The 280,982-nt window shown below is 42.7% G+C and overlaps 22 protein-coding genes and 2 long non-coding RNA genes across 44 annotated transcripts; 15 read left to right on the top strand and 9 right to left on the bottom strand.

The window, feature by feature from the left end:
* The first annotated feature begins 17,710 nt into the window (after positions 1-17,710).
* LOC118310512 lies at positions 17,711-22,070 on the top strand. The gene is made up of 3 exons (XR_004793788.2): positions 17,711-17,982; positions 18,125-18,223; positions 21,357-22,070. It is a non-coding gene; the product is annotated as an uncharacterized LOC118310512 (long non-coding RNA).
* Positions 22,071-42,113: 20,043 nt separating this feature from the next.
* Positions 42,114-70,834, top strand: eif2b3 (eukaryotic translation initiation factor 2B, subunit 3 gamma). Its single transcript, XM_035633496.2, has 12 exons — positions 42,114-42,446; positions 43,130-43,295; positions 44,746-44,900; positions 49,977-50,136; positions 51,188-51,299; positions 58,166-58,255; positions 61,152-61,288; positions 61,582-61,772; positions 62,209-62,271; positions 62,978-63,126; positions 66,316-66,419; positions 70,595-70,834. Exons 2-12 carry the CDS (start codon positions 43,148-43,150, stop codon positions 70,645-70,647), a joined length of 1,362 nt encoding a protein of 453 aa, XP_035489389.1. The 5' UTR covers positions 42,114-42,446; positions 43,130-43,147; the 3' UTR covers positions 70,648-70,834.
* A 9,276-nt stretch (positions 70,835-80,110) lies between these two features.
* On the top strand, positions 80,111-108,096 carry ptch2 (patched 2). Its single transcript, XM_035635126.2, has 23 exons — positions 80,111-80,779; positions 82,340-82,532; positions 91,634-91,823; positions 91,911-91,980; positions 92,078-92,169; positions 94,452-94,560; positions 94,682-94,768; positions 94,890-95,011; positions 95,976-96,123; positions 97,087-97,218; positions 97,313-97,468; positions 97,601-97,693; positions 97,782-97,907; positions 98,816-99,203; positions 99,316-99,840; positions 100,531-100,673; positions 100,825-101,005; positions 101,089-101,369; positions 102,895-103,032; positions 103,495-103,637; positions 106,544-106,949; positions 107,056-107,629; positions 107,809-108,096. Exons 1-23 carry the CDS (start codon positions 80,630-80,632, stop codon positions 107,841-107,843), a joined length of 4,482 nt encoding a protein of 1,493 aa, XP_035491019.2. The 5' UTR covers positions 80,111-80,629; the 3' UTR covers positions 107,844-108,096.
* A 7,828-nt stretch (positions 108,097-115,924) lies between these two features.
* Positions 115,925-121,617, bottom strand: LOC118311384. The gene is made up of 3 exons (XR_004793976.1): positions 121,520-121,617; positions 117,338-117,403; positions 115,925-116,054 (listed from the first exon to the last, which is right to left on the bottom strand). It is a non-coding gene; the product is annotated as an uncharacterized LOC118311384 (long non-coding RNA).
* LOC118311383 (kinesin-like protein KIF2C) lies at positions 121,156-128,812 on the top strand. 2 transcript variants are annotated; one of them, XM_035635213.2, is made up of 21 exons: positions 121,156-121,449; positions 121,546-121,640; positions 121,782-121,883; positions 122,514-122,562; positions 122,647-122,682; positions 123,205-123,327; positions 123,560-123,657; positions 123,785-123,880; positions 124,078-124,132; positions 124,388-124,550; positions 124,826-124,916; positions 125,158-125,221; positions 125,438-125,529; positions 125,640-125,782; positions 126,055-126,268; positions 126,466-126,576; positions 126,707-126,774; positions 126,905-126,983; positions 127,073-127,153; positions 127,263-127,356; positions 127,743-128,812. In XM_035635213.2, exons 1-21 carry the CDS (start codon positions 121,389-121,391, stop codon positions 127,778-127,780), a joined length of 1,953 nt encoding a protein of 650 aa, XP_035491106.2. In that variant the 5' UTR covers positions 121,156-121,388; the 3' UTR covers positions 127,781-128,812. The 2 variants fall into 2 exon arrangements, with proteins under 2 accessions (XP_035491106.2, XP_035491109.2); XM_035635216.2 differs by lacking the exon at positions 122,647-122,682.
* A 581-nt stretch (positions 128,813-129,393) lies between these two features.
* Positions 129,394-137,556, top strand: LOC118311370 (kinesin-like protein KIF2C). 3 transcript variants are annotated; one of them, XM_035635178.2, is made up of 22 exons: positions 129,394-129,701; positions 129,800-129,894; positions 130,032-130,133; positions 131,230-131,278; positions 131,363-131,398; positions 131,831-131,968; positions 132,149-132,271; positions 132,457-132,554; positions 132,687-132,782; positions 132,969-133,023; positions 133,289-133,451; positions 133,804-133,894; positions 134,136-134,199; positions 134,310-134,401; positions 134,512-134,654; positions 134,921-135,134; positions 135,384-135,494; positions 135,624-135,691; positions 135,819-135,897; positions 135,993-136,073; positions 136,184-136,277; positions 136,688-137,556. In XM_035635178.2, exons 1-22 carry the CDS (start codon positions 129,641-129,643, stop codon positions 136,747-136,749), a joined length of 2,115 nt encoding a protein of 704 aa, XP_035491071.1. In that variant the 5' UTR covers positions 129,394-129,640; the 3' UTR covers positions 136,750-137,556. The 3 variants fall into 3 exon arrangements, with proteins under 3 accessions (XP_035491071.1, XP_035491070.1, XP_035491072.1); XM_035635177.2 differs by having other exon boundaries at positions 131,363-131,407; XM_035635179.2 differs by lacking the exon at positions 131,363-131,398 and having other exon boundaries at positions 129,395-129,701.
* Positions 137,557-138,246: 690 nt separating this feature from the next.
* On the top strand, positions 138,247-143,042 carry selenot1a (selenoprotein T, 1a). Its single transcript, XM_035634909.1, has 6 exons — positions 138,247-138,434; positions 139,189-139,299; positions 140,617-140,743; positions 141,911-141,998; positions 142,230-142,397; positions 142,513-143,042. The coding sequence occupies exons 1-5, from the start codon at positions 138,292-138,294 to the stop codon at positions 142,352-142,354; spliced, it is 594 nt and encodes a 197-aa protein (XP_035490802.1). The 5' UTR covers positions 138,247-138,291; the 3' UTR covers positions 142,355-142,397; positions 142,513-143,042.
* Positions 142,132-147,532, bottom strand: LOC118311234 (glutamate-rich protein 6). Of its 3 annotated transcripts, XM_035634907.2 has the most exons (12): positions 147,365-147,532; positions 146,832-146,954; positions 146,617-146,666; positions 146,360-146,491; positions 146,158-146,250; positions 145,863-146,059; positions 145,698-145,756; positions 145,357-145,532; positions 145,013-145,095; positions 144,678-144,836; positions 144,286-144,511; positions 142,132-144,066 (listed from the first exon to the last, which is right to left on the bottom strand). In XM_035634907.2, exons 2-12 carry the CDS (start codon positions 146,944-146,946, stop codon positions 143,776-143,778), a joined length of 1,581 nt encoding a protein of 526 aa, XP_035490800.2. In that variant the 5' UTR covers positions 146,947-146,954; positions 147,365-147,532; the 3' UTR covers positions 142,132-143,775. The 3 variants fall into 3 exon arrangements, with proteins under 3 accessions (XP_035490800.2, XP_035490801.2, XP_035490799.2); XM_035634908.2 differs by lacking the exon at positions 147,365-147,532 and having other exon boundaries at positions 144,307-144,511; positions 146,832-147,106; XM_035634906.2 differs by lacking the exon at positions 147,365-147,532 and having other exon boundaries at positions 146,832-147,100.
* Positions 147,533-148,352: 820 nt separating this feature from the next.
* LOC118311233 (extensin-like) lies at positions 148,353-151,709 on the top strand. The gene is made up of 6 exons (XM_047331931.1): positions 148,353-149,384; positions 149,502-149,642; positions 149,752-149,870; positions 150,483-151,397; positions 151,507-151,601; positions 151,703-151,709. Exons 1-6 carry the CDS (start codon positions 148,976-148,978, stop codon positions 151,707-151,709), a joined length of 1,686 nt encoding a protein of 561 aa, XP_047187887.1. The 5' UTR covers positions 148,353-148,975.
* Positions 151,710-153,540: 1,831 nt separating this feature from the next.
* On the top strand, positions 153,541-156,130 carry LOC118311615 (extensin-2). Its single transcript, XM_035635635.2, has 5 exons — positions 153,541-153,843; positions 153,968-154,114; positions 154,188-154,306; positions 154,580-155,555; positions 155,642-156,130. The coding sequence occupies exons 1-4, from the start codon at positions 153,576-153,578 to the stop codon at positions 155,543-155,545; spliced, it is 1,500 nt and encodes a 499-aa protein (XP_035491528.2). The 5' UTR covers positions 153,541-153,575; the 3' UTR covers positions 155,546-155,555; positions 155,642-156,130.
* Positions 156,131-156,375: 245 nt separating this feature from the next.
* Positions 156,376-165,241, top strand: zgc:153615 (uncharacterized protein LOC777747 homolog). Of its 2 annotated transcripts, XM_035635636.2 has the most exons (8): positions 156,376-156,559; positions 156,779-157,185; positions 160,023-160,132; positions 162,686-162,803; positions 162,917-163,123; positions 163,242-163,365; positions 163,800-163,893; positions 164,025-165,241. In XM_035635636.2, the coding sequence occupies exons 2-8, from the start codon at positions 156,955-156,957 to the stop codon at positions 164,074-164,076; spliced, it is 936 nt and encodes a 311-aa protein (XP_035491529.2). In that variant the 5' UTR covers positions 156,376-156,559; positions 156,779-156,954; the 3' UTR covers positions 164,077-165,241. The 2 variants fall into 2 exon arrangements, with proteins under 2 accessions (XP_035491529.2, XP_035491530.1); XM_035635637.2 differs by lacking the exons at positions 156,376-156,559; positions 156,779-157,185 and adding an exon at positions 158,222-158,371.
* A 949-nt stretch (positions 165,242-166,190) lies between these two features.
* On the top strand, positions 166,191-168,050 carry zmp:0000001127 (interleukin-12 subunit alpha; the record flags this gene model as incomplete). The annotated part of the gene is made up of 6 exons (XM_035635239.2): positions 166,191-166,391; positions 166,491-166,577; positions 166,791-166,832; positions 166,999-167,121; positions 167,353-167,397; positions 167,577-168,050. Coding segments are annotated over 6 exons (630 nt in total), but the record flags the coding sequence as incomplete, so codon positions are not given.
* Positions 168,051-169,453: 1,403 nt separating this feature from the next.
* LOC118311394 (zona pellucida sperm-binding protein 3-like) lies at positions 169,454-173,432 on the top strand. The gene is made up of 8 exons (XM_035635237.2): positions 169,454-170,179; positions 170,310-170,425; positions 170,526-170,629; positions 170,798-170,975; positions 171,092-171,209; positions 171,351-171,433; positions 172,438-172,703; positions 173,043-173,432. The coding sequence occupies exons 1-8, from the start codon at positions 169,787-169,789 to the stop codon at positions 173,147-173,149; spliced, it is 1,365 nt and encodes a 454-aa protein (XP_035491130.2). The 5' UTR covers positions 169,454-169,786; the 3' UTR covers positions 173,150-173,432.
* Positions 173,433-175,608: 2,176 nt separating this feature from the next.
* On the bottom strand, positions 175,609-177,154 carry arl14 (ADP-ribosylation factor-like 14). The gene has a single exon (XM_035635238.2). It carries the CDS (start codon positions 177,038-177,040, stop codon positions 176,435-176,437), a length of 606 nt encoding a protein of 201 aa, XP_035491131.2. The 5' UTR covers positions 177,041-177,154; the 3' UTR covers positions 175,609-176,434.
* Positions 177,155-179,530: 2,376 nt separating this feature from the next.
* On the bottom strand, positions 179,531-188,599 carry ppm1la (protein phosphatase, Mg2+/Mn2+ dependent, 1La). Of its 4 annotated transcripts, none has more exons than XM_035634506.2 (5): positions 188,325-188,599; positions 187,629-187,962; positions 183,874-184,048; positions 182,228-182,389; positions 179,531-181,770 (listed from the first exon to the last, which is right to left on the bottom strand). In XM_035634506.2, the coding sequence occupies exons 1-5, from the start codon at positions 188,384-188,386 to the stop codon at positions 181,415-181,417; spliced, it is 1,089 nt and encodes a 362-aa protein (XP_035490399.1). In that variant the 5' UTR covers positions 188,387-188,599; the 3' UTR covers positions 179,531-181,414. The 4 variants fall into 4 exon arrangements, with proteins under 4 accessions (XP_035490399.1, XP_035490400.1, XP_035490401.1 ...); XM_035634507.2 differs by having other exon boundaries at positions 188,104-188,597; XM_035634508.2 differs by having other exon boundaries at positions 188,421-188,595.
* A 2,711-nt stretch (positions 188,600-191,310) lies between these two features.
* otol1a (otolin 1a) lies at positions 191,311-193,763 on the top strand. The gene is made up of 5 exons (XM_035634501.2): positions 191,311-191,514; positions 191,632-192,110; positions 192,193-192,282; positions 192,405-192,476; positions 192,627-193,763. Exons 2-5 carry the CDS (start codon positions 191,654-191,656, stop codon positions 193,520-193,522), a joined length of 1,515 nt encoding a protein of 504 aa, XP_035490394.2. The 5' UTR covers positions 191,311-191,514; positions 191,632-191,653; the 3' UTR covers positions 193,523-193,763.
* Positions 193,764-196,661: 2,898 nt separating this feature from the next.
* tal1 (T-cell acute lymphocytic leukemia 1) lies at positions 196,662-202,043 on the bottom strand. Of its 2 annotated transcripts, none has more exons than XM_035634502.2 (4): positions 201,888-202,043; positions 200,111-200,647; positions 199,659-199,777; positions 196,662-198,752 (listed from the first exon to the last, which is right to left on the bottom strand). In XM_035634502.2, exons 1-4 carry the CDS (start codon positions 201,944-201,946, stop codon positions 198,229-198,231), a joined length of 1,239 nt encoding a protein of 412 aa, XP_035490395.1. In that variant the 5' UTR covers positions 201,947-202,043; the 3' UTR covers positions 196,662-198,228. The 2 variants fall into 2 exon arrangements, with proteins under 2 accessions (XP_035490395.1, XP_035490396.1); XM_035634503.2 differs by having other exon boundaries at positions 199,689-199,777.
* A 1,291-nt stretch (positions 202,044-203,334) lies between these two features.
* On the bottom strand, positions 203,335-214,433 carry si:ch211-13f8.1. 2 transcript variants are annotated; one of them, XM_047332077.1, is made up of 10 exons: positions 213,423-214,433; positions 211,664-212,892; positions 209,662-209,734; positions 208,397-208,549; positions 206,681-207,858; positions 206,346-206,496; positions 205,754-205,973; positions 205,118-205,230; positions 204,805-204,995; positions 203,335-204,339 (listed from the first exon to the last, which is right to left on the bottom strand). In XM_047332077.1, the coding sequence occupies exons 2-10, from the start codon at positions 212,856-212,858 to the stop codon at positions 204,146-204,148; spliced, it is 3,468 nt and encodes a 1,155-aa protein (XP_047188033.1). In that variant the 5' UTR covers positions 212,859-212,892; positions 213,423-214,433; the 3' UTR covers positions 203,335-204,145. The 2 variants fall into 2 exon arrangements, with proteins under 2 accessions (XP_047188033.1, XP_047188034.1); XM_047332078.1 differs by having other exon boundaries at positions 204,202-204,339; positions 204,742-204,995.
* Positions 214,434-214,487: 54 nt separating this feature from the next.
* On the top strand, positions 214,488-232,290 carry rc3h1b (ring finger and CCCH-type domains 1b). Of its 2 annotated transcripts, none has more exons than XM_035634494.2 (20): positions 214,488-214,625; positions 215,900-216,346; positions 217,554-217,674; positions 218,940-219,179; positions 219,306-219,481; positions 220,549-220,749; positions 220,867-220,999; positions 221,438-221,556; positions 221,908-222,020; positions 222,155-222,400; positions 223,038-223,243; positions 223,384-223,793; positions 223,930-224,088; positions 224,253-224,408; positions 224,783-225,005; positions 225,484-225,574; positions 225,786-225,882; positions 226,465-226,677; positions 226,960-227,063; positions 227,149-232,290. In XM_035634494.2, the coding sequence occupies exons 2-20, from the start codon at positions 216,116-216,118 to the stop codon at positions 227,303-227,305; spliced, it is 3,396 nt and encodes a 1,131-aa protein (XP_035490387.2). In that variant the 5' UTR covers positions 214,488-214,625; positions 215,900-216,115; the 3' UTR covers positions 227,306-232,290. The 2 variants fall into 2 exon arrangements, with proteins under 2 accessions (XP_035490387.2, XP_035490385.2); XM_035634492.2 differs by having other exon boundaries at positions 225,481-225,574.
* Position 232,291: 1 nt separating this feature from the next.
* On the bottom strand, positions 232,292-235,033 carry LOC118311033 (glyoxal reductase-like). The gene is made up of 8 exons (XM_047332079.1): positions 234,805-235,033; positions 234,212-234,460; positions 233,957-234,058; positions 233,532-233,623; positions 233,242-233,424; positions 232,971-233,030; positions 232,732-232,831; positions 232,292-232,694 (listed from the first exon to the last, which is right to left on the bottom strand). The coding sequence occupies exons 1-7, from the start codon at positions 234,878-234,880 to the stop codon at positions 232,736-232,738; spliced, it is 858 nt and encodes a 285-aa protein (XP_047188035.1). The 5' UTR covers positions 234,881-235,033; the 3' UTR covers positions 232,292-232,694; positions 232,732-232,735.
* A 56-nt stretch (positions 235,034-235,089) lies between these two features.
* zgc:110366 (uncharacterized protein LOC550476 homolog) lies at positions 235,090-239,085 on the bottom strand. Of its 3 annotated transcripts, none has more exons than XM_035634514.2 (8): positions 238,935-239,085; positions 237,962-238,066; positions 237,498-237,746; positions 237,211-237,312; positions 237,004-237,095; positions 236,027-236,257; positions 235,882-235,941; positions 235,090-235,288 (listed from the first exon to the last, which is right to left on the bottom strand). In XM_035634514.2, the coding sequence occupies exons 2-8, from the start codon at positions 238,035-238,037 to the stop codon at positions 235,193-235,195; spliced, it is 906 nt and encodes a 301-aa protein (XP_035490407.2). In that variant the 5' UTR covers positions 238,038-238,066; positions 238,935-239,085; the 3' UTR covers positions 235,090-235,192. The 3 variants fall into 3 exon arrangements, with proteins under 3 accessions (XP_035490407.2, XP_035490409.2, XP_035490408.2); XM_035634516.2 differs by having other exon boundaries at positions 236,027-236,209; positions 238,935-239,080; XM_035634515.2 differs by lacking the exon at positions 238,935-239,085 and adding an exon at positions 238,737-238,874.
* A 106-nt stretch (positions 239,086-239,191) lies between these two features.
* Positions 239,192-242,070, top strand: extl2 (exostosin-like glycosyltransferase 2). Of its 4 annotated transcripts, XM_035634513.2 has the most exons (7): positions 239,192-239,343; positions 239,918-240,366; positions 240,468-240,538; positions 240,626-240,741; positions 240,865-241,118; positions 241,229-241,330; positions 241,547-242,070. In XM_035634513.2, the coding sequence occupies exons 1-6, from the start codon at positions 239,339-239,341 to the stop codon at positions 241,249-241,251; spliced, it is 918 nt and encodes a 305-aa protein (XP_035490406.1). In that variant the 5' UTR covers positions 239,192-239,338; the 3' UTR covers positions 241,252-241,330; positions 241,547-242,070. The 4 variants fall into 4 exon arrangements, with proteins under 4 accessions (XP_035490406.1, XP_035490402.1, XP_035490403.1 ...); XM_035634509.2 differs by having other exon boundaries at positions 239,193-239,343; positions 240,865-241,330; XM_035634510.2 differs by lacking the exon at positions 239,192-239,343 and adding an exon at positions 239,344-239,466 and having other exon boundaries at positions 240,865-241,330.
* Positions 242,071-242,917: 847 nt separating this feature from the next.
* Positions 242,918-246,648, bottom strand: parla (presenilin associated, rhomboid-like a). Its single transcript, XM_035634504.2, has 10 exons — positions 246,506-246,648; positions 245,602-245,785; positions 245,353-245,457; positions 245,143-245,275; positions 244,942-245,037; positions 244,686-244,835; positions 244,519-244,589; positions 244,325-244,426; positions 243,906-244,003; positions 242,918-243,145 (listed from the first exon to the last, which is right to left on the bottom strand). Exons 1-10 carry the CDS (start codon positions 246,583-246,585, stop codon positions 242,995-242,997), a joined length of 1,170 nt encoding a protein of 389 aa, XP_035490397.1. The 5' UTR covers positions 246,586-246,648; the 3' UTR covers positions 242,918-242,994.
* Positions 246,649-250,501: 3,853 nt separating this feature from the next.
* fgf12a (fibroblast growth factor 12a) lies at positions 250,502-279,562 on the top strand. 4 transcript variants are annotated; one of them, XM_035634521.2, is made up of 6 exons: positions 260,637-262,274; positions 263,642-263,689; positions 266,809-266,919; positions 271,257-271,360; positions 278,596-278,794; positions 279,408-279,562. In XM_035634521.2, the coding sequence occupies exons 1-6, from the start codon at positions 262,079-262,081 to the stop codon at positions 279,521-279,523; spliced, it is 774 nt and encodes a 257-aa protein (XP_035490414.1). In that variant the 5' UTR covers positions 260,637-262,078; the 3' UTR covers positions 279,524-279,562. The 4 variants fall into 4 exon arrangements, with proteins under 4 accessions (XP_035490418.1, XP_035490417.1, XP_035490414.1 ...); XM_035634525.2 differs by lacking the exons at positions 260,637-262,274; positions 263,642-263,689 and adding an exon at positions 250,502-250,641; XM_035634524.2 differs by lacking the exons at positions 260,637-262,274; positions 263,642-263,689 and adding an exon at positions 256,446-256,864.
* The last annotated feature ends 1,420 nt before the right edge of the window (positions 279,563-280,982 follow it).

Here is a 280,982-nt window from a genome sequence, read left to right as displayed (position 1 = left end):
CCATGTTTGTGCCCCCCCTCCCCCTACTAAGTTGTAATGAGATCTGCGCCCTTGGTAGCGTCAACTTTTAATGTGTAATTGATATCAGAAATACAAAAACCTTATCTCCAAAAGCTGATTCAGACCACCATGAAAGTTGGGCTTTATTTGAAAAACCAACTTTTGTGTTGGTTGCACGCATATCACACAATCTTCTTCATCTGATACCACCCAGTTGTCTAAGAGAGGGAACTGTTGAGTAGCTTTTACGGTTTGTATCGATACTGTAGCACCATGTGAATCCTGGGGGTAGAACTCCTATGTGATGATCATGTGGTACAGTCGTGTGGGGAAAAATGTATGAAACTTTTTCACTTAGTAAAAAAAAGAAAGGTTGTGTTACAGGTGTAATTCACATGAAATCACATGAGACTTTTCTGCAAGGAATTAGCAATTCCAGGTTTTTTTGAAATAAATCTCAAAAATAATCTCTATGGGCGTAATTACTCCTGTGATCCAGCAGCGCACATGATCACAAAGTCAGATTTAGGCCTGGCCTCTTTCACCCAAATGTTTTTCTGTTCACTTCTTTTTCGCCATATAATCTCTGAAGGCTACTTTCTCTGCTTGACAATCAAGACACTGAAGAACCTCCTACTACAAGTATGTTTGAGCTCCAGTTCTACTGCTGTAGAATAAGAGCTTGTTGTTGGACAAGGCGTCCTGGGCCCTCTCACACATCTCAATGGGACACTTTGTGCTGTGTCCATTCCTATGTGGGGGAAGACGGGGGGGAAACAGCTTGATTAGCTCCTAATTCATAGTTGGACAACTAGGAAGGGAATCAAAGATCTCAAAGTTATGAAGTAATCCTATTAATTTAAATGATCTGAATGCAGAGACTGAGAAAAAGATCACAGATAAGATAAGTTTTTCTTTTTTTGTCTCTGTTTCTCTTCCTCTCTTCTCTTTCCCTATTCCCCTTTCTGATCTCCACAAACCCAAACAAACATTAGCGCTGAAGAGAGATTCCAGACCAGACCGCCTGATGCCAGGGGAATTCCCACACTAGTGGATCAGCTCAGTCAAGATTTATTTCCGAGTGAGCTTTCATTTTTTGGAAAGATGAGGGGGGGAAGTGTTTGATTTATAACACGGGAAGCACCTGCAATGTGATTCCCCTACATACACCGGGTATTAAGGGAGGAGACAGGAGCCAGAACCCCTGCTAATAAAATACCTGTTTTTCTGTGAATTTACATAGAAGCATAAATAATCTCTTTTCTGGTTAACGGTAACCAAAATCATTTACCACAATGACTTCCCTTTGTCACGGCATCTTAAAAAGCACATTTTAAAACCCTGTGGCAGATTTATATGAAGCCACAAGGAGAACATATCACGCTATCCTATACTATCTTCGAATAAAAAAAGAAACCAAAGGCAAGATAACAATTCATCTAAAAAAAATAAGAATGATTAAATCTAATCCAGGAGGAATAATATAAGATAAGATAAAACAAAGTTGAGATATTCCTTTATTCGACCCACAATGGGGAAATTTGGTCGTTGCAGCAGCACAGAGGACAGAATATAGGATTTCAAGCTGTCATGTGCCGACAGCTTGGATAGTTGTGTGACTCTGTTTCCTACGGTTGACTTCCTGGACCCTGTGAGCCCCTAGAGCTGAGAGCACGATGAGTGAGTTTTCTGTCCACCGCCCATTTTGGATCCCATCCTGAGCTCAGTCTGACAAACTGGATAATGTTGGTCAAAGTTAATAACAAGGCACTTGTTCACCTTGAAGTCTTGAAAGTCTATCGAGCTCGGTCAGACTGATCCAATTTAATCTACAGGTGAGGAACGACCAAGGAAGCTGACGTGGAGGCTGCGTTGATGTCTTTGGGCTGATGTGGGGCCTTTAGAAAAGATTCAACTGTTCAACATCCTTGAGCACAATGGCTGCTGTTGTCAATTCTTTTATGGCTCTGGCTGCTTTTAATGGGAGAGGTACAAATAACTTCTCCGAATGGGATCTTTGAATTCCATGATTTGCCAATCAACGAGCAGTGTTGGGCAGTCATGCATTACACTAAGTATGGTTCATTTTTATAAGTATAGCGTGACAAAGTGAATACAAATGAAAGTCACAATAAAATGAATCCCTGTTCCATAACCCTCTTCATTTTTCTTATATTTTGGGATGTTGGTTGGCTGTTTTACCAGGTACCAGGGGTTTGTCAGAACACGCACCATGAATTTTGCAGATATTTAGTTTAACGGCCTTGTGAGCACAGTCATGAACAAATGCAGATTATCTTAAAAGTCCATAGTCGGTGTATCACTACTCAACAATCACTTGAAAAATCAATATCTCATGACCATCACACCAGCGGTTCGGTAACATTGTTACAGCGAAAACAGAAGTGTGACTTTATTCCTAAGAGGACCTGCAGTATCGACACAGGGAAATTCTACGAGGAGGAACTAGAGAAGCCACGTAATACTGCATACAGTTGTCACACAAAAAAGAGGTAGAGTGTGGAGGAGGAACAACAATAGTTCTTTTAGTCAGCAAAACGCAAAACACCCTGCTGCCCACCTCTGGATCTCCCCGCCGCAGCCTCCACTGCTTTTCATAATGTCCCTTCATGTAATTTCTATAAACTGCGGGGCTGTCCCACGGACGCCACCTTCATCAGAACAACTCACTGTGTTTATTCATTATCAATCTTTCAATTACTGCATGCGTGTGTGTTTGTGGAGCTGTGTGTTGGCGTGTAGGCGAAACCAAAGCGAGAAGCGACTTAATCTTGAAAGACCCAAACGTTTCTCTGCTTAACTGTGTGGGGTTTACCTTTTTTCCTGTAATCTTCTCAGGGTTTACCAGAGTGCATTTCCCTGTTACACCAAACAATGCAGCACAAGAATAAATGCTCTTAAGAAAGTGGTAAATAACATGTAGATGATAATTACAGCCAAAACATGTGCAAAGGCAGGTAAACAACTCATGTCGAATGACTTATCTGAATGTCAGACTAAAATATAGCCGGCTGTAAATAGCTTGGCAGAGCTGTATTTTATGATAGGAGACAGATAAGTCTGTTATTTATTGCTATAAATGTCTTTTGATGTTGTTTGCTCATTGGATTTTATTAGTCTGTTTTCATCTACTCTACAAATGTTCTCACATGGCTTCATATGACATCTTCAAATTGTCACCTTTATTTTCCTGTGACAGAATGACCAATGTTAATTAGTGTTTTTTAAATGTTAGGCACAGCTTTAATCAGTTTCCCTGTTCTTCACCCTTTAGTTTACGTTTGCTTTAGCTTTATCAAGTTACCTGTCACTGACTACAGAGATGAAATGAAAAGAAGGAAGTGGAAAAGATAGTCAGTGGGTAGGACAACACAAATGTGGTAATGCAATAAAAGTTTTTTTAAAGTTAAGGGAAGTCTGACTGTCATCTGACCAAACACACAGACACACATATTCACACACACACGCACGCACGCACACGCACACACACAGACACACACACACGCACGCACACAAACGCACACACGCGCACACATACACACACACACACAATGGATTGCATAATTACATCACATTGCTGTCCACACTCCACTGATAGACGGTGTCATGGTAACTGCTTTGTGAAAAACACAAAGGATTACCAGAGAGATTTCCACCTACACCTGTTTTATACTCTCTCTACAAAGCCTGGTATTTACAACCGTACCCGGTACTGTACACATCTCTATAAAAGTGTTATAAATTACACCTGACTCTGACTTTAGATTTGGACAGAGTTTCGGTTGGGGAGTTTGTGTCAGTCTGTGTCAAGCTCTATAATGATCTTTTGCACTTTCCCCTGAGCAGTCAGCCCTCCCACTCAGAGAGGCGGCAGAAATTCAAGGGAAATCTTTGCTGTGATGAGACCCAGTCCTTCCCAAAAGGCTGTGCTCAGATCTGTTGTAAATATTTTGTCATGTCGTAAATGTTTTTTTTTCTGTCTGTCCTTTATATTCATCTATGCCGGTTGAGTGTGTTTGTATCTGTGTGTTGTCTGCGCTCAGTAGAAGTTGTCTTTCATTTATCTGTTCCCATCATGTGTGGCAGTAAAAAGTGACTCCTGTGGAATTGATTGCCTCATATAGTGTCAACTCAGCCTGATGTTAATCACATGCCACACGTGTATTAATCACTTTGTCACTCATACCGTATGACTGCATATACACACACACACACACACACACACACACACAAACTTTATATTGTCATATAATAAATGATTAATGTCTGATTGATGTTTATCTGATCAATCTGAAAAACAAAATAAACTGATCCTAGTAGTACTACAACAACTGCAGCTTCTGTCGCTCAACACTACAGAGACAAAGTTGTTGCTCACTAATAACTGATATGGGCAAAAGTGTGACATTACTCTCACCTTCCACCCGCTGACACACAAACAAACCCACAAACGCTCAGACACAGAAATAAGGTACGAGTACGCACAGGATGTGTTGCCATGGTGATGCGACGACGACCCATAATTACACTGTGAGTGTGTGTCTTGGTGAGTCACCCAGCGTTAATCTGTCTTTGTTTTTCTGGGTTGATGCAAAATGTCATTATTGCATTTCAGTGAACAGTATTTGGACACCAGATGACTGTCTTCTGTTTCTGCAATGGATTAGTGTGTGTGTGTGTGTGTGTGTGTGTGTGTGTGTGAGCATGTGTGCGTGCGTGTGTGTTTGTGTGTTTGTGTGTGTGTGTGTGTGTGTGTATGTGTGTGTGTGTACTTGCGTGTGTGAGTGTATGTGTGTGTGTGTGTGTGTGTGTGTGTGTGTGTGTGTGTGTGTTTGTGTGTGTGTGTGTGTGTGTGTGTTTGTGTGTGTGTGTGTGTATGTGTGTGTGTGTGTGTGTGTGTGTGTTTGTGTGTGTGTGTGTGTGTGTGCCTGTGTGTGTGTGTGTGTGGGTGGGTGGGGGGATAGTTCATTTGTTGAGAAGTGTCCCTAATGCTTTCTCCAGTGACCACCTGCTTTCCTCTCACTCAGCCTCTCCCTGTCTCTGATGGATTTTCCAGAAAGTAGGCTCCTGCTCATTCATCCTGAGGATCATGCCCCACTTCGCTGAGTCTTGTATTGTTCCAGGTGCAAAGCTAAAAAAAACAACAACAACCCAGTCTAAGGGGGAAAACTCATGGTACTTTTATGCAATCAAAAAGACCATGACGTGAATATATGCAGGAAACTATCTGTCGCATGTATAAATAAGTAAGGCTAAATTCTGAATTGAATGCCATCCAAAAAATTACAGCAACACAAGATTAATTAAATAGAGATATTAACCACGCAGATTCCATGTCTGAAGAAAACTTTCCTTTACATTCTTCATCTCTTTCCTACCACATTTCTACACATGTGTACTAATAGAAATATGTAATTCATGATCTGATCCTTAACTTTTGTGTGTGCTTTATCAAATCCCGTAATTTCTTTTACGGTTTCTTGATTTAAAGGAATGTTTATTTTAATATGCAAATGTTTTTCCTCAAGACAAGGCCGCCTGCAGTCTCCACAGTGCTCTGCACCCCATACTGTTTTATTACCGCAGGAGTGGGTGTGTGTGCGAGTGTGTGTGTTGCTGGGGCCTGGGTTTGTATTTAAAACTTCCTGGGTGAATCACGGCCCTGGCCTCATGCAGGGCTGATGATCTATAGTCGGCTGGTGTGAGCTCTTCACAGCTACTCTGGCAGCTCTGAGCATGTGATGCCGAGGGTATTGGTTGGAAATCACACATCAAGGGTTTCAAGGGCATATCGTCCGCATCCAGGTCTGGGAGTGGGGATTTTAGGCTCCGGCTGTGATAGTTGTATTGTGAATGAATGAAGGCAAACCCTTGTAAACACTTTTCCAACAGTTCCACGTCTGTTTTTTACTTTGCATCATTGTTGTTTCTTTTTTTATAGTATTTTCTGTAACTAAGTAACCAACTGCAGAGTGGCCAATCTTGGTATATGTTTCCAGGTATATTAGTATGGGGGGGGAATAATACAGCTTAAACACTTTGTCTAGACAGAGATCGGTTTAAAATGCCATTTTTAAACAAAATCGTTGTAGTATGGATGTAGCTTGTGTGTTGGCCCTGTGGTGGGCTGGCAGCATGTGCAGACCCCTGGAGAATAAGGCTAAACAAGGTTGAATTTAAATCCTTGTATGAAAAGAGGAAAACAGGGCAAAAAAAAATATGACGCTTTAGAAACTTAAAGAATGTGAGGTAAATCGAAGCCTCACAGGAAGGCGTGAATGAAGATCAAGTTTGTCCACATCCACAGCTCGCTCACAGAAAGAGACAAATGCAAAGGCCGATGATGATCTTGTTGCCATAGCAGCAGCAACTTGGTCAGTAGGATGAAAGTATGTGTGCAGCATGACTCTACATAATCTGCAGTAATGACTACAATTCTCAACAAGACAACTATCCTTGTGTTACCAAATGAAAGCTGACAATACAATATTACAACAGAGTCAGTGTATAGTTCAGATTTAGAGAAACAAAGATTATAGCTGCAATGGCATGTGGCTACTTTTGTTACATTTGAGGAATCTTTAATTAATCTGGCACAGCATTAGCAAAGGTTGATTCGTTATTAAATCACCAACTGTTTTATACAATTTAACTCTATTAGCTATGCTTGACTGAACAAACTATTCCTCACCTTATGACACCAATGAAGTGCAAAGCCAAACTTTGAATCCTTAATCTTACTTCACACTTCATGACCACAAGGAATTCATTAAAGCTTTAAATCAGAAATGATGGCAAGATTCCAGTCTTTCAACTTCATAGGCTGAAATTAGGGTCAATACGATTGAAGTTAGGCTCACAAATAATTCCAAAGTTTGAAGTTGCAGAGCAGCCTCTGAAAGAATGTAAAACTAAATCTACACGAGGTTCAAGTTTGTGCGTGTGTACGATGGAATGGAAGGATGAGCACTGAGCACATGCATCTCTAGTCATACAAAAAAATCTTTTTCGATATTGAATTTCTCATGCAGATTTAATTTTTTCAACTCTACAAAGGTTGATTTATGACAACTAACTTTAAAGTTGTTTATGAAGATAACTTTACAAGGCCAGAATCTTATCAACCCCAATTTGAGCACAAATTTTATGTCATCTATAATGTTTCACAGTATGCAGCAAGGGTAACAAGTTGTTGTACTGATTTATTATCACCTTATGGTGTTGTCAGAAAACAGAGGGACTCGCGCAGCAATATTAGCATGTTTACTGAGTCATGACACTGTGCACCTGATAAGTATAAGTCAAATATAAATTATGATTTTAGCTTTGTTTTTGGTCTCCACCAACTCCTAATTTTGACTTTGTCTGTCTTTTTCTGCCCTTTGGAACTGGGGAGGGAGCGTTTGGTGGGTATTTGGAAAACCAAAACAAAGCCCTATCAGAAACCAAACACCTCTAGTTACATAATAGGTTAGCTATTTAAGAACTTGATCCCTTGTTATTATGATAATTATGATCACACATCTGCTTTAAATGACTCAACTTCAATATGTTAAATGATAAATACCCAAACATACATTAACTTAGCAAAACCGTGCGGTCCAACGGTCTGGGAGAGACATCAGACGTAATCAATACAAGCTCCAGATGAAGTACGTCATGCATCTGTTGACAGGGTGGACCTATGCAGGATAAAAATCAGGTAAGGATGAATCATGGGAATAATTAGTCCTTTACTGGAGACAGTGCACTAGTGTGACTCTCCAGTCCTGAACGAATAGGTATATTAGTGTCCTTGGATTTAGAAACACAGCCTCTCATTACAGAGTAAATAGATATTGCCGCAGAGCGTCCTTGCTTTTGTGAATGTGTGCACATTTTCCTGCTCTGGGGGGTGATATCAAACAAAGAAGCTATGCATTTTTGTGCCTCGAACTGAAGTGAGATCAGCATTCCTTCCCACTGAAGTCAGTAAAATATAATTGATTATTAATGGAGGCCTTTTCGTGAGCTCATATTTGGTGGACAGTGATGAAAACGGGTTGCACACTCGTTTAGAAGGGGAGGCAGCCAAAAAGGAAGGCATGAATGATGGAGTAGGACAGTGTGACAGTGTGCATCACGCCTCCCTCAGCACAGAGGCTCTGCTCTGCCAACGAGTGAGAGGGAGAGAGGGGAAGAACTCCAGAGAGGACAGAGACATATAGGCTAATAGCTTCCCTTACAATCATCCAGACGACCATCCATGCATTCAGACACAGACAGGCAGTTCCCAGAGGTACTTCTTTGGTGAATAAAAATTGGAGGCCAGGGTGCAGAGTTCTATCTCTCATCCATGCCCCGCCCTTTGTCTCTCTCTGCTTTGCCTGCTGCCTTTCTGTCTCTTCGCCCCTTCATCCATCACTGTCTGTCTGTTTGTCTGCTCCCTTCATCTTTATTGCTTATCTACTTCATTTCTCCCTTTTTTCCTATCTTGCTTCCCCAAACTCTCCTTCCCTGTCTCACTCGCTTCTTCCCTCCCTCCATCCCTTGTTCCTACGTCTTTTGGAGTAGAAGCCGCAGTAGAATACCAAATAGAGGCCAAACACAGTAACAGAAAAAGAGAGGGGAGAGAGGGAGAGAAAGAGAGAGGGAGAGAGCAGCGCCATGATGTCACACCTCGGACGTGATCTGCCTACATAACAGCGTTACCACCACCACACCTGTCATCGTCGCTACCATCATCCTCTGGTTAATGGATGTGTGCACTCTTACTGCGTTTGTTTCATTCATGAATAGGAATTCGATCATTATGATGTTGTAGCAAGAAGCTCAAGGGAATCGGCCTGTATGCCACACTGCAGTAAGTTGATTTACAGTCAACTCTAATGCATTGCAAAGCCTCAAGATCTGAATATAGCTCCTGTTACAATACAGTTTTTAATGTCATGTAATGATTGATACAGACATTAGTGAACCATTAACAGACTTTACTTCCTTCACCTTCTCGCTCATTCTCAGAAGCTTCTGGGCTGTCTGCCTCTATACAGTATTTTGTGCATTCTTTTGAGCACACACACACACACACACACAAACACACACACACACACACACACACACACACACACACACACACACACAAACACATTTCGAGAATGACTGACTCCAAGTAGCTCTTCCACATCAACCACAATACATTGCTTTTCCTCAGTAAACATCTGTGACAAAATCACACTTACACAGAGAGTCTCAACATTTCATATCTTTAATCATTTAAAAAAGCACACTGCTACATGGCGTGTCTCTCTCTAGCTGGTGTGTTTCACCGGCTTAGTCACTCCCTTCAGGAACAGTGACTCAGCCAAGTCTGTGAGAGATACTGTGAATTCTCATGCTCACAGTTATATTCAAGAAACGTTGTTTTAGAGAGTTGGCCTTGTGTATGTGTGACCGAGGCTGTGTGATCTAACATTCCCTCACTCTCACATTAGGTCTGTCTCTCATGATTCAACTCTCTGTTATTGCAATCAGGATGATGATGATATTTCATCATAAACCTATACACATGGGGCATTTTAATATGAAGAATTGTTCCTGGTAGACGCAGGTCCAGTCCAGTCTCAGCCACTGTCCAACTACATTCTTAAACATTTTGTGTAGCATTTCCTGTTTTATCTTGATAATGACCGGTTTATTTTCCTTTTCAGTCACAGCCCTTAGCTGTGTCCCAATTCAGGGGCCACCTCCTTGGGAGGCTACATTTGAAGACCAATTGCGTCACAGCAGAGCGACTCGGCTGTCCAATTTCGAGGGCTCCTCCCAACGCGGCCGATAAATGTGTCCTTCCATTCCCGAGCAATGAAGGGTCCAATGAATGGATCCCTTATCGGCCCAGCCCATCCAAGGGTTCAATGGAATGGCGGTGACGAACTTTCGGACTGTGGGCAACTGCAGCTCCGTTGTTAGGCAACAGCAGTTTGGGCGGAACGCGCTGGTGATGGCAATAAGGAAATCCTCCGTAGACCAGACTGTCTTAGTTTTTTCTTTTCTCTGAAGTGTTTGTTTCTGGTGTTTGCCCTTTTGACTTTCATTTTGCTCTACTCCCATGTTCATCTTTTTTACTCCTTGCCTGCTTTGTTTGCGGACGGGCGACCTGTGTAAATGCTTTGTCCGTCAGTAAAGACTTGCTTGTGTCTCAAATTGCGTATTTCCATACACAGGCTAGGTTGAGTGCATTCCCACTGACAGTTATGCAACATGCTGTGCACTACAAGTACCTGGATGGTGCACTCAAAATGGTAAAAAAAAAAGTTGAATTGAAAATGATGGGACACTTCAGCCTTAATCATTGCCATCTTGGTTACGAAGCAGAAGGGGAGGGGGGGGCGCCCATCGAATTTTCAGATTTGCGGTGAAGGAAGGAAGACACATTTGGTGTGGGGTTTTTTGGTGTGACTTTTTGTGACTTAGTGCGATGCATCCTGGATTTAACACAATGCATCTTGGTTAGAAATTCTTCCCCTAGCGCTGCACAACATTACCATGTCACATGACATTAAAACATCGCGGGAGCAAGACAGCTGCAGTGAGAGATGCAGGAACTGTGAACCGTGTCGAATTGGTTAAAGACTTCACTGACACGCACGATGTGTCTTAGGTTTTTATTCTGGAAAGTTCAGATGCGTATCTGCTCAGTTTATTTCTCTCCAAAGAGGATGCAATGTATTCGATCTCCTTCTGGCAGCTAGTTATTTATTAACACATGACCACTATACATTATCTAAGCAAGTACTGTTTAGCTCAGAAGTTTGTTGTTGTAAAATAACTAATCTCTTGTATGTTGTGTTTTAGCCTTTAGAATTCTTTTTACGCTGCATATTGTATTTGTTCATTTTCCTCCTATATCTTAACCCATCACCCTGTATGTTTTCATAAAACATAAACAACTCAAAAGACTTGAGATAGTAGTCGTAGGACTTTGATAGTAGTCGGCTCACTGACGTACTTGACGGCTGTCTTTTTAAACTCTATCCCTGCAGCCACCAGCAGTTCACGTTCATATATCAAGTCGGCCACAGTCAGACCAAGTCCATCCTGAACGCACCTATTGTCTGCACCTACTATTATTTACAGATATTTTGTCGGCCAACAACCTCAGTCACAAGTTTCATCTCTGTTGAGTGCACGACGGCCATGTTTGATTTGGGACAACACTACTCTGCTCTGTGCCAGTGAGAAAACTGTGTACACAGTGTTCTGTGAGTGTACTGACTGCAGTATCCGATGTGGGACACACCTTTCGCCTCTTTGAACTCTACCGTTTCCTGTGTTTTATTCATAAAGCATTAAATCACTTATTACGCGCAGCATACAACACCTAGATCCTGGGATTGGGATAAAGAAAATGTCCCCAAAAAAAAGCAGAGGAAGGATTCTTCTTCCAGGTCAGGCAGACATACAATAGAAGGTGTATCCACAGAAGTGACAGACATGAAAACTGTAAAATTACAATATTTAGAAACAGAGACTCTTTGGAACTGGAAAGGGTCCAAAACCATTTTTTGTCATTGATAGGGGTTGCAAGCTGTCTGCCAGGGATACGGCTAGCAGGCCTTTTGCCATGCCCTGGCCTAAAGCTAGTTACATCTTCTTTAAAACAGCTTAAATAGGAAATTTAAGTTTCCTGTGAAACTTGACAAAGAGCCTGAAGTCTTGGGGAAAAAAATGCTATGTCTACAGAAAGGATGGGCTGTGTGTTGCTTATGTTCAGCATGACTATTTTTAGGTGGACAGGTTGTAAGGGGCTGAGATGTCAGACAATTTCATCAGCTTAAAATGAAAGTTGGCCTGGAGGATTCTGATTTTCTAAAATAATTACAGCTGACATCTCTTTTGAAAAAATATTACATCCAAGGGAATCAAGTGTCCTCGATGGCAAACTAAAGAAGTGCGGCTACTGCACAAGGAACTGTCACTGTGATATATACGACACTAAATCCCTCCCTGACAGCACTATCCCCACCAATTTACAATAGGAACAAATCACTGGTTGATGCGTCTCTGCAGATCAATGAGGCTTAATAGTGAAACATTCAACATGTATGTCTATATCTGTCTTGGCATGTCTGTGGTGGACGTGGTACGTTCATGCACTTACTGTTGTAATGTCCATTGGCAGAAAAGGACTCAGGACTAAGGAAATTGATGATGTGAAGATGTTGTTGAATGCTAAAACTCACTGTCTTGCTTTGTGTATAATAGGAACATAAAGGGAAATTTAAGAACCAGACAATGTTGTTTCCCTTTTCTTCTGAAAAGAGAACAACATTTTTGAACTGGAAAATCCACAAACCAAACTCATTCAAAGACATTTTGGATTTCCTTTTGATAGAGAGTGCAACTTAGGCCCTAATAGACTAATACCTCATGTGCTCTACATGAACAATAGGATAATAACCTGCATTGGGAGTAAGCGTGACATGACACAGTGGCAGGAAAACTGCCCTGGCACCATCATCCCCAATGTTAACCTCCCCCCTGCCTCCCCGGGGGCTGCAGTGATTACAGTATAGACTGACCTTTTAACTAGATAGATGGCTATTCTTCAAGCTGTCAAGGATTTACAAAACCAGACTAAGCTTTGTAAATGGGGATGCATTGGAGCAACTCAAGCAGCAGCCATGCATTAATATGCGCACGACCCCCAGCAGACTGCCCAGAGATCCTTTTAAAGAAGTGTTTATTATGGTCGCAGATGAAAAAAAAAAGATCCTTGAAAGGAGCAGGCTGCAAGGCAGCAGCAGGGGCAGCAGCTTTGGGGCATTGTGGTAAGTTGACACTGCAAAGCTTTGTGCGCTCCTCAGCAGGTGGGATCAACTACAGCCCCCCAACACACAGAAATATATAATTGCATGTATGCCAGCAAAAAAGCTTACTTTTAACTGACTCACAAAATGTACGTAGCATTAGAATAAAGAGGTACAGTACAGATGGCAGAAATAGACAATAAGTTGAGCAGACAAAAACTCCATCTGCTTTGATGAAAGCGTTGACTTGACACATGGCTTTAAGCCTTGACGGCAGCCACTATGTCAGCCCCAGAAATTGCAACCGCCACCGCTCCTCCTCTTTCCCCTTCTCCTCCTCCTGTCTTCACTAAGTGAATACAAGCTCGGGGGGACTAGCGCTGCTAAAACCCCCATAAACCCACCCACCCTACTCCTCTGCGCCGAGTGATCCGGGGCCCCTCGGCTCAGCACAAAGACACGGCTGCTCGTCTGTCAAGCAGAGGCGCAGGACAGAGCGGGGCCCCCACTGACTCCTATTCAGCTCCATTGAATGACATTATTGAAATCCCAATCTCAACTGTGTGCATGTGTGGAGGCAATAGGCTCACACCTGTCCGCTTAGCATGCCTGCCCGAGAAGACAAGACAGAGGGGGAGAGGCAGAGGAATGTGTCGACGTACCACCAAACTGTGCAGTTTGCAGAGTGGGTCACTTTTGTTCCAACAGCGTTTGTTTTGCTTCAACTGCAATGCTATTTTTAATATTTCCATAAAAACACACAAACCGAATTAAAAATTGTTCTAAAATAGGATTCAATCCTCACATTATTCTAAAGGTATATCCTGAACTTGAACAGCATGCACAGACATTGGCAACATACCAAAAAAGTAGCTTGAAAGTTTAACTAAAATTTAACATTTTGGGGTGGAGTTGAAAAAGTCTATATTGCCATAGTCAGAAAAAGTTAAAAACGCACCAGCTATGTTTTTTCTGCCTTTAAGGTTAAAAAATGTAGAGATGAGTCAACATTTTAACTGCAGACAAGCTAAAGCCACCTGTTTGTCAGCTGGAACGCTGCTGGTGAGATGAAGAATGTGGGAAACTGCGATGTGCTATTGGGCCAATAAATAGTTTAGATCTGTATCGCATGTACCTCTGAAGAGGAATAAAGTATTCTGTAGAGCTTCAGGATGCAGGACCAGAGTTGTGCGTGTATTTAAATATATATATATAATATATTTTCATTTTCTTTTGTGCCATTATAGAGAAGTCTGCAGTTACTCATCTGTTGCTCAGCTCCTCCATGCCGCATGTGTGATTACTGTCTCTCTCTGCAGTGTGTTAATGAGAATCCCCTTCCCACCAGCCACAAGAAGTCATTCGGCTCAACACTTCAGATAAGAAACCAACTGTTTAAATAAAAAGCATTCCTTTACCTCTGTGTTTCTACAATATTAACAGATTCTTCAAAGGCCAAACTAATCATGAAACTGGTATCATTTATCTCTGTGTGCTCAACTGTTGGCACACAGGGACTGATATGGATTTTCAGGTTGGGACAAGCCGCAAGGGGTTCACACAGGATCAAGGCCAATCAATAAGTGGTGCTTATTTGGAAGACATTAGTAAAACTAATCACATCAGACAAAGTTTATTGGAAAAACAAGTTGACTTCCCATGCTCAAAGGATTGCGCAATAATAAAATAAGAACTCGTGACAGTAATACCACACAATTAATGGCTTGTCTTTAATTGCCTTGAATGAATAAACAGCGGCGACAGTGTGCGATTACATTCACAGACAAAGTTTGTAATGACAATTATTATTTAAGAATTAGTAATTGTATCTCAAATAAAATTCAAAGGCTTTGTTACCCTGAATCTGAGATACTTGCACACACAAAGCAAAATGTTGCATTAGTTTATGATTCAACAAAGTAAGATGTCATCTCTGGGTCAGAGCAGGGCATAAAAGTGGCTATGGCTTGTTTTTAACATACAGTAAACTAAAATCCAAAACACTTTTTAAAAGACTTGTTTAAAATAATGCTTCATAAACACAGAATACAAATGCACAAACTGGAATCACTAAACAGAAATGTTTTTCTTGCGTTCCTGTTACCCATCATCAAGATTTATCTGAAGTAATTTCAGTTTTGGAGGCTGTCGCTTTTCACTGCAAGACTGTTGATATATTGCTGCTTTCATCATCCCCCTTCTTCTCTTGGAGCTCTCAAAGTTTCAATCTTGTCTGTGTTCCAGTATCAACCTTGTGTGAAAAGAATTTCCTCTCCAAACTAGTTTGACCTTCTGTCTCTGATCTTTTAAAAAAAATGTATTTATTAATATTATGGTTTCACCTTGCTGTTCATTATGTACCCTTGAATTAAAATCCAGTTCTGTGGGCAAACAGACACACACACACCCACAAAACACACACATACACACACACACCTAGAAAACACAAGGACGTAGACACAAGCACGATACACAAACGCTCCATTACATAAACTCCTTAACTAACATTGAAAAAAAACACTGAAACCCCTTCAGGTGTTCTTAAACAAAAATCCAGTTAGTTTCAAACAGCGCTGCATATTCAAAGTGTGCATGTGTGTGTGTGTGTGTGTGTGTATGTGTGCTCATGTATGTTGTATGTTCTTAAATCAATCTTCAGTTACTTGGAGCAGGAATGGAAATAGTGTCATAGAACATAGAAAAGTACAGTACATTGTGTTAAAAAGCAATGACTTTGTTGGTGTGGGCATGTTGCCACGGTTACCAGTGACAAGATCAAATACAACACAGGAAGTCCGGTTTGAATAATAGATCTAAACGTTCTGAGGTTTGTCGGACTCCGGGTTAATTTGACCACAGTACTAATTCGGATTTTACAACTCTGGAAAGTTATTAGACTTTTGTTTTGACCATCTTTCTATTTGGATCATGTGCGTTTGATCTGTTCACTGATTTCAGATTTCACTGCTGCTTTAAAAAAAACGAGAAAAAAAAAACTGTGATGCCTGTTTTTAGGATTTATTTTACAAGGAATTGTATTATAAACTGCATTTTGTCTTTGTCTAAAGCTTTCACACCATTTTTAAACATTTAATTTGCGACAGCTGCTGTTGATGTCCGACATCCCAAGCTATCTGCTAACGTTGTCTTCCCGCTGTTTGTACTGTAACCGTGTGTACTGTTGGTTAATCACAGCTTTTTGGTGAAAAAACGCTGCCTACACTGCTACTGAAAACAAGTGTTCGTGTTTTCACACGAACACTTGTTGGAGGAGCTTTACAGTAAACTCATTGTTTATCAAAATATCACAAAGGAAATAAAAGTAAGACGAAAGTTGGGTCACATACTCGTGATACTTCCTGTTTGAGATTAGCTCACAGCAACACCAGACGGAAACTTCAAAACTGACCCACTTTGCTGCATTTGAATTAGGCGCAATGCATGAACAGAAACAGGAAGTGTTTTTTTCTGATCTAAAGCGAAAACTAAAAGAATGGCACAGAATAAACAAAATTTTACATGTTTGGTTTAATCATGTTTAAGTTTAATTTCTGCAAAAAGGTGGTTCACAAAAAGCATGCAGTTGGTAGTATGGTTAGCTTGTGGTAGGCGTAGGTGCATTTCAAGGGACTTTGGGGACCCCAGGACAAATGGACCTACATCGGACCAGGGGCCTTGTTAGGGGGCTGCTGACCAAAGTATCTTTGCAGTCTCCTGCTCATAGCCAATCATATTATATTCGAGGGGGTACTGACAAAATAGTCAGTGCTGTGGACTAATGTAATCAGCTGTTCTTGTGATGAAGGCGTGAATCAAAGTTTCGGCAGCAGAGAAGGTGAGTGATGGGCGGAGACGGGCAATGTTTTTGAGGTTAAAGAAGGCAGTTCTGGTTATTTAGTTGATGGGGTTTTCAAAAGTGAGGTTGCTGTCGAAGATGACTCCCAGGTTCCGGATGTGTGGGGATGGAGACAGGGTGGAGTTGTTGACAGTGAGACCGAAGTTATGGGTGTGTTCTCTGTGAGGGATTTCGGGCCAATGAGCATCAAGTCGGATTTATTGTAGTTGAGTTGGAGAAAGTTGGTTTGCATCCAGGTTTGAATATCGGTTTGGCAGTTGGTCAGGGCTGGAGGATATAGCTGTGGTGATGGATTTGGTAGAGATGTAGATCTGGACATCATCGGCGTAGAAGTGGAAGTGAAGTCCATGTTTGCGTATGATATTTCCGAGTGGCAGGATGTAAAGGATGAAAAGGAGAGGACCAAGCAGCGAACGTTGGGGGACGCCTTGTGACAGAGGAGCAATGGAGGAGGTGCAGTTGTTGATGTTTATAGACTGTTGTCTGTTGGTGAGATAGAAACGGAGCCAGGAGAGTGCGGTGACACTGATGTTGCAGTAGGTTTCCAGTCGGGACAGGAGGATGGAGTGGTTGATGGTGTCGAAGGCTGCAGTGAGCTCAAGCATGATAAGAATGGTGAGGTGGCCAGAGTCAGAGGAGAGGAGGAGGTCTTTGGTGACTTTGAGGAGGGCTGTTTCAGTGCTGTGTTGTGAGCGGAATCCAGATTGAAATGGTTCAAACAGGTTATTGGAGGAAAGGTGGGTTTTAATCTGGGCAGCGACAACGCGTTCCAGGATTTTTGATAGGAAAAATCTAAGTCGAAAAACTTATAAAACTTACAAATCCACTGATGAAACTTTTCTGTGTTAAAACTTGTATCGACAGCACGGTCTGAAAAACAGTTCATTATAATAACTGCAGTTTGGTCGGGTCTGATGCCAAAGAGGGTTACATTCCTCCATCTTTGATCTCTCTCTCTCTCTCTCCCTCTCCCTCACTTTCTCTCTCCCCCACTCGCACATGCACAGACATGTCCAAGTTAAGGGAAACCCCTGCACATGGTGGGGGAGCAGTGTGTATCCTGAATTACAGAGCTGCCCTGTAAGTACAAGTAACATAACAAATATGGTTGAAGGTGCAGAGCTTAAAAATGATAATCAACAGTGCTTCATTGTCTAGGATATATCCTGCTCTCTCTAAGCTTTTCTCTTTTTTGCAGGGGGGACAATAGCCTGATTAGGGAGAAAGAGAGAGGCAGATGATGATAGGTCATGGAGGCAGGCAGATGGACAGATAAACAGAGGACTGCAGACAGACGCAGACAGAAACTTTTATGAATATGTATGTGTCTACATGAATGTAAAATTAGGCGCGAGCCCCCCGCCTGCCTGCACGTGTCCATATAAATTTGCGTGCGCTTCAATTCTTTCTTCCAGAGAATGTTTGACCTTTGACCGTCTCCGCGCACCCCCGTCTCTAACAGATACACACACTCCACCCCACCCCACCTCGCTATATCCTGGACAGCTGTCAGCAGGGACCTGGCCAAAGAAAAGGACCCATCTGTCGCCTTCCCTCAAAGGTCAGTGTGTGTGTGTGTGTGTGTGTGTGTGTGTGTGTGTATAGAGGGAGGAGGGAAGCTTCTTTTCACTCAGTTAATCTCTGCTGTTGTTCTCTCTCGCGCTCTCTGGCACACTTCTGAGGGTTACGGATGTTTTAAATGCAGACACTTCATGTCCATGTCTGGTGTGTTGAGTGTGTGTGTGTGTGTGTGTGTGTATATGTGGCCTCACTTGTTTGAAGTTGAAAGTCCCCCTTATGCTCATGCGTGTGCATCACATATCTGGTATAGTGCTCCTTCATATATTACGAAAAAACAATGCATAGTTAGCGTTTTGCCTATTTTTCATTCTAGTGGCCTTTTGTATCTCTCACACAAGGATGATCAAAACATACCCGGGCACTTGTTTCTGTCTCTTATGAGCCGTGCATGTTTATTGTGCATCCTTGTCCTTGATCACACTAATTAGATGCATCACCTTTGAAAGCAATACCGTTTTTGTTTCGTTGGAGTGAATCAATTATTCATTTTGGCAAGAAATCTAAATATATAATGTTAAAATGGATCTTCTTAGAAAGTGGTTTCACGTGCCTCAGGGTCACCTTTCCGGTTCCCTAGTCATCAATTATACTTTTATCGACACAATGTAAAATAGTAATTGTAAAGTAGGAAATGAATGACTATAAAACATGTTTAGCTGGTAATATACTTTATAAAAGCTCCATCATACAGTTTGATGGAGTAAGAAATGTCCTCAGTGTGCTCAAACCCTGTGCCTGCACTTAAGTCCTTGATTTGACTCCCTCTGTTGGTCCACATTTAAATGAACAATTAAATTTGGAATTTTGTAAGAACAAAATCAGGTAACTTCAACATTAGGTTGGGTGAAAATGGGATATAGTTTGATTTTCAACAATGTCAACAAGTTTTTGGCTAGGATGTCCTCTATAGATAATAAAAGGCAAAAAAAGTGTTTAATTGAATGAGTGTTTCTTCGTAACTCTTTCATCTCATGTGGGATTCAAAAAGTATTATAAGTATATATTTAAACCTTATTCTACAGCAAAGCTGAACAAAATGTCAGTTTTATACAACATATCCTAATCTCTGTTTCTTTTAAGAGGGGATATTAAGTTGGAAATTCCCTCCTTGTTCACACAATTTTACAACATAAGTGTCCCAACATTCCTCTGGAATTACAAAACGTGTAACACTATAATGTTACAGCACCGCGGCTGATTTGTAGGGTTCAGGTCTTACCAAGGCAGCAGAGTACCCTTGGAATTCATTCCAAGAAGTGTAATACAGAGTTGTCAGGAAGCCAATAAAAACCTTTAGACAGGTAAAAACTAGTTTACTGTGCGATAACACACACAGAGAGAGACTTAGGCCAATACATTCATGTTATATAAAGGGATTTATGGAGAAAACAAAGGCGTCCAGTGTGCGATTGCAGAGGATCATTCGCAAATACATAATCTTCTGTGTCTAGCTCTGTTGCACTGTTGGGAATAAAGACAACAGATCTAAGCCACAAGGTCACAGGTGAGCAGTAGTAAGGCAGCACAGAGCGATGGTTATTATTGAACAATAAGTGTGACAGGTCATGAACCACGGCGCACATTTAGCATTTTTTAATTTCAGTTCAATGCAGACAGATTGAAGGCTACTTGCTTGATTTACTCTAACTTTTCTCTAAAGCAAATAAAGATGGCTACTCTGTCTAGTTGCAAAAGTAAGGAGGATGCAGACAGTGATTATGCAGGATTATGCAAAAAGTACTCAACTGATTTGCACCAAACTTGATGGAGTCATGGGGGGAAGAACTCACTCAAGGGCCAGATCCAAGTTTACAACTGACTCGTTGGAAATGATAACTCTGTAAAAGGCATTCTTAAACACTTGATGGCTACATAAATGCTATTGCATGAAAAATAAGCAGAACAAATGGTCAAATTTGGACTAAAATGTTCCATTGTTTCATTGAATGTCAACTTTAGCCACTTGTCTCTCATTAACCTTGGGAAGGCTGTGAAAAGGCTTGACATCTTTCCTGAATTGTAGCCTGCTAGCTGGTGTTGTTAATTACAACAAAAAAGCATGGCTGAGAGTGACGACTCTACAGTTGACCATGTTCTTTCAAATATTTCACACACTGGCTCATGGGTATTGAGACCACTCTTACTAGAGCTCAATGCACATCGCTTCAACATGTGGCCAATTCCAAAGCTTCAGAGCCCCACCATGAAGTCACAGTTGCTCAACCAGATTGTATAATCCCGGCTCTGGGGAGGGGTTTAGCCAATATGTTATTGTCAGCAAATTAAGAGGAGGATCACTATTTTACTAATGCCCAAGAATGTTTGGGTGTATACATGTTTGTTCATCTGCAAAAATATAGATTTAATCTTCCGCCCTTTCAGTTCAGATAAAAAGGAACCAGGATAACACACACACACACACACACACACACACACACTCTCTCCATCTACCGGAAGTGGTTTTATAGAGGGGTTCGATGATAAAAAATAAATGAATGCAGCGATGTAGGGACAGAGAAGAAGGGGAATAAAAGGAGCAGTGGATTGAGACAGGGTGAGAGAAGGAAAGAGGAAAAAAACTGAAAAAGAAAGAACGAGACGGAGAGAGAGAGAGAGCGATGTGAGGGAACTTAGCAAACCAGGGGGAAGGTGACAGCAGAGGAGAGAGTGATGCAGTTGAACAGCCGTGGGCGGTTTGCAAAATGGGGTGATGGTTTGGGGGCAACTGCATTGCACTGTGTTTTTAAGTGTGCGCGTGTGTGTGTGTGTGTGTGAGAGTGAGTGGTTGTGTATACATGTGGTATCATCCCCTGAGCCTGCGTCATTACCTTGATTACACTGCAGAAAGGAGAGGCAAGGAAACCCCAGCCCTTTCTCTCCCCTCCCTCATTTCCTCTCCCTCCTCTGCCTTATCTTTCTTTCTCTCTCTCTCTCTCTCTCTCTGACTCGCTCTCTTTCTTTTTCCCTGTACCTCATACATCTCTCATATTTCACATCACACTAACTGATTCCTGTAACTAAGGTTGTTTTTGCCCCGAGCGCCCATTTTTGTTCAGCTCACTCGGTTTTTCTGTCACATTCTTTTATCATTCTCACTTTCTCTTTTCACACAGTGTGCTCGCGTCATCCTGCAAGCAGACAAAAAAAACACCCGCCGACAAAATACAACATTAACACCTGGGCGCAGCATGGAGGAAGACGAACCGTACCCTGTGTGACGCTTCTGTGGTCGGAACTAGCGACTGTTTGAACTGCTGGATACATGTGTGCGTTTGTGTTAGTCAGTGTGTCCGTTGTCTCGACCATGTCACTATAAAACGTGTGTCATTCTGATGTAGCTGTAAAAACTCCCCTGAGGACTGACCTTTGAAAGCCTTTCTATCAAGTAGCGATCAGATTAAATAGTCAGACTACTTGTCACACAGGTGTCTAAGATAAGCTGGTCTTTATTACTGTCTGGAAATGAATTCAATTTCAAATCAATCCCATTTTTTATGGAAGGCACTTTACACTTGTGTACCAAGGCTTTCATTTTAAAACACATCACTGTAATGCAACGGTTACGCCTGCTGCCCACTCTACTCCGGAGTTTTTGAGCGCCTGACCGGAGAAGTTTGGAAATGCTGCTCGTATGAAAACTCCGGGGCTGCGTAGTAGTATGGACGTACATGAATGGTCACCTGATATTGGTGCTCAGGTGTTAGTATGGATGAGGTGCTCTTGATACAGCGCTAAAATGCTTATTCAGACGGAAATTGTTCTAGTTTTAAAACACCTTTTTGAAACAAAAATGTATTAGAGATGATTAAAAAAGTACTTGGCTAAATTCTTGGCTACTGTGGAGCAGTTCAACAGTGTAAAAACAAAGTACAAAACTTGATGGGTGCAGCTTTAAAGTGTGGCCTTGTTCCAGACCCCTGAATCTCTTCACCATTTCTAAATATATACACTAATATTTACTGATTATCATGGTACATCTTTTCTTAGTCATATTGAATCAGCTATTATCAAACAGCTACGTAAGTGTTGTAACCTTTTTAACCTGGAAAACAATACGGAAAAAACACTGAGGTAAAGGCTTGTGATAGAAAGTGACAGAAAGCAGACGTGGGGAGAGAGTTCAGAAATTATAGAACTTTTGACCTTCTTACATCCTGTCTCTCCAACCACATCATTGACGTTCACTTTTAACCAACCAGACAGGAAAGAAACATCACCTTTCTCTATGGAAAATGTCTGACACTACACCAGCAGTTCATTGCTCATCACTTCTTTTTCGCAGCATTAATTAGTGTGGTGGTGACCCATTAAAAGTGACACTCGTCTACTTGTCGTCCCCTCCGCCTTCAAAACGCCGCTCACTGACTCTCACTTTCAGATTAATATGGTGTTGGGGGGAAGTTTTCTCTTTGTGGCGGTGACAGTGTGATATGTCACTGGGCTCGCCGCATGACTGTTCATCACTCTCTGTGGTGATCCCATAGCACGCAATGGAATGTACTGATTCAAGAGCCTTTTCGGAAAATCTCCTGCGCTGGCATCGAGGGGAGGTTTGAACAAGAATTCTTCTTCTTCCCTTCTGACTGAGGGGACAGACAGAGGAATACAAGTCTGTTTGGTTTAGCGCTGCTGGGCTGCTGCCAGCTAAATGAGAGACCAGCAGATGGCTGGAATGTGGAAAATGCCAAAGATCAGAGGCCAGCGGAGACACAATGAGATTAGAAGGGAAACACAGAGCAGCCGCCCAAAACGGAGCTATATAAACATCCCTGCGAGCTTTGAGGTGATTTGGTTCGAGAAGGGAGATTTTAAGAGAAGCTGCACGCAGACACACCTTGTGGTGTTGATGTTGCTTTGATTGACGCCACATGGTCATTCCCTTGAGGCATAAAACTTTTTTGTGTGGAGCAAAAGTTCAGCGTTAGGTTTTTTTGAATGAGGCTGGTGTTGAATTAGAGGATGCAAATCTGTGCAATGCACGTCTGGTGGGTGTCATCAATGTGATCAACTGTCGGGAGGGAGAATTTTTTCTTCTTTTTTTCTTTTGCTCCTATGTGATGTGGCTTCAAGACAACACAAAACAATATGCCCAGTGCTCATGTTGACTTGTGAGTATTTGCTGTTTAACCTTTTTAAAGGTTAAAGAAAAGACAAAAGAGGTACTGGTGTCTGGAACCGCCCACAGTGTCTACCACCGTCATCTGTGGGTCTACGTTTTACCATTTTTGTTTTGGGTTTTTTTTGTTTCTTCGCAAAACCCAAAGGTAACTGGTGATCAAAATGAGAGAGACAATCTTTTCAGTCATCATTCAAAGTAAAAGTCCTGCACAACCTATAAATCGACACAGGGTTTTTATAGTGTTGACAGGGAATAACTATAATTTCTATCATAGATGCAGAATTGCAGTAACCTAGGGGCTGAATCTGTCATCAAGGAATAACAGCATGTTTAGTAAAAAGTTGCAAAGAGTTAGTTTCTTTTTTAGAAAACTCTTTTTCAAAAGCCATGTGAAACGTACATTATACTTTACACAAACAAACAAAGCGTTTTCATTGTTTTCATAGCAATAGAAAAATTATACCCTGCCATTGTGTGTGTGTGTGTGTGTGTGTGTGTGTGTGTGTGTTGTGCAAATGCAGTAATGTGTACATGACTGGTGGAGAATTCATGTTTGAAGGGTCATGTCTTGTCACTGTCTTTGCTCACAGTATGGCCCTCTTTCTTCTCTTTGTCAAGATGAAGGCCGCAGCACACCGCAGAGAAAGTGAAAAATAAAAAGAGAAAAAGAATGGAGTTGTATAGTGTGAGAGCTGTGTGGATACAGAACAGAATAGAACCAATGGAGAGGCTTTTGCAGTTCTGTCTGTACAACAGAGACATGCAGAAGAAAGATTGTGTCATCATCCGTCTTTTAACTTAACTGTCTTTGTGTAATGCAGTGTTTTTTAATCATATTTATTCATGGTAGAAGTCTGGGATTTTTTTTTAAAAAGACGCACCCTGAAGACTGGAGCTTACGCAACAACAGAGAGCAAATAATTGGATGTGCAATATTTTTAACATCTTTCAAATAAAAGCATCAGTCTACAAATAAGTTTCCTTTATAATAAAGTAAACAATGCATCTAATCAATGTGAGCTTCACACTTCCCAGTCATCTTTTTGTAATGGAGCTGTTATTCTCACCTCCGGGCCCCAAGGAAAACTCCTCCTTGTACATATGGCCAAGTTTTCCACAGATGGAGTTCAGAAAGAGTTGAAAGATTTCAGGGAGCGGAAAAAAAAGAACCTGTTCAGCTCATAATTTTAAGCAATGCGCTATTGCTGTGAGTATGTCAGTGTTCAGTAACACGGCCAAGACGAGTTCAGAGGCTATTTGAGGTATAGCCAAATGTGAAGCGGAGAGACATTTGCGAGCTGGAGAGAAAAGCAAACATTATCGTCATCGTCATTTGTATTGTAGAGGCCCTGAGTCAATCTCAACAGGTGGATTCGGTGGGTGGCACCCGGAGGAACTGTGAGCTGGCGATAGTCACTTCTGACCACACCCGGACTACACGACATGTGGTACAAAAAGTTCAACTGTCAGCCGACCTCTGAATGTCATGCAAAATGTGAAAACAATGGACGTAGCCAAAAACAGAGAATGACAACAGATGGTGCATTTTGAATGCAGGACTTGATGGCAAAAAAAAAATCTGTCACATTGGCAGACTCAACTATCCGCAGTGTCATCAGAAGGCCTTTAACACAGTTCTATAAAGGCATCTGACAAATCATTGCTCTCTGCATTATATAATCAAAGTATAGGGGGTGTCACCGTGAAGTGGGTGTATAGCTGAGATAGACATGAGAGCACACGTTATTCTTCCTCTGCTATTGTCTCAGCTTTGCTGAAGTCTGCAAACATTATCCAACACAGGGTTTAACGGGATTGTCTTCAAGCAACAGATCTGAGTTGTTGGAAACTCATAATAAGATTATTCTGTGCTGGAGCGGAGCAAAGCCTGCTGATGGCCGGAAAGAAACATAACAGGAAAGAAACATCACCTTCCTCTATGGAAAATGTCTGACATTACACGAGCAGTTCACTGCCCATCACTTCTTTTTCGCAGCATTAATTTGCGCGGGGGTGACCAATTAAAAGTGACACTCATCTATTTGTCGTCCCCTCCGCCTTCAAAACGCCGCTCACTGACTCTCACTTTCAGATTAATATTGTGTTGGGGGGAAGTTTTCTCTTTGTGGCTGTGAAATGTCACTGTGCTCACCGCATGACTGTTCCTAACTTTCAATCTAAGACAGGATCAATCTAAAACAACGGCAGCTCGATTGCAGCGGGTGTGTGTGTGTGTGTGTGTGTGTGTGTGTGTCTGTGTTCCAGAGAGAGAAAGCGAGAGAGTATGTATCGGTCTAAAGACATTCAATGTGGCAGGGCCTCACTAGTACAGTACACAACACTGTTGGAAGATATTGCACAGCATGGAGGAAATGTATATGAATAGATGAAATAAGGCCAAGCAGCAATAGGTCACAGGGTCAAAGTAAAAAAAATAAAAAAATAATAATCTGTGAGATTAGATCCCTGCGTGGGGAAGATTTAATTTAACGAGCAACATAACATGTCTAAATGAAAATGCGGACCCATCTGTCTGGCAGAAGACTATGTGGTAAAAATCATGAAGCAGTGACATTCTCTGAAATTTCCAGACTACACAGCGCTGACTTCCTGTTTCCTTTTGCACTCTCCACTGCAGAATCCCCTGCATCCTGTCGAGGCAGACTAAACAGACACTGATAATGGTTCAGTGGTATAGCATTTGTCAGTTTGTGTTTTATTTATCATATCTATACCGGTTATTCATTTGTGCTTATTTTTTTATTTAGGTTTTTGCTAGTAATGGGGGTTAGGCCCTCTTTGTTTTTTGCCACTGAAAACAGGTTTGGGATCTCATCTGAAGATTTGACATACGACTGACGATATATTTTTTCAACTGGAGATATAAAGGAAAAAAGTTAGATTCATTAGATCCATTGTTTCTCATGACTCATTGCATTTCACCCTTTTTTAACCTCTTGTATCTTCTTGTTCAATTACTGTGCTACTGCAAACCCACATCTGGCCTTTAGGATAAGTCCTCTTTTTTTATTTGTGTTACTTATTCTCTCCATCTCCGCTTGAGAGTCTCTGCGAGTGTGTTATACAGCTTGCCTGTTTGTGGATGCCTCTGCCTGCTGTGTATGTTACCAGAATAGAACAATGCATGACTAAAAGTAGGACATTGACGCAGAATATGAATAGATTAAAAAAGCAACAAGGAAAAGACAAATTTGACAGACAAAAGTCCACATTAAGAGGGTCAGAAACAGAATATTACATCACAGTAAGTCTGCAGATTAATCTGCAGGCACAAACACATCTGGACTTTACCAAACTGCCAATTTACCATATATACAACTGCTGCTATTTCCAAAATCCAGTAATGGGTTGATGCTTTGTTGATGATAGTACATCAGGAGACAGAAAACATATATTTTTTTTAAAATGAGACAGATTATTCACACATTTTGCATACACACAGAGAGAGAGAAAGAGCAAAAGAGAGGGAGTGTGTGTGTGTGTGTGCGTGTGTGTGTGTGTGTGTGTGTGTGTGTGTGTGTGGGTGTGTCCATTTGCACTCTACTTCTGCCTTGGCCAGGGCCGGATAATCTCCGGAGTGGGTGACTGACTGAATGCTGCTATTTTTGCTTTGCACTGTCTGCATCTATGAATCACTCTGCGGGGTCGGAGCAAATCAAAGACCATGTTATTACAGTAATGACAAAAAGGGTACGAGTAGATCAGCACTGTGTTTGCCCCCTCTGAGCTCAAACATCCATCAGTGTGTGTGCCTCCTCACAGGCAGCTGACCTAAGTGGACCTCATGTCATGATGAAAGCACAAGAAGTGACCGTCATCACTGTTATAATCTTCCCCTCTCACAACCATGAACATTATGGTATATATGCAGAAAATCTGCACTTAGTGTTTGCACTGTACTGTTTCCCTCTCACCTACTTTACATTATTCTGAGTCATTATGATTGGTGTATTAGATACTCCATAATAATCTCCATACTGTATAATACTGGAAGACATTCCAAGTGAATCTAGATTTTTTTTAAACAGAAATATCATGTGAAATCATCTAATTTTGTTTTTATATTTAACAGTCAATGTCTGTATAAGGTAGAAGCTGTGCATTTGTGTGTGTATTGTCAGTGAACTATTGAATATTAATTTGCCTGCGAGTGATTAGGAATGCAAGGCGAACTGTGTATGTAGGCCAGTTGCAACCGCAACATTCATCAGACTTTCACTGAAACGAAAGAAGGGAAAAGAAAGTGAGCGTTATCAGACCGTAACACTTGATGTTATGACGTGATGTTTCAGGGGTGGTTGTTCCACAGCTGACTCTGGATTACCAACAACAAGCAGAAGATGGTTTGGCCCTTCTGGACCTCTGGAGGGCTGAAAAACATATCTTTGGAGCAGGAGCTGCAGAGGAGCTCGTGAACACGATTCAGGGTTTTCACACAACTGTAAACCAGTGAAACTCAGGTCAGACCACCTCACTGTCATCTGCCACCTCACCTTGCTCAGTTGGAAGACTAATAAATAGTTAGAGGAAAGGATGATGCCGAAAGAAGGACATGGATGGGGGGGGGGGGGGGGGGGGGGGGTCAAGCAGCACAGCTGCACTCACAAAGGATACTTGGACAGACGGGGGAATAGCCTGCACAATGCCTCCCCCTAATGGATATTGTTGTAAAGAACATCTTTTCAGTCACCATTGAATTCATGTTTGGAAGGCAAAAGCAGTTCAGGATGTGGATAAGACTTCTTAATTTGGATGGAATATATATAGTGATTTCAGCCCTATGAAATTCAAAAGACAATGGAACTTATCTTTTTTCTCTTCATCCTTGAGTTTATACCCCAGAAGGTTAGAAACCAAATGTCTTCATCAAGCTTGATGCTTACATGATGTTCATGATTCCCAATGCATGACAATACCTTAATTTTACAATACAACAAGCCGTTATGTTGTAACTCAAAATGTGGCATATTAACATCCACGTAACATGAATGTTAAATAAATGTTAAACGTTAAATAAACCTTGGCTGAAATCAGCTGCTAGCTCATTCAACTTACTGACCTCTAGTGGACAGAATTGACATATTATTTTGAAAAATGTGAGACTTTAATATTCCTATAATCATCCCATATCAAAATGAGTAGTAGCCTCGGTATCATTGACCATTCCCGGTTGTGTTTGGTTGTTCTGGAGTGACGGTAACTATGAGGTGCAGAGAGGAAGACGTATGTCAGGTCTAAGTAAAGCATATGCTGTCGTGGTATCAATGACAACCCTCCCCACACATGAGCTTATTAAGGGAAGTGAGAGCTCAACAGATTTGTGACACATGCCCTGCCAACAAGCCAAACCACCCTGGCAACAGGAAGCGATGCTGCAAACATTAGTAAAGGTCATCGGAACTTTTCAGTCCATGACTGTCGGATTAATCAGCATCATCTCTTAAATACACTTCTTAAAACTTCCTTCTAATTGATTCATTTTTTTTTTACCTATTCAATCATAATTTCTTTAGTGTTTTTCATATTACTTCTTCTTTCTCTTCATCCTGTTGATTTCACTGTTTCATATACGAATCTCTTACTCTAGTTCCACAACTTTACCTTATAAATGTCATACAAATAAAGTTATCATTAAAACAGAAAACCTTTGGGTCAAACGACAAACCTGTGTTGTCTCGTTTGTAGAGACAACACAGTTTTTGGCACAATGCACATTAGGGTTAGGGTAAGGTTTAAACGTTCCACAGACCACAGACAATGAAACAGAGAGCGGTGTGGAAATGTTTTCATTGGCAAGATCTGAAAATATCTGACTTTGGTGACCCCCAGTGGTAGATAAAGGAAATACACTGTGGCAGACAGACAGCGGAGCACAGGGAGCACTGAAAATGAGGTGAATACCTATTTTTAACTGGGATAGTCAAATTTTTAAGCCCTGAAAATGAAAAAATAAAAATTTATTTAAAAAATAAAATAAAGGATAATAAGGAAATAAACTTTGACCACCTACATTTTTTTTCATTTACTCTATAAAATATCTGATTTCAAATCAACGTTAAGACTTTTATGCCATTCACATCTGCCAGGATTCAATTAATTCTTCCAATTTTACGTTTCATACAACCATTCATCTTCTCTGCATTTGATCACTATAATAGAAGAACATATCCCAGCATGCACTGGGAGAGAAACACCAGATACACCATGGACAAACCACCATTGGATTGCAGGCCCTTAGACCTGGATGTGCACATGCTCTACCACACACACACACACACACACACACACACACAATCCAATACAACAGCCGTTAGGGTCTTTTGCAGCTGAATGGCATGTCCTTTACAGAAGGTAAGTGCTTTACAAGTTACCTCAAAAAGTTTTTTTGCCACCAACAAAACCATTTGTATGGTCTTTTCAATTAAGAGCTCCCACACACACACACACACAAACACACGCGCACACCCGCACCCACACACACAAACACAAACACACACACACACACACACACACACACACACACACACACACAAACACACGCGCACACCCGCACCCACACCCACAAACACAAACACACACACACACACACACACACACACCGAAACTCACACAACTTTATAAGCAGACACAAATGTACAGACACACACACATACACCACCCTCAAATTGAAAGACCATGGCTTCTCTCCTTAGCGGGGTAATAAATACTTTGTAGCTGTGCCAACAGACAACCCCTCTTTCAGATGTCAGCCGAGTTCTGAAAGAGACCAGTAAACAATGACTTACAGAAAACATCAGCTTATCAAGTAGTAATGTAAAAGCCTTCAGCAAAACAAAATCTACATATCTTATTTAGTGATCATTGACTTTGATGTTGGTCGAAACTGAGGCCACTGTATCATTTCAAAGCAGCGACTACAATTGTTTAATATCGTAAAAGATGTTGAGTTGCTGTTGCAGTAACACTCTCAAATCGAGACTAAAGGTTGTAAGATCTCTTGTACAATAACACTCTTCCCTCATACTGTAAAAGTTTACACATAGTAAAGATATCAGTTGGAATAATGTAACGACACCAATGGACATTAACAAACAAAAGTGAACTACGACAAAGGAAATAGAACAAAAACACAATTAAAAAACACATACAATAACCGGTAGAAAACTTTTTAAAAACGTTTTTTTCCCCCCACAAAGCATCACAATTCAGATACAGGCACACGCATGCACACAAAGACAAGGTGTCGCACAAAGGAGGAATTGAACGCTTGCTGAAAGCTAAATTGAAACATCTTGCAGTCATGATGCCATGACTCGCTCTTGTTTCTGGCCCCAAAGAGTTGTAGCAGGAGAATAGTGGAAGCGAGAGGAGATGAGGGAATGAGGGGAGAAAGGAGGACCCCGCCACCCATTGGCAGGAGAAAGTGAGAGGAGACTGATATGAGGCGGTCTGTTTTGAAAACTGCTAGACACCCATCTGCATCTACTCTCTCTATCTCTTTTTGCCTCTTTCTCTCTAACTTGCTCGCCCTGCCTAAACACTCCACCACCACCACCCCCACCTTCCTCCTGCATCCCCCCTCCCTGGGAAAACAGGGACAACAAATTAGCCTTCTTTTCTCGGCAGGGCCCGGGGAGGAGGACACTTGGACAGCCCTCAGAGTGTCCGCCTGGAGTTCCCATGGACCCCTCTTGCCCCTTCCCCTTTCAGCCGGCAAGGAAGCAGTCATTGTGCCAGCACCTGTCTCTGAGGAAATTGGTAAAAGTGATGGCTTTGTTAGCCGTACCCATGGCAACCAGGAGAAAAGAGCGGGGCCAGCCTGAAGGGACTGGGGCAGAGATAGGGGGGAGTGAGGAGAATGAGTTGGAGAAGGACGGAGGGAGTTAAGGGGCTTGACAATGGAGTAGCAGTTGCATTGCTTTGGCTTTGCCAGGGGTCTATGTGAGGATGCTGTGACTTGCTGTGCATGTGTATATGTGTTTGGGGGGAGGCATTGTGTGCGTGTAAAGGCAGAACTTGTAAGTAGCATCCAGTGTAAGAATGCCTACCGGCTATCTCTCGCTTCCCCTCTCTCCCTCATCCCCGTGGGTGACACTGTGACATCCACCAGTGAAGCAAAGGCGCGAGTGTGAATGGGTTGAAAGCAACAAGGTCAGTCACATCATGTCCAGAGAATATCCCCCTCAGCGCAGACAGCACGCACTTTCAATAATTAAGCAGCACGTTTCAATGCCGTTGCCTGTGGCCCAAACATTCATGCGACAAGTAACGGAGGGATTTTGAATATTTAAGTCAGATTCATGAGATTTTTGGACAGCTCACATGACACTAGTGGTTAAATCTGGTGCAGTGCTCTACATTTTTGTCAACTCTTCACATTGTGCACAATGAAAGCTGGGGATGCAAAGGAGAGATAGACGCAGACAGCATCATTTTGAGATCATAATCATATTTTTGTGGAGCTGCACCATTGCTACCACTAGGCATAGGGCTGAAGATCTTTTTTTGATAGATCCATATGTATTGTAGTGTACTGTAGTGCTTGTAAGCAGCAGACTTGTCCTGATACAAATGTATATGATATGAAAGAGCAGGGTGTTGCAGTCAGTCATTACACTCAAAAAAAATATGGAAACATTTCCTTTGTATCCACATTATGAAAGTCATAAATCACCAAAAGTAATGTTGGCCCTTTGCCTTTGGTAGGAAAGGAGTTTCAGCGTCAGTTTTTGCAAAATCTTGCAATACTTCCCTGGAACCAGCAGATGGTGCTCCTTCACTGGATCTAGTGGCAGCAGAAAGCTTTCAAGGGCCAACAGCAGTATGTCTACAGTTTCAACATTAGGACTGTAGGACTTGCCAATTATCTATTTTGTTCAATGTTCCCTGAAGAATAGCTAAATGATAAAAGGCCTCCAAAACAAATGTGGCCTTTAATCCTGTCAATCAGATCAAGTCCATTGTGGGCACAATTTTTAATCATTACATTTTATTTGATAATTGTTAATCAGTTGTAGGGTCTAAATATAAATATTCCATTTTAATTAGACATACTTCTGAGAGCATCAGCCACAGACACCACATTAAAAACTTGCATATACTGCGTAATACAGTGATATTTAACTGATTGCTATTGGATTAACCATCACTTTGTGATTTTGGCAAAAGCTTGAATGTAACAGAAATTCATGAACCGGTTATCTTTATGTAAGAGCCCTGCACTTCCGCTTCAAAATCAGGATTAATCACTTTTTGGATGAACTGCTTACAACTCATGTCCCCACTCAATGACATAACCTGTGATGAAATTACTTCATTTCAAGAGATTTATACTATGAATTGTTTGCTGAATCTTAAAAACAATACCTCAGTCGTGGGTACTCTTACATAAGTGAAAAACGATGTTGACCTTGCATGTAGAGGAGAGCAAGTGTGCCAATACATTTCACAGTCTCAATGATAATTGATGTTTAAAAGTATATGTAATGTCAGTTCAACATCCTCCTCAGACCTTGTTGAAATCACTTCACCATTAAGCAGTCTATGTCTGAGAATGCCATGACCTTTCAAAACAATCTGAGCATCTTTTATTTCATGGAGGGCAACATTTCCATTTCATACTCTCCCCCAGAGCAGAATATAAAATTTGATGAGCAGCATTGAAAATAATTGGCCCTGCTACTCTTGTCCTACTATTCTCTGTACGCGAGTGTCATTCCAAACAGCATCTGTGAATATTGCCATAGGGGAACAAAGTGAACGCCATGGGTTTACGAAGGCCTCTAAAAGTGTCTTCACTGCCGTCCAGGGGTTGTGATTTATCTTTTCTCCGATGTGAGGCTGCACTTCCTTCACTGAAACAAAATATTCTAAACATCTGGAGCAGAAATGTTTATCCGTGTGTGTGTGTGTGTGTGTGTGTGCAAGCATAAGCACCCATCTTCTTTTGGAAACAGAAACCTTTGAAATGATACTTAGCCTCCCCCGCAAAATGACAGTATTTTGTCCCAAGACACAAGACGTCATTGTGCTGTTGTTCTTTCCTCCGTCTGTCTTTCGCTCTTTTATTTTAAGGCACACACCTTAACAAAAGTGAAACCTGTATTCTCTCGAATTAACAGCAGAGGGCGACTCCACTGGTTGAAAAAAGAAGAAGTCTGTTTCTTTGGAAGTCTGAGAATACAGGACTCCACATCTCACTTGATTTATAACGTCAGTAAACATTTTCCTGAGGATGTTTAGATCTCAATCTCTGGTCCCATTTAGAGCCAAATAGACGAAGAAGTATTGCGTGGGGCGTGGTTACCGCGTGATTGACAGACAGTACCCTCCATCGGCTGCAGGTCGCAGGTGTAAGTGGATGTGTATTGTCCTTGAGCTCTCAGTCAGGCCCCCTCCCCCCGCCCCTCCAAATATGGCTACTTCTGGATTCAAAAAACCAAGATGGCGCTGGCCAAAATGCTAAACTCAAGGCCTCAAAAATGACCCTTCACAAACCAGTGGGTGGCGTCACGGTGGGTTGCCACTTGATTTACAATTATTGCACTTAAACTGCTGTGCGTCCTTGTGTTATGGATATGGTTATATGGGCAGTGCTTTAAAAGCTAACCCCTCATTTCTTCACAAAATGGTACAGCATTATTTGAAAAGTGTTTTGAATGTGTAATATTCCAAAATACATGATTATTTTCTTCACTGGCACGGACCTTCAGAGTAGCCCACACACTCTTTGCCTTCTAAATGATTTCAATGAGAACAGGTATGTGGCCATAAAACATATCGGACACATTGTAATTCCAACATGATGATGACGACTCTGAGGATCATGAATGGCAACAGTTGTTGAGATATTTCAGTCTGTAACAAAGTGGTGGACCACCCAACCTTCAGACTGACCGACATTACCATTCATAGTGCTGTGCACTTGGCATGGTTGAAACAGAAAAGGATTTAGAGACACCCATCTTTTGGCCACAGATGAATATGGGTTTAGAGAGTGGAAACTTACGAATACAGTTTTCATTCTGGCATTGACACTGAGCAATGCTGGAATGCCGAAGATGAACTGGCAAAAAATACTCGTATGTTAGCCAAAGTGAATCAAGTAAAATCACAAATTATATTTATCACATTTTAACATAAAACAGACACTGACTTAATTCAACCAGCAATACAAAATCGTTCATGCATCATTTGTGTCCAGTGTATGTAGGAAAATGCCCACATGTATGTGTGTGCTGTAATATTTACTTGAATAATGGTCTCTAAATCAAAACAACAGTTTCCATGATTGTTTTTTAATAGTGCCTGTACAGTCCTCTGGGGAAATAAAAGAGATCTGAAAACCACGAAAGAGGCATGGTGTGCTCAATTTGTTACTGAATGGATTTACTGTTATTGAGGCTGGGTTCGTATTGTTTTACAGAACAAGTCTGTGTTACATGCAAAAAAAAAGAAAAAGTCAGTCAGTATATTATTATTCTGTTTCATACCTGCTGAAAATGCATATTTAACATATTTATTGGTATTAGTTGGTCAAACTAGAAGATTCCCTGATGCACGCAAACACCAAAAGCAACAATAACTGAAACAGTCCATGGCATTAGAACGCATAGAGCCTTTTTTGTAGCTCCGCATTTCTCTCTGTTTCTTGCCATATGCAACAGTAATGATTTTCCTTTGTACCTTTTTTATTTCATTAAATGTATCATACCCTCTTTGACCAAACCTCAACAGCCTCCATGATCTGGAGGTCTCCAGCATTCGTATCTGTACTCAGCACTGTGTCACAGTGATCATAACCAGTGTGAATCACCACAGACGTGATCTTATTTCATAATCCTTGATCTCGTTCTCTCTTTTTCAAGACACAAGCATTTTATAAGCAAGCATGGGTGTTCCTCCGTTCTTCCATCTCTCTCTCTTATGCACTCACACACATACTTTACACATAGACACCACTGATATGCACATGCACACTGCAGCTCACACACCAGCAGACAAACACCTTAACCTCAAACCTCATGCTAGGTGCAGACAGGACCACACATACTGTCTCACACACAAAATGTTTGGAATGCTATAAACATTTATTTCGGTTGAAAAGAGGATTCTTTTTTGTGTGTGTGTGTGTGCACGCACGTGCATGCGTGAATTTGTGTGTGACTGTATGTGTACGTGAGTGTGTGAACAAGAGTGTTTTTGCTGAAGGTGAAGGAAAGTTAAATTACACATATTGGCCACCAGATAGGAGGAGATCAAACATGACCAAATATTTTGGGTGTGTTGTCCATAAAATGGGACAGATTTATATATAAAAAAAAAGAGCTAAACACAGTGCTGAGTCATTAGCCATGGACATTTCAAAAGAGGAGAAAATTACACAAGAATCTTACATTTGTGGCATTTTGCCCTTTTTTAGGCCTACATGTTTGTCGTTGAATTATTCAAATATGACCAAATTAGGGAAATTTCTGAGACAATTATCGTATATATCCTTTTGTAGAAATCCCACAGATGATTTTGTAACACTATTAACCGAATATTAATAAAATTGTAATTAAACAGACAAAACTCTGCAATCAAGTATAATATTTTTATTTTAAGGATTTTCCTCATTGAAAAAAAAACACGAAGAGCAAAAGCTCTTGGTAACACTTTAAAAAAAGCGAATACCATACTCTGTGAGGGTCGAAGAGTGTGTTTGCCCCGTATGGTCGAGGGACCTCCCAGACAGTGGACAGTCCGTCAGACATAGTGTGGCCACAGAAAGACACACACTAAGACAACCCTCCTCCTTTGCAGCACCTATCCTTTGAACAACAAAACGAGAATTCCAAATACAGCATTTTGAACACATCAACTACTTTGTTCCATCCACAAACTATGAACGCCAGGTCCTCAAATATAGGCTGACCCCGTCTATTTCATGAATAGCCCAACGCAAATTGGTCATGGCATAAATAAATGGCAGGACCTGCCACCGAGGCAACGAAACAGAGATGTAGTCAAGTAAACAGACAGGTGAATGGACAACACGCACAGTTAGAAGTGTTCGACCGACCCTCAGTTAGACGGTCACGCAGCTTCCAGAGCAAAGTGGCCCCGCTTTGCGGCAGGGAGTTGCCCAGCTTCTCCCATTCTGGCTATTCAAGACCCAACCCAGATATTTCCTGGTTCTGACACCAGCTTGGCTCTCAGATCTCTCCAGCATGTGGAGAGAACCAAGACGAGACTTTCTCCAACTGTGTTCAAGTGAGAACGAATGAATTTTAAGGTCTGGTGACGCAGACGGTTGAACTTTAGCGCGTAGAAAAATGCATTTGATCATGACAGTCCCTGGAAAACATGCTTCATATCAGTCGTTTGGGTCAATGATGCTTATGTTTTGCAGCTGGAAAAGTTTTTGGGGGTTTTTTGCATCAGTAAGATGATGAACCAAATCTTGTGAGAAAGGTATAGTCCGGATCTAAGTACTAAAGAAAATCTGACTATGTTCACAGGAATTAAGAACATATATAGATTAACCAATCAGCTGATAACTTAATGAATTAAAAGAAAAATGAATTAGCATCAGTAAATTTACAGTAAATGAAAACCAGCAGCATTGTTGAGTAGCAGTTCAGTGAGTCATCTTTATCAGTGGCGTGCGTGTGTTTGTGTGTGTGTGTGTGTGTGTGTGCGTGTGCGTGTCTGTGTGTGTGTGCACGCGTGTGTGTCTTAATCTCAGACGAGTCTGTTTTGGTTTCCACGGCAGTGGTGAGGGCCCCACAGTACACTGGCCCTGGAAGTGGTACAAACTCAAAACCACAGAATAGGTGTATGTGTAGACGTGCGTGTGCATGTGTGTGTGTGTGCAAAGAGAGGGAGAGAAACCACATGTGAGTGCTGCAGTGCCCACCTCTACACTCAAAGGGAGGCTTCACACACAGACACACACACACACACACACACAATCTCGCCTTGGCTCTGCTCGCTCCCTGGGTGGTCTGTGCTACAAATGTTTATGATCTGAACCAAGCTGATCCAACTGGCTTGTTTCAGTGAATTGAGAATGATTTACAAGATGCAGCAACAGGGCCGAGCAGGGAGAAAGGAAATCAGAGGAAATCTCAGGGCTCCGCTTCAAGTCATTCTGTGACTCGACCTGCACACTTGTCTCTACATCTGTTCACGTGTCTATCTCCATCTGGTTCCCTCTTAGACCTGTTAGTATTCTGTGTTTGTGTGTTTTTTTCATTTAGCCCGCACTTATCCTTAAGACCGATGTCTTGATTCGACAAATTAGCCGGGCTTTGGCGATATGCAAAATACAAGGGATCAGTGGACTTCCTATTGCCTGTGAAGTCTCTTACCCTCATTCTCAGCTCTTTATTTCTGCTTTTCTAATTTCACTAAGAAAACTGAGATGGGTAATCTTGAAAACATGCTATACACGTCTGTCATATACACACTTCACTCACTCTCTCCTTGAATGTGCCCCCCATGATGTAATATTGTTGTAACAATTGTCAATTGTATGCCCTTTGTTAACTATCTATCTGTCTATATATCTATCTATCCATATGTCTCTCTGTCTGTCTGTCTGTCTGTCTCTATGTCTGCCTGCCTGTCTGTGTGTGAGCTTTAAGTGACACCAGTAAACTGCGGCCCAGTTCTCCCAGTTTCGTTATGTGTAATGTCTCACACACATCAGTGCACTGTGGTAAACCAGCCAAGCAGTAATCTCTGTGAGTGTCAGTGGTTCGGTTTGACTTTTATTGCAGCCTTTTTTTTGCTTTTTGTTTTTTTGCCAGATCCCCTTTTTTTTATGAAGCGAGGGGGATTCCACCTGCACACTGACAACACCTTATAAACCTGGGAGGTCGGGGAGGAGAAACAGAAAAGGGTAAAGAGCCTTTTGTAGTTTGACCACATTGGAAACTATAATCTTTAATGGACTTTTCTGTGAATTCAAACTGACTTATTTTTGTAACCAGTCGCCCTCTGTTGGTCATTCAAGAGAATACAGGCTTCAGGCGCCTCCGCGCTGGCCTCATTTTCATCGGACTACGTCCATTTTCATATACAGTCTATGGTTGACACAATTAATACTTCTCAATGAATGTGCGTTCCTCCTCTTCTGGTCCCCAGGGGGATTCCTCTTATATTCCTCTATACATTTGGATGTTTTTGGTCACATTATTCTAATAAATGAAGCTGCAGGGCCCTTGGCAAAAAAAAGAGGAGCTTCAAGAGATGCAAAAAGAAGCATGAGAAGGATGCTGAACACCAAGCCTTGGAGAGAAAGAAGAGGGCCAGGTTGAAGAGATAGCAAAACTGAATCTGTTCTACCGGAAAAAAAAAGACACTTAAAAGATATTTTAGAGAAGTTGACAGAATAAAATTCTCTGAAGAAGGCCTTTAAAGAAGAACAGTTAAAAAACAATCAGCTCCTTAACGCGAAGGTTAAACAGCTACAGGATTCCAGCACCCAGCAGAACCTGACGGCCTCTGAATGGGAGAAGTTCCTTACCCTCAATCTGCAGGAGCTGGAACAAAAGATGTCAGACTATGAGAAATGGGCTCGCCCAAAGCTCACTGCCAAGTCCAACTCAGAGGAGGAAAACCTTACTGGTGATGGCCTCCAGCCTGAATGTCAAGCCTGGGGAGAAGAAAAAGACCCAAAAATGTATAGAGGGTGGAAAAATAGTCCATAAGGCCAAACCATAGAATTTGAGAAAAAGGTAATAATACCTTAGTCATGATGATTTTTCACCTTTCCTCAAAAAGCCTCTCGTCCAAGTGCTCTCACCTCATGTACCTATCACGTAAGTCATTGAAAGCTCTTCAATTACCTATATCCAAGTCCAGTTTACCTTGATTCAACCCTCCTTGGATAACCATGACATATTATTTCAACAGTTTATAAAGAGCAGCACGTGGCTCACTGGTTAGCACTGTGGCCTCGCAGCATAGGACTGGTTTTTCAATCTACTGACCAGACTCCTTCTTTCTGTGTGCAGGCTGCATGTTCTCCTCATGCTTGCGTGGGTTTTTGCTGGATGCTCAATGCAATTTCCTCCTAAAAATGTTAAATTTTTTTTAAAAAGCCTTTAAAAAAGCAAGATTTATTAAGTGATCTATCCTATAATGTGGAAAATTGTGGGGAATACAGTTTGAAAATGTTATGTTTCACTCTACTGATTATAGCAAAAAAAATACAGGCACGTTTCCATACAGTGTTTACAATAATTGAAGATGTAAACAAAATTTCCATAGCATTTGAAAAGATCAAGTTTGATGTGTTTGTTCTCATTGTAGAGTGATAGCAGCTTCTTATCCTGTGGATTACATGGAAACCTTTTGATTCAATTTATCAAAATTTGACTCAATGGGGCAACAAGTCTGAACGGAAGATGCAGGGATGGAAGAGGTAGTCAGTTCTTATACTTAAAATAATAGTTCAACAAATCATTATCCTTTTTCTTTCCAAAAATGAGATTACAGAAAAGAGCACAAGCTGAAAGTATAGAGTTGAGTGGCCGGGGTGGCTCAGTGGATAGAGCAGGCACACATCTACTACGAGGTTTATGCCTCGACGCAGAGGTCCAGGGTTGGAATCCGACCTGTGACGATTTCCTGCATGTCTTCCCCCCTCTCTCTCCCCTTTCTCACCTAGCTGTCCTGTCAAATTAAAGACGGAAAAAGACCCAAAAAATAATCAAGTATAGAGTTGTAATTGGGACACTGTCAGCTTAACATGAAAATTGGCTACAAAGAAAGTTTTGCATGGGTGCATTTAGTCCGACACAAGAACTTGTCTTTGTTGAGCAACTTGTTCACTTCGGTATTGTGTAAATCTCCTCTTAGTAAACATTAATGCTATAGCTCCTGCTGAGTTACCGCACAGCACAATGGTATTTACCTTGTGGATATTTGAAATTCTTGGGTCAAGGCCAAAGACCTGTTTGTTAGGTCCCAATGACCTTGACCTTTGACCCTTGCCCACCTAATTTTAATCAGTTCATCATTGAGTCCAAGTGTTTGTGCCAAATATGACGAAATTTCCTCAACGTGTTCCTGAGATCGTGTGCTCACGGACACATATGAAGGGATGGACAGACAAAAGTTGAAAACATAATGCCTCTGGCCATGACTGTCGCTGGTGCAAAAGCATAAACATTATTATTTTTGATAAATTTTAATTCACCATCTAAAATAAGAGACCATGCAATGGGTGCCACAAACTGTGCAAAAAGTTGTTAAAGTGAAATCTGGACCCGATCTTTGAGTTAAAGCGGAACCGATTTTAAAAACAAATATTTTACCATGGTTCAAACTCCTCACCATGTGGGAAAAGGGTTGAATCATCAAGTCTGAGTAAATAACTTTATGAAGTCATCTGGTTTAACTTGGCTTGGGCTTACAGATGACAAGGTTTTGAGTTTAGATGATGTGGATCCACTGAAACAATGCTATTGATTGCAATATATAGGATCCAAAGTTTTATGAGCCTGACCTACACTACCGCTGTCACTTCTGTCTCATGTATGTAAGAATCTGTCTCTTTGCATTTGTCTTTCATGCACACATACTTATTTCCCCCTCTTTCTTTTGCTCTACTCTTTGATCACTCCTCCTGCAGCTGTTTGCCTCCTCTCTCTTCATCCTCACCTCTGTTATTGTCTCCCAAATTACTTGAAGATCCCTTTTCCAGGAACCTCCAGTCTCTCAAACATAATTTCAATTCCTCCCAACTTCAACATTTCATTAGTCCAGGCTTTCCCCTTCCATTTTTATTAATTACTGGCATTCAGACAACAACAGACAGAGCTGCTCATTTGTCTCTGTCTCTCTTCTTTCTTTCTCCTCCTTCACTCCTTTCTCTCGCTCTTCTGGTTTCGAGCGAGCAGCAACGAGCAGTCAAGCTCATCTCCTGGCCAGAGCAAACAAAACCAGAGCCACATTCCCCGAGCTCAATTTGCTGTTACGTCTCAGCTCTGTGAATTGGGAGTTTTCAAGCTTGAAGTCTGGAGGAGTAGGTGGGTGGCTTCTGGCTGCTAATCTGTTCACACCACTTTTTGTGTGCGTGGACCCAAGGAATTGCGTATGGTCAAAAGGGGAAACAATGAATGTGTATTTAAAGTTTTTATTATGTTTATTGGTTGTCCTTTGATTGCAGAGAGAAACTGACAACACTATTCAACACTGGCATCAACAACAATCCCAAAACTCTTAAAAGTCATTCGCATTTCACTCCCAGTCTGCAGCACAGAATACAATATCGTTTACATTTTTAATGCCATTATGGTCATGTTTCAACTGATGATAGATCTTCCGTATAATAACTGGTTGGTGGTGATTTTAACAACTGACAACTGGGTTGGTGATGACTTGTGTGACTGTAAGATAATTCATGTTTGAAATGAAACTGTTATTTCATAATATTTCATGTGAGGTTATGTGGTTCATTGTTGTTTTCTTTTCATGTAATTTTACTTCATTCCTTCGTTGATCAACTTGTAGGCACTTCACAGTCAATAACAATTGTGCCTCTGTTTTATTTGTTTTGAGCTCCTTCTTTTCTAAATTGTGTACATTTTTACTATGGTGAATGAATTATTACTTTACGTTGAAATATATGTAATCTTTATTTCATTCATTCATTCATTCATTCACTTACCTGACTTCTCTTCTCTTCTCTTCTCTTCTCTCCTCGTCTCTTCCGTAGGAACCTTTGTACGAAAGGAAGTGGTTTTCCACACGGACGTATTTCACTGAAAGCACACAGGTGTCATCATCCAGATGCTAGCCGTTAGCTTCTTGTACTCAAACTCTAGCCCACAGCTCGGCAGGTGACTAAACTTCTGTCACTGCCGCTGTTCCCGGTGGGTGTTTGCTCTTCAGAGGACGCGGTGTCCGGCGGTTCTTCGAACTGTCCTTAAAGCAGCCGTATCGTTTTGTTGTCCTGTGCTAATCGTTAGCCAACTGCTAACAAGTGTGTCACAGCATCGGAGTTACATGCGTCTGTGACCATCTTCCAGCGGCAGCCGATCCACGGGGACCAAGGAGCCTCTGACAGGTACATTCGGACTCATTTTTCAACCTCTGAGCGAGATTAGTTGGCCTTAGTGTGTCTGTCATGTCGTGGGCTAGCAGTGTCAGTGTCAGCCGTGGTCACTGAGTTCGTCACGTGCCAGACTTTGACACAACTCCTGACAGAACTGCTAAGACAAACAATATTGCTTATTGCCATACGTGTCATATATGCGAAATGGAGCTTGCTTGCTTGCACAGTCTGGTCTGATTCTGCTCAATGTGCTGCTACTTTGTTAGTAACTGCACTGTGTTGCGATGTGTGTGTTATCATAAACACGTGCTGTGTTGACAGAATACATATTGTCTGGTTATACATAAGGAATGCACACTTTTACTTACTGTATTCACTATGAAGGACTTCCAACACTACAAAGAACAGTTTGTTCTCGGAAATCAGTCACAATACCAAAAGTGTTTTATACTAACTCATAAAATACTCAAAGAGCGGGTTTACTTTTTTTTTCAAATCAATCGTAAAACAATCATCAGTTTGTTTGCTGTTCTGTAAACCCACTGTTCACACTGACCGTTAAAAAAAAAATCCCGTCCTTGTGAAATGGAAGTGCAAGTTATAGGAGACAATATCTGCATTGACCTTTCACAGCTCATGTCCACACACTCCAGACTAAAGATCTCTTAATCTATTTGTTTGTGCCAATCTCTTAGCCACCCCCGGCAGATATCATGGAGCTCCAAGCGGTGCTGATGGCGGCCGGAGGGGGCTCCCGCATGACTGATCTGACATTCAACAACCCCAAGCCTATGTTGCCCGTTGGCAACAAGCCCCTCGTGTGGTATCCCCTCAACCTGCTGGAAAGGGTGGGGTTTGAAGGTAAGGGCAGGAATTTTCATTACACTACTACGGAACGACTACATCTATAATCCCTGTTGTTGCAAGCCCTGTCACATTTGCTGAATGTTGTATTATTGAATGTTATCTGCTCCACTAAGGTAAACACTGTAAAACAAAACTACAGTACGCTATCCTTGCACATCTATAATGATGTTTTGGTTTCAAATGTTTGGGCATGTGCACCGTGACCTTGATGAACATACTTTGAATCACTAACAACAGTAAACATGTGATTTGTATTATGAATTATTTAATATTTTTATAGTTTTGAGCTGATGAACTTAAGTTGGTATTTTGTCCAGACACAGGACAAGATAAATAAAGTGTACAACAAACAACACAAGCTGCAACGGAAGTCAGCACAATACAAATATCTACTTACTATCTACCTTCATTTAATAACCCCAAAAATTAAATGAAAGTGTTTAACAATTTATGTTTATATATATATATATCTGCAAAGAATGTTAACAATCCCTAGTTAATTATTTTTTATTGTTTCGATAAGTGTAAAACATTCAGCAACAACTACTTACATGCTTACATCATGCAAATTGCTCTAGATTTTAATAACAAGACTAACTATAAGTCTTTATTCCACTCATAGTGAGTGCATAGCGAGAACGCGAGGAAATTGCCTCAAGCAACATGGAGTTGCTCCTTTCGCTGCCTAAATCTATTAAATTTACAACAGTGCTGCTTTTTTCGAGTTGTACTTTTACCAGCATGTCAGCACATCATCAGCCATTGTCAGGTGTGCATTCCCTGTCTAGATTTCCTGTCCAGACTTTCGCCTCTTGCTCTGCAGCTTGCAGTGGCTCCAGAAACTCTGGGCTTATAAAGGGATTTGTTGTAGTGTACCGTTTTTGCCAGTAAACAGGGCTGTTCCTTATAAAAGCCTGTAGGTCCTCGCTAGCCTAAATAAAACTGGCTTTCTATACATAATCATCCTGTGTGGCCAGTAGTTTACTGTGTGCTGCCAGCTAGCCAAAGCTCTGCAATTAGGTTTTACTAGGCTGACACAGCTAGAGTGAACAAATGCCCGCTAGAAAACACACAACGCTATTTATACTAGATGGATGTCTATGTTTTAAATTCATAAAGTGGTCTAATAATGTTATTGCCAACTTGACCATGATTTAAGGTCAATCAAATACAGTAGATATTTAATGAGGACTAGTCTCCTTGTTGCTGGTCATCTTTGCACTGATTCAGTCTTTTGTTTTGCCTATAATGTTCTCAGCTTTATAAAGACATGAGTATAGACTAATAGGTCCTGGTGAACTTTTTCAGTCTTTGAACGATGAGTAAGAAAAGTTGTTCCAGTGTTACCATTTTTCTTTTGAAATGTCAAAACCATCATAACAGCTTGTGTTTGTTATCTACTGTATAATAATGTCTAAATATTAGTGTTTAACTGTGTTTTCAGAGGTGATAGTGATCACCACCAAAGAGGTCAACAAGATGATGAGCACAGACCCTAAAATAAAGGATGTGAAGATAAAACTGGATGTGGTTTGTATCCAGGAAGACGGAGACATGGGCACCGCAGACGCTCTCAGACACATCCATCAGAAGATCAAGGTGTGTCCCTTTTTTTTTTTAAATTATCCTTTGTTGTCAGAGTCATGTCTGTCAAACTAATTTCCCACAAACTGAAAATATTTCAAGGTTTAAACATTAATTTTTTTCAATTTACATAGTCTGTAGTTTCAGATGTAGTAAACTTACTATTACATACATTTAAAAAGACAAGTAACCAAACAAGGAGTTGTTATTGTTGTTGTTGTTTTAAGGGGGGCAAATGGAGAACGTGCAGTTTCCATTGCCCCACTGCATATACAAAAATAATTTACAATGTATGGTATCATTTTGTTTTTATAGATAATGACATTTTACACAGGTATCGGTAATCATTAGGAAAATAGAATAACCTAATCTGTATATTGTCTGGTCTGTTTATTGTTTCCAATCAAATGCAGCCAGGCTATGTATTGCCATATATAAAACAATTTTAAAATTTGCATCAACTGATAAACCAAACTGATAAACCAAACACAGATATTCTTTTTGGAGTATTGCTTTACCGTGTCGTGCAGGGGAGAGACAAACAATACATGAAATGCCCTACAATTAACACTGTAATGTAAGCCAGTGTTTTGAAATGAAAGGGGCTGCTTTCTTGTGTATGATGTCAACTCTGTACAAAGAAAGGTTTTGAAGGATTGGAGGTAAGGGAGGAAAATGATAAAGATTGTGGGGGAGGTTGAGATGGGTGTTATGTGTGCTGCTGGGCGACCGCTCATCCGTGGCTTTCCCTCCCCCGGATGGCCAAGGCTGCTGAAGTGCCTCATTTCACCTTTTTTAAATACACACAAACATGCGCAGGCACACACATTTACACATGCTGACATGGTATCCATGACCCCTAACCCCAATTTCCAGACCCCCGCTGTATCCTGCCTGCTGATCCCTCCATCCCTTCCCTCATCCGATTCTTTCTAAACAGATGAGGTCATGGTTAAGACTCAAACTCCCTGTGCTGCCAGTTTACCCAGTGCACCATTTACTCTCATCCTGTAGTCATGCACATCTGGGCAACATTTGTATTTGGGTATAAGTCGTCCCTCTGTGTATGCCATGGTTCTGACTGGCCTCCTGTGACCATTAAAACATGTCTTTATGAGGCTCTGTTTGAATGTTGATGTGTTACCAAAGCAATGGCTCTCGTTTATTGTTTGGCTATCAGGGAGTTTCATATAGTTGGCTTGGTGTTGTTCAGAACTGTACATTATACCATGTCATTTCTTTCTCCTAAATTGTTAGGTGTAGGGGGGGTCTTTATTTACTTGCCAAATCTCAGTTTTTGGCATTTTTCCACTTTCACACCTACATTGTTTGGTCAGACCTTCTGACTTTTCTGTTTATTTCAAACCAAAATAGTAGGTGTGAAAGGTGCCTGAACAGTCTGAACCAAAAAAGCTTGTTCAGGATCAAACTGAACCTTGGCTTGCTTAGTTTGCAGCGTGAAAACATTTGTTTGGATAGTTTGGACTTTTGGAGCAATTGCAGCGAGTTGAGTCAGCATAAAACAATAGCAGAAAAAAATAAGCGGAAGAGAAGCAAGAATGAGTCGTGGTACCAAATGGGGGGGAAGAGGAGACAAAATAGTCAATTGCAATTTTTCGTAGGATTGAAGCACGCCCGTCTACAAACCAATCGATGTCTGGTATAGGTAGACGCAGCCCACATAGGTGATGATGACAGGATGTACGTTTGTCTTACAAAATTCTTTATTGCACTCACTGAATTGTAATGTGAAAAAAAAAAACTTACCGGATTAAATGTATGCTTGTAGCTTGATATTATTTATTCATTGTCAGGTTCTTATTAGTGCATTGCAATGTTGTCTTTTTTCCTAATAATTTGAGGTTACTGCAAACGTTAAAAAAACATTTTGCAAAATCAGCCAGCTTTGCTTTTGAAACAGAGTAACCAAAGACTCAAAATGCCAAATTTGTTGTGACACGTGAGTTTAATGTTTTCTCTCTTTTTCCCTTTGGCATTTGAATTGGTCTGTACAGATTCGCATTATACTCTTCACCCAAGAGTTCTTTCACAGATGCATAGTGTAACTACACACACACACACACACACACACACACACACACACACACACACACACACACTTAAATAGGACTAGCTCCAGCATGCTCCCATTGAGAATAGTCAGGTTCCTAATCCTTTGAGCAGCCTGCTAGATTAGGGGCATTGAGTTACACACACGCACACACACACACACACACACACACACACACACACACACACACACACACACCGGAGGGTGATGATTGAAGAGCCGTAACCATGGCCTGCCAAATCCCAGCACGGAGATCACTCAAACTGTCAAACCGATGCATGAGTACAGTATAGACACACTCACACAATCACTCATCTCTTTACACAAACAGCCTCCAATGAGGGGATTTGGTGTATCCTATCAAACAAAATGCTTACAGGAATTGGTGTACACAGTAGGTCACTCCTCTTGATTGCTGAAAAGAGAGATTACAAGCAGCATATTTTATTTTGTTCACTCTTCAAACAGTGATGTTCCACAAAAGTGGACGGATATGCCTGATTATTGCTTAGCTCTTTCACAATAATCCAAACTAGTGAAAGGAATACTTTATGTGCTCTTTTTTTGCTTTGTATGCTTGGAGCCCCTTTTGACCTATGTATTATCACTCACACTTGGATCACTTGGCAGAATGTGTCTGTGCAGGCCAAAAGAGCTATATATACATTGGCGTTGCTGATTCAAAGGTTCACCTTCAGACTAAATGTGTTAGTCAGTTTGTAAAGCACAGGATAAAAGGTGAAGAGAGACAGAGGAGTGAGAGATTGAGCTGAGGGTTTTCACGAGAGGGACACAGTAAACATACTTATATGAGAGATCCTTTGTATTTCTTTCCCTCTTTTAAAAATCTTTTCTTCCCTCCATCCCGCAACATACAACAGTTCAGACTTCATATTCGAAGGAATTCCAACTTAATCCAGGACACGGTTCGGGCAGTCCATTTTGAAACTAGCCCTTAAGGCTTTTAGCCCACAGTGATATGACCTGTGTTTAATAGTAAGTATTTTTCTGCATGGACAGACTAGTCAAGGCTTCTGTATTCATCAAACCTACAGTTAATTGCCAGTATGTTTAGACTGTTCCAAGCTTTCAGACAAAGTTGGAAAAAACAAATCTTAATGAAATCCTTTTTTTAAATCTTAATTTAAGAATAAAGTTTTTGCTATTTTCTGATGGGGTTTTTTTCAAGACCAAACATTATTTGATTAATGAAAAAAAGAATGTGTAAATTAATTGGTAATGGCATTAATCTTCTTTAGAGGAGATGAGGACACTCATACTCAACACCTACCAGCTCTTTAGAGTTTTCTTATTCATGATCGAACGGTATGATATTATCTTGACGTCACTATAAAGTTCGAAGATGACGTCATATAGTGTAGTAATGCATTGACTTTGGAATTGTCATGAGGACATCATTATGGAATGCCATTGTAAAGTGTAGTATTTTGCGTGCAGGGCATACATCGCTCCTTCGATGCGAAATGAAGTCAGTTACCAGTGGGACGTTAATGTGCGTGTGTGTGTGTCTCGGTGTCTATGTTTGCGTTCATGCCCCTGTATCGGTGTGTGGTCCTGACCTGTCCAGAGATTCTGGCTGTTGAAAGGCCAAAGTGTCTCTGTCTCTCCAGCTGACTCCACTCTGCTGCCGCCTGAGTTGAGTGCCTGTGTGTGGGGATTGTGCAGGCCCTGAGCATGTGTGTGTGTGTGTGTGTGTGTGTGCGCGCATGTGCATGTGCATGCGCATACTTGTGTGTTCTGTTTCTGAACATGTGTGCGAGCTTGTCTGTGTGATAGAAGGAGAGGAGTGTTGAAAGGTCTCGGTGTCAGCAGATCTCCCACAGACACCTCCAGCTTTGCTGTGGCAGCTTCCTGTCGCCATGTCCAGACCAGGTTGTACTCAGAGTTACCTCTGGGTCAACTGCATGACCCTTGACCCCAATGATACCACCCCCCTTTGACAAAACAACCAGACATACAAAACTCAACTCGACTGCTTAACATTTAAAAACAGTTCACATCATTAACAAATTGAAGTGAGTTCTTTCAGGCCTGTTAGCATTGCCAAACATCAGTATGTTTTTGATGACCTGCATGTAGATTTATGTGATTTAGTGATCACGTTTTCGCTTCTTTTTTTTTTTTTAATCACAAGCACAGATTGACTATCCATCTTTTCTTTTTATATACTTCCAATTAATTTTCCCTTTTCCTTCTGTTCCTGTTTCCTTCTTCGCTCATGTGCTCTTCTTCCTCCTTAAATACTGCCACTCCCCTCTCACACTCGTTCTTTTTTTCCTCTCTCTCTCCATCACAGACAGAGTAAAGATGTCTCTGTCATTAAGGTTGCTAGTGCTAATGGTGGGATTAGTCCTTATGCTGACAGCCTTCATCACAGGGCAGACAGATGGATGCCACACACACACACACACACACACACACACACACACACACACACAAATGTTGGGGCACCCATATACAAATGCAGATAGACACATGCAGACATGTAACATAGCTAGCATGATATAAGTTCCGTACTCCGATTGTTGATGGTCGAGTAAGAACAGTCGAGTGTCGAAAATAACACAGTCCGATATCTCGTGTCATGAGGTGTTTATGTGAAGCATTGTTGCCACATGTATAGTCTGCATGCTGAGATGACTGTCATGAGTGAGCAGAGCTTACTTTATAAATATGACTCGCCCTTCAAACTACAAACTTCTGTGTCTTTTTGGGTTTAGGGTTGACAATAGAAATGTCTTAAAAATCACAACCGGTGGTGAGATTCTGTTCCAAAATAGAGCACACTACCCAGAAAGCTCTCTTTAAAAGCCTGACATTGCTGCATTTGGTGAGACAATCATAACCATATCAAACAACAGCACACCCAGTTTGTTATTCTACGGTCATAGAGTCATATCTGACTATTACACGGTGAAGTAAATAGGCTGGTTTGGAAATTGCCCTCATTTTGCCTTTTTCTTGTCAACCTCCCTTTTCTTGTCAACCTCCCTCCTCAGTCAGACATCCTGGTGGTGAGCTGTGACCTGATAACAGATGTGGCGCTTCACGAGGTGGTTGATCTGTTCAGAGCCCACAATGCAACAGTGGCCATGCTAATGAGCAAAGCACACGAATTCACAGAGATAGTCCCCGGCCAGAAGGGGAAGAAAAAGACAGGTAATGGGGTGTTTCATGAAAAAAGGATAAAACTCTGTATACTAAAGATTTGACACTTATGGTGTGATTCTGAGTAGGGCTGAACAATCAATCGCATTTGCGATTATATCGCGATATGATAAAACGGAATTTTCTAATTGCAAGGGGCGCGATTACACAGGTCACGTGATACGCGAGCGGGTGGAGCGCTCGGTGCAAAGAAAAAAACAGCAGTCACGCTGCACTTTAACCTGCTGCGCAATGTCCTAAAGCTCGACAAAACAGTCAGAAAATGATTCAGCGGAGACTTTAGTGTCGAAGAGGAGCAGCACGTCGGCTGTGTGGAAGTTCCTTGGTTTTAAAAACCAGGATGGTGCGCAGCGTCAGGTGTTGTGCAGAACATGCCGTGCTACCGTAGCTACTTCACGGGGGAACACCACCAACCTGTATCAGCGCTTGACACAGCACCACAGCCACCGCCGTGGTTGTTGGACGTACACCGCGGCACATCAGTGACAGTAGTGACGAACACAGAACCATACGAGAGTTGTTTGAGACTGTTACTCCGTATGAAAATGTCTCACGTGGCACCGTGAGGTGACGAACACCACGACTATTCCCTCGTTAAAGAGACAGACTGCTAACAGAGAGAGAGCTCTCTCCCCTTCTCCTCTTCAACACATCTTGCTCTCTGTCAGTTTGTGTGTGTGTGTGTGTGTGTGTGTGTGCGCGTGCCTGCTAATTATAATCGCAAATCGAATCGCAATCCCAATATCTGTTAAAAAAAATCGCGATTCGGTATTTTCCCCAAATTGTTCAGCCGTAATTCTGAGACATTATATGATGTATGGTTGTTGCTGATGCAGTGTTGCTCATTCAATGGATATTTTAAACATATTTCTATGCAATTGTTAAATCTTTTTTGGATCTCACACAATTCCCTAGTCCCAAATGTTGCAATTACTGTTCTGTTATCTATAAGAAACGCAAATTCACTACAGGAAATTGTTACACTTCTTGGTAATGTCTCTTATGATTTGGTAAACACTATGTTTTGTGCATTATTTTCCAGCTGAGCAGAGAGACTTTGTTGGTGTGGATCAGTCCAGTAAAAGGCTGCTGTTCATGGCCAACGAGGCAGATCTGGAGGACGGGCTGTCGATTAGGAAGTCCATCATGAGGAAGTAAGTAATTTCGACAAAGGGAAAGTAATGAATGAGCAGCTCTTCGATCTTATTAAACTTTTTTTCACTTTCATCAAACTGTTCTCTACACTGTTTATTGATCTAGTTATTTAACAGAACTTTTCAATGTTCTTTTTTTGTCTTTTAAAAAATATATTAATAACAGAATTAGCCTCACTTATTTTATCATATGTGCTGAAAATAAATGAACATGCTGCAGCTCCTAAATCCCTAAATCCGACTGCTCTCAGTGATCTGAAACTCAAACCTGTTAATTGCTTGGGTTCCGATGATTTCCTGACCGTTTCAGATTGAATTTATGAACGCACCCATAACAGTCAGTACAATTTGGTTAACTGAGTGTGTGTGGGCTCCAGGCTGCTAGCACACATAACATACCTGGGGCAACAAACAGATGAGCTAAGCACTAGGCAGTCGAACACTGTGCATTTCTCCTCCTGTGTGCGATGGACTTCTGCCAGATGTCTCGACAGATTGCTTGTGTGTCCGCCCTCACCTGCAAAGATGGGTAGCAGATGTGGCAATGAGAATTGTCAGCATTGACTCTAGTGAAGTTAGATCTCTCCACCATTGTCACTAAGAGGTGTGTGTGTGTGTGTTTGCGTGCATGGACTTCCTTTGCTTTGAACACAGGCTCCATGACAGTACCTTCTGGATTGGGAATACCAAAAATACATCATAGTCTTAATCTTAGTCACACTCTTAATGTGCAAAATAACTTTTATATAGCAATAATAAATGGGAAATCTATTTTCTACAGTACTGAGAGCAGAACCGGTCATGTCTGCACTTCCTAACGCTACGGTCATTAATAATTTAGCCCCAGGGCTCGTTTAATACCCAGTTTAGATTCCAATCCCTAGTAAATTTGATGTGATTGTTTGGGGTTTGATGATAAATCTGTTCCGTACATCTGTGGATTCTTAGCCTCAGCAGTGCAGATGTTTAGGTTTCTAATCAGAGGCGGTGCGTTTCAAGGCTGTGGGTTCTGCGGCGGGTGTGAGGGATTTTTGTAACAGGAAGAGTCCTCTAGGTAGGTTTTCGTTTCTGAGTCCCAAAATGCATGTCCGTGTGAGAACTGGTGTTTTGGGAGCTCGTAAATACTTCATGGAGCCAAAGCCACTGTAAATTCTGGCCAATAAGAGGGGGGCCTGAGCAGCTGCTTGCATGCTCCCCTCGTTTGCGTGTGTCTGTATCTATATACATAGACTGTGTACGATATATACTGTCATTTTGACACACAGAAATGCTTATATGAACACATACAGAAACACATTACACAGCCATGTTGATGGAGAGAGAACACTCACACGTTGTCACAGTGTTATGGAAACACATGGGGCCCACAGCTAAACATTTATAACTGACATTGAAAGACGTATAACCTCTAAATCACAGATGATCATTTATGCACACACAAGTCACACGACCACACAAAACAGTCATTCTTTTTTTAAGTCCATCAACGTACAGTATCACCTCAGGTAAAAAACACAATAAATCCCAGAGTTCTGGATATTTATGACCCACCAGTTGGTAATTTTACAAGATTTGACTGTTTTTCACATCAGTACCACCAAAGTTCACAACACAGATATACACAGGTTCCTTCATTTTTAATGGGTTTTTTTAGGATACTGAGGCGAATGTTACGTGTGCAAACGTATTTATTTGATCACGACTTTCTTTGACACTTACACAACTTTTGAACCTTCTCAAAAAACTTTTTTTTCAAATTAAACTTGAACTTTTGTAACATCAGCACTTTTAGTGCTAGTGATAGTTTTGTGTAGACTCTTCTCAGGTCAATCCAATGTTTAGACATAAAATATTTTATGTATTATTCTAATTATACCTCAATCAAAAGTATCTGTTTAATCAAGTAAATCCTTGACCCTCTGAGCATGTTTAAGCCATTTCCCCTCTTCTTTTCATTATATTAGCCACCGATCACTTATTATGAGCATTCTTCCATGCATCCATCCATCCTCAATTCTTCTTTAAACGTAGTCGTGGGTAATTTCTTCCCCACACCTTCGCTACGGTTTTCACATGGTTTAGGTGCATCTGGGCAAAATATCCTGCACATGTGAAATCGTCTGACCTGGAAATCTTTTTCAACGGTGTGAAGTGACTCCAGCCGAGCTTCCCCTCGTACATTACAGTTTCTCTGCCTGTCAGAATCTTGTCGACTCAGGCCTAGATAAGTGGTTAACTTTTGGATCATGAGAAAGAAAGAACAAAGTTTGTGTTAAGGTAGTGTCATTAATTATAGTCAGAATTATAACCCCAGCATTAAGTGCCTTTACTAACCTAACACTAAAACTTTTTCAAAGTTGATAAATACAGCCAACTAGGTCAACTGTGGATATTTGGATCACATGTGTGAGAAGCATATCTTTACTGCGGTGACCTTTAAGATATTGGACCTGGAGTCTGTTTGCATCTGTTACCAATGATGGAAGAAGACACTGGAGCTAAAACCCAATCAACACAAAGGCCACGTCCGGTACCTTCCAAAAATGTAATAATTTCCACTGCAAAGTACAACAGAACAGATGGAAAACGTTTTACTTTACTGCACAAATTATGATTATGTTCTACTCGTTTTTTACTAGACCTTGTACTAAATATAATAAGTGAAAGCTCCTGGTGTAAACTGGAACCGGACATTCAGAAGTTGGTGATCATTATTTATTCACTCATATACCTTGTTTGGAGCATTTGTTTTGTTTGTTTTATGTGGTGTGTATCTGGTTTTGAATACATTTTTATTTCAACATTTGAAATGATTAGTCAATTAATTGATCAGTAGGTTGGCAGAAAATTCATCTCAATATTTTGATGATTGATTGTTGTCAATCATGCTGATCCAGCTTCTCAGATGTGAGTAATGCTGCTTTAATCTGTTTTATTATCATCATTATATATTTATATATAAGGATTATGTATATTGTTGTATTTAGAATTGCTGCTCCTGACATGCAGTCTCTGATTGTTTGTTGACAAAAAAATGGTATGGGAAACTGGGATTCTTTTTTTTATTGTTACTATTTTTTGACAGTTTATAAAAAAAACACAATAAAATATTATAATATTGTAGTATTTGAGTATCTATGATCTCACTGAATGTGGAGGTTGTGTCAGTTTTCGAGCGTAGCCCAACCACACCAGCAGTGCCATGTGCTTTCAAGCCTTAAAATGCAGGTTCAGATATGTGAGTCAACTCAATTAAGGAAGTATCTGTTAGACTAGCATGGTATTAAGGGAATCACACACATTTTATTTTGGAGGCAATAGTTGAATGTCCTAAATAAGTCCTAAGCCCTTCAACCCTGTTGGATCTGTAGTGGAAACCTGACTAATGAGGGTATAAACAGTCGTTCTGCTGCGTCTGAGTCATCGTCCGCTGTGGGATTTTGGTTGTAACTAAATAAGACATTATACTGCGTGTGTTTGTGTGCGTTTGAGAGTAAAAGAGATGTGACTCCTCTCTCCCACTGAGGACTTTAGTGGTACTTAAGTAGTCAATCATTAATCCAAGGGTTGAGTCATCCTTGCCTGCAGAGGCAGTAAATTCCTGCTCCGCTTGAAACCGAGCTCTGCAGCACTCGCAGCAACCAGAAATCACATGATGCTGCTGTTAGGAAAGGCAAGATGTTTACCCTTGTTTGGGAAATGCAAGATGTTTGTTGGGGCGGGATTCTGCCAAAAAAGTGTATCTAATGAATTAGCATGTGGCCAGCGCTCAGTGTTTTGAATCAGAAAGGCTACAACCCTCACACACGGAGTGAAATGTTCAAGGTCCCAAACAGTCAGTATGAGAAACATATAAACTGAGTTTAGGATTAAACGAGTGTCTGGATTTGGGGTTTTAAAGAAGAATACATTTATGATTGTATCCCGGGTTATGCCATTATGAAAAGAAATACATAAGACAAAGTAAAACATTGTGTTTTATGTTGTGGTCTATTTTGGTTTGTTTAGGCCGATGATAGAGGTAGATATGTTGAATTAAAACCTGTGGATGAAAGTAATCACTTGGTCACCTTGGTCATCTCAGCCAGTCACATTACACGTCCTATTCCTACCAATGTGCAAGTAACATTATTAATGTTATTAATATGAATCTTTAAATCATTTCCTTAATTGATTAATTCATTTAATGCTCTGTTCTTAAAATGGGTTGTATTATCAGACAAACAGTCTAAAATCCAAACACATTTAGTTCACGTTCAAATAATGTATAAATAACTTTTTTAAGTCAAACAAATCTGACATTGGAACAAATACATGCTTTTGCAATGAAAACACACATTTCACCATCAGGGAAATACACTGGTCCTGCTTGCGCCAGTTTTTGTGCTACTATGTAATCGGAGCCCAACAGGTTACCCTCATGTTTCTGAAGAAGAAAATCAAGAAGTCCTTTACATCCTCTCTGCCTTTTTTTGACTGTTTACAGAGGCACCTGTTTCTACACTTGCTGTCACTCTTATTCACTCACTCACTAATTCAAAGACACATCCATTCATCCCCGTCTCTCTCTCCTGTCCACTTGCAGATGCCAAGCGTTGATGTCACACGCTGGGTGTTCCCATAAATTCCACTTTAAGCCGACAATACGCAGACACCTGCGAAAATGTTGTGTGAATAAATACATTTGACAAACACCCGCAGAGTGCGTCCGTGTGTGCACGCACATGTGTTTTTATGATTTGAATAAAATAACTGAACGCAGATGAACACACATGCAGTTTGATTTATGGCTTTCAGCATCTGGTTGTAAAATATTTGTGACCAAGCAAACCTCCTCAGTCCCTCCGTTTACACCGCATCCTGAGTGAAGAGGGCGAGTTTAGAGCAGGGGAAAGGAGAAATCTGGAAAATGGTAGAAAGAGTTTTTGATGAAAAGAGAGGAAGGAAATGTTTTATTCAAACTTAGATACTGAAATTCAGACTTTTACTGTGGTAGTTTTCCAAATCTTTAATAACTCTCATATCAACCAAGTTCCCAAGAAATGAGTCTGTCATGTTTGATCACTAGCTTTCCTTCGGTCGTGCCTCTGTGCATTACACGACATAAGAAATATCAGGCCTTACCTGGCTCAGTCTGCCCCTCCCCCTCCCCCAAACTGTTGGTACAGGCCATGGCTATCTCTCCCCTCGACAACTGCAATGCCCTTTTGGCAGGCCTCCCTTCATGCACTGTAAACGTAAAAGATGGTCCAGAATGTGGCAGCACACCTGGTGTTCCATCAGCCTAAAAGGGCACATGAACCACCAGAAGAAAACTCTGGTCACCAATGCTTGCCCTAAAGAGAGACTTTTTGCTCTGCACCCATCTACTTGTACTCAATCACACAAACTTGTGCTGCTTCTCAGCCACTCCGTTCGTTTTTTTGAGGAATGTCGTCTGGCATTGCCATCCCTTCACACAAGGCAATCACAGTCCAGACTGTTCTCATTTGTGATTCCCTGATGGTGTAATGTAATAAGAGGAACAACAGAGGAACCCGTTTGCTTGGCAAGTGCTTCTGTAACCCTCGACAACATGTATGCACCAATGGGTGAAAAATGGATAGAAATCTTTTTTTAAAAGTGGAGAATTGCCAATTTCACATGCTTCTATTCGGGGCATAAACGGTCCGACTTTACAGTCACCAGATTTTACACTCCAGCACCTTAACACATGTTGGCTCCCACTCTCAGTATTGGTCCTCGTGGATTTTATTTGTTTTAGTTGCATTTGTTTTAGTTTTTGTCATAACCCATATTGTCTGTATGTAAAATGTTAGTCCAAATTGTGTTTTCTTTTAGTTTCTATTCATTTTAATGTGGAATAATAAATCAACTCGCTCAGATCTGAGCATCACTGTGAACAGTGAGCTTCATGTCTGCCTTTAATTTACAATAAGTTACGTTATTGTTATGTGGTAATGAGACACAGACTTTTCAAATCATTGTGCTTTTACAGCTTTAAAAATCCAAATCACTGCAGCATGCTTTGAAAAAAAAAAGTGAGGGTATAAGTGATTTGTCGTAAATGGGCTAAACCATGTAAAAGCACTAGTATGGTCCTTTTAAAAACAATGCCCCCCTTGCAGTTTTTTATTATGTAATGACTGGAGGGGTAGAGGGAGAGGAGGATGGGTTGTCAGCAAGGATGAAGGGGTGACTGTGGATTTGTTTATAGAACCCAGGAGGATGAAATGGTTTTCTTTGGGTCTCGCTTCGTAAATGTCACATGTTCAAGCTCAACTGCGTGTCCATGTGTGAACACATGAGCGAATGAGTGAATGCATGCTATATGAGTGTGTGTCTGTGCGCATGTGGCCCCTCCACTCAACATAAACCTGTCTCAGACTGGCACCAGCTCTGTGGGGTGACATCTTTGGTAGCTGACGGACGACAATAGGCAGATGTCACTGTTCTCTGACTTTTATGTGAGCCTATGGCTGTGTCTGGTTTTCATCAAATTCCTGCCTATGTGCAAAGGGTTGGTACATTAAAAGAGGGTTCCGCAATTGAGAAGCAAACATAAAACAAAAAAAAACCAGCAAATGATTAAAAGAATTAAAGCAAATTGTCCTTCAAGTAGCAGCCACGGTTACTCAAGTAGCAGCCACGGTTACAATGTTAGTCAGGAAATTGGTTAATGTATGTACATTCTGATTTATCCTTTCAGTGCATCAAATATTTCTATTCTGTGTGTAACAATGTCACATAGAATCTAGTGACACAGGTCTTAATTCATCCTGTGAGTTTTTTGTGAATTAAGTTAGCTTGGTGAATCTGATTTGATATAACTTCACTCTCTCTGTGTCTTTCTCTTTTATCTGCAGACATCCCAGGATGCACCTCAAAACAGGCCTCGTCGACGCTCACCTCTACTGTCTGAAAAAAGCCGTGGTGGACTTTCTCACAGAGAACAAGTGAGTTCTTTGCTATTTTTTTGAATTCATTAACATGTAATAAGACAATGACCCCTCTCAATTTTAATTTTAGCGTCAATTCTTTTTGAAACATCAGAAAAAATTACCAGTTTATCTCTAATATGTGATCGCGGGTATTAACCAACAAACTTTCAAGTGCACACGGTCTCGTCGACGTGAACTCATTTTCACCGATAAATCTGTACTGAGGGCTAAACATGGTTACTTGGTGTGTAAGGCTTTGAAAGGTCCTGTTAGCAGGGTATTCTAGTGAGGTGTTAATTTGTTTTACTATGTGCCACTGAGGCAGGCTGTTAGGCCTTTAGCCCCTGAAGTGAGGCAGCGTCGAGTGGAGCCTCCTGTAGCTCCGCAGACTCAATATTCCCGGGTAGAATCTGAAAATCATCTGTGATGTCAGCATGCATTTAATCCTCTGCACTAAGGTGTACATTATGGTATCAGGGATAAGTGTAATGATACAGTCAGCCCGTTATTTGGTTTGATTCACAGTACAGAGCTCACAGTTTGTCAGCTTTACTAATTTTAGAGTAAAGAATGTCAGGAAACAAAATGTTCCCCTGTAAATATAAAGAACTAACTTCTCAACTTGGGTGGGCTATCATTGTTGAAACAGCTTAATAATTCCAATGGTCAATGCTGCTGTTCAGTTGCATCATTCAACCCATGATAAACTTTTTGAGGCGTCATAATTGCCAGAAGGAAGTGGAGGCGCTTCTCGTCATCACAGCAGACATCTGTCGGGGAACTCGTCCGTTCCATGCTGAGCCAAAGACACGCTGCAAAATCAGTCCGGCAATGCACTTGTGATTTTGTTGCCACTGATTTCGCAGCACCAATGCTTTGACAGAAGCTTCTAGCTTGGAACCGCCGAAAACATTTCACTCTGTATTTAAAACTCGAGACATTGTTGCATATTTGTGTCACGAAATTTAACTTGACAGTTGCCTGAAAATATTTTTAAATGTCACCTATCCATGACCATAATTGCTGCATTAACATTGGTGAACAGCGCACAGTTTGCCAAGGTGTCATATTAAAAGACTGCTGATAAAAAAACAAAAAAACAAGCATGTTCGATAACAGCTGGACTAGATCCAGATGCACTCCAGACGAAGTTGCAAGCTCAAAAACAGCATGGTGCCAAAATTCCCCCAAACAGGGTTGTGATCTGTCCTGGATGACATCTATTCTAACAATTTCTGTAAAGGGTGTCATTGAAAAGTGCGTCCTTGGCTAAAAGTGAAGATTGTTTTTTGTCTTTCATTACCCATGGTTGTTTTACAGTGTGCCCTCACCATGCTAGTTTTTAGTTCACACATGAATAAATCTAAGGCCAAGGTAGTGAACACAGATCCCACAACTATATCTGCCCACTTCTTTTTGTGGTCAAGGCGTGGGGTAACACTTGAATTGCCATAGAGATGTAGATATAAATCTCACATCATTACATCACTAACGCACCCCTCTGCCGCCGCCATATATCATCTCCCTTGTTAGATGACTCATTTCTTTCTTCATCTCTTTTCTTGCACTTCCTTTCACAGCTCCTCTGTGTCGCTTCCTTTCTCCTCCGTGCTCATTCTCTGTCTCTTGCTCAAGGAGAGAAATGGACAGAGTAACTGTTGTTTTTCTCCTGTCATTCAGATGGAAATTCTAATCTCCCTTTCAAAGAAAGCAAGAGAGGGCAAGTGGGGGGGGGGGGGGGAGAGTGGCAAACTGACTACAGCATAGAGCAAAGAAGGGGGGAAAAGATTGGGGAAATTACCTCCAGGTTTACATGGACTTGAAAGCATGGTTTAACTTTTGCATTTGTTTTAACTTAGGTGCTATTTGTCAGTATGTAGTTTTTTGAAAGCAGAACCTCCACCAAGGCTGAGCAATCCCCCACCCATATGCTGTTTCACCCAAAACTTGTATTCCCATCTCCATCTGACTTACATATTTCTAAAATGTTATGTATTTGTGAAAATATGACTCAAAATGTCAAGTTTTAAGATAAAACTCAAAATGTCAAGGTTCGCCCTATCGCGCAATGGTCAAGAATCTTTTTAAAAGATTCCTGGATCCAGACCCAAAATGTAATCAGCTGTTATCCTGGCAGAGACCCATCTTTGATAAAGATTTCGTGCAAATCCGTACTTATTTTTTTAAGTACTCCAGCTGAGGTTATAACTTATAACCCTCTGTTATTTACCATTTTTATTAGCCTTCTTCTACTGTATCTCTAAATAATAATGGTTGCTCTTACTACTTCTTTAGATCATAGTATTGATAGTACAAATACACAGCTAATTAAATGGGACCTAATTTCTAATAATGTTAAATCTATCACTTTATAAATGATTACATTACCAACACAGTAGTGCACTGTGGTGTATGTAGCTTGTATCAGTGAGTGACCTTGAACAACAGAGCTAAAATGATATATTAATTCAATCAGCATTTTTTGGCACAATTTTGTCCTTTTCCTCTCTCACAAAATAAAAATCTGAAATGGTATCCAGGCATTTGCCAAGGACAATACCAGTTTACGAGGAAGCGATTACAGCAAAAGCTTTGATTCAAGTCAGTGCAAGGTCACAGTAAATGCATGAATCACCTGAGTGTTCTTTTTTATTTTATTTTAGATGCACAACTCCCAGTGAATACAGGAAGTAGCTCACTTGCAGAGTTATTCACTTACTCAATCCTTTACCATTCCATTTATACTAACCCTTTCTCCATCTAGTGATCATTATGAAGTGCACAATTATCTAAAGACAGCACATTAAACCAGGAACCTTGTCTCCACCCTCACTGTGATATTGATGACTTTGTAGGATGCTTCAAATCTGTGGCATGTTAAGTTTACATCTTTCCTCTTCTTTATTCGCAGGTCCATCTCATCAATTCGAGGTGAGTTGGTACCATATTTGGTGCGGAAGCAGTTTTCCAAAACAACCGACAGTCACAAAGTCAAAGAGGACGCAGAGGATCAGAACCAGAAAAAGAGTGACTGCTCTACAAACCATGGTCGGTGTTTGCACCCACACTTCACTACCTCACATGCTAACATTGGAGGAAAGGCGGGAAATTTCCCAGTTGTTGGATGAATAAAGGATTATCTAATCTTATCTTAATCTTAAAGTGACAGCACTGTGACCTTATTTAAAATATCTATAAAATATTCATATGCAGGTTTAGGTCTAGGTTTGGCTTTTGCTTGTAACAACAACTACTCATCCCGTGGTCCACAAAAAGTCTTCCAAAACAGCTTCTAAGTATCCTCATTCATTTCCTCTTTTTGTCCTTTTTCTGTTGTCCAGAGATCCTCATCTCATCACGGGACGAGCCTCTCCTCCAGCTTTCCCAGGAGCGCTCCTGTTGGAACGACCATCACGGTGACATGAGCGAGGCTTACCATGGAGGGAAGCTGCGCTGCTATGTTCACATTATGGACCAGGGCCTATGCTTTCGCGCCAACACTATACCTGCTTACATGGAAGCAAACCGACTGGTGAGTTACATCTGTACATACTGCGTACATGTCTAAAGGGCTAAGCTTTTTATATATACATGGTTCTCTATTCATTTGGTTTTCAAGCACATTTTTTTGTACTAGAATTTTTTTGACCTAGCTTTTTTGCTGCTGATTGTACCACTCAATTAAGGCTTTTCTTAATCTTGGAAACTAGTTTATCAAAAAAATAATCCTTAACTCTTGGTCCACTTTTTCTGACTTTCCACTCCATATTCTGTCAAGATGAAGAAGTATTTCCCATGTTTTTCAACTTTTATTTGAATGTCGTGTACTTGGTACAATGGCCCGATTACGTCAGAGGGACTGTTGAAATTGTTCAGTCCTTGTCCAGTCCAGTCCAAACAGTCCTTGAGTCTTTTCAATCTTTCTGTCATTCTGTGGGATTTTTAATCTCTTGTCTTCCTCCTAATAGACCCCAAAGCTGTTTGAGGAGCCAGCAGTCCATCCGTCTGCCGTAATTTCTGACAGATGTCAGGTAAGAATTGGCAGTATCATCACTAGTCAGTCATAATTAGATTTGGTCAAGTTTCGGTTATCTCGCATGTTCTTCTGAATTAGTAATTTTGCTTATTGTTCTTGGTTGTTCTCTGTCCAAACAAGTGTTTTGGCTCCGTATCAGAAGTAATCTCCATCCATACTAATACACTTTAAAATGCATAACCAATTACCAGCAGTGCCGCTGTAAACCCCTGCAAGTCCACCGTGCAGTTGGTTACGTAGTTGCAGGAAAATACTATGAACAAGGAAACTGCAATGGGGAAAAGTAAAAACATGGATTTCTTTTTCTTGGACTGTTTCCAAACGTCTGTTTCTGCACATCCAGACTAAAACGTATCCTCTGATTTTTCAATCTAAAACGGGGCGAGCAGTGTTTCCAAACTTCTCCCGTTTAGGGTGTTGAAAACTCAGGAGTAGTGTCGGCACCAGGCGTAAACGTAGCAAAAATGATGCGCTGTGAACTAAAACCAATCAATGTGGATGTAGCCTAAGTAGTGTGTGTGTGTGTGTGTGTGTGTGTGTGTGTGTGTGTGTGTGTGTGTGTGTGTGTGTGTGTGTGTGTGTGTGTGTGTGTGTGTGTGTGTGTGTGTGTGTGTGTGTGTGTGTGTGTGTGTGTGTGTGTGTGTGTGTGTGTGTGTGTGTGTGTGTGTGTGTGTGTGTGTGTGTGTTTGCTGTGCCCTCAGATGGGATCAGACAGTATCATCGGAGCTCTGAGCCAAGTAGCAGATAAGACTTCCATTAAGAGGTCCACCATCGGCAACTCCACCACTATAAAAGAGAAGGTCAAAGTCACCAACTCCATCATCATGCATGGGGTAACCATCGAGGAGGGGTGAGAACACACACACACACACACACACACACACACACACACACAGATATACACACACACCTCTAAAAACACATACACTCATGCACACACTCGTTAAATGACATGTACTTTGAAGTGCCCTTGCAAACTCATTAATTTAGCCTGAAAAAGAATTTCCCCCTTCAAGGCATGATTATGAATCCTCCCGCTTGGCTTTTTGTAGGTGCTCAGTTTGTACATGCACACTCTGTGTGACAAAGGGGTGATAAGTGAGCAAAGCTTAAATAAATCGTCTTTCATTGCCAGGAAAAACTTGTAATGATCATCTTTAATCTCCATTCAAATTATCATGGTTTTACACACCAACACAAAAGCTACTTAACTTTTTTCCCTGCTGCTCTTTACGCAGTTTTGTTTTTACTAATAAAAAAAGTAGTATGCCTAGAACTTAATTCACTGCACCTTTCCGTTTAATGTTCAGGGTGCAAGACAGATGCTTGTGCATGTGTGTGTCTGTTGAACGGGAGGTGTAAGGGTTTTGTTTTCTGAGCTGTATGGGGTCAAACAGGGATCGCTGAGTTAACAATGCATCTATTGGTGTGCAATCAGCCAGAGACCAGTTCCAAACAAACACACACTGGTTATGGAATTGTGATTTACCATGTGGGTCTGAAAGATGTTATCACGACAGGAAAAGTCTGTGAAAGTGGCTCTGATATTATCATTATTTATCTGTTCCATCAGTGCCAGAAATTAGGTATGTTTCAATTTTTATGATCTATTACGTAATTTATTAACTTTAAAATAGTAGAGGTCTAAACAATGTGCTCGCCCTTTACCATGTAATATTTTCACATGACACCATTTACAACAGAAACTACCAAAGGAATACAGTTGTACACATTTGCTTCTTAGAATCTTAAGACCTCAGCAGTAGATTTGCATCAATACAACTTTTAAATACAATTATATAGGTGTAATCGTTTATTAGTCTCGCCATTGGGAAATACCAGAAAAAAGGGGATAATATAGTGAGAAATTAGGGGGGAAAAAGTAATAAAAAAGATAACATACAGGCTATTAAAAGTGCTCAGACAGAAAAAATTATAATTTCACAGTTCCATGAAGATGAACCTGACTGAGTTTGTTGGTGCGTGTGGTCGACTGGGAGCAGAGCTGGTTGTTGTGCTGTGTGACAGCAGCAGGAGAGAGTGACCTGCGATGCTCGTCCTTCAGACACTTGGGGTGAATATCACCTCAGTGATTCCGGTCAGAAAAACAATTCCAACTGTGAGGAAGAAAATCAGAGGGTCGGTGCAGGACGTCGCAGATATTGCAATTGCCACATCAAGATTTACCCTTGGGGAGAGGGGGAATCGGGGGGGCTGAGCCAGTCTGAATAGTGATGCGTCATGATTAGTGTCATTACTGCATATCAGGATTGGTCTCAACTGTAGCCAGTAGTTTCAGTGAGCAAAATTGCTGCTTTGTGGCAACAAAAGAGGACTCAGCAGCTACTGTAGAATTAGCATGTAGATTGATCTGCTCAGTCTCTCGGCCAGAAACTCTGGTGGAAAGAGACTTTAATGCACTCTTTCACTGGCCCCTTGTCTTTTATCTCAATTTCTTACTCCTCCCTCTCTTTTCTTTCCACCAAGGCCTCAACGCCGTTTCTCTCCTCTCTCTTTCTGTCTCTCTCCATCTCTTTTTAAGCCTTTCAGGGACCCCAGCCAGCCAGCGTGGGGACCCTTATCGTGGCCCATGTAGGTGCACATGCACAAAGGCATGAAAGAACAAGGGAGATAGGAGAAGGGATAGAAAGAAGCGAGGGCAAAGCGAGCTAGCACGCAATAAAGAAATTGCAATTCTTTCTTTTCTTTCTCCGGGGACATAAGAAGGAAGGAGAAAAAAGGGAAGGAGAAGCCAGTGTGAGGGGATTAGCAGACCCCAGTCATGTCGCAGAAAACCCGAGCATTTCTAGTTTCTTTGTTTGGAGCTGACCAGAGCTTGTTGACAAAGCGCTGCGTGTTTGGAAAGGGGGATAGTAGGGGTCAACTTTGCAGGGGGGGTTGGCACAGGAGGTGGGGGTTGACGTGTGTGTGTCTGTGTGTGTGTGTGTGTGTGTGTGTGTGTGTGTGTGTGTGTGTGTGTGTGTGTGTGTGTATGTGTGTGTGTTTGTGTGTGTATGTGTGTGTGTTTGTGTGTGTGTAAGAGAGGGATGGGGGGGTCATGGCAAGGAGGAGCCCTGGTGTTAGTAATTAGCGGTGTTTCTGCTCTGAAGCTTCTTTGGTGGTCTCTCTCTCTCCCTCTCTCTCTAATGTTACAAAATCTCAATCTTGTAATCTCCATCACCATCTACCACCACCACCTCCTGGGTAGTCACACACACACACACACACACACACACACACACTCGCACTCCTTTCTCCCTCTCCCTCTACGCCTAACCACCTGAATAGATTGGGCCAATACAAACCTGTCTGTGTGTGAGGTGCCATGAGCCAAGTGTGTGTGCGTCACAACCTGGGCAAAATCAACATGTGTTCTCAACTGGGCTCCCCGAGCTACTGAAACACACACATTCTCTGACCCACACACACGGGACACAGGACACACAAGACTGTCTGTGTCTCCTCTCCAAGAAGTTTATGGTGATGGTTTGGCTGAATGTGAGTGTGCATGGTGGGTTGGCACTGCCAGTTCAGGTGGGACTTTAGCATAGGGCCAACAATGTCTTCACACACACACACACACACACACACACACACACGCAGCATGGCCTGCTGTTGTTCTTTAATACATCGTACATATAGGATAACGGTATGTCATTAAGTTGAGTTGATTGGATACGTTTGAGACTTTGAAGCAGGTGGGAGGGAGCTGGATGACGAAACGGGCTGAATGTCTCCACTGTCAGTTTGACCTCATTCCACAACAGTGGAGGGGAGAAGGTTAGCAGCCAACAGTGACAGGCTGTGGTTGTACTGGGCAGTTCCCAGTATGAATATGCTAAGCTGTGTGTGTGTCTGTACTTAAGCTCCAAAGAAGAACACGGAATGTGAACCATGTTCGAATCTCCAGTGTCACCTGAAGAGCAAACAGAAAATGTTTCAACACTATGAAACCTATGCCATAAAAAATGTTAATCTTTTTCAAATTTTTCAAGCTATCTCTGCTTAAACATGTTTTTATTTGTGTATTATTTTTCAGGTGTAACATCCAGAGCAGTGTGATCTGCAGTAATGTCGTTATCGGCCGCGGAGCAGACCTCAAACACTGTCTGGTTGGAAGCGGACAGCAGATCGATTCAGATGGTAAGGCTGACGCGTAAACACACACACACACACACTGGTACACACACTGGGACACAGACTGTGAAAAAAAGGCTAACAAACGCTTTACAATATAACACCACCCAGTACACAACAGCAAACTTTGCACCTTAATGTTGTCTATTAAAGTTCCTGAGGTGTGTTGTCGCTGTCATTTCCTCAAATCATCTCTTTGGCTTACTCGGATAGGGTGTTAATGTATGTGTGTGGTAATCCGCAACTGGCAACGATGAAAGATTCTTAATTCCGAATTCTGTGTGATAGATTTGTCAGAGATTTTTTTATTTCCTTAATCCTCTTGTCCCCAAAGCTAGCTATGTATAGCTGTGTGTGTGTGTGTGTGTGTGTGTGTGTGTGTGTGTGTGTGTGTGTGTGTGTGTGTGTGTGTGTGTGTGTGTGTGTGTGTGTGTGTGTGTGTGTGTGTGTGTGTGTGTGTGTGTGTGTGTGTGTGTGTGTGTGTGTGTGTGTGTGTGTGTGTGCGTGTGTGCGTGTGTGCGTGTGTGTGTGTGTGTTCGTTCGTGTGTGTGTGTTCGTGTGTGTTTGTGTGTGTTCGTGTGTTCGTGCGTGCGTCACATTGATGGAGAGGTTAGAGAGCAGGGCCAGAACAGGACCACCCGGAATTCAACAGCAGCAGCAGCAGCTTCCAGCCACATACACTCTCTCACACACTCACTCACACACACACACACCCAAATAGAGAAAGACAGAGCAAGCTCGGCTACCAGACTGAGCAACTTAATTGAGTGAACAACAGGGTGCTCTAATACCTCTATGCCAAAAGGACGATGCCCATGCCGATGACATTTTAGAACCGACCTGCGTTTCGAACAGGTCTGAGAACCAAAATTTTTGTCATCCAGACTTTGTACCAGTATGGACGAATCGAACGCACCTGTTTGCCAACTGCCAATGGAAAAATGTTTTCATAGTGAGCTGCAAAAAGAAACCAATCTGGCTTCAGCTCTTTTTGGCAGGACCTTTCCTTCTAGACAGCAAATTATGTTATTGGACTCGTAGTTGCGCAATTGTTTTGCATATAGTGTAAATCCAAATTTCAGTCACAACAAGTGTGTTTCTTGTTAGTTGTCTTACATAAATATGCAACACACAGATGCACTGTTATTTTTGTTGTAATTTTTCTCTTTGATTATCATTTTATAAAAATCCTTACATTTTTATTTCAAAGGGGTTCTACAATGTATAGTCAAGTTTCCTCACAATAGCCTGAAATCACAAGGTTTTTGGAGGCTTCAGAATACAGAAGGTTATTGTTTATATTCCCAAAATGGAAACAAAAATTCCATAAAAAAACTATCAGGAGATTAAAACTGGAGCACCTCTGGAATAACAATAGAGGAATGACTCTTCCATGACACACGAGGGGATGTAACAAACCCACAGGTCCTCATTTCTCTCCTTAAGAGGGGCTGTGGCTCAGGGGTTTGAGAAGGTCGTCCACTAACGAGAAGGTCGATGGTTCGGTCCCTGCTTTCCTTGGGCAAGACACCTAACCCTAAACTCATATCAAAAACACAAAGTTCTTGGGAAAAAAACTCAAAGTTCTCACAGCGGGTGATAAACTCCCACTCACTAATTGAGTCAGTGTTGACTCCACCAACACACGTGGTGGATATAAAAATCCATTGTTCAAGATATCTGCTGTAATTTACTTAAAAATGTATGCCACAATAATCAGTGTCTACTAGTCTGGCCCTCCATTTTTGTACATTAAATCAGATCAGTTTATTCTGCATGAAACTGTAGTAATTATAAACCCACTCTCCCTTTGATTTAATATTGTGCTGTAAGAAGAAGCATAGCATTGTCTGTTACCACCAGTCTCGCTGGCTGATCATAGGCTGCTAAAGACATTACACACCCACTCCACTGCCGAAGCTGTGGAGTGAAGCTGGGGAGAGGACCACCCTGACAGTTAGCCTCACACTCTCACACACACACAGGCAGGTCTATCAGGTGTTGATATTTCAAAGATGCATACATTTTGCTTTGGCTGCTTTGACAAATGAACGTGTGCATGCATTTATACAGTAGTGCACACATTTCTCCATCAACCTCCCTTAAAGGTGAAACTCATTCTCTGATCTGATGGTGCATCCTGGTTACATGTAAGCGTTTACCTGACACGTTAATCTTCAAAATCTTCTCCAAATCACCAAATTCTGTCCTTAATACGATCTGTAGATACATGCGGTCTTAATTTATGTAAAGTGGCAAAGGCACAAAGACTGGGACAAAAAGCAGTTATGCAGTCCAGGTGTATTTATTTTACCGTGGCAACAGACATTCCCAGGCAGCAAAAATGTACAGTGCAGGCCTGGCCAAAAAAAAACTTTTAAGGAAAAATATTACTTGCAAAGCAAAAAGGGGAGAAAAATAACTTCAATGCCAAAAATGGGCTCTGCACTAGGGAATGCGCCTTTAATTCTTGGGCACTTGGGTCTGTTTAAGATAAACTCAAAACTGATTTCACAATCACTTATTTAAAAGTCAATTAAAATACCATTGCTTACTGTAAAACAAATCACCTCTACCCCAATTGGTGACCCCCTCCTGTACGGTTTTGGTGTTTCCACACAGAGGAGCACTGGTACAGCAGAGATATACAAAAACAAAAAAACAACTGTTACAAACAACTGTTGTTTGTTACCGACAAATCAAAAAATTTAGTAACTCTTTCTCCTGCTGATCCATGCTCCATTTGTCCTCCCCTCCACACCACACTGCCGAGGATAAAGCCGGTCTGAGCAACAGATTCCTTCACACTAAAACCTGCCTGTGTGGATGGAATATTACTTTCTTCCACCGTTTGCTTTGGATCGGCACTGGGGCTCGGGGATGGAGGGTTTTAGAGGGAGGAGCGGCGGCCGCTCTCCTCACGCTGAACTGGGTCGGGGTTGAGATAGACGGGGAGAGAACGCTGGCAGACTTTGCTTTAAGCATCATCTATTTCTCCTGGTGAGGTTCGAGTAGGGGTCAGTGTGACCTCAGTTTTACCACACTGAGGATTCTGGGAGTGATCTCAAATAATGAAAGGACCATACGGGGGATATATAATGCATGTTGTAGCCCATTAACTACAAATTGCACATACACTTATTTCCTGGCTCCTCGACAACATTTATTTTCCATTCATCTCATTGTGGTATCAACATTTATATGCAGAAATAACTTAATGGGTTTACCATTATAATAAATATTTCATTGCGATAGAATTTGTGTGCAGTAATAAAGTTGTGAGCAAAGTACTGTTTTGTAAAATGTTGAAACTCCAACAATCAGGAGTTGTCTGTCCCTGCCAAACAGGCAAAGGCGAGCTAGAGTGAAGACATCCACATTTTATATACAACAAACGGCCACATTTCACAAGATAATTTTAACCAGATCTATGCATAATAATTGTTTATCCTGTAAGTTTTATTTTCTGATTGCTAGGCCTGTGAATGCAGTGATATCAGATCTTGCACACCTTGATACACTTTATAAGCAGTGATAGTACAAGTGGAATTTCCTTGTGAACACTCGGTGTCAAAACAAAATGCATTGTGTCGTTGAAGGATACATTTTTAGGAGTATTATAAATCAAAACTCTGCATGCCATGGTATCTGGTGGGATCGTAAGTGCTCCATCTACCAATATCATGTACATTGTTTTATTCAAATATGAGGACATCACAGCTGGAAATGCCATTTCTTATTTGAGTGAGGTCAGACTTCCTTTAGTCAGCTTTGCAGCCAATGATCAACAGATTTGTTATATTAATTGAATAGCACAGTAGCAATAGCACAGTGTCGCCTCATGATGTGTTTAATTAATTTACTGTGATATGTTATAACCACAAACAGGGTCTTTCACCCTTTACAATTTTGAAATTGGCTCATGTGTAGTCACACAGGAAATTATGCAATATCTTGTTGGGCCAAGACAGACAGAGTAGAGTCCACAATATCCTTATGGAGCATGTTACAGCTTTTCATCTCTCCAGAGAACTATAAAAATAAATCTTTGAGTTAAATTCAGAACACAAAAAGGCCCAAGCTGAATTTTCACATAACATTATTATACCTCCCTTTAAAAAATGAGTTATTATAGAACACATTTTCTGTCCGTGTATCCATTTTTTCTTTCTCTTGTTCAGCTGAAAGGAATAACGAAGTCATCGTTGGAACGGACCAGCTGATGGAGATCTAGCTTAGCGAGGGAGCGACGTCGTTAACCAATCGGAGACCAGCAAAGCGTGGAGGGCCAACTAATGAATGGGCTGACTGACCAATCAGAAGCATGGATTGAGCTGCTTTGACTGTTCCACACTCTCCTCCACCACTAGGCCTTTTTTGTACATTGTGTCCAAATAAAACAGGTCTGCTTAAACCCATGACTCAGGTTGTTTGTGGGGTTTTTTTTCTTCCTTTCGTCTCATTCTGATCTTTGTCATTGTTTCACCACACTGGTTACGATCCGATCGTCACCGTCTCCTAATTGCAGGACTCTATTTTTTCCCCCTGATTTAAAGGAGGAGCGCAAGCTCGTCCATGTTTGAATGTGCATGGGTGTTTACATGTGCGCGCCGTGCAGCTGTGTAGACCAGAGATGTAGAGATGAAGCGGTGGGAGGGGGTGACCACAATGGCGCGGGGGTTAAGTTTATTTGTACACAGAAATGGTGTATGTGTAGGCCCCGGACCACCCAGCTTGATCCTGTATCAGTTAACACAGACACCCCACCCTCACACACGAACACAGAGGAGGAAGAGGCTGACTCGCGCCTGACTCCCTTCTCTCTTTTTTCCCCCTCTTCTTTCCCTTTTGCTGTCACAAGATTTATTGCATTCTTTCGGCATAGCATTTCTTAAATTACAGGGTTGAAGTTCCTTAGTGAAGAAGGAAGGAGATGAGGCCAGAGATGTGTGTTCGGGGTGCTCCTTGTGCACGTGTGTCTGTGATCTATACTGTCCTCTGGTTCCCATTGTGTCTGTGGCCGTGCACGACTCATTCAGACTCGTCTCTTGTGGCCTGATTCTGTGATATTGCTCCGTAGGGAAGAAAAAGGAGAGATTATGTTGTCTTCCATCTCCAGCGTACTTTAAATATCGTCTGCTTGTTTGTCTTGTCAAACTGACATTTTTATGAAAGATTACAATCACGTGGCTTTCATCTACGATTTATATTTTTTTGATTACCGTATCGCTGGTCCGTTATTACTGTCAATGTTAAAGACAAAATACAGCTCTGTTGATGACTTTGACAAAGTGTTCACACTACAGAAAGCTTGTGGTATCAAGGTGCATTGTGGGAAATGAGGGAATATCTCAGCCTCTGCCAAATTTAATTCTTTTTCAATTCTTTTTTTAAAAATTATTATTTGGTATTTTGGTCTTTCTAAATCAAATCAGACATGGTTGCGTGTTACACATGTTGATGTGGATGTGGTTGTAGACTTTTCCTCCACATTGCAATGCGCTAATTAGAGGTTCTGTTCACAGTGTGCATAATTAGAATAAAGCTTTCTGGAGATGGCTCCAGAAAGCTCTTGATAAAATCCTTGACAGCGTCATTTCAAAGTCCCAGGTTGATTGACGGGTGACTATGCGCATATGAAATATATATTTTTTGTTAGTTATATTTGTTCTGTGTATGAGTATGTTTGGGTACAGATTTCATCTCATAGCTACAGGATTCAAGATACAGGAAATAATGTCTTTTTAGGTTCCGCCTCAGAATTTACTTCCCACTGTGTTGACTGTAGACGTGACTTTAGCCCACCGACTGAAATACTTTCTTTTCTATACCTTGTATCATCTGTGTTTACTGTGAGCAACTCCTGTCACATACTTAAGATTTCAGTCACAAACTGAATTCAGATTTTTTTGTGGAAAAAAAAAACTGTGAATATTACTACCCTTTGTCTTCCGTTTGAATACTACATCTGAAATTAACTCTTTTTTTTGTCTTTTCACTATCATGAATCATAAAGTAGACAAAGATCGGAGTCACTATTTGCCATGTCTATGTAATTTGACACTTATTCATCTCTGGATTGGAACCTGTTGCAGCCGTTTCCTCTCCCCTCGAGGTTGACTACATGTGAAGGCGAAAGACTAAGTTTCTCACTTGAGTTTTGAGCTAAAATACATTTTTAAAAACCCCACAGTTAAGGTTCCCTGTGTCCGCGCTCTTTGTCTTGGCTATGTTAACCTTTTTTTCGCGGTCTCACTCTCTGACCTCTCTTCCAACCACATGATGAGATCTGGCAGCAGGGTGTGTTTGGGTAGAGGTTTGTATATTTATACAAAGACCCCAGAGTCCCCTCAATACAACGCCACCATGGCTGAGCCCGCCCTCCAGAACATATGTCTGTTTGCTGCTGTGTGTGCGTGCGTGCGTGCGTGCATGTGTGCATGCGGATCTACCTGTGTGTGTGTGTGTGTGTGTGCGTGAGTGAGTGTGTGCGTGTGTATGTGACTGCTGTTAATCCTCTGTCACACAAACTAATCAGTGCTGTGAGGTAATGCATTCATGCATGTGTGTGTGTGTGTCTGTGTGTGTGTGTGTGTGTGTCTGTGCGCATGTGTGTGCACACATGGGCACAGAAATGTGCATGTTTGCTCTGCAGATCTGGAGATCGCATGTCAAGCCACAGATCATATATCAGACTGTTGGTCTTTGGTTTTGTCGCCTTGTGGAATTTTCTGACCTCACTACAGAAGATTTTCATCTAATTACACTTCCTAAACAAATGTACCTCACACCGGAGAAGTTGCTCGGTCGATGACAGGACGTCCCTGTGCTCAAATGATCACGGGTTACCGTTTTGGCTGATGCCACGTTTGCCCCCGGAAGATTTGTTTTAAAGGGTCTAAAATCCAACTTATTAATAAATGGAGAAGTTTTTTCCATATGAACTGAAGATTTTGATTCAACTTACTCAGTGTCTGAAGTGCATTTCTGTGCCTCCGGGTTAGTGTCACTGCTTTGTCCGTGTGTGAAATGTGTGCAGAGGGAATCATGAAAACATTATTTAGGACATCAATGTCAAATGAGTTGACGGGTCTGCAGAGTGAGAGGCTTGTTCCCATCACTTTGTTTTTTCTAGTTTTTTTTTCTTTGTCAACATGCTGATGCTTTTAGTCAAGATAAATGCAGCATGTTCTGGACATGTTACCATGACGTTGTCTCATGTCCAGCTTGTGCCTTCAAAACACAGTTATGTAAATAAAATCAGATAGTTGTTCACCCACATCACAAATAGCATATTGTCCAACGTATTTCCGACGAAGAATCTGGATTTGTTGACCACTGTTTTGAGATATCCACCTCTTCCAATGCCTGAAAGTTATAGAGGTGAATGGAATTTTGCTTTTTGTTGCATGAAGGATTGAAAAATTACTTTTTTGATGAAACAAATGTTCCAGTTATTCTGGACAATCCTGAGATCCAAGTGTCCGACTGGCTACAGTTTTTATTTTTTTAATTATTTTTTTTAATAACCCCTACTGTAGAAGACATTGCAGTGAAGATTGTCCAAAGTAAAGTCTGTGGATTACAGGGAGAAGGTTTGATAAAATTGGGGAGGAAGTGTTTGACCTTCCTTAACGTCTGATTTATGACGTGAGACGTGGACTGAGAACCTAACGACACGCTTTATGAGCAGAAAATTTGCAACCACAGAGGTTGGCTGGTGTCCCCCTTGCTTCTTTTTTTTTTTTTTTTTTTTTCAATAATGAAACAAGCAACCTTAAATGTGGACACCTCATGTTTCTGAGATATTCTGTGCGGGAAAAAAACAGTTGATGATGAAAAGTAAAGAACCATATAGTCCCGGATAGATGCCCGGGGGTGGATGGTGGAGACACATGTACGAGACAGACTCACGCACAGATGCACAGAGAGGTGAGGGGGAGTCTCGGCTCTGGGTTGGGGGGTTGGCTGAGTAGCTGGGTGGCTTCATGGCTTCAGGGCTGATCGTGGGTGAGCGAGAGAGGGAGCGAGACCGAGCAGGCCACCCAAGTGGCAGTCAGAAACCTGTGTGTGTTTGCTGCTGACCCCTACACATTAGCACAACACTTCCTCAATTTGTCTTCTGTGTTCTACGGCCACAAATGAATTTCCTTCACCACCACCCCCAAACACACACACACACACACACACACACACACACACACACACACACACACACCACCCCATCACTAACTTAAACGTCTGAATACATACACACCCAAACACCCTTTTTACAAGCTTCAGAGATACAGCAGTTGCTTGTGTTGCTTGGCCAACAAAGAATGGAGACACAGATCCCATGTATGGGATAACAACCTCTGTGACATGCCACACACACACACACACACACACACACACAGCTAGATATTCCTGTCTGTCACTGTGGAGGCCCCCCAGCTAATTACCTAAACATTGACTGGGTGGTTGATTGGGGATCGCATCTTAAAATCGCTTTTGCAATAAAATCACAGGAAGAAGCAAAAGCCTGACCTGCTTTTACGCCCTCAGGTGACCCCTGTCTTTCTAATCGAATTCATTACAATGTTTACGACGTCCAGAGCTGTAACTACGAAACGCCTCGGCTAATGCAAATCATTAAAAATAAACAATCACCTCCAGCTCAGGTCACTTTGTTCTCTCCAATTTCACACCGACTTTCTGACCGTTTCTCTGTTTTCCTACCGCAGCTCTAACCTGCGTCTCCAAATGTGATATCTGGATGTAAGGGGACAGCTGCATCTCTAGATGGGAGCTTTACTGTTAAGCTTCTTCGTCATTTGTAACCAATCACAATTGTGTAGAGGTTCATACAATTTCAGCCATATTTGCTCACAAATATATGCACATGCACGCACACACACACACACACACACACACACACAGCGTCTTCTTTAAAGCTACAGGTCTGAGTTTGCATTACCACCTGCAAGCTGCGTCCGACAATACCTCTGTAACAACCACACAAACAAAGACTTAAAGAAAAGTGTGTTTCTCTGTCTCTCTCTGTGTTTTGTGTGTGTTTTCCCCAGAAAGGCAACCATTCATTACGGTGACAAAGGGCTAAAGAAATGCATTATCATAATTAATCTTGTGTGAGACTGTGGGTGGCAGCTCCGACTCTCCTCTGAGACTGACAGAGGTGCTCAATGTCTCACTCCGCTACCGGGCAACTCGCAGCCTTTTCACCGATATCTTGGAAACGTGTGCAATTACAGACTTGTAAATGGCTTTTCCCAACATTTTTTTTATGCCTGAAAAAGTACAAAGGCTTTGTTTGAATTCACACTTTGGTTTATGTTTTCTTTTCTTTTTTCATCACCAAAAGTTGCTCTTTATTTATTTTTTCAACAGCTTTATTTTTCTAGCCCGTCAGCCCATGGCCAAAAAACTCAGTTTGCTTATCATGAAGATGATTTGTTCATTTGGATTAGAGTCCACCCGGAATGTGTTTGTGATTTGTTCTCTCTCTTATTTTTTTTTTTTGTTATTGTCTCTCTCAAGAGCTAGATGTGATGCTCTGCATGTTGTTTTGCATTATGGGATTATTAGAAATGTTCCTTATTATTTTAGATCTTCAAGCTTCAGTGTTTTTTGTCATATTTGAGATGCTTAAATGCATCCTGACATATTCACGGGATCTCAAGATTCTTTTCTTGATCTAAAACAAACTAAAAGTTGTTTCTATAATCATATGCTCCATCCAGGCCTGGTGTTGTCTATCAAGAAATGGATAATGAGAGCAGAGAACACTTCAAAAGATAAGTACATCTGATATTATGATGTTCTTGTTATGTTTGGTTTTTACATCACTTCTTATGCTAAGCAACAAGTGACGACTGCCACATCACACGGACACAGTAAATTCTTTAAGAGTACTCTGATTTGTCTACAGAACAAATCAGAGTACTCTTAAATGTCCAGTTACAAGTTTAGCATCTTGTTACATTTACGTTTATGCTGCACTTTTCACAATTTCTGTCAAAAATAATGCTTTTTCTTCTCAAAAGATGGCTCCTGCACAAGAACAAAACTCATTTAGTCTATGATCTTTTCTTCTTTTCTATTCTATTTACTTCCCCCCCACGCCCTCTAGCATCTTCAATGTCCCCAGTTGCACAGCAAAGTTAAATGGCACATTATGTCTTTCATGGTTTAATTCGATTTTTTGACGTCACCTCTACTCCATGTGTCCTAAATGATCACGACCATCAAAGTTGCTCCAGTAAAAAAAACAACAACCACATTTAACCATTTTTCACAGTTTGATCTCTTTTCCTCGTCTCACTCTTTACTTGTTCCTTATGGGAGAAAGAGAAGAAAACGCAGTAGTGAGCAGTCTCACAATCTCTCGCTTTGATAAATAAACAGTTTCTGTGCCTGAACCCCGGGAGTCTCGGCTGTTGTGAGACGGCTGAGTGCCAGAGCGGTTCCGTGGCTCTGCCTATAGCACATACAGAACCTGGGACGGACAGGCAGCCATGCATGCATGGATGAACGGTTGGATGGATGGAGTCACTGGGGAGAGATGAAATGGAGGAATGGAGAGGGGGGGGGGGGGGGAGTCAAGAGGAAGAGCAAAAGTTTAGTAGCAGCTGAAACGGGGGCAAAGATGAAGGTGTTAAGGAGAAAATCAGAAATAAAAATAAGTGCAGAGGAGCTCAACGTGGAGAAGACGGAACAAGGGTGAAGATGGAGGGAGGACGGGATGGCTGGAGAGAGAGAGAGACCACATGGGACACAGGAGATGGAGAGGGGAAGGAGGGAGCGAGGGCTCGGGCAATTTGTGTTTGAAAGCCAGGGCGGTGTGATGGCAGATATCTGCACAGCGCATGGTCATCTCAGACGGTTTATTTATCCAAGGCCTCCAGACCAGGCCTCGGACCTCCCTGAGTTTGTTAGGCTTGAGGGGGCCCCCTACCACACAGCCCAATTCCTCACATTCCACGTTAGCTCCCATTTCCAGCTGCCTGTTTCCCTCCACCGCTCAACCCGACCCAACCCAGTCCAGGCAAACCATACCCAGTTCCAGCCGAGTGGAAATGCGGCCCGGCCAGTGCCACCCTGGAAACACGAGCCCATGGTGGCCCTCACTTGGACAGATGGATGAGTAAGTATATACTGTATGAAGGTGTATCACTGAGCGTCTGTAGAGAGCGACTGACAGGTGGTCCGCTCAACAACAGTGTCCTGTGATCCTACGTGTCCCTTAAATCAGAAGATAGACTGAAGCAGGCTGTGGATACGCCCTGTTATATCAAAAAAGATGATCATAGTGTACCTGCAGAAACCTTGCTCAACCACAGATTTATCAAATTAAAAATTAAAAACAAATCTCTTTAAGTGAATTTTAACACAAAAGGTTTCTCGGCTCAGTTCCACAAAGGATCAGTCAAAAGGATCAAAATGTCTTGATAGATGATAGATCAAATTTATTCATGGACCCAACCTTTGAGAAAGATTGAGAATTTAGCCACCCTAACCCATTAATGAGACTGATTTTGTTATTGGTATTGATATAATTTTGATTTGCTTTGATATTGATAGTAATGCTGTGGCCATCTTAGGTTCAGTATTGTTGTATCTGGAAAGAAAAGGCTTCACGTGTCAGCCTGACACTGACTGCTGTCAATTCAAACGTAATAATATTAATCTTTTATACTAAATTCACTCTTGTGATTGGTACTGTACCTAATAGTCTGACAAATAATAGATGAATTCCTGCACAAGACAAAGATGCAAAGCAAAATGTACACGCCGTCATCAGGAAACATTTGGTCCAAGTTATTATTATCTAAGGTATTAATTATATTGCTGGTGAAAAAGTTGAAAATGTGAATCTTTGCTCTAAAATCCCTACGGGAGACCTCACCTTGGTCTGTCTATAAACACATTATTGATTAGAGTTGAAATCCTTCATTGATTAGTCAGTTAAGAGAAAGTCAACGACTACTTGGATAATCTGTTGATGGTTTATTAAGTCATTTTTGAAGCAAAAACACCAAAATCCTTATGTTGATGGACAAAACATTTGAAGAACACACCTTAACCCTCTTCCACTTTGTTACCCTCTTCCACTTTGTTCTGACATTTTAAACCAAATGGTTACTTGATTCTAAAAAGTTAGTTTCTTCTTTAAATTGTCCCCAAATTATTTTTATGTGTTTTAAAAAAAAAAATTTATGTCAGAAACACAGCTTCGGAAAATCTGATTTAATTTCACTGTACAGGACCATCATTAAAGTATTTTAAAATGTCTACTTCCTTTCTTGTAACTATAATTGTTACACATGAAATAAGACACAAAAATCATCTTATACGTCGTATGCGACAATATGAAAAGGCCATCTGTTGTTCTTCGTCTACGTGTCGTGTAAACAGTGATGATGGACGCGACTGCTCAGCAGGAAGCTGTGACATTGTTTGAACGTGCACCTTCACTGTAACTGCCTGAAGCACCAACACCTAAAGAGCCGAACCCTCAGCTTCAGATTGTTTTACAGTCTCACACAGAGACCTGAATTGGGCCTGGACACCTGACAAATGTCCCACGCAGCAGCAGCAGCAGCACAGGTTGCAGTTTAGGCGACAAATGACTGTGTAATCTCATAAAATGTTTGTCCCTCATCCCCATTATGTCATGAGTTGGGCCAATGGGGTCTTATACATTAGCAAACCACCAAGACACTCCTTACCTCCTTTTTTTTTTTTAGTGATTAGGAAAGAATCTGGTCTTAACACCCTCTTTCTTTCTTTCTTTCTTTCTTTCTTTCTTTCTCAGGCGTAAGTTCTTGGGTGAACTGTTCTCTGAACTCATGAAATCATGCATGGCAAGACATGGAAGGGTTCCAAATAGTCCCCACACAGAGATAAGGGTGTCACACTGCACCGATGGGGGGGGGGGGGGGGGTAGCTTTGAGGTGTTGACAACAAAAAAAGATGCACATGCAGGGGAATTAATGCCTATGATATTTGAATGGTTTAATTTATGGGGAACAGGGGTGATATTTTCTAAGGTGTGAGAAAACCTGTCAGCCTACTTTAAGAAAGCTTTTGGCCACTAGAGGTGACGTTACAGCTGTTGGTGCTAAAACCCATAGGCACACACAACACACACACACACACACACACACACTTGCCACCGCTGCTTGTAACAAACTGCACTCACTGCAAAGATTTTTTATTTTTTTTAATCTTGATCTTTCTGAAACAAATGTGTGGCACCAAAACGTCACGGGGAGGCCCGAAGGGATGTGAAGCGTGTTGAGCGATCTGTAATGCTCCCATACATCGGAAAAACACAGAGGACAAAACAGTGAACCGTGGTTCCATTCTTCACCAAAGAGCCGAACGAAGTGCGCGTCACGTCTTCCTCCCGCCGACTGGACGCAGCAGGGCGGAACACCGTGTGCGTGCCGGTCGCCGCCGCGATGTCAACAGAGGAGCATGTGCGACCGCCTCCTCGCAAACTGGAGGCTCCGGGGCGAGCGATGTTCGGCGAGGCGCGTGCGCGCGTGCGTCCGCGTGCGCGCGCGGCTGTGCAGAGTTTATTGAAAGAGTCCCCCCCCCTCCCTCCTCCTCCTCCCTCCTCCTCCTCCCCTCCCCTCCAGCCCAGGCAGCAGCAGCCTGGGTGGTCCCCCCTCTCTCTCCACTTTGGTGAGCTGTTGCTTAGCAGCTAATAATAGGCGATGTTTGCAAAGTAATTTGCCTCTTCCTTGGCCAATGGGAGCCGGAGCACTTTTCCATCAAACCTCCCTTTTCAGGATTTGCCGAGAGGCGAACTTCTCCAAATGTTGCCGCTACAGGATCGGAGTTAGACTTGACACGGACGGCTCGGACACAGGCGGCTACTACTACTACTACTACTACTACTACTACTACTACTACTACTACTACTACTACTACTACTACCAGCACCACAACTCCGCGCTGAGACGTCGTTTCACAAACTGTCGGGACGAATGAAGACTGAGGGATCTATACGGATTTCGGCGCATAATGTTGGGATGGAGTTTCGAGACTTGTTTGGCTCCCGGGAAGAGTAGAAGACGTTCTCCCAACGTGCCGCCGGCGCCGCTGGACGCGCTCCTCGCCTATGTTGGATTATTGTCGCCTTTTCTGAACTCGCACCGACTCTCCGCCGCCGCTCCGCTTCGCGCCCCGCTCAGCCTCTTCGGACCATGGCCTCGGACCACGGGGCCCCGGGGGCCGGCGTCTTTGGAGATTTACCCCCGAGTTATACGCGCTCCCGGCCGCCCGCGGACCGCCCCGACCTGCTCCGGAGACCCAGCTACTGCCACGCCGCTTTCGCACTTAAACAGATCTCAAAGGTGATCCGGCTGCGAACGGCAGCTTCCGTGCCCCTCGGCACTTGTGAATGAAACGTGTGTTGTTGTTGTTGTTGTTGTTGTTTTCCCCTTTTCAAAACTCAGCCTCTGATTTCAGCCGTTATCTAATCGCGAGCCGAGGGCGCATGTGGGGATGTGGGGTACAGGCTGGAGAGGCAGCTCCCGAACTGGGGTCCCGGAGGGGGGCGACGACAGCAGCGAGATCGGGAGTTGGTTTTAGTTTCACGTTTGTCATTTTAGGGAAAATGTGGATAAATTGTTGTATATAGCAAGAAAAACCACGAAACGTTTATGAGGCTCGAGCTCGCGCGTGACAGTTTGGGAACCTCCTGGAGTTGAGTGATAACAAGTAAACTATAACTGTCATATTCGTCTGAAAAAGTTCACTTTGCTCCTCGTTCCAATGCGCACCGGGCTCCATGTGCACTTCTCCGTGTGCGTAATGTCAGAGCCACCGCGGGGCAGCCGGGGTCTGTTCCCACGTCCCCACGGTCGCGCTTGTGCGTCTTTTTGGCTTTGCGCACGCAGCGGAGGGCGCACTGGCCCGGGGTCTGTTTGGAAATGTGGTGGGTCCTGTAGAGGAATTCACTGATTGAGTTTGATCTGACAAAGCATCTCTGGACCGCCCGGATGCTTGGACGTGTTTCAGCAGTGCTGAGAGAGAAACCACAACACCGGTGTCTGCGCGTCCCGCGGCAGCGGCACAAGGCACCGAGCAGATATTCTGACAGTTATTTGGGAAACTATCGGGGGGGAAAGGTCTTTACTGAAGATTATTGCAGGGACGCAAATGTTGTTTTTGTTGTTGTTGGTATAATCTAGTTTCAAGTCGCGAATGAACAAGGCTTTTACTTACAGAACAGCAGTGCACACACTGTAATAACTTTGTCCTACAAACTCACAAAAGATCATATTTTTTACAAGGCGTGAAGTATAAAGTGCCACCTTGTACAGTGCTGTTCCTGAAAGCTTCAAACTAAAATCTGATATTTAATAACGGGCTTTATCTCTCCTTTCCCTTTTTCCTATTATCACAGTTTGCTCATGTTTTTTTCATAGCTTGTTCCTCTGGACTCTCTGAAGACACGAGGAACTCTAGTTTCCCAAATTGAATGAATACTAGTTCAAATTACTGTCACAATCATAAGTGTGTAGTTTTGGATCCTGTTGTCATGGTAGATCCGGTCCTGGAGTCTGTACTGAGATCGGCTGCATTTAGCTGGAGTCTGGTCGCACACACAGGACAGGAGAACATTGGCAGTCAAATCTGTGCTTAGCTAGTTTGCAACTTCATTTGACAACGTTAAAAATATTTTAAAATATATATATATATATATCCGTGAAAACATAGGCATGTTTCATCCAATGTTTCGGATATAAGTGTTCGCTTTCCTAAAAGCGTCACACCACAGACAATGACAGGGATGTGAGCTATGAATTCGTCGCATTGTGCACAACAGTGTGATGATACATTATTTTTGGAAGGATAACATAACAATAACACTGTCTTTTTGTATCGCCCTCCCTCCTTCTCCTCATCAGGGTAAGGCGGTAGGTCAGAAAGCTCCTCTGTGGATCCGGGCGAGGTTCCAGGCCCTCCTGTTCTCTCTGGGCTGCCACATCCAGAGGCACTGTGGGAAGGTCCTCTTTATTGGACTCTTAGTGTTCGGGGCTCTGTCCGTGGGGCTCCGAGTCGCAGCCATCGAGACAGACATCGAGCAGCTATGGGTGGAAGGTGAGTGAAAGAGATCTCTCCTCTCATACAGCCTGTGTTGCCCCTGTGCGATGTGTGTTGGTGTGAACGAGTGCTTGCTGTGTGTGCGTTTTGCGCCGGGAGTCTGGTGCCGTGAGTTGGGCCAATGGGGTGCTCACTCAAGTGCAAAGTGCATCCTTCGGGTTGACCGTCATTCTGTGAGGTCAGTCTCTGGCCCGTAGCTGGATTTGCTGACCTTTTCACCCAGCTCAGGTTATTTTGTGCATTTTGACGAGCGTGACATTTTTGTACCCTTGAAACTAGTTTGAATGAAAATAGAGGCTGGTGGGAAGTTGGCGATGATTGTGTCACCTCGGCACTAGGTGTTCAGTGTCTGACCGACCGACTGCTTGTCTGCCTGAGATCCTGACTGAAGCAGCGACCTCGTGGAGAACCTTGAGCAAATCCAGTTGCGCTTAGAAATACCGTGACCAGGATGAATCTTCACAGACGAGGTCGAGTCTGACCAGAGTTGTTGTCAGTGTATTTCTGGTTGAGAGGGACCATTACAAACATCACATCTCATAACTCAATAAAATCAATATGCCTCGTAAACACACTATCAGCAGATCAAATTGTCAGGAGTATAGATCGTGTCTTCTGTGTGTCCCCCTAAAGGATTGTTATATATTCTTGAAGCCCGGCGTTGTTTGTTCTTGTCTGTTCGTCTTTTTTAATAAGCCACACAGTTAACCTGAGAAACCCAAACACATCTCTGACACGGCTGCATTCCAGTGTCACGTACAGACACAATATCTTGTGCTTCCCTCATGGCGAAGCCTGTGATTCTTTGCTCTTCCCCTCTTCGTGGGACGCTGCTGTCTTCTACCCTCTCGCGGGTGAAATTTTAAGGTTTAAATTATCTGCGCGTTTTCGGGGGCAGAAGCAGCTTTATTTGGTTTTTCACACTGGCCAAATTCCTTTTAAACCCCCAGGCTTTCAGTGCCGGGGCTGATCCCCGCAGCAGATGGACTGTGTGAATGGTTAGCCATCTTTGAGGGCTCTGACCCCTCCCCCCCTCAGCTCCCTGTGTGGTCCCTAACTATTCTTGGATTCCATTCAACAAGAGGCAAGCAGGCAGGCAAGCAGGCAGGCACCACCTCCCTCAACCCCCTCCCTCCCTCCCTCCCTCCCTCCTTCCCTCCTTCCCTCCTCCTCACAAGAAGAAAAAATATAAGTGAATGCAGCTGAAGTTTACCCACCTGTTTTGCACGCTCTAAAAGCGCCACAGCAGTTGGTGAATACAAACAGACGCTATAGGGATTTTAAGCCCACCATGTCACTGGAGGACAGGGACAGGCGGCTCCCGCAGGAGCCGAGCGGAGGCGTGGGAGGAATCACACCCTGCCGGTGTCAGGAGAAGCGCTTCGCTTGCACGAGACTTTAAATAATTGATTACCGGCACAATCTATTAATGTTGTTGCTGAAATTTTCAGCTTTAGGTTTGGAAAGAAGACCATGAATTTACTGCAAAAAACAAAACAAAAACAAAAACGAGGAACAAGAGTAAAACATTTCCACAGGCTCCTCTTTCTTTGGTTTCATTCTGGTTAGTGTAAAGGTTTGGGATTACGGCTTGAGCTAATTGGCGTAGTCGTCTCTTAAAAGGAGATGTTTAGGTGTTTGTGTGCCAGTTGTTTTGCTGCGGGACTGAACGAGTTGAACCGGGGGCCTGAAAGGGAATGCTGTGCCTTTAAGAGGCTGTGGCCATGTTTCTAAAGTTTCTGCCTGCCTTGTTTCCACCAATAGCCCATTGACAAAGCTGCTAGGGCCTCAATGGAGAGTAAAGTGGTTCAGTAACAAGGAGAGGTTAGTTCTCCCTCTGTCTCTCTCTCTCACACACACACACACACACACACACACACACACACACACACACACATACACCATTGCACAGAAGCCAGAACACAAGCGGGAGGAATGATGTGCCAGCTGATAAGACGTCTGATTTCAGATGAAGAGGCGTTCTACCATACTTGAGTTTTATTGGATAATTTGTGGGTGTATATATATATTTCAACCTATAAAGAAATGTCTCGTGTAATGGAATGTAAACCCGTAAGTCACCCTGATCGTATCTCAAAATTTGAAGCTCACCAAACAGCTCTTCCAAACTGCAGTATAAACAAAGCATATGTCCCGAATTGTTCATGATAAATTAGCTGTGAATTGACACCTTGTGTGTTAACACTCTAACAGCTTGGTGAAAGCTGTGCGTGTGCGTGTGTGTGTGTGTTTGTGAGGGCCATATGCTTCCCATCATACATCCATACTTGATGCCGCTGGCCCCTCAGTATTCCCACATACACAAACACACACACACTTGTCATCGTCGCCACCCTCAATGTGTACAGCGTGCCGGTCTGCCCGCCGGAATTTCCTGACTTGCGTGCCCCGTGTGAGTCCGCCTGTGCTTTGTGTGTGTGTGTCTGTTTATATTTCTACCTGTCTGTCTGCCTGCCTGCCTGCTCTGTGAAGTCAGGCCACCAGGGCTTTTTTAATTGCTTCCTCCTTCCTACAGGACCAAAACACTGTGAAGTCGGGCACGGCAGCACAGTCTGTCTAGAAAGAGTAGACTCACAGAGAGAGAGAGAGAGAGAGAGATGGAACGGGAGGTGGAGTTTTTTTGCGAAATGCCTACCTGCATTCCCAAGCTTATTTCTACCCTACCTATACATTCCTCCGGCCTCTATTCAATATCATCTTTGTCTGCACTGAGGAAACTCGTCTGGAAACGTGTGCGTCACAAAGGAGGACACGCGATTGAAAAGTAAAAGGGTTAATCGTGCCGTCAGTCCTCACACCTGCGTAGGTAAGAATAAAAGCCACAGCATCAGGGTGTTTAGTCTGTCGGGGGGATTATGGGACGTTTTTTTGGGGGGCTTACTGCTCAGTCACCTCGGAGAATCTGAGACGCACATCACCCATCAAGATGCCTCAAACTACTCGCGCACATCTTGTGTTGCAAGCTGTTGTATCACAGAGTACAGCTCTTTTCTTATTTTGGAAAGTGAAGCAAATGCTGGCAGCCAGTGAAGGGAAAACAAGAGAGAATCTCTTACTACAATCTTTAATGTGGAGTAGATCATTTAAATGTGTCTGAAACATATACATAGAGTGTTTCTAACTGTACCCGCCGGCCACCTGGGAGAGTGTGAATGTTAGTTTGAGCCGCGTGCGACGTGCGAGCCCGTCTGCATTGTCCACGAGCAGAGGAGAGACAGCTCGTAAAAAGGAGCACAGGAAGAGGAGAAGGATGACAGGAGGCAGTGGGGGTTGGAGCAGGAACAGGGTGGAAGGTTTATGGCTCGCTGACACTTTTTTCCCCCTTTTTTTTTTGCTCGAGTCACTTGAACAAACTTCAAATGTGAGACTGTCTCATGCGTGTCTTTCTCTCACCACAACCGCCTGCGGGGGGCTGTTGTTTCATGAGAGAGGAGCTGATTGCTTAAGCGTGATTAAAATATGTGAAACTAGAGGGGGGGGGGTTTGTTGCAATAATTGTGTTCCAATAATTGTTCTTAGTCACGTATTAAATGGTAAACAAGCTTTTCTACTTGAAAGGCTTGTTTGACAAAGAAAGGAAAGAAATGGCCTCCATGTGAGAGTGGTGGTGTTTACTCCTACATTAACTAAACTCATCCTTTGTGGCAGAGTTTGGGTGAAGCATGACAGACTCAAGCTGTCCAAAGATAAGAGCAGTGAGACAGGTCCTATCCAGTTAGCAGGCGGACCACATGTCCCATAAAGAGGGCCAGGTAGAAAGTGGATAGGAAAGTAAAGATCTACACGTGCACAGTCCACATGGCGTGAATACATAGACACTGATGTTCTATCTTCGCCAGCTGGGGATGAAACTAGACAAGATCATTTTGCAGATACCAGGAGACCCAGAATCAGTTTGATCAAAAGGCGCCGAAAGAGTCGGGGCTGAGAGAAAACAGCCCCCCGAGTTTGCGCAAATGAGGGAATGCACACGTGGGCATTTGGATGTTTGGAGCAGTTTCTCTAAACAACCCTCAGAGCGCCCACAGCAGGTAAATGCTATAATTCATCGGAGCGCACACAGCGCCCCAGTTCAGACACAGAAAGGGAGCTCTATGAGGCATTATTGGAGGTGAATAGTGCGCGGTGGTGCCCCAGCTAGATAAATAAACTCCCAGCGCTCAGGGCCCGGGACCTCACTGGTAGAGAGAACAAACAAGAGCAGAGTCAACCTGGGTCACTTCTAAATGTTTATTCCCCCCCGCCCCCGCCCCCTTTACCTCCATCCTTCAGTCCAAGTCCCCCTCATTCCGTCTCCTTTCTCAGCGACCCCCTTCACCCAACACACACACTCTTCAACAGACCACCCTCCAATAAATAAACACACATTGAGCAGCTATAGCTACATGTGCATGTTACAGACACATGGCTTTTGCTTCCAATATACAGGAAACACACAGGCTGTTCTCTGCCTGTCTTATTTTACAGTTTTAAAAAATAAGAAAAATATTCATCACACGTACAGTGATGACATACCTTTATGCAGTTATTTTGGTGCCAAGGCTTTTATAAAAAGGGCACTGTACTGTCGGACTCTTTGCAACATTGAATGCAATATCCTGAAAAGGCTGCAATGCGGCCGAAAAGCGGGATAGTGAAAAACTCAATCAATATAGTGTGGCACCCTTTCTTTACCGTGCTGAAGAGCAACCTTTGTCTTTGGTCGGAGTGAAATAAAGCGACACCAGTCACCTTAGGGTTTGCACCATTTGCTTCTGTCTTCACGCCATGAAAGTATAAAAAAGTAAAGGGAGACAGAGACTGAACATTTTCTTGGTACTTGGGAGGGAGAAAAAGAAAATGGTTCCTGGGCTCAATAAATTCATTTCTCGTCTGAATGAGACCAGCAACGTGGAAAAATTTTGCCTTTCAGGCAGGGATGAATGTATGTTTCAACCACACATTAAGCAGTATTAGCGGTCAGTGGAGTGTCTAATGTGACTATTTTTCACAGTGGCCAACACTGCCCATGATTAGCATAATTAGCAGAGGCAAGCCTATACATATGGAAATAGAAAGTGCCTAAATGCCAACCCTGGTGGAAATTTATGTGTGGTGGCTAACACCGCTGGCACATCTGAATAGAATGTAAGTGAAACTGATTTTTCATGTTGTTTTCACTTTGTTTTTCATACAGTTTTTAAGGTGTGATCGCAGGGTGTTTGTTTTTTGTGTGTGTTCGGAACGGCTGGATTTAAATTTATTAAACACGATCATTTTAGTTTTCTTGTGTTCGCACTTTTTTTCTCATATTGGAGGGTGTATGAACAGATACAGTGTGACAAACACACACACACACACACACACACACACACACATTGTATTTATATAGGTAAGATAGCAAAGTGCCAGCTTCTTTTTCTTGCCCCCAGCCTCACCCTCCCACAGCCGACTCTGGCATTGTTTTACAGGCTGGGAAAGTTTTGGTCTATTTGCTTTTGTTGTGGGAAAAAAAAAAAGTTCCCTCTTTATTTTATTCTGCTGTTTGTTAGGAAACATCTGAAAGAAAATGAAGGGTTGAATGACAAAAGGGTCTGCATTCAGCCTGAAGCTGCTGTACTGAAGGATTGTATGGGGGAACGGCCCATCTGCTGGGGGTGCCCTGGCTAGGGAATGCCACAGGGCAGGTCCGGGGCTGAGGACCCAAAAGTGGGGCACAGTCCTGATTCTGGTGGGTCCGCATGGGACAAAGGGAGCAAGAGAGGGTTTTTGTGATGCTGGGTGCCAGGCCAAGAGAATGAATTTCTCAAGGGCCTCTATTGGATAGCACTGTGGAAAATAAAAAGATAGAGACAAAGAGTAAATGATGTATGGAAGATGGCAACGGAGGGATGGCTTTCTGTCTTTTTCTTTGTATAGTTGCTACTTCATGGTGGCCGCGACTCCTTTCCCCCTTAAATATGTCTTCTAGCATGGGGGGGGTTCTGTGTAGGAACCAGCTGTACATTTTTTTTTCTCATGTTTTCATGCTGTGCAAACCAGGAGCAGGTCACTGCCAATGCACTGTGTAGCAGGTAACAGCATACATGTCACTTATAGCCCTCTTCGTCTCGGGTCTTCCTCCATAGCAGCGTGGGGCCTTTCAGAGGCCCCCTAATCCAGCTAATCTACCACACTGAACTTTGAAGGTGGCTCGGTCTGACCTGGAACTGGGACCAGGCCTGTAAACCATGAAGAGAGAATAGAATAGAAACATTGTGCTTTAAAGATGGCCTTGGCTTCGCCCTAGAAGCTGCACATATTTCACCGAGGTAGGGGATTCTGGGTGTTAGGCGTTTGGGTAGGAAAAGGGTCAGGTGGGGAGGAAATGACAGAAGTTGATGGAGACAGGGTCCAGTGTTTACACTGGTGCACCCACTCGCACACTACCACAGGCAGACATTATATTTGTACACCCACAGCCATGAAACCATGTCGGGGCTTGTTTTATGAGAATTTTTTGCTTGCTTTTCAATTTCCCAATGCCGTAACTGTTGTGAAAGTGCTTTTAGCGGTGAAGCTAGTAAACAAATTCATATGTGTCACCCAACAGAGTCAAGTTGTTTGCTAAAAAATCTGTAAGAGCATGTTGAGTTTCTGAAAAACATCCAATGAAGGAACTGTAGACGTGATTTAGACGTTTGTGATCTTTTTTTGATCATGTTGCCAGTCATGGACTAACATTTCATGTTTCAAAATTGTTCGTGTAATAAAATTACCAGCCGCTGGGTGTTAAAACTCCCCGCTCAAAGGCACTTTCCTCACAGGGTGGGAAAATTTCCGGGAACTGTCTCTTTAAGGCTGTGTGGAGCCCAGGCTGAGGGAGAGGGTAGGGGAGAGGGTAGGGGGGTTTGGAAAAGAGCGACAAAGAGAAAGAAGTTGAAAAAAATAGGAAAGAAGGAGAAAAGAAATCAGGAGATAGAAAGAAAAACAGATATGAGAAAAAAAAAAAGATCAAGGTCCCTTCTGGAGTGAGCGCTGAACTGACGAGAGCTAAACTGAGCAGGGTAGTTGTGAAGCTCTAAAGTTGGGTGGTTGGGGCCGGACTGGGGGTTGAGGAGAGAAGGCGAGAAAGAGTGAGGGAGAGGAGAGAGGACTGGCTGCCTGGGTGGTCCAGATGGGAGGAACGAGACACAAATAGCTATAATTTACTTCAGGAGGCCTGTAATTACAGAGCCAGAGTCTCTCCGAGCCACCCAGTTCCTGTTGAGATCAAAACCCCACGCTGCAGAGGTTAACATACAAAATGTCAAAAAAGGTTTAACAGATGTCAAAGAGGTCCAGGAACGGAAAGAGTTCCATTTTGTAGTAGCCCTTTTAAGATTAGAAATTTGTGCGGCAAGGAAACTTTCTGTTGTGGGGAACTTAAATGTCCAATCACCACTCTTACATCACGCCTCATCATGTACCTGCAGGGAGTGTGAAAATATAACTTCAAAAATGTTTACTTCATTTCTACAAGGGTCGTCAGGAAATTACTTATACTTTGTCTTTCTGTTTTGGCTCCCTTGAAATAAAAGCTTTATAATGACTTTAAAAAAATAATAATTTGTAGGACCAGATGTGCAAAGGATACCCAGCAAGAACATGTCCCATTTTGAGGTATTTTCTTTTGGGATGCACTGAGCCAGACACTTAAAAAATAGACGCCCATGACTGCAAATAAACGAGGTGACCTGATATTCTCAAGCTCCTGCGTAGGGTAATTAAAGCCTTGAAAGCGAAGCTCAGAAATATTGGAGCGTCTCTCCGAGGCCCAGAGTTCTAACCTGATCTCACACTTTCACGGCGTAGGCTGAATAGTTTGTTTTTTCTTTTCTCCCCATCAATTATAGGAGCCTGCTCCAGGCTGGGGGGAGGTGCAGAGAGCGTGACGGAAAGAGGGAACGAAAGAGAGAGAGAGAGACAGGGGGAAAGAGAGAGACAGAGAGAAAGACAGAGGCAGGAGCGCTATAGACAGTGGTAAGAGGAAGAGGAGGAATAGATGCTAGAAGGGGTAAAGCCAGGATTGAGTGCAGCACAGTGAAAGTGAGTAAAAGAGTGACGAGAGTGACAATTAAGAAGGAGGTAGCCCTTGTTTCTACCCCCCCCCCCCCCCCCCCCCCCCCCCCCCCCCCGCCCTCCTTTCCCCCCTCTCTTTCTCTCTCTGGGGTTGTCATGTAGTGGGACAGCAAGAGGGGAAGACGGGCCCTCTGTGATCCAGCGCGGCATGTTTCATGTCCACTTGGCACAGGCACAGATCCCCCCGGCTGGCAAACTCTTTTCAGGGCAACCTTCTGTAATTAGGGGGCTGGAGTCTACCACACAGCACAATATAGCTCCCTCTCTCCCTCTCTTTCTTTTTTTTTTCTCCTGTTCATCACCATTTCTGACATTCATATTTGTGTCTCTGTCGATCCGTTCACCTCACTGCATTTCCTTATTTCTCTGATGCCTGTCATTCACAGCTTCTCTTCTCTTCTCTTCATCCTTTGTTCGTCGCGATCCTTTTTCATCTGTTCAAAAAAAAGAGTCTCTGTCAATATCTGCCGCCCTGGGCAGAGTGTTGGTTTTTCTCGGGGCATCAGCAGAAGGCGGGTTTTCCTAACAGGGCACATCTGTTTCACAGAATGAGCCAATGAGAGGCTGTATTACTCATTTCTCTTGGCCAGATGCTGGCTCTTGTGAAGTGCCTTCAAAACCAACACTGGCGAGGGCCAAGGGCGTTGGTCGATGTACTGTATGTGTGTGTTCTTGTAAAAGTGTGTGTGTATGTACGACACAATCCCAATGTGTGTATTTGTGCGGCTTTGTATGTTCCATCTATCTATCTATCTATCTATCTATCCATCTATCTATCTATCTATCTATCTATCTATCTATCTATCCATCTATCTATCTATCTGTCTATCTATCTATCTATCTGTCTGTCTTTCCATCTATCTATCTATCTGTCTATCTATCTATCTATCTGTCTGTCTTTCCATCTATCTATCTATCTATCTATCTGTCTGTCTTTCCATCTATCTATCTGTTTTTCTACATTGGTATCAATTTATTCTTCATTCTTTGTTTTCTAGCTGGCAGTCGGGTGAGTACGGAGCTTCGCTACACCAGGGAGAAGCAGGGAGAGGAGTCGGTATTTACCTCACAGATGCTTATCCAGACCCCCAAAGAAGAGGGCACCAGTATTCTTACCCAGGAGGCTTTGCTGGTCCACATGGAAGCCGCTCTGTCTGCCAGCAAGGTCCAGGTGTCACTGTTTGGAAAGTAAGTGAACCTCGGATGTGTCATGTGAGATGGTTTTCTTGTGTCATCAAGAAAAGTTGTAACGAATGTGTCTCTTCTTTCCTTTAGATCATGGGATCTTAACAAAATATGCTATAAATCAGGAGTTCCCATTATAGAAAATGTCATGATTGAAAGGGTGAGTTGACAAAAGGATTTATTTTATTCTATGTATGAATCATTTCTCACAGATTTGTGATGTTTAATCATGCTTCCTTTCCATTTCCTGGTACCAGATGATTGACAAGCTATTTCCCTGTATGATAATCACCCCATTGGACTGTTTTTGGGAAGGGGCCAAACTACAGGGAGGCTCCGCCTATTTACCGTAAGTCTTTGAATATTTCACCCTTTCTTCTTTTTTTTTTGTTGCACATTAAACATTTCATAGAAAGCCTTAGCTCTCCCTTTTCTGTCATTGCTTCCATCTGACTTGCACTGCAGACTAGAGCTTTTGGAGGGTCCATAATTTGAACACATGCTAGATGGAGACATACAGTTGGGCTTTCAGTAGTCTGTCAGTGGGTGTTGAGACTGACAGCGGCGGTCAGTAATAGAGTTCTGTTAAGGCCCAGAGAGGGACCGGAGGAGGTGGGTGTCCTGACAGAAATTCAAAGAGAGAACGTGAGGGAGAGATGCAGCAAGCAAGCGAGGGAGGGATGGAGAGAGAGGCGATGACTACAGCGGCAACTGGACGGTGGGTTGGTAGAACGGAGGGCGGAGAGGTGGCGGAGAGGTGGCGGCGGCGGTGGTGGTGGTGGTGGTAGCAGGGGAGCCCTTTGGGTCAGACAATGGTAAGCATTCTTTCAGTTTACGAGTGAGTGTCCATCAGTGCAGGGGCCCCGGAGGAGGGAGGGGGGCCGGCTTTGTCAGCTCACGGCTAACACTCAGCATTCTCATGGTAATGCCCCCGGCTCCCCGCTCCCAAGTTGTCCAACAAATAAAATGGGCAGTATTCAAGTCTCAAGTCCCCCGAGAAAGACAGAGGCTACAAGACAGTTAACAGTGGAGTCTGGGCGTATTTGGGCATTGGTGGAGGGTTTTTTTCTTCTTCTCTTTTTATTTTGGGTTACGAAGGTTCTCTTGAGAAATTGAGTCACTGAAGGAGAGGTTTTTCTTTTCTTTTCTATTTTTTTTTGTTGTCCTGAGCAGTGATATTTCAATTCAGTCCTTTCGTTTATAGAAAATAGTTTAGATCATAGCAGATGTTTCTTCTGCAAACAGAATATTTTTGTTTATATTTCCGTCCAGGGCTGACAGCAGTATGTTGCATGACAAGCCAGCAAGTTCAGAAACAAACAAAAAAGTTTCCCATTCTTTGCATCTTGTGAAAGCGCAGCGACGGAGTGGGACAAGGGTTCTTTGATGATTCACGTCCTCCGAGTTTTCCTGTAAATCGCAAAAAGTGCTCAACATCTGTTGTTATTTCTTATTTGTTTTTTACTCAATGTTTTTGACGTGGAGCTGAGGGGAACTTGTGGTCACTGAGGCCAGTGGCTTCCGCTTCACTTCAGCCTTGGTTTTAAATGCCCCCAAAAAAATAGAGAGAGAGAGGGAGAAAGGAAGAGGGAGATGGGAAAGAGAGTGAGCGAGAAAACTTGGGACAACAAAGAGCAGCAATCTATGAAAAAACAAAAGGGCGCAGGCCCGGTTCACTCAAGCAAAAAGTAGCTGATAAAGGAGTGTGTCTTTGCGAGCAGCAGCAAAAAGGGACCCTGGTATGTGGGAATCGAAGAGGAACGCTCTTCATGAGATTGAGCAGAGAGTTGAGATAATCTGAGATTCTTTGTCTGGGATTGAGTTGGAGGGTTGGTGGGTCGATCCCTGGCTCTTCCAGTCAATTTCAAGTTGCCAAGTGTCCTTGGGCAAATTGCCCCTTATGGCTGTGCAATTAGTGTGTCCATGTATGACTGTAGGAATGTATCAGTTATAGAGAAGTGCTGTATGTAGAAGCATACTGAATGGCAAAACGTTTTAGAGACGCAGTCTATTTTCATCATGATAGATATGGACATTTAGCAAATAGACGTTAAGCACAAATAATAGAATATAATTTATAGTTGGTAATATGGAAAAAGTTATGAATTTATCCTATGGAGAGGGAGGAGGGAGGAACGGGTGTGGCTCAGAAATAGGCTCTATTGTCAGTGAAAATCACAGCACATGGTGGTAAAGTTCCCTCTCTCCCTCCTTTTCTCTCATCCCTCACCTGTTTCTCTACCTCCCCTCCATCCGCTCAGCCTCTCGCCTTCCCCTCCCTCCCTCCTTATCAAGATGTTCGCAAGGCAGAGGTAATTGTTATGACTCGGTGCAGGACATAGAGGAATGGAAGCGAGCAGGCAGCCACCCTGCCTTTTCCCTGGGCATTGTGGCAGCGTGAAACAGGATAATAAACGCTATTTTATCCTGTATCTGCAGCCCGCCTCTTGTGCAGCCGGAATGAGCAAGATGTAAACTGAAACTGAAAGATTTTTTTTTCTGCTGAAATTAAACATAAGCAGGGACGCAAAGCCATGTGGCAACTCAGGCTACAAGTGGTAAAAAAAATATTTTTTTATTACATTTTCTTCGACTAAGTTATCAAGCCTAAGTGTGTCTTTTGCTCTCCAGGGGAATGCCAGACATCCAGTGGATGAATCTAGATCCAGTCAAGCTAATGGAGGAACTGAGTCAGTTCACCTCGCTGGAAGGATTTAAGGAGATGCTGGACAAAGCCCAGGTAGATAACTGAACCACACGATGACAGATTAACTGAATGAAAGACTCTGAATTGCTTACTCACCTACTTGCAAACCTTTTTCCACATACTGAGACGTTTGTAATGTTCTTTAATCCGGTAGGTGGGCCATGCCTACATGAACAGGTCTTGTCTAGACCCCATGGACCCCGACTGCCCTCTTAGTGCACCCAACAAAGACAAAGGAGAGGTAAAGTCACACACTCAGCATGTAACTTTAGTCATTATGTACACAAAATAGCTGAATGCAGAAACACTAACGAATGCCTGTTTTTTTTTTCCGTCTGTCCCTCTGCCCTCCTTCCATTCAGAGTCCTGACATTGCCAGGCGTCTCCAGGGTGGTTGCCATGGTTTCAGCCGGAAGTTCATGCACTGGCAGGAGGAGCTGATCCTTGGAGGGCTGGTCAAAACCAGCCAGGATACTCTGCTGAGGTGTGTGTTTATCAAGGCAATTAAAGGAAGATCAGAGCCCGCTGTTTCCGGCGATTTTACACAGCAGTAATAAATTTGCTCTTGTCTTATTGGAAGATGTAATAGTGAGGGTGGGGGGGTGTGATCACTACCAGCTGAGCAGGCAGCCTGTCCACCCATCAGCTCGTGAGCCGCTGGGACTGTGGAATCCGTGTAACCCCTAATAACCCAACAGACACATGCTAGGAATGCCTCGTACCGAGAGGGATCGGTTTCCTGCATGACCCCAGTCCAGGATAGGCCCATTAAAGATGATTGACAGCCACGTAAAGCCCCCCACCATGCTACACATTTGTTGTGTAAGTGACCAAAGAAGAAGAAGAAGTAAAAGTAGAAAAAAAAACAACTCAGATTCACATTTTTCTAAAGCTGACACAAGTCCCGTAATAAGACTCCAGGGTTTTTTTTTTCATTTTGACATCAACTTGATTTAAAAGCATGGCTGATACAAATGGAGTGGCGGGATTGGGTCTGAGCCCAGATCATGACCCACGCAGGCCCAACGGAGTCTTGAGTGAAAAAGGATTCCAGTCCCATCTGCAAGAGCCACATTTACTCTTGGATGTGATTTATGATCATTTCGTTCACATTTTGAGCAGCAGTGCTGCTTGCTGTGCCAGTGCCAAGAAGGCCCGAGGACATCTGGGATCGCAGCCTGGAGATCGGTAGACAGACAGTCTAGATAACACCTGCTTTTGGCTGTTTACATTGGCAGACGGGCAGGCAGACAAATCCTAGAAGAAACGGCACCTGCTTTTAGCCGTTCACAGAGGGGTGTGCTCCAGTACGAGTTAGGTTTAGGGATACCGCGAGATGGATGATGCAGTTGAGGTTTCAGCTCCGCTCAACACACAATAAACCATGTTTAAAGGACAAGTCTGACATCTCTGGGGTGCCCTAAGCTTATGCTTCTTGTGTTTTGCAGTGCGGAGGCTCTCCAAACCATGTTCCTGTTGATGAGTCCGAAGCAGCTATACGAGCACTTTAAAGACGACTATGAGATCCATGACATCAACTGGAATGAAGAAAAGGCCACCGCTATCCTTGAGTCCTGGCAGAGGAAGTTTGTGGAGGTACAGACACATACACATATTTCACAACATACTTTCAAATGCACCCACACGCACTAGTAGAGATGTTTGTTGAACCAGCCCCGGAGTAATAGAAAGAGGATGAGAAAAATGAGGAGGTATTTCCTTGTCCCTACGCTCGCTTGTTTTGCTGTGGCACACACACACACACACACACACACACACACACAAACACACACGAACACACACACACACGAACACAGACACACACACACGCACACACACACACACACAGTGTCTGAATTCCATCAGTCTTCAGCTCCCTTGTAAAGCGAATCACAGGGCAGTAGGTATGCATATACTACGTGTGTGTGTGTGTGTGTGTGTGTGTGTGTGTGTGTGGTAGGTCAGTCATCTCTCTCTGTCAGAGCCCTAGTTATAGGAACAAGCTGTTGCTGTGATAGCTGACACCCACAATGGTGAGGGTAAGGAGGGAGGGAGGTAAGTGAGGGACGTGGAATGGAGGAAGGGAAACAAACCAAATAGTAAACTCAGAGAGAGACACACCGTGCGTCTCCCTGACACATTAAAGAACAAGAACAGATCTAGTGGAGATGGCGAGTGGTGATGAAATGATAACGGGTAAATTGCTCTTGCTCTAGCTTTGGTCCACACGTGGCACCGTGTGCAGAGTGCAGCCTGCCGAGCCATGCGATCCCATCCCTTTCACCTTTGACCTCACAACCTCTGGCATCTGTGCTCATTATTCCTCAGTTGTCATACGCGCGCACATACACACACACACACATGCTCGCACATGAAAAACACACATACACATTCATACTCATTTTCACACACATGCACATTTCAAAGGGACGGGGCCTTTTGTTTATCTCTCCTAGTCCTATAATATTGCTAGCTTGGGGGACCACTGGTCGTCGTAGGACGTTGTCTATCTTCATTTGAAAGCATCTCACTTAAGATCCGACTCATTTCATTCCCCAGGTGGTCCATCAGAGTATCCCAGCAAACTCCAGCCAATCCCTCCATGCTTTCTCCACAACCACCCTCAACGACATCATGAAATCCTTCTCTGATGTCAGCGTCATCAGGGTGGCCGGAGGATACTTGCTCATGGTGAGCATACTATCTGCTTCAAGTCGAACAAATAAGCGTAGAAAAAAGTTAAAGGTGAAATAACTAATGGTTAATGTGGATGTCTTCACTCTAGCTCGCCTATGCCTGTGTGACCATGCTACGGTGGGACTGTGCTAAGTCCCAGGGGGCTGTGGGGCTGGCCGGGGTTCTGTTGGTGGCCCTGTCGGTGGCTGCAGGACTGGGTCTCTGCTCCCTGCTCGGGCTCTCTTTCAACGCTGCCACCACACAGGTACACCACTGAGGAAACTTCAGACATTATATTGTTCAGTAGCATTGTTTTTATTTAATCCTGAACTGGTGCCTCACACTTCAAATGTTCATTCTGACCCTTTGTTCTCCATTGATGTGTTTCCATTCCTAGGTGCTTCCCTTCCTGGCACTAGGGATTGGTGTGGATGACATGTTTCTGTTGGCTCACTCCTTCACAGAAGCTGGATGTAACATCCCTTTCAAGGTACCTTTAACAGTCTCCTCTCCTCTCCTCTCCTCCCCTTCCTCTCCTCTCCTCTCCTCTCACACTTGTGCCTGTGTTTGTTTTAAAGGACCGGACAGGAGACTGCTTGCGTCGCTCCGGCACCAGCGTGGCTCTGACTTCCATCAACAACATGATTGCGTTCTTTATGGCTGCCCTTGTACCCATCCCCGCCTTGCGAGCTTTCTCTTTGCAGGTACGTCGCGCACACACGCCCTCACACGCATGCGCACAGACATAAACACATGTGCACAATCGCACACCGAGAGGCCTGAGGCTCCTTTGAAAATGAAGGAGATAACTTAAGAGAGGTGACATTTATTCAGAGTAAGGAAAGCCTTTGTTCCCCTTTTTATTGCCACTGCACCTACAGGGCCAACTTTTTGTGTGTTTGCGTGTCTCTGTGTGTCTGTGTACGTGCATTTGTGTGTGTGTGTGTGTGTGTGTGTGTGTGTGTGTGTGTGTGTGTGTGTGCGCGTGTGTGTGTACATGTGTGTAATGTGGAATAATCAGATCAAAAAGAGTGATGAACAGACAGACAGAGGCAGACAGAGAGAGAACAAGAGGGAGGGAGGGGGAGGACTGGATCCGTATATCACTGGCCCCTTCAAGGCGGTTTGCTCTGATCTGTGACTAACTGTGGGTGGTCCGAAACACACAAGCACACACACACAAATACGCACACGTAGACGCATACACACTGGAAACCACAGCCAGTTAGAATTCCAGCTTCAGGGGCTGGAGTGAATGGGGCGGTGGTGGTGGTGGTGGTGAGGGCTGATGGTTTTGCTCAGACTCGCAACATATATGTTCCCCCCTTCTGCTTCCTTCTCTCATTCTTCCTAGTAGTTCTTTATTTCTGGCACTCCATTCTTTCTTTTCTCCTTGTCTCCCTCTCCCTCTCCCCTCCTGCCTTGCTTAGTATTCCTGGCTGGTGATTTAGAGTAAGGCCTTTCTTTACTTTCTGGGCTGTGGTCTGAGAGACTTAAAAAATGAAGAAGCCATGACTCTCTCCAGCTGGGGTAGGGTGCCTGTAATTTGACATACTGTTCTCTGTCTCTTCTCACTGGGTTTTTTTTTTTCTCTCTGTATTTGTCTCCCTAGGCGGCCATTGTGGTTGTGTTTAACTTCGCCATGGTGCTGCTCATCTTCCCCGCCATCCTCAGTTTGGACCTCCACCGGCGAGAGGACAAGCGTTTGGACGTCTTCTGCTGCCTGTACAGCCCGTGCTCTGACCGCGTCATCCACCTCTCTCCACACGAGCTGTCGGACGCCGCAGAGCAGCCGCACACGCCCACAGCAGCAACGACGCACACGCATCAGTATGCTGCAGGATCCACGATCACGACCAGCACCCAGATCACCACCACGGTGCAGGCGTTCACCCAGTGCGACGCAGCAGGACAGCACATTGTTACAATCCTCCCGCCTACATCACAGATCTCCACCAGCCCACCTTCCATCATCCTCTGCCCCACTTCACAGGCTCAACGTAAATAATCTTATATCAAATCTCTCGATTATGTTTATTATGTTTTTATGCTCTTTTTTTTTGTAAAAATCTTACAAAATACTAATTTGCTGCTTTTACTTCCATCTTCTAGCCGCCACCCCTTCCCCCACCACCACCTCAGTGCCTGACCCCTACGGCTCCCAGCTCTTCACCCCTACCTCCAGCTCCACACGGGACCTCCTAGCCCAGGTGGAGGACTCCAAATCGGGAAAGGAGTGCGTCCCACTGCCTTTCCTGCACTGGAACCTGTCCAATTTTGCCAGGGACAAATACGCCCCTCTGCTCCTCAAGCCGAAAAGCAAAGCCATAGTGGTGGTTCTCTTCCTGGGCCTCCTGGGCCTCAGCCTGTATGGGACAACCATGGTACACGACGGCCTCTACCTGACCGACATAGTGCCGCGCGACACCAAGGAGTATGATTTCATCGAGGCCCAGTTTAAATACTTCTCCTTCTACAACATGTACCTGGTCACCAGGGATGGATTTGACTACGCTCGGTCACAGAGGCTGCTGATCCAATTGCACAACGCTTTTAACTCTGTCAAATACGTGGTCAGAGACAGCGACAGCAAACTGCCCCGCATGTGGCTGCACTACTTCCAGGACTGGCTCAAAGGTAAGAATTCGAGCTGAGTAATGTTTTTTTTTTGTTGTTTTTTTTGTGAATGAGTCATGCAATAAATCTTTCCCCTGAGGGTTTTTGATAATGATATCAGAATCCGGTAGAGGTTTTTTCAGGTGCTCTTTCTACTAAGGGCAGGAGTGAATAGGTGTGTGTGTGTGTGTGTGTGTGTGTGTGTGTGTGTGTGTGTGTGTGTGTGTGTGTGTGTGTGTGTGTGTGTGTGTGTGTGTGTGTGTGTGCGCGTGTGTGTGTGCGCGTGTGTGTGTGTGCGCGTGTGTGTGTGTGCGAGAGTGAGAATGTGCAAAGGGTGAGTGAAAGTTCAGAGTTCAGTCATGCTGTTTACCCCCATACACCTGGGCTCAGGGGTGGTGCAGTAGACGGGATGGGGTCATAGGTTATCTTTGTGTGTGTGTGTGTGTGTGTGTGTGTGTGTGTGTAGGTGTGTGTAGGTTTGTCCTCAGGCTCAGACTTGTCAGAGGCCCAGTGAGGAGGAAGTAATAACTAACAGGTTAATTTGAGACAGATGAGGAAAAAGAGAGACGGAAAAAGAAACATGATATTTCATACTGTCAACATCATTTCCCACATGGACACTCTCATAGTTTTATGTTAATAGACATCGTAATATGTCGAAATGACCACCCATAATTCACGTTTTCTTTGTGAATTTTCCCTCACACGCAGGTCTTCAGGCTGCTTTTGATGCTGACTGGCAGGCAGGCAGGATTACGGCTGACAGCTATCGTAATGGCACGGAGGACGGAGCTCTGGCGTACAAGCTCCTCATCCAGACTGGCTCCAAGAAAGAGCCTTTCAACTACAGCCAGGTATGCCCAAGAGATTCAAGGAAAAAAAAATAATCTTCAAAACAAAATCCACATGTCCTTCCCAGGACACACGGTGTGTGGTATTGTTGACACCTATATTATAAGCTGCCTTCCTTCAATTCATTTTGACAAAATCTTTATTTTTCTCTAGTTGACGTCTCGGCGGCTGGTAGACACGGAGGGTCTGGTCCCCGCAGAGGTGTTCTACATTTACCTGACAGTTTGGGTCAGTAACGATCCTCTGGGCTACGCTGCGTCCCAGGCCAACTTCTACCCCCATCCCAGAGAGTGGATTCACGACAAGTATGACACTACGGGAGAGAATCTGCGCAGTGAGTATCTCATACATGTGGTTTTGACAAGAGTGCAAACACAACAGGACAACAGGATCTAAAAATCGTATTCTCTCGTTCAGTCCCAGCTGCAGAGCCCCTCGAGTTTGCCCAGTTCCCCTTCTACCTGAATGGCCTTCGCCAGGCTAGTGACTTTGTGGAGGCCATCGAGAGTGTGCGGGCCATCTGCGATGAGTTCAGCCGCAAGGGTGTGTTCAACTACCCGAATGGATACCCCTTCCTGTTCTGGGAGCAGTACATTGGCCTCAGACATTGGTTCCTGCTGGCGATCAGTGTGGTTCTGGCCTGCACCTTCCTGGTCTGTGCGATCCTCCTGCTCAACCCCTGGACTGCCGGCATCATTGTAAGCCAGCAATCAGTTTCCTCAAAAACACTTCATCGTGTCCCACTCTTCCACATCCTACCCATTGCCACCATTTTTGCCTGTTTCTGTCTCGCCTTTTCCTTCTCATCCTACGTCAACAACATCATTACCCCCTTCCTCCCTCTCTTCTTCCTCTCACTTTCTTCTCACCCTTCTCAGCACAGCTCAATAACGCTGTCTAGGGGGCCCCTTTTTCTCTGTGGAGGGCTACTGCGCACACACTCACACACACACGGGGACCTTTGTCATTCTAATGTAGGCTGGGCCGCCCTTAGAAAAGGAAATGCAAAGGAGCAAGAAAGGCTTTGCCCTCCTGAAGCCTCTACTTCCAACTCCCTCACAGCTTTTGTCAGAGGGAGAGGGAGAGTCTTGGGGACAGGACAGATCTGCCCAGTTGCGACCTTGGCCTGCTCAACCCATCCATCAGGGATATGTGAATTTGTGTGTGTGTGTGTGTGTGTGTGTGTGTGTGTGTGTGTGTGTGTGTGTGTGTGTGTGTGTGTGTGTGTGTGTGTGTGTGTGTGTGCGTGCGTGCGTGCGTGTGTGTGTGTGCTTGCGTGTGTGTGTGTGTGTATGTGTGTGCGTGCGTGTGTGCGTGTGTGCGTGTGTGTGTGTGTGTTAGAGAGAGAGAGAGGGAGAGTGAGACCGTCTGAGTGTGCAGTGTTTGGAAAGCACACAAGCTGGTGGAACCGGTGGTCCTTAAGGGCCCCCCAGACTCACACACATACACATATCCCTGAGCAGTGGGGGGGCCGAAGTGTAGCACAACAACAGTGCCAGTTTCAGTTGGAATGTGTTTAATTTAAGTAGCAGCTCTGATTGAGACAGCAACACAACCCAATCTCCTCAAGACGCAGAGAGAGAGAGAGAGAGGCACAGCTACATGCATGTATGGTTTCCAAGCATCAGCCTGCCAGGGAAGGTGTCACCCGGCCTGCATGTGGTCGAGCAGTAAAATGGCTTTTATCATTTCCAATTTAACCGTGCCCCAGCTCGTCGCCCCTGCTGGGATCAAAAGCTCCCGTTGGCCCGGAACTGTTTTCTCCTCCTAGTTTCCTGAGACCTGTTGCTGTTTGCATTGTGGACATCAGTAAACTGAAACACTGATGTTGCATTAAAATGTAGGGATACAATAGAATAAGATTTGCCGGCCGCTATCTTGTGAAAAACAAGAGAGTTGTTTTCCACGAAGACACTGATGTACATACAGTATATTTGATCTGATAGGAGTGACACCGTTGTCTCGGGCACTTAGTCATTTCAACCACAAGCCAGGGATGAGGGGGTGGGGTGGGGGTGATTTCATGGCATGTGGTTGAGATCCTGAGCACACGGTCAAAGATTTTGTGGGACTAAGCTGCAAAAAGGCTCAATTCAGTCACAAAAAAAGAGAAGACATTCACATGTATTATTCCTACTCTTGCTTGTTTCCTCCTCCGCCCACTGTTTCTCAAACACTTGCAGCTGAACTTCGGCTCACTTTCTTCCTATGTCTTCCTTTCAGGTGTTTATCTTGGCCATGATGACGGTGGAGTTGTTTGGCATCATGGGTCTGATTGGCATCAAGCTGAGCGCGATCCCCGTGGTCATCCTGATTGCCTCTGTGGGCATCGGAGTGGAGTTCACTGTTCACATTGCACTGGTGAGTCAATGCACTCACGATAAGAGCGCACACATGAATTAACGAAGGTTTCTGGTTTGACTTTGGAATACCTACTCTTCACTAACGTGTGACCACACATAAGAATTAATATGAATGAAAATCACAACTGCACCGATACTAATTGTTTTTGTAAAGGCCATTTCATAAAAGCAATATGCATCGTTTATGTTAATGCAAAGCTCAGTCTCCATACCTGAAAATGGAAATTGATTGAGTTGAATAAGTGTGATTAAAGATTTACTAGGAAACATTTGGCTTCCTGGTTCACGCTGGCAGCGCTCGAGCAAAGCGTAGTCTTGTAGTGTGGCGTACGATCCCCAACCAAACCAAAGGCAGGAATCCCCACGCGTGCCAAGCTTCGCCGCAAGCACAACTTTTGTGTGATCGGCAAGATTTCCAACTCATTTCTCTTCCCCACCTCCCCCCCCCTCTCCGCCGCAGGGCTTCCTGACAGCGATTGGCAACAGAAACAAGCGTTCGGCGGTGGCCCTGGAGCACATGTTTGCCCCGGTGGTTGACGGCGCTATCTCCACGCTGCTCGGCGTTCTCATGCTGGCGGGGTCGGAGTTCGACTTCATCATGAGGTGAGATGCCGTGTGTTTGTCTGCCTGTACGTCCGCGTGTGTAGCTCTGTGTATGTGTGCATTTGACGAGTGGTGCCCACTCTGCGCTCGTGTGTGAGAGAGTGACGTCGCTCACTTTGGCTCCTCGGCCCATTTGCTTGTAGCGCGTGTGTGTGTGTGCGGAGCCAGTTGTCCGGCCTCACTTGGAGACGGGTAGGAAGCCTTGTGGGGGGTCAGGGGAGCTTGCAGGTGGAAATTTTATACCCCTATTCATGCGTGCATGCTAACACACACACACACACACACACACACACACACACACACACACACACACAAGAGTGACAAGAGTGACAAATATGCACCTGGTTCTGTCACTCTGGGCACACACACATCCATCTCACCAGCCTCGGAGCACAACAAATGGGGAAAACATCAAGGGGTGTGTAGCAGCTGCTCGTAAACATGGAAGTGTTCTGCTACCCACTGGGTGGTGTCTCTCTCTCTCTCTTTCTCTCTCTCTCTCCCTCTCTCTCACTGCTTCTCACTGATTCTTTCACACAAAAGCACACAAGGGAATCTGTTAAAATTCCGATCATCCGTTTGGCATTCTCCCCCCCTCCATGTTAGGTGCCGTAATAAAAAGTGGAGCTAAATTTGAACTGCTCCGCCAGTCAGATGGTGTGTAGCCCACCAACAGACATCCCTCTCCTGTGTGTGTGCACATGTGTGCGTGTGTTTTCTACCACTGTTTCATGGTCAGAGTGGAAAAAGGGCGAATAGCTCGATGTTTTTCAGCCGAATGTGGTCTCGGCCCCAAACCGAAACCACAACCTTGAGCTCACAGACGGCAACAGGCCTCCGTGACATAAAAAGCACAGTTTTTCTGCAGAGAGAGAGACGGAGGCAGAGAGAGGAGGCTGAGTACTCTGTATGAGGTCCTGGTGGGTGGGTGGACGGATTGTTAGATGAATAGCTCCTCCACGATTGGAGGGATAAAGAGTTAAATATGTAGGAGTAGAGAAAAAACATCTGAATTGATAAGGACAATGGATTAGGATTAAGGGAGTCATATAGAGCAATTTCAGCGTCTTGTTTTTTTTTTTCTTTTCTCCCATAGCAGTGAGAGAGGTCGTTTTCCGAGGACGGGCTGGGGAAGAGACCGAGGGGTCTAGTATCTCTGTCGGAGGTCTTGTTTAGCTGTAGCTGTAGCTGTGGTCGGGTGAATGGGGCAAGCCAGAGCTGGCTGGATGGGGAGTAGCATAAATATACTGTTGTAAACATCTCCTGGCCTTGTAATGCACTGAATAAACAGCAGGCCTAATTCAGCTCTGCTCAGAGTCCGCTCTCGCACACACACACACACACACACACACACATACGCTCACGTACCATGCATGCACACACATGCGGGCGACACATGCAAGAACACACACACACACACACACACGGGAAAAATGCAAATATGTGCAGGCATGTAAACACTTACGCACTTTCTCACACACACACACACACACACACACACACATACATGCACACACGACTCCCGAGGCCCTGACAACGAATGGAAAAGATTACTGTTTATATAAACAACAGAATTCCTAACAGTGAGACGCTGTTGGAGGTCCCATCGAAGTCTCACTCTCTGTCGTTCTGGCTCACTCTTCTCTTGTCTTTTTTTTTGTTTTTTTTCGCGACGTAAAGAAGTTGAAGTGTAGTTGTAGGAATGAAAGAAAATGCAAGAGAGCTAAAAAGGTGGAGTCCAACGAAAGATGGCCCGTGTGTTATTTCAGCGCCTGCTCGCGAACATGATTTCAGTTTGATGAAGTGCGCCAGTGTAATATCTGTGTGTGGTTTGAAGACTGCCGTGGCTTGAGCGGGCGGCAAGAAATTAAAAGAAAAATGTCTCCCTGAAGTGATTCATCAAAACTGGCTAAGATAACGTCTTCTGATAAAGAGGGGGGGGACAGTGGTTAAAGAGGACAGGGGAAAACATGTCAGACAGAGCGTGGGACGGGGGGGTGGTAAACTGTTGGTGCAAAAATTGTTTGTGAAATCACGCCCAACATGCAAGCCATCCCCGTTTTCCTGAAGAGTGCCCTTTGTCAAGTGAAGTAGCAGCAAAGACTGTACTATTAGTTCATTCAGAGGGGAAAAGCATGTTTCCAGAACACTCTGCAGCTATTATCCCCGTCCTTGTTTGCTTTTTTTTTTTTTTCTTCCTTCCTTCATTCCATCAATCACTTTTTTTTTTCCCCCCTCCCTCTTTCTTTTACCTCTTTAAGTCTGGCTGGTGGTTAGCATCTCAGTGTCTCTCTTTTTCTGCTTTCTGTTAGTCTTTAAGTGGAGTCCTCTAATTTTCTCGGGGAACTCTTTCTTGTGGGCTGCCTCCACCCCCGGCCTCCTCAGAGCTCCGCTGCACGCACGCACGCACGCACGCACGCACGCACACGCGCGGAAGCCCGCACGCACACACGCGTGATTGAAAAACAGAGTGAGAGAATGTCTTGTAGCAGCAGTGGAGGCATCAAAGCATGTTTTAGTTGGAGGGAGCAGGGAATCAGATTTGCCCCCCCCCCCGCCTTTGATACACAAATACTGGGCTTTCCCTGACTTCTTCCCCTGAGCTACTTCCCTTCCTCGTGTGCCAACTCTCTGCGAGTGTGCGTTTTTTAATCGTGCACATGCACGTGTGTGTGTGTGTGTGTGCATGTGTGTTCATGTCCATAATGAAACGTCAGGAGGCTGAGGTCCTGCCCCCTGTTTTTGCCACAAAAAATGCACAAAGCAAAGATGTATGTCAAATATGAAATGTTTCCCACTTTCCCTCGCAAAAAGGGTGTTGTCACTCCTTTCTTACTGTCTTGCACCTTCTTGTTTCAGCAACGAAATCTGCAACTCTTTCTAACCTCCCCCTCTCTCTCTCGCAGGTACTTCTTTGCTGTGTTGGTCATCCTGACTGTGCTGGGGATGCTGAATGGCTTAGTTCTCCTGCCAGTCCTCCTTTCCATGATGGGGCCTCCAGCTGAAGTCGCCGCAGTTGACAACGCCAGCCGGCTGCCCACGCCTTCCCCCGAGCCCCCTCTCCCCCCGCCCATGACCCACCATGGATACTACACGGGCCACCACAACCCGCGGTCGTCTCGTCAACAGGCGTTTTCGGAGTCATCGGACTCTGAGTATTACTCTGAGATGACCACCACGTCGGGGATCGGGGAAGAGGATTATAAGTACTGTGACCGGAGTGCGTACATAGCATCGCACACCAACGTCCCGCCTGCTACATCTCACATCCTGCTGGAGGCCAGCAAGAACCCCAGCTTCCCCAAGCTCACGGTACGCTGCATGACCACACGAAAAAACAGGGGCCCCTCCTTCAAAATCTTCAAATTCATGTGTTTTTTTCTTCTCAAAGTAAATTATGAAATTGTGTTTGTTGCAGGTGGTGAAGCCATTCAAAGAAAATGCAACAGGCGCTGGTGGGAGGATAGAACCATTAAATGAATCTTCATACAACGCACAGTCACCTCTCAGCTCCCAGGTTACTTGCTGGGATGGAAACAAGCGGGAGCACCAGCAGGGCCTCCCGAGGCTCCAGGCCCAGCCCGGCCAACATTTACCCAGCGACAGAGCTCACTTCCCTGGGAGGACTTGTCAAAGTGGCCCCAGGCTTCAGAACGGTAGAGGGCCTCAGCCAAACAGGACTAAACTGCCAAGCTATAACAATAGCACCTCCAGCCTGCCGTCGCCACACGGATCAACTGGGGGTCCCGTTACCATGGTTACAGCCACAGCCTCTGTGACGGTGGCCGTGCATCCGAACTTGCCCGGGGCGGCTTACCAAGGCTACATGCACGAAGCTTTTGACACTGACAGTGAGTCGGACTGTTTTGAGGCTGCTAAGAGGACTCGTGGTGACAAAACAAACTTTTCTTCGTGTAAGAGAAACTCAATAGAGATCCAGGACTTGGAAGAGACGCAGTGCCAGACACAGCATCAGCTCTGCAAGACACAAGGTGAGTCTGCAACACGTCAATCTCAGGCCATCCTGACATCCTGACTAAATTTACCATTAAAAACAAATGGAGAAATAGGCTACATGTAGTTTTTCAACTGGAGCCTTAATTTCTCCTTGTTTGGTGCCGGTTTATCATTGTCTAATTCTTCTTCTCCCTCCTCCGTTTGTCTGCTGCAGGTGGGTTGAGGATCCAGGCAGCCAAAGATTGCTAGACTCCCTCACACACTGTGCCTTCTCTCTGGCTGCTCCCTGGAGCACCTTGACGCCCACGTGGCGCCGCATCCCGTCCCCAAACTCTCAACTGTACATAGACTTCACACAAAAAGTGGAGAGGACGGATTTATTTCAAGGACATATTAAGAAACAAATGACTGGTTTTAAGAATTATATAAATCTATGAGTATATATTTTAATACTAAAAAAAAAAAAAAGAAGAGGGAAGCTATTTAAAAGAGTACTGTATAACTTGGGTATACACTTGTGTAAAAGATCAGATGTAAAAGATTATTTTTTTTTGTGGGGCAGTTGATTTCCCACTCCCCCACGGTGTATAGAATAAGAAATGTGCTATATGTAAAAAGTGTCCACAGAAAGTGAGATGTTATTAAGATATTAGGCTATTGAACATACATGGTCAGTGTTTTATTTCTATTTGTATTGTTATGTGGTTCTTTTTCCGGTTTTTTTGCTGCTACACTTCAAAATAATTGTAAGTGATTTGCCTTAAAAATGCAGTACCCCTCTCCTCCCTCTTGCGTAAGTCGGTATACTTAGTAACTCTGTGCACAGTGTTGTACTGTGAGATATTCTGCGTCTGACACACTCTCTCTTGTATTCTAAGTATAGATATTCTTATGACAGTGTACGCTGTAACAAAAGCCGAGAATTACACTGCCAATACTGTTTTCTAAGCAGTAGTAACCATTGTGCCTTCAGTATATCCCCATGTCCTTGTTATCTCAGCATTCAGTATTATGTTCCCGTGTCATTGTGTTTCACCTGTCTCGTCCAGACACAGAATGTTTGTCAAGAAGCAGTGGTAGATTGATTAGTAGAGTTGTCAGTCATCACATCATCTGTGGGAATACATATATATATATATATATTTAAATGTGAGCATTCTGTCAACATGCTGGCAGGGTCACATCTAATTCATGTATCATATTTCATGTTGAGTCTCCGTCTGGGTGTCCCATTGTCCTCCGCAGTTTAAAAACTACTTGAAGGAGCTGTGATAAGATTATTATTGTACTGTAGTTTTCTTTGTAAGCTCTACAGTGGTCGAAGTTCACACTTGTCGCCTTGTGTGACAAAAGCGTCGTTCATCTCCTCGTGTTGTTTTGAAAGGGAATTCTAAAAATCCAACGCAAAGGGAGCGATTTTCTTTGCTGGCTGCTTTAGGGTTGTAACACGATCACGCTGTTGTGACCCAGTGCAATTATTGCATCATGTAAACACGTTTGTTCTTTTTTTTAATTTTTTTTTTTTATGCTTCAGCCTGCTCTGACTCACTTTTCTAATGTCTCGCTCTTAAAACTGTCTCGCTGTTAGGGTCATCATTTAATTTAAGTTTCTGTTAATGTTCATTCAGTATTGGTCTCATCACTGCCAGGTTAAATTGCAGGGAAAAACTTTGCCAATCACTCTTATTTTTCATGTCATTTTGTAAAGTGGCAGCTTTGGATTCTTCTGTAAATATGAAAGAAGAGTTAAGTAGCTACTGTGCAGTTGTGAATAATCAAGCGAAACGGGCAAAGCACCATTCACAGTTCGATCAGACCGTAGACAGACAGGAGGCGTTTGTCAGACGGAGGTTAGGAGTTCATAGTTGGGGGAGTCGGAGGTTGGGGGGGGGGGGCTCCTGCATTCGTTTTTAGTTTATTTCAGAAAAAATTGTCAATGTCATGCCATATAAATTATTTATATTAAAAATTTATTTTTGTAGTTTGTACAGATGTTAGTATCTAGACTGAAGTTATATTTTTAAAGAGTAAATATATATTATATATAAATATATCTATTTGTTGCCGAGTTTGTTTTTGTTTTGTTGTTTTGTTTGAAGTTTTGAATGGGGGAGATTACGGGAGGGAGGGGTTGACAACACTTTAGAGCAGAGGCCTTTTCTGTTTTTTATTTTTGTGGAGCAAAGGGGTTGGAGGACCATGAAGGTGAAGGTGTGCAGGAATGTGTCACTGTTACACCTTGTTTTTAAAGTTTCCTCTTGGCCCTTCCTTCTTCATTGTCATGTTTTTTTTTATGTTCTTGTCCACGTCTAAAACACTGTGACTTCTGAAAACTATGCTCAAGAAAACCCTTGCGTGACTGTTATGTTCCCTCACCTGCTATAGAAATTAAACTAACAAAATAAATTGAATGGAAAAAAAAGAAGTCTTTCTGTGGTCTTTGCCAGTCTTTTGTTGTGTGTTTGCGTGTTTGGCTGCAACTCTGCAAAGAGAAAAGGGTCAACGTTGTTATCAGAAATGGAGATGAGCTAAATGTGACCGTGTTTGCTGGTTAAATACACTCTTTAACTTGGTCTACTCAGTTATCAAGGAGCATTGTTTAGGGGGGCAACAAAAGGTTTGATGTCAGTAAGTTGATATTTCAGTAAAATATCCAGACATTTTTATTCAATGACAGTTATACAAGACCAAACACATTAAAATGCATCGGTGAAGATCAATAATCCCTCATCATTAATATATTATTGTACCAGGAAACAGTTGAACGGTGTCAAATGAACGGCAACAGGTGAACTTTACACCATTTTTAAAATAATGATTGGATTTCAAAATAATAACAATTTTTTGTGCTGCGTGTTTCTTAACAACGCTTCAGTGCCCATCACAAAAGGCAACAATCAGCTGATCTAAGATGGCGCCGGGTAGATCTTGATATACAGAGGGGCCTGGTTGTGCAAAGACTAATAGACTTTTTAAATTAATACGAAACTGAACAGGAAGCTGATGCAGGGAGGCCAGAATTGGTGGTAAATTGTCACGTGTTGCATTACAATCTTTACCGTCGCATTAATGCCTGCTTGTTAGTGCGTTTTTTATTTTGATGTACATTTGGCTCCGTGTGTTTTCCTACTGTATGGGGCGATTTGAAACAGTTCCGCTCCATGAACAATGACTTTAAGATGAGAAGCACTGAAGTGGAGCAGTGAACCACCTGGAAAGTGCCTGGGATCACTGGCTCCCTGGATCATTGTTGTGACTTGTCTGTCTAAGTTTCGGACACTCAGCACGTGCATGTACTCATAGACTAATATACAGATGCGCACGCACGCACGCACACACACACACACAAGGGCCCACCTGTGTAGATGAAAGGTAGATGTTGTAAATTCCTTCGCTTTCCACACAACAGCTCCCCGTTTGTCAGCTCAAGCAAGGCAGTCCATGTCTGAATCTGATACCTCAGTCTTTTGAAGTTTACTGTCATGCTAGTCCACCTCTAAAACCAAACCTCACACACATGCACGCACACAAACACACAGACACACACACACACACACACACACACACACACGCACTCAAAGCTGTAAACAACGCTGGCCAGATTGATTTTGTTCTAAAGTCGTAGATTAATGAAACCAAATTCGCCCTCAGAGTGCATTTCATCCCAGGAGCACATGTTGGATTTAATGTTACAGCTCAGTGACAAGAAAATGAAAACACTCTGTCCAGTTATGGGTCATAGCAGGGCTGGAGCCTATCCCAGCACGCATTTGGTGGAAATCAGGTAAACAGCTGGTTGACAGCAATGAGCAAAGTAGTATTTCAAAAGTCACTGAGGAGCATGTCTTTCTTTGCCATATAAGAGACCCAGGAACAACATTCGCTCAAAATTGGCAGCTTAACTAAGATGTCGCACATTACACTGACAATATTAAAATCATCTTTTTGGAAATGAATGGGAGCCTGTTGGGCTTTTTGTTTGTCTTGTAATGTATGTATGTTTTTCTATGAATGTGAGCCTCTGTCAGGTTGGGAAGCTCTGTAGACTACACCATCTACATTCTCAGAATTAATGAATTGTTTTTGAAATGCCTTTGATCATATTATTATATAAATCTAGGAAATTGATTTCTCATGGTGACTGTCGGGTACAAAAACAATCTGATGTCAGAGGAAAGTGATCCAAAGGGTGAACAAAGGACACTGTAAACATCTCCACCTGTTGTCACGTCACTGTAGAAAAAGAACTTTTGCAAATGTATTTTGCATCTTGGCCCTTTTGCTCTGTTTCCTTTGTCATTGATACAATGTTTGCATAAACTCTGCAGCCATGAAATACAATTAGCAATTTGTTTTTTGATTTTTACGATTGTCTTTTGATATCTCCTACATGATCCTTCTACAAATCAATGTGGGGCCAGTGGCCTTAAGAATGGTCAAAGAAGCTTGTTCCTCCTGTGTGTGTGTATGTGTGGTGTGAGTGTGTGCAGTGTGTGTGTGCCCAGATAGCAGCTGATAGTCCAGATAACACGATCTCCCAGTGCCAACTCCTGACCTGTGTGTGAAGGTGAGATCAACGGAGGAAAAGAAAACACAATGAAGGAACAAAAGACCAAACTCGTGATATGGCGATGCTGGTGTGTGTGTGTGTGTGTGTGTGTGTGAGTCTATGAGTGTGTGGGTGTGTGTGTGTGTGTGTGTGTGTGGGTGTGTGTGTGACTGAGTGCACTGCTTGGGTGGCCCGAGGATGAGCGCCCATTGTTGCTGGAATTCAATAGGGCTGATTAGTAAAGTGTGTGTGTGTGTGTGTGTGTGCAAAAACATGCACCGGCATGCATGTCTGTGTGAAGCAGGGGGTGGTGTATGTGTTTGTACTTCTGCACTAAGCGCTACAGAGAAGAGAAGAATGGAAGAATTAGCTACAAAGCCAGCAGTGAGAAAGCAGACTTCGGGGTGACATACCACACAAATCTGGGTAATAAGGATTGTTTCTCTGCGCATCCATAAAATAATGCTCTGTTTCAACGGGATAATCCTTTTTTTTGCAAAGTATAATGCGTGTGCGTCTTTTCAGCAGCAACACTGATATAGCAGCTGCTGCAGAGTACTCGTCGGATTTGACAATCAAACCCACAGTAATCCAGACGTTGGTCTCCAGTTTTAAACTCAAACCATTACTGGAATTTTAATTAACTTTCGAAAACATCATGTGACCACATTTCAAGCACTTAGTCAATTTAAAGAGGAAGATTTTAATATCGCAAAATGAAAAGAAAAGGAAAGTTGGTGCTTTTTAAAATGTATATGGCACATTTCATACTAGAAAGCCCATTGTGCTTCATACATGCAAGTTTAAATATAAGGAACCAATACTTCAACCCATAGTTAGCTGTTTCTTATCACTGCATTTGAGCTTATGTGTGGGCTATCACATGGATTCCATTTCAGAACATTTCTGTGTATCAATATTCAGCAATTCTCTTTCTCAAATGAAAGAACTTATACAAATCCAGTGGCTGGAAGGCAACATAAAATCGACTCTGTCAATATACTGTATGTCAAGCCGATGAAAAATGTTCATTTATAATTGAACTTTGCCTGTTACACGATATGTTAATGTCCAAAAATGCACATCATGTATTTAATGCCAAACATTAAAAAGACCATATTATTAAGTTCTTCATCGAAGGGACAGTCAGCTATTTCTCAAAGCAAAGTTATCTGTAAACTGTCTGCACTTCCGGAGGTAATAACACAAATCTATTCAACCACCTTAAAAGGAAGCATCTGAGGGAACATGTCCAGAGTGTTTTCCTCTCAGGTCGGTACAACCTCACCCATCTGAATCTCACAAGGTCCTGAAACAGCTATCCTCTACTGCGGTGGACAACCGTCAATAAAAGCAGCAAACAATGGACAGAGGTGATTAAGGCGACCGCGTTCCATCTAGTTGAGGATATGGTGCCGTTCAGAGCTGTGGCCAGTGTGACTCTGATGCACAGGACGGTTTTTTAAACTGTCTTTAATGCAATGTTGTGTCTTAACTGGTGTAAAAAAAAAAAAAAGGGCTGGTTTGTGTCTGGCAGAGGGATAAATGTGTGCAAACTCTTCCCATCAAATCTCATTGAACCAATCTAAGAACGTGTTCATTCGCCCACTCAATCGTACAATCATTTTGGTTTCCTCACTCTACCGAATCCTGCTCTCTGACACGGAAAGCTCCTTTCAGAGCTGCGTCTCTCCGTGCTCTTGCACTGTGATCGGCCACTGCTGCCTGCAGATTGTTGCTCCCACTGATTTGGTCTAATCATCTCTCGCAGAAACAGGAAGAACGAGATCAATATTTACTGGACACGCTCCTTAAAGTAACGAATGTGTTTGTAATCTATGCCGTGCTTGTGTGTGTGTGTGCGTGCGTGTGTGTGTGTGCGTGTGTGTGTGTGTGTGTGTGTGTGTGTGAGTGTGTGTGTGTGGGTGTTTGGTATACCTTGGCCGTGACCGGGCTTATTGAGAGGTGGCAGGAGGAGGAGGAGGTATACAAAGTTCCAGGCAATCATGCAGACAGGCGGGAGGGCCCGTATAGTGTAAACATGTTTTAAATAAACAGGAACCAGCGTAATGCCCTTTTAATTGATTCATTCTGTGCCTCGCTGTTTACAGAAGGGCCTAAATATGAGCCTCGTAAGGCAGAGGCCTTGTGTTTATAAGTGGTTTGTTTAGTTCGAACAATAACAGTTTGAACACCAGACGCAGTTGTGGATCCGTCGTGATGCATTGTGCTATACAGTGCTCTGTCGTACTGCATCTTTTTGTTGTTGTTGTGTTTTTCGTGTTTTCTCTCTCTCTCTCTCTCTCTCTCTCTCTCTCCCTACATCACTCTCTTTGCACATGTGTGTTTCGATTTGAGGAGTCAGGGAGTAAACGAGCTGAAGCCGCTCCACAGTGCCCCACTGTCTCCTCTTTTTGCAATTTGCAGGCCAGCCGGGGAAATGTTGGTGTGTGTATGTGTGTGACTGAAGTTTAAATTGCAGCCACAGTGTAATGATATGGTGGCATGGCATTGAGGGGTGCTCCGAAGGGGAGGGCGGGGGGCTGCAATTAAGCATATGCAGACACAGACACTTACAGCGGGTGAGACACAAACACACACACACACACACACGGAGAGAGAGAGAGAGAGAGAAAGGGCGAGAGAGAGAGAGAGCAAAGCAAAACACATCCAAGTGGGGTAGTAAAACCTAATGAAGGTTCAGCGCTAGGCTGGCGCAGACACGCCATTTCATGTGGTGAAGAGCAGAGGAGGAGGAGGAGGACTGGGGAAGGCTGGGGAGCAATAAGCCAGAGCCTTACTCCGCAGCAAGTTCGGCGAACCAGAGGATGAACTGCTATCGACACCATCCACGAGTGTGGCGTTCCAATATCGTTTGTCCGCCAAATCATTGTCTGTGCAACGGAAAAACACAAACAATGGCATCAACACATTTGGGGAGCGCTAACAGTCAAAGCATCACTAGTTGGTTACAGTTTTGTGACAGCTAAGGACTGAAGACACAGCTTAAAGCAGGAGCCCAGTATTTGAAAGTCACAGTCTTAATGTTTGGATGAAATGTACATTCGGAAATGATATAGGTCATTAGGCTAATCGATGAAGCAACCCAAATATATACTGCATCTGTGTATGTACTATGCACTACACCAAAATGAAAAACATAACTCTTTCCAATCTCTTGTTTTTAATGGTGGTGGCATCTTTGATGATAAAACCAAAGTTTGCTGTGGTGTTTCTCAACCGCACGTCAGAACTCACAGTGTGGCCACCGCTGTGGTCTCTCTATTCCTGTCATTTTCATTTATAAAATTTGATTTTATAGGTCTATATATAAAGGTCTATTTTTTTTTTTTTTTTTTTACAGTTCAGTTATCGTAGTCACGCTATTTAACTTGAATTTCTCACTAACAAAGGTTGTTGTTGTTGGTTTGTTTTAAAGGTCCAGTGCGTTGGGGGATCCATTGGCACCAAAATGGAATGTTTTCATTAGAGTGTAAAGTAATGATTGTAATCGTAACGGGTCCATAAGCTAGTTCCACAGTAACAAAGAGACATGGGTGTAATGTCTTTGAGTCTTTCTCTGAAAATGCAGGTGAAATGTTAATAGGAATAATAGCATTAATTCTAAAGTGTTCTTAAAAAAGAAGAACATCTGTTGTGGAAACATTTTGCAATCATCACACCACAGATTTTTTTGTTAGTATAAGAAAATAAGTTCAGGGACTTAATTATAGACAAAAATAATTACTTGATTTTTAATTATTTATTTTTTTTGCAGTGCAGCCCATCGCTGTGGTTTTAGGGCAGGCTGTAAAACTCTGTGTGGAGGTGTAGTTTTTCTTTGAGATCTCTGGGTCCACATGTTGTACCCCTGCACCGTGCCAGCAAACATATGACTTCTCTGGTGAGTCCTGTAAAAAAGGAAAAAAAAAAAAGAAGAAACACTAATGGGTTAAAGGAATTAATTTCAAAAGCACACTGACACATTTCTGCGCTATTAATGGTTTCTGGTTTAGATTGGTGTTCCCTTAAAGACGCTGTAGGCAGGCCTGCTGTACCTCAATTTTTATGGTTTGTATAAAGAAACTGATTGAATTCAAGAATAGAATTTATGGGCTCAGTTTGCGGTGGGTTATGGGGTAAACTTCAGATGCCTTTTTTATTTTGTCACTAAACTTTAGGTTCAAATTAAGTTTAAAACCACATTTTGCTTTCTTAATTTTCTTAATAATATACAAAGTGGAAAACTAATGAAGTCCAACTGGGAAATTATAAGTGACAATGGCGTTGTGGACCAAATGGAGAAAAGAACTTGGACTCTGTTACTGAACATGTGTGTGGGACTGTGGGCGTAAGGCAATAACACGAATCTAAAAGTAGTGCTTGTGTGCTGACACTGAAGCACACAGGACCATGATGCCTTACAACCTAAAAGTGTCTAATTAATCCCTAAACATGTCCGATATTATACTTTAAATGTCAATATTGGTGTTTCTTATTTTGTTACTGATTTTTTTATGGTATCATATAACAGAGGCTACTAAACTCTAAATAATTAAGAAAGCAAATATTCTTTTTTTTCAAGAGCTGTATTGTCGATGATAATCATGCAAGTTTTGAAGGTTAGGGAACAGTCACTCTAACTTTGTGACCACAATCACATTCACATGTTGTGACTTATTCAATGTGGTGTTCATAGATTCACACATACCTAACATACATTTGTGAAGATCCATACACAGGCATATGAATATTTACAGAGACCTGTATAAAAAAGTTCAACACATGAAAAAAACACAAATGGGCACACAGCAGATACACTCTAGAAAAGGGTTAATGACACAATCCAAATTCAGGTCGGCCTCATCTGCACTCTGAGGAAGACTGCACTGTGATATCAGCATGTAAAAAAAATACATGGAGTGTTCTCCAATGTGCAGGTGAGGTTTGATGCAGAGTTGATCTCTTTAATCATGCATCAGGCCTCACTTTTTAAAAATGTAACATTAAACTCAAAGGGTGTGCAGACCTCAGCCTGATATGTGAGATGTATTGCCAGCGAAAAAACAAAAAACTGTGTTCTCTGGGTCTGTGTGTCCTCTATAATAATTCAATTAATCTCACAGATAAATGATCTGTTGGTATGGAACCATCGCTGTGGGTGGAGTGAAGTGGTACTGCAGATGTAACAAACCTGTGGACAGACAAGTCATTCCCGTGGTGTTACTGCAGCTGTGTGTACTTCTCTGACCACTCTTTTCTGCGGAGGCCAAACAAATAAACAAAATTATAGTTGAAGAAACAGATCAAATCTGCCAGCTGGGCAACCTCAGGTGGCTGTTGGCACGCGTCCGGGTCAATGTGGCAGAGCTCAAAGGTGGATAAACTGCTTACCGAACTATTTCACCGCTCCAAACGATGTGTTTGAAGAGTAAGCCCAGGCTACATGGCAAATGATGGACTGGGAACCTAAATGGGTCACTGGCATGTTTCAGTGGATCTCCACATGCCAAGAATACTAATATGCATTAATGAGGGAATGTTCCAGGCTCACTCAGCATTTGCTCAGTTTGGCTCCTTGGCAGGATAAGTTTTAAATCCCTGCTGAAACTAAGCTGGACACACACTCAGTTCAGTCATATAACAAGAGCCCAGACTAGACTGTCAGTTGGTTGACACTATAGAAACGAACACTTTGAGAAGAAAAGTTTTATTCTAATATTGGCTCCCGTGTCAAGTCAACTCATATCTCCAAGTCCACAGTTTGCTGCAACTGGCTCCTTGTGGCGCCTTCTGTTTGTAGCCATATTGCTCTCTGCTGGTCATATTGTATAGTGCAACACAGGCAAACATTATGGAAGACTATGAAGCCAATCTAATATTACAACATCATTTTTTTTTTCGTTAAAAGAGTGTTCAAAATGTACTAAATAAAATCGAATGATTTTTTCCTCCTAGCTCGACACAACATGTGTTCTTACTTCAATCTTCCCTGTGCACCTTATGTATTCCAGTGTCACAGCTGTCGAGTGGATTGTGCATTTGAGCCCAAATGATTAATGTTGGCCCGCAAGACTATAACGGACTGTATTTATGTAGCGCTTTTCTAGTCATATAGACCACGCAAAGTGCTTTACAGGTCAGACCCGTTCACCCATTCACACACATTCATACAGCGCTGCTATTAACCCCCCAAGTAATAATGGCATTCTAACGACGTAAACTATATTTATCAAAAAATTACATTATTGAAACTGTTAACTGTTTTCAAAACTAAAGAAAGACACAGGAGAGAATCTCCCAAACTGTTCTCTCCCTTTTCATCTTCTTTGTTCCTCTTGCTGCCCCTCTGCGAGCCTGTCAACCTTCCTGGGTGGTTCGTAAGTGTGTTCAGCTCACGTACTGTATCCATGTGTGTTTATTTAGTCTGTATAGGGGAACAGAGCCATGGCCTCTGCCAATTTTCTTTACACTGAGAAAATATGCTTTTGGAGGGATGGAAAGAAAAAAAAGGGGGCGGGGGGGGGGGAGCAGTTAAACAGATTCAGGGCCAACAGATACAAGACCCCTCCTTTCTCAAATCAACCACCACAATAACCAACTCTCCAGACTAAGAAACCTGCACATCAAAATGCTCGACTGTAATGTCCACACAGTAAAACACCAACAACGAAGGTCTGAATCTCAGTGAAACATTAAAACCCTCACTAGCACAAGCAAACAAATGGGTAACAGAGCTGTTTGTACATCAGCATGCACAGTGTTTTTTGTGAGGGAAGAGTGACCCATCCTGGAGCTTTTCTCTCTTGCCAAACGGATAATTCCCACTCTGTAATCATTGCAAACTCCTATCAGATAATCAGTGAATGAACACAAGAAATTAACAAAGGGATGTGGCAGCAGTTACTGCTATACTAGAGTGCAACACCGACACGTAGTCGAGGTTTTTCATTATTTATTACATTTTTTATATATATTATAAAAATGCTGATTATTACAATGATGTAAAATTATTTTGTGGCTGACTTCATGTAGTCACAAAGAACAGCAGAATAAAGACACATTTTCCCACAATAAAGGAATGGTTGATAATAAAGATACAAATAAGGTTTAAAATGTCTCACACATTCACAGCTGCTCCATCTTTTTCTTTGTATTTGTCAATGATTCAAAACAGGGAGTTTAATCTCACGCCTAGATTTCATTGGATGATTTCCAAAAGAGATATAGTATAAAAGAAAAAGAAACCTTTTTGATAACATCTGAGAAAATCTGTGACTTTCACATGTTTGTAATGATCACATTTGGTGTAATTGGACAAAGATCGCTCCTTCACTTCATAAGAGTATTTAACAGTCGGGGTAAATGATGACGCTGTACTGAGCTTATGACATCCGTCATCGAGCAGACATATAATTCTTTTTTTAATGAAGCAGACAAAGGTTAAGAAACATCTTTAACCTATTCCATGCAATCAGGGCCACTGGGAAAGGACCAAGGACTGGAGAGCCTGAAGTAGAGAGTATTGGAGGGGACAGGAGGGTTTGAGGGAGAGGCGAGAGTGCAGGAGTTTGGGGGATGAGAGGAGAGGAAGGAGGAGGGGAATACCACCCACTAAGCCAGTTGTGGAGAGGTTCTGGGGGTTGGGCTGCTCACAGGAAACAGTTGTGGCTCCGTCCCAGGCCTCACACCGAGCAGCCTTGGGCCACCCAGTCATCGACAGACAGACCTACCAAATGGCCTGGCTGGGCCAACTGACGAGGGTTTTGTTTATTTTTCATCCTTTGGTGGTGGGGGGAAATTGTTCAGCACAAGCTGTTTATTAGACCTTTGATTTGTCATGTGTCAGCGTTCACTTGCGGGGGAATGTGTATACATAAGTCCAGCTTGTGTGTTGTAGTTAGGAGGTTTCGAGGCTGAGAGGGTGTGGACTCGGAAGAGTGGGGAGGCTGTGGGGCAAAAAGAAAAGAAAAGTGGAAAACCGAGAAGCCTCCCACACTGAAGGCAAGGCTGAACTGCATTATGGGTCATTCTCCAGCTGTCCCCGACTGTTGATGTCACGGGGGACTGAATTGTTGTGCCTGGTTTGCAGAAGGTGCAGGGAGAGAGGGAGCGTGTGGACAAACACAGGATTCCTGCGGTCAGATGGATGAAATGCAGCCGGCTAAACGGATCAGAATTTAGGTGCAACCACAGACTGAACAGGAAACAGCGCTCCCATTGTTTGAAGTTAAAAGTATCAAGTCATAGACACACGATTTGAGCAATGTAACGTTAAAAGGGGTGTGTGGTGTGAATAAAATCTTATATTGTGACATTAAGATTCGCAATGACTACGTTTCTTAAACATTCAATCAAGTCACTTCATTACATCTGAAATAAGTCAAATTCATTTGTAAACATGGCTTTAGCTGAAGATATTCATCCCACTAGTGACTGAGAGTGGGAAGAGCAACATTATGTAATGCTGTTGCCATATATTTGAATTTGTCTTTTACTTGCATATTATTGTAATATGCCTATCCACCTTTTCCGTAAACTCTCTTCTTTATGATCATATTTTAGAACATATACCAGATTACAATTTAGGACAAGGTAATTTCGGTGAACAAATATATTTTAAAATCATGATTTTACACAAAACAGACTCAAATTTCTGAGGAGGGTTGTAGGTAAAGAGATAAACAGTGCATCAGATATTACAGTAATTATATGTTTTGGCATCTTTCTGCAGATAGTCAGAGTCAAAAGCATCAAACTATGCTTCTCTTTGTGTCACAAAAGTAAAATGGTACACAATCTTTCGTTGTGGGCTTCTACATAAACCTAAAATCATAAGGTTTCATGATTTTCAACTGACGAGGATTTTCATTGCAAAGGGTCATTCCCAACGGATCCAGGCAGTGGCGGTATAACACTCATTTTGGATTTTCCTTTAAAACACCATAGAAGAAGAAGACCACCGGCGAAAGCCAGACGACGACCAATCAGATTCTTAAACACCCGGAAATAACGCAAGTTTTTTTTAAATATTGGGCGCTGTTTGCGTTGATTTCCGAAGGTAACCTTTGATAATGTCGTCAGTTAGTCATAGAAAAGCAAACACAATAAAGAGGAAAGTGCGTCCATTTGTTCGTTATGTAGGTTAGTCGAGGAAAAGGTGAATTTAACAGCGACGAGACGTTGACCGACTTTTGTTGACCGACTCTTGAGTTCTGTTACAGCAGAAGAGAGAAGAAGCAAAAATGGAGACCAGCCTGTCGAGGCTGCTCGGTGGACTCTCTGTACAAATCAGCCGGAGTGATGGTGAGCGGATACTTTACATTATAACATATGGATACTAACTAATAACTATTGTTAAAAAAGCGTGGCTCACCGTTTGTTCGTTTGTATGTTAACCAGGTCGAGTGCACCTGGCAACGGTCAAATCCGTTGACACCGTCAAGTCCACGGTTATGGTGGAGTGGCATGAGAGGAACATCTGCCGATGTAAGGAGGTGCGTGAGGCCATTAACACACAAAACACTTCAGACGTCCATTGTTAAAAAGCCTTGTGAAATATCCCCTGTACTTCATGCAATTCTGGTTTTAAACAACCCGTGAACACATCTCTCCTGTTGACTGTGCCTGTGTTTCAGGTGGAGGTGAGTGAGTTGTGTTCACTCAATCCAGAGCTTCTCGACCATGTAAACAGTGTCACCAACAAAGCTGCCGATCCGCCGACTGTTGCTCCAGAGAAGGTACCTTACATTTCCACATAGTAAGGATTCTTTTGGAGTTAGCAAAGCAGTACATCACCTATAAAACATTGTACAAATAACACGACATTGTATCCTTGTTAGAAAATGGTTCCGAAGGTCAATGATCACAAGACTGATTTGTCTTGAGTCATGTTTTAAATGTTAAAAATCTTGAAGCTTGTGCATCCTCTGATATGGGTGTGGCTGGTGCTGATCGTTCAAAAGCAGTTTTCCTGAAATCACTCAAGCAATCACCTCTGATTGAAGCCGAGGAGACTTTTGCATTGTATCCACAGAGAGACACGTTGTTTACGTGGCGGTGAATTAATCATGAATTCATTTATAGATCAGACACATATCTGCAAAACGAAGCAAACTGTCAAATGTCAATAAGTTATTAATTAAGTTATTTTAAGGTTGGAATCATTGGTTATACCCGATACTTTAAGTTCCCAGCGATATTTATTTCTTCATCCTTGACTAAGATATCAGTTTGATGCATGTCCTTTCTCTTGATAGTAAAATTGAGCAGCCTGTTTGTCGATGCAAACAGGTTCAACCATAATCCATGACGAATTTAGTGTTTAGAATCCTACCTGAGCTGCACCTGTGTTTCTGTCTCCTCCACAGAAGTACGAGGGTCGACTGCGCTCATCTAGGATTCCTGCCCCGCCCTCCTGTATGTAAATGAAATGCACTGTTTTGTCTGTCCGACTACCACATTCAGTTTTCGGTCACTGAACAGCTTGTTTCTTTCCAAAAGCCTCTGCTCCAGCTGTCACCAAGGCTGAAGAGTCAGGTCGGCAAGGCATGCATGCTCCTCTCTAAAGCAAATGAGTCGTACTATCGAATCATTCCTTTGATAATGGGATTGGGGAGTGAAGTGCAAAATCCACAATTGTGGGAGCGCTGAACTCTGCTCAGAGCACCAGTTTTAAATGACGTTCTTCTTTATTTTATTGATTGGTGGCACAGGGATGCAAATCTACTAATTCTGGGCATGTAGCTCTCACTCAGTCTGTTTAAGTCCTTTAGTTTGTGGTCTAGATTCATGGTGAGAAGAAAGATACACTGGAAAGAGGGTTAAAAGGAGTGCTCTGTGTCATCACCGTTAACAAGGGTGCAGCATTTTCACCAGTGTTCATACATTTTGCACAGAGGGTGTGATGATACGATACACTGCTTTTTTTATTTTGCAAGATTGATTGGTGATAACCCATGACATGCTTGAATTTTAAGCTGACATTAATCACCTACACTAATTTGGCTTCCTTCTATTGCTGTTCTTATCACTCATATGCATTATTCTGCCTTTGTTTAGTGTTTCCTAATCAGCAGTGTAGAAAGAACGAGACCAAACCAGCACAGCCGATGCCTTTTGTCCGTGAGGCCATAAAAGAAAATGATGAACGTGAGACAAGGGCTCCTCCACTCACGGTCAAAGGTCTGTAACAAATATACACCAACATGATATCATGTGTATCCACTTGATTACATAGAACTAATTTTTACAAAATAATTTGATGATTATACACACGTTTGTCATATAAACAGGGGCCACACGATGTGAGGCACATTATTTTTCTGTGATTGAATTTCTTGGATATTATAACTGTGGCAATGAGATTTTAAAAAAAAAAGTATATATATATGTATATGTACTTTGTGAACTTCAGGCACGAGAAAATCTGTGGCTCCTCCAGAGTTAAACAAAGGCAGCAAACGACTGTCTTGTGTTATTAAGCCTCCTCAAATGCAGACCAAGAAGGGAAAGGTGATATTTCTCATCTATTCTTCTATTTATATCTTTTTGTTTTTATTGGAACAGTGCCTTGGTTGAAAACATTTAGACATATGTTCATTCTCGTATTTTATTTACACTGCTTCTGTTTCTTATTCAGTTTGGTGAGGTCATCCCATCGAAACAAAAGTTCTACGAGATGATCCAAGACTTCAGAGAGACCTTGGAAATAATCCCCTTAGCAGCTACTGACCTGGTAAATTTGGAAAGAGGAACTAGGAGGCATATATGAAGCTGTATGCCAGCGTAACGGCCCAAAATAACCCCCCCCCCCCCCCCCCCCCCAGACTATACCTGGGTATAAACTGGACTATCCCAGAATATACCCCAGGGTATAAAACAGGCTAGCCCACTTTAAAGCCCCTGCTTACAGCCTATCTGGTGTTTTTACAGATCGAACCTCACAGGATTTGTGTGTGCGTTCGCAAGCGGCCCCTGAACAAGCAAGGTAAAGTGGGAGTGACCTACAACAATATCTGTACAGATCATGTGGCAGCCACGTTTTTTTTAGGCATTCCTCTTGGCACAACTAATCCTTAATTTGAATCAGTACTGTACCTGAAGGTATCTTGTGTAGAGTCCTTCTCCTTTCATGCAGTGTCATTTACAAATTAAGGATTAATTAAAGGCACAGTCTTGCCCAAAAAATGTGAACAATGCTGTCTTTTTTGAATGCCGACCTTGAAATGTTTGTGTATTCCAGAGATTATTAAGAAGGAGATTGATGTGGTATCTGTACCTGGGAGAGGTTCTGTGTTAGTTCATGAGCCAAAACAGAAGGTGGACCTCACCAAGTACTTGGAAAACCAAGTCTTTCACTTTGACTATTCCTTTGACGAGACCACCACCAACGACCTGGTCTACAAGTAATGACCTTTTCTTTTTACATTTTGGATTCAGAACAATTTGGATCTGATCGCAGGTTTGCTGAATGAGATGAATCCTGGACAAAATTATTTAAAGGCTCTAATTGTGCCATCAGTCTAGTATTTGATCTCCCATTTGTTTAATGCACTGCTCATGTTGATAAATAAGCTGAGACCAAATCATTCCTTTGTAAATGCTGTTTAATTGTATGTGATTGTTTGTTTTCGAGAGTTCAGTTTTTTTTAAAAAACTATTTTCTTCTTTTTTTCTTGAGGTTCACAGCCAAACCTCTGGTGAAGTCCATTTTCGAAGGTTGCATGGCGACATGTTTTGCCTACGGCCAAACAGGAAGTGGAAAGACACATGTAAGTCTCTGCTTGCCGTGTAGGGTTGAGTTGTCTGCAATCAGTGTTTCAAAATACCTTTTTTAATTGCGATGGAATTGAAAAAAACTATATTTTGATACATGACTTTGATTAAAATCATGGCTGGCTTTTAAGAAATTTTGCAATGCCGAAGATTGGTAGCAGAAAATGTCTGCTATGTTTTCCCAGAATGTATATCTCTGCGTTATCCCACTACACATCGTTTTATTTACTTCTCTAGACGATGGGAGGTGATTTCACGGGGAAGCAGCAGAACAGTGCCAAAGGGGTCTACGCCTTGGCAGGTAGGATCCCTAGATTTCCGTAGAACTAGTAACCCTAACCCTTTTTCAGATTTAATTTCAATCAATTGTCCAACTGCCTCATCCACAATATTTGTATATGTCTCTCTAATTCAGTATAATTGTCCCACTGCAAATCCATTGCTTTATTCTTCAAACTACACAACATTCAGGATTTTGCCCCTCACACGAGAACTTGTTCGTCCCTCTCCCTTTTAGCCCAGGATGTTTTCGCCTATCTCAACCACAGGAGGTATGCCAACCTGGATCTCTCTGCCTTTGTCAGCTTCTTTGAGATTTACAATGGCAAAGTAAGAAAAAGCTGTTCTCCGACCTCCACGAGCACATTTATTGAGAATATTTAACTGAAAAATCATCTTGTACAAGTTATTCTTTAATTGAAATATACATTTACACTTAGGTGTATGACCTGCTTAACAAGAAGTCCAAGCTCCGTGTTCTAGAAGATGACCGACAGCAGGTTCAGGTTGTTGGCCTGGAGGAGGTCTACGTGACCACAGAAGAAGACGTCATCAAGATGATACAGACAGGCAGTGCATCCAGGTACCTATGTGATAAGAACATGTTGCAATCTCATGGTACATACTTTTTCAAACAGAACTAAATGTGCTGAATGATTTAGTTTATTTAACATAGCAGCTCAAATGGAAAAACCTAAAATACTTTCATGGTGTCACATCTGTATTCCAAGTGCAACCTCTGAATCAGTAAAAAAAAAAAATTGGCCTGGCAGTAACCACACCATTCCGCGGCACAAATATAAAACATCAATGTGGCTGTTTCTCCCTTTTCTTCTTGTTCTCCTGTCTTTCTAGAACATCAGGCCAGACCTCAGCCAATGCCAACTCATCCCGCTCTCATGCCATTCTCCAGATTGTGCTACGACGCAACGACCGCGCTACCACTCTGCACGGCAAATTTTCGTTGGTTGATTTAGCCGGCAACGAGCGCGGTACAGATGTCAGCAGCAATGACCGCAGCACTTTGGTTGAGACTGCGGAGATCAACCGCAGCCTGCTGGCTCTCAAGGTAGACGCGCTAATGTGTAGGCTGGAAGATAGAGAGTCGGATAACTAAGTAGCTCTGAGGCTTCAAAGTCACATAAAGGATAAAATTCAAACTCCAAATCCTTAATTCTTACGAAATTCTCAACTTCCACTGTCCAAATATAAATTTGCAGTAACAGTGCCTAAAATGATGCCCGTGTATTCACTCACTGTCTGTAGGAATGCATTCGTTCCCTGGGAAAAAACAGTGATCACATTCCTTTCCGGATGAGCACTTTGACAAAAGTCCTCAGGGATTCCTTCATTGGAGAAAAGTCCAGGACCTGCATGGTACGTTAAAATGCCAAACGCTGTTTACTAATAGTTTGGCATATGGTGCATAATGGTTTGATTAAGTTACAGTCGATGATGCACAAAACAAATGTAAATATGTAAATATTTTCCTTCCCTCATTGCATAGATTTCTATGGTGTCTCCAGGCATGGCTTCATGTGAATATACGATGAACACACTACGTTACGCTGACAGGTACATATTTGGCCCCTGAAGTGTGATGATTCTGAATAGTTTCTGCTTCGTGTTTGTAACAGATATGCTGATGGTTTATTAATGACAAGAATATCATGATGAAGCTCAAAACATTTCTCCTCATCTGCAGAGTGAAGGAGCTGAATGGACATTCCAAAGCCAGTGAAGCAGCGAAGGCAGAAGAGCCTATCGAAAGCTCCTCAGATGAGGTCAGCGTACATAAGATGAGAACATCATAATGCATATTAATTACATTACATCTTGCTAAACAGTTGCTGTTCACTTTTGTGTGTTGTAGGAATCTGTTGTGCATACTGTTGACTATGATGCCATATCCCAGGTGGCAGATCTGGAGGAGAAAGTTTATGGCGATCTTCAGGTAGAGTCTCTTAAATCTGCTTGTCTTTGCAGCAAACAAGCCAAATGCTTTTTATTTAAATTTTTTTAAATACTATTCTCCTCACAATTTTCTCCCTTTTGTTTCTCAGAGGGCAAATGAACTCGTTAAGGCAATGGAGCAAACCTCATATAACATTGAGGCAGGACTTCCCGACCTGGTGGATCATTCACAGAAATTATTGGGTTTGTACAGATCATAGCTTGATTTTAGAGAATAGTCGTATATACACACAGCTAAAGCTACTGTGCTGTTGAATATTAAACATCTAATGTCACATCCATCATTCACAACAGATGATGGTTTAATTTGTAATTTGATTTTGTGAAAATCCTGAAAAGTTTACTAAAATATGTGAACTACAACAAACCACATCCTTTTACTATGCATGGAAGTTCATTTAGCAAAGCTGTGAACTGCTTGCTGGCTCAGGGAAGCCACGAGAAACCTTGACCTGGTCAGATTAAATGTCATTTAGCGACCGGACAAAACCATATTACATAACGGACCAAAATCTGGGTGGATACATGGACTTCACGTGTATTTACTTCGTCTTATCTGTCATTCACAGAAACCGTACTGGCTTTGCAGTCTGCTGTGAATCGGTAGAGAATGGCGAGGCTGAACCAGTGAGATGAACCCAAAAACCCTTCAAGGCTAAAAAGTTTGTTTATTGAAAAAATGTTTTTTCGCAATTCTTTAAGATTTTATAGTATTAATCACTGTATTCAATAAAAATCCATTCAAAAACAAATTCATTAAATATGTTATAACTCTTGAAAAAAAACACTTTTAGAATCTTCTCTTGTACGTTGTAAGCAGCAGGTTTTGCTGTGGAGGATTTCTTGTGTTTTACCATGTCTACTCCCACTGGCATATACTAGTACCCATAACCCCCTGTGATTAACTGTCCAGCCCCATGTCTTAGCAGACAGGTTGAAGAGGATTCATAATATTGATGCTGGCCTGATTTGCTGGCTGATGGACTTTTTAACCTGGAGGTCACAAAGGGTGAGGGTAAATGATGTTTTATCAGATGTCCTTTTCTCCTCCACCGGATCCCCAGAGAGTTGCGTCCTCTCCCCTCTTTCATTTGATTTATATACAATCGAATGCCAGAGTCTTCATGACAAGTGACACATCATCAAATTTGCGGACCCTGCTCATCAGTGACGACTCTTAACATGGTCCTGTAGTGAGTGATTTTATTTACTGGTGCGAATCATTCTTCCTGAACATTAATGTGGCAAAAACAAATGAGATGTGTATGATTTTAGGAAAAATCTGACAACCATCTCCCCTGTGGGGATATACAACCGGGCTGTTGAACTTGTGCAGCAGTACAAATATTTGGGACTGTCATCGACAATAAATTGCTTTATTGCTGGAACACCACTGAACAACCTCCATGACCTGTATCAGGACAGGTCCCTAAGGAAAGCTCTGCCGCGATGCAGAAGAAATAGGTTATTTATTTTCCTGCTGCTATCAGCATTGTAAATTACTTTATTAAAATGTACATTTTGTAATTATTTTGTTCTTTTTTTAATTTATTCATTGGTTGTGTTTGTTGTTTAAGTACCACTGCTGACTGTAAACAAAATTGCCCTCTTGGGATAATAAAGATACCTTGAACCTTGATTGTCTGGCATTTGTATAATTGAGTATTTAATGGGCATTCCTGTGGAAAATGCTCATTTATCTATGTTGCATCTGTTATGCACCCAGGGGTGTAGCCATCATTTCAGAAGTGAAGGGGACAGCTTGTATTTAATGATTTATTGAGAGATCCGCTCATAATTGATTGGGCCTCGCAGCTAAGGAACCAAACAGTAACCAAACAACCAAAAACAGGGGGAAAGGGAAAAGGTCATATTCTGCAGTGGGCAGCCAGAGTACATCACCCAGGGACCAACTCCACTTCCTTAAAATGATGCAAATCATAAATTAAATTATCAAAATCAAAAGATTCAGTGGCTGAATTCTGGTTGAGTTGACAAGAATTAACGCAATAAGGAGCCAGATAATTAAACAAGAAAAGTTCAGTAAATTGCTACGTCCCTGGTTACTCATCATGATTTTCATTGTAACGGGTAATTCCCAACGGATCCAGGCAGTGGCGGTACAAGACTCATTTGGATTTTCCTTTAAAACACCATAGAAGAAGAGCACAGGCGAAAGACAGACGACGACCAATCAGATTCTTAAGCACCCGGAAATAACGCAAGTTTAAATATTGGGCGGTGTTTGCGTTGATTTCCGTAGGCAACTTTGATAATGTCGTTAGTTAGTCACAGATGAACAAACACAATAAAGAGAAGTGCGTTCATTTGTACGTTGTGCAAGTTATCGACGAAAAGGCGAATTTAATAGCGACTACAGCACATCAGCCGGAGCGCGAGTTGGCTCGTCTAGAAGACGTTGACCGACTCTTGAGTTCTGTTACAGCAGAAGAGAGAAGAAGCTAAAATGGAGACCAGCCTGTCGAGGCTGCTCGGTGGACTCTCTGTACAAATCAGCCGGAGTGATGGTGAGCGAATACTTTACATTATAACATATGGATACTAACTAATAACTATTGTTAAAAAAAAACGTGGCTCACCGTTTGTTCGTTTGTATGTTAACCAGGTCGAGTGCACCTGGCAACGGTCAAATCCGTTGACACCGTCAAGTCCACGGTTATGGTGGAGTGGCATGAGAGGAACATCTGCCGAGGGAAGGAGGTGCATGAGTCCATAAACACTTCCAACGTCCATAATTAAAAAGCCTTGTGAAATATCCCTTGTACTTCATGTAATCCTGATTTGAAACAATCGACTCTGTGAACACATCTCTCCTGTTGACTGTGCCTGTGTTTCAGGTGGAGGTGAGTGAGTTGTGTTCACTCAATCCAGAGCTTCTCGACCATGTAAACAGTGTCACCAACAAAGCTGCCCATCCTCCGACTGTTGCTCCAGAGAAGGTACCTAACTATTCCACATAGTAAGGATTTTTTGTAGTTAGATAGTTGTGTATTCATTTCACGGGGGGGCCATGCACAACACAACTGTTGAGCCCGGGTTGGCGATAGAGTAGTGTTGTAGTCCAGACCACCAAGTCATTAACGAGACCGGAGTGTACCTAGACCAAGTCAAGACCAGAACCTGACCAGTGCGAGTCCAACACACACTTACGATAAAATGTGGAACAATCAACCATAGGAAGTTATCAATTTGATCTGAAAGATCCACATCATCATAAAAAGACCCATATACATACGATATAAAATCAACGTCACCATTTTAACCCAACAGGTTATTCTTTTTCTTGTCAGAATGCATGAAACAATTATTCAATTTAATCCTAACCCTAAACTGTAAATTAGTAAGATATATTTAACATCTTAATACAACATAACAATTTGAATATACACACACACATGCAAGCACACACTGAAAGAATGAATAACAAATCTCTCTCTTGCACACCTGCACTCAGACTGAATAAACTATGTTAAATATTTTAACCAATGATACAGTCTCTTACTTACACGTGTTCGCCTACACAGGCACACAGTTTACAGTAGAAGTAGTAGCAGACGTTAAAGATTGGTGAGTGCTCAAAAGTACCTAGTCATGTTATTGGTTGCATTCGAAGCAGAGCGTTATACATCCAATTACATGAATTATATTAACATACAAATCAGACCATACACAAGCAATTTAGCGATATCCCCACAGTTGTGGTCTTGACACAAAATCTCAAGACCTCTTGTACCGAGACCAGACTAAGTGAAAATGCAGTCGATTCCGAGAAAAGACAGAGACCTTTAAAAAGTGGTCTCGAGACCAAGACCGGTCTCCAGTACTACAACATTACTATTGAATACTATACTTGAAGTTCTCAGCAATATTTATTTCTTCATCCATGACTAGGATATCATTTTGATGTGTCCTTTCTATTGATAGTAAAATTGAGCAGCCTGTTTGTCGATGCAAACAGGTTCAACCATAATCCATGACGAATTTAGTGTTTAGAATCCTACCTGAGCTGCACCTGTGTTTCTGTCTCCTCCACAGAAGTACGAGGGTCGACTGCGCTCATCTAGGATTCCTGCCCCGCCCTCCTGTATGTAAATGAAATGCACTGTTTTGTCTGTACGACTACCACATTCAGTTTTCGGTCACTGAACAGCTTGTTTCCTTCCAAAAGCCTCTGCTCCAGCTGTCACCAAGGCTGAAGAGTCAGGTCGGCAAGGCATGCATGCTCCTCTCTAAAGCAAATGAGTCGTACTATCGAATCATTCCTTTGATAATGGGATTGGGGAGTGAAGTGCAAAATCCACAATTGTGGGAGCGCTGAACTCTGCTCAGAGCACCAGTTTTAAATGGCGTTCTTCTTTATTTTATTGATTGGTGGCACAGTTTTTTTTATTTTGCAAGATAAATTGGTGATAACCATGACGTGCTTGAATTAGAAGCTGACATTAGTCAACTACACTAATTTCGCTTCCACTTTTCTATTGCTGTTCTCATCACTCAAAGATCACTTCTCAACTGTACAGTTTATCTTTCCATTGCTCAGGTGTTTCGAGGTTTAACCTCACTGCTTGCAATACTGCTTTCAGACAATGACATTGACTGTATTGCAGCCTTTTGACATTGTTTATCTTACTTTCAGTTGCCAATCGGTCTCAAGTCAGGCAGACATGTTTGTTCCAAGTCCCAGCTCCTGTTCCAGGACCAGTCTCAACTTCTCAGGGAAGCCCGGAGACAATCCACCCTGACCTGCCCACATCATCAGTCCTTACAAATTCTGGTTAGTAGTAATCATCTACGAGGCAAACTGATAACACATACTGAATATTTTGTACATCTGCATTCTAGATGTTCTCATCATACATTGATAGCGCTTTTTTATTAGTGCTTTCTTTGCTTCTTAATTTTGAAGGATTTATTCTCTTTATGAACTCAAATGCATTATTCTGCCTTTGTTTAGTGTTTCCTTATCAGCAGCGTAAAAAGAACGAGACCAAACCAGCACAGCCGATGCCTTTTGTCCGTGAGGCCATAAAGGAAAATGATGAACCTGAGAAAAGGGCTCCTCCACTCACGGTCAAAGGTCAGTAACAAATATACACCAACATGATATCACGTGTATCCACTGGATTACATACAACTAATTATTACAAAATAATTTGATGATTATGCACAGGCTGGTCGTATCAACGATATGAGGAACATTCTTGTTCTGTGAATTTCTTGGATATTATGGCAAAGTAAATAAGTTAACTTTGTGCCTTTCAGGCAGGAGAAAATCTGTGGCTCCCCCAGAGTTAAACAAAGGCAGCAAACGGCTGTCTTGTGTTATTAAGCCTCCTGAAATGCAGACCAAGAAGGGAAAGGTGATTTTTCTCAATTATTCTGCTATCAATATCTTTTTGTTTCATTTTTATTTGAAAAATAACTTGGTTGAAAACATTTAGACATATGTTCATTCTCGTATTTTATTTACACTGCTTCTGTTTCTTATTCAGTTTGGTGAGGCCCCCCGGCCAAAACAAAAGTTCTACGAGATGATCCAAGACTTCAGAGAGACCATGGAAATAATCCCCTTAGCACCTTCTGACCTGGTAAGTTTGGACTGAGGAACTAGGAGGCATGTATGAAGCTGTATGCCAGCGTAACAGCTCAAAATATACCTCCTCCTCAAACTATACCTGGGTATAAACTGGACTATCCCAGAATATACCCCAGGGTATAAAACAGGCAAGCCCACTTTAAAGCCCCTGCTTACAGCCTATCTTGTGTTTTTACAGATTGAACCTCACAGGATTTGTGTGTGCGTTCGCAAGCGGCCCCTGAACAAGCAAGGTAAAGTGGGAGTGACCTACAACAATGTCTACACAGAAATTGATGGAACTAATACTTAATTTGAATCAGTACTGTACCTGAAGATATATTGTCTAGAGTCGCCAGAGCACAGAAGCTGCTGCTCTAATGTGCTCTTCATTCGACGTCTTCTGTGTAAACATTGCTCTAACTTTCTTTGATGCAGTGTCATTTTAGAAATGAAGGATTAATTGGGCACAGTCTTGCCCAAACATGTGAACCATGATATTTTTTTTGTGTATTCCAGAGATTAATAAGAAGGAGATTGATGTGGTATCTGTACCTGGGAGAGGTTCTGTGTTAGTTCATGAGCCAAAACAGAAGGTGGACCTCACCAAGTACTTGGACAACCAAGTCTTTCACTTTGACTATTCCTTTGACGAGACCGCCACCAACGACCTGGTCTACAAGTAATGACCTTTTCTTTTTACATTTTGGATTCAGAACAATTTGGATCTGATCGCAGGTTTACTGAATGAAATGCTCCGTATGTCACCGGCCAGTTTTCTTATGACAAATCCTGGACAACATGATTTAAAGGCTCTAATTGTGCCATCAGTCTAGTATTTGGCCTCCCATTTTTTAATGCAAATTGTAAATCGGCGGAAACCACTTATAGTGATCACAGTTACAGTGATCAACCACTGAATTATTAAGAGACAGAATCATTCCTTCTTAAATGCTGTTTAATTTGTGTTTGATTGTTTGTTTTTTCAAGACTTCAGTTTTTTGACTATTTTCTTCTTTTTTTTCTTTCTTGAGGTTCACAGCCAAACCTCTGGTGAAGTCCATTTTCGAAGGTTGCATGGCGACATGTTTTGCCTACGGCCAAACAGGAAGTGGAAAGACACATGTAAGTCTCCGCTTGCTGTGTGGGGTTGAGTTGTCTGCAATCAGTGTTTCAAAATACCTTTTTTAATTGCGATGGAACTGAAAAAAACAATATTTTGGTGCATGGCTTTGGTTAAAAACATTGCTGGCTTTTAAGAAATTTTGCAATGCCGAAGATTGGTGGCAGAAAATGTCTGCTATGTTTTCCCAGAATGTATATCTCTGCGTTATCCCACTACACATCGTTTTATTTACTTCTCTAGACGATGGGAGGTGATTTCACGGGGAAGCAGCAGAACAGTGCCAAAGGGGTCTACGCCTTGGCAGGTAGGATCCCTAGATTTCCGTAGAACTAGTAACCCTAACCCTTTTTCAGATTTTATTTCAATCAGATTTTGCCCCTCACACGAGAACTTGTTCGTCCCTCTCCCTTTTAGCCCAGGATGTTTTCGTCTATCTCAACCACAGGAGGTATGCCAACCTGGATCTCTCTGCCTTTGTCAGCTTCTTTGAGATTTACAATGGCAAAGTAAGAAAAAGCTGTTCTCCGACCTCCACGAGCACATTTATAGATAATATTTAACTGGAAAATCATCTTGTTCAAGTTATTCTTTAATTGAAATATACATTTACACTTAGGTGTATGACCTGCTGAACAAGAAGTCCAAGCTCCGTGTTCTAGAAGATGACCGACAGCAGGTTCAGGTTGTGGGTCTGGAGGAGGTCTACGTGACCACAGAAGAAGACGTCATCAAGATGATACAGACAGGCAGTGCATCCAGGTACCTATGTGATAAGAACATGTTGCAATCTCATGGTACATACTTTTTCTAATGGAACTAAATATGCAGAATTATTAATACTTTTTTTCAACATGGCAGCCCAAAATGGAAAACCTAAAATCACATGGTCTCACATTTGTATTCCAAGTGCAACCTCTGATTCAGTTAAAAAACACACAAAAAAACAGTTGGCCTGGCAGTAACCATACCACACTGCGTGAAATTATAAAACGTCCCTTTTTCTTCTTGTTCTCCTGTCTTTCTAGAACATCAGGCCAGACCTCAGCCAATGCCAACTCATCCCGCTCTCATGCCATTCTCCAGATTGTGCTGCGACGCAACGACCGTGCTACCACTCTGCACGGCAAATTTTCGTTGGTTGATTTAGCCGGCAACGAGCGCGGTACAGACGTCAGCAGCAATGACCGCAGCACTTTGGTTGAGACTGCGGAGATCAACCGCAGCCTGCTGGCTCTCAAGGTAGACGCGCTAATGTGTAGGCTGGAAGATAGAGAGTCGGATAACTAAGTAACTCTGAGGCTTCAAAGTCACATATCAGCAAGGAATTAGATAATGTAACTGTTGCTCTGTTGAAATCAAACTTTAAAGGATAAAATGCAAACTTCAAATCCTTAATTCTTGAGCTGATTCTCAGCTCCCACTGTCCAAATATTAAATTTCCATTAACAGTGCCTAAAGCAATACCTGTGTATTCACTCGTGTCCGTAGGAATGCATTCGTTCCCTGGGAAAAAACAGTGATCACATTCCTTTCCGGATGAGCACTTTGACAAAGGTCCTCAGGGATTCCTTCATTGGAGAAAAGTCCAGGACCTGCATGGTACGTTAAAACGCCAAACGCTGTTTACTGATAGTTTGGCATATGGTGAATTATGGTTTGATTGAGTTACAATGGATGATGCACAAACTAATGTTAATATGTAAATATTTCCCTTCCCTCATTGCATAGATTTCTATGGTGTCTCCAGGCATGGCCTCATGTGAATATACGATGAACACACTACGTTACGCTGACAGGTACATATTTGGCTCCTGAAGTGTGATGTTCTGAATAGTTTCTGCTCCGTGTTTGTAACAGATATGCTGATAGTTTATTAATGACAAGAATATCATGATGAAGCTCAAAATTTCTCCTCGTCTGCAGAGTGAAGGAGCTGAATGGACATTCCAAAGCCAGTGAGGCAGCGAAGGCACAAGAGCCTATCGAAAGCTCCTCAGATGAGGTCAGCGTACATAAGATGAGAACATCATAATGTATATTAATTACATTGTTTGAACATCTTGCTAAACAGTTGCTGTTCATTTTTGTGTGTTGTAGGAATCTGTTGTGCATACTGTTGACTATGATGCCATATCCCAGGTGGCAGATCTGGAGGAGAAAGTTTATGGCGAGCTCCAGGTAGAGTCTCTTAAATCTGCTTGTCTTTGCAGCAAACAAGCCAAATGCTTTTTATTAAAAAAAAATTTAAATGCAATGATCCTCACATTTTTCTCCCTTTTGTTTCTCAGAGGGCAAATGAACTCGTTAAGGCAATGGATCAAACCTCATATAACATTGAGGCAGGACTTCCCGACCTGGTGGATCATTCCCAGAAATTATTCGGTTTGTAGAGATCACAGCTTGATTTTGGAGAAATGTCGTCCAACACAGAGCTAAAGCTACTGTGCTGTCGAATGTCACATATTATTTTCACTGAGAATCATGATTGTGTTTTAATTTGTAATTTGAATTTGTGAAAAAACCTGAAAGGATTACCAAAATATGTAAACTACAACAAACCACATCCTTTTACTATGTGGTAGTGTGAGGAAGTGATACAACCTGCAAGGCAGTTCATTTAGCAAAGCTGTGAACTGTTTGCTGGCTCAGGGAAGACACAAGAAAAAACCTTGTACTGGCCAGCTTAAATTTCATTTAGCGACTGGACAAATCTAAATTTACGTAACGGACCACAATCTGAGCGGATGCATGGACTTTACGTGTATTTACTTTGTCTTATCTTTCATTCACAGAAACCGTACTAGCTTTGCAGTCTGCTGTGAATCAGGAGAGAATGGCGAGGCTGAACCAATGAGAAGAAAACCCATCAAGGCTAACAAGGTTGTTTATTGTAAATGTATGTTTTATCGCATTTCTTTGTGATTTTATAGTATTAATCACTATTAAATAAAAATCCATTCAAACACTAATTCATTAAATATGTTATAGCTCGGCTATGAAAAAAGCCACGTTGGAAACTTCTTTCGTATCTTCTATGCAGCAGGTTTTGCTGTGGAGGATTTCTTGTGTTTTACCATGCCTACTCCCACTGGCAGATACTGGTACCCATAAGCCCCTGTGATAATCTGGCATGTGTATAATTTAGTATATAATGGGAATTCCTGTGGAAAATTCTCATTAATCTATGTTGCATCTGTTATGCACATATGACCTAAACGGTAATGTAAGATGATCTGCTGGACACGATGTCAGCCACTTTCATTTGTTGGGGTATTTTTTGTACGGCTGAGGCTTTGGAAATGAAACACTCAAAATATAGTTATAATTTGAATTTTTTTGTTGTTGTTGTTGGTTTTGGGTGTGATTTAATAATGTTTCAATGTTTGATATTGATTTATAGTAACTGCAGAATGGGTTTGTTTGAGAGGAAATAATTTCAATAGCTGTGTTCATGAATCATTCAGTAAGAATTATTTTGTTTCTTCTGTCTCTTCAGTATATCCTTCCAACATAAAACCCTACACAAAATATAGATACAACCTGTAACAGCACAATACACATTCTGTGATTAGAAACAAGGCAGGAGAAAATTTGGTTCCACTTTCTGCTAATAAAAAAAATTAAAAAAATTATACAGACAATAAAGTATACCTGTACAGTATCAAAGGTCAGTTATTTACAAAAGTTGCCAGGTTGCGAACATTTAATTCATCAGGGAGACCCCTCCAAATCATCAGTTATAATTAGTAGAAATGGTTTATGGATTTTTTAAATGTAACATGCCATTGTCAAATGTTGGTCAGTTACTTGTAAATGTTAATAAAAGGCTGTAAAGAAACCAAGTGTTACACGATGCAGCCCATATTTAGAAAATGAACGGTCAAACAGTCCATTGACTGTTGTCAAGCTAAAAGCACCAGTGTCCTGTTGGAGGAGGCTTTTCCACAATGTGGCAACTGAAGAGTTGTTCTTAACACAACTAAAACTGCAATGTTAAATTACTCTGATTATCTAGTAGTAACTCCAGCTTAATAATAAACTGCATCTCAAAGCAAATATTGATAAATATATATATGCATTAGTTAACATGTATTAATATATAATGAGGTGATGATGCTATTCAAATGTAAGCAATACAAGTGGTGAGAGACAATATTTACAGCCTTTAGAACTAATATTTACAGCGTCAGGTCTATATATACAGTCTGGCTGTGGTCTATTGTCAGTTGGACAGCCAGAGCGCTAGGTGGCGCTAAACGCCGGTGTCCGTTGTGTTCAAACAATCCAAGATGGGAGCGAGAGATAAAACGAGGGACCAACCAGAGGCGACTTGCGCGGATTAACCCTCCTCACCTTCCGTCTGAGCGAGCGAGTCAGGAAACGAACCACGGAACGGATGGCGATGAAGTGGTTGCGATTTTCGCTCCTCGTCCTGGGGGTTTTCTCGCTGTGCTGCGCCACGGCTGGCGACAGCAGCGGCGGCGTGAAGAAGATGAAGATGCAGTTCGCCACGGGACCACTGCTCAAGTTTCAAATCTGGTGAGGCGAACGAGCTGAAGAAAAAAAATCTGGCGAGTCATCGCTAGTTAGCTAAACTCCCCGGCTAACACCGCGTAGGCCGTAAAACCCATAGAGGCTAACTAGCAGGATGTTAGCACGTTAGCTACAGGGGGTCGGGACACAGGTGGAGCGCATGTTCTGGAAGTCCATCGTCGTAGTCTCATGTCATGAACGTCTCACGTCCGCTGTCCGTCGTGCGAGGTATCGATCGACGCGCTCTTTGCATTGATGCTCCTCTCCAGCTGGGGTTGTTTTGTGTACTTGTTTTCACGATAATTCCGGATATTTTGATTCAATTAAAAATCATTCTACATGTAATTAATCAATTTAACGTTAGGCAGACAGTTATCGCGGGATAAGCTGGAATCGAATCTATTGAAGCTAATGCAAAGACTGTTTTTAAATACAAGGTAATTATGCTAATTACCTTGTCCCGTGACTTTATGTACACGGAAATCAAGTGCGACAACAGTAAACTAGTAAATACACACATTTGTATTGCAAATTAATACTTTTCTCTAACAACAAACGGGGGCCCGTGATGCTGCAATACTAAGTCCTGTTATTTCACTAACTTAACACCAAGAAGAGATAATTCCAAACAACCTGTCCTCAGATATCTACACATGGGAATTCAGAGGTCAAGGTTAAGCTCACAATCTGCCCTCGGACCTCTGTTGTTGCCTTTGTGCGGGTGCATGTCTCTCTAACTGTGCTCACTGTCTCCACACAGCATTTCCTGAGGGTACAAGCGGGTGTTTGAAGAGTACACGCAGGCCTTGTACCAGCGGTACCCGGACATCCGCATCGAAGGGGAAAACTATCTTCCCATACCCGTCTACCGGTAAGAGAGCGGGGGATTGTCTGCCTCGTTACAAGTGGATTATATGCAGCTTTAGTGAAGGAGGCTGAACGCTGCCTGGGATTAGCCGTGATTTGACGGAGGAAACGGAATTCTCCCGCAGCCGGGCTTGTCTGGCCGTGAATTTGTCTGTGGTGCATTTGTGCAATCTCTGTAAATTTTAGGAAAGTGTCAATTTATTAGGCACACCTTGTTAGAACTAACGCAGTTTAGTACAACAAACCTCTAGAGGAACTTTACCTATAATACTTAAAGCATTGCAACCTTCACAAATGCATGATCAATCGCAGGACTGTTGCATTAGACCGCAGTGCTTTTAGGTCGGTGTGACAAATAAATGTTAACATAAATTCAGTGGGACAGTTTCTCAGAACTCAAAGCTTTAGTGACAAAGTGGAATAATTGTTCACTAAATGTGTAAGATGATGACTTTATATATATATATATATTTAGTTTTTGTTGTGTGGAGGATGGTCATTTCAGTGAAAGCTTTTCTACTGTTTTATATGCACAAAGACAAATGACAGATAATGAGTTGGTTATTTGGATCAACAGAAAATTGATCTGCAACAATTTTGATAATGGATTAATCCATTAAATTGGTTAAATTTGATGCTTTAAGCTCCTCAAATATTAAGATGTTTCACTTTTGTGTTTTTTAAAAATGAATACCTCTTTGTTGCCTGACATTTTATATGATTCAGTTTGTTAATTGGGAAAGATTGAACTGATATGGGAGGGCAAAGGGTTTTATTAATCAAGTGTATTGCTCCTCATATTTAATAATTGTCCGTGCGCAAATTTCTGTTTTGTGTATAGTTACTAGTTTTGATGTGATGGTCCCAGGTGCTTTAGTTAAAGGTGTGGCGATGCCACCGAGACACTGAGGTCCTCATTAACCTCTTAATAAACACACCAGAGATTACTTTCATCTCTTCATCTAGTAATGAGACAGTAACGCACCCTGGGCATCCAAATCTCCAGCCGGTGTTTTTCATTCTTCTCTGTCACTGGAAGAACAAACCGTGTTCATTAACTATTTGTTGTTGAACCAGTTACATATGTCAAAGGTCTTAAAACCGGAGTGAACAGGGTGAAGGGTTGTGTGTTGCAGCTTTTATAAATTTAAGGGTGTGTCCTTGTTTATTTTACTAAGATATTCGTTTCCGTTGCAGAATCTTTATCACTGTTAAAGTATAAAATAATGGTTTGTACAGGATGTATCTTAACATTACCAAAACAACAGCAATGCAGTGTTTAAATTGTATCTAATGTCAGTTTCTTGTTTTATGTCCTCAGACACTTCGCTTCCTTCCTGTCTATGTTCAAACTGCTGGTGATTGGGCTGATTATCATCGGCAGGGACCCATTTGCCCTCCTTGGTATGCAGGCTCCAGGCGTCTGGGAGTGGGGCCAGGGAAATAAGGTACTATAACTTCTCTGAACCTACAGAAGAGCATTGTTATTTTAATGTGTAACTGTGTGTTTCGAGGTTGGAGTCAGTATCTCAGCAGATCATACAGAGGAACACGTCTTGAATGTCAAAATGAAGGATAGTGGTCTGTGTTTCTGATGCATTCCTGTACATACAGTACACACTGCCAAGTACAACTCAACCCATGGGATTTCATTAGATGTTCATTCAGGGTTTTCAGGTTGTGTTGGATTGAACCTGTTATCCCCAGATTTGCAGACATGTCAACGGCTCAGAGGGAGAAGGGGCAGTGACTGTTGACATAACACAATTGCAAATAAGCAATTATCTGCATTTCTTGTGTTTTAACCGAAAGCTGAGTCAAAATATAAATTTGCTTTTGGTAGAAAAATGGAAAACCCAATGATATTCATATTCATATTTAAATCAGCTGTAGATATATTTTCAGAATAATTTGTCTTAATATTTTCTTTCAATATTTGGTTAAATGTCTTGAGGAAAGCAATCCGGACCATTTAACTGTTCTAGGGCCTTTTATTTGCTTCTCCATAATCTCACTTCGCCCCAATCTCCCCAACCAATAAGGGCACTGTGCAAGATGTGCTTACGCCACACATACACAGCTCAGTCAGTTCCTATAGAAAAATGAAGCCAAAATATATAACCTAATATGTTGCTGCAGACATCCTCCGGAACTTTTCCTACCAGCCCCCTAGTCAAATCTCCGGAGAATGTCCGGATGGGCCCATGTGAGAATACAGCAAGAGAATCTCAGGAGATGTGTTGATGACTGTAAACAAAGACACTGCTCTCCGTTAGCGTCATATCCTGCCTCCTGCATGTTCTACCCAGATGTCACAGAATGTTCCTGCTGTTGTTTAAGTGTCCGACTTGGACAATCTCCTGCTGTGTTAATCATATGTGAACGGTAAACTCCATAATATTTCTAAATGCAGTTTTGCAGACAATTTCCATTGTTCATTTCTGAAAATGTCTCAAGTGACAGCCCTCTTGTTGTGGTGTTTTTAAAGATATGCTTAACTGCTCTTATGATCCATTGTGTGAGAAAGATTAAAAACACAACAACCTGTAAACACAACAGCTGGCAAAAAAATGTTGGAAACTTTCTAACTCTGATTTCTCTCATTCTTCTTTCAGATATATGCCTGCATGATGGTGTTCTTCTTCAGCAATATGATTGAAAACCAGTTAATGTCGACAGGAGCTTTTGAAATCACACTAAATGGTGAGTGTGTTACTTATTGACTCAACCCAGTGCTTTTAGTATGAAATTGATATCGGTTGACTGACATTTTACAAATACTGGGAATGAACAATATATATATTTTTTTAATGTAGTGATATAATAGGGCTAAAGGAAGAAAAAACAAATTTTAATAAAGTTGTGTAGAGCGAAAACAAATAAAATGCTGTGAATTACAGTGATTCATTGTATTGAGGTATTGTCTTTGTGTAGATGTGCCGGTGTGGTCAAAACTGGAGTCGGGTCACTTGCCCTCCATGCAGCAGCTTGTGCAAATCCTGGACAACGAGATGAAGATGAACGTTCACATGAACACAGGACCCCACATCCTCTCCTAACCCTACTCTTTCAATTCCTGGCTGGAACTAAAAGCCCCTCCATGTAAGTACAGCAGTGTCCATAGCGTTGTTTTCAACAAAACATATATTCAATCTTTACTCAAACCATTCAGTGGAAGTCCTTTGTGTATGATCGCCTTCTCTCTCTGTTCGTCTAGGTCCGAGGTGGGTTTCTCACTGGGCTGTGAAGTGATGTTTATGAAGGTCTGCGCTGAAGGCAGGAAGACTGCTAGCACAGACTGGATGCTCCCATCATTCCTCACTATGTCCCTTCGAGACATCCCGCCCCTGACGCCAGAGTGGGATCCATGGCAACAGCGCCGGCCATTTGGTCATTCTCTCGTACCATTCACATGATCGCAGATTTCCTCCAGGCTGACACCAGTGGCCCTGTGAGGAGGAATTTACCATTGATTCTTATAGTCTTTAACTTGTTGCATATAATTGATCTTTGTGAATTAAAACAATTGTGTCATTTGTACCACTGAGCCATATGTAGAATTTTAAGTTTGATCTAAAAAAATGAAATAAATAGCATAGCCATGTAGACAATGCAACACTTAAAATCATCACCGTTGTGAAATAACATTGGGGAATTGTGTCTTGGTATGATTTCTGAATAATTTTTATATTTGCATAACTTGGGAGGAAGCTATGAAGATTAATAAAACAAAGTGTAACTATTTAACTTTGAAGTTGTGGTGTGGTGTTTGGGTTTACTGTTGGACGTGGTAGAAAAAGGTGCTTCAAATGGTACCAAAAGGACAATAATTCTACTTTTAGAAGAAGCAGTGCATTGAAGTGGATAATATGACTGCTCTCATCAAGGTTTAATTGATTAGGTAAAAGGAAACCTGAGAAGAAGAATAGAAAACATGCTGAATGGCTCAAAAGCAGACAGATCTGCTTGTTTAAGTCTGGTCATGAGTGCACATCTTTCAGCCATCTGCTCAACCTAATGTCATGAAGAAGACGTGAGGCTCTGCACTGATGTCTGTTTTGTCTCGTGTAATCACAAGACGGGAGTACAATGTAAGAGCAAAAGGTTACAGTGCTACAGCATATGCCATTTGTTGAATCCTTTTGCTCTGGTTGTATCTAAAAGACAGGTAAAATTACTTTCTACATTAATCATGAAGTATGAAAATAGATCCCTTGTGGACTCATCACTAGTATGTACTGAAAAAGCCAACGGTGACTCAGTGACATTGATGGGGAAATTGTAACCTTACAAGTTTACACTTCCACACGTAGCAATGAAGAGTTTTGTTTTTTTTTACCTCAGGACACAACTTAATCTCTGAATTATATTCTACAGTACCCCCTGAAATGGCATTAAGAGCTTTGAGGTTGTATGCAGTGACCCAAGACCATAATAATATCGTAACAAACTCATTTTCTTTTCTAGAGTTTGACTTAACTTAGCTGTGATTGTACGAGGGCATTAAAGAAAAGCCCTGAAGACACTTGTTGATAAAGGCTCTTTCACTTTCACTCATCATCACATGAGGACTGTCTTCCAGAAGTCTTTGGGCAACAGCATGGAGGTGAGAGGCCTTTGTGGGCTTGGGCAACTGGGGATGAGAGGGCGTGATCAGGCACTGGTGAAGATGCTGAATGGCCAGGTGGGTCCTAATCCTGGCTGCTGACGCTAACAGGTCCTCCTTGGTTAATGGCGGTTCTGAGGTGGGCCCATGTGTTTTGGATTCACCCTAAAATTAAAAACATTCAAACAAAGCTCTCAGATACGGTAAAGCTAAGGAGAATATGTCAGGAGAACATAAGTTCAAGGGGTGCCTTCAAAATTGAACATACAAATATCTGCAGAAATTCTTTAAAAAAAGGAACTTTGTGCAAAGCTTGTATTGCAGAGCTGGAAACTGCAAGGTGAATATGTGGTCAGGGAAAATAAACACTGCTTCACTTTTTACCTGAGCACAGCAGGTACCCACACTGAACTTTGCCTGCTGGCCTTGTGCCAGGAAGGTAACAAACACTTGTTCGATCCCGAGGACCCGGATCCCAACACTTTTGTTGAGAGACAGGAAGACGGGTTGCAAGGCAGTCGGAGTGAGACTCAGACTATCCCAGCTCCACCGACGAACTCTGGCTCCCGCCTCGTCCAAACACTGACCCCCTGATCTGTGTAAGGACAGCCTGCAACAGTAACACGCACACTGTGAGTCAGTGCCACGGTCATCCACACATGACTATGGATTAAACAAATTATATTTACATCTTTATCATCTCTCATTAGTATAGAAATTGGATACTTATGCTTGAATCATAACAAAATGGTCAATATGGACACGTTGCTTTGTACCATATGTTTCCACTGCTGTGATAACATGTCGCCCTGCCATCAGACTGGAACACTGCTCTGATCGCTTGATGTGGGGCATCGCTGTCATCATACACGATGCAGACCCTTCCGTCTTCTTCAGTGACCACGACAATGAGAGCCAAGAGGCCTGAGGGATAACTGTCACCATGACGATAAGGATCAAAATGTCGCATTTGTATATGTTGTCGAAATCACACATGATCTGCTCTGGCTTAAGTTTTCCCATTGCTGTTCTTATTATTTTATGTTGTTTCCTGGTCTTTGTCTTAAAACCAATTGAAAATCTCATCACATGATCAAATCTGAGTGGATACAAGACCTGAGCGGAGCCATCAGGGAAGAGGGTGAGACATTTCATGCCACTGGAATAATATTTGTTTAGTAATTCTGCCCCGTCCTGCAAATAAATAAGAATAAGTAAGTAATAGGTAAGATGAAACATAGCTCAACAACACTCAATGCTTTATAAGAGTTTCATATTTCCCTTTAAGAGAGGGGCACTCCACCTAAATCAGTTTGATGACAGGGAGCGGCTGTTACAAATGATGGTGTCAAGTTTGAAAAATGCATTGACCAGGCACAGAGGGTGTAATGGACTTAAATTAATCAAACAATGGGTCAGGAAAGAAAACACGACAGTAATAATTTGTGCATATACCTGATGGTGACACATGCCGAACTGGAGTGGCTTGTGGTCACAAAATGGGACCAACACCTGAGCCTCCTCCTCTTTCGGGCACCTCTCAGTTGCTCTACTGTCTGAATAAACTGTCCTGCATCCTTTTCTTGGAACACACGACAGTCGGAAGCTGAGGACCTTTGATGGTGGGGCAACTAAATAAATAGCACAAAACAAATTGTGTTGGTCTCACGTATTTCGGTTCTTACCGATAATCTGAGCAGATTAAAAATCAAACACAAAAAAAAACATGCACACTGTATCATGACTGCAGATGTAGGATGTCAAACTTGTGCCTTGCTCACAGAGCAGTTACTTACATGTTTCTGCCACAGGTAGCATTGAGTAATCCTCATAGATTTTCACTTCTGACCCTGCTCTATGATAAAGTCCAAGTACATTAATGGCTAAGCATTTATATTCACGATTAGTATTGACTATATTTGTGTCTCTAAAATGTGATATTTTAAAATGCAGATTCATACCCAAGTCCACGTATGTCCCCAGTAAACTCGTTCTCCCTGCCTTGGAAGAGCAGCTCCTCTGCATCTGTGGTCGGACTGTTTTCCGGTGATGTCGGTGAAGCAGAGTTCCGGTCACGTCTCCCCTCACACAGACATCTCCACTTGACCAGCCTCTCACGCAGCTGCTGCCGCTCGACACAACAAAAGTGTGTAGCTGTCTGGGATGGACACACAAGACGACGCAAAGGGAGTCGGTCAGCAGTGCGTCGGGTACATTTGAGGAATTTTGTTTATGCACATTTACTGTCTGCCTCACCTCAGGCTCCTCTAGCCATGTTTGATCGAGTGACGGTCTGGCAAGTTCCCCACAGTACTCACATTTCACTGCATATTCTGTCAGAGGTGGGGGCTGGAAAAAAAATTATGTTTTAATTTGGTTGAAGGAAGTTAGTTTATCAGTAACATAAATCCATTTGAATCAGAATTTACAACAGCAGGCTGAAATGTGATGTTAGTACCGCTGAGAGAACTGTTGTTAAGTTTATCCTGTTGTCGTCGTCGGACTCCCGATTGTACCGCAGAACTCCTGCAGCTCTGACACAGTTGGTGGGTGGATCACTAACAGACTGTGGACGGCCCTCTGGTATCCTCTTATCAAACCCAGAGAAGAAGAAAAAAGGTGAAATAAAGTACACAAGTAATTAATGAGCTAGATGGTTCTTGATTAAAAATGAAAATTAAATTTATTTGCCAAATCATCTATGATTTGTCTTACACGGCCCTTCAAGTCACGCGGTGGCTCATGCACTGATGTAGCAGCAGCAACTAATGGCAAAACAAAAGTCAAAGTGGCATCATTGAGACCTGGAAACGTAAGCATTGACCTGAAATCAGCAGCGACTTAAAATTAGTCTCCTGCAGTAGATGATTTAATGATCCTTTTTTTCCACTTTGACCATTTCATTTGAACTACACATGGAGGAGACTCACTGGAAATGCCGGACCTCATCTTTGTCTCTGTCCCTCTGACTGTGGGGAAGCTGCTGAAGGGAAGTCTATGTCTTTGTCCCAGGGTGAAACAACAGCATGCAATTCTCGTGTGCATTTGCTCTGCTGCATGATGAATAAACACAGACAACCTTAGAATAAGAAGCAATTAGATTTTGAAAAAAAAAACTCTTTCAATTTATGAATGAATTCACTTAATATATAGTACTGAATATATAAAAAACAAAGTGTAATGGCAATTGATTATGGCCTATCGATGGTCTTTTTCCTTTTGCCCCTTTGATCTTCTCACTCTTTTTGATTTCCTAACCTTTGATCTTCTCACATTTTGATTTCCTTACCTTTGTTTGGCACCTTTGTCTTACTAACATCATTGTTGATTTATTCAGGGTATGCTTCTTAAATGCACTTACTGGTGGTCCATTTGCCTTTGACTACAATATTTTTTAATTTTATTTTACATTTTAACTACAGTGACCTTTTGATCATATGCGTTTGACCATCCCCCACCTTACCTGAAGCCTTTAAGAAGCAGCCCTGGAAGCCCCTCTGGGTCAGACTCTTTCCTTTTCAGCTGAAAACGTATATGCCCTGTAGATCCAATGGAGAAAATAAAATCGACAAAGACAGATCTTTGTCAACAAATTTCCATGACACAAAGCAATAAACAAAGTCCAAACAAGGTAACACACTCACCTGAGTGAAAGTCAAATATTCAACAATGCTTCATTCCCACTTGCTGGTGTTGTCAGTAACCTTGGAGATGAAATAGCTGTGTACAGCCATATGCAAACGCGGTAGCACTACTTATTTTGGCTGCCAGGTGACTTTGTTTTAATAGTAACAATTATTATAAAGCACAATGGTGATGAACCGTACAATGCTGTTTAAAGTGCTGTCTGTAGACTCCCTCAACTTGATCTGCAATGACAGATGTATGAAATAAATTAATTAATTAATTAAATGCCAGATCTTTTTGGATTGAAACTGGCTTCACTTGGGAATATATTCAAATGAGATGATTTTAATATGGAATTTTGTAATCCAGTGTTCATTTAAAATTTGAATGGTTACATCTTAATCTCTATAACATTCACAAAAAATCTAAAAGTGAGAAAAAGATAAAATAATCTCCAGGTCAATTTACTGTCCTGGACCTTCCTCAGCAGGTGGAGTATGACCAGTTGTCATGATGTTCAATGGATTTTTTTTCTTTTCTTGAGCTCATTGGCTCAGAAGTCTACTCGTTTCCAAAACAATCTAACGCCAAGGTTCATTTCGTGGCAACACTCTGAGCTTCCTTTTCTAGATCACAACGCCTCTAATGAACTTTGAATTTCCACCAAGTTATTATGTAAAACCTCACTTGAATTCACATTTGTATTGGTTTAATTCATATGCCACATTTCCTCTTTCTCCTTTCAGCGACAACATGTCTTTACACCATTTCTCCACAATGTAGCAGAGCAGTTGAGTGTGACCAGAGGCGATTCTAAAGTAAGTTGGAGCCCTGGGCAAAAACAAACAAACAAGGGGGCCCCTAGAACCAGCACAATCTACCCATTTATAAACTATTCATTGTTTAATATTTACATTACAGGGACAATGTAAATTAAAAATTAAAATAGTTCCCATGCAGATGATGAAACTTGTGTGCTGGAGCCTGCACTATGGCTACTAAGGTTTTTACATTGACAGCGTAATGAAGATTTCAGTTTCATAAAACCACAGGCCTACCCCACAGACATGAAAAATACATTTTAATGCACTCACCAAACATTAAAGTAAACAAGAGAAATAATGTGATGCTAGTGGAAGTTACGTCATTCAAGTGTCTCTCCTCCACAGTTAAGGCTAGACTAGCAGCATTTAGCTATGTAGTGTTATATTTAATCAGTGTTATGCGTTCAATTTACCACTGTCTTGGTTTTTTTCTCCCTCTCCTACTGTCATTGCAAACTTTGCGCATTGTCACCGCTGTAGTCATCAAGTTTGTCAGCCCTCGGGGGCCCCCTACTGACCCGGGGGCCCCCTACTGACCCGGGGGGCCCCAAGCAGTTGCCCGCTGGCTGATGTGCGCCCTCACTTGAAGGCTTTTTTTTCTACCCAGGTGTAACTCATAGCAGATGATTAGAGAACAGTTGATTGGCCTGATTGCTGCAGCTGACGCGGAAAAGGGTCTCCAATTTAAAAGCCGCGGGACGCCCACGTCGGTCAGCTCTCAACGTTTTCCACGAGTCACGCGCAGCAGGAAGATGATGATGCGTAAAGGTAAAGCGAAAAGCGCTGCTGCTGCTCACTTGGCTGCGGGTTTTATTCTGGCGTGTTATTTGGCGCAAACGGCGAACTGCTATCGACTGAAGAAAACGGAAAGAAGAGTCTCCGTAGCCGACTCGTCCAAGACGATAGGTGTCCGAGAGGGGACCATAGTGTTCGGGGCAGTTCTCGAGGATGAGTCGGCCCTTGAGTCCCAGGTTGTTAACGTGACCAGTAAAGCTTCTGTGCAGGACCAAACATTTCAAGCGGACTCTGCAGGTAAGGACGTGTCTTTTAATTTGCCAGTGTTTAGTTAAATTTCTGCGCACTGGCAGCACCGCAGCTCTTAAAAAACGGGCTTTGATTAGTCGTCACACTTTCATCGTTTCTTGTCAGGTTGGTCAAGGGGACAAGCGCACGATGCCAGCTCCGGAGATGTGTCATGGAAGCGCATGGCACCTTCCCTGCAGTGTGGTGGTGACCAAATGAGGTTCAGAGCAGTGGGACCTGGAGCTTCACAGTTTGCAGTGGAACAAGGCGAGTGACAAGTTAAAACAGCTGTACCATGAATCTGTCATGTCTACATTGGATGTATCTGCACCAGTGTTTGCGTATGTTCAGGGTTTTTTAAAACTCTTCTCTCCAGGAAATGCACCTCCAATGCCTCTGTCCCAGGTCCCTCCTACCTGTGGCTACAGCATGCAGAGAAACTCCCTTGCACTTGTCATGTTGGTTCCATATAATGGCTGCAATATGGTCCAAGAGGTAATGTAGTTTCCTGAAGTTGTCAATCATGTTTTTGCTTCAGCACATGGAAAAAAATTAACTAATTCATATATCAATTCTGTCCTACATGCAGGAATGTGTGCAGTACAATATTGGTTCATTTGTGCTTTATATTATTTTCCATTTCATAACCATCCCAAATAGGGAATATGCAAACGCATAAAATAACAAAGATGTACATGACAGTTGTCTGGAACTATTTGAAATAACTATTGATGGAAAGAATTCCAATTTAGCAAAAGTTCATTTAGCAGTTAATTTTTTTCCCCGTACTGATTACTTTCATGTTTTTCTAAATGTCTGAAACTGTAACAGAACATGAGGGAAATAAACTTTTGCACGGTGGCTATTCCTGATCATGAAAGGGAATCGTGTGGTGTAACTGAGTTACTGTACCATAATCTGTAACTAATTCAGGCAAAATGCCACAAGCTTGTGAGGAAATTAATTGTAAACTATAGTATGTCTTGGCTTTAAGATGAAACAAGACTCTTTTTTTAATTTGTGTTTTCTGATGGACTTAATACCATTACTCTATTAGTTTAAGCCTCTGTATTTAATTGTAACACAGACTTCTGTTCTTCTCCCAAGGGTGGGAGTTACATGCTGCCAATGCGTTGGCAAGGAATCCCAGTCTCACTATGGTGCCCCAAACCTGAAGCACCTGCTGCCCCGTCTGCTGTACCTCAGACACCCAAGGACCCTCCATCAAACCCTGAGGTGCCCCAAATGCCTGAGGTGCCCCAAATGCCTGAGGTGCCCCAAATGCCTGAGGTGCCCCATGAGAGCAAGAACCCAGGGGTTTCAAATTCCCAAATCCCACCCTCCTATGTCTTTTCACCGTATCTGGCTTATCAGTACCCTCCAGTAGTTGTTCCACAACCAACGGCGGCAACGACGACGACCACAGAGAAACCACAGATGCTGAAATTTCCACAATATCCTGCTTACTTCCCCCCTCCTTATGCTTACTTTCCTCCCCCTCTCCCAGTCACAACAGCCACACCAACCACGAAGGCTACATCCACTACTAAATTGATCACTGCAAAGCCGGCTGCTAAAGCTCCTCCCCAGGTATTTAAGTATCCTCCCTACCAACCTTTTTATCCTCCCTTTCCTTGGCCTATCCCTGGGCCTCTCCCTGGGCCTCTGCCAACAACCGCAGCAACTAAAACTACTCAAGCAACCACAACTACCCCCTCTCACAACACTGTGATGCCCCAGATGCCCCAGATGCCCCAGATGCCCATGTTGCCCCAGATGCCCCAGATGCCCATGATGCCCCAGGGGCCCATGTGGCCCCAGTTGCCCCAGTTGCCCCAGATGCCCATGTTGCCCCAGATGCCCCAGTTGCCCCAGATGCCCATGTTGCCCCAGTTGCCCCAGATGCCCATGTTGCCACAGATGCCCCAGTTCCCCCAGGGGCCCATGTGGCCACAGTTCCCCCAGTTTCCACCAATAGGGCCTTTCCTTCCTCATTATCATTCCTATCCTCACCCTCCATTTGTACCATATTCTCCAACCTCAAAGCAGGAGGACACCACCACCACAGCAGCACCGACGACACAAACGACGACCACCACAACAGAGAAAACGGAACCTATACTGACTCCAGCAAAGCACCATCACCCACATGTCCATCACCCACATGTCCATCACCCACATGTCCATCACCCACATGTCCATCAACCACATGTCCATCAACCACCTGTTAACCTGCCATTTCCACTTTTGCCATATCATTTTCTGTATCCCCCCCCAGGTGTAAATAAAATGGTTTGACTAACATAAATACCTGTGTCTGTCTCTAGCATTTGAAAGTCTCTGGGACAGTTCAGGGTCAACGTGGAAGGTAGGAGCTCTTGATTTTAGGGTAACTGGTAATTACAAAAGGCACTTCAGTTGTTGACCTGTTGTGTTTCATGGTCGCTTAATAAACATGCACATTTTGCTTTTACAGTGTCATTTTGTATGACTGAATTTTCCCAAAGAGCTTCATGCTTCGTCAGTGGAACTTCAGTGAGGCATTCAACAACTGTTTCTTGTGCTTTATTTGAAGGGGCATTATAAAGAACAATGCTGTTGAGTGCCATTTAGAGGGTGTAAACACAGGATTCAGGAACCTGTCACTAACCAAATAAATCAAACTGGCAACACAATCTCAATTCAATATGTCCAATTTCCTCTTAAGAGTCTGACAAAGGATCCTGAATGTCTGCTTCATCAAACATCACTTATCCTACTGCTCTAATCGTTCATCAGTATGAGCAGCATTTACTGCTGTAGTCTGACTTAATACCTTCTAAAATGACGAAAGCATGTTTGAAACCACTGGGAATAAAACACAATGTCTGACAACCTGAGACTGTTTACAAATGACTAAAACATTTCTAGTGTGACATAAAAAGAATACATTCTCAATTTTATTTGGATTGAGCTTTTTTTTCTTTTTTTTTTAGCAGTGATCAACCTTTTGGATTTCAAGAAAATTGTTCCAAGTACATATTACAGCAGCTCTTTTAGCATGACATCTGAATTAATTTATTTTCATGACCCTCTTTCTTATCCTCTTACCCATCTCATTGGTATCTTGCCATTTACTAATGTCCAGAGAACTTTTTTTTTGTTCTAATTGACTGCTAGTGAACCTTACAAACTTGATGACTTTTAGTCACATATGGGCTATGTCTAAGATTTTCTGAGTTGTGAGACTACATTCTTAAGTGAAATCACATTTAATGCCCACTTGTTTAGCATTGCTACATTTCTACACATCCTGGAGGCTTTCAATTTTTCTATCTCCACTTATCTTATGTTGCCGGTTTATACTTAGTTCATTTTCATGTAATATATCATGCTTATGTTATATATTTATAATCATGGTACCTATATTATTTACAATACTTGAAGACATTTCCTCCCCGTGTTTTCCACTTTATGTCAAATATCCCTACTTTGTATTTTTGTAGTCTACAGGTTTGATTCACAATTTCCCTCATGTTCTGTTACAGTTTCAGACATTATTTAGAAGAATATGAAAGTAATCGGTACAGGGAAAAAATAAATAAACTGCTAAATGAACTTTTTTTTTTTTTAAGTTGGAATCCTTTCCTTTCCATCGTTTCCATCAATAGTTATTTCAAATAGTTCCAGACAACTCTCATGTACATCTTTGTTATTTTATGTTTGCATATTCCCTATTTGGGATGGTTATGAAATGGAAAATAATAGCAAGCACAAATGAACCAATATTGTACTGCACACATTTCTGCATGTAGGACAGAATTGATATATGAATTAGTTCATTAAACGTCCTTGATAACACTGGAAAATGCATGTAACAACAAATTCAAACGATCACAAAGAGTACTGTGTATGCTGATAAAGTATAGATTTCAAAAAAAGCATATTTTGATTAGATATGAACTATAAAATAACATGTCTCTTATTTTATCACATATGACAAGTTGACTTTGTGTTGAGGAGACAGGGACATAAGACATTAGAGTCTAAACAAGCCCACCTGCTGGGACCTTAATCAAATATGTGCAAGCTGTAAACTAGCTGAAGTCCAATCTGATTGGTTGATTACCAGGTGCCAATAATTAGCCAGTATAAAAGCTATCATTCACGTCATCTCCATGATAGAGTGCTGTCCATCTAAACCAGGCGTGCAGCTCAATTATGGCAGGTGAAGATGGATGGTGCTGCAGGTCACCTCAAGCTGTCGCAGTCATTTTGCTCCTGTACTCTTTAGCCCCGAGTTTAACTTGTTTTAGCTTGCGAGGGCTGAGCAAAAATGCTAAACAGGACAAGGTAGTTGATGAGGCGGCAGTGAGGACAGGAACCGTTCTTTTCAATGGGAAAGAGCTGAACTCTGGGTCAGGATCTGCCTCTGCTGCTGCCCCACGTAACAATGGTTTGCCGCATGTTGATTCCGATCAATCAGAAGGTGCAGATAAGCTTTTATTCTGTCAAGCTATTTGCTAGTTTGATATGTTGTGAGAACATCAATGGAAATGATGCATGATGTTCAAAAGCCAGGTGATACTAACTCTTTGTCTAAACTTCTGAAGAGATGTTTGCACAGGCATCACAGCTGAAGGAAGTCATGGCCAATGAAGCAGCATGGAAGCGATTGAACCCTACACTGCATTGTGGACAAACCAAGATGAAGTTTAAAGCCATGGGACCTGGAGCGGTGGATTTACAGCTAAATATTGGTATTGTAACACAGTAAAGCTTATCTCATGAGAGTTTGTTAAAGCTGGTAACGTTTGACATAATTGCTCTTAGGCAATGAACGTCCCCTTCCTCTGATCCAGTTGCCGGAAACCTGTGGCTACTTGATGCAGCAGAATGCGTTTGGTCTTGTTTTGGTTGTTCCTTATGACGGCTGCAATGTTATACAAGAGGTATGACCTTTCATCTGATGGATTTACCAATTTAAAATGTATATTGCTGCAAATGGGTCAACCAATGGTGAGGGTATTTAAGTAAAAGATGTATCACTTCCAAAAAGCTACAAATGCAGCTTAATTTTATAGATAGTGGTGGGTTTTTATGGTCCACAACTAAAATTATTTGGTTTATCAGGATGAGCCTGGTGTAGGAATTTTAAACTTGCAAATGTTGGACTAAAGATTAACTGCATTATGAGTCAAATTGCTTCTATATTTCCCTTTCAGAATGGAGACTATGTTGTCCCAATGAGATGGTTGGATACCCCAGTGACATTAATGTGCCCCATCTCGCAAAGTCCAGATGCAACGACTCCAAAACCTCAGCATGCCTGGAAACATCCTTTACCTCACAGGCCCTTGAACTCTTATCGTCCTAAACGACACGCAATTCACCCCCTTTCCATGTACGATCCTAGCAGTCAATACTATGCCCAATTGTATTACTATTACATGTATATGAGTCAAGCCCTTGCCACTGCGCCTCCTGCAACTACTGCGCCTCCTGCAACTACTGCGCCTCCTGCAACTACGACTCCTCCTGCAACTACTGCTCCTCCTGACACAACCACAGAGAAGCATCCTGCTTACCCTCCCTATATGTATTACTACCCTTACTACTCCTACAACTACCCTCACTACTCCTACAACTACCCTCCAGCAGAACAGTTACCATCAAACAGCTCAGAAATTTACTACTACCCAATCATCCAGCATTTCTACGGAAGGCCTCAATACCCAAATAATCCAAGCGAACCGATGCAAACAACTCCGCAGCCTCCTGCTTCCACAACTAAGCCAGGTGACACGGTTAAACCAAGCTCTACGGCAAATCCAACTTCTGCTTCTACAGCAAAGCCAACAAAAGCGTCTTCTCCCTCCACAACAACGACTAAAGCATGTTCCCGCACTACACCAACCAGCAGCAGTGGCGCCTATCCAGGCACAATGAAACCATTTGTTGAGTACTATGCCCTCCCCTTCACTCCTTTTGTTTCATACAAATACAATAAGGCTGCCAAACTCCGAGATTACCAAAAGTATATGCCTCAAGATGGCTACAAATCTGGACTCCAGGCTCGCGAATATCCACATCCGAGCATCAACTGGCAAGATGTGCCATGGTTTCCCCACTTTGCAGGACAAGACATTCCTCAAATTGACTGGAAACATTTCCAACATAAACAAGTTTGAAGTCCTAAGGGTAAGGCTGACTTAAATGTTTTAATGTTTGTATTTGTATGAATTTCAGTGAGTTTAAGTTTCTCAAACAAAATGTCTATCTTCCAGGGGCTGGTTTCCTGTAATCCCGAGCCTTCAATAAAGATGTTTACTTGGAACTTTTTCTTATTCAAGCTTTGAGTGTCATGCAGGGGTTTCTCCTCTTGTGCTAATCTTGTTGGCACAACCCTGGGGTTGGACAGTGGTAGGACATGCAATTCAACATCAGGACTTTAATCAAAATCTCTCCTAGTTGATGGGAAGTCTTGAAAGGTCTAGTAACATCTGATGGTGCCTAAATTGTGGTTGAACTCCTTGGTAATGGGCAAAATACCCAAATCTGAGCACTCGATGGATAAACTAAAGCAGAGGTTGCTAAATACCTGAGCAATGGGCTAAAAGTAAAATGCGTTCATTTTTGCAAGTTACAGGTGAACAAATTACTTCTGCACAATAACTTTGTAGTTTGCTAGTGGTTTTCCTTAATCAAAAGACTTAACCTTTATTGGAATTCTTTTAAATTAAAAAAACCTGCCAACCCCCCTTCAAAGTCTTTCCTGTCTCTAATTTTATTTTGTGGTATTCTCTGCTCTGTTCCCTTGTGCAGAGTGCACACAACCCATTCTGTCCGTTCCTATATATTTCCACATGGCAGTATCTCCTCCGGTTACCCTGTGGTAAGACGCACACGATATCCTCACCACTGAAATGAATCCCCACGTGACAGAGGCATGCAATGCTGGTCTCTTTAAAAGCACGAACACTGTCTGTATTTTTCAGTTTCTAGGGCTCTGAGTGTTCGTTGGCAAGAATTGGAGCACTAAGCTCAGGACTAAACTATTCTGCAGAGGCGCAATAAATCCTTTAATCCATCTGTTCAGCATTGGGAACAGCAGTTGTCTTTTGCAGCGCTGTTGTCGTTTTGCCATAATTGCTGCTTTTGCACTTTTACTTCAAGCATCTCATGGTGGCATGTCAACAATGTTGGTGAGTGCAATGTACATGTGCTATATATTTTACATTTTGTGCTTAGTTGTTGAACTGCCATGATTTTTTGGTTCAGAAAATTACGAGGAATGAGCTTTGATTTTTGTTTACATGGAATCATTAAAACATGAACAGAACAAGAACAGTGTCTGCATATGAAATGTTTTAAACTTGAAATATTTTAACATGGTTTCAATTAGTTGATTTTCTCAATTACAGGAAAATTAAAGACATTGGGATTAACGTGGATCAGCATTGTAATGGTCGATTTTTTGGAAGATCTGCCCCCCACCTCTGAATATCCTCAGTGTATCTTTGGCCGTATTCCCAGCCAGAGCACTGAGCCCTTCCCCCAAACGTGACATTTGCCCCACCCTCCCAATACGTTTGTGTTCATGGAGGACTATGATGTGGACATGGAGGGAGAAGTATTCGTGAGGAAGACCACAGTGGGCCACTGGTGGGAGCACAGTGGAGAGGATGACGACTGTGACATACAACACCAGAGAGGAGGAAGAGGCTGCATGGTAAACAGCCGCAGCTGGGCTGAGGAGCTCCAGGATATCTTTGCGCCACAGGCAGTAGACTGTTACAGTGGAGGGCGAACCAGACTCTCCAGTATCTCTGTGAGTGATTTCTCTTCTCCTGTTTGGGCCACATAAGCACAGGATTACTCCCACTTTATTCAGTTAATTTTGTTTTAACAAATTTAACAAGAGGAAAACAAACAAGATTAAGAGAGGGATTTAGCTCAAGTCCATGCTTCTCAGAATGACGGACTTCTCAAAGTATTACATGGAGATGAACTACCTCAAGTCAGGATTTAAGGGAAAAAGCAAAAGCTGATGATATACAATATATAACAATGTGTACATAGTATTGTTTGCGTTCCAAGCCTATGCTGTCTGAATTTTGAATATTCAGTATCAGTATATGCAGTGCATGATTATAATGGCCGGACAGAAATGTGTGGAATGGAGAGCCTGAAGATATTTGCCCCCTGATGCTGATGAAAGATGATTCAAAATGTTGTGTTCTTTAATCATCCCACTGCTGCACTGTGACACGTCACTGTGGGAACTAACTGTGAGTATGTGTGCGTGTAGTGTGTATTTGTGTTTCCGTACGCATGTGCTTTCTTGTTTCTCTTACGGCTCATCACACTTGAATCCGTAGTGTGGAATGGGGCTGGTGGAGATTCGTTTGGGAGACAAAACAAACAGACAATTTGTAATTAAAAATTCACTGCCCTGCTTTGGGCTGATATGCAGACGACGTGCCAGTGTTGGTCAAAAATGCTGACGTTTATTGGAGGAGCTTTCATTGATCAGCTGCAGCCCCTTTAATGGTTTTGTTTTCCAGTGTTGCAGTCTCATTTATTGACCTATTTTATCTGGAGGACCCAGATCTCTAGCCGCTGCTATTTGTTCCTTTCCTTTCAATAAATGAAAGATATGAAGGAATACCAAGATAGAGAAGGCATGTGAGGGAGATGGAGGAACAGATAACAGATCAGAATAGCCATGGCAGCACTGAGCAGCTCCACCTCTCCTCTTCCTCCGTCATCTTTCTCTCCTCCCTCCGCTTCCGTCTCTTCCCACTCTTTTCTCTCCTAGCTGTTCCAACATCATCCCCCCCCCCCCCCTCCTCTCTCTGCTGCCTCTCTCTTCCCTCCCTCCCTCTCCTGCATGGAGCTGCAGTATATGAGTGGGTCTCCTGGGTCTAGCTTCACTGCAGTGTAGAGAAGGGCACGGCAACTGTTTCAGTACGATGCGCTGAAGGATGGTGCACCAGGAGAAACGCGTTTACCAGGTGTGTGGATTTGTGTTGTGTACGTGGTAGTGTGTAATTTGGAGGGTGTAGCACATGTAGCATGATATTTTCTGAAAACATCATGGGTGTGCTGCTGGAGATGAATCCGCCATACTGGATGAGTGGATGTGTGACTGTAAAGGGAGTGGGTGTGTTCATACGTGATATCTATGTGCTTATCTCTGTGTTTGTACACCTCTTCGGTAAAATCTGTTTTCAGTAATGAAATCACAGAATATAGAATGGAATAATGTGTGTATCTTATAATATGTGTGTGTGTGTGTGTGTGTGTGTGTGTGTGTGTGTGTGTGTGTGTGTGTGTGTGTGTGTGTGTGTGTGTGTGTGTGTGTGTGTGTGTGTGTGTGTGTGTGTGTGTTAAGCTGGTAAGGAGGAAATCTGGTTGTCTGAGGTGGATGTGCAAGAGGGACAGCGATGGCTGAGTGAAGGCAATCAACTATGATTGATGCTCTTACATCACAACCCCCACAGTCACACAAAACGACTGTGTGTGCGTGTGTGTGTGTGTGTGTGTGTGTGTGTGTGTCTGTGTCTGTGTCTGTGTGTGTATTTAAGGTGTTTATTTTGAAAAACACAGAATTTTGGTGGAGCATTACAATGACTGTGTGTGATGAGGGTGTGTGTCACAGGCACACGCACACAAGTAGGCAGCCTTAGGACATGTGGGTATTTGGCACAGTCCCATAGTATATCAAAAATACTTTCCCCGTGGTCCCAGAATAGAAAATCATGTCGTGCAGATGCATTTTTAGCAGAATAGAATGAGAAGTATAGAAAGGGTAGACGGGGAATGTGTCAGAATGAAATTAGGACAGTAAAACCTCCAGATGCTGAGAAACTAGGTAAGACACCATGCCTGCAGATAAATATGATGAGGAGAGCGGGAAGTTGTGAAATACCAGTGCAGAATGACATGGATTTTTTACCATTTTACAGTTACAATAACTGATGTCTTGATGATGAGCTGTCAATGGACAAGTTAGCAGCAATTACAGTCCTGTGGTTGCAAGTGATTACCAAAGACCTTCAATTATATCTTTTAGTTTTCTTTAATCATTTTAAATGAGGAGAATTGTCATTTACCTCACTGTAGTTGGAAAGAGATGCATTAAATTATAAATGAACAAATAATTGAAAGCAGTATTGTTTTCCCAGGATGCATTGGGTGAGGGGCAGCGGGCATCTTGGACAGGTAGTCTGCAGGTTAACAGTCTAAAACAGTGCTTATAGAATAAATGCAATAACACTCACATTTACGCTGCGAGCAAAAGTCGAGTTTCCTCTTCTCCTGACCTGCTTATCTCTGAACTGTCGGAGGAAATCAGAGCTCATGGATCCGCCTGATGTGCCTTTTAATCAGCATATAAATGCAGTCCAATTTTGGGTGTTTTCTGTGCATGGCTGTACAATTTTACACTGGCTGTTTAAACATGATATTGTAGGTTGAGATGTAGAAAAACAGAAGTATTAATTGCCCAAATTTAAATATCAATTTACACACGCAGCTTAACAATTGTCCTCCCACGAGTAACAGTATGACCCACTTGATCAATCAAGCAGAGACAGCAGCATACAGCCGCAGCACTTTTGTTAATATTCTTTGTATTCATGCGTCTTTCTGCATTTCTGGCAGGCCCAGAGGAACGAGAGAGAGTCCATCAGGCAGAAACTTGCCCTTGGCAGTTTCTATGACGACGAGCCCGTCATCTACACTAGCTGCAGCAAGACCGGCCCGTCTTCCCGGTGGGTTTGAAATGAGTGTGTGATACTATTTGATCAATGGAGCTTTTTGAAGGTTGGCACCAATATTTTTGACACTTCAGCTCTGAAGATATTTTTAATTTTGGGAATAGAGGCAACGAAAACAATGATATACGCCCCAGATTCAATGAGATATTGATCAACAGAAAACATTATTAATCTATTTCAAAGCTTGAGTGTAAAACTTAATTGTTAGATATTGTAGATTGTATATGTGTCCTGTATTAGGACCCTCCTGATTTAGACCACGTCCTTGGCCAGTGTAATACATTTAATCATAGTGAAAAACCAATAGCCTATGTATCAGTCCGACCAATGAAAACCATGTGAATTACATTTTTCTTATCAATTCAAATCTTTCATGTTCATTTATGGATAACGGTCTTTTTTTAATAAGAAAATAAGTGATATTAATTTTTTAAGATAAATCTTCAGCGGCCTGCTTTGTAGCATGTATAATACCATGGTGGTTCATGACATGGTCCTCAACCTTTATGAGTCGCGACCCACCAGAGAAATCTTTCGTTTTGTCCAAGCACAAACTCATGTGCACACAGACTTTGACTATCACAAACACACTCAGGAGCATCCATTCGAAAGCAGATTGTATAACTGGTACATACAATTTAATGGTAAAACAATTCCCAGTCTAAAATATGTAATGACATTTTTAATATATATATATTTTTCTTTTTTTTTTCTCCACAACCCCAAGGTTAAGAATCACTGATCTGATGCGCAAATACAAGCAGTCATTTAACAACCAGGAGAGGGGGCTGTTCAGTTGCTCACTAAAAAAAATCCAGAGGATAATAAAATAAAAATGTAATTAAATTATAAAAAATACAATTATATGACCAACTGCTGCAAAAAAAGTGGATGTGCTGATTATGACATTCTGGGCTGATCTTGTGTACAGCCTATGGCTGATACTGGTGATGCACAGTTCCATAAATTATATAATTGCCATGTCAATGTTGACATTGTAAATCAATGTACAGGAAACTGCACCGACACAGCAGAGAACAAAAAGCATTAAACAAATTAAAGATTATGGCATTTTTTCATACGAATTTTAATATCTTTTCCACAAATAAGGCAAGTTGACATTTAATTATCTGTATAAAAATGCAACATAAAGAAAGTAATAAACCAATAGATTTGTCAAAATAATATTAGTTTTCATCCAAAAAATGATTATGAATATAGAATGGATGTGATATACAGGAGAGGTGACATGGGAAATCAAACTAAAGGAAATAATTTTCCCAATTAACTGATTTCATTTCATATTGAGATCTGTGACGTCAATAGACACACACACACACACACACACACACACACACACACACAGTGGAAAGAGTTGCATTACACAAGTAGGTTAACCAAAGCCAGCTACAACAAACCTCTGCTTTCTTTTCACGGCAGCTTGAATCTGCTGTAACTTTCTGCCACTTTTTTCGTCTGAGGGGACGTCTAAACAATGCAGGTAGGTTCTGTTTGAGGAAGTGCAGTTGAGTCTGTGGCCCAACTGCTCCAGAAAGAAGAAGTGGTCCCTGATATGAGTCCGGGGCTATGATTGGTGGGCATGGAGTCATGTGACCTGACCTCCCCTGGAGGTACAGTAACAGCGCACCCTGTGGGATTTAGTTTGAGCTGGAAATTCCATCACCGCCTTGTCCAGTATGTGAGGTTTTGTATATGTTACTGTTGTCATGCTCAAGTGGAGTGGGTGTGGAAGGGGTTACTTTGGGTTGTTAGGTTCTTTCATAGTATCATGATCTGGAATTCATTGAGTTGTGTTTTGAGCTCTTGAGGTCATGGTTTCAGTGGTGTCTGTGAAACTGCATGTGCAGGACCTGAAGTCATGTTTGTGACTTTATTTGTTTCAGTGAAGCTTTTATCGGTTGTTCTGTTTCTACTTGATTAGGTCATACTTTGTGACATCATTGACGCCAGTGCACCTAATGGCCACATGTATATGGACAAAGGAACAGTAGAAAACTACAGACTTTCTTCTGCTATAATTATATATAATTATATGCTGCAACAGTAGGATTTTCCTTATCTTAACCTAAACCATGAAAAACAGACTGTGACTAAGTGTTTTGATAGAAAGCAACGAAAAGTCTCCCAGAGGTCACTCATCTCTGCATTGTAAAATCCAATCCAACCAATTCCCAATGTAGTAGAGAGCTACAACATGTTTTGGTAATAGTTCAGCATTTTTTTGTGGAAATTACAATAATCACCTCAGTTAACCTTTCCGCCTTCCAACTCCTTTCTTCATAATTGAATATGCACCATTCTTCATCTTTAATATCTTTAAGGAGCATCTTGCTGAGGATAAATATAAAGACCTTAATTCCAAGCAAGGCCGACATGCTGTGGTCTTTTAAAAGTTGTTTGTCTGAACAAATCAGAACATCAATCAGTAATTTCCCCTTGCTCCCGGTAAGTTTCACCATGACACTGAGTGTTTCTGACTGAACGTTAACAATTCCCCTCTCATGTTCTTTGTGTATGTCCTCCCAGGCTGCAGGGTGGGGTGAACCTGCAGGTGTGCTATGTTAATGACAGCAACAGCGACAAAGACAGTGATGCTGAGGACAGCCGGACAGAGACCAGTCTTGACACTCCGCTGTCACCTGTGGTACGCAAACGCGTTTCAGTCTCGTCCCACGACTCTCGCTACTCTTTGTTATCGCCTCTGTGAACCACATTGACGATTCTGTCATGACATCACTGACGCTACTTCCTCTCCAGAGCAAGCAGAGCTCTTCGCTATCAGACCGGGACACAGCGGAGGAGGACTCCGACCCATTAGATGACTGCAGCGGGTTCTGGCGGGTGCAGCGGAGACTGCAGGAAGAGGCCAGGGTGGCGCTGGCTCTAGCTCGACCCATGGCTCGCATGCAGGTGGAGGTGGAGAGGCAAATCCAACTGCACAGACGTTCTCCCGTGGCCGACTTGGTCAGTCAGTGAGAGATCAGGGGTGTATGTGTGTAGCTCTTCAGTCCTTCCTCCATGAACAGTGCATTATTTCAGAGACGATTCAGGGCCGTTTCTCTGTGTGTTCCTTCTTACACAGCTTCCTCATTTGCCTCACATCAGTGAGGGTCTGATGAAGAGGAGTTTGAGGCGAGGGGACATGAGGGACATGAGTCTTGGACAGCTGCAAGTCATCACAAATGACTTACACTCACAGATTCAGAGTGAGTAGAACACAAGTATCATTAACACAATAGATCCCCTGTTTATTCCAAAACAATTCTACTGTCTTCCCACGTTCTCATTGTTGGCAGGTGAAAACATGTCAAAGAGCAGTAGTTTCAACTCATCCAAAGTAGTTTAGTGTAGTTTTGTTTAGTGTTGCAGCCAAAAAGTCATTAGATAAAGTGCCCTGTTGTTTAAGTGGTCAAAGGAGTACAACTGACCAAAGTATCTTATCCGCTTTTCTTCTTAATTAAAGTGACTCTCTGAGCTTTCAGGTTTTAACTGTTCAGACATGAAAAGTTATGGTTCAAAGCATGAGATCTTCAGATCAGGCTCCTGAATTCTCTTTTCAACTAATCTTCTCCATTGACACCAACAATATGACCCTCAATATTGCTTTATTGTTTTGTTATGTATACATAATCTTACACAGGTCTAAATGAAGAGCTGGTGCAGTTGCTGCTAATGAGGGATGAGCTGCACGTGGAGCAGGATGCAATGTTGGTGGACATAGAGGACCTCACCAGGTGATGCTCTCGCCCCACTGTCCTTTGTCCTTTTAATATCTGTCCAATTCTCCATTGGTCCATATAAGCTCCAATTTTGACATTATCTCAATGTCCTGTGCTCATGTCTTGTTCTTTTTTTTTTATCACAGGCACGCTCACAGCCACCAGCGGCACCATGCAGAGAAAGCCATCTCTAAATAAAAAAAAACCCAGTCCTCACGTGTGTCCGTCTGCTCGTCCTCCAACCCACAGCTTCATGGACTGTCACCAGTGTTACTAATAAAAACTCCATCTGTGCTGACTGTTTCTGAAGAACTGAATACAGCATAAAGCATTAATCACACATGACGTGCTGCGCCACAGGTTGTAGTCGACGGACAGGGGGAGATTGCTGCTTTCAGTTTGAACACAGCTGAGTTTGTGCAGGCTTTTCACTTCCACTCAGCATGATTAATCAAAGCATCACTCACAGATTTAGGGGGAACTCTTGACTTAATTCCATCCCCAACACTGATTTACCTCATAAGTTTGCACAGCACACTCATGTATGTTAATGGGATTGGAGGGAACCCCTTCACACATTGTTCCTCAGAAAGGATGATGACTTTCAGGGGCCACGTGAACATCGGTTTACTTTGTATTTTGTTTCTCTATATAGTGATCAAAAAGATTTAACCGTTCTCCTCTACATTTGCCCTATTCACCTTTTTTTCCCCCACTAAAAGCACTATCATCACTTTTTAATTCACATCTTGTGTCTGACCTGTTGCATCAGAAATTGATAAACAACATTTGCAGGTTTGAAATAGCTAAAGATTATTTAGACACGAAATTGACTAACAGTTTCTACCTGCTTCATATGCTGTATGCATTAAGAGATATGAGGCAACATTTTTTTAGATCGGTTTGTATTTGTCAAATGTGGTGATACTTGATAAAATAGGCAGAGGTGATTGGGATTAAAAATAGAGATATAGAGGAAGCAAAGGTTAAGGAATGTTGACATGGACAGCGTCTTAGTAAAAATATGCAATGCAATTTTTGTTATGCTCAATTTACCAATGCAAAAGAGTTTAAAGTATGAAAAAATATATGAAACGACCATATTAATAAATAATAGCCGATATCTATTTTATCTGTTTTAAAAGGTTTATGGATATACTGTATGTAAATGTTAAGAGACTTTATTAAAAGGATGAAGAACATGCCTTGTTGTCCAGATGTGTTTAGGTGTTTTCACCACAAGCTTTTTAAGAATGTCAGTTAAAGTCAATTTTTTTTCTTTTGTTTGCTCCAATGATTAATGTACTGTATTATGATTGTTAAAAAAAACCAAATCCAATAATAAACGTTTCATTGGTGTGAACTTTGTCTATATTGTGCTGGTTTTCATGATATTTCATTTGCATCATGATCTAAATCTACATATTTTCTGTAAAACCAAAAGCAGTGTAATACAGTTAAGTGAGTCTGCTCGTATTCATGTTTTCAGTTATGGACAGACATGCAAGGGCAACTGAGTGTCTCGCACATTCACACTTCTGTTAACACTTACGTAAGTGAGTTTTGTGAAAAGGTAACAGCTCTGACTGTGGGGACAAAATAACACTCTGTTACACTCAGCTGATGGAAATAAACTCATTGATTTTATATTATGACCATGAAGAAAAGTAAATGAGCCAACGGGGAAATAAAAAGTAATTATTCTAAATAAAACATACATTTGTATAAATGCTGTCAATACAAGTGTTTTACTATTAAACCATAATGGTTTAATGTTTAATAATATTTTACAAGCTGTTGTAACACCTTTGTTTTTGTTGTTTTTTCTGTCTGGTAAACACATAAACATAAAATGAAATGTTTTGTTTGGGATTATTGATACATTGTCAATACATGGTCAATACAGGACACATTTGAGACATTTCAGTTTTACAGATTTAAATGACATACAGGATGCTTCCACTCTGCTTTCCCCTATTTGGAAATGTCAACAATGAAGAGTCACCAGAGTGAAGCTTGCTGGTAACCTCAGGATAGATGTAAACGTCTTTTACTCTGTTAATTCCAGTTTCACAGAAGCATTTGTTGCTATAGTGTGGGGGAAAGGGAATTACACAGCCTTGACTCTGCTCTTTCAACTTAGTTCGGCGTCAACATGCTACTTACATTTTAAGGGAAATTCCTGCATCGCTGAGTATAAAGCTTGTAAGGATGTCTGAGTTCAGACAAACTCACCAAGATATCTGGATCAACAGTGGAATCTACCATGCAACTCTGTGAGTATAATACGCACTGACTGAACAATATCTTTGAAAAAATTAAACATTTACTCATGCGGATCTGTTTTTCTCTGTTTGACAGACGTCGCCCCTGCTCTCCTGCTCCTCGTGCTCAGCTGTCCTCTGTGGCAGGTCAGCAAGTCTCTGCCAATGATGAGCAGAGGGCCGATGACCGACTCCTGTGCCTCACATGCACGGACACTTCTACAGAACATCACTGGCGCTCTCACACAGGTAGGCCTTCAAAAACTCATGCTTCAAGATGCTTCATCTTCATTCTGTCTATTTTCAAATGAAAAAAAAAATATATATATATATACTCCCTTGTCATAGAATAACCTGTTCAGTGGAATTAACTGCTCAAAGCAGAGTGTGGAGCTGAACATGGAGACCAACACACCGTCAGTGTGCGCACCAAAGGTACAAGAGGAAAGCTCACATTTTATGAGACTTTTCTTTTCCGAAATGAAAACTGTAATATTTAAACAAATAACTTTACTTTAGTCTGAGGTGCTGCTGCCTGTTCAACTGTATTTAATGTCCAAAAGCAATGAACATTTGGTGATCATTTTTGTTAAACTGTACCTGTGTATAATAATATATCAATAAAAATGAACTGTGTTTCTCCCACAGGAATCAACATGCACGGGAATCAAGAAATCAGAATTTGATGAGGTACGTTAAGTTCTGTCTCTGTCTCAACCTTGAGAATATTCCTAGTTTTTAATAGTATTATTTACTACTTTATATTATCATTGTATGTATTATTGTATTGTTTTTGACAGAAATGTCAAATCATTTTCACATTAAATAAAACATACTTTGCTGTGTTGCCGTACAGAAGTCGTGTCTGAAAAACATTGGGGAGGATTTGCACCACTACTACAAATTTCTCGTAGCTCAGCCGGACCCCGACAGTTTGCTTGGTCCAACTGTTCTGTTCAGCCTCAGAGAATTCATGGAGGTAACTCATCTCACACAATATGTTTTTGTATTTTAGCACAATTTTTACCATTACTAATAAAAATTGACAGTGTCTGCCCAACGAATCAAACAGTTAAATTCATGTGAACGGCTAAACGGGGTGAATTTAGATCGTGAAACCCCCAAACCTCACAACAATAGCTCTTGTTCTATTTGATTGTTCATTAAACAATCTGTTAAGTGTTAAACATCAATCCCATGCTCTCAACAGAACTGCTTCCCACAGTCTCTGTCCGCAGACTTGACCTCAAAGTGGGTAAGTGATGCATTTCACATTTACATAAAAAGTACACTGTCATTTTTGTAATTTTATGTACTGAAGTCTCTGTGGTTTCAAACTTGTAGAACTCCTGACAAACTGAACAAAGTGCATGCTTCAGGCTGGTTATCATGTTACCGTAACAAACCCTTCACTATCTGTCTCTTATGTCACAGGCTGCTGCAGACGGTACCAGCACCTACGATGAAAGACTGAGCCTCTGCAAAGTGCTGAAGGGCTTCCAGGTCCGCACCATCACGATCAACAGAGTCATTGGATACATGATCTCTGGGGAGCACACTAAATAAATCAACACAACGATAGTTTCAGAAAGCTATACAGAACCACTTTACACACAAATTATATAAACTACAGTGACGGATAGTGTTACAATCCGATAATCTAGTTGGCAGAAAACACTTCAGTCTACTTTATACATTTTTAAGGGTACATATTTATTATTTTCTATGTGGTCATGTTATTTATATTTCACATCAAGATGGTGTGTTTAATTTCTTTTTATAGTGTATTAACAGATTTTATACTGTTTATTCATAAACATTTTTGTATTTATTTCTGGACTATTTATTTTTAACTATTTATTGTTGATATTTACTTGGTTCTGAGAATCATCAAATAAACTTCTTTTTTCCTGCATAAATCCTGCTTATGTATTGTTCATTCATTCACTCTGGTTCACTCTTTTCACTCCAGTTCAACAAATAGTCAGACAGTGAGATGAGCAGGTGAATTGTCCTCGATCAAAAGAATCTACAGCGACAGTCACGATGTATATCGTGTATCAACTTACTATCAAGTGACCAAAATAAAGTGAACAGGTTAAAAACTATTTGATGTGCAGAAGGACTTGAAAGTCAGTCAAAACCTATTTCGTGTCCGGTGTAGTGTGTGAATTATTTAAAACACAGTCGAAGGATATCGACTATAAAAAGAAAGTCAAATTTAGAATTGGAGTCAACAGAAATACAGCAGATTGTCAAATGTCGCTCTGTTCAGTAAGTCTTGTATGATAAGTCTCTAAATACCAAGGAATTGACAATGGGATGTCCAGATGAAAGTTTCTGAGTCAAATGAAGACTGAATGTTTTCATGATTTTACCAACTGAACTGATTTACCTTGTTCAGCTCCGAGCCCAGCACTGCCTGCCCAACTAAAAATATCCCATTTTGCTAGTGGGAATAATGTTTTGAAAGTGCAGTTAAGTGGTGTTGGGTATTTGTATAACATGAATGAAAGTGAAATAAAGCTTTGTTTTTTTTTTATTGGCACAACTGACATTTGTGGCTGCTGGGGTTGAGAGAGACCTATGACCTATGAGACAATTTACTGAAGTAGTGGATCAGTGACACACACGGGAAAGAGTAGCATATTTGAATGTACGTGAAAAATGATAATTAGGAAATAGCACCATGCTGGGCTGTTGCTCAAATAAACACCCACCATACTCCCACTATTATTTCAGAAAGCCTGTCCTCTCTGTATAATGTAATACAGTTGAGCAGCACCACAAAGTACATCACCATTGATTATACATTGAAATTTGAACATTATAACCTTCACGGGCGTCCGTATTTTTTTTTAATTATTATTTTTTTTATCAACGCTGTTTGTATTTGACTGAAATATATATTTTTAATTAAATAATTTCAGCTAGGCGCAGGTTGCATAATATCATTGAGGCCTGTGTGTATAGCATGACTGGCAAATAAGAAAAAATCAGTTTGTTGTGCTCCTGCCTCATCTTTAGCTCATTTGTTCTAGTTGTTGAATTACAAAATCTAGAATAGAAAATTGACTTTTTATTTCTTTGTTTTTGAGTATTAGTTGTTTTTGGGTTGGTTTTTTTTTGGGGGGGGGGGGGGGGGTTTTGGCGGATTGCAATACCAACTGTTAACCCCTCTCTTTGCTTCCCACACCTTATCTCCATTTGTGCCGAAGTAACACTTCAATTTCTCAATCCCACCCACGCCCAGCAGCAGCAGCTCTCATCCGGGTTTTTCTACAACTTCCTGTCGGCGGTAGCCATTTTGTTGCTGACAGACTGAGTTGGGGTGTCACCTAGTGGGAAAAATATATCATAGCAAATAGAACTTACTCACACAGCCACACTTGTGTGTACACTGTACACAAAGGTATATGAAGTTATGTGTCGCTCACAATGAATTACTTTGACTAAACATACATTATTGTACATTATAAGACACATTATAAGACACGTTAACGTTGACAGTTGCGTGCGCCAGTGAATCCCGGTTCCAGTCGAACCAGGTGTGTGATAGGTCGAACTCAATCAGCGGAAGTACTTACACCTGTGGTGGCGTTTCCCGCGGTTCTCTCACCAAACCTGGAAGCTCGAGTCCGAGGATGCAGCGAATCCCTCAGACACCGTCCTCTTCTTGGTGGATTATCGTCCTCGTCTCCGTGTCTACGCTCACGGAGAGCCGGTTGGCGCACAGCCGAGGCCCCAGCTCGGCCAGCGGCCCGGCCTGGACACGCGGCGACACGCGGCCCTCAAGACGGCCGCAAAGCGCGGAGCTCGACCTGCGGCCTCGGCCTGTGGCGGTCAAGTGCCACCCGGACTCGATGGAGGTGGTGGTGCAGGCCGACATGTTTGACACGGGCCTGCGGGTGGACGGCGAACATCTGCGCCTGGGCCCGGACCCGGTCGCCGAAGAGAGCGCGTGCAGGGCGGTGCCGTCAGGAGAGGCTGAGTTCACCATCCGGGCCCACCTGATGGACTGTGGCACCACACTCTCGGTAAGCAGCATTGGTTGTGGACATTCTGTTACTAACGTTTAAGCTGTTTGTACCACTGTCGGTTAATTCCACTTTTGTCTTGTTACTTTTTAGAACATGTTAAAAAGAAACTAACCCAATATTTTTCCAGTCCACCATAGAGAATATCATCTATTCCACTGTTCTCGTCTACTCACCTGAAGCTTCATCTGATGGTTTGCTTAGATTGGATGGAGCAACAATTCCAGTTGAATGCCATTATGAAAAGTAGGCCGAGCACAACGTGAACTGTTGAATGCAGTTTCTTGGATGTGTTTTAATCTCATGTTAAGATACTTGGAATTCTGGTCTGGCTCTCTATTTTCAGGAAGTACACTGTGGATAGCTTTTCTCTGCATCCCACCTGGGTTCCCCTCGTCTCCACGACCTCGGCTGAGGACCAAATAGATTTCAATTTGCAAATCATGACTGGTATGGAAAGGATGAGAGAGAGAGAGAGAGAGAGAGAGAGAGAGAGAGAGAGAGAGAGAGAGAGAGAGAGAGAGCGAGCATCTTTTTGTTATTCATTAATGCAACATTTGAGTAATGATTCGCTTTTAATAATGTAAGAGATGGATGTTTTTCTAAAAATCATTTCAGATGACTGGCAGTTTGAGAGGGAATCTTATTCGTATTACCTGGGTGACCCCATTCATTTTGAAGTATCTGCCATCATTCGTAACCATGTGCCCCTGCGAGTCTATGTTGACCACTGTGTTGCCACAGCGACTCCTGATGCAGAGGCAACTGTGAAATATGACTTTATTGAGCATTATGGGTGAGCGCCACCACCAAGTCTTGGACGGTTCCACCATTAAGTGACAATACGGCATTTTTGATTTTTGTTTTCAAACTATGTTTCTAACATTTAGTTTTCCTTTGCTATTATAACAGATGTCTTACTGATGCTTACCTGACAAACTCCAGCTCCCGTTTCCTACCAAGAGTTGAGGAGCACAAGCTCAGATTTCAGCTGGATGCCTTCAGGTTTTACCAAGAGCCCAGAAACCAGGTCGGTTGCCCTTCTTCACTGTTTTTCTGTCCAAGGTTCGTTGTATTATGAGTTTTAACACTCGCATTTGTTTCGTTGTTCTGTTCAGTATATGAGACCTGAAAGGGAAGTTTTACTGTATTACACACATCTTTACCATAGGTCTACATATCCTGCTACGTGAAGGCTGTTCCACTCACAACAGTCGGCTCACAAAACAGGGCCTGCTCTTTAATTGAGAAAAGGTAATGTATTATACTAATGAAGCAGCTGTTTTATTTTCGGCATGGTCAGTAAAGTGTCACAGTATTATCAAATGAGTAACGTCCCTCTTGAATGCCATGTCTTCTGAAAATTTTCTCTTTAAAGCATTCCATTTTAAATGGCTTAAACTTGTCATTATGATGTTAAAACATATTGTGCAGTGTCATGGCAAAAAAAAAAGTCATGCATGCTTATATTGGTCCCCTATAAGCCTTGCTTTCACCATGTTAGTCTCTTGACCACTTGGAGGCGTTTTTTTCGACTTATGACTCAATTTGCAGCACAAATCAACTGACACCATTGCGTCAACAAAACAAGGAAGAGAACAGCTTTCTCCTGGTATCTATCCCCAGTGATGCAAATGTCATATGGTGGAACAGCCAAAGGGACAAAACAACTCAGCCTCGCAAGAAAAAAAATCTTTTTGACTGAGGATCAAAAGCAGGTGAAGGAGATTGAGAGAAAAAGAGATAAAACAAGAATGAAGCTCTGACAGTTATTCACTCCGTGGAGAGCTCCGGGAATTGAGCGGCTTTAGAAACGACATGCAGTTTGTCTTATTTCTTATACTTCATTATGTAATGCAACCAGTCTACATCAACATTAACTCAAGGTTATTTGTTCAAATTAGTGTTTTCACGGTGGTTTTCTGCTTTGGACAGTAGTCCGGCTGCTGGCTTTGAGTTAGCCATGATACTAATGCTGCCTCTAGTTAGTGCTTGGAGCAATAAAAACGATGTAGGAGCTTCAGTGTACAAACCACTTTCTTCTGCTCCAAAGTGTTGTTGACCGACCTCAAGAGCTCTGAGGAAAAGTACCCGCCTCCTTACAGAGGTCTTGCTACTGCGTCTTTGTGACCAAACAATACAACATGGAACCACTAGGTGCACACACGTTGTCTGTTGCCTCTTTAAGTTAAAATACAATGTTTTTCACTCTATTAAATTCAATTTAATTTAAAAAGAAAAATTCCCTCCTTGTCCAGATGGCGGTCCATTGATGGGAATGATCAGGCATGTAGAAGCTGCGAAATCTCGAATCAGTTTGAGGAGCCTCCACCCACAGAACACCCTATGGTCAGCTCCGAAGCCTGGTCCGCCAAGATCTCACAGGAAACTTTAGTCCATAACAGACCCGAACATCTTCCAGCCAGTTATATCAGTTTCCGACCAGGAATGCATCAGAGCCAACACAACAAACCTCATCAGTCCTTTGCTAGATTAATGAAGAGAGGAACAGAGTACCAAGTAGGTGAGTACAACAGATATTACATTCTCTGAATTCTTTTTTTTGTTGTTGTTCTTTTTGATTGCAATTTAAACTTCTGTATATATCTCACTTAAAGACACTATCTGTTTTCCTAACTGCCTGATTCAAATACCTTGATGCAGATTAGCATTCATCTTTGTTAATGATATAGCAGTACTAGTTTATTTTCTCAATTTATCATCAGTAGATAAACATACTACATTTTTAATTTAAAGAGTGAATTCCTGAATTTCAATTGAATTAAATTGTTCATTGAACCTTCAGAGCAGCTGAAGTACACTTTTAAATTTTTAATGAGACCCAATGTGATTTGTTTTCCAGAGAGAACTATGCAGCTGGGACCCCTCACTGTCCTCCCACCCAGCAAATCTGCATCGAGGTCAACAGATTCTAGAACTGTGCTTTCACCAAAGAACAAGACCACCTGAGACTTTGGACAACACAATGGAAAGTGCTTATTTAAAAAAAAAAAAAGAGATGAGGACAGAAAAATAACAGACAAACTTTCTAGACACCAGTGACAAACCCTGAAATTAATCTCATCATTCTACTTTCACCTCACGTGAAATAATTTTTTCCTGTGAAGTCCGTCATTCTTTTCAGAGAAGCAATACTTGTTTACTTATTTTGTACTTTGAAAATTATTTTTGTTACATTTGTCTTTTCTGTATAAATTTCAGGCCTTTTTTTCTCATAAACTATTTGACCACATTAGCTTGGGGCTTTCCGTTGTATCTGCCTTGTGCTACAGCATGATGTTACCATTTTCTCCATTATTCGTTATCTGATCTTTACAAAATTCAACATCCTGTAGTTCTTGGCCAAGAACTCGATATGGCTTCAGCAAACAATTTAATTACTATTGGATTTTAAGCACTCAGACTCATTAGGGCCCAAGCAACATCAAGTAGATGCCAGAAGGACGCAGTTGTGTGTTGGATATTGTTTGTGTTAAAATAAATGGATGCACAATACAACGCTTTGACATCCATCGTAGGCAATACTGTGTATTTTGACCCAAGGACAAAAGCAGACATGCTATTAGGGAGCACTTCCCTCCATTACCACCCACAACCTACTCATCATGCAGTCACATAATTGATTAATCATTGTGTGGATTCATAATGGAATATAAAATGCTTGCTCTGCTTGCCACATCCAGTAAAATGATTAGTCACGTTTCTCTAGTAAAAGCTACGTTTGATCTGTCAAAATTGTCTCTATTTTGGTCACTTGACTAGGTTTTGTGTTCAAATGATATCAAGAAAGAGTAGTGTAGACGAGCAGAGGAAGTACCACAGCTGTTTTAAGTGTGTTGTTGTAGTCAACCCAAGACTGTCATTTAGAGTTTTGTAGTTGTTGGTGACGGGGGCAGCACTTTGCACTTACAGCATCATACATATGCTACTAATCAGCCGAAATGGAAGTGAACCAAGCCATTGCAGGCTTTTAAGAGCTGACCTGACTTGACCTCTGAATGTACACTAAAGCAGTATTAATATTGCAAATGGAAATGGATCTCTGTGCTGTTGCCAGCTGGAGCATTTACCTTGTTTGCGTTTAGATGGGTCAGCACCATGGACAGCGCCCAACGAGGGGCGCTGTCCATGGTGCTGACCCATCTAAACGCAAACAAGGTAAATGTCCTGAAACAACCACCCTCGGGCCTCATGCCCCCTCCCGCCGTTACGATTAATCAAAGGTCGTTCCTCAGTGCTTCCCATGCCTCTGATCGATTCCCTGGGCGCGTGTTTACTTTCATATCAAATAAACCATCGCATTTAAAACTCTCTACGACGTCAATATACCTGCTAAGTGCCCAATAAGTCTCGGGCACACTGAAGTACACTTAGGAGTTAATGTCAAGCCTATTAGAATAGTTATATACTGCAGAGACGCCACATGCACGCAGCTGCATGAGTAAACCAGATTCTGCTTTCCATGTGCGACCGTATAGTCCTTTCCCCTTCTTCTTCTTCTTCTTTTTCCCCCAATATGTTTGTGTCCCGTGAGAGTGTGGCGCGCTGACGATGGCTCTGCGTCAGCCCTTCGACCGACGCGTCTTCCAGTGCGTTATCGTCAAGTGGTTCGCCTCGCCCCGCATCCTGTCTCCCCAACATTCTCCGTCCAAGTTCATGAGATAATCTCTCACTTTGGAACTCGACCGCGATGCTCCTCCACAGATGCCGGCCGGTGGCGGCGTTCGCCGTTTGCTTTGTCGTTCGCGCGGTGGTTCATTCCATCCGAAGATGTGGACCGGACCTGTGCCGCGACGAGCAGGTCTGCTGCGCGCAGGGCAACAACGCCACTGCCGTCACCTGTTGCCAGCCGATTGTGGACAAGACTTACTACAACATCGCCATGGTCACCCGGAAACTGTCCGGGGTCCTCATTATGCTTCTCCTCTTCGCCGTCGGATACTTTGTCCAGAGAGTGTTGTGTTCGAGATCCAGGCCGCTCACCCCGCCGCACAGCGGACACCCGGCGGCTACCACCTCGCAAGAGCCGCTCGTGGAGGGCTGCGCGCCGGGCGGCTCGCGGGACCCTGCTCCGGCCGCCCAGCTGCCCACATACGACGAGTGCAAGCGGCTGCCGACGTATGAAGAGACGGTGCGCGAGGGGAGCAGAGGACGGCCGCAGTTTTCTATGGGGAAGGCGACATGACGAGTACGACGGCCGGATGGAAGTGGGGCTTTATTATACCGCACTTTCAATGGGAAGTTTGGGAGGTGTCTTTTATATCATCACTGTGGATATCTAAAAGAAGAAGAAAAGGGAAAACAACCCACCTGTGACGTTGTCCGGCATTTTCCCTGCTGTCTGAACTGTATGATATTTTAACCTTTTATCGATCATTGCGCGTTGTGTTCCAAGAAATGTGTCCAACGAGGCTCAATGCCTTTAATGTTAATACGTCATGTAACAATCAATAATAAGGCATTCGATGATAAACCATACAGGACCAAGATTGCGGTTGCCAATTCCCTTTGACCAGCCATTCTGCAGCACGAGATCAATAATGTTGACATTTGAAAAATGATCAACTTCAAATTTACCATTCGACTTGAGGATCATTGTAAAAACCCAAACTATTCATCCCTTAATGATTTACTAATACTCTCCCCATGCAGACTGAATGGCTGAATTGTCCGAAAGAGATAAAGAAGAGAATGTAGTAATCGATCACTAACAATTGATAAAGCGTAATTTTGAAACCACATGTTCACTGCAGCAGGACCCACATCACCAAAACCTTATACCTGAGGACGTATCATTGTTTCTTATCTCGCTGACAGTGATGCTTAAGTAATGTGAAGTGCCTCCGTGGACCCAGGAGCTTAATGTACCGGCCCATGGCTGCGTGAGATAACCGAACTCTGTTTAATAATTGAAAGAAGATATAGTCATATACACCAATGAAAACCTATCTGCAGTTACTTATTGCATGTATTAGGTACTTGACAGTGTTTTTAATGGCAAATTGTGTTTCCTGTGGCACCACAACAACTGTAGATATACTGATATTTACTGATATTTTGCAAAACTCTGTAGTTCCAACTTCTGGTGATTCCTATTCATAGACTGCACCAAACGGTCGCATCTCTTCGAACGTGATTCATTGTTGGCACAAAGCTGTCTCGACGCAGAACAACTTATCATTTTTGCAATATTGCCAGTGGTCTGAAAATGAGAACATTTGAACTAAATAAAACCTAATGTCTGCTGGCCGCCTTCAGGTTGTGCACTGTTTCCTTGATGTTGTCTTTCATCGCCCCAGAGTCTGACGGGAGTTTGGCCGTCTGCACCACCCGCCTGAAGGCCTCCTCCACCCCGAATCCCGTCGACGCGGAGCAGGGCTGGGCGAACCAGTCGCGGTCGTGGCAGATCTTTCTCAGGTTGAACCTGTCCGCGATCTCCGTGGCGGTCAGGGCGCCGTTCACGTCCTGCTTGTTGGCGAGGAGAATGAGCGGCCGGCCCGTCAGCTGCTCGCTGCGCAGCGTCCTCTCCAGCTCCCGGCGCGCCTCCCGCAGTCGCTCCCTGTCCGAGCTGTCCACGACGAACACGACGGCGGCCGCGTCCGCGTGGAAGCTCTTCCAGTGCTCGCGCATCATCCCCTGGCCGCCGACGTCCCACATGGTTAAGTAGACGTTCTTCCTGTTCTTCCTGGCGTCGAGCATTTCCACGTTGAAGCCGATGGTCGCCACGGTGCTGACGCGCGCGTCGTACTTGAGCTTGTAGAGGAGGGTCGACTTCCCGGCGTTGTCCAGGCCCAGGAGGAGAACTTTGGCCTCGGGATGTTTAGATCCGCGAAGACCCATGGCGACGAAGAAAGAGAAAGAGAGCAAACTTCAAGTGGGATCGTCACCTCTTCCCCTCCCGGTGCTCCGTCGACGCAGTGTTTGCTTTGTGCGTGGCCCGGAGTTTAATGGATTAGCCATTAGCTCGACGCTGCCCATAACTCAGGCGCCACACCAGGGGGCAAAGGTCACACCTGAGGATAGCCCGGGTTTCATTGCAAACTGTAAAACCAATATTGTTCGATGCAGTGTGCTTATCTTACCCTGAGTTATAAACTGTCATCCTAAGACATTTACTGAAAACGCCTATACATGTCTGAAGCACACTGAAAGGATATTAGAGTACTTTAACTCAAAACTAAGATTTTGACTGATTGGATGATTTAGTTCCTGAAAAGGTAGAATTTGCTCTAAACCAGATGTTGTTCTGAAACAAAAAGCACTCGATCAAAATGCTTCTGAATTAAGACAAAAAACGATGAATGATTATTGTTTTCTCTTATTTCTCTTTTTTTTAACATGTTGGAAAACAGTACATTAGGCTACAAGCAACAGTGAGTATACGCTTGAAATCCACTCCACTCCAATGTTCTGTAACTCTTTCACTTAAAGGATCAGTGACATCTTAAACATGATACAATAATGAAGAGCGACTCCCCCCAGTCGACGAAACAAATGCAGCTTCTCAAATTGAAGTTGTGTTGGCCTCCTAAAGAAATAGTGATGTTCAAAGCCACACAATCATCATTCAAAAAAATCTTAGAATATTCAGACTCCCCACATCTTTTGTCAAAACTCCTTAAAGTGTCTTACAGCTGCTAAAAAACAAAAGGAGCCACAAACAACTCCACAAATGATGCTGATATGACAGGCTCGACTTATTGAAAGTCATTCAAAGATTAAGTCTTAACTATGACCCCCAGTCTATATCATATTCAGACAACCAACATTTAAAATTTTAAACATTTGTGCTATCGTAAACAGTGCATTGATTAAATTAATTGTAAAAAATTCAGAAAAATTGGAAGGTAAAAATCAAAACAGATGAAAAAATAAATGACGGTTATCAGCCAGGAGGGGGCGCAGTTTTCACTTTTGACCTAGTCGGTCGTAGTGCACTGTGTTGACAAGCCACTCTGGTTGGTTCGCTGTTTGCGCCAACATCCAGAAGTGGACATGTGCCCAACTCTCAGTACCATCTCCCCTCATTTGATCTACTCCATGTTATTCTAAAAAAAATACATATAAAAAAGAAAAAAAAAGCGTTTTACATCCTGATTAACGTTTGAAACGAGACACGCCCATGACGCACGGTAATCGTCTAGCGTCCTCTCATCGTCTTCCAGTCCAACAATGTCTCATTAGACTAAATCAGTAAAATCCAGTGATCAGTCGAGCCAACTCCTCCACGATCCATCTCCATCCACCCACAGACTCGGGGTGGCGCCACTCGGCGCAGCTCAGGAACCCAAATCACCCGCAAAGACGTCAAGGGGACACACGCACACAGTGCATCCAGTCACGGGGTGCTTGACTTAATTCCATGAATTTGCATTGTATTTCACTTTTTTCAAGATCTGGTCCAGTTCTCCCGGGGCTTCACCCACACGCCGCCGGTGGGGTTGTCCATCACGTACACCAGCCCTCCGCTGTCACGGCGGCCTTGGGGCCAAGAGTGCGGTGTTGACTTATCCTGCGCCCGGGCGGGAGAGTGAGGACAGGCCGGCTGACCGGTCCCCTTCTTCTGGATGTGAACAACGGGAGCTGGGGTAGAACACGCGTCGGTTCCCCGACACACGTCTGCGCCAACGCGATGGAAAACCACCCTGGCCTCTATGGTGGACTTGGAGCCGTGCTGTCCCATACTGTGACTCGAAGAAAGAAAAGCACAGGGGATCAAAAACAAAAAACTAAGCAGAACCCTTTTTATTCTTGCTTCTCTGTGAGTTGGCTAAATTACAACTTTCTCCCACTGCTACCTATACTCCCACTTGCCTCGCTTATAAAGTGCCAAACCCAGGTAAAACTGGGTACAGACTTCCCGTAAAGTTGTTGTGTGTGACGCACTTGGCTTTATGGTCAATAGAGACCTGCACGTTGCAACAGGGATCTGGGGCATTTGGATCGGTTCATGTCCGAGCTATTCTGGGTAATTGCACCTGGTACAGATCGTCACTGCACTTGGCACCGTGCGAGCGCCCCGCGCGCCGTGGAGGCTGCGGTGGGCTGGAGTTGCCCTGCAGCCGCCGCAGCGCAGAGTTATGGCACAGAGAGCTATTTGTGGTCCGACAGAGGCATCCCAGAAACGCTCTGACAACGTCATGTGATTTCCCCTCAACTAATTCATGATGTCATCACCTCAGTTAACTTTAATAAACACATGTTGAGTCACATTAGATTAAAACAAATGTAAATTTAAACTACCAAAAGTCGATTGCTGGGACACATTACTGAAGGCCAGAATGAAATACCACACTTTTGTAATAATATAGACTAAAGGGAGCAAATGCATTTCAGGTTGAAGAGTTTGTTTAATACTGATCATTTTCATACAGAAAGGCATAACACTTTACACTTTCTACCTGTGTAAATCACATGTCAAAGTAACGTGATGACGGTTATCCGTCTTATTGTCAACATCAGCTCATATACAGGACAAAAGAAAAAAAATGCATTTACAGAATGCTGATTTGGACACGACAATAAATAAGGCATAAGTTAAACTGTTAAATAAAATTTAAAAAAGCTTCCTTCAGGTGATGTGAAGGTCATAGTATACAGCAGTAAAAACCGAACGTAGTAGTAAATCAATCATAGTTCATGGTAACTGTCCTTGACATCATGTAGCTGTAAATTACACTGCCTTCATTCCGTCAAAAGCATATCATATTTCTAGCTCTAGCATTCCAGTTGCAGCTGCATGTACAGTCGATAATGTGTTGTCTTTTAGTTGCTTTCTCGTGGCAGCAGAGGCATGGAAGTCTCCAGCTTCGTGTGCTCCCCAGGTCAGAGGTAAGCCACCAGTGTCCATGGATGCATACACACTGTACTTTGTTCAAGAGCATGGACGCGCCAAAGCACATGCCCCGATACAGATGGTGTAGAATAACTTCACTCACAGCTCACGTTATCTCCATGAAATTGCTTCATCAAGAGGTGAGGGTCAGGAACTAAATAAGGTTCTATATACATTAAAACCCTCTTGTATTACTGAGGATGTACAGTATTTACATTGGCTGATATGTAATAAGAATTCTCCATTCAAAAAAAATAATTTGCTTTTATTTCTTCTGAACTCTGTGTTTGTGTGCACGAGTGGCATTAAACTAAAAATCTTGCATTTACATACCACTGGCCTCCTGCAGGTTCGAACGGTGGCTGTTGTAAATAAAAATCAAATACATTGAAATTTAAAATTTGCAGTTTCAGCCTTCAAGGACTTGGGTGGCTGTGACAGTATTGATGATGGTCATGAAGCATTTCATCAAATTATTGTGAACCGTACATCCACATTTATGACAACCAACTATCCAGATGCGCACAAACAGATGTAATACTAATATTACAGAAGTTGTGCTTACTTTGCAAAAAAAAAAATGGACAAACATACCGAGCATGTGGAGGGTTCATTACATTTTCCCAATACAATCTAATACCTTATTCCATCTTAAAACAGTAATGGAGTACATTACATTTTAAGATGGAATACCAAAGTTATTTCTAAGGCTTTTTAAATGTTCAACTGCGACGACTGCTGGTTTTAAGAAGCCATTGCAACCAGCGTGAAAGTGACGCTGAACGCAGCTCAAGGATGCAACTACAAACGATTAACAGCCACCTCTCAAATTAAGGTTTGCATCCACTGGAGTCTTTTTTTTTCCCCCCAGGTCAACATTGTGGCACATTACATATATTATGTGAGAGCAAAATGCAGCAAGCAGTGTGTTTTTTGCAAATGCATTTTCAGCCGCCTCCCGTAGTTGCACACTAACTCTTAGGCACTAGTTGACGCCTCCTCTGTAGAAGCCTCCATGTGGAACAGCAGGAAATCACTCACAGTCTTTAAGTGTGCTGGTTTAGTGTCTGTTTGTCCTGCGCTTATGCATCTCCTCTGTTGGAGCACTTCTATTTTTGAAAGCATTTATCATTAAGTTGGCTGATGGTTATTGGGTCTATATTGTATTTACATGCCCTAATCTCAATCAGAAACCTAGAAAGGAAACAAGACCTAATCTTTACAGGTGTAAGCATGTATGTGTGCACTTGTCCAAAGTCCAGTTCTCCTACTATCAGTCCTCAGTCCTCCTGTGATATTGCAGCTCCACCCAGAAGATGGGGGGGAAAAATAATATCACAGAAAGCATTGATCATAATTCGAGCTCTAAAACGCGAGACCTAGTCCCCCGCCTTGCTGCTCCCCCCAGCTCCACTTTTAAATTTAACCACCATTACGGTAATGTTGTCGGGGCAGCCGCGGTAGAAGGACTGGAGAACGATGCTCTTGGCGCCGAAGTGAGGCTCGTCCAGGCGCTCGCGGACAAACCGAACGGCCTCCTCGTTGCTGAAGGCGTCCCACAGGCCGTCGGAAGCCAGGATCATGAACTCTGGCTGCAGTTTGTCGAGGTCAAAGGTCATGATATCCGGTTCGGGGATGACTACGTTGAGGTTTTTCAGCGGGTAGTCTCCCAGGGAGCGGGACATTGCCAGGATTCCCTGCACTCTCCAGGAGCCGTTAAAACTGATGAAACCTCCTGAGAGTGAAGAGAAACATGGAAACGTCAGTAATTAATCAGAGTCCAGTACAGTCTGATGAAGAGAAAAAATAATGGCTGGGTGGGATGTACTGTACAGCAATCCAAATCATGGACTATTTCGAGTCTTTGTTTGACCCACAAATGTACTTTTGTTTGTCTGAGTGTTTTAAAAGTGAGAAGTTGTGTCTGTAGATGCTGATGCTCTAAAATGCTGATTTGATTGATTTGAGATAGATAATGTGACAAATGCTAAATTGAGAAAATCATTCAATCACACAGACTCGGTATCTATTTCTGACACTGCGCTAAATGTTTAACAGAATGCTGTTCCTGAACAGACCCACAGATGGCAACCAAGGACCCCAGACTCAACCACACAGAGAAGAGCAGTGCAGGTACTGTACATGCTGCATATACACGTTATATTTCAGCTGTGTCGATGTCTCTTACGTACCAGCCCTCTTGATCCTCTTGCGTTCTTTGAGCTGATATGGTTTGTGATCATGTGACAGTGCAACGGCGTTGCCGTCTTTGTCACACAACACACCACGAGAGTCTCCGACGTTGGCCACTGTGAGCTCTCGGTCTGACAGCAGCGCTACGAGACATGTCGTACCTGCAAGGGAGAGAGAGAGAGAGAGAGAGAAAGAAACTGAAATGAAAGGCTGAAGGTACTGACGGATCTAAATTATTTGTAAATGTCCCAAAGATGTGTTACGATACTGAATCAAATCCAGTTGTGTGTTTAAACTGTTTTCCTGCACTTCATCACTTTACATCACATTCATTTTTTGAAATGATTATATTTCTCATAATTAATACATGTAACTAATAACAATTACACTTATACTAATCAATCAGGGCTCAAAGTATCACTACAGCAATCTATGATGATGTATAGAATTTTTTGCCCTTTAAAGTGCAATTTTGCAGAATTTGGAAGAAGAGGGCATTCAATCTATGGTACAAATGATAACAGACAAGAGGTCATTCCTTCGTAAAAATACTATGACCTGTGGCTCAATAGTAGGTCAACATTGAATACAAAATGATGTAAAAATCTGTATATAAATTGACAGAGTGGCAAAACAAATCAACAATGAAAAACAATAACCCACAACGTGTGTTTCCTGGGGAAGATGTATCAAATTCCACCAACTGATCCGCCCGGACTTAAGCTTTGAAACTTACAACTGCTCCACCAACATCAACATGCAGCAGCTTAATGTTACAGCAGTCTCACTCTTCTCAGTCTGCACTTCGAGTGAAGTGTACAAAAGGAACCCGTCAGAGAGGTAAATGTCAGCCGGGAAGCATTGTGCTGAGGGAATACTATACAGCAAACTGCTAGATTTTATTTGATAGCCAAGGCGCTGTGAAGCACAAAGTCCTTTAAGAGGCAGGCATTGTGAACGCCGAACAAACGAGCACTGGAAGGCATCGTTTTAACATATCTGCTTTTGGCATCAGAATATTTTTAGGCAATTAAATGCATCACAACACATGTAGATGCTCCACAGGGGCACAAACTTTATAACACCTTTGTTTGTCTGGCTGAAATCTGTATGAGATTCCTTTTCACTACACAAAACTTAATTTCCCACAAATGCTTTGAGTCAAATTTTCCAACCCTTTCCACATATTTAAAAAAAGTTTGATGCAATCCATCATTTCTTAATTAAGGGGATTGCCTGAAAACCCTCCAGGGGCTTGAAATGTGGCAGAAAATTAATTAATAGGTAGCAACATTCAATATACAAATTATGTGTCTTAAAACCTGAATTTAACGTACAGTAAAAACATGAACAGTTTAACATTGTACGTTGGCAAAACTGTATCCCATAAAACCCCATATAACATATGTACTATATATGTAAACTGAGTCAGACAGTCTGAGACTCACACATTAAACGCACATCTATAATTCGTCGTATACACAAACACATTAGCAGACTAGGAACATACACTTGCGATTTGGTTGGTATTATCATAAGGCAAAGGGAAAAAAATCACCAATAATCTCTCTTGTTGGATCATAATTCGACCCCCTACCACAACGCAAACACTAATTTGATACACGATTCCCTTCCCCCCCCTGACCTGCTTCGTCGTGGTTGACAGAGAGCTTGTCGAGTATCTCACGATCCACGGCCAGGATGCGCTGCTCGAGGATGCTGCTGTACGACAGGGCGCTCTCCCTCTTCTCTCTCTCGAAGGCCTGCAGCTGCTGCCTCAGCGACTCGGGCAGGTGGGCCTTCACATAGTCGGCTGCAGCCTGGGAGACGGAGGAGGTCGGGAGGTGAGGGGAGAACAGGTACAGGTGGAGCGCAGACCTATGTTTGGCACATAGGCTAATAAGGATTAAATGACAATGTGTATTATGAAAGGGGTCGCTCATAGAGGTGAAGCCACAGAGAATTATCATCTGGCTCTGCAGTTCCCCTCAGCTCTTACTTAAGCATCCTTATTTTCAGCAACAGCAGGCGGCCGTTTTTCCTGGGGGAAATGTTAGCGACGTGCCGGTGAACACGGTGGGGACATTTAATTAGAAGGAGGGTGAATCCTGGGATTAAATTTCCTCTTTGTCAAAATGTTTTATCATAGCAACTTTGGGAGGTGTGTAAATATCAAGCTTTGGTGTTTTACGTAAGTGGCAACCCACACTGACTTCCCCCACTGTTTTGTGAACTGCCGTTTTGAAGCCGGTTGAGTTTAGTATCCACGCCCCAATGGGTGCTTTATTGTCTATTTTACTCTAAATGGAACCATAATTTACTAAATGAACATCATGCTGCATTGAAGAAGATGTAATACCAGAGACTGAGAACAAAAACTCCTGAGGAACATGTTTATCTGGCGTTCAAGTGAGAAGTAGAGTCATTTTCTCATTGACTTCTATAGAAACCAACATCTTTTTTGCAACCAGTGGAGTCGCCCTCTGCTGGTTTTAGGAGAGAATACAGATTTCCGGCACTTCAACATTGACTTTTATGTCCAGTCTTTGGTTTAAAACTTGATGCTGTGCTACTGTGAATTTCTTTCTTATTGGATCTTTCTCCCATTGCTGCCCGGTAATACGGTCCAATATAACTCTAATTTAGAAGAGTGCTTCTTTTTTTTTCATCATATAAAGCAATTGCTCTGTGCTGAATTATTGAACATCCTCCTGCCCACTGGCCCTCCTCCTCCCCCTGCCCTTATTTATCTGCTTCTTCCCTCATTTTCTCTGCCAACACTTCCATTATGCTAATGCTGTTGAATGAAATGTAAAATGGGGGGAAAATGTATACCACCCGAATATCCCAGTAGAAACAGAGTACATATTTCATATTCAAAGTTTCTATGGAAATGCGGACACCTATCTTTTTTGCTGATTTAGCAGTTCTGCAGCACAAGTGATAATGTGAATTCATCTTTTATCTTATTTTTACCCTTTTACTTTTTCATTTTTGATTAATTTCATCATGCATTTTAGTTGCAATTAACGCCTTAGCAAAGACACAACCTAAAATCAATATCTCTGAAAATATGGTTCAACAGTTCTGCTTCTAACTCCTACGCTTCATTTACTGACCCACAACTAAAAACTGCCTGTTTCAATGCAGTAATTACATTTGTCAAACTACACAAATGAGATTTGAACTGACAACCACTATGATTCTACTCCAAATGATTATCATGAGGTATAATGGAATTGGAAATACAGTACACCACAGGAGCCAGGAGATGAAATATTATGAGAGATTAGCACATTCCTGCTGCACCCATCTCTCATTCCCTTTAGCTGGACAGATGTACTCATTCATTTTTTTAAGTAGAGAGCGAGGCAAACAGCGAGTCGCGATCTGGAAGAGAGTTAGAAAGGTAATTTTTCATTTGCAGTATACAGCGAAAAAAACAAACACCAGGACTATGACTCAAATAATATTCCATCAGAGGATTTAATGAGTGAAAGTGATATATTGGGCCATCTTCATAAAAGGTTGAGTCAGTGTGTAACTATAAATTAAGTTTTACACAGTAAAGCGGTGTCAAAGCAAACTACTCACAGTTCCTGCTTCAATAGCAAATAGTGTTGGTAAATCAAGACAGGAGCAGTTTGTGCTGACTTTTATTATTCTGGGCCTTAACCCAATACTTGACATGATAAAAACTAAAATAAGGAAGCTGTTTGAGAGAAATCTCCTGCATTTATTTTCATAGCCAGAACAGACTGCACTGCCAGAGACGGCGTGTTTTATCTGCCCATATTATGTATTTAGCTTGGCAACTGTGTGCGTGCGTGCGTGCGTGCGTGCGTGCGTGCGTGCGTGCGTGCGTGCGTGCGTGCGTGCGTGCGTGCGTGCGTGCGTGCGTGCGTGCGTGCGTGCGTGCGTGCGCTCACACTTGTACCAAACTGCAAAAAAAACCTAAAAATATTCTAGGATTTTTTTTTTCTCCAAACATTAATAGTCCCAGAGGGTAAACACGGCTTTCTCAAATGATCCTCAACATGATTGACTGTATTTACTGTTAGTGCCTGGTTCTTAAACTGGAAACCACGTGTTTCCTGATATATAGATAATGTCTGAGTGTGTTTCCATACATATCAGGATGAGGTCTGTGTACTGATGCTAATGTGACAATAAGTCATTAAAAAAAAAGAATGGCCGACACAGATGAAACTCATTTGAATGTAGACAATGCACAGAGATACACTAAGAAAAAGAAAGAGTGGAAAGGGAGGAAATAAGAGAGAAGAGAAAGACTGACGAACACGGAAATGGTGAGGGACGTTGTGACAGACAGGAAGGACAAATATTTGTTTTGGGGACTGGAACAGACGTAGTTTGTATTCTCCCTCTCACTTATCACTGTGCACAACAAAAGTGCTTTTCTGTGTAAAAATAAATCTGGATGCATATCATGTCTGACTTGGGATTGAATGTCCTGCTGTGGCTTGATGTTCGACCGGCAGAAGAGCAGTCGTCCTGGGAGATATTATACTGTAGCTCCCAACTCTGATTCTCTAACTGATTTCAATTTCATTTACGAATAGTTATGGTAAGAAGCGGCTCGCAGAGATATTCCCCGAGACACATCGCCGTTGCTGTAAGTTTACAGGTCTGCTTGACTATGCATCTTCTACACCTTGTCCAAAAGCAGAGATGTCGACGTTTCAAAAAAATATATAAAAATTGGCTTTCCCTCCTAGATAAACTTCAAGCCAAGACAAATAAATCTCTGGACCCTCCTCTGGTTTTCTTTGTAATAAAATATTAGTAAATTGTCTCAGTTGAAATGTGTCCAATGCAGGAACCTCGGGGGACAGTGATGGTGACAGATGGTGCGCGACATGTGGTCTGTAGGAAGCCATGAGAAACCAGTGACCCTTGGCAACACAGGGAGTGGAGGGGAGATAGACAACACACACACACACACACACACACACACACACTCACTCTTTTGTGATGAATCCCAAGTCAACACCCTGGCAGCGGGATGGAGGAGGTGTGTTCACACAAAAGAATACAATGCCGGATTGGGGGGGGGAACTGCTGCATTTGAAAATGGGGTAAGTATTTGAAGTGCTGTCCCCCTGTCGCCCCAATTCAAAGAACTACGTTTCCCCTAGCAACCTGCACCTCTGCACTGCCCAACAGAGGGCTTGTACTTTCTGTTATAATTATGCCATTATTTATAATAAACGTTTCAAACACGTCTTTTGAAATGGGCTTTATTGTTGTTAAGAGGAAAGATCGTGTTCTGCAGGAAGCACTGAGGATGTCTGTGTCTAAGTGATGCTGAGACCTGGTGCAGGTCTCGGGGTCTAATGAGTGCCGTGGGCCCGGTGTACCCTCTCCCTCCCAGCCTACCTCTCCGCCGTGACCGTCAAATATCCCGAAGATGGACGGGTGGCTCTTGTTGGCGATGTCGGTGAGCACCTCGAAGCGGTCCTCCATGTGGTCTCTCCTCCCCTGGATGGAGTACACGGCCACGTTGTTGTTCTTGAACTCCCAGGTCTTGGAGAACTCCGCGTCCAGGACGCTGAGGCCTCCCAGCCGGTCGTTCTGCATCATCTCCGCCACTTTCCCCTTCACCATCTTCACGGCGTCCCGGCTGGACTTGACGATGGTCTTCACCTCGTCCGTGTGGAAGAAGTAGCTCCACAGCGCCAGGCTGATGCAGAGCAGGAACAACGTCTCCGGCCTGAGGAGAAAATAGCGCATGATCCGACCCAGAAGAGACAAGAGCGTCATTGTGTCTCCTACCATCACACGCAACCGAGCTGTGGTCTGTCCCCGCGGCCCCCTTTTTTTTTTTCTTTTTTTTTTTTTTTGCACAACTCACTCCATCCGCGCGGCGGAACTGTGGAGGAATCGATTCACCGCCACGATGTTCGACGAGGGAGGAACCACAACATTCACACGGCTCGTCGGAGGCCACTGTCCTCGACTCGGAGCGCCTTTGCGCACTGTGCGCGGCTGGCTGCCAGACACCGGGGCCGAGAAGCGCAGGACAAACGCGGACGAGAAGCCCTCATTGATTCGCGGCGTTGGTCGCGGTCCTACCCTCGGCTCTCCGAACGACCGCGAGCGGATTCCACGAGTCGTTCCGAACTCCCCCGGCCCATTGTAGGATGACGAATGTTTTCGGGTGAGACCCACCTCGGAGGGAGAGAGTCACCGGGAGTTAACCGGGAGACGACAGTCGACGCTGTGTGTGTCCTCCCTTTCCGCCGCTGGCCCCGTCTCTCTCCTCGGACGTGTGTCTGCTCAGTCTCCGCACCGACACGAGCCTATCACTATTTTATTTATTTTTTTTGCGAACACACCTCCACTCATGTCAAACCACCAACGTGGGGTCGAGATGAAAGAGGAAGTCGATTGCTATCGTCTTAGTAAAGCGACTTAAAAGCGTTCGATGTGCACGCGTGCACAAGGACAGAACTTTATTTTGAAAGTCTTTAGCGGAGGTGGGTTGCGTCGGTCCTGTGGAACTTGACACCGCGCACTCCGCTGCGCTGACAAGAGTGCGCAGCCGCAAACTCAGAGGATGCAAAGCATTCGAGCCAATGGCCGGTGACTGCGGAATCAAATGATGATGTCATCGAGTAGAAGCTTACATGGCAGCATCATCATGTTGAATCTGGAGATGTCTAAATGTTTACACTTCTCACCTCTTTGACTGGTGAACATACTGCATTGGAATTTGTGCTATAGGCTATTGGCTCTCTGAATTACATTTATTTTACACGTTTTGCGCAGTTCTTATTTCTGATTATATATATATATTGTTATTTAATGGTATCTATCAATCTATCTATCTATCCATCTATCTACCTATTTATTTTTTCGGGGCCCGGCTGGCATTTTATGAACAACTAAATGTTAATTAATATAATAAAACATAATCAATGCTTGACAAATACATAAGGTAGCAAAAACACATATATAACAAACTTTGAATAAAAAGGCACAATAATTATTAATTATTAGCTATGATTGCCCATAATTAATGTGAAACTAGGCCTGTGTTTAAATGTTGGTCAGAAGAGTCGTTGTACTCAATAAACACTGCCCCCTAGTGGCCATCTGGAGTAATATATCTCTGGCACAGTAAGCTGGCATGTTTAGGAAAAGTTTTATTTGATAAGGAAATTTTATTTAGACCAAGATATATTTTACAAGAGACACAAGAGAACAAATTCCATATTTATAATCTCTCAACGTGATAATTCAGTCACACAAAGCAGTCGACACGCAAGATCCACACCTGTTTCTCTAAACCTCAGTTTGTTTCTTGGACCAGGATGGAGGCACCTACATCTGAGTAGAATAGGTATAGGTACCTGTGGCCTGAGTTCAGCTCAGGATGTTGAAACGTTTCAGCAACTTAAATGGCAAAAAGTCTATGGAAATAAAAAGACAGATATGCTGACACCTTCTGGATGTGAATGATGCATTTACCTTTTTTCTTCACAGAGGTGAGTGTGATTGCTGTGTGCTGCGATGGATCAAATGACAATGTGGTAAAAGTGCAACCTGTGTTGTGAGGGTACAGTATAGTGACCAGCAGCATGAGCGAACAGGTTATCTCCAGACTCCAGTGTAGATAGTGTTGTGGACATGGCAAGATCTGCTCCATGTGTTATAATCCAATATGGAGTATCAAACTTGGCAGGAAGGTGTTTAAACAGTTTTTAGGATAATCATCTATCCAACGAAATTGTGAACTGTAATAGACTTTCATTAAGATAACATATTGGTATGGAAATAGCAAAACACCATATTGTTTTTTACATATGAAATATTTTAACTGGCATTTACAGCATTCTTATTGAAATAAATCATAATGTATTTAGTTTGTTATGATGTTGCTTCTTTACAGCAGGTGTTTGTATATAGAGAATACAACTTCTGAATAAACTGCCCTGAGATTGCAGCCTTTTGCCAAAGCTAAAGTATGAAGAAGCAGTTGAAGTAGTAATAATATTAACTTAACTGTACTTTAAGCAGTGCATGGCATCAAATGACATTCATTAATATTTGGAACTTGTGAAATGATGTTCACAGATAACTTCACCATCTGCAGTTGTATATCACCTTTTATCTGTACGTTAATATATTGAATATTTCAGAAAGATTTAAATATGTGGAATATTTACAATGATGAGCATTTTAATGTTAGATTGTTAGAATTTGATATTTCTATGTTGAAGTTTGTGGAAGTAGTTTTAAAAAAAACGGCGAATCTATGAACAATAAAATTGATGAAGAAAAAAGGAGAAGAACATCAAAGTATAGTGAGACTGCGTTTGTGCAGCAGTTAATTCACTCACTTCTTTGGAAGATATATCCACAGCTACACAATTATGACTTCATCAAAGAATTTTGAAATCCTTTTGGTTCCATCTGCGTTTTTTATCTACCATTTTCCTAAATGTCATTTGGCTCCTGAGCATATTTTGTTCTGGAATCTGTGAGAGTTAGTGTCAGAGGTTGAAACTACATCCAACACACATTCTAAGGCGTGAAGCTCAGTTCAGTGGAGGCTGGCTTCCATGAGCTCTACTGGTCTTTTTGGATTCGATAGATCAAGGGAGGGAATGGATGGATCAATGCTGCCATGCCGCCTGTTTTGGGACATTGATCCCTCTACCACTGGGTGTATAGAGATCCATTTTCTCTGCTTTTGAGGTCCCGCCAAATGGTACGATCACTGTGAGGTGTTGCCCGCGATCACCAAACGTGTGTGAGTTTGTGTGTACAAAAAGCATGCGTTTGTACACATGTTCTGTGAATGGGTGTTTTTGTTTGTACTTTTATATTTTCTCCTGTTTGTGTAGAAAGCAAGTGTGTGTGTGTGTGTGTGTGTGTGTGTGTGTGTGTGTGTGTGTGTGTGTGTGTGCGTGCGTGCGTGCGTGCGTGCGTGCGTGCGTGCGTGCGTGCGTGCGTGAGTGCACCGTCACCGTCACCGTGTGCACTCTTGGGCTCTGGAATCATATCCCATATCACAAAGAATAAAGTCTTGCCTTGTGTACGACGTGCTTTATTTCGTATCCCCTCGGGAGTCATGTAATCTGTTCTCGCCAGCCCCGCTACCTCCTAATAACCCCTGGTGTTTTCTGTCCCTTGTTCTCTTATTGGCTTGATAGAGCAGCATTTGTTGTACGGCGGGCGATATAAGGAAGGTGGTAAGCTGCATCAATCACTAGTTGAAGAGGATGGAGTGAGAACTCAACACCATCAACATCAGAAGGTAAAATGCACTTGTTGCTTGATTATACATCATAAATGCACTGCGCTGTAGTAGAATAGACCTCTTCCACCGGTTTTGCCTGTAGTCCTCTAACTTCTGGTCCGTTTTTCTTCACAGATCATTGTGCCAAGCCCTCAACATGCTTTCCTTTCGCCTTATCTTCCTCACCACGCTTCTCGTGGTCCTGATGGGTGCGCTGACCTCCAGTGCCAGAACCACGCGCAAACCTCAAAGCAGCAAGAAGCCCCCCCGAGCTGGTAGCAGCAGCGGTGGAGGTGGGGGTGGGGGTGGAAGACGAACCACGACCACGACCACGTCACCTTACAGCAGCCAGCACACAGAAGAGACAACTGAGGTAATGATGGACACTTATTCCTTGTCACCAACAGACAGTACCACCTACTCTAGCGAATCCTACTCCACCGAGTTCCACACGGATGCCATAGCGCCTCCCGGGAACACCGACGGAAACTATACCCTCGACTACAATGAGTGCTTCTTCAACATGTGTGAGTGCTGTCCACCAGAGAGAGGCCCTGTTGGGCCCGTCGGAGAGAGAGGGCCACCAGGTCCGCTGGGAGAAAGGGGCCCTCCTGGTAAGAAGGATTTCTGTATTCCTTAAAATCACCTTTCAGATGACAAAATGTGCCCTTCTTGCAAGTCTTCTCTGTTTTCCAGGGTTGCCAGGAGTGAATGGAGAAATAGGGCCCAGAGGTCCTCTAGGAGCAGCAGGACTACCCGGAGCCAACGGACTCAATGGTGACATAGGTACGACACAGCTTGAGCGCAAGAGAGTTCTCTCAGTATCTCTAAGTCCTTTTTTACAAAATACTTTTTTTGTACATGTATTTTGGGAATGTCATTCTCGATGCTTTATTTAACTACCACAGGTGAAAAAGGTGATCAAGGACCTGTGGGTCTTTCTGGTATCCCCGGGGTCCCAGGAACACCAGGAGAAAAAGGTGTGTAGGTTTTCATTATCACCAAATCTGTTTTACTCACACATATGTATAAATACATTCTTTGCAAATGTACAATACTGTTTGAAAAATGAAAGTACTCTAATTAAAACATGTTCTCTAATGTGAATTTAACCTATCTGCATACAATAGGTGACCCTGGCCCCAGAGGAGAGAAAGGTGAACGTGGCTTCATTGGTCTGAAAGGGGACCTGGGAGAAAGTGGAAGGCCTGGCATGAATGGGACCAAGGGCAGCACTGGGGACGAGGGGCCTATGGGTCCCCCAGGTATAGTTGGGACAAAGGGTCAGAAAGGTGAACAAGGACCTACAGGCGAGTGTTTACCGGGTGAGAAAGGAGGGAAAGGTGATTTGGGGGAACGTGGGCCCCCTGGTCTTAGTGGAGAGAAGGGCCCCCCAGGAGTGAATGGAACTGATGGTGCAAACGGAGAGAGAGGAGACCCAGGGCCTCCAGGAGGGAAGGGGGATGTTGGGGCGAGAGGGCCCCCAGGACCTCTAGGTGGGAGGGGTATGGCAGGGCTTAGGGGGGAGAGGGGGCCCAAAGGTGGGCGTGGACCTCGTGGCCCTAAAGGCCAACCAGGTGAGAGTGTGGAGCAGGTTCGCTCTGCCTTCAGCGTGGGCTTGTTCCCCAGCAGGTCCTTCCCTCCGCCTGGTGTACCTGTGAAGTTTGATAAGGTCTTTTATAACGGCGAGGGGCACTGGGACACAGCGGCTAACAAGTTCAATGCCACCTACCCAGGGGTCTACTTATTTACTTACCACATCACTGTGCGCAACCGGCCTGTGCGCACTGCCCTGGTGGTGAATGGGCTGCGGAAGCTGCGCACTCGGGACTCCCTCTATGGCCAAGACATCGACCAGGCGTCCAACCTCGTACTGCTGCCGCTGAGCGAGGGCGACCAGGTGTGGCTGGAGACGCTGCGAGACTGGAATGGAATCTATTCCAGCAGCGAGGATGACAGCACGTTCTCCGGCTTCTTGCTTTACCCAGATTCAAAGACCAAACCTGTTGCCGTAGAAAACCTGTGACTGCAACCTTTGACCTTTAATGACTTCCGACTAAAACTTCCTGTAGATGCTGCACAGCCTTCAGCCTGCTGCACTGCCCTGTCAAATTAACACAACATTCAGCCAAACTCTGCTGCTTCAGTATCTGCTTGCTGCCGTCGCGCCTGTCAAACCGAATGCTCTGCTTGCCCTTCTATATTCAGAGATGGATGAGGCTTGATTATACGGCTGTGTGCGACACTTAACAATGCATTAAAAATGACTCTGCTTGAAATTAATGACCCTTGAGTTATTTACTTGGAAACAGAACTAGAAGCTAATTTAAAAGCCATTAGTCATAAGAATGGAGAGATAAGCTCCTTGTCAGTGAAGGCAACGCAAACGTGGAAATAATTAAGGTTTGTGATATTTCATTGCACTTGTTCCCCACTAGAGGGTGTGAGGTGTCCAAGTTTTGTGAAGAAGCATTAAGCATGATATCACAGGCTTCAGACTGAGTGATTGCAATCAAAACAAATTGGATATTCTGAGAGACAACAATTTCATGAAATCAAACGCAAGACTCAACATGTTCACTGACTGCTGCCGCACACGGCAGGATGGTAAAGCTAATTCTCGTGGGCGCCCACACATCACTTCTCACCCGCACGTCTCATTCACCACAGCTCAGTCCCTGAAGAAATTCCTGAATCTGGTTCAGTAGCTGAATATGTTCTGAATTCCTTATTATTTTATTCCTAATCATCAGTATGGGACAGATTTTCTTTCTCTTATCTTGGATATCAAATGCTAATTTTTGTAAGTTTTGGGCAAAAAGCATGACTAATGAATAATTAGAAATTGACTACGTTCATCATTCTTTTTGGTAATGGAAAATCAACAGGATAAGAGATTGCACAAGAGTTTGTTACATTTCACTCTAGCCTTTACTTTAAGACTTCGTTATGGTGTTTGATGTTGTGTATTTTACCACATTTTTAGAATATCAATTCTCTATAATGTATCAGTATAGATTTTTAGCACAAGGGCATGCCTCTACCCTCTCATGTTTGGATTCATTTTATATTAAAATTCTTCAATTTAATAATATGTTCTAATTATCCTCCAGGTCCATCTCAGACATTCATTTGAAATTACAATGGGGCAAACAATAGTCACCATCTAAAGAGTTATTTGGATTTGTGCATTTTTTTTAAAACTCACAGTTCCATTCAATCTACAGTTCATGTATATTTCCTCTATTTTCCTGCGGGAGACACATTGTTTAAAGTGCGTATAGCAAGTGGAACATAAGAAGACAAAAAATTTAACATAAAAAATACTGTGACACACTGAACACTAGATAATAATATTTTTTAATCACACCCAAGTTAAACCTGTTAAACAGGTCATACCATTTTCTTCCAAATCCAATGTCTGGACTCGAGTTGAAGAACAACCTTGATTATAAATCCAATTAAATACAAGTTTATTGTTGTTTTTTTTTACAAAGAATTACAAATGTTGTTTTAAAAATAAATAACCAAAGATTTAATCATTTTGTATAACTTTTAGGGATTTTTTTTCAGCCTATAGTGTTTTTAACATAATGGTGTCTCTCAATTCACATTCACTAAAAGTTAACTTACATTTCGGGCATATAGTGTGTTATATTTTACAAACAATACTGTAACAGAACACTGGAACCTGTTAAAGAGTGAAGCCTAGAAAGTCATCTCCATCTACTGGCGGAGCACATAAGTCTACCTCGGATTTCCACTTTATTTATGTTGCTGGTGGTGGTGTGTGTGTGTGTGTGTGTGTGTGTGTGTGTGTGTGTGTGTGTGTGTGTGTGTGTGTGTGTGTGTGTGTTAAAATGTTGTTTTGCTTGTTTGTTTATAGGCCTATCTGTGGGTATGTGTGTATGTGTGTGTGCATTTATGTATTTTCTACTACTCTGTGAAAATATAAATAACTACCTTGGCGGTGCGTGCAGTGTAATCTGCTCCCAGCAGGCTGGATTCCCACTGTGAGAAAGACAGTATATTGTTCCTGCAGCACCACAGATAACAACTCATTAGCATACTGAATCATTTGGCTGGAAGAGCCACTCTGCCACCCATCTGCACTGAGCTGATAAACACACACACACACACGCCAGCTCCCAAACGCACACGTACAGATCTATGCAGAGCGCACGCACACACACGCCAGTTCACAAACACACACAAGCCTGCTCTCGCGAACGCACACACAGGCACAAGTCTCCTCCAACTCCCTGGCTTTCAATCCCTCATATACACCCCCTGTATCCCTCTCTTTTCTGTGAGTCTGCGTCTTTGTGAGAGTCAGGAACACTGAAGAAGGTAAATGTTTGGCAGGCATTAACCCAGAGAGGCCCCTCGGAGGAGTCCCGGCACAGGAGAGGTCTCCGAACACCTGGATGTCTCTGATGCTCTCTGGAAGCAATTATAGTTTTTAGAAACATCCAAGAGCCGATGCTGTTGTAGCAGTGGTAGCCTACTGGTGACACAAAGTCTGCTGGGTAAAGTGAATTGCTACTTTCAGGGAAAGTAGCAATTCACGTGGCCAAACAGCAAAACACTCTGCTAATTTCTTATTAACGATCGCAGGAGGGCCAGCATAACTTTTTGATTGCGTAAGCAAATTCCGTACGGGGCCGGTGGGAGTCTCGATCGGTATGGCGGTTTCACAGTGTGTACAGACACAACAGTGTGCGGGCTGTCAAAACCACTTTCACAATGGCAGGATATCCTGCAGGTCACAGAGCCACGTTAACCTCCACGGGAAGTTGTCACTTGTTGGGAGGAAGTGAGGATTCCAGCGTCTTACTGGGGGGAGTTTCAGAGGGAGGTTGTGGTTTGAAGTATACACTCTGTGCAGATCTGGTGAGAAACAGCTGCATGGTGTGCCAATATCGTACTCTAGGGACGAGCCAATTGGGTTTCGAAATAATGGAAAAGTGTACTTCATGGAGAAACGTCGTTATAAATGGTGCAATGTGGGACAAACGTGTATGTTCAGTTCAGTTTCTTGTCAGAATAATGAACTGAACGGAACGGAACGGCACCAAACTGATCTGAATTCAATCTAATTGAACTCGTCTCAACTTAACTCAAATGAACTGACTTGAATCAATAAGACTCCCAACATGCTTGAGTGAGATCAAATACAAGGCTTTTCCTCTGGGTTTTATTCAGGGTTTTTTGTATAAAATTCATCGATTTTTAACATTGGATATATTTATAGATACAACTATCTTACAACAAATATGTCAGAAGCAAACGTACATGTCCCTTTACTGCAATTCCTTAGAATACCATAGTTACCAAAGGTACCAATAGAGGCTACTGAGTCCCGCTGAAAAAGCAGAGCAGCAACAGTGAGCAATACTTTACTGTCTTTGTCCAAAACTGCTGGTGTTGCTATGATATTAACTCTGTGTAGGCGTGTGTGCGCGTGTGTGTGCGTGTGTGTGTGCGCGTGTGTGTGCGCGTGTGTGTGTGTGTGAGTGTGTATGTGTGTGTGTGTGTGTGTGTGTGTGTGTGTGTGGGGGGGGGGGGGGGGGGGGGGGGTGCATACTGTATACTGTAGGTTATATGTGAAATGCGGCAATGAAGGGATTTGCTTGTGTACCTTACTAAACTACAACTGCATTACAGTTTGAAAAAAAAAAATACACTGAAAGAAACATTCATATCAAAAGGACTGCATGGGTCAGCTCATGATTTCATACGACCCATTTTTTGTACACTTTAAATGCACTGCATGTCTTGTACCTCCACAGCAATGTCAAATAGATATAGCCCGTCATTCCAGGCAGTGACGCTATTTAACTGTCTGTTGCTGTATTTGGTGTAATTTCATCATCACCAAAGTGTAAAAGAATTAAATGGTACCACATCTGATGCACTAGGTTCCGTCGCTCGCTTTACGTTTTGAATTTAGCTCATTTCCTCTCATTTGTCCTATAATTTCCTGTCTCCTAAAAGACTGTTTTACTAGTATACCCATTGACAAACACACTACGGTACATCTTCAACCACATGACTTGAACTCGAGTCACTGTTATTACATTGTGCCGTGGAAATATAATGCTATTTACAATACATACTTGACTGCACGGCTAGTCCAGGCCATTCACTTACGGCCTCCAACTGAGGCAAATTTACTTTTGTGTCATTACTCTAACACATTCAATCTGAGAGTTATAAATCCAGGTTTATTCAGTGACACTTTAGAACTATTTACTTGCAGCACTCTGCAGGCATGTTAGCTCTATTCTGGCCAATGTTATCAATGGTATCATATTACACATTAAAAATATTTGCTGAGTGTTCTTTGATTCTTAAGTTTGGTTTAGTTTTGTGTTTTTTTCGGGTTTTTTTTTTAGAATATCCAGTCTTTGTACTTTCAAAACATAGAAAGTTGTAAGCCACGGTTCAGTCAAAGACATGAGACATGCAGAATTTACAAGTCTTTTGTTGGATCTATTTCAATCGCACACCAATCGAACCAAGCTATTCATCAGTGCTACTGTGGAGACAGGAATGTGCTCATGATCCATTTTGGACGCTACTTTCTCACCACACGGTGCTTTATTCTCCTTTCTACACTGACAACTCAAAGCTAACAGGTCCTGAGCATGTCCACCTCTTTTTTTTAAGACTATGTCATTGTTCTCTTTCAGTCTCAGGTGTTCTGTCCGTGCCCTGCTGCCATCAGCATCATCGGCGACTGGAGCCGTCCAACGGGCGTCCGTTGCGCCTCAGATCCCTAGCAGCTAGATGCAGTGTGGCCCCGCGAGAAGCCGTTAGAGTCCTTGGTGCTGGAGGTGAGTCCTGGTCCTCCATAAAGCTCTCTGGGCTCCCCTCCGCATCGCCGTCGGGCAGGCTTCCACAGCTGGAGCCTGGTGACATTGTCTCCAGAAGGTCATCCCTGGCCAGGCCCACCACTGTGTCCTGATGTGGTCCGCCCTGAGGGCCCCCCTCATGGGCCCCAACCAGCAGCCCTGTTTCCCCATCAGTTGTGCTGCCAACATTCCGCCCTCCGTCCTGGTCCTCGAGGAGGTTGGAGAGGAAGCTGATGTACTTCATAGCCAGCCGGAGGATCTCGTTCTTGCTGAGCTTCTTGTCCGGAGGGTGCGTGGGGATGAGTTTGCGGAGCTCGGCGAACGCCCCGTTTACATTCTGCTGCCGCCAGCGTTCACGACTATTAGTGAAGATGCGACGGACAATCTTTGGCTGGCCAGCTAGCAGAGGAAAAAGGAGGGAAGGATATGGGTAAGAGAAAGAACCAATATACGATAAAACACAAACAACATGAAATGCTGAGCTGAAACAGATAATGCAGTTGGTAAAAGAATAAAGCAATTGAAGTGCAATACATAAATAAAAAAATGTGTAAGAAGTAGCGACGGGAGATGCACTTAGGTATGGAGAAAAATGATTTTTTTCACCAAATTGTCCTCCATTGAAGGATGGACTTTTAGATGCATCTAGAGCCTTGCAAAAATAAATACATGTTGTGTTCTAAATACCATGCAAATGCAATACAAGACAAATGTTTCATTTTGCATGTCAAACCCCTGTAAAGGGCGCTTGGTAGACTCCGGCTCCCTCTTTCATACTCTATACTTTTTATTTATTGAGGTATGATTTTGAAAAATTCCCTACTGCAGGTAGTCACATCCTTCCACCCCCGACAATGGTGTCTTCCAGGCTATTGTCGCCCTTGGAACACACCCAGTCTATCTTAATCCTTCAGCCCACTCTGCAGTAAAACCTTGGCATGGAGGCAGCAGCACCCCCATCCTCCATCCTCCACCCCTGCTTATGGCAGTGAGTGGGCAGCGGTGGAAAGGATGTTTCAAATGAAATCAACCCCAATCTGCCTGAAAAAATTTCACTTAAATCCCATGCAGGCGTGAGTATTTGACATTCATATTATCCACATCCATTGATGCCATGAGTTATGATGCATTTATTCTTTTAGACACTTACTCCGATTGTTTTTATTCGCAAGACATCTTCTGCAACACTCAGATTAGGTACAGTACAGATCCATGTCAGTGGATTGATGACAATGGAGATGAGGGGGGGGGGGCATTTAGGGAACTGTATTGGCAGAAGGAGGACACAGCAGAAGTGCGTCTTACCATACTTATAAAGATCTAAAATGCGCCTACCCTCGTCGAGTTCAACCTCATAAGGCGCCGGTCGGCGCTTTACCCTGTTGCTGGGGTACATGCTGTACTGTTCCGACTCCCCTCCGAGACTACAGTGACAGAAAGCAGGCAAAAGGTGCACAAGTGTATGAAAGAACAAGAAATCCAGCATACGTCATTTCATTGAATGCATATACTGTATAATCCAGAACACACACAACACACACACACACACACACACACACACACACACACACGTCCATCTTTACTGCATAATGTAAACATGTTAAAAACAAGCATCTCTTCATTGTAGCCTGCTGTATCATGCATTAAACTTAGAACTTTCTATAGTGAACACCCACAATGGTCAAATAAAAACGTGCAATCTTGGAAATCTCTGCTTTTTAAAAATGATTTGTTTCTATCTGTCTCCGCCTATATACCTGTTGATGGCGGCGAGAGGCTGCGCCAGGTTGTAGAGCATCGCCCGGGCCGGGACAGGAAACGCGGTTGGACTCAGTTGGACCATTCGAGCGTCGTCTCGGTGCGGCGGCGGCAGCGGCAGCGGTGGAGGTCTGCGAAGTTCCGTGATCGGCACCAAATGGCTCTCAGTCCTCTGCTCCAGCGCTTTTATAGCGTCCCTCCTGGAGAGCTCGATCACCGGCACTTCCCTTTTCAGGTCAAGGGCGTTGTGAGAGGCAGTTTCCTTGGCAACGCCATTGATGATGATGCTGATGCTGGTCCCGTTGCTCGAGTTCTGCAGAGGAACGTCATCCGTCTCCTCTATCCCCTTGAAGCTCCCCCCTCTCCCCTCCCCCGCCTCCCCTCTCCTCGGCTCCTCGTCCTCCTTGCATCCGTTCTGTCTGGGGATGATGGAGTCCTCCTCCCGTTTTCCAGGACCGGACTCTGCGTCGGGACTCCCGGGACACAGCTCCGGCTGCCGTTTTTCCATCATTTTCACTCGCTCGACTCCTCTACTCCTGAACAAGATTTTCATTCGATTAATTTACGGCTGAAAAACGTGATTTGTTAAAGTCTGAGTATATCACACAACCACGCATCTGCTCTCCGTGTAGGGAATTAACAGTCCACTCTTATTACTACAGTCAAAGTTAGAATTGTAAATATTTTTTTTCTGATTATCATTATCGTGATTAGAATAATTCATACAATTGCAGACTTTACATTTACAAGATTAAGAGTGTAAAAATACAGTTTATATGCGATTATTTATCATTTCCAAATTCATGCATTTTGTTCGATATTTTGAGACAAATACAACGCTTCAACACAGACACTCCATGACAAACGATTATCGACCATTCTATAGTTTTGTGAGCTGTTGAGTGTTTGAGGGATTTTCTTAAAGTTAAAGCTGCTTTGACGTGAGCCAATTTACAATTATCAATTCGCATCAGTGGAAAAATGCTATGATGAATGTAGATATTTATTGATATTTCACTTGTCCTTTACAGAGAGTTTTATCTTGTGGTTTCTGCGGGGCCCCTTTTTTTCTGCTTCATCTTCGATGAATCTCTTGTCTACACTTGGCCTGCAGGACAGTTTAGACCGTTGACGTATGTTTATCTGCGTTTGAGCTTCGTACGAATTCACACTGTGAGATGTCGAAAGCCAATTTCGGCTGCTGTTAATTTAAAAGGTGAAGCCCGTCGCCTTGCAGGTAATGCAATATCCATTCTTTGACGAAATCAAAAAATAAATAAAGAGTCCTTTTGTCCTGACATCAGTTAAAATCCGCATGTGAACTCGTGAAGCTCCAGATAAACCACTCGGACCAGGTCACTTTCATAACCGCAGACGTGTCGTCTGTGTCAAACCGCGGAGCAGGCCGCGCAGTGCTGCTGCTGTCAGAGCCGATCGTGTTCCACCGTCGGGCTTCGTGTCTGAGTCGCGATCGACACAAAAAGAAATGAAACCCTGACAATATCACGCTATAACACACTCGCCCGTTTTAAAAAAAAAGCTCACTTTAATTTCTGGGAATTCTCCAATAGGCCTCGCATCCGTTATCACATCCCGTACAGTCTCAGCCATGCGATCGGACAATAGCAGAGGAAATATGGGCTAAATATTTCGCGTATGACACCGGTGAAATTTAGACGATGAACCAATTACAGCCGCTCGGAACAACGCATGCGGCGGTTTGGATACAGACGTGATATATTTGTTTTATTATATATATTTTTTCTTTGCACTTACCGCACCCGCCGTGTTGTTGATGTTACTGTGTAAGTGGAGCCATTTTGTGAGTGGGTCATCCATGTCTGAGGTTTTTCTTTTTTTTCCCTTCTCTCCTGCCAGTTGTGGAGCAGTGTGTGTGTGTGTGTGTGTGTGTGAGAGAGTTATTTCTCGCCGCATCCAGTGCGCTCCCTCAGTATGGGGAGCGGAACACAGGCCGCAATGTGGCCGAGTGAGATAAGCGCACGGCAGCGGCCTCTTCATTCCCGATAAGCCCCTAAACCCATTATTTATGAAATGATTCATTATTATTTGGCTGTCGTGGGCTATACAGGCTTGTGGAGGGCAAAGCATTAAAAAAAAAAGCATTTAAAAAAAAGCAAACAGGCACCGTGCAACGGCCTGTAACAACGCGAGGCAGTCTCGTGTAGCCGCAGCTATAGTTGAGGTGTTTAATTTCTTTTTTTTTGATGAAAGAAACAAAAGCTCAGGTTAAGCTTTTGACCTTAAGCAATTTGCAACAAAGGGCTTTTCACTAAGCCCATTTGAAAATAAGATAACTGATAATAGCAGAGGGTCGTTCACCCTTTTTTATGTTTTAATTTATCACTTATTTCATTCTTTAAAAAAAAAAAAAGGAGATCGCTATATCCATCAATTAATATGTATTTCTGCGCCTTGAGGCTCGATGTGCCACTGATACAATATGGAGTACTAAGGACGGGGGTCTAATTATGATAGCCTTGCTTTAATTGGATGGACATTAATTCTATAACAAATTAGATATATCAATAAATAAATAAGAAGAAGAGGAAATAAATAAATATATGTGCTTTTGCTTGTCATCGTTGGTGTCGGGGGGCTTCGGTTGGCGGTTCCCCCGGGGTCCATGGGGAGTCCATGGCTGCAGGAGATAAAAGCGCATCGGCTTCTGGTCCGTCAGATAAAACAGCAGCAACATCAACGGTGACACGCTATCATAGCACATCCAGGACAGCCCATAATGACACGGGTATCCTAACAACGGATTTCCCACACAACCCTTTCTTTCTTTCTTTTTTTACCCTTGTACAAATTCGTTTATATTATTTAAATGATCCCAAATATGTTCACATTTAAACAGTCAAATTGACCTAATTCAGTCAGATAGATAGATATATAGATCAATGACATTTTACACGTTACACATCTTACTCGTTTTTAAAGCTAATGTTTTAAAAAGAAATGCCCCAACATTCCGTCACGACCTCTAAACCGCCTCAGTCACGACCATCATCATCCCACATCCGGTGCTTAACAACAGTATCCCCCCCCCAAAAAATATTTTCCATTGACACTGAGATCATGCCACCGTTTCTGCTAGTGGGAAGCACTGAAATCTGTTATTTGATAGTAACAGATTTGATATAGGTCTAATTGGACACAGGCAGGAAGGACTCGATGCTGACTGAATATTTAAAATACCTTGCATGATTAGAATTTTTTTTTATTTAGAAGCAAACCAATATCAATTTTACTAAACAAACATCACAAGTAAGGTGAGGTGACCATGCAGTGGCCGGGAAATATGATATTTAATATGAGTCACTTTGTTTAGACATAATTTATGATGCAGCTGAATTACAGAGAAGGGCACCAATGTATATTCTTACTTCCTGTGTTTGAGGTCTCTCGTGGATGACAGTAGTGGCACATGCTTACACGTGTTAATCATATGAAACGATCAACAAGATTAATGTGAGCAGAGCAGTACACAACTTTGCACATGACAGAATTTGGTTCAGCTTCATAATCATTTCTATAATGTGTTGTAAAGTGCGAAATAGATCACAGGAAAGAAGAAATGCAGAGTTGTTTGAGTCTAGTCCTATCTGACCATAAAAACAAAACCAATATGCACAAAAATGCTGTGCTTTGCTTGAGTCAGTATTTCTATTTTTGGAAAAGAATATATATTCTGAAATCAGTTTCTCACTAGTGTAGTTCTCTCTTTAGGATTTTTCCAGTTCTAGATTTGCTATTTGGTTATTTTATTGATTTTCCATGATTTTCCATGTTAATCCAAGTCTGTTACAGTGTCATATTGTTGAACATAGTTTTGCACTATTAGGAAATCAACCTCTGACCCTGATATACCTTGCAGCCACTGTTAAACTGCAGCGAGATACACAGGACATTCGATCTGTAGGTTTATAGTCCGTCGGCAGTGTTTGCAGTGTTGAAATATCAAAACGGTGGTTCCAGGAGAAATGGCTCAGAGCCAACGTCTGTCTTTCCAGTCAGCGCTGGTTGCGTCGCGCTGGCATGATCCGAAGAGAAGCTGTGCTCTCCCGGGTCATGAGCCGCGTCACCTGGTCCAGAGTGAGTCCAGCCACCGCCTCTCCGTTCACCTGGAGAATTTCATCACCGAGGCCGAGGAGACCTACATAGGGGCCTTCGGCGCTACAGTCAGCCACCTTTTCCACATAGACACCTGGAAGAGGGAGAGCAAGAAGTGAGAGGAAGTGGAATCTAGCAAGTGGAGGGAAAACAGGCATAGGCAGAATTACAAAGCTGCAATAAGTAGAATATATATATAAGTAGTATATATGTGCGTGTGTGTGTGTGTGTGTGTGTGTGTGTGTGTGTGTGTGTGTGTGTAAATAAATTCTACTTTACTATAGTGAAATTCATTTGATTACATTTTTTTAAAATTAACTTCAATAATAGAAGTTTTACCTTAACCTTTAACACTGTTTATAACAGTAAAGCCAAGGCTAATTCATACCATAACAATTATTATAAAGATTAGAAACAACAATTCTATTTTCAGGGTAAATAACATAATGTGTTATTGTGAGAATAGAATAACCGATGGCTAGGACAGTGACGTTACCTCCATGCATTGGAAAAAATTACGAGTCCAGATTGTAAGCAACACCGATTTTAAAAAAGTTACCCGTGTCTGGTCGACCTTTGCCCCTCGAGATGACAAAACCAAAAGGACCATTTGGGGGTCTGATGAGCTCCAGGAGGAGGGTCCCATCAGGGAACGCCTGGATGACCCGGCCCACAGGACGCACTATTCTGGAGGCAAGTGCATCCTCAACACTCAGGGCTCTGTGAAGCTCGTGCTGAGGGCTGTCAGGACTGTAGAAGCAGAAATTCACCACTTGTCATTACTTTAGTAAACAAACAAAGAAATATAATATCATATGGTACAGCACCGCAGATTTTCTTCCTCTCTTTCTTTATTTTTCCTTCACACCTACCTGGGCGCCAGGCCATATGGTATCTGCACCTCTCCCAGTATTGTTGAACGATCTGTTCTTCTCTCTAAACTCTGCACTGAGGAGGCTTTGCGCAGTTGGGCCAGTGGCAGCACCTAGTGGCAAAGAAAAGGAACTGCAACCAATTGTGTATTTCACTCTGGCAAAATGTACCAGATCATCTTTTGGATCTTAATCATTTTGGACCCCGAACACTCCTCTCACATGAACAGGGATGAGTTTGGATGTGATAAACACACCTTCTGCTAATAGAGGCTGTGATTGGCTGGAGCAGAAAATTGTTTACATCTGTTTGGTGTACCGCAGCCGCCAAGAGGACAACAAGCATGGCTACCTCCGAAAATGGAAGGGGGCATGAATGCATTGTTTGCGCTGCCAGCGTTTGCCAGTTATACTTCAGAGCCTTGGTTTGTCAACCAAGACAAATATGGAGTGAAAGGAAACTTTGAAACTCGAAGTTTTTAAGGCATGCTCTGATACCTGAAGTTAAAATCTAATTTAATCTATTTGATGTGGTGAAATAAAACAAAAAATGAAGAGAATACAAAGATAAGCAAAGAGCAGTGGTACTGAACAAAATTAAAATAACAGGGCATGAAAAAATGTACTCTTGCTCACTGTGTTAAGGGTCTGCAGTGAGGGTGTCCTCTGTATGCGGATGGTTGGCTGTGGTCTGCGTGTGGGGCTTGGAGAAGCGGAGCTGGCCCGGGGGGCAGCAGGGATACTCAGCTGTTCCATGCTGTTGGAGCGTCTTCCTTTAACAAGTCTCCCAACACTATTCAAACCAATGGAGGAGAAGAAGCGACGCAGGAAGAGCTTCGGCCGTCCGTCCATCTTTCTGTGAATTCAATGTTGAAAGTAATTCTTTTGTAGATGGAAATATAGACCAAGATATTGTTACTATAAACACAATTAGAGTCACCAGAAAAGACCAATGACAACAATGATATAGAGATTTTTTAAAGGCTTTAAATTATTATTGTGATATTGGTTTTTATATACTGCTAATGCGTATAATTTCCAGAAGAGGGCAGGATTGCCTTAATATTCATAGTACACGTTTCACAGTATCATCCTGGGTACTGTAGGTCAGGGTTTTAATCTCCTAACCACTGCCACTGGCACGCTCAAGTCATTTTGGACACAACGTTGGTGGGGGCAGGGGATTTATAGTTTAAGCTATGACTGGAGTGTTGTTATCTTGGCTTACCTGGACCCGTCAGAGTTTTCCTCCCATATTGCCTCAGCTTTCAGATGCTCTGCTCGCAGCAGCTCAGCTCTGAGGTCTTCGGCCCGATACGTAGCAAGGCCTCGCAGGGCTTGTCGACAGTCAGGACCCGAACCAGAGTCCCCACTTAAACCTGCTTAAGCAAAGTACTTTTGGCAGCTTTTGTACTTTTACAACATTACCTTTGCAGAATAGCACATCCTCTCAAAATAAAATACATTATCAATCCATGAATTCATCCATCAAACAAGAGATATTACAGGTCCTCAGCTCTGTAATCTTTGCCATGGCTCGGTTCATCCACAGTGACCACTCACCTGTTCCATCTGGAGTGGCATCCCAGAGTTCAGCAGCTGGCACCTCTGTGTTGAATCGGGCTGGGGAATACCTCAGAGTGGAGGGTCTGACACACGGCAGTGAGCTGCTGGCTGCAGGTGCCCCTTGGCTTAAAGTCACTGGGGTCTCCCTCCTTGCGTCCGGAGAGTCCAGGGGGGTCGAATGCTGTGGTCCGCCCTCTCCTCCCTGATTTGATGTCATCTGGAACGGAACTGTAGACTGACCAGCAGCAGAGCGATTCCTTGAGCTTGACTTTAGGGCTGACTTTATAGGTAGCGATGGGGTTGGCGGTTCTCTGGGTCCGCCAGATGCCCCCAGCAAAGATGGTTCAAGAGTGATGGGGCTGCCAGGGGCAAAGGAAACACCCCTGCTCAAGTTGACCCTGTTCCTGGGATTTGAGTTACGTCGTTGAGCCCATGATGGGCCGTAAGGGCCATGGCCAGACTCGAGACGAATTTCTCCTTTCCTGCTCCTTCGCCTAAGTTTCCCAAACCCAGACGACTTCCAGCCTGTGCTGCTCTCTTTGTTTTCCCCCAGCACATAAGCTCCGGCAAAAGTAACAGTTAGAGGAGCCTTAGGGCGAGTACTTGTCTCTGGCCGGTTTGGAGGCACCCATCGAGGAACCGGTTTCCCCCGTGGGTCCTCTGGGTTGCCATGCTGCTGTGGCTCAGCGTTCTGTGGATCTGATGGTGATAGGACGGGTTGAGGTTCCCTGACTACGGAGCCACAGGCCTCACATTTCTTCACCAGCACTATTATCTCTTTAATCACTGTTGTGGTTTCACCGCTGGCACCTGCATCGTCTCGCATCTGTGAGGGAGGCATGGAGACACTTCTGTGGCTTTTGCTCCTCTCTGAACCACTACTGCTAGAATCTGTATTGCTTTCTTTACTCTTGGACTTAGGCACCGCAGTCCTGCCACGCTGTCGGACTCTATCCAAGTACCGAGACTCTGCTTCTTTCTCTGATTCATCCTCAAAGCGTACCCGTGTGGGGGAACAACCGTAGCGTCTCAATCGACCTCCTTGTTCAACGGGGGACGTGTCTCTTTGAGTGGGGACAAGGAGGGGACCAGATACAGTCTGAGCTGTAACATCTTTGGCTTGAACAGCCTTCTGCTCTGGCATTGGGATGGGAGATTCAATCTGCTGCTTTGTCCTAGAAGAAATAACAGAGCAGCGCATAGTACAGACACTTTAAAGCAACTAATATTTTGACTATGAGAAAGTTGACAAGTATGTTATGAAAATGGGGCAAAAAGCAAGCAGAAGTAGACATGGAATTAAAGTTAACATCAGTCATCTCGCAGCAGCAGACTGGGTTTGGGATTGAAGACTCTTCCGGTGTTCACATGGCACCCATTGTCAAAACAGCAGGAGATAAAATAAACAAACAATGTGCTAGATTGTAATAAGACAAACTATAGTCCGCATAGTGGCGACAGGCATATCTCAGTCGCAACAGAGCAGGTTTGAACAGGCAGTCACAACTGCCGGAGTCATTCAAATGTCCAAATTGTAAATGAAGTGAATGCTTCCCGCCGATATAAGGGAATGAAACGGAAAAAACCTGCGTGACGTATACACTATTACATAAACAGAATGAACCCAGACTGTCATTTAACAGTCACATCTAAATAATCGTATAACATGCAAAAAGAAGTCACTGCCCGCGAGGGCATTTGTAGACAACTCACGCGGCGGATCTCTGATCAGAATGAGAGCGTCTGGAGGGCCATTCGCCTTTAACATGACTGGAGCGAGCCTTGAGTCGTGCCCGGTCCAGGAGACGCTTGGCTTCCTCGTGTCTTGGGCTCAGAGGAAGCTCGTCACTGATTATAAGAAGTGACCTGGCGAGAAATGGAGTGAGAGAGATTCTTTTTGGTACAGAAGATTTATAATTTTGATTGCAAAGACAGCAACGGGAGGGGTAGAGTCGAGTGCATCGTGAGACAAGGTTTTATCGCCATGTGTCTGAAAGAAGTCTACAAACGTGCAAAGCTTATTGTGCACTGTGACATATCCCGCGGCATCATATTCCCCACAGATTGACTTAACGTAGCGTGAATCCAGCTGTGTTTTCTAAGCTGCCTTATGTAATATCAGATAGATATACTCGGGGGAGTGGCACTGGCGGTGAGCAGCAGAAACGTCATCCATCCATCTATCCTTATACCCAGCAGCTAAGCTGCCCTGTATTGTGCTTCATCGTCTGTACTTGTCTTTATCCCCTGGCCCAGTGATAAAGATAGCATGATACAACCAGCCATGTGGATTATCCTTGTTATGGACTGAGTGTGATTCATTCTCTCCTGTGTGTGAAGAGGACAACACTCTATTGTGTTTCAATAGATTACAGTGTGTCCTGTCCGTGTTTCATTCCAACACTGACATACAGAATATCATATAATTAGCAACCTTTTTGCTACCTTATGCAGCTGTTTCAATCTGCATTTTATAATGAGGATGATCATAATGTTTTTGTGATACCAATGGCCTCTAGAGTATTGCCACCATTGCTGAAGAAAAGGGTGAATAGGGTGGACAGTTTAGGACAAGAGCCAGAATCTATGTTGGAAGATTGAGAAATTATATATTTATCTATTTTGTTTCACAAAAGTTAACACCTTCGTGTATGGCCTGATGTTTTTGTCTGCAAGAATGATAAGGTTTTAACACTTTTTGCAAATCTCTTCATCAATTAATATTATTTGATATTTATGTTTAAGATTTTTTTTGTATTTAATGCCCACATCTCCTCTTTTAACAACCCTTGTTGTCACAATGTTTTTTTGATTGTGGATAAGGCAGGTTGTTTGGTACTTTAGCTTCAATCCAGGAAAAAAAAAATCCACTAGCGGAGCTGTAAGAGTGGACTTTCTAAGGAGAGGATATAAATAGTGTATAGGAGTTGTGTGTCACCACCCCTGCCAAGCCCATGAAGAAGGGAAGCATTGCTCACCTCAAATAGGGTTCAAGTTCCTGAGCAAGAATGGCTGAGTCTGAGCTGTCCAAAATCCCATGGGCACATGTGACTGTCATAAAAAAAACAAAAACAGGAAAAGTACAAACTTTAACAGATGTGCTGATTCAGTGGGTCGTAATTAAAGTACCAGATGGTGTTTTTGTGACAGCATTGATGTTAAATTTTGCGATTCAACAATGTTCAGATGTAAATGCTTTTAAAAAGTGCCCCAAGGTTCATGTCCACAGACCGTGGCTCCAGTCTTTGTTTGACCTTTGTTTCTTACCAGCAGTTATATAGTGTATTCTGTTCTTTATGTAATGTTCAGTTCAGTTCTTATTCAGTAGAAAGAGTTCTGCCAAAAGAGCCACCAGCCATAATGTGACCCACAGGTAGACAAAGAATTTGATCTTTGTATGTTCATCAAGATTTTCATACAAATTCATACCATTAGTGTCATTGACCGTCTCGTGGTTTATCTGATCCGTAATGTCAGTTAACAAAAATCAAAGGTTATGCAACCACTCAGGGAGAGATATCACATTTCCCAAAGACAAGAGGGAAAATTCATTTGATCATCACTATATGTTTTACGCTGCACCCCCCTGCCCCCCCCCACACACACACACACACACAAACACAAACAGCCGACACATAAAGTATTACAGATAGAAAGCGTGGGAAAATAGATAATCTGTGACCCTGCATGCATGCAAAGATATCCATTAGCACACAGGCAGAGATACAAAAGCAGGGACACTTCCCCCACCGCTCCCCCTGCTAATAATAGCAACATGCTCATGCACATCTGCACATCTGACATCTGTTCAACACTGGGAATCGGCCAGGTTACATACTGCGTTTCGACTCAACATCAGATGTAGACAAACTAAGGCTTGATTATGACACCGTGGATGGCCACAACAGGTGGAAAACATTCCAGCCAGTCTACGTGGAAACAAATGTTCACGTTTTTTAAACAAAATGTTTGGCAATTCACTAATCTGACGTTTCCGTGTCCGCATCAAAATACCAACAGACAACTTTGCTAAACATGGCATCTGCAGTATTCTCCAGCTTATAACATCCACCTGCTCTTCACAGGTTGCATAATTATAAATTTCAATCAACCACTGCATGACTGTATGTCTTTATCCAACCTGTTTGGTGAACTGTTTTCTCAGGTATATCAACATATTACAGGTGTTTATGCTCGTTTCTTGGTTATTTTTCTACAAACACATAACAAAACCCGTATTATAGATATGCATTGTAGATATGCAATGGAGCAGATCAGCCCTTGTGAGAGGGCTTTTGTAGTCAAGGCCTCTTAGGTCCTGAACTCAATGCCTGAGGACTTCAGGATTGCAGAAGCAGTGTCAGTTAAATCCCTTCTTCTGTCATATTCCATCCATTATTTATACCGGGATCACCCTGGACAGGTCGCCAATCAATCACAGGGCCAACATACAGTAACGAACAACGACACACACTCGGTTTCACAACAACGTGCAATTTAGATTCTCCACTTAACCTTAGATGCATGTATTTGTACCGTGGGAGCCGGATTACCCACACAGACATGGGGGAGAGCATGCAAACTCTCATATTATTATTGTTTATGTCTTTATTGTTGTTGTTATTATTATTTTTTAATTGCCTTATGTGATGTTTTTATTCTGGTTCAACCATGTAGCTTTGTACTTTGTTTTCAAAAGTGCAGTATAATGATGATGACTATGAATATGATGATGATTATTACTGTCAGACACGTTTTCAGATACTTTAATACAATCCATTTATTGACAAACTAAAAATAAAACCCGTTCCAAATAGATCAAGCTCAAGATCTTGTCTGTAACTTGGCTCCAAGGTGATCTCTCAAAACCTCGAGACAAGGTTTTTCTTTGTGACATTACATAACCTCAAATTCATAATATAATATATGTTATCATATTTTTACTTGCTGAATGCAAACTGTTTCTCTCAAAAGACCTACCTTTATCATCCACTTTGTATGGTGTGTCCCCATCACAGCTGGCACCCTCTCCTCCACTCTGCTCTCTCTCCTCCCTGTTGTGTTGCCTCTCTCTTAACTTTGCATAGGCCCTCTGCTTCACCTTCAGCTTCTCATCGCCCGAGAGCACCCCACTTTGTGAAGACACGCTCTCCCAGCTGTCTGAGCTGCACAATCCTTTGGCAGGGTCACCGGCATCGGCCTCCTTCTGTTCACACCTGTCCAGGTAGCGTTCCACGCTGTCGGAGTGCTTGAATTCTGAGGATGCATCGTTTTCATCCGTCGTACCTCCTACCTCGCTCCTGGTGACTGTTTCAGCTGGTTTAGACTCCCTCTGGGGCTCTGCGAGTGCTTCTGTCTGGGTGTAGTCCTTTAAAGGTAATGTGGAGGGCATGTTATGAGGGACGACACCATTTAGAAGCAACGTTTCTGGACGTACCACTCTCCAGAAGCCTTTGGGCGGTGCCCAGTGTCTGGTGGACATAGAAGATGTGGAGGAAGAAGATGATGTAGAAGCAGCGGTGGAGGCAGAAGTTGAGGACAGCACAGGTGGTGGTGGAGGAGGAGGTGATTGGTCATCCTTACTACTGCTCGAGTTATCAGACAATAGACTCTCCAAACTGGTACCAGCCCCGAGCCCACGATACTGGCCTGTCAGAAAACTGATCTTGCCTATATTACTATCTGACTGCTCCTCTTCAGTTTCCTCCCCCCGCTGAAACCCCTGCCCCCCCTGCGCTTCAGCAGGAGGGCTATGGATCTCCAACCTGACTTGCACTTCTACCTCCTCCTCTTCGTCACTGCTGCTCAAGTTCTTTGCAGCACCTGATCGCCAGGAGGCGGCGGGCAGAGAAACCTGACCCTTACCTCTGGGTCTCTGTCTCAGAAAGACTTCAGATGCGGGACTGCTGACCAGCATCTCTGTGTTCAGCCTTTCTCTTTCCCTCTCTCTGTCCCTCCCTCTTATCCTTCTCTGTGTAGTTGACTTCACCTTGGTCTGTAGTGCATGCACGGCTGAACTCTGAGGAGGAGGAGGAAATTGGGTGCTCAAAGAGGGTGCGGGGAAAACAGGCTCAGGGACAGGGCCAGTGATGAGCGCCCAGTTAATGGGAAGCCCAGTGGGTAAAGGGGAACTGGATTTTGCCTGGATTTCATCCACCACCCTCTCTTCCTCCATTGGCTGGTCATGCACAGAAATATCCGGACAGATCCTATAGATAATAAAGATAAAAACCATGTCTCTTACATCTGTACATCTCTGTTACAGGCTACTTTTTATCTGATCTGCAGCGTGAAGAGATATGTAATATGGCCGGTCACGTTGCCTTATCCTCTGATTACTTTGCAGTGCACAGGATAATCCTTTAGAATGAGAGTAAGCAACTGCTGCCTGCAACTGAGCCCCTGCTCGAATAAACAATATTCTATATGGTCGGGGGGTTTTTGTCATGCAAAATCAACAATTTACAATAAAACAAATTGTATCTGTTTATTTGTCAAGTTTTGCAATAAATATGCACAGGAGAAAAAAAATAATCAAGAAATAGAAAAAAAAAAGTTTAATTCTGAGGCATATCCTGTTGATATACACATCCTATTTCTAAAGAACATTCAAGAAATAAAATCACCAAAACATAATGATCAAATCAAGCTTCACGGCACAATGGGACAAATAAATAAACAAACACACACACACACACACACACACACTAACACACAGTGAATGAGCAGCGTAGCCTACCTGTACAGGCTATTTTGTGAAGATTGTGTCTTTTAAAACACAATTCCAGCGCTGACCATCGTGGGAAAGTTGACATCAATTGTCGTGCAACTGCACAATTTTGAAGTTACCATCCGCAAAAGCGTGCGCCAGCAGCGCAGCCATCGCAGCGCGCATCCTCTGGTCGGTTGCCAGAGCAAGCGAGAAGACTGAGCCAACAAGACAAATAAACAAAAACAAAAACGGAGTTCACAATGTTTCTCCAGGTCGTAATGCTGTGCATCCCCTCGCAGTGTGCACCGCGGCCGGCTCCCTCAGAGGCAGTGGCGAACCAGCGGTCTCTCAATCATGATTGGTCCGGTAATCCCTTCAGAAATCAGTGGGATTAGACAAAAATGGAATACAAAAAAATGCCTGCTTTAATTTCGTCCTTAGCCTCGCGGACCCGCTGAGTGAAGCTCCCTGTTGCGTAAGTACAGCGTACGCGCGCGCACACACACACACACACACACACACACACACTCTCTCTCTCTCTCTCTCTCTCACTCTCTCTCTCTCTCTCTCTCTCTCACATACACTAACACACACACGCACGCACACACACACCGATTTCAAGTAATGAGCCAATGGAATGAAGATTCAAGAAAATGTCTTAATGGGGCTTCATCCTAAATAAAGTATCCTCCGATTGTTTTCATTCCCGAAAATGTTCTGTGTGGCAAAAAAGGTGAAAGGCTGTGATGTGTTTTAGAGAATATAGACCAAATTTTGCATCGTGAAAACAAATGTCGGGCTGATTCATATTTGTCAATACAGCTCATCCCTCCCTCTATTTTGCACACACGCCCACGCACGCGCGCACACGCCAGTCTAATTGGGACAATATTCTGCCTGCCAGTTGTCACAATCCCCAGCTGTGCGCAGATCACAGGATCAGACCGGCAGATGCTGCTCAGTTTTGTGCTTTGGGTGTGTATACTCTCACTGTCGCTAGAGGGCGCCATTGACACACACACACACACGCACGCACGCACGGGCACGCGCGCGCACACACACTCACACGCACACTTTGCCCAGCTAGCTGTAACCGGCTAGCGAGTCTGTTGTCGAGTTGACACCCTCCTCAAACCTCGGCAGCAGCCAAGCTGCATAGTCGACATGGCAAGAAAATATCGCAACAGTTTTCTGAAAAAGGATGAAAATCTTCCAAGTCTTTTGGAATGAGTGAGTAGCGTCGACAACGGAGATGTGTTTATTTTCTCTCCCCCTGATGGAAACTAACCGTAGAGGCTGCGTGTTTCTGTTTTAGTCACATTAATGACGCATAGCTATGGTTAGTTGATGCTAACGCGATAGTCAGCTAGCTAACAAGCTAAGTGCCGCTACAGGGAGGAGCTCGGTTTGTTCGTTAGCCGTTAGCCTCCTGTGCTCTGTCCGACCAGAGGAGCAGTCCGGGAGGCTGCTTCTCTCAAAGTGACCGAACGCCACCGTCCTCGGATCCGAAACGTGTAATCAACAACGCGCAGAGACTGGGGGGGTGAAAACCCCTCCGTGCAGCTGGGTTGCTTGGTCCTTTTGGATGCTAGCGTTACATAATCTCGCTGTTGCAAAGCCAAATGGCTCCACTTTCTGGTGGCAGTGTTCCGTCTCGAACCACGGGTTCCTTGGCCAATGTACGAGATTGGGATCGTGCGTGTTTGGCGGTGCGGGGAATCCACAGCCGCCGCAACTAAAAGCGACCACCGTGTCGCCGCCGAACGACGAAGGCTTTCACATCACAGAGCATTCGATTGTTTTAATCAGACGACGTTTGCTCGCCAGACAGCCCAGCGCACTAGCCACCCATAGCTTAGCTTAGCTCCAAGTGAGCTAACGTTGTCTAAGACCTGCTAGCCGAGCTTACATGAGATGGGTCGTCGTAAGCTCGCCTCGGGCGTGATTACAGTCGCGCCAGCAAAACCAGCTGCCCCCGAACTTAAGTCCATATTAGTTATTTCACAACACAATGTTAACTAGCTCAGTTAGCAAACGTTAGCCTCATATCATGTTCGCGCACAGGCACCTGGTTGTTAGCCTCCCCGGGACCCTTTGTCCATAGTCATAGTGGCTACCAGCTCGAATGAGTAGGCCACGCAGCAGTTGTTATGATTCTTCTCCGTCGTCTGTTTCCTCTTTGTTTTAGTATAAACGTGCCGTGTCACATCCCATTTCTCTTTTAATTAGTTGAGGGGGTTTTGCGTTATGGGGAGTAGTCGAAGCCAAGTCAACTGACTATTACAAGGGTTTTGTTCACGTAGTAAGTTAAGAATGAAGTAGCAGTTCCTCGAGAAACCTCAGTGCCATCCCACTGCCTCACATCGCCACATTTACTGCTAGGAAACGGATTATTGAAGTACTTATTGACTTGCAATGCACATTTGTTTTACTGCTGTATATATGTATATATATGTTTTGCATAATTTTGATTAACGCCCCCTTTTCCTTTTGTTTTTTTACAGTATTCATCACGCAATGTGATCCAAAAACCACAATGTGTGAGGACATTTAAGAACGATTGAGTTCGGAAGAAAGAAATCTTGATTCCAGTGGAATCTTCCATATATATATATATATATATATATATATGCATATATATTATTATTATATATTTTTTTCCTCTGTGTAAAAGCTTACATATATTTACACACACACACTCGTCCCATTGACATACAACCATGCCAGTGCAAGCACCACAATGGACAGAGTTCCTGCTGTGCCCGATCTGCACACAGACATTTGAGGAGACCGTTCGCCGGCCCATCAGCCTCGGTTGTGGACATACTGTCTGCAAGATGTGCCTGAACAAGTTGCACCGCAAGGCCTGTCCCTTTGACCAGACGGCCATCAGCACAGACATCGAGCAGCTGCCTGTCAACACAGCCCTGCTGCAGCTGGTGGGAGGCCAGGTAAGACACGGGTCCCTGTGCATTTGTACACGCGTTTGGCTGTTTGTGACGGAGATCTCAGTTGACATTAATGCAGAGCCTTTGTTGATGTTAGCTAATTATTAAGGATGAGAGCCCAGGGCCGGGTGTGTTTTGTTTTTGAGCAGTGAAACATTTTACAATGCCATTCCTATCTCGACAACATGATGGTTTTCTGTAATTACTGTTTATAGATTGTATTAGAGCGTTGCACAAGGGCGTTCAACATGATGTGCACATACCTATGCATTTCTTTTTGTGAGTCACACTCCAGTCATTGAGCAATGACTTAAATTTTCCTGTTTTACTGAATGTAGTTATTAAAGTTGTATTTCTGTGAGTCTGTGTTTGACCAACAGGGTGAGGCTCGGCTAATGGTGTTTTGGCTTTGTTGGCCAAGTTTCCAGTTATATACGGCATAATAATGGATAACGTCAGTGTATCAACTATGACTCTGTAGTGTGTCTGACATAGTCTTGCCTCGTGGCACAGTGCCTTGCATATTTGTTCACATACATGTTAGTAGGGTACAGTGTCCTGTCAGGTTAATGTGCTTGAATAGAAATGGAAGTTATGAGCTGTCTGAATCAGCGTTTGGAGCACCGTCTGTTGTCATTCATGAAAAGAAAAGCATTTATCGTAAGGCGGACCACAGAGCTGCAGTTTCATTTCGTTCAGTGTTAAATCAAAAAGTTCAAAATTATTTTCATAGTGTCAATTGCTGCCTGTTTGCTATTTAATTTGACCGTTGTAAAGATGGAAAAGTATAACTTCCCATGATACAACCTGATTTGAAATGTCTCTCCTATATTTTAAATGGTGTTCTACCAGGAGTAGGTGCTGTTCATTCAGAGACTGGAGCATAAGCTCTCAGGACCATGAAATTGTCCCCAAAACGTCTAATCTGAATTTTCTTGTCATTCACATTTTTTTCTTTGAACATCGTTATGTCAATTTGGCCCAGGTAAAACAAATTGTTGTAGTACTGTATTATCACAGACAAATGTGTCTTTAATAGGAGAATAATGGAGTTCTAACAAAGAGCTTCTCTAGACACTGGGCAGTTGTAGGCATTTTTAATTTACAGATCAATATGAAAGAAGATTTCTTATAGGACAGTCGAAACAAAAACATTGCAGCTATTGCCACGGGTTGTCTTAATTCTTCTCCCCACTGTGTTCTGCTGCAGGTTCCTAAGGCTCAGCCAGTTGCCTTGATTACCAGTCAAGAGGACTCGCAGCATTATGAGGAGGCCAGGCAGTGTGTGGAGGAGCTGGCTCTCTACCTCAAACCCCTCAGCAACACCCGAGGTACCTCAACACTATTACGTGCTTGTTACCACTATAGATTGTTTCTTCCTTTTATTTTGATCCACTGCTGCCTTCAAATTCAACTCTGGGGGTTGTTTTTAACATGGGAAGTCCACAAGTAGCCTTGGTGTTCAAGCGGTTCAAGATGTGAGAACACTGTTGCTAGGGGACTGTTAATGGACATGGCCTTGTTCCTTTATTAAAAACGGGAATGAGTTTTTCCTGCATGTTAATGTCATGCTTGGAAAAAGGAAACAATAGTTGGGAAAATAAGTCATCAGTGATTTCCACTGCTTCCAACATTTTTGTAAAAATGACCTAGAGCCGTCTGAATATTTCCACTCATAAAGCTGTGAATGTGTTTGTGAAATTGACCCTTTTTGTTAACATGGCTAAACACACCTCCAACACCTCTTGAAGACATCATAAATTATACCTAGAAGATATGTCAGCATAAATTTAGTATTGCATAATGATACTATATAATTGTGTGAAAGATTTCATGTCATATTGTGAAGGATTATAAATAAGACATTACAACACCCGATCAGCGTTTGAAGAGTCTCGCAGTTAATGTTTAAATCACATGGTTTGATGTGGAGTCTTGCCAGCTGTTGTATGAGGTAAACATGGAACGTCATTAAAAACAGACAATCAGAAGTTGTTTTTCAGTAAATCCAGTACAGAGACATAAGGCATCTCCACCTTGGTGGTTGTGTTTAAAAGTGACTTTAGCAATATGGTGCTGGTGTCACTTACCAAAATGTATTTCACCCCCCATGCTGAACAAGCTTTGAGCTAATTTATTCAACTAGTGTTACTGTACCTGTTTAAATACAGCATTAAACACTGTTACCATGAATTGTTTCTATGTAAACAACTGAAATTATTTGAAATGTACAGTGAACATAAGATGTACAACGTTTAAGCAATTTCCTGAATCATTGGCCATATTGATGATTCATTATTAGATAATTATCGTTTGATGGAAATTGTGAATTATCACTAACAATTAATTAAGCATTGAAATCTTGTAAAAAAAAAAACATTTCTCATTGAAAAATGATTTTTGACAGCAAAACTAAAACTAAAATTTCTCTAGGCCCATTTTTATTTTGTGGTGCTGCTGTTGTGGTATATTGCTTTGAGTGGGCGCTTCTAATTATTATTCTTTCTGCATTGATATCAGTGCGGTAATAATACAATGATATGTTTCTGTAATTATTCCCTTGGTTTACCTGTGGCCTTACCTAATCTCTCACCAGGTGTGGGTCTGAGCAGCACGGCCCAGAGCATACTGAGTCGACCCATGCAGAGGAAACTGGTAACTCTGGTCCACTGCCAGCTGGTGGAGGAGGAGGGCCGTGTTAGAGCCATGAGAGCTGCCCGCTCTCTTGGTGAGCGAACTGTCACCGAACTCATCCTGCAGCACCAGAATCCTCAGCAGCTCTCCTCCAATCTGTGGGCTGCTGTCCGCGCACGGGGATGTCAGTTTCTCGGCCCAGGTAAAAAAAAGTTTTCCATAACCTGCAAGGTGAAATGAGCCCGTTCCACATGTCCTCAAGCCTCTTGGGCTCTTTGACTGTCAACTGTTACTCATGATTTTTCTTTTTGTGTTTTTCCTCCCTCAGCAATGCAGGAGGAAGCTCTAAAGTTGGTTCTTCTTGCCCTAGAGGATGGTTCTGCTCTGTCCAGGAAGGTGTTGGTTCTCTTTGTAGTCCAGAGACTTGAGCCACGATTCCCACAGGCTTCTAAAACCAGTATAGGCCATGTGGTGCAGCTCCTCTACAGGGCCTCCTGTTTCAAGGTATGTCTCTGGCTGAGAACCAGAAGAAATTTCTGCTCAATTTCATGACAAATTGTGTAGGTCATGTGGTGCTGCTTCACAGTGGACCCTATTGACTTGACTGATTTTAAATATCAATGTTAATTGACCCAGTATAAAATAGTATAAAGTGTGCTAATTTAAATTGACAAAATATGTTCATCTACGACCCTTTTCATGACCCAGATGAGACGGCACTGACGTCATCAAACATTAGCTGGGGCTTTGTCAGCCACGATCCCTCTACATTTTCATTGATGAAGAAAGAGAAGAGAACACAGAGCATTTTTTTTCAAACAATTACATAATCAAAATGTCCTTCTTTGAATGGCTGCACCACAAATTTCTCTCCCTGTCTGCTTGAATCATTGTTCTGGCGATTCTGCTGCGGTCAACTAACTTGTGTAGTGTAGTATCTTTGGGAGCGAGGCCCTGCAGCTTCAAAATCCCCTAGGAAGAAAATGACAAACCTGAAGTTTGCTTTGTGTGCACATTATTTGCCAATGTTGTATCTATATATTTGTTTAAGTGGATTTACATGGTATTTTACAACCTATTATAAAGACAATTCCTGTATAGCACAATCTAGTACAACACTAACACCAAGGCCTACACAATTATAGAATGAAATAAACGTCCCGGCACACTCCTGACTAAGTCTTCCAGAAATTAGTGTTGAATTAATTGCAGGGCTAATTGTGAAGGGTTTTATTTTGTCATGTTACTTCTTGATAGTTAAATTGAATCGTAACTGCTAATCTTTTTGCATCCATCCAGACGTAATTGCTAAAATCATTTGGACGAAATCTTATTTGAAAGCTCTTCTGATGAAGTTAGACTAAAATGCTTTTTTTGGTTGTTCTCTGTATGTTTGTTTTGACTAATAACTTACAAAAATAAAAATGACTAAATATGAATGAAAGTTACTAGTTTTCTGTCACGGCTCTGATTTCAACTGAATCAAAAATAGCTGGCAAAATCAACATGAGTGTAAAACGTAGAAAAATGACCTAAAAATTCAACTAACTTCTTCTTCTGTGCCTACGTAGGTGACCAAACGTGATGAAGATTCATCCCTGATGCAGCTGAAAGAGGAGTTTCGTACTTACGAGGCTCTGCGGCGCGAGCATGACTCTCAGATTGTTCAGATTGCCATGGAGGGAGGGCTGCGCATTGCACCTGACCAGTGGTCTTCTCTGTTATATGGAGATCAGTCTCACAAGTCACACATGCAGTCTATTATAGATAAGGTGTGTAAGAGAAGGTCAAAGTTTTTGCTTGTGCCCCACGTTTGTTTGTGCATACAGTACATATTTAATGAATAATTATTTATTATTTTAATTATTTCATCTATTTATCTGGCATAGCTGCAGACCCCGGCATCTTTTGCTCAAAGTGTCCAAGAGCTGACGATCGCGCTGCAGAGGACTGGTGACCCAGCCAACCTCAACAGACTGCGGCCCCACCTGGAACTACTGGCCAACATTGATCCCAGTCCTGGTAAGAAACAAGCTAACTTGGGGTTCTTGGTTTTTTGCGACACACAAAAAGGTGTCACATTTTAAAATCCAATCTCTCTTAAAAGTTTCTCCATTGCACATTCCAGTACATATTTTATGTTAACAAGCAGGGTAGATTATAGATGTGGTCTTTTTATTTATTGTTTATTTGTTTTTATTGCTTCAAAAAGGTACATTTTAATGTAATCATTTGCCTTTTCAAACACCCCATTTTGTAATCCTAACCAGATAATATTTGTTTGTGAGGTCAAGGGAGGTGGTTGGCAGAGTTGGAAAGTGGACTGCTCCGTTTATTTATTTAGGTTTATTCGTTAAAGCGGCATCATTTGGAATAGTCATCGCTATAAACTCTTCCAATAGTGTGGATTGCCTTCGAGTTTTAAATATTTAAATAAAATGTTTTTCCCCGTCTCCCCAGATGCCCCCCCTCCTACATGGGAGCAGCTCGAGAAGGGGTTGGTAGCAGTGAAGACAGTGGTGCACGGCCTGGTGGACTTCATCCAGAACCACAGCAAGAAGGGAGCTGATCCCCAACAGGTCAGTTCTTTTAGCTGAATTTGAAAAGAGCTGGGAACACAAATTATGTTATTCTCTCCAGTACTTTCAGAGACTTGTAGAAATATGTTATGACAGCTCAGCTCATGATGTTGATTTTTCTTTTATTTTGTAACATCTTAGCAATTCTGATGCATTTGGTAAATGATATTGTTAAAATTATTGTTGTCGATATCCGCCTTTATTGTAATGTATTGTATTAGCAGTATTGACGGTTAACAGCTTGCCTTGCATTTCTTTTTCATGCCAGACAACTTTGGTTTTGTGTCATTATGGTGAAACCTCCATTTACCAGTGTTCAGTATTTCATTAATACCTAATGTCTCTTTTTAGCCTCCCCAGCACAGCAAGTACAAGACATACATGTGTCGTGACATGAAGCAGAAAGGAGGCTGTCCCCGTGGAGCCAGCTGCACTTTTGCTCACTCTCAGGAAGAACTGGAGAAGTGAGTGTGACAAATATCAACATAAAGCTTTGTTTATAATTTTAGATTATGGCATGGCAGCTGACTTGAACCCCACGTCGTCTTCTTCTCCTGCATCCAAAATAGCAATTTGTGCTGTGTCTTTCGCTCATCAGGTATCGCAAGATGAACAAGCGCCTGGCAGCGCGTCTCCCTGGGCCAGGAGGGCTCATGCCAGATGACGGCCTTCCTCTTGATGTAGCAGTGACCCGGAAGCCTTCGCCCCTCCCTAATGGCAGCATTGCACCCTCTTTGCCGCAGCTCATTGCTCGTGGCACTGACAATGTCCCATACGAGCTGTTGCGTAAGCCCATGAAGATGGATGGAGGAAGTCCCAGTGCGCCTGGATCACCACCTGATATGTGAGTATTGTTCTCTAAACTCCCTCTCTCCCTCTGCATTCAGCTATACAAGCTGATATTCCCTCAGATAAAAGTGAAAGTTCCCTTTTTATACCATTCAAAAGAACATAGGAGCCCCTGTCAGTTTAGCTGATAGTAACCCATGACAGATTTATAGCCAATATCTGGAAGCACTCAGCCTCACATATGAAACACATATGGAAATAACCCCGTGCTGGAACTAAGTAACACATACCACAACATACTTGAACATTAAGGCATATAATAAATATTATAAAAGTTAAAAGCTCATAATAGACAAATCACATTATACCATATTCTATTCCCTTGCCGGAATGAAAAGTTATGACTCATAATCACATACTGTTAAATAATATTCAGATAGCACACCTATATCATATTGCTATAATTTAAAGAACAATTATGAAAAATGTGCTATATAATAATGTTCTGCAAGGATGTTTTCATAATTTCACATAATTTTTTATTCTATTTGACACCAGCGGATTGCACTGTATTTCTTCTCTCTTGTTTAATGATTCAGGCTATTGAGTAGAGTCGCCAAGAAAGTATTATTGAGACCAGGGTTAGACTCACCCAGAAACTTTATTATGTCCCAAACTCTTTAATCCCTTAGTCTGGACCCCAAACCTGGTATACCTTTACCACCTCACGCCATGGCCCACCAAAGGATGGCAGCGGACCACCTCTCTGGGATGAAGCACATGCCTGTGGTACCCAGAAGTTCGCCAGTGTACCCTCAGCCGCAGCTCCCTGAGATGTGCTATGAAACTCGCCCGCCACCTTCTGCTTCTCAGTACGATCCGCCGCAGTACCCCACTGGTAAGTGTCAAGTTAACTGAATAATGCATATTGGACTCTTGTGTGTGGGACGAATGAAACCGTGTCATCTGTTTTTACCCTTACTCCATTTACAAAAGTGATGTCAATAATAGTCTTCTGTATTTCTCTATTTTTCTCAGGATACCCCTACCAGCAGCCGCCACAATATGTTCATCGGGATTACATCCGTAATCCTCCTCCCTCCAATGATTCAGGACCCCCTTACCAGGATCCCTACCCTGGCTATGGCCCTCCAGAGCGCCCCTATCAGGCCCCTCACTCTGGCCCAACCTTCTCCTACCCTCACACTCCACATTATGACCGAGGACGCCACGGAACCTACTCTGGTCCACCACCTCCCCCACAGCCTTACCCATCGCAGAGGGACAACCTGGTCAGAATGAGTCCTGCGCCTCTGGATGTTCCCCCGCCATCAGCTGGACAGGCAAACTCACTTTACCACCAGGAGCCCAGTGGCCGCGATAGATACCCACCAGATGGCTACTATCCACCAGGTGCCCAGGCTCCACCCATGAGGGCTTATGTCAGGGTGAGTACATTGAGGTTTTTTTTTAACTAGCATGATGATGCAAAGAGATAAAGGTAAATGGTTAAACTGAAAAACTAAGTTAACTGTAAGCAGATAAGCAGCAATAATTCTCTCTGTGTGTGTGTATGGATCTTAGGGGCCATCGTATAGTGGTCCACAGCCCAGCCTGGACTATCTGCACCGACGTCGGCAGGAGCTGTTATCCCAGCTAGAGGAAAGGAAGGTCATCTCCCCTCCACCATTCGCCGCATCCCCTACTCTTTCTCACCCCTTCCCCTGCGACTACCCTCCTGAGGTCAGCACAGAGGGAATTTGCTATCCATTTGTGACTAGTTTATATCGTACACAGATGCTAAACTGTAAAACTGACATGTTTGTGCAATAGTTTAAAAAAAGTTTGACTGGGAATGCTTGTAAGTATTAGTGACAGCACCGTCTTGCTGAATGTTTTGTCTGCAGTACGGCGAAGAGAACTCCAAAACCATGGGGAAATGCAGAGAGTCTGACTACGCAGGACAATACTCTCCCTGGTCTTGTGAAACCATTGGCTCCTACATTGGCACAAAGGATGCCAAACCCAAAGATGTTATGGTTTCTGGAACCATGGAGATGATGGTGAGTTCACATGTCAAACATCATAACCACATCAGTAGTTCCTGTGTAGACATTGGGACGGGAAAATGTGAGGCTCTTGTGTGCATTGTGATTCTGTCGAGAGTGACGCAGCATTGGAATTCAATGTAAAAATATACAGTAACCGACTGAATTAGCTTTTACTTTGTTTCACCAAGTTGAATCAAGGATGACTGACAAGTTTGCTTTTTCATTTAGCTGTTCTCTTTATAATACAAACAAAATCAATGTTTGTTCAACCACGCAAGTTCCACCATAAAAGAACTTGTTGCTCGCTCTGCCTCTTCCTCAAATCTCCGCATATCATAACCTGCTCTCTCTTCACACTCGCCTCTCCCTCTCCCTGTCTCTGTCAGAACGTGGAGGCTAAGGGCCTGAGGGATCCGTCACTAGAGGCTCCTCGGAGGGGCACAGAAGTGAAGGACGATGACCCCATTATCCCATTTGGTCCCCAGCCCACTGTATCACGTTTTGGTGCCATCTCCCGCACCTCAAAGACGGGCTACCAGACCACTGGCCCTGTGCAGGCTATGGCTTCCACGCCTCAGAACCCAAACTCTAAACATATGGCCATGTCAGGTAAAACACCACGTGCACAACAAACCATTAATGACAGATTAACACGGTCATCGATCGGTGCATCAGCAGAAAAGTTTTATCTCTGCATATCATATCTCTAATTCAGCTAACTGTGCATTTTCTTTTGATATTACAGTGAAAGTTTGTATAGTTGTTATACTCATGCTGAGTAGGATGTTACTCATTATGCATGGGAAGTAATATATTTAATCCTAATTGATCTGTGTAAATGATCTCCTTTCTAATGTCAAATGTTATCAACTTTTTTCTCAAAGAATATTAAATGATTCAATTCTTCTGTTTAGTTTGATCTGCATGAGTTATTAACAACCAATCATCTACTAATTTTGTTCACACGGACGACTCCCACCTCTTAAATTGAATTTTGTAATGTAATTTCACGTATTATGTGTTGCATCATTCCAGTTTGTCATGAAAATATTTCTGAAAACCATTTTTTCCCCCTCGCCAACAGCAGAATACGCATATGGAGGCCATGGAGGATGGGGTGGAGCTTCATACCCCCCCCACCAGACTGCCTCCTCCTCTCAGGGACACTTCAGTGAGCGGTGAGACCCTAATTTGTTCTTCCTCTCTTCATCATCTTAATGTTGACTACAGTTAAACATTGCGTCGGTGTACGTGTGTGTATTCATATGATGATAATAGCGATCATGTTTGTTGAAAAAAACAGAAATACATGTATGAAAGTGCAAGATTTTGGCCTAAGATGATTGTGAAGCAGTTATATAAATGTCTTGCTGTATGTCACCCTCGCAGCCTACCCATGGCAGCCTCAGACAGAGAACAGTTAAAAATCGAGCTGCAGCAGGTCAACCAGCAGATAACCCAACAGACCCAGATGCACAGCATGGAGGTGTGTATGATCTCTGACTAACCGGACCTTCAGGATTTCGAGATCACAGCAATCAACACAAATTCAGCAATCTATTTTATCGAATCATTGCAACTATTACACAAAATCCACAAACGAACATAGTTTGTGATTGGTAGTGTGTATGTGTCAGAGAGAGAGAGAAAATAATTGAAGAATTAAGATTCTTAAGTATGTTTTAAATGTTTAAACATGGTGTGATAATACAAGCTCTTGCTCCTGTAGTTTCGTTGCTTAAAACATTGCAACATGCATCACAATATTTTAGGATAGCTGTAGAGAAATCTGTCATTTTGCGCTGCAACAATCCCCCAAAAAAGCCTGTGACTTCCTGGAGGGACTGAGGAGTTGATTGGATAAATTTGAGATTCATACTTCATACTGCTTATGCCATTATAACACGATAATTATGGTGATAAATATAAGTCATGCAGCTAAGTCACTATCAAAATAGTCAAATGCTGAAAAAAAAGTTTCCCATTTCATTATGTATTTCTTCTGATCACTGCCAAAAATTGCTAGATTGCACACTCATCCACTTCACTTCCTGTTTCACTACTACAGGCTGCCAGTAATTCTTTAATGCTGCAGAGGGAGCAGGGTGTGCAGCCCCACCAGGGCCAGTCTGCCGCTGCAGCCGCAGCCGCCCAGCAGCAACAACAGCCCAAGTGGCCAGCAGGGGGAGCGAGTGCAACGGCTGTCTCCAGTGAACAGCTTAGCCTGGAGCTCCACCAGGTGGAGAGAGAGATTGGCAAAAGGACCCGAGAGATGGCTATGGTAAAGGAGAGGGACGTGCTCAACAGTCCAGCTACACAGGCCCAAAGAAGTTGTAATGTGTTGAATTCAAAGTTCCTATTTTGAATGGAATTTGGGATATTAATTTAATTATTATCAAATAGTCACGGGACAATACATATGATGCAAAGCCAGTTATCTTTTATAGTCCCTTAAGCCTCTTCTGTGTTAAACAACCATCTGGCTACTTAAAAAAACTAAAAGCACATTCACTTATACAACAATAATAGCAACTATGCATGTTTTTTTTCAATACCAAACCAGGAAAACCAAGTAGCACATGATGTCCAGCAGTACAAGATGAAACCTGCAGAGAATGGACAACCGGAGCACAAGACTCAGCTGGAAGAAATCTCGCTGGCTCTTGGGTAAATATATGTAAATTTCATGTATTCCATTCATTAGCCTCAGCTCTCTCCAGTTCTCACTCTGGTCCTTTGTCCCCATTGTCAGCGAGGTGTCAAACGGCTCGAACAGTCTGCAAGAAAGTGCAGTAGGCGGGTCCATGCTGTCACTGACCAACAAGACGTCTACGCTGAGCCTGTGTTCTGACCCAGGTGCCACTGGTTCAGAGATGCAGAAGAATGGCGTCGTCCATTCCTGCTCTTAGGCAGTACACACATACACAACACACACGCGCACACACGCACACACACTCAAAATGCTCGATTGAAAAGCATGCACAGGCAACACATACACCCATTCTATTTAGAAGATGAGCAGTATCTGCCGTGATATGAATTTTCTTTCTTTTTGTTCTGTGAATGAGCTTTTTTTTAATGACTTTCCTTGCCTGGAAACCAGGGCATATGATAACATTTCTTGTGTTTTTTCTTTTTCTTCTTCTTTTTTTTTGTACTGGGATTATAGATTAACAAGGCTCATAGTAGATAAACCAGAAAGAGAAAAATGGTGGTGATGTTGACAATATTATCTTAACCTCATTCAGAAAGGATAGACCTGGTCCAACCTTTAATAAACACACAAGCGTAGTCAAATATTTGATTGATTCTCCCCAAATAAGATTTTTGGTTTCATTGTCCGCGCATACATGTAAGTGAACGGTTAGTTGCAGAGGAGTTAATAAGCACTATCACATCACATGCACTATGAAGAACTTCTCTTCTTACATTCTCATGATATGTGAAGGTTATGTAGGGAACCACTATGGAGAGAAATTAGTCTCATAATGGTCACAAATGCGTATCACGTGATCTACGAGTGAAAAAAGGCGTACAATGATCGTGTTCAAATCCACACAAACACAAAGCAATTTGTGCACAGTTTGACAAATGCCCGCGTCACAAACTGTATAAATACTAATATTTTACAGACAGATTTTGAACTTCAACTTCACAGTTGGAATAATTTTTTTCTTGAAGTTGAAGTTAAAAATCTTTTTGTGTGTGGATTTGTACCCAAAGTAATGCAGAAATCATTGCACAGAATTGTAACTCTTTAGTTTTCATTTGTAGATCATGTGATACACATCTGTGACCGTTATGAGATTTATTTTTCGCCATACACAGCAGAGGTGTGTTGTATGGTTCTCACCCCCAGAATCGTAAAAAAAGTGGTTGCTCAGATGTAGATGGTCTGAGGAGGGAAAATCGGTACAATGTTCTACCAGTATTCAGCAGGAACTGCACGATGTTGTAGACATCACCTTTGCACCACATGCACTTCCTCACCTGCCACAGGAAGTATGACTCTTTTTTTATTAATGCATTTTATGAACACATCATATATCTGTTTCATACTTGAAAGCAGTATATTCTATATTTAATTGTGGCATTCTGTTTTAAAGATTGCAACAACCTTTTGATAACAAGTTTTCTATGAGAGAAATGTACCAGTGTTTCTCTTGGTCATGGTGTGACCTGATGTGGTTCTGTTACAATGCCTTTCCCCTGCGCTCCAAATGGACTGCATTCAGTCCTGTTCATCTATGTTGTGAAATATTTCGCAGCATGCTCAATTGTTTTTTTTTTGGGTACATCTTTCTGCTTCAGGAGTCGGATGAATGAGTGCATCTTGACTTTATAACGTCAGGGGTTAAAAAAAAAAATATATTTTTCCCTCCTCAGAGCTTCTCATCTAGCCACACAGAAGGCCTCCCCATTGGGATTATCTCGTCATTTGTTCTCCTAACTTCTATGAAGTTGCCTTCCCTTGTGTCTTTTGTTGACTTTTGTTTTATTTTTTTCATGCTTTACGTTGTTACGATTTTGGGGGGGGGGGGTTGAGGCTTACAACCCAAACCCAGACTTAAATGTCAAACTAAAAAATGGCTGTTGTAGTGTTTTTGGCTACAACAACACCAACATTCTATATATGATATACAATGCAAAGTCTACAATACAACAAGCACAGTGCAAAGTAGGCTTTGGTGCAAAATAAAAATATACATTTTGATTGTGCGTTTTAACTTTCAGATTGGAGACTTAGACGGTGGGCGCTGTGGTGTTGTGCAGTCTGAAGGCTGACGGAACAAAAGAGCCTCTCGACCACTTTGAGGCTCGTGGCTGAACGTGCTCCTGAGTTGCCTCAGTTGAGCACAGAGGGGATGAGAGGGGTTGTCCATAATTGCTATCAACTTTCCTCTTATCCTCTTCTCTGTCACTGCCTCAGCATTTTCCAGTTCCATCCCCATCACAAAGCTGGATTTCCTCACCAGCTCGTTCAGTCTGCCAACGCCACAGCTTCCTCAGTGTTGTCCAAGTAGTCCAGTTTGTTGTTGAGTTGCACCCCCAGGAACTTGTTGCAGTCCACCATCTCCGCTTCCTCACCCATTAAAGGGGCAACAAGCGATTCTAAACCAACACGTTTTGTAAAAATTCGGCGAATAATTCCCGTCCATTAGCTGTCGCTTTTGTGTTTGTGCTGGAAAAAAAAATCAAGGTTTTCGGCTCAGCTCCGGCAACGTAAATCTAACACTAAAAAATGGTGTGGACCGGACCACACAACACTGAGTGCAGTTTGTAAACATCACTCGTCAACACCTTAAGAGACGTGCTGGCAGGTTGCGCTGCAACTCTGCGGTTTTGACCTAGTGGTTAGTGCGTTGGACTCCTAAACTGAGGATACCAAGAGTAAAATCACAAAAACAACAAAAAAGAGAAATAAGCTTCCTCCAGAATCGCTTACTGCCCCTATAATGACAACCGGGGTGGGTGCAGGTCTCCCTTTACGTCGGACATCCACCAGCAGCTCCTTGGTGGTTTCACACCTCCCTAAGCTCTCGATCAGGTCTCTGCTCTCCTCCTCATCATCTGTGATACGGCTGACGATGGAGGAGTCGTAGAGGGCCAACAGAAATGGTGACAGGGCAGTTCCCTGGGGTGTGCCGGTGTTGATCACCACATCGGACAAGCAGCCGTGCAGCCTGACATTCCATGGTAGCCGTTGGCTACTGAAGGGTTGACAAAATAAACTTAAGTTTTGATCATTGATATTTAAGGAATCTTTATTGGTTAGTACAACATTCTGGTCCCTTTATCACATTGAACTCGTCTTAACTTGGAGTCATCATCACCACCATTCCCACTATTATTGCTCTTTCTCCATCGTGTAAATTGTTTACTGCTGATGCTCAACACTGAGCTCTTTGCCTTCTGTGAACAATTAGCATGACCGACAACAATCTCACAGCTCTGATGAGAGCAAAAGAGCCCTTGTGCTTGAACGGTTGAAAGATGGAGGAGATGCTCTCACTCAAGTCATTCTGTTTTAACGCCCGGGCCTCCGTTACAGTCGGACAAGGGGCACTGAGAAACGGACGAATCCCTGATAACTGATGAGTCGATTCAATTCAAACACAAATGATTTTGTGTCTCCTTCTCATCTGGGTTGCTTGACGGGCATCTCTTCCAATTAATCCGAGCGGTGATCTTCTTTTTTTAGTTTACCAACCACACTTCAAGCCTCTGGTTTTTCTTTTTTTTCTGGCTACATTTATTGTTTAGGTACACAGCTCACTTATACATATGAGTATGTATACATACATTAATATACTAAAGCACTATTAACGTGCCACCTCTTATTCTACTCGCTCAGCATTTATATTAAATGATCTCTACTTAGAATCAGCAAAATGTTGTTTTTTTTGTTTGTTTTTTGTTTTTTAAATTTGTTTTCTGTCCACTGGTTGCCAACACAGACTTTATCCTTTCCCAGACGAAGGACTTCTGTGCGCATTGATGTGTTTTCACTTAATCGTTTGTGTTCAAACAAAGATGTTCTTTATAGACTATGCTTCCAAAGAAGACAAAATTCTGTAACTTTGGATAAATTTATGGAGAAGTTTTGTGTGTGCTAGATTGTATTGTAGAAAATGTACCCTGACTTTAAGTTTTTTTTTTCTCCCTTCAAGTGTGCTGTACTGGGTGATAGTGTTGAGGTATTAGACAAGTGTTGGGGTTTTTTTCTTCCCCTCCCCCAAAAAGGATATTCAGGAAGTCTCTAATGAAAGGTTGGCCTTAAATCCTCTTGTGAGATGCCCTAAAAAAGTGTACGTAGATGGACTCTAGCCGGCCCACCCCCACCCTTTTGAAAAATCTTACAAACGGCAACAATGCAGTAACGCAAATCTCTCATGCTATTTTTTTTTTTTACTTAAGGAAATGTTGTCAACCTAGCTGGGTTTGTATTGTTTTCTTTCTGTAGTAGTTGAGTGAATGCATTATCTGACCCGATGTGTCGTCAACAGCGAGTGAGATACACGAGTGTCTGAGGTCGCGCGGTAGTTTTGTTCCGTTTGACAACTATTCACTCGAAATTGGCAGCCGAGCTTAATTCTGCTGTCAAGGACTTTGAGTAACTTGACTTATAAAAGGGAAAATGGGGGGTTAGCTTTGAATTGGCAGCATTCATTGGTGTTAATTCAATATGTTGTTTCTCATTCTCTCTTAAGTCCCATCAACCAAAACTATCACAATGTCGAGTCCACCTGACAGGTCTATGCAGGTCTGAATGAGCCTGAAATGCCTTTAGCTTAGCAGAACTGACATACCATGACTTAAGGGGTGGTTTACTATGTATTAGGTAGCAAAAAATGTTCATTTCAATCTACTGTGTTTTTGTTTCTTAGGGGAACTGCTGCCTCTTGCCCAAATTTACATGACTAGTTAACCCCTCCACTCTCGCCCTTGACCACTGAACTCTGTTACTGCTGTTTGAGGCTCACATTTTATTCCCTAACTTTCTGGGGAAAAATTCGCAAATGGCTTTTTTATATGATTACTCCCATGTAAAATATCTCTTAAATTAAGGTACAGGTTTGATTTCAGCAAGAAAAAAAGTTTTTATATGTATATTATACTCCATTAAGGAATGTCTAGAATTATCTTCCTCCAATGTGGATGTAGCCATTATTACGCCATTTTATGACTTTGTAAGAGAATTCACTGTGTGAAAATTGGTTTGCATTTTTGTATAATACAATCTGCTTTTTTGTTAGATACGAGAGGGAGGTCAAACTGGAAGTTTGAAGTGGAAAAAAAAATGAACCTGTGAAATTGAGAAAACAAATGTAACTTATGTACAACAGTGATTCTAAGCTGAGGGGAAAAGATTAAATGATATTGCTAACTCTGAGTGGCGTTTGTGTCATGGTTTTATTAATTTTTACTATACATTTATATTTTATAGAGATATTTTGAACAACAAACCTCACCAAAACCAAACATCGACACCCGACACCTAACCCGAACCTACGCAAATGCACTCACTCATACATATTACACCTATACATCCGGGGGGTGCCTGATCTCTAATGTTGCGTCTCAACTTCAAAGCAAATTGTCTCAAATTTATGATGGAAGATTTTGCCAAGTGACATTATGTGATGGATTCAATCACTGATGAACGCACGCTGTAAAATAATATCATCTGTATTACTTAAATGTCCATTCAAATTGTATGAACGGCTTCATAACCTCCGTACCCAGAGGGGATGAGAATAAAAAATAAAATATGAGAAAGAGACGCTCATATTTACTCTTTTATTTTTGCATTTTTTTCCAGCAAATATGCCTTGTGGTTACTCCACATCTGTTGGATCCCAGGACACATGTCTCCCTTCATGCAACTTGTTTATAGCCACCATGTCTTCCTCTTCCAGCTGGAATCCAAACACCTGAAAGAGCATGAAAATCAGGAAATAAAAGGGTAGGTGGTTAAAAAAGTAAAAATGATCAGACGGTTCAGATGGTTGTGAAAGTAAAAGTTGCAAAAGTAAGAGATTTTTTATTTTTTTTATTTTTTTTTAAACTCACCTGACAGTTTTCAACCACACGTTCCCTTTTGGTTGACTTTGGTATTGTAATGGCTCCATTCTGCGAGGAATATAGGAAAATCTATAACACTGATGACAGAAATCTTTTTTGATGAAAATTATTTTTTAAATGTTAATACTAATATTTTTTCTGTGTGCACGTATATTCTGTACAACTATATAGAACTTTAAAATCAAAACCTGACACCGGATATGAAACATTAATCTAACGCTGTCATAATTTGTGGTTCCAGTGGATTTATTTGTATCACCTGAACACTCCAGCGGATGCAGATCTGTGCAGGTGTACGTCCATACTTCTGTGCCACCTGGAAAATGGTGGGGTTGCTCAAGGCCTGACCCTTGGCCAGAGGGCAGTAACCCTGAAATGTGATGCCCTCTCGACGGCAGTACTCGATCAGCTCATTAGGCTGCTGGAACGGATGATACTCCACCTGATGATGGGTATTATTAGTTTGTGTAACAATGCTTATAACACTGTCAGGTATGTTATTTAAGCAAAGGCCACGCCTTTTTCCCCCCTACTGGGCTTCTGACTTACTTGGTTAACATGTGGCACTACAGTGCAGTCCTGCTTTAATTGTTCCAGGTGGTGAATCATAAAGTTGCTAACCCCGATGGAACGACACAACCCTGCAGGTACAAAGACAAAGACAAAAGGAGGGAAGGAAAGTGTCACTGACCTAGTAATTGACCTAGATGACCGTAGTATCCCAATTAAATGAATACAGATATTTGCACCAACCCTGGTGAATGGATCAACTGATGCAAATTCTAATTTAAACACGCTCCTCCCTCTAAAGGGCTTCCAACTGATTAACCCCTTTGAAAAACACTCTGATGCTGTCTGAGAGACACAGACCAGGACGACTGGCCTGGCCAGTATGCAAAGATCTATACCAAAGAGTTTGGCCAATAGCGTAACGTACCTAACTATTTATGTTTTTATTTCAGTGTACGTTTTACCCTCTTCATAAAGCTCCTCTAAGGCTCTCCATGACTCGGCTCTTAGTTCTCTGTTAGAGCGACCAGGTTGCATCGAAGCTGGCCAGTGTAACATGTAGAGGTCTGAAAAGGACAGATGATGATTTCATCAGAGGGGGAGGCAATGACGAGACAAATCAAACAGACTATAGTCACAAAATAACAGTCGAGTTCATCAAAAAAAAAAAAAGTCCCTTGAAATTGTACAGGAGGGGAATGCTTTCTTTCTGTTCATACCAAGATACTCCACCTTCATCCGAGAGCAGGATTCCCGAAAGGCCGCTTTGGCAGTTTCATATCCATAGTCCAATGGCCAGAGTTTATTGGTGAGTCGCAGGTTACTTCGGGGGACACCACTTTCTCTGATAGCCTCAGCCAGCTGCACCTCAAAGCCATTATACTTTGATGTGTCGATGAGGCGAATGCCACAGTCACGCAGTGCATACAGAACAGTATCTTGGGAGAATCCTCCAATTTGCGATGTGCCTCAGAGACAGGAAACAGACAAGATTGTTTGGCTTTTTACAACCTACTGTGGGAGGGATATCCACAGAGATGTCACTGGAAAAACACGTCTGATACAAAATACAAATGATTCCATGGAAACTGTGAAGTTTGGCTCCCCAAATTTAAGGGAAAAACAAGGCAGTCGTTTTCCCCAGTTTTCTTTTAGAACATTTGGTGGTACATTTTTCTTTTAAAAGTATCTCTGTCAAACAGTATTCACTTTCCATGGAATGGCCTGTGTGCTTCTGGCTGCATTTCAGTTTACAGCTTTGTATTATACCCATAATGTTACACGTTTGAAAATATTACAAAATGATTCTTACCTATTCCAAGTATTGGCATTTGGACCCCGTTTGAAAGTTCTACCGTGGGACAATTCCAAGCTTGTGCAGAAGACATAATTTCTTATAGGACTGTTGCAATGTGACCGAACTGACAGCAAATCCAAAACCTGCAATACCAGCTCTACATAGCTTGTTTTTATTGTAAAGCTCATTTGCCTGGAGCCTCTTTCTCACATCTTAAGCCGCACCCACTTCGGGGGGGGGGGGGGGGGGGGGGGGGGGGGGGGGTTCTCTCCTCCAAGAAAACTGTGACAACTCAAGATATTGAACAAACACCTAATTAGAATTTTATTTCAATATAAAAGTTAGATTTTCAGCCAACTGTTACTGAGTTCCAGGAGGAACACTTATTTTCCCACATTCTGTTTTACTCCACATTTGTTGGATCCCAAGTTACGTGTCTTCCATCATGCAGTCTTCCCAATGCGGCCATGTCCCCCTCCTCCAGCTGGAAACCGAACACCTGTGTGTGCAGAGGAAAAGGAGGAGTAGGAAGTAGAAGTGAGGGGTGAAATGAGAAAATGAGAAATTCTAATTAAAAGTAAGTTTGTTTCTGATCACCTCACTGCCTGGACTTCTGAAAGAGATGTAGATTTGCTTACTGCCACTAATTTTCATAAACAAATTTAAATGAATACTCTAATACCTACATATACATCACATTACACAATGTGACATTTCGCCTTCATAAGATCAAACTGATTCGCATGATTTCTACAGAACAAGACAACTGGCTTTAGACTTAACTAGCACATAGGAGACGTTTGTTGTCAAGGAAGGAAGGCAGTAAGGAAGTAGCTTTGTTAAATGCAAAAAATTAAAATTAAAATTCCTCTTGTCGTCTGCCTCTGAACCCAGACTAGGCCCTCTTTTAGCAATTCGATTAAATGTGAAACAAGCTTTTTATGTGAATGCTAACCTTTTACATTTAATGTAATGTCTGCTTCCTTTTTCCATCGCAACATAACAAATCTCTCTCAATATTTATAAATTTGGAGCACTTAAAAGATTTTCTGATATTTGAAAAAAAACAAATGCAATGGACTTTTAACTCACTTGACAGTTTTCTTGTATCCTCTTCCTTTTGATGGATTTCGGTATTGTGACGACTCCATTCTGAAGAAAGATAACAATAGAATGCTGAAGGGCATTGACAGGCGCATATTGTAATGGACAGAGAATATCTGAAAAGAGTGACAACCTGAATACTCCAGCGGATGCAGATCTGAGCAGGTGTGCGTCTGTGCTTTTCTGCTATCCGGAGGACAGTGGGATCGCTGAGGACTTGACCCTTGGCCAGTGGACTGTACCCTTCAAACACAATCCCTTCCTGACGACAGTACTCCATCAGGTGATTGGGCTGCTGGAAAGGATGGTACTCCACCTGGTGGGTCATGTCATGTATACCACACAGGAGAGTTGTGAATCTTCTCTGAAAGGAGAACATCACTGACATTCATTCATCCCTTATCACGTTGGTGAAGACATTTCCTGTTCTATTATTTGATCACTCATTTTGATGTTGTCTAAATTGCATTCTAAAAGATTAGGGTACAGTATGAAGGCTACTGGGGCAGGGAGGGAGGCTAATCCATAGATTGTTTTTTTTAAGATGTATGATGCGTCCCCGCTTCCTCCCCCTGTACAAAAATGAAACGGTGCTGTGTTGTGATCAAGGAGTAGAGCCGCGGGATCACGCTCCTGCGGATACAAGCGCTCGAGCTATCCCGAGTCGGTTTTAGCAGTCGACCATGACATTTTACTCTGTATTTATGGCATCAAATAACTAATTCCAACCAAATTCACCAGAAAAATGAACACTAACACTCCAAACTGAGGGAAAACACCTTTGGAAAAAAGTAATTTGACGTATAGAAGCTATGACCCATGTCCCAGCTGTTAAAAAATGTTTTATGACCTACACTGCAGCCAACCACCAGGGGGGGTGGTCGAGATGATTTGGCTTTAGCTTTGCGAGCTGTCATGTCGTCCATCTTTATGCAAAGTCTCTGAAATAATCTCACAATACGATACGTTTCACAAGAGAAATCTGGGCTTTAGATTTAGAAAACCCTTCATTCAGCAAAAAATAGAAAAATACAAAAGGACAAAACCTTCCTCCTTTTCTGACATTCATCATATTGAAGACTTTTCTGAAGAACAAAAAAAAAGCCTCACCTGGTTAATATGTGGCATCTGACTACAGTCTTCCTTTAGCTGCTCCAGGTGGTGAACCATAAAGTTGCTCACTCCGATCGCACGGCACACCCCTAGGACAGAGACAGAGCTATGAACCCCCACTCTTTTACTTCTCTGTCCCAGTAACACTTGCTATAGCCACGTTTTACTTTCCAACTACGGTCTGTCATCTCCCTTGTTCTGCACCTTCTTTGTAAAGTTCTTCCAGAGCTCTCCAGGTCTCAGCTCTCGTCTCCCTGTTAGAGCGTCCAGGTTTCAATGACTCTGGCCAGTGCATCAGGTACAGATCTGAAAATATGCACAGATCATTTAGTGAGAGACTTTAAGGAAAGAGGAGACAACAGGAGACAGAAATACAATTGTTCATTCCTCAGCATACAACGCTGAGACACTATCATAATAAACTGAGCTGACCAAACAGCGGTTTATGTTACGTTTCTGTTTCACAATTCTTAACCAATCACAGCCCATACCAAAACATTCCACCCCCATCCGTGAGCAGGAGTCAAGGCAGGCCTTCTTTGCAGCTTTGTATCCGTAGTCCTCTGGCCACAGTTTATTGGTGAGCCACAGATCACTTCTTGCCAGCCCACTTTCTCGAATAGCTTTACCCAGTCTCTCCTCGCAGCCATAGTGTTTTGCTGTGTCGATGTGGCGAACGCCACACTCAGTGAGTGCATACACAATAGCATCATGGGAGTATCCGCCATCATGAGATGTGCCTGGCAGAGAGAGACATTATCAGACAAAGTGTACCAACCTTCTTCCTTTCCCCTTTTCTTTCTTTGGCAGGATTGGCATTTTCAGAAACAGTTTCGGCAAAGTATTGTTTGACTATCAAAATTATTGGACAGTTTTTTCTGAATATTATTAACACGTGTGTAATACTCCACAATTTAGACAAGAAAGTCAGAAACGTGCTCGCAATCAAACACACCTAATCCAAACATTGGGATCTGCAAACCATTGGAAAGTGGGACTGTTGGACAGCTCAGCACTGGTGCCAACGCCATGTTCCTCTTATTTCACAGTGATGAGCAACCTGAAGTACAAAAGTGCCATAAATTTGGGAAGATATTCACAGATTCAGAATTCCACGACAAATTAATGAAAAGCAAGGGTTAAAATACAAGCGGAGCCTCCTTCCAGTCAGACTTAAGTACACAATGAGCAGCAGCTCCTCTTGGTTAGACTACAGCCTTTTTTGGGGTAAATAAAATATTTATTTTCAATTTATTTTTGAAAATTCTAATTTGGAATAGTATGTAACAATATTCTTGTAGTCTAGTTTGACCAAAATCCCTTCAAACATAGCTGGTCTCCTCTTGGTGAGACTACAACTCTTAACTAGGGGGAACGTTTTGGATGGAGTTTTGGATTAAATAAAGGAAAAATTATTGGTCATTATATTTTTTTCATTAGAAATAATAATAGATTTGGGGGGGGGCTGATGAGTTAATTAAAGATGGATTCTGTGTGTGAAAAGCCTAAAATAATATTCAGCTTTAAAAAAACAAATATACCATGTTCTTACATGGTTTCAATCATAAAGACATTCTAGATGGTTTCGAATAATTATCAACAGTCTCCTGGTTTTTAACGTGCATGTTGGGGGGGGGGGGGGGGGGGGGGGGGGGGGAGTTATTAATTATTATTGCTCATGCAAATTCTCTAAAATTTTAAAAGTTGCAGAAAACCAAGAGGAGAACTACCTTGTACAGGAGAAAAGTTGTTGGCTGTTGATGCAAATCACATGCTACAGTACGCTTTGCAACTTGCCTGCAACTGGCATGCTTCACAAGACAATTACTATACCAAGTTTCTCGTACTAGTCTCGTACGTTCTAGGACTAAACTAGTTCAGTTGTTCAGATGTTGACGTTTTTATGAACGACTGTTTTCGCCTCTTACCTGCTACTTTCCTCGGAGGTTAGCGTGTCTGGACACAGCGGAGATGAGCCTCCATCGGAAAATCCAAACGACGTTACAGTCTGTGCGGTCAAGCGTTCGAGCCAACCGGACAAAGATGGTGTAACGTCTCTGCGCATGCTCAAACAAATGAAAACCAACGCACGCTAATGTACTGGAAATGTACTGGGAATGCAGACTCAAGCCATGTTTTTTTTAAGCATATTGGCAATTTTTTGGTTTTTGTTATTTACTACAGTTGTTAATTTTGTAGCCGTGACCACAACTCATGCTATGTTACGGCTAATGCTAGCATGCGACCGCTCTTTCCCTTCACGCTCTCTGGTCGGAGTCAACATGGCGACCATGTAAAGTGAAGTGAGCGGGTCGTTTCCGGTGTCAACAACATGAGGTGAGTTCCAACTTCTAGCCACAACACATCTGCGGTTCTAACTTATGGAAACAAACGCCGATCCCAGCGTGTGCTGTGTGGCTGCTGCAACTACTAACTGTAACTGTATCGCGAGGAAGCTCGGTAAACACGAAGTGTGGCGTGAGTCGATTGGTTAAACAAGGATGTTTTTTTTCTCATTATATAATGAGGCCGTTTATGTGCAAGCTAACGTTTATTGGATTTGTTTGCAGAACAAATATAGTACGTGATTGAAAGTGATCAGGGATACTGGACCCCTCAATGAAAACTATTGTCCCAGAATCAATGTTTTTTTTCTTCTTAAGTTAAGGAAAAGGGGGAGGGGGCTCTCAGGGCACCAGACTTTCCTCTTTGACTTATTTCCCAATAGGCCCAGTGTGTCGAGTAATCCTCATGTGGACATGCAGTCCTCAGTCTGATCCAAAGAAGGTGTTTCCAAAAAATGAGAAGACACGCGTGTGTGTTTCATGTGATGTGTTGAGCACAGCCAGTTCAAATGTTTGGGGAGATCACAAGTGATGGGATGTGCTGCATGTGTCCCTCTGTGTCGCAGGGTCCCCCGATGCTGCATGGGGCTCCGGCGAGCCCATCTGGTTTGGCCCATCTTTCTGATCCTCCTGGTGGGTGCAGCCCTGACAGCCCTGCTGCCCCCGGCAGAGGACCAGCGAGGCCTCGACGTCCTGGGAGTGCTTCGCCGGGCGACGTCACAGAAGGAGAGTCCCGCGCTGAGCCACCGCGGCGACGGCACGCAGGGCGAGCACAAGTTCACCGTCATCATTCAAACGTACAATCGCACAGACATTCTGTTCCAACTGCTTAACCATTACCAGGCAGTGCCTCATCTTCAGCGGATTATCATAGTCTGGAACAACATTGGGGAGCAGACACCCCTAAAGTTATGGAACTCCTTGGGGCCTCATCCAGTCCCTTTGGTCTTCAAGGAGCAGACTGGCAATCTGATGCGCAATAGACTACAGGCGTTCCCTGAGATTGACACTGATGGTCGGTTCATCTGACAGCTTGCGTAATGCATGTGATTTGAGTTATTCCAAGATATTTATACAGACTTATATGTTTTGCCTCTTTTCTTGCCCGATCTTCAGCTGTGTTAATGCTGGATGACGACACTCAGGTCAGCGTCCCCGACATCAGTTTTGCTTTCTCCGTCTGGAAGGTAAAAATTTTCATGAGACTGATTAACATTCTGAACCTTTCCTACTTGTAACTACACCTTACACATATTTTATATTTGGCTCCACAGCAATTTCCAGACCAGATTGTTGGTTTTGTGCCCCGAAAACATGTCTCCACACCAGGAGGGGTGTTCAGTTATGGCAGCTTTGAACTGCAGGATCCAGAAACGGCTGGAGGCGATAAGTGAGTTGAGCTCGCCATTTGTCATTAGCTTGCAAAGCTCCTCATGCACTGCATCATACAGTGTACTAACATGTTTTGTGTCAGGCCACTTAATGTACTTTCATCTCAATCCACTCAACGCAGATACTCCATGGTGTTGATCGGCGCTGCCTTTTTCCACCACCGCTACCTGCAGCTCTTCCAGGACCAACCTCAAGCAGTACATGCACTGGTGGACGATACGCAGAACTGTGATGATATTGCCATGAACTTTGTCGTAGCACAGTATCTGAGGAAGCACTCGAAGTCGGTGGGCCGAAACGACAAACCCTCTGGGGTCTTCGTTAAACCCGTGGACCTGCGCAACCTGGAAAAAGATGCCAACAGTGGGTACCGGGGTATGTGGCACCGTCCTGAACACTTTCTCCAGAGGTCCTACTGTCTGAACAGGCTGACACAGATTTATGGCTTCATGCCACTTTGCTTCTCCAACCTGATGGTCTCCCAGTTTGGGTTCCCCAGCTACGCTAACCACAAGAGTAGAGGCTGAGGAAGTGCCACATTGCCGACTGTTCTGGATTAAAAGAAGACAAACCCAAGTAGAAATCTGGTAAGTCTGACTAGTTAATACTGTCACTAGTCTGATCTGAGGAGTTGTGCTGATGTTTCTCATGTTCACGTGATCTGTACCTGGAAGACCGATTTGATCACATTTACCTCGTGGTATGTTCATGATTTAAGGCCTTGGATATTATAGAATATTTTTGCTTGTCTGTTTGGAATTTTTCCAAAAGTGTTTTGCGTTTTCTTTCATGACACTGGGCAGTTTCACCACGGCATCAGCAGGACAGCGATGGACTTTCCTCCTGTGACCAGTGCAAAGACTGCTAAAGGATTTTCTACACATGGCTCGGTGTCACAACGTGTCCATATTTGAAAAGGTAATCTGTATTATTGGCGAAGTTGCATTTCCTTCAGTACTTGCACTGGATTGTTGTGCAGACGATTGATATACACCGGTTGTTGGTCTTGGTTTGCCTCGTTTGTTTACTGAACTGATCTTTTAGATTTTAATAGTTGCATGGAATGTGTCATTTTTCCATTGAGTTTGTGTACAGTCCCTACAAACTTACAATAAATGATAAAAAATAAATGAAAATACATTCTTAGGTAAATTTAGGCCCAAAAAATCCTTCCCCAACAAAGTTTGTGTCTGTGATATATCAGTATGTACAGCGCTTTGGATGCATGGGTATTTTTCTTTTTTTTATTATATATGTGCACACTGTCAAACGTTGACTGTGTTATGTTAGTCAAATAAATAAAGCCAACACTATTTCTCCAAACAGATTTTGTGAATGAATTCATAATTGTGATAGCAGTAATTTAATTGTTAAATCTGGAAACACAAAATGAACTCAGGAGTTGTCTGCGCTGTAGTTTCAGGGCTTCCAAGCAAAGGGACTGATGTACTGATGCATTTTGTTTCTGTCAATAACAGTATGAATACTTGACAGCTTTTATTTAAAGCATATTTTCCATTTTTTCTTCCGTTACATTGCACTGAAATATGTATCTTCGACCAAAGCAATGAATTAAATGGGAAGATGATTGGGAAATTGACAAGTCTAGGATGGACTATCAAGTCACTAAAGACCGAGTTCTCCCTTTTTCAATCCCTACCGTCAGAACTTCTGGCTAACTCAAGGCAACACATAGATTTTTCTCACTATTGTGTAAAATAAGTTAAATATTGTGACTAATATGACTGATATTGACAAATCTCTCATTTCATGATATAAATATATAAATACCTATGGTTTTTGAAAATCCAATTTTAAAAGCAACATAAGGCCAACCCAGAGGAATGTATATTTCATTTAATTCAACAACTGATTTCATCCTTGGATTGGATCTGCACAAGAAAAAAACCCTGATATGGCAGTTGAAGTTTTAACATCTTTAGATTATTAAGAGGTAGGAGAGCGATGACACCTTCATTTTGGAGCTTGAAGGAGTTATTTGTGTGGCAGCATGATGTTTCATTCCATGTGGCAAACATCTGGGGTGCGACACCAGGTGTGAAGTCTGACCCGTTTTTTAAAAATCGCCTCCCATTAAATCAGCTTGTGTGCTTTACCTGGATGAAAAACTATATTACGTGATAAACAATAAAAGCCAAATCCATCACAGTGGATAAAAGTATTCTGAAGGAAACTGTGGCCTCCAGGTTTATTTTGTTAAATAAAGGAGTCCGGGGGACATTGCAGTCTTTTATTGTGGTCTTGGTCCTCCACCACCACCGACCCCAGGCCCACCCCCCGGCCTGGATCCACCAGCACCTGGAGAACGCATGTCATGCCACATCTTTACAAGTGGCTCCCTCTTTCTCCAGATGAGTTTGTATCCGTATGCCACATACCATCTGTAGGATAAGATAAATGGAGACACTTAATGACAGCAGAGTGAGGCACTTCTACCAAACCACATTCATGTTGTGTAAAACAACAACAAGAGTAACTAGCATTATTACAACGCAGTTATATGTAATTCCCTCAACACGATTCTGAGATCCTGCGTTCACAAGAATGGGGAAGGATGGGACAACCCGAAAACTTAAAGCCTCCAGCCATAGCTGCTTCAACAAGGCCATTTAGGTATCTATATAGTAACTGATCAATTTAGGAACAGTGTCAAATAATTTTATGACAAATACATCTTATTGAAGCGCAGCTCAAACTTTCAAAAGCACATTACAACAGTCCAGCATATTTGCTGGAGAAACTTAAGACAAATAGGGCTTGACCATGAAAACAGTAGTTTGACAAAATAATCATAGCTTCAAGTCTAATTAATATTTTTTTCAGGAGCTTTCAGCTTCATTGACAGTTACTGTATTACCTGACCAATGAGTATTGAGCCGTCAGCAATGGGATGTTTAAAAGTTAGTAAAAAAAAGGCCATTTGTCAAACTACTCATTTATTTTGACTAAAGGCTGACAATAAGACAAAAGGACACTTCAACATTAAACACTGATCCTGTTGAATTTCGAGCTACAGAACATCCTTTTGAAATAATTTGTTGTTTTTGAATCTTCCTTATTTAAAAAAAATATACAAAATAAAAAAAACATAACTAGATGTTATTTTTGCCAGTGGAAATGAATGAACATTGGGACACTCACACTCCAAAGAGGGCTCCGCCCAGGTGAGCTGCGTGGTCTAAGAACCGCCATCCCAGGAAAAGCCCTGCTGCATCAAAGGCCATGAGCGCTTTCAGAGCCTTGAAACAGACCATTGACAGGAAGCAGAAGTTATATACAATTTACTGAGGTCCCATCAACAACAACAACGATATCTCGACCTCACATTCACTCATTCTCACATTGGAAATCACTTTGTTCACGCGCAGACTTAAATCTCTTGCCTGCTTCAGAAACACATCACTGAAATGTCAGCACCTTGTTGAATGTATTTACCAAAAACTGCTTTCAGGTTACAATTAAGAGGTGAATCAAGAGGGAATGTTTTTTTTAAACCCATCACATGCAAAGCCATGAGTGCACATACACACACTTAGATACACAAACTGTGCCTTTCTTACATTTCCTGCCGTGAAAGTCACCATGGGGAGGAAGATTATGCCTAGTTTGGCCTCCGGCACCTTTGCACAGACTGCGGCCACGACCGCCATGACAGCACCTGACTAATGGATCAGACAAGACGAGGGATCAATGCACTTGAATTATTGTATCGCTGTCGGGTTAAGCTGTATGAAGATTTTAGCAAATATCTTACTGCTCCTAATGATGGATAGAGACGCCCAGAGGCTGTTTTACACATGTAGCTGACCATAGTGGATATCACACCTGGAAAAAACAACAACACACACAATAAGAGTTAGGATATAGAGTCACCGGTGATTCAATACCGGATTGAGATCTGATTAAATGTAATCAACTCACCGGCAGACAGGTAGACGGCAAGAAACTGCTCTCTCCCCAAGAGAGAGACGATTCCTGAGGAAAACGTCCACAGGACATACATGTTGGCCACCATGTGGATAAAGGAGTAGTGGCTGAAGGACGACAGGACCATGGGAAGGCACCGCGTTTCTGGTGGAGGAGATGGAAATGGATGCAAACAATGAACGTGAACTTGGAACATGATTATTTATTTAACTTTTTTTGGTGTTTTATATGGTAGACGAGGCACACTCACTGGAGGCCGGGTTGGACGTGAAGTACTTAATCATGCTTCTTTGCATTGAGGGCATCCGCCACAAACACAGGACAACGGCATTCACCGCAATAATACCTGGCAAACATTGACAAGGAAATCTCCTATGAAGAAATATGTTGACGTTGGAATTGAAATCTAAAACGCAGGAACAAAATGAGTGTGTTTGCTCAATTCTTCTACCTGTGACGGTCTTCTGTCCCTCTGTGAGGCTGCTCCAGACGTCGTCCACCATCGACATGAGCAGGATGAGCTGTCGCTGGACGCCTGAGAGCTGGTTCCACCAGTCATGCCAGTGTGCCGTGTCCTGGGAGCCCTGGTGGTGTGCGAAAGGAAAGCTGAAGCACCGGAGGCCGTTACGCTGGTGACGTGCTGTAGGAACGACAGCCTCACCTGTAAGAGCTTTTCTGAGTCCTTTTCGTCTTTTGCAGTTTGGACTCTTGACTTCAGCGTCTCATATTGCAGAATGGCAGCCGCACCAAAGGAGCAACCTGTAAACTGGCATGGAGTCAGGCCACATCCACGGCCATCACACCGTCCTAAGCCCACATTAAGGCACGCATCTATTTTCCTTGTTTCAATTTAAAAATGAGAACAAAAGAAAATAAATAATCCTGGTCAAACAAAAATGGGAGGACCTACCCCTACTGTGAACATCAGCGGTCTGAAGAGGTTCAGCCTGCGGACTTTGGGAGGAGGCGGGGGCCCCGGGGTGCCAGCTTCATGGGGCGAAGGGGTTGTTTCTTGGCTGACATTGCCTTTCTTTGTATCCGGCCTTTTGGCTTCGCGACGAAAACCACACCTCTGTTGGTTGTAGAAACTGAGTCTGACAAACAAACAAAAAACAAACATTTGCAGACACAGGAAGAAGAATTTGAACTGAATTCACAGATCGACAGCTTTGGTAAACACAGAAAAAGGAACACCCTTATGATATAAAGCAAAGCAATATAACAGCCATAACTGTGAGGCTTGGTATGATCCTATTTTCTTGAGGCGTTGACTCACCTCGATGATCATTTTGAAGGATTGTAACGGTTTATTTTCTTTCTTTATCGTGTAGTTTATGAAGTTTACGAAAAGCAGCAAAATCTCATAATTGAGCAGCTGGAACCAATCGACGAATCGATTTTTTCAGTGTGTAAGGTGTTGCATTATGATATAGTGGTGTTATTGTTACTGCGACCAAACCATTTGGTTTTTGCTAATTATCTAATCGTATCTCAGCCCCATAATTGAATGTATTTGACTTCGTCCTTGACTCCATCATACTCCTTTTATATTTGGCCTTGACTCAGTCTCGCGAGGTTTTTGCCTTTTCGAGGTGAACAGTGGAAAAGGAAAAGCGGAAACCGCGGATGAAGCGGTCGGTTGTCCTCTGCCCCGTGATCTCATACAATGACAGTGGGAGCAGTTAGGTAATCACACACTGCTGCACGACACACACGCTCACACACACACACACACACACACACACACACTCTCACACACACATCCGTCAGTGTTGCTGCTTGTTTGTGACCTGAGCAGCTTCGTGTCCGCTCACCTGGAGCTCCGCGGCGCGGTGTTGTGGGACCCGACCAACTCTGTTTTGATCCATTTCATCGCGCATCCCCTCCACGCCATGTTGGTGTGACAACCTCCTGTCTAAGCCCCGCCCACAGACGGACTGGTGCTAAAGACGAGTTCAGGGACTCGTCTAAAAGCTCCGACTTTCTGGCCTCCAGCCGGGAGCTCTTCGTGTTTTCTGTAATGTTCAGAAAAGACGACAGCGTATTAGTTAAAGTCACGTAAAACTAAAATGGCGAGCAATATAATTTGTCATTTGGCCTAAATATCGTTGAATTTATTTTCCAAAATTCAGACTCATAGTTATATATAAATGTATAAGATATGCATACTCTCGTGTAGGCCTACATATACATGCAGAGGTGTATGCTTTTTATAAAGATATAAAGAAACCGATTACAATTTATACATTTTTTTCTATTTCAGCATTCTTTGCCACCAGATGTTCTTGTACACTTATGTATGTAGATTATAAATAGATCTGTGATGTTGTTAATTTGTTGTTGGGGGCGTGCGCAACAAGGATAGAAACTATTGACTCAAATTCCTAGCTTGGTTAAATATGCTCAAATTAGATTTTATTTCTGACATGAGAAATTAAGGGCCAAAGGTTCACTTCACTTCCCTCTAGTGGCAAATTAAACATATACAGCTGAGACGGTGGTGGAAAGAAACGACATCTACTCAAGTGATGAATGTAAGTAGAATTTTGATATACTTCTCTCAATTATTCTTTCATTGTTTAGACTGTCAGGATTACTGCGACAATTGAGTGCAGAGACATCCTAATGTTAGTTATAAGTAAAACTTGCTGAAAAAGGGGCGACCATTATATAACATCAAAGTGTATAAAGGAGTTAAAATTAATAATTGATGAAATGGTGTCATTGATAAAAGCAATCCAATAACACAATGTTATATTAACTTTGTACTTTTAAATGCAGGACATTGTCTTGTGCAAGTGTTTTCACCCTGGGACCATTTTTGTTTGGTTACTTTTACGAAAGTAAAGAATCCAAATCCCACCATTGCAGATCAATTTCCAAAAATAAGAGAAAGAAAATAATAAATGAATGCAAAAAGTCCAAGTCAAGAGCAGAATAGGAAGACGGAGAAGATGAGAGCACTGTGAAACAACATATGTTGATGTATGATACATTCTAAAGAATTATAATCCCTTTCTCATTACTAAAACACTTGGTAGGCACTCCAAACTTTTACATTTTTTTTTAAAAACAAGTGAGAAAGTGGTGGAGGCCGGTATTGCTGAGCAGTATTAATGGCCCTGGGTGTTACTATTGGCATCTGGACAAGTTCCACAAACATTTCAGAATCCTGCCAGTGACTCCACAAATAGGCGAAGCATTTAGAATTTACCATGAGAGGCTGCACTGCAGTGTCTGCAGAGTGAACAGGGCTCTGCTCCAACGCAATATGTGGCTCCCTGGGCTACTGTAGCTGTGGACAGTATTGAGCTGTGAGATGGTGTTATAGAGCGGGAACAAAGTAAAAAAAGTGTAATGGTAGCTGCATAGGTGATTAATAATAACTGAAGCAGACAATAGTGCATCCCACAGGGAGATTATAATACAATCTCACTTCTGCAAGGAAATTAGTCATCAGAAAAAGAGGGGGGGGGGGGGGGGCAAAGAAACAGTGTACAAATGAAGGAGAGCAATATGCCTTTGTCACTGTAGGGTCCCAAGGACACACTGCCAAGTTAGATGATATCCTATGGGTGCAGGTCTGGGGCAGAGGAGGACAGGGAGGGATGACAGTGATAGGAGTGAGCTCAGGACAGAGTGGGTTGGGGAGGCCAAAGAATGAGGGAGGAGAGAAGGTAGGAAGAGAAAAGGGCGAGAATCATAAATATTTGAGTGGCAGGAGGAGTTAACGCAGGTAAAAGCTGTGATTTGGATAATTAAATTCCCCCCCCCCCCCCCCCCCCCCCCCCCACACACACACACACACAGACTCTGTCGGAATCCGTAGAGGACTTAAGGTTCCTTTCTGATCAATGCAGTGCATTTTTATCCCAGCAGAGGTGTCCTCTTTCAGGTCCTCTCATCGATTCGCAGTGGAAACGACGCCAACAGTTTTCGCCTGTGTCGGCAAAAGGGGTATATGCAGAGCCTCGGTCATGTGACAGGAAGTGTGATACCAGAACTCAGAACAACTTGTCATTTGATTTAGGCCCACCATATATTTTTACTGCAACTATGCAAAGTCAGAATGCAAAACAAAAGCAAGTCTGACATTCAAATTGTGTCCCTGTACTGGGATTTGAATCCACAGGCAGACGCGTGACACTGGACGTCATTTGGCCTTGAGGCTTCTATTTCAACCCAAAGGCCAGAAACATCTAATACCAGCAGCACGTTCTTTTTATACCATGAGAGGAAACTCTAGCTGCTAGCATGGCGTCCCATCAGAGTGCTGACGGGAAGCTTTCTGAGACCCTGATCAATGGACCAGTCAGATAATACCACACTTGTTTTTTGTTTGTTTTTTGTTTGTTGTTGTTTTTTTAGACTTGGGGGTCAGTGTGTGATTGTGGTAATCAGCAGGCAGAAGCTGATTTATACATTCATGAAGTGGAAACTGACTGGGATTTCAGATAAGTAATAATATCCTGTTTTTCACTGAAAATACCAGAGGATATTGCACAACAAGACAGCTTCAACCCCTAACTACTCTAATCGAACAAGTGTATTAAAAAGGCACTTACCTAGATTTTTTTTTTCTTGTTTTTTTCTGGGGGTTTAAAATACTAATTTCAGAATTAGGCTCTAATGAATACATGTGAAACACACTGGACCTTTGTGTTCCTCAAGAGCTTTGTTGCACAGGGCTGTCTCACTCGAATGCAGTCTTTGTATTGTACAGAACACAAATCAGAATCCTAACGCAGTATAATCAAATAACAGGCACAATAACGAGTCAGATGCCCAGGACACGACTATTGATCAGCCTTTCACTCATTTAATATTGATGACCCTCAAAAAAAATATCATCTGCCTTTGCCATCACTGTGCAACATGGTGCAGTATACGGTCGGCAGGTGGGTGAGGATGGAGCTGAGCACTGTAGGTTTGGAAGTGGTACATTATTTATTGTCAGTTTTGCAGGAAATGGTTAAAATGTTAACGATGACGGTCAAAAGTGCAACACTGGCACAGTCAGTCACCGACGTAGCGGCCTTACTGGGACATGTGCTCAAGTATTGAGAAAGTTTTGTAGATCCTGTGTATTCTGCTAAGTGTGTGTGTGTGTGTGTGTGTGTGTGTGTGTGAGAGAATGCAGACATAATTAGTGTTGACTTTACTCTTTTATTCAACAAAGAAAATCTGATTATTTATTTTTTATATATTCAGATTTTATATACTACATATTTTATGGTGAATTTTGTTGTGGACATGAAAGATCGGGAAAATCTGAAATAAACGCAGCATTCTGGTCTGTATGAATTAATCAAGTGTCAAGAATATGCAAATGCTTTGTAAAACAATAATCAAGAGGTGATGACTCAAAGAATTGTAAAAAAAAAAAAAATAGAAAGTTCAGTAAACTTTGAATAGAAAAATAACAGATTTTAATCACAAAATAGACCAAATAGAATAGCTCTGCAGACACAGTCATCAGTGTGAACTGGAGGTACTTCCAATTGTAAAAGGAAACACAAATCGCTTCTGTTTAGCTTCACTGTTTCAGCACAACAGTGGAAGAACAGCTCCTGACAAGACGCATCAGGACACATTGAACACCCTGCATCCGCTCACCCCTGCAAAACACACACACACACACACACACACACACACACACACACTATCCCCCTCCCTCTTTACCTGAGTCGTCAGTCCACCTTGTACTCAGAAACTCTTGCCGTCGTCCAGGGGTGTAAGCAGCAGCTCACCGGAGTGTCTGTCCCTCGCTCTTCAGGAGGCGGGTCCCAGAGGGACTACCACTTGAGACAGGCATCTCTCCTCTCCGCCGTCGTCTCCCTCCGGGCCGTCCCAGCTGAAGAAGCGAGCGCGCTCCCCACACACCAGGAGCCCACATCGCCAGGATCGTCAACTTCTGCGCCGCCAGGGGACATGGGTGATAAAAACGCCGGTGAGTAATCTTCCGCGTGCATGTGACTCGCACGAATTAGTTGTGAACTAGTTGGGGGGTTTTTTTTGGGGGGGGGGGACGACATACACCGTAGCATGATGCTATAATACAATGTGCATTCTTTCAACACACACTGCGGAACACGGGCAGCCCTCTAACTTTGTTGCTGCATTAACTGCATGCAGCCGAGGAGGGATGCGCCTCCATAGCGTGAGGATGGAAGTTGAGCCGGATGGTGCTGATGATACTGTGTGTTCGAACGTAACCAACCACAGAGCAGCACATGCTTCAGTGCTGCAGCGCGATGCTGCTGCTGCTGCTGCTGTATCCCACCCCTCACAGGTCACCTACCGCCTCCAGTAGTTTGCACATGTGTTATAAAAAAAAACAAAAAAACATGTGCATTTCATGAGAAAGACAATTTGTGTGAATATCTGGCCTTGCACTATTTCCACCCCCAGTGGCGCATGGTAAACGCCTTACCCTCGAATCCCTGCCGGAGGTTTTCCTTCACTCCATCAGTGCTGTCAGCTGATTTGGACAAAAAAAAAAAAAAAAACTGCTGGCTCTCCATTTCTTTTTCGGTTAGATAAATGTATTCTGCTGTTCCCCCGATGTGGCCTCAACGCTCAGCATCAGGCGTGTTGTTGACAAAGCTTTTCAAGACTGCCAGTAAGGGGCTACAGAGGCTGTTCTTCAAAGCTATAGAATAGAGAGTCTTGTGGCTATTGCAAAGCAAAAAAAAAAAAATTGTAACTCACTCAAAAAATGACAGCCTTTTGCAGGGCATGTTAAAGATGCATGGGCCTAAAGCACAAGATAAGCACATTCCCCACTTGAAGTATATTTGGATAAGGGACAGGGTGCCTTTGTTGAAGTAGGGTAACCTTTCTCTCTCGGCGACACCCTGTCCTGCTTCACTGAGAGTTTACAGCGACGCAAAATACAAAAGTCACGGGGTTCACGGTACATGTCAAGGTAACTGGGCGGGAGGCTTCTGTCTTCTGCCCAGTATACATTTCACCTTCACCCTCTCTAAGCTACAAACCTGACTCTCACCGCTATTAAACCCACATTGGCATCTGCAGAGTTATGGCCTCATTGATTAATACCACACAAGGGAAACAGATATTCACTATTACCAATATGAAAGGCTTTGTGTGCCACAGTCACGCATATTGTATTGTTTTAGTAGTTCCCATCACAGCACATTTGTTTTGCGTCCTCATTCAGGAGAGGCGGCGAACAGTATCTTCACGACTCACGTCATCTTTTCTTTCATCTCTACTCAATGGAACATTTATTTATGCCACATGTGCACTTATACTGTGGGGACATTGCAATGTCGACGGCTCAGATCAGTTGTACCAGTCATATCAGACATATCAATACAATAAAAAGCCAGCACGAGCTTGACACAGTATTCATTTGTTATTTGTGACGTATCTTCTTTTTGAACCAATAGATTGCACAGTCCCTGCTGTCCTGCATTGATGCTGACTCAGTGTTTGTGTCTATGGCTCTTGTCTGGTGACAGCGAACCATATTTATGAGATATTCATTTCCTGTTTTATTCATGGTCGTCTTATTTATTCATGGTCGTCTTATGGTCTAAGTTTAAGTTTTTAAGTTTAAGTTATTTTTAAAGTGATTCATTGATAGAAAATAGATGATATAGTTTGTGTGTTGTTGTTGTTGTTTTGGTATCTTGTCTGCTGTGACGTGTTGGACTTGTGTTATTCTGGAGTTATGGGATATTCCAGCACACAATGTACCGTGAGAAGGAGTAATGTGGGTTAACACGGGCCCAGTCGCTGAATTTTGCTCTGGATCCTAATCCGACCATTAGAGACAGTATACAGTGTGCACTGTTCTCTCATCTGTTTGTGTTTGTGTTTCCCGTGGACCAAGTGTCTCCTTGATGACGAAAGAAAGTCTCTCGGCAAACAAGTTCTCGCGAGTGCTACTGCCGATCCATTTTTCACATGACTCTTCCCCCTCTCACTCTCCTTCTCTGTTAAATCCCCCCTTTCTCTGCTATGCACACGGCAGCAATCTTAACCCCTCACTTCTTATCCCCCTACATATTTGCAGTCTTGAATGTTACATGATTTTCACAAAAAAAAATCCTCTTTCCCCATTATTTGTCTTTCTGTCTTTCTCTCACTCTCTCTTGAACAATATGTTGAGAGCAGCAATCTCGGCATTTTGGAATTCACTTGAAGCTTTGGATTGGTTGTTAGATTGCCGTTCTAGATGTTACTACAAACCTGTCAAAAGCATGAAACACATTACTAGTGATATCCACACACATGACATTACATGCAGTGATATGTAGCCATCTCTTATTGGGTCAGAGGACTACACAGCAGGCCCACTAAACACAACAAATAGAAATTAAAAATCTGGTTGTGTCTCTTATCGGTGTCAAGTATCTTGTTGTTGTTGTACTCACATTAAGAGATGTGAACCTCAAGTTTACACACTTGACATTTTGCACGAGATTGTTGGCAGCTTCACTTAATGCAACCATTAACAGTTTTGCCGCCCGACACAGGCCTTGCTTTTGCTTTGCAGAATATGAGAATGCTTTCTGGCATTTCAGCAAATTACCGTCGGTATTGACTCACTGCTGCTGTATATTTGACTCCCTTTATACTGTTGCAAAGGTCAACTTCTTCTCTGCATATGGCTGCTATGATGCTATGTTGCCAAAAAATGTAATAGATAATGTTGACAAAGTTTTTGTCAAATATGTTGGTATTTAATATGATAAGTTGTCTACCATTTCAAAACTACAATTCAAAATTTTTTTTGTACCTCATTTCACATTATTGCTTACACTTGTCAAATCAATGAAGTTTGGAGTGAGGAATGTGAAATATGGCAAATGAGCTGAAACATGTGGTGAGCAATATAATACTTTTAGTACTGTAAACCAGCGAGAAGATTTTTTTTCCATATTTTGGAAATATGCCTAACTCTGCCTTTTAACCTTTATTGAAGCTATAATCCACTAAAATGAGTGAAATTTCAGATTTGATATGTCATCTTAATTACATCTTTCTTTCCGTAAAATATATACTACATACTTCCATGTAATTGTATTAGACGGAAGAGGATTTGCAGATAGGAAGGTAGGTAGGTAGATAGATAGGTAGGTAGATAGATAGATAGAAAATTTGACATTTTCATAAAATAAATACAAAACATTTCTAAATGACACGTTTCAACTTCAGCTGCCTTCAAAACTGATATCATCTTACAAGGTGAACGTTTTGACCTCACTTCTGTTGACTTATACAAACTATGGGAAGGTGAAGTGAAAGCTGGATTGTCAAGCATCTTTCCACAGGGTCACCACAGACAGATCTGAGTTCATTCAAATACAGATGGAACACCTTCTTTTTCTTTTTCTCGGTAAAGTAATGACACAGGGCCGTGAATAGAGATGGGACGAGCTGGTGTCACATGGAGTCTGATGAGGGAGTTACAAAACTGATCTGTCAGTGTTTCTCTTGAAGATTTAGCTCTATGAGTTCATAGCAATTAAGTATGAGGCACTTTAGCTACATTTTTAATATCTGGTAATGGGAACAGAGAGAATAGTCTTTTATATCTTACTGAAAATCGGAACTGTACAGTTATGCCCCATAAATATCATTTACTCTTTTAAAATGCTGAAGTCTGGAGCTCGATGCTTCCAAGTTCATCACGCTATCCCGGTACTGGGAAGAAATTATTTATTTATTTATTCATTTTAATTTTCTGTACATCTCATTTTTTTATTTTCTCGCACCAAACACTATGTCATTTTAGACAGTTTATCCCCCCCCCTTTTGTTGTTGTTGTTGTTGATATTGTGGCAATTATTCACATAGGTGGGACCTGATAAGATTGTGTACAATATCGTGGCACATGATCAGTGCTTTATTGATCTTGGTTATCATCTCATTTGAAATGAGGCAAATATACATTAGCATTTTTTCACATCTACCACTGACCAATATGTTTCTGTCTCCCTCTGATTGCGTAAAACATACTGATAATACAAATTTACATATAACCAAAAATGAGCATAAATACCGTAGCGTGAAGTTATTTGTCAGGCACTGCGTTCAGGTTAAAACCTTCCCAGCACTTTGATGAGTGTTATAGAGTTAATCAATGTCGACATTGAGATAAAAATGCAGTGTGATTTGTGTCTGTGTCTCCTAAATATTTGCTTATTAGATTTTATGGCATTTTGTCCCTTTAGCCCTCGTTACGTCTCCTTTCCTTCTTCTACTCTCGGTGCACGGTGGCTTGTCCTGCATCGTGGCTCTGCAGTAGGACAGTACATTATACAGCACCATCACCATATCTGTGACTCTGGGTCTAAAGCCAGCTCCCTCCCTCCCTCCCTCCCTCCCACCACCCACTCTCTCTCACCTCCCCCCCCCCCCCCCCCCCCCCCCCCCCCCCCCGACCTTTCTTATTTGCATGGGCGCTGTTGTTGAGGGATTTTGCTGACCCTAAATGTCCTTTTATGTGAGTTGTATATAAGTGGCGAGGGCATGTTTTCAAGGTAGTTGCGGCCATATCATTTGTCGTCCTTGTGGTGCAAAAAAAAAGAAAGAAAGGAGTGTTGGGGGGAAAAAATATGAAAACTCCTTAAATGCAGCAGTGTGTAAAATTTGCGCTGCAGTAAAGGTTGTGCAGGTTGTCTTTGCTCACTAACAACAAAACCAAAAGCTTTGTGTTTATTTGATAGTGAGTTCTTTATATCGTGGCGCCCCCTAGAGTCAGAAGTTGCACATTGAATTACCTTTACTCTTGAATCTCAGGCCAGTGATTAAATCATCCTGAGAACAAATTGCATGTTAAGATCATGAAACTTGGCTTTGGATCCTGATTTTTAACCAAACTATACTTTTAGAACACACTGTGATACACTTTGATGTTAAATAACAAATGATTAGTGCTAATATATCTCATATTTATAGCCATTTTTGTGGTACTAAATCTCAATGGTGGCTTTATTCCAAGTTTCTTCTTTAGTGTAGGACATTTTTACTCTAGCTGGCCTGTGACTTTTCCATAGTAGCCTATACATAAATACTTACAGTTAGCTCCACCTTGACCAACAACAAAGATAAAATGCATTAGCAATAACGATCTTGTTGTGTAATTTATGGTGCAATATGACCATATGACAATAGTACATTCTGCTCACAATAGACCCGTACACACATTTAAATGAATAACACTTTCAATGTAGGACTTTCTGGGTGTACGATACGATACGATATATTTCATTGTCCCCGTAGGGAAACTTGTCTTGGACTCAGTGCTGCAAACATAATGCATTATGTATAAATATTAATGGATTAATGGAGCTGAATATTTCCTCTACCACTGACTACAACAAATGCTATTTTTGTCTCTTGTCCCATTCATTCATGGGACTACTGTATGTAAGTCAGTAGACCTAAACGTGCAATTGCTCAGGTAGCTGTATTTCCATATTAAGTTTATGTATTTTTTCCTTTCCTATTTTCCTATTTTTCTCTCTCTCTCTCTCTCTCTGTCTCTCTCTCTCTCTCTCTCTCTCTCTCTCCTCTCCTCTCCTCCTATTACGTCCGCGTATGGTAAAGACGCGGAGACGGGTGGGGGGGGGGGGGGGGGGGGGGGGGGGGGGTGCAATTAAGAGCACAGTGTAACGTCCTTGCGTTGCCTTGCCGTGGCGGAGGAGGAGTGTGCCGTGGACGAGGAGAGGAGAGACACAGAGAGCGAGTGGGAGAGAGAGAGAGAGAGAGAGAGAGAGAGAAAGAGAGAGAGAGAGAGAGAAAGACAGAGAGAGAGAGAGAAAAGGGGGGAATCACTCAAGATGCCTCGTTTCAGCGCGATGTGTCCTGCAGACTGTGTCCTTCCGGCGTCTTGAGGGCTGCTGGTGAGCCTGTGGAGAGAGAGAGAGAGAGAGAGAGAGAGAGAGAGAGAGAGAGAGACAGAGAGAGAGAGAGACAGAGACAGAGACAGAGAGAGAGAGAGAGAGAGAGGCTGGCCGGCCACGCTATGCTGCCTGACCCTGCTGTGTTGTGATAGCGTTGTCCGGTTGTTTGGATTGAGGCGGGCTCCCATCAACCCAAATCAATGAGGATTCTGAGGCCATTCCTTCAGAAAGGAGCGCATATGCTGCAGTGTTTCTGTGGACAACGATCGAAGTCGCCCACTATCACCAACGGTGAGAGACAAACATAGCAACCTAGCTCCATGGCTGCCTGTGCATGCTTTCTCTCTTGAGTGATGGGGAGGAAAAAAAGAAAAGGCAGGGAGGGAGGGAGGGAGGGAGGGGGTGAGAGGTTTCATTGGCCACTCGAGTGTGTGAGCAACATCTTCCGAGTCTGCAGTGGAGGGAGTCTCTCCCTGTGTGCTCCTCGCGTCTGTCCCCAGTTCCGTGTGCGGTCCTCGGCTGCGGTCCTCGGCTGCCGCCGGTAGCTGCTGGCAGCCGGCATCGAGCCGCACCAGGGGAGGAGGGGGCAGGAGGGGAGAGGAGAGGGGAGGGGATGGGAGGGCTCCTCACACTCCACCACACTGAGCTAAATATGCAGACGACCGTGTTCCAGTGCTGCATCCCAACCCAGGCCAAAAAAACCCCCCCAACTAAAACGGGACAGTGCAGGGACCCAGTCATTCAACCCCAGGGGCCTGGGGCAGGCTGCCCTGTCGTCAGGGGCCCGACCGAGCAGCGCGGTTCAGCACCGCGGACAGCGGCCGAGCGGGAGTGGCCCCAGGGGGCGGATAGGCTGCCCAAACTTCTCATGCCACGATTAAGCTGAATTCATCTTTATTTGCACCCTGATTTGGTGACGTTTAATCAGTGGAACTCTACCTGGCAGTACACAGTTGAGTCTAACAATTACCTAACAGGATATTTGGGAATCAGCGGAGATGGGACAAGTGTCTCCTTTCTCTGCTGATTTCTGTAACCACAAGTAACCTACTCCTTATATCGGGAGCCTCCTCAGTACCCCTGGAAGTCCCCAAACTCCACTTGACACTGCCACTGCAATCCAGGCCCAGTGTAACTGTGTAATTTCAGTGAAGCCATATTTACTCCCCCCCCCCCCCCCACACCTGTAAATTACATTGTACTTTCAGAAGTGGCTTGCTTTGCAATTTTTGCCCTCACCAAAACATACTACTGGTGACATGAAGTCTCAGTGACACACACTCACATTCCCTGGCAGGAAGGCTGAAAAGCTCGCCATGTCCTCTAGTTGTGCACCGACTACATATTCTGACACATTATAAAAGTATTTTCAGAAGTGAAATCGAATGCTGTTTTACCCGGGGCGACAAATGCAGCGGGCCTTCTCCTGCCTCCTCCCGTCACTTGCAGTTTGCAGGACCTCCACAGTTTCAGCTGGAGCACTTCTCGAATTCAGGGCAGACAATTAGAAACTCCATTAAGCACAGTTGATTCCTCGGAGATAGTTGGACCAAAAGCAGCATGCACACTGGGATCTGTAGGACGCGCATATAAAACGCCGTCAGTCCTCATCCTGCATCCCTGCTCACCCTGTGACCTCAATCACAACTTTATGAGTCAGGTCCTTTGTGTTGACGCTAAACGATGCAAAACACCAGAGTGTGAATCTAGTTGAAGCTGTTTGATATGGAAAATGTGTCGGTTGAAGACTTTGTTTGAATTTTACACAAGCTAAATTTTTACAAACTTACTACTTCATTTGCAAGCATACTCTTTTCATATTCACTCGCCTCATTTTAAAGTGTAGCGCTTCTTTTGCAAGAAGAGAAGTTCCCTTTGTGCCTCATCTAAGACTACAGTACACCTTTGTATACAGTTTTTTAACAGAGGGTACCCTGTACACAGACGATGAAACTGTCAAATTGAACTTTTATCTGAGCTTGATGGTCTGTTTTTATGCCAGCAGGTTCTTCATCAACTCTCTGATACAATGGAGAAAAAGATCACTGGTCAGACAAAAAGTGATCGCACACTTTCTTTTTTTCTAGAAGAGGGGGCTTGACTTCCTGCATGGCAGTCTCACTGCATCACTCACTGCATCACTCGCTGCTCCAGGAAATCATGTACAGCAGCAGGAGTAGACGGTGAGAGTAGAGGATTGCTCTGCAGAATCCGGCACTATGCCAAGATTACCTCAGAGGGATTTTTCGGTGAGAGATTGCTCGGAGGCAGCCATAAACGTCTGCACCTGCTTCCCCCTGTAGTGTGAAGTTCGCACCTGGCTTTTGCTGTGTACAAGTTAAATGCAGTAGATGTGTTGTGTGTGTTGCAGGACACTTGTATGCTGGGTGGCATATTAGAGAAAAGCAGTGTCAAAATGCATTTCTCGTAACACCAAAGTGTTGCTTTATAGAAGTTCATGCTGCAAGTTGTTTTTTTACTTTAATTATTATAAATCAGATGTTTCTCAGAGGAATACAAAGAGTAGAAGCTGATATTGTTGTTTAATGTGATGTTGAAAATTACCCTTTTTTGCCTTAAACGTACTGCACTAATTGTCACTGAAATGAGAACCAATTAATTCATGCAGCTTATGCTCAAGGCATTATTATATGCCTATTGCGCTGTTCACCGTCAGCTGTGGCTGTGGAGAGTGACGATTGTTGCTTGTGTTGCTTATTCTCCTACATTTCCTCTCCGCCTCCTGTCGAGCTTGGCGAGCTAGTTAGTTCGTCAGACATTACATGATGGAAACTATATTTTCCAGCTATTGTGAGTGAACAAATCTGTGAGATATCTCAAGGACACACTGAAGTGTCGAACTTCAGGGAATGGAAGCATCCGCCAGTTTGTCTCTGAACACCTGCGGTCAATTCTTTCCCCACAAGGGGGCAGTAAATATAAAGAAATTACTCATCATAAACAAGATATCAAGATACTCCTTCTTGTGCAACTTGTTGTTGATGTTTTTCTAAAGAAATATTGAATTGCCACTAGTTCTATGTGTAATCAAAAAGTCTGGTACACAAGAACTAGCAAATCACAGCCTGTTAAAAAAAACCACTCGAATAATTTGCTTCATTTTAACACAATACTGAGGGGATTTAAATCCTCAGTGTCATCAGAAACACAGGTCATATACTGACAAAGACAAGATCTTGAAAAAATTGAAATCACACAGTTTCTTATATTGAAGAAGGATCTGCAGTGCACTGTCATAGCGGAGGTGTTTTATGGCCTTATCGCTGCTGGCGTGAAGTCTGTGTCATCAGTTGTCTGTGGTCGTGGGATGAAGCCTAGCAGATCCTCATTAGGGAAAATACTTTATCCTCTCCTGACAGGGACATATGTCCTAAGTGTGTACTATACTCTACACCACAGAGTCCCTACCATATCCAAGAAAGCTCCCTTCATAATGAAAACCACCACCAGCTGTCTTTTTTCTTCTTCTCTTCCATAAGAAGTGCATATCACACTCTGGAATGATGCAGGTTATGCATATTAATTTATGATGCAGTTCACGTTTACCATTCACTGGCAATTCAGTAGGAATACAAAGGGTTTGTGAGTCTGACTTTCTGTCAGTCAACTTTCTATTTTACTTTATTCTCTTGTCTTACTCTGGGGAAATATTGTATGTCTCTTTCACACGTCGTCTGTGTGTGTGTGTGTGTGTGTCTGTGTGTGTGCGTGTGTGCGTGCGTGCGTGCGTGCATGCAGCAGTGGTAGTCAGTTGAAAATTGTTGTTGAATCTTCCTCTCTCCGGATTCAAAATGTCAAACCGAATCCCATAAAAAAGCCTTTAAATGTTTCATTCTGTTTCATCACGGGGGAGAGAAGAGAGATGTTCACTATGTTGCTGAAGACTCTCGTGTTCTTCCTCCCACAGTGTGTGTGTGTGTGTGTGTGTGTGTGTGTAAATATAAAACCAGAGGCATGGTCACATGAACTCAGACATATATGTTAGTGTGAGTGTGCAGAATCCTGCAGGAGACACACACACACACACAGACACACACACACACACACACACACACACGCACACACACACACACACACACTTGCAGGTCATTTTGGGGACTTTTTGGCATTTATTAACCTGTAAGTGACATTTGTGTCCAGTTGTCTTCCTAAATCATACGTCTGAAATCATATTTAGCCACATGTTTGGTCCGCGCTCAGCGCAGGTGATTTGTGTTCATACTCTGTGCTGACACCATGTGTTTGTCATGGCATGTGCGGCCAGGGGTTTTAGAAAAGTAAAATTGCCCCATAAACGTAATAATAATATCATCCCTAGCTGATTAAGATATATCTTATTATGCTCAGTTCCCTTAACAGTTTAATGTAACCCTCTTGCTGACTAAAGTGTCCCTTTTTGATGTTGTATTTCGTATTCACATCTTTTCTTCGGAGAACTTCTATCTTACCCCGAGAATTCCTAATACGAACCTTCAATCACGTATGTTTGCGTTAAAAGAGTTGAAGAGGGAGAGAGGGGGTCGAGAGAGAGAGAGAGAGAGAGAGAGAGAGAGAGAGCATCCACTCGGGACGCACGGCAAATAATGCTTGGGCTACTTTATTATTTGTGCACTACAACAGAAAGCACTCTGGCGCGTTCGCCTCAACTAGTTGTTGCTTTTCAGACGAGACTCCCTCCCCGTGGGCTTGAATCACATCTCTGCAGCATCCTTGCAGAGTAGCTCTGCTCTGCTGCCCCCCCCCCCCCCTCCGGCTGCATTCGGTGCCGTCGACGGAACCGAAGACTGGGCTCAGACATCCGGACCTATACACTGCACAGCATCCCGGACCAGCGACGGACTGTGACATTCACCGTAATGGAATAAATAAAGAGGGGGGGGGGCGGGGGGGTTGGGGAGTTCGGATCCTTTCTCCAGCCACGCACGGGCATCTTGTGCATGGATCGAGGTCGACGGGGGAGTGATTAAAAGCCGTCAGGAAGAGGCTGGCGTGCAGATGAGGAATCGCGAAGCCGTGCTCGTCCGACGCGGCGCCGTCCACCTGGAATACCTGGAGCTCTCCAATGACGCGCAGCAGCCGCATCAACTTATCGACACTGTTGCATAATTCCACGAGCGACATGTCAGCCCCTGTGGCCTTGCGCGCAGATCGATGGTTCCTATAGGCTGAGATCCGCGGAGCTCGAGTCGGAGCCACGAGCGCGTAAACAGCTGGTCCCCGGAGGAGGATGCGACCCGGCGCGCAATGATGCTCGGAACCCGGAGGATGTCGTGATCAGGATGACATTCGGTTGAAACACCCGTGGGCCGAGACACAGAAGAAACTCTGCTCTTTTTTCTTTTCTTTCTATTTTTCTTTCCTTTTCTCTTCTTTTCTTTTTCTTTTTTTTTTTTGTCCTTTTCTTTTTGCAGCGAGAAGCCGCATTCAAAAGATCCGACATCTGCCGAACTAGACTCTCGCTTTTCGGTGTCGGTTCGGGGAGACATGGCCGCGATCGCCAGCTCCCTGATCCGTCAGAAACGCCAGGCCAGGGAGTCGAACAGCGACCGGGTCTCCACCTCGAAGCGCCGCCCCAGCCCCAGCAAGGACCCGCGCTCTCTGTGCGAGAGGCATTTCTTGGGGGTCTTCAGCAAAGTCCGTTTCTGCAGTGGCAAGAAAAGACCCGTTCGCCGGCGACCAGGTCAGTTACTGTCGATTCTTCTTACTGCTGTGTGTTGTGTGTGCGCGCACGGACGCGGTCCCCCAGCCCCCCCCCCCCCCTTCAGAGCAGCAGAGAGGCATTATGCTGCAGTCCAGGGCTCCGCTCCGAACGGGACCAGAAGCTAGATTTTCTCCGCGGTGCCAAAAATATCCACCTGTTCCATGAGGTCTTCTGGTTGTCTGTCGACCCACCAGGACACAGCCTCCCCCGCCTTCTGCCAAAGCTCTGAGAGGAGCAGTCTGAACATTATCTGCGTGTCCTGTGACGTTACCCTTTTATTGACTGTGCTGCTGCTCTGATCACAATAATCAGGCGCCTTCAAACGAAATTGATGCCCCCTGTATATCCCGGTCAACAGCCTCGTGACACTGCATTCAAAGCCTTCGACAGTCGTTGCCCCTCACCCTTTTAAGCACACACACACACACACACACATTCAGAAAAAAAAGGCTGCTTTGAATTTCCCTAATTCAATATTAATGCAGATTGGAGTACAGAGGGGAGAGAAGTTGCACCGCAGTGCACCAAGGCTCTTTTCAGATTAAATGTTTTAATGGTAAATGTTTATTGCAGAGAGGGAGTCTTGCTGCAGTGAAGGGGGGCATCGCTTTAGTGATTAAGAGCCACTCTGGCAGTATTGATATATACACAGGCTACATGTTTACTACCCCCCCCCCCCCATCCCCTTTTTTTGTTTTCGTTTATTATCCTAGTTTTTTTCCTGGTCCACAGACAACATGACAGGGAGTGCAAGTCTCCCCCTCCCCATATACCCAGATATTTCTGTCTTGTGATTGTCATGTCCACTCGAGAGTCCTCCATACAAGACTGATGATTGAGGGAGGGGGACAGACAGACATCAGTTTTTGAGGCAGAGAAGTGTGTGTGTGTGTGTGGGGGGGGCTGGCAGAGACAAAGACAGACACAGACAGACAGACGGACTGAAATAAATCCTTGTCTTCGTCTTGCAGCCTCATCAGACAGACAAACAATCTCAGTGCCAGAACTACCACAAAATGCCTCAAAAGAAACTTAAGCAGACGGACAGATGGACAGACAGTCAGTCAGACAGACAGACAGACAGACAGACAGACAGACAGTGATAGGCAGGTAGGTAACTCCGTTCAACTGACAGAGCCCACATGGCCAGACTGAGTCAGGCAGCCGTAAAGCTCACAGCAGAGACAGACAGACGCCGCGTGCCCTTTAATTGATCATCCTTACATTTCCACTGATGCCTTTGCCGTATATTTGCATATAAAACAGTCGATATACACTGGAGAATTTATGAATTCTGCCTGTTTAAAAGACTTGTTGTTTTTCCTTCTATTCCCCCCCTTCATAAGATGCACCCTCGAAACCTCCACAGGTGTCCCATAAGGGCTGCAGGCTAGGTCAGTAGCTCAGCCTCCATCCGTGTGTGCTGTGTTTCTTCTCGTCTCCACCCCATTTCGCGCCCATGTCGACTCCCCCTCGGCCACGGAGGGGAGTGGGGAAGTGGGGAAGGGGTGGGTGGTTGGGTGGGCGGGGAGGGACAGAGAGGAAGGGAGAGGCGGGGGGCTTCAACACCTGTCTGACAGCCGACGACCCTCTCTCTCTCCCTTCTTCTCTCTCTCTCTCTCTCTCTCTCTCTGATTTATTTCTTCTCTCTTTCATCCCTCCTTCTGTGTGGCTTTCTTTTTAAAAGCTTGAATTTCTTACCTGTATTTTCTCATAGCCGAAGCTCCCCTGTAGTCGTTTGTTGCTCCTCTTATCTTTTATTCCCTCTCTCTTTGTCTCTGGCTCTGCCTCTTCTTATTTTGTTTCTGCCTCATTCTCTTTGTCAGTCAATGTCGGATCAGTCCTATATCCTCGCTACTCGCCGTGTCTGTAAATATGTGTGACGTACCCCTGTGTAAGTGTAGTAGAGGTTCTTAGTGTGTTTTGGTGTATATGGATATGATGTGCTTCTCCTTGTCAAACACTATCTCAGAACAGGTGATCATTCACCATTTCATGGTCATGACGCCATTTGTCGACATACCTAAATGTGTTTGTCCTTCTGTATTGGTATGAAGTAAAGTTCTTGACATTTTAATGACCCATACACACACAGGGTGATGATCTCTGTGTTGCCACTGAAAGATATGTTCCATGCACATACATATGTTGTTAACTCTTGGGTTCATCTGGAAGCCTGTATTTACCAGTGTGCGCGCGCGCGCACACACACATATGCAAACACTGCATAATGATTGGAGCTGATGAGCCGTCAGCAATTGCTCAGGCGCACGTTGGAGCCCTAATTTATGGAAGTGTAGCTATCACATTTGATCTACTGAAGTGCTTGCTCCCATGTGCTTTCACAAACACACACACACACACACACACACACACACACACACACACACACACACACACACACACTCACACTCACAGGCAGACGCACACACATTCTCCTCACCCTGCCTGTGATGCATGATGAAGGGCCCGTCCCAGGGATTGATGGCCCCGCCCCAGGAATAGGTGAGTTGGGGATTGATGATCAGGAAGAAGTCCAGTTGAGCAGACGTGAGCCCTCTGTAGCTGGGGGTCAACACCCAGCTAAGTCTTTACATGGGCTGTGTTCTCCACACTCTTCTGTATAATATAATTAGAACGTATGCACTGCAAATCTCAAGCAGAGACTGTTGCCACAGTTGAAGTCAGATCTGGATTTGGATCGTCTCTGTCTCTCCAGATACCAAGTTTGAAAATGTTTCTTTCAGCCAGATTTCCCTCTGCCTGGCTTCACTGCACTGAGTTGCATGACCGCTATGCCTTGTTATGACCTTGGAGGACAGTCAGGCGTCGCTGCTGTGTCCGATATTCCGATCACATACTGTGTATCATTTGTCAGAAAATGTTGTTGCCTGCAAAGCGAGCATTTTCATTGCTGTAATGTTTATTTAGGCACCAAAAATGAAAATGAGCGCACATTTAATTGTGACAAAATGCATAATTTGTTTCTTTTGTCTGGCAAGGAATAAACAAAGGATCAGTAATATCCAGCATCTGAGTTGCTGTCTGATTTCCGTGGAGCTTACGCTTAAAAATTTCAGCAATTGCAAAAACAACACACATACGGTCACATACAATGTATACACTCTTCCCGTGCCTTTCCTTTCTTTTATTTAGAATCAAAATTACTCTCGAGAATTTGTCAAAAGTCACACCCCAAGTCTGGTTTACGCTAACGGTGCCTATTTGACTCTGCTTTTACACACGATCTAAAGACCTGCCGGACATGAGACAGACTGTGGAGACCACATGTTCATTTTCCCTCAGATAAACACATTTATTGTTTTACACAGAAATCTCTTTTTTTCTTGGCTTCGTCTGAGGCCAAGAGGCTTCCTTTGCCCTGAGCTGATCCTCATTTCTACCTGCTCCTTGGAGCAGTGCACTGGCCACGCGCCAGGTGTCATAGCCTCAAAGTTGGAGGTTGGTTCAGGGATGTTGCGATGAGAAAAACTCCCAAAAACTTTAGGTCAGCTTTCTTCAGGTCGTGAATCCTTCTCACTGGAATGTGAACCTGTTACCACAGAAAAACTCTGAATCTCTCAGTTAAATATTCACTTGAATATCAGTCATAATATTTCCAAAATGCACAGTTGCTTCATACCAAATAAAGAAACCATTGGCATGTCAGTGTGCATTAAAAATGTGATTTTTTTTTTTTTTTTAAAGGCTTTCCAAATGATGCAAGATCATTTCTCTGCACCAGATTCAGTTAGTCATTATGAGAAAATAACAACATTCACATTGATTTCCTGTCATGGTGGTAATGGCCTTCCTGTCAAACAGCCATTTACTCTTTTTTTGGAATTTTGTGATGTAACATCTTATAAAAATTAACTGTCCATCATAGTCTTTTATTATTATTCACCAGCAGGTAAGAGTTAAGGACCCAAGTGTTTCCGGTATTGTACTGGAACTCTGGAGGCCAGATTGTGCCACAAGAATAACAAGACTTTTTCTGCATTTTTAAAAATGGTTAATTATAATTGGGAATTTCATTTGATGTGGGGTATTAATGGATACATTTTCATAATTTTAATTTATTTTCTATTTCATTTATGCAGTTCAAAAACAGTTCTTAAACAATAATTATATCTTTTAATATAACACACCATTACTGTTGTTAAAGCCATTCATTTGAAGGGTGAAAAAGTCTTATATAATGAATGGTATTATTACTTTGGTGGTACACTCCATCTTCCACAGCCAACTTGTCTTATTTCAACCTAATAAACACATTTTCTGTTTGCAAAACATTTCTTTGAGATTTTTTCAGCATATGAAATAGTTTGATATAAACATGTACACACTTATCTGACAGCAGAGGTATTTACTCATTTGTATGTTAATGCACGATTATAAGACTGTTATTCTGTGGGGATGGGGCCGTGGCTTGGCCGACGGTTTGTGTGTGTGTGTGTGTGTGTTCGTGTGTGTGCATGTGTATGTGTGTGTGTATGTGTGTGTTATTCAGAGCCGCAGCTGAAAGGCATCGTGACACGACTGTTCAGCCAGCAGGGCTTCTACCTGCAGATGCAGCCGGATGGAACCATCGACGGCAGCAAGGACGAGAACAGCGACAACAGTGAGTGGAGCATTATGGAAGCTGCCGCTTCCAGCATAAAACATTTAATGGCAATGAGTCAGTTGGTTATATAATACAGTATATTATCACATTTTATGTGCGGTGCTTTATCATTTTTAATTATTACATAACTGATGCCTTTTTGGAGCTTAAAGCACTCCAAAATTAGTTTAAGATGCCCCCACTGCGTTGGATTATCTATACAAAAATTATACAGTTTCTGAAGGGAACTATTCAACACAACAGGCAGGCTGCCCTCATTTTTGTATCTGGTTACGCAATAGTATGCACAGATATAAATGTGTCAAAACCTACTCAAATGGTATACATATTCTTGGCCTGTCATCTGCACCGTTCACGGTGAGCAAATGCAATATTCGCTGAATGTGTTATATCAGAATTTCTATTTCTAAGTAACATCAGTTCTGGTGTCCGTGCATCCCGAGTCTTAAACCACTTCTACTGTGCACACTACATGATTTTAATCGGCACATTGTTTTGATTGATTCCTCTCTGAATCTCTGAGTGTGTGATTATCACGACAGTTTTTTTTTTCCTTCTGGAAAAACCCATCCCATGAAACAACTGTCGCCCCACAGTTTCACTGCTTGTGACAAAGATCCCAATATCTCACCAGCGATTGACATTCCATGGTGGACTACTTATGGGTTAAATAGTCTCCAGGGTATAGTCCCTTAAAGCGCTCACACTCTCTCCGCCCCCATAGGAAGAAATAAGGAAATTCAGTTGAATCTATAGTGTTTATTTTATATTTATTTATAATAAAACATACAGTATAAGCTTTTGTAAAAGGATCAAATATCAAAGACAAGATGTACACCGATCAGCCACAACATTAAAACTAGTTGTGGCTGATCGTTGTATGTCAGCGGAGACTGGTCGTCAAAGCGATAATGACAACACTCCCAGTCTGGAGTGAAGCCAGACAGGAAACCAATCAGGACCTTTCTTTTTCAAAACCTCCTGCCAATCTTTAAGCAAGCCGGAGCCAAGACTGCTGGACCGTAGCAGTCATGCAGTGAAAAGAACGGTCTCTCCCTGTCACTTGCTGCTTTATATTTTATGAGGGGATAGATCTTCTGCAAGACCTACTCAGAGCATAAGGGTCTCCCGAACGAAAAAGGATGAATGCACAACGTGAAAGAATTATGACATCCACGTTAAGCATTTCCCCTTTGTACCATAAACACGTTGCTGTTTTTCGTCCTCGATTGTGTCCTAAGGTGTTGGGCTGATGAGGTTTTGGTTGTATGTGATGGTTTCCCCACCTCTAGGTAATCCTCATCTTAAACAGTCCCACGGCTGGAGGAATGCGGTGAATAATTCAGCCACAGGAAACTAAAAATACCAGCTTCTCCGTTTGTACCAAATGAATAATTCTCCATATGAGATGCCTCAACCTCCGGCAGTCCGGATGAAGAGACAGAAGAAGCAGCAGAGGAGAGGAGCAGGTGCAGACAGACGGATTCCAAGTGTTTTCAGTCAAAAGATAGAGGCTGAAAGAATACAGGAAAAGGAATGAGTTAATCAGAGAGATAGAAATGGAGGAGGAAGATTTGGTATTCAGGTCTTGCACTGAACTATTGATTGCCTGGCAGGATTATTAGAATAATAGATTACCTCTACCCTCGAACCACACCACCTGACCTGCAGGATCCTCAGCAGCAGCAGATAGACTACCATCATTTATTTCCAGGGGGAGGATCAGTGGAGCCGATGGGATCGAGGTGCACGCTGCCACTTCTGTACAAGTTGCGACCTGAGCCCTCGGCAACAAACCTGCCAAGTTGGGAGTCAGAAGAATGGTTGTTGTCAGAAATATAGACAGATGGACCGACCAACATATACACATAAAACTGATTCAGTGGTAAGCAGCCCTTACTGGCAGCGCTACACGTAACTCACTGCAAGCTCTATGGAACACCATTCAATTAATTATCACCCATGTTCCAATTTGCCCAGTTATTAATTTGATTGGCATCACTTGATCGCCTTCAGTAATTACCTGCACGCTCTCTGGAAAGATATTGCTGGTTATGAGCCACCTGCAGTATCATGCGCGCACACTTCACCTGTCGCTAATGCTCCGGGTTTGATGGATGGGATCGGTTTTTGAATCTTGAAGTTTTTTTTTTAAATTTTATTTGTTGAAGAGCCAGTCACTAATTTCAAGTTCATAATCAACTCTGGCACAAAGAAGAATGGGGGAAATATTATTGAACACTGATTATAAGCGCACACATTAACACACCTATGCTGTATATACCCGCTCTCCCATGTGTGGAGATTGGATTTGCGTTTCTCTCTGGATTTGGAGACATGCCCTTGGCATTTGAAGTTTGGCTCAGTGTTCCTCTAAACCTTTTCTGCAGGGCTTATTTCCTGCTGCGCCAGGATTCCTCACATCAAATGCACTTCCTTTAGCCTACCTGCAGGATTTGCTTGTAGCCAATTATTGCTCCACTGGAAGACTTGCTGTTTCAAGGATTTTGCTTTGTTGTGTTTTTGAACCTATTCTTTGCGGCCCTTTGACAATAGAAGATCCCTGGAAATCCTTGTCCCTGCACCAGCCCGGTCGCTCTCTTGTCGGAGGTTATTTAGAGGAAAGAGGAAAAGCCTTCAGAGTAGCCACCACAAACTGTTACAGCAGTCGGCGCAGCTGTAATTATGGAATCCATCAATTCCTGGAGCTGCAAATAGAGAAGCTGGACATTTAGACGGTAGCTGAATGACAGCTCCTGTCAGCTTTTAATTTTTTGCCAGACAAATTAGAGCAGAGACGCACGGTCATACTTATTGCAAAATAGTCTACTGGCTCATCATATTTTGTCACTTTTCCTCCCACTTATCAATCAAGGGCATTTATTTCTGTGGGCCATCGCAGTGACAAAGGCAGCAGCCATGAAAAGATGAGCAAGGGAACAGACCGAGGGGAAAGGGAGAGATGGCTAAGGGGAAGAATCAGAGACTGGGCAGCCTGAGAACAAAATGATAACTGCTAATGAACTTACATTCTGCATTTATACCCCAATCACCCAGCCCTCAAGGGTCTAACTTACTGCAACAGGGGTCAGTTTGTATCACCTGCACCAGTGGCCTGAGGGTAGATTGAAACCATTGGCAGGCGAAAGCAGCACATCGATATTTATTGAGTGAAATTGAATCAGCTTGGAGGACGGACCCGTGTTGGCACATCTCCTCTTGTCTCTCCAGCTTTATCCGATAGTCCCCATCGCCACTTGCAGAAACAATCTTGCCGACAAATACGGAGAGTCTGCCGTACGTGAAGTGTCCTCACACCCTCACCAAACCGAAGCCCATGAAAGTCACAGTCCAGTCGGCAGATTTCGTGGAACTCGCGTGCCGAAGACAGTAAATCATACGAGTACTGAGTCGTGTGGGACCGGACGTTCCAGTGGACGTTGGACGTATTCAGAATCAATAAATCCAATTGGATAATTGGCCAAATGTCAAGTACATCATTTGTCATAATAAAATTTTCTTTGGGTTATACTCAGCACAACATGTATGAGAGTTACAGAGTCAGATTAAAAAGTGCAGTGTTTCAGGCATTTGCCTCTGTTGGAATCCGTCCTGCTGTTCAGCCTCACTTCCTTTGATGAAGTGGTTTGCTCCCTTTCTGACCAACGACGCCAATTACACCTGATCCACACCAGAGGTGTTGCATACAAAGTCACATAAATCCAAATTAGTGTGACATTGCATTGAGGACTATTTCATTGAGCAGTGCAAAGACGTTCTAGATGAATTTCCAAGTTAAATGTTGGACTTTAGCACCTTTTCAATACCACTTGGAATATTATTTAAAACTCAACTTGAAATGGAAATACACACCCAAAGTGAAAATGAAATTGTTTCAGATATACTCAAGTTCATGTTCATTAACTAGCTAGCAGGCTGCCTAGAAAGGCCTTAGTTATCACATAAACATATAAACCAGAAAGAGTAGTGGTGACATCTTAATTTAAGACTATTTAAATACTTTTTAAGGACCAGCAGCCTCCCTGTTTGTTGTAGTGCGAACATTTCAGAAACAGTGTGGAATTTCTGCCTCAACATCAATGTTTCACTGACAGACTCAGTGTTGTCTTTGTCCACGTCCTTTGCTGTTCACTTTACTGCTGACAGAAGAGAACGGAGATCAGATGCTGTCTGTGTCTCAGGATGTCTGCGGGAATACATGTGAAAATTCAGTTGTCCTGTTCTGTCTGATGTCTCTCTTTTGTCTCCCACTCTCTTTGCATCTGTCCCTCCCTCCCTCCCTCCCTCCCTCCCTCCTACCGTCTACTCTGCAGCCCTGTTTAATCTTATTCCTGTGGGTCTGAGAGTGGTGGCCATCCAGGGGGTGAAGAGTGGCTTCTACATCGCCATGAATGGCGAGGGCATGCTCTACAGCTCGGTAAGATACGACGCGCTACTCCCAGTCACACGGTTAGGTTGTGTTTGTGTGTGTGTGTGTGTGTGTGTGTACACCACCGTGTGTATTAGTTTACACGTGTTGCGTTTTGTTCTGTCTGTTGTCTCTTTTAATATCCCACTGCAGCAAAGACTATTCCAAACCCTTTCATCTCCGCTCTATTCAAGAGCTCTTCAGATTCACTTTTGTGGTGCTCTGCAGGGTGGTGCTCTGCAGCTTTTGTTGTTGAATTTAATTTGCCATCAAGTTCAGTGCTCAGCCCTATTTGAAATCTCTTCCTCTTTTTTTACTGGCTACTAAAGGAGGCTCATTATGTGGCAGCTATAAACAGAAATCCCTCTGAATTTCATGGTCTTTTGATGTGACGGGTTTTTTTCCCCAATCAACTTTCATCCTGATTTTGATCCAGGACTCCTGCTGACATGAAAGGATACTACAAACCAAAATACTATATTAATGCAATCCTTGTTCGGGAATTCATCTGAATTAATTTGAATTATCTCTGAATTTCTATGTTTGCCAAATGTTCATCAAGGTCTAAGCTTTCCTAAACCATGATTCAGTGGGGGAGTAGATATTGTGATGATGGATATTTAGTTTGGGGTGTGAGGAGCATATAGGCTGTGGGTAGCAGATGCACGGGTTGGGGTTGGGGAGCAGTCATGGATGTCAGTTGGAGAAAACATTGATTTGTAGCTTTTGCATTGAGGATGAAGTCATGGTTCCGGGGGCACGTTTGTTGAAATGAGTTGCAGATGGAGGGAGAGAGTGTGTGTAAGACACAAGGGGCTGGAGAAATGGGGTGGGAACATAGACAAAGACACTGAGACGGGAAGATATCCCTAGTTGGCATAGTTACATAACCTCCAGTCTCACTGTTCCTAATCTAGCTGAAGATAGTGTTACAGGAGAAATACGGAGATGGAAGGGCTGCGTTAAACCTCTGCTGAGGGACTTGGCAACAACGGTCGGTTCGGCAGACAGCCATGGCGAATGACGTGCAAGAGCTGCAATTCATAAACCGACCATCAATTCATATATTTTTTTCTGTTCTCAAAATACTATAATAAAATGAAAGAACAGGGCGGCGAGTATCTGCTGTGTTGCAAACGTAGATTTATTGATGAGGGATGCACTTCATTGCAACGGAAACAGGAGAACATTTTGAAAGAGACCAGATAAATAGTGTTCATGATGTATTTATTTTTCACAAATGCCCACTTGAATAATTGCAGCATGCAGTAGATTGAGTGCCAGAAGAAGAAGCATTCACGCTCAATGCAACCTGAGCTCAGCTCAGCTCAGTGCCTCTGCAGATGTATGAGCACTCAGAGAAGGACATACTGTAAATGTACAGGCTGTTATGACTCACCCAGGTAGATGCTCATTCATAACTAAATGCTCATAAAGAAGCGTACAATTCACAGCCCTACAATGAGTCTTACAATAACCCTCCACCCACATATCTATGTCTAATTAAAGTTCAGTCAGTGCCCAGACAGCAATCTTTTAAATTTATTATTTTGACTGAGTTTGGGGCGCTGGATGACCCCACATACCCACCCTTGATGAAATCCTAATTTGAGTCAGAGTAAGTGCTTATTAATAATTATAAAGTTTTCGGTGCCTCAGTGACAAACGGCAGCTTGACAAACATGACTCTCCACGCCGTTGTTTAAATCGTCATCTTTACGGGCGCAGGGACAAACTTTTGACCTTTCTATCGCAGGGAGGATTTGTCACAGGACGAGACATTTTGGCGGGAACAGCCGAGAGGCCATTTTAAATAGAGCCACGAGGAAGATGCGCTCTTTGGCCATCTGGAGGATGTCCGGTTTCCCAGTTGCGAAGCATGGGAAAGTAGCATGCATTATAAGCATAATGTGGGTGGTATATAAGCTGGATCACGGGGACACTTTTAAGCCTCAGAGAGCCACAGAATGCTCATAAAGAGGCTAATTTAAGATGCAAACATTTGGATGAAAGCACAGATGGCCTTGGCTCCTCACTCTAATTCCCATTATTTACCTGTTTAATTTACCAATTCAGATTAACGTGATAGGAAGCGTTAGAGCTCCCAGAGTGTCAGGGGGGACAGTAAAGGGGAGCATTTCTGTTAATTATTTATACAGTTATGAAAACTCTTGTGGTGCAATCACAGCTAGAATATAAGCCCTTGCACTTTCATTTCTTATACTCACTCACATTTACTTTTATTATTATTTATCTGGGTCTTTATCTTTTCTCCCCCCCACCAGCTTCTCTCATCCACTCTCCCTCTCATTCACCTCTCCGTTGCATCATTTGGCCAAATCACAAAGTTACTTACGTCTGCTTGTTTGGTCAACTTGTTTTGTTTTCCTAACACCTAACAGCAAAAATGCCCCCTCACCCCCCTCAGCCCCTCTCGGGAGATAGAGATATTTACTGAGAGATGTCCTACCTCTCCAACACTCCTTCTTCGTTTTCTCTCTCTCGCTTCTTTGCACTAGTCTCGTTACTGGGGGAATGCGACAAGCTTTACCTTCGGCGCGTTACATTGGGACGCCTCTAGCTCTCTGTCTTTCCTCTAGGTGTCAGGTGCCATAGCCACATTTTAATGGTCAGTTTAGTGTCACCGCTGATCAATGAAATGGTTATAGGACATGTTAGGGGGTTCGATATGTGCTGGTGACAGGCTGGCTTCTCTTGCCGGTTGCTGATTGGAAGCTGATGGTATTGCTATGGGCGAGCAGGGCGATAATGCTTGTGTGAAGTGTTTAGCGATGGAGTGCGTGGGGGCTGAGCAGCTACAATAAAGAGTTCCCTTCCATTATTTATAACACTTCTCAATATGACCTAGTTTACTGCACAGCAGTAACCACTGTTCTCTCTCTGTTTCCTCCCTCCCTCTCTCCTATCTATCCACCCACCTATCTACTCACCTATCTATCTATCTATCTATCTATCTATCTATCTATCTATCTATCTATCTATCTATCTATCTATCATCCATACTCTGATCACAGGCATCGCACTCTTTACAGCTTATTATTTATGTGGGCTCATTATTTGTGTCACAGAAAACAAAATACTGTGTCACATTTGAACCTTCACCGAGGGCCCTGAGGGATAAGTGAGTGACAGGCTGGTGCGGAAGGTCAGCAATAGCTTGAGACTTTGTTTGAGTGACAAATCATAATGGGAATTTATGAGTAGTCTCGCATGCTTCCCCGCCAATGTCTTGATCTTTTCTGTCTCTAGAATGTAAAAAAAAAAGAAAAGAAAAAAAACTTGATGTGTTTTTGGTCGCATCAGGGCTGCAATTCATCTGAAAATACATTCTTCAGTTCATCACTCAATTGAATTGAAAATTAAAAGCCCACCATGACAGCTGTATTTTTGCTTGATGAATGATCACAACAATTAATCAGTTATCGAAATAGTTGGTGACAAATTTTTCTGTCATTATACAAAAATATTTGACTAACTGCTTAAACACTAGTGTGCATGCATATTATACAGTTGCATGTATGTGTTAACAGTCATAATGACAAAAAGTGACAATGCATCACTACAGGGAAAGAGAAAAAAACAAAGAAAATAAAGAGAGGCAAGAAGCATTAATATTGAAAAAGTGCCATTTGGGCATTAGTATGTGTTTGGTTTATTTGAATTTAGCCATCGGCTATTATCGTCCCCTCGACAGAACAGAACCTTGTTTCAGAGTGATTACCAGAGTGAGACAGAGAAACAGATACAGAGAACAAGATACAGAGCAAGGGGGAGGATAAGGATAGATATAGTGAGAACAAGACTTTTTCGGTTTAAGTAATGTCTAGACAATCCTCGACCTGAATCTCTCGCCAGAATAACAATGAGCTCCCGGGGAGTTCCGTGGCAGAGCTGGGATTCTCACTGAGGCCAGATCTCTTACATATACACAGTGGCTCGGTCCCATATTCAAATGGAAGTCCACCCCGTTACCTCATCCTTCAGTCAGAGGACGCCTATCCGCAGCAGCAGGGGAGAGCCTCAATGCAGAGCCGGAGAGCTCCCTCCCTTTTTTTCGGGTGGAGTCAGTAACTGATTTGAATTCAGGAGGCATTCAACCCAGTTTTTTTGGCAACCTAGTTTCATATCCATTACATATTGCTCTCCTGCGTCATGTTTCCTTTTTTCTCTGTACACCTACATCCCCACCTTCTACTAGCACACAAATATCACCTCACTCGCATCCATCAGAATGTACAATATCTGTTTTTGTTATCGTTGTTTCATGTGTTTGACATTGTGTGGCAGGCTCCTGGGCCCTGTGATGTGAAGCAGGATTTGCGGTCATCGAGGTAACATCAGGTTCAACTCTGGGTTTTCAGCCCAGAGGCCGGCTCACTTCTTAGCGGGATAAATCATCATGGCAACTTCTGCTGAGCCTCTAACCCGCTCCGGAGCAGGTTAAGCTCTTGATAACAGATCAAAATCTGTCAAAGGCCCAACTACTGAACCTATCAGATCACTGGAAAACCAGAGTCATCATCCTACAGGATCCTGATAGGGATGAAAGAGTTTACAGTAAGGTGTCCGACAAATGAAGTATGCATCTTGTTTCACCTGTTTTGTCTTGTCTGCTTCATGTTTTATGAGCTGCATTCGCAGCACATTAGCATTTCTGCAGCAGATCAGTGTATTGCATTTCCTGCATGCTCCGTGTGGGCTTGTAGAGAGAGCAAACAAAATTGGGACTGGATTATAAAATGTCTGCCCTTATCGTACACTATATCCTTGTCTTAGATCCGTGCCTAATGAATCATGTCTGCCTTTCTCCAAACTAGCGGGAGCCGCCAAAATTTTATAAAATATGTGTGTAAATTGTTTTTGTGTGAAAATAGCTGAAACATTTAGGCCTATTTTTTCTGCAGGTCTCAGATCGACCTCTGTGTTTATTTAGTCTCATGTGCCCAGTTTCACTAACAAGTCCTTCGCCTATCTCCTTCAGATCCCCGCAGAATATAAATGAGTGTCCTTGTGATCAGTTTACCATCACTCAGTGCAGCCTGTTAGCCCTGAAATGTGGCACCTCTTTTCTTTCCTTTTTTCTGTTTTGAATTTTCCTGGGGGGTTTTTTTGCGGCAGAAACTACTTTAACTGATTATGTATTCCTGGCAGAGGAAGTGACAGGGCAAACCTGTTGGCGTGCATTTTTAAACATGTGTGTTGCATTGACTTTGTGCGCATTTATGTGTCCATTTGCCAATGTGTATTTCTGTGGTCTGGGGGTGTCTATTAAGGAGAGCCCATTAATCATGGAAAAACTCTGACCCCCGTCTCGTCACCTCATATTTCCACTCAGTCACCCACAAACAAGGCACTTTGTCAAAGACTTCAAAGTCACTTACACTCCACCCCTTTCATTCCCACACCTAGGGTGCTTTGTTAACTGCTTCAAGACTTTACGTAGATGGGAACAGAGTGTTGTCCTTGTGGACAGACTGAGTGGGGATTCTATATTGGTCAGCAAAGCAAAGTGGCTGATTGTACGGGGATAGTAGAGAGCGTTACTGTTTTGTTGTGGGTGTGCATGTGTGTGTGTTCGGTCTGATTTGGGCTCCAAAGCGATGATGAATGAACAAAGCCGGCTGGTTTGTAGTGCATCACTCCCCCCCCCCCCCCCCCCCCCCCCCCCCCTCCCCCCGCTACCCACTCACACACATACGTTCACACACAAACACACAGAGCCAGACAGGCTCCATGTGACCTCCAGTGCCCCAACAGAGGGAGAGATGTCTGCTCCTTGACAGTGTGTCCGCAGGCCCTGATAAACTCCCCTCAGTCGCTTCTCCACGAGGCCTCTCAGCGAGACGTTTCCACACTGCCAAGTTCCAACCATGTGACCTCACCTTGCCTGAGTCCATTACACAACTAGTTAGTGAACTTATTCAAATTTCTAGCAGCTAAGGAGCCAAGTTGGCGGAGAACAAAACAAAGCTAAAAGGAGAGTGAATATCAGATTTTTTAATTTGTCAGGTAGCCAGAGACATGTCTCCAGGTGATAAGGTGATAATGCAGAGAACATGCAGCACAATTCTTAGCAATTTAAAGCACATGACAGATCCTGCAAAAGATTTATTATTTCATTTAAATACATTTTTGTCCCCTGTGTGTTTTGTGATTTAGGTGACCCAACCCTTTAACATAAAATGTTCTCCGCCTCTACTCTCCTCTTTGCCCTTCATCGTCTCTCTCTCTCTCTCTCACACACACACACACACACACACACACACACACACACAAACGAGTAAACGAGTCACCTCCAGCGGGAAGCAGAATTGGGCTGTCAGTCAAATGGACAACCTTAAAAGGGCATAGCATCCTGCAGGCAATATACCCCCCACCCTCAACCAAAACAAACACACACACACACACACACACGGCGCAAAGTTGCCTACATTGAGACGACCCATCATCCACCAAGCCAGCTGTTCCACATCACCTGCATCTATTTTGGATGTACACAACTTCACAGTCCTTCAAGCTGACTGCTGTTACTCTTTAACTTCACCTTTTGCAGTCCAGGATGATGAGAGCAAGGATGAGGGGATGTATAGGGTGGTGATGTTTGATATCCACCTTGTCGTTGCCCATTTACCAGCTGCTTTATTTATCAGGTATGGTTTATTTAAAAGTTAAAAAAAGCGAAGACATATTAACATGTGAACCAGGAACATAGTCTCCTCTCTTGCATTGTCATGGCAATAATCTTGCACATCAATCCTGACAGTGTATCCAGCATCTGGATCTTTCTATTATTCCTGCCGCTCGCCGCCACTTCCTCTGTGTCCCCCTCGACTTTCTCCTTGACTCACACAGCCGCGAGATAAAAATCTTCCATTGTTCACCGTTGTTCTAATAAGACTTTCATTCTCATTACTCTCATCCAAGATTGAGTGTGTGTGTGTGTGTGTGTGTGTGTGTGTGTGTGTGTGTGCGTGCGTGCGTGTGCGTGTGCGTGCGTGCGTGCGTGCGTGTGTGTGTGTGAATACAGTATGTTTGCTGAACTTGGCAATGTACACTTGGTAGCAACAAAAGCCCGTAGTGCTAGAGTGAAACAGACACAGCCATCTGTCTGTCCTTTATATTTACATGGATGCAGATTAATTTTCCGTGTGCACTGATTTCTATTTTACCGTATGCATCCCTTAATGTTTGGATCCGTGTCCTCTACTCAAATCTGTTTGCAGGAAATGTTCACACCGGAGTGCAAGTTCAAGGAGTCGGTTTTCGAGAACTACTATGTGATCTACTCGTCCACTGTGTACCGTCAGCAGGAGTCAGGCCGAGCCTGGTTCCTTGGCCTCACCAAGGAGGGGCAAGTCATGAAGGGCAACCGGGTCAAGAAGACTAAGCCCTCATCACACTTTGTGCCCAGGCCCATTGAAGGTAAAATAAAGCCTGTCGCATTATCCCATTATCTATAAATTGTGTGTCGTTTTCTGGTAATTACTACCAAAAGCCTACTGTGAAAATTTTGATTGTCTCCCCATTTCATCTGAATACAGTATAAAACAAAAATACGCAGTCGCTGTTTGTAATCCATCACGTCAACTGTTTGTACTTTAGCATCTTTCCATTGTAAGGCAGTGGGTTAAACGTAATTCCAGAAAACAATCAAGAAAAAACTGTCAAATTCTTTATTTCGAAGGTTTCAGTTTGCATGACTTTCTAGTTTCAGATATGATCGACGATAGTGTGAATATACTGTGACTGTGATTTATAACCTCTAACATGTTTCTAGTTAGAGCAGTGTTTGATAGATATTATCATGAATACTTGTCAAGCAAAGTGATGAAAAAAAGTGCTGACTTGGCCTCAATTTCCCATCTAATCCCTCCCAGCCTGGTATAATTGTCCCTACAGCCTCACACCTGACCTTGTCTCCGTCTGCACATCCATCTCTCCAATCTCTATTGTCCCCTTTCTGAGCTTCTCCCCTCTTTTTCCCCCTTTCTCCTCTCCACTCCTCTCCTCTCCTCTCCTCTCCTCTCCACTCCAGTTTGTATGTACAGGGAGCCGTCAATGCATGAGATAGAGGACAAGCACCGCTCCAGAAAGAGCTCAGGGACTCCCACCATGAACGGAGGGAAAGCTGTCAATCAGGACTCCACATAGCAGCAAGGGGATGGGCTTCCAGTGTGGTTGGGGGGGGGGGGGGGGCGTGGCTTCATCCTGACTCAAGGGCAGGGGCCATCGGAAAACTTACCGTCCCTCAAGATACATACCACCATCCCCTCAGAAGAGCGTTGTGATGACAACGAGGAGCTACGTATTACTGTACAACCAAGACAACAAAAACAAAAACTGAACTCTTGCCTGTGAAATACTTTTAGATGAATTAATATGAAACCAGATGATATATATATATGGAAAAAAATATTTTCAATCAGGACTTGACCAACATTTTATGCAAAAAAAGAAGAAAAAAAGCTGTGATAAACAAACAAAGAATGGTGATCTCGCTTCACACAAATAGAAATATCCATCATTTCCAATTTATGCTGTGAAAAACAAGCTTTAATACATGTTCAATTTTCATAGATTGAGTTTTTTTTTATCTAAATGCTATTGCACTCTCAAATGCTATATTGTGTTATTGCTGTCAGTGGTAACTATATCATCAGCATTACTAATCAGTTGCTTTTTACCATCCCGGAGGCGATCATGGTTTTTCTTTCTTTCGAAGGTTTTTGGAAACCACAGAATTTATTAGAATTTTTTTAAAATTATTATTATTATTCCTTGGTTTTTCTTTTTCTCTCACAGTTTGATCTTCAATGCACTGTCCCACTACCTGCTATGGTGTGAGGGTAAGACTGAATGTATATGATAGTTCTCTGTGTTGGACTCCAACTGAAACAGGGTGCTTAGGGTGGGATGTAATTTACTCAGGTGTGTACTGTACGTTAGACTAAATGGACAGACAGGGCTGTGAAACACTCTGACATGAACTCCCCTATGTGGTCCTGCTACGACAGGACAGGACTGACACAAGCAATATAACTGAGAGCAGTTTAGTATGTCTCTAAATAATACTAATAAGCTGACAACACTCAGCAGAGAAGACTAACGAAGAAAGTTGTATGTGGAGTAAAAAGTGTGAATCAAAGGTAAACTGTTTTGATATAGCTTCAGTATACTTGTAACGTTTGCAAGGTTTATTAGGTTTTAGTTTAGGAGACGTCCACACTTGTCTACAATGGCGAAGAATTCTATTCTCTCCAGATCTCGAGAGGAAAATACTGACCAGCATCAGCACTATGAGCCATGGCCCAAAAAAAAGGTCACTTCACAATTGCACCTCAAGAAACACGACCCCGTCCTCCGATGATAGCTAGGTTATAGCAACAACTCTCCAAATCTATCTATATATCAGTCTTCATGCTTTTGAACTATAAGGACAAATCATGAACTAATCCTTGATGAAATACTTTTTTTTTTCTAAGCAAGAGAAAGGATGCAAGTTGTTTTGACAGACCTGGCAGTTCAGAGATGTGTTGACTAGTTTTCAAGAAGTTCTATGATTTCTGTTACTTTTACTGTGAAAGCGTCAGAGATTCCTCAGCACTAGTTT

This window comes from Scophthalmus maximus, chromosome 5 (genome assembly GCF_022379125.1).
Source record: "Scophthalmus maximus strain ysfricsl-2021 chromosome 5, ASM2237912v1, whole genome shotgun sequence".
NCBI lineage: Eukaryota > Metazoa > Chordata > Actinopteri > Pleuronectiformes > Scophthalmidae > Scophthalmus > Scophthalmus maximus.
This window is presented reverse-complemented; position numbering and strand designations above follow the sequence as displayed.

Excerpts from the sequence above, each read along its gene's own strand:
- LOC118311394 (XM_035635237.2), top strand. The coding sequence starts at position 169,787 with ATGCAGCGAATCCCTCAGACACCGTCCTCTTCTTGGTGGATTATCGTC. Across the intron at positions 170,180-170,309 it reads ACTGTGGCACCACACTCTCG|TCCACCATAGAGAATATCAT; the intron begins GTAAGCAGCATT and ends ATATTTTTCCAG. Across the intron at positions 170,976-171,091 it reads GACTTTATTGAGCATTATGG|ATGTCTTACTGATGCTTACC; the intron begins GTGAGCGCCACC and ends CTATTATAACAG.
- tal1 (XM_035634502.2), bottom strand. The coding sequence starts at position 201,946 with ATGACCCACTCACAAAATGGCTCCACTTACACAGTAACATCAACAACA. Across the intron at positions 199,778-200,110 it reads CCTCTCGCCGCCATCAACAG|TCTCGGAGGGGAGTCGGAAC; the intron begins GTATATAGGCGG and ends CTGTCACTGTAG. Across the intron at positions 198,753-199,658 it reads TTTAGATCTTTATAAGTATG|CTGGCCAGCCAAAGATTGTC; the intron begins GTAAGACGCACT and ends TTCCTCTGCTAG.
- extl2 (XM_035634509.2), top strand. Across the intron at positions 240,539-240,625 it reads TTGCTTTCTCCGTCTGGAAG|CAATTTCCAGACCAGATTGT; the intron begins GTAAAAATTTTC and ends TTGGCTCCACAG. Across the intron at positions 240,742-240,864 it reads GAAACGGCTGGAGGCGATAA|ATACTCCATGGTGTTGATCG; the intron begins GTGAGTTGAGCT and ends CACTCAACGCAG.
- LOC118311615 (XM_035635635.2), top strand. The coding sequence starts at position 153,576 with ATGGCAGGTGAAGATGGATGGTGCTGCAGGTCACCTCAAGCTGTCGCA. Across the intron at positions 153,844-153,967 it reads TGATTCCGATCAATCAGAAG|AGATGTTTGCACAGGCATCA; the intron begins GTGCAGATAAGC and ends AAACTTCTGAAG. Across the intron at positions 154,115-154,187 it reads GGATTTACAGCTAAATATTG|GCAATGAACGTCCCCTTCCT; the intron begins GTATTGTAACAC and ends AATTGCTCTTAG.
- rc3h1b (XM_035634492.2), top strand. The coding sequence starts at position 216,116 with ATGCCAGTGCAAGCACCACAATGGACAGAGTTCCTGCTGTGCCCGATC. Across the intron at positions 221,000-221,437 it reads CAACATTGATCCCAGTCCTG|ATGCCCCCCCTCCTACATGG; the intron begins GTAAGAAACAAG and ends CCGTCTCCCCAG. Across the intron at positions 224,089-224,252 it reads CCTGCGACTACCCTCCTGAG|TACGGCGAAGAGAACTCCAA; the intron begins GTCAGCACAGAG and ends TTTTGTCTGCAG.
- LOC118311370 (XM_035635177.2), top strand. The coding sequence starts at position 129,641 with ATGGAGACCAGCCTGTCGAGGCTGCTCGGTGGACTCTCTGTACAAATC. Across the intron at positions 134,655-134,920 it reads CAGACAGGCAGTGCATCCAG|AACATCAGGCCAGACCTCAG; the intron begins GTACCTATGTGA and ends CTGTCTTTCTAG. Across the intron at positions 136,074-136,183 it reads AAGTTTATGGCGAGCTCCAG|AGGGCAAATGAACTCGTTAA; the intron begins GTAGAGTCTCTT and ends TTTGTTTCTCAG.
- fgf12a (XM_035634521.2), top strand. The coding sequence starts at position 262,079 with ATGGCCGCGATCGCCAGCTCCCTGATCCGTCAGAAACGCCAGGCCAGG. Across the intron at positions 262,275-263,641 it reads ACCCGTTCGCCGGCGACCAG|ATGCACCCTCGAAACCTCCA; the intron begins GTCAGTTACTGT and ends CCCCTTCATAAG. Across the intron at positions 278,795-279,407 it reads TGTGCCCAGGCCCATTGAAG|TTTGTATGTACAGGGAGCCG; the intron begins GTAAAATAAAGC and ends TCTCCACTCCAG.
- arl14 (XM_035635238.2), bottom strand. The coding sequence starts at position 177,040 with ATGGGTCTTCGCGGATCTAAACATCCCGAGGCCAAAGTTCTCCTCCTG.
- parla (XM_035634504.2), bottom strand. The coding sequence starts at position 246,585 with ATGGCGTGGAGGGGATGCGCGATGAAATGGATCAAAACAGAGTTGGTC. Across the intron at positions 245,276-245,352 it reads ACTCAGAAAAGCTCTTACAG|GGCTCCCAGGACACGGCACA; the intron begins GTGAGGCTGTCG and ends GCACACCACCAG. Across the intron at positions 244,004-244,324 it reads TGACTTTCACGGCAGGAAAT|GCTCTGAAAGCGCTCATGGC; the intron begins GTAAGAAAGGCA and ends GTCTGTTTCAAG.
- LOC118311234 (XM_035634907.2), bottom strand. The coding sequence starts at position 146,946 with ATGCACACGAGAATTGCATGCTGTTGTTTCACCCTGGGACAAAGACAT. Across the intron at positions 146,251-146,359 it reads TAACAACAGTTCTCTCAGCG|CCCCCACCTCTGACAGAATA; the intron begins GTACTAACATCA and ends TTTTTTTTCCAG. Across the intron at positions 145,757-145,862 it reads GGGGACATACGTGGACTTGG|AGCAGGGTCAGAAGTGAAAA; the intron begins GTATGAATCTGC and ends ACTTTATCATAG.
- zgc:110366 (XM_035634514.2), bottom strand. The coding sequence starts at position 238,037 with ATGGCGTTGGCACCAGTGCTGAGCTGTCCAACAGTCCCACTTTCCAAT. Across the intron at positions 235,942-236,026 it reads GCATCCGCTGGAGTATTCAG|AATGGAGTCGTCACAATACC; the intron begins GTTGTCACTCTT and ends ATCTTTCTTCAG. Across the intron at positions 235,289-235,881 it reads GGATACAAGAAAACTGTCAA|GTGTTCGGTTTCCAGCTGGA; the intron begins GTGAGTTAAAAG and ends CTGCACACACAG.
- ptch2 (XM_035635126.2), top strand. The coding sequence starts at position 80,630 with ATGGCCTCGGACCACGGGGCCCCGGGGGCCGGCGTCTTTGGAGATTTA. Across the intron at positions 91,981-92,077 it reads AAAATGTCATGATTGAAAGG|ATGATTGACAAGCTATTTCC; the intron begins GTGAGTTGACAA and ends TCCTGGTACCAG. Across the intron at positions 97,219-97,312 it reads CCGGAGGATACTTGCTCATG|CTCGCCTATGCCTGTGTGAC; the intron begins GTGAGCATACTA and ends TCTTCACTCTAG.
- zgc:153615 (XM_035635636.2), top strand. The coding sequence starts at position 156,955 with ATGGAGGACTATGATGTGGACATGGAGGGAGAAGTATTCGTGAGGAAG. Across the intron at positions 162,804-162,916 it reads ACACTCCGCTGTCACCTGTG|AGCAAGCAGAGCTCTTCGCT; the intron begins GTACGCAAACGC and ends CTTCCTCTCCAG. Across the intron at positions 163,366-163,799 it reads CTTACACTCACAGATTCAGA|GTCTAAATGAAGAGCTGGTG; the intron begins GTGAGTAGAACA and ends AATCTTACACAG.
- LOC118311033 (XM_047332079.1), bottom strand. The coding sequence starts at position 234,880 with ATGTCTTCTGCACAAGCTTGGAATTGTCCCACGGTAGAACTTTCAAAC. Across the intron at positions 233,624-233,956 it reads AGAGGAGCTTTATGAAGAGG|GGTTGTGTCGTTCCATCGGG; the intron begins GTAAAACGTACA and ends TTGTACCTGCAG. Across the intron at positions 232,832-232,970 it reads GTGTGGTTGAAAACTGTCAG|GTGTTTGGATTCCAGCTGGA; the intron begins GTGAGTTTAAAA and ends ATGCTCTTTCAG.
- ppm1la (XM_035634505.2), bottom strand. The coding sequence starts at position 188,027 with ATGGTAGGAGACACAATGACGCTCTTGTCTCTTCTGGGTCGGATCATG. Across the intron at positions 182,390-183,873 it reads TGTCAACCACGACGAAGCAG|GTACGACATGTCTCGTAGCG; the intron begins GTCAGGGGGGGG and ends TCTCCCTTGCAG. Across the intron at positions 181,771-182,227 it reads CAAGAGGATCAAGAGGGCTG|GAGGTTTCATCAGTTTTAAC; the intron begins GTACGTAAGAGA and ends CTTCACTCTCAG.
- LOC118311233 (XM_047331931.1), top strand. The coding sequence starts at position 148,976 with ATGATTAGAGAACAGTTGATTGGCCTGATTGCTGCAGCTGACGCGGAA. Across the intron at positions 149,385-149,501 it reads ATTTCAAGCGGACTCTGCAG|GTTGGTCAAGGGGACAAGCG; the intron begins GTAAGGACGTGT and ends GTTTCTTGTCAG. Across the intron at positions 149,643-149,751 it reads ACAGTTTGCAGTGGAACAAG|GAAATGCACCTCCAATGCCT; the intron begins GCGAGTGACAAG and ends TCTTCTCTCCAG.
- eif2b3 (XM_035633496.2), top strand. The coding sequence starts at position 43,148 with ATGGAGCTCCAAGCGGTGCTGATGGCGGCCGGAGGGGGCTCCCGCATG. Across the intron at positions 43,296-44,745 it reads GGAAAGGGTGGGGTTTGAAG|AGGTGATAGTGATCACCACC; the intron begins GTAAGGGCAGGA and ends CTGTGTTTTCAG. Across the intron at positions 66,420-70,594 it reads ACAGCAGATCGATTCAGATG|CTGAAAGGAATAACGAAGTC; the intron begins GTAAGGCTGACG and ends TCTCTTGTTCAG.
- si:ch211-13f8.1 (XM_047332077.1), bottom strand. The coding sequence starts at position 212,858 with ATGGAGGAAGAGAGGGTGGTGGATGAAATCCAGGCAAAATCCAGTTCC. Across the intron at positions 209,735-211,663 it reads ATACAAAGTGGATGATAAAG|TCACATGTGCCCATGGGATT; the intron begins GTAGGTCTTTTG and ends TTTTTATGACAG. Across the intron at positions 205,231-205,753 it reads CACTGCAGACCCTTAACACA|GTGCTGCCACTGGCCCAACT; the intron begins GTGAGCAAGAGT and ends CTTTGCCACTAG.
- otol1a (XM_035634501.2), top strand. The coding sequence starts at position 191,654 with ATGCTTTCCTTTCGCCTTATCTTCCTCACCACGCTTCTCGTGGTCCTG. Across the intron at positions 192,111-192,192 it reads GGGAGAAAGGGGCCCTCCTG|GGTTGCCAGGAGTGAATGGA; the intron begins GTAAGAAGGATT and ends TCTGTTTTCCAG. Across the intron at positions 192,283-192,404 it reads CGGACTCAATGGTGACATAG|GTGAAAAAGGTGATCAAGGA; the intron begins GTACGACACAGC and ends TAACTACCACAG.
- LOC118311383 (XM_035635213.2), top strand. The coding sequence starts at position 121,389 with ATGGAGACCAGCCTGTCGAGGCTGCTCGGTGGACTCTCTGTACAAATC. Across the intron at positions 122,683-123,204 it reads CACCAAGGCTGAAGAGTCAG|TGTTTCCTAATCAGCAGTGT; the intron begins GTCGGCAAGGCA and ends GCCTTTGTTTAG. Across the intron at positions 125,783-126,054 it reads CAGACAGGCAGTGCATCCAG|AACATCAGGCCAGACCTCAG; the intron begins GTACCTATGTGA and ends CTGTCTTTCTAG.